The sequence below is a fragment of the Ictalurus furcatus genome, chromosome 17 (assembly GCF_023375685.1).
Source record: "Ictalurus furcatus strain D&B chromosome 17, Billie_1.0, whole genome shotgun sequence".
Lineage (NCBI taxonomy): Eukaryota > Metazoa > Chordata > Actinopteri > Siluriformes > Ictaluridae > Ictalurus > Ictalurus furcatus.
The window spans coordinates 10,540,482-10,828,839 of record NC_071271.1 but is presented as its reverse complement, the minus strand read 5'-3'; the positions used below and the strand labels follow the sequence as shown (position 1 = coordinate 10,828,839).

At 39.9% G+C, this 288,358-nt stretch overlaps 9 protein-coding genes across 20 annotated transcripts in view; 3 read left to right on the top strand and 6 right to left on the bottom strand.

Moving 5' to 3' along the window:
• The window catches only part of timm50 (translocase of inner mitochondrial membrane 50 homolog (S. cerevisiae)), a 36,883-nt gene extending 5,690 nt beyond the window's left edge, over nt 1–31,193 (bottom strand). Inside the window, exons 1-8 of the mRNA XM_053647064.1 lie at nt 30,758–31,193; nt 24,854–25,016; nt 23,872–23,903; nt 9,574–9,595; nt 4,383–4,441; nt 4,158–4,277; nt 3,386–3,490; nt 2,070–2,168 (exon numbers count right to left, since the gene is read on the bottom strand). Of these exons, the coding sequence (XP_053503039.1) occupies nt 2,070–2,168; nt 3,386–3,490; nt 4,158–4,277; nt 4,383–4,441; nt 9,574–9,595; nt 23,872–23,903; nt 24,854–25,016; nt 30,758–30,958 (801 nt within the window). The 5' untranslated portion in view covers nt 30,959–31,193. The remainder of the gene's footprint in view (nt 1–2,069; nt 2,169–3,385; nt 3,491–4,157; nt 4,278–4,382; nt 4,442–9,573; nt 9,596–23,871; nt 23,904–24,853; nt 25,017–30,757) is intronic.
• Nucleotides 31,194–35,389: 4,196 nt separating this feature from the next.
• On the top strand, nt 35,390–46,249 carry tnfaip1 (tumor necrosis factor, alpha-induced protein 1 (endothelial)). Its single transcript, XM_053647919.1, has 7 exons — nt 35,390–35,593; nt 38,958–39,309; nt 40,910–41,079; nt 43,143–43,226; nt 43,348–43,400; nt 43,516–43,711; nt 44,547–46,249. Exons 2-7 carry the CDS (start codon nt 39,069–39,071, stop codon nt 44,763–44,765), a joined length of 963 nt encoding a protein of 320 aa, XP_053503894.1. The 5' UTR covers nt 35,390–35,593; nt 38,958–39,068; the 3' UTR covers nt 44,766–46,249.
• A 1,240-nt stretch (nt 46,250–47,489) lies between these two features.
• Nucleotides 47,490–95,955, top strand: sgsm2 (small G protein signaling modulator 2). Of its 3 annotated transcripts, XM_053647915.1 has the most exons (24): nt 47,490–47,741; nt 55,342–55,417; nt 74,808–74,976; nt 78,329–78,496; nt 78,603–78,670; nt 78,836–78,984; nt 79,605–79,739; nt 80,646–80,770; nt 80,902–80,969; nt 81,788–81,951; nt 82,344–82,473; nt 83,705–83,842; nt 88,722–88,881; nt 88,986–89,050; nt 90,626–90,771; nt 90,879–91,007; nt 91,091–91,273; nt 92,105–92,482; nt 92,871–92,995; nt 93,113–93,195; nt 93,642–93,751; nt 93,848–93,944; nt 94,032–94,199; nt 95,266–95,955. In XM_053647915.1, the coding sequence occupies exons 1-24, from the start codon at nt 47,682–47,684 to the stop codon at nt 95,352–95,354; spliced, it is 3,183 nt and encodes a 1,060-aa protein (XP_053503890.1). In that variant the 5' UTR covers nt 47,490–47,681; the 3' UTR covers nt 95,355–95,955. The 3 variants fall into 3 exon arrangements, with proteins under 3 accessions (XP_053503890.1, XP_053503889.1, XP_053503888.1); XM_053647914.1 differs by lacking the exon at nt 83,705–83,842; XM_053647913.1 differs by lacking the exon at nt 83,705–83,842 and having other exon boundaries at nt 93,642–93,944.
• Nucleotides 95,956–100,746: 4,791 nt separating this feature from the next.
• tpst1 (tyrosylprotein sulfotransferase 1) lies at nt 100,747–147,131 on the bottom strand. Of its 2 annotated transcripts, XM_053647917.1 has the most exons (6): nt 146,964–147,131; nt 133,325–134,334; nt 122,141–122,339; nt 104,454–104,504; nt 103,646–103,719; nt 100,747–102,429 (listed from the first exon to the last, which is right to left on the bottom strand). In XM_053647917.1, the coding sequence occupies exons 2-5, from the start codon at nt 134,152–134,154 to the stop codon at nt 103,684–103,686; spliced, it is 1,116 nt and encodes a 371-aa protein (XP_053503892.1). In that variant the 5' UTR covers nt 134,155–134,334; nt 146,964–147,131; the 3' UTR covers nt 100,747–102,429; nt 103,646–103,683. The 2 variants fall into 2 exon arrangements, with proteins under 2 accessions (XP_053503892.1, XP_053503893.1); XM_053647918.1 differs by lacking the exon at nt 104,454–104,504.
• Nucleotides 147,132–169,058: 21,927 nt separating this feature from the next.
• On the bottom strand, nt 169,059–184,324 carry aldh3a1 (aldehyde dehydrogenase 3 family, member A1). The gene is made up of 10 exons (XM_053647044.1): nt 183,758–184,324; nt 180,858–181,089; nt 180,511–180,596; nt 178,211–178,419; nt 176,985–177,102; nt 176,729–176,870; nt 176,408–176,574; nt 176,174–176,273; nt 174,456–174,718; nt 169,059–173,116 (listed from the first exon to the last, which is right to left on the bottom strand). The coding sequence occupies exons 1-10, from the start codon at nt 183,911–183,913 to the stop codon at nt 173,102–173,104; spliced, it is 1,488 nt and encodes a 495-aa protein (XP_053503019.1). The 5' UTR covers nt 183,914–184,324; the 3' UTR covers nt 169,059–173,101.
• Nucleotides 184,325–184,490: 166 nt separating this feature from the next.
• aldh3a2a (aldehyde dehydrogenase 3 family, member A2a) lies at nt 184,491–196,235 on the bottom strand. 4 transcript variants are annotated; one of them, XM_053647049.1, is made up of 11 exons: nt 196,131–196,235; nt 193,491–193,678; nt 193,181–193,412; nt 192,893–192,975; nt 191,994–192,202; nt 191,249–191,366; nt 189,021–189,162; nt 188,759–188,925; nt 188,569–188,668; nt 188,218–188,456; nt 184,491–185,701 (listed from the first exon to the last, which is right to left on the bottom strand). In XM_053647049.1, the coding sequence occupies exons 2-11, from the start codon at nt 193,650–193,652 to the stop codon at nt 185,687–185,689; spliced, it is 1,467 nt and encodes a 488-aa protein (XP_053503024.1). In that variant the 5' UTR covers nt 193,653–193,678; nt 196,131–196,235; the 3' UTR covers nt 184,491–185,686. The 4 variants fall into 4 exon arrangements, with proteins under 4 accessions (XP_053503024.1, XP_053503023.1, XP_053503022.1 ...); XM_053647048.1 differs by having other exon boundaries at nt 184,495–185,701; nt 193,491–193,662; XM_053647046.1 differs by having other exon boundaries at nt 184,497–185,701; nt 193,491–193,652.
• Nucleotides 196,236–200,397: 4,162 nt separating this feature from the next.
• On the top strand, nt 200,398–236,932 carry ulk2 (unc-51 like autophagy activating kinase 2). The gene is made up of 27 exons (XM_053646726.1): nt 200,398–201,436; nt 207,029–207,121; nt 207,243–207,284; nt 216,258–216,290; nt 217,755–217,791; nt 219,105–219,278; nt 219,462–219,535; nt 219,637–219,738; nt 219,983–220,041; nt 220,170–220,252; nt 220,951–221,001; nt 221,092–221,180; nt 221,357–221,528; nt 221,620–221,680; nt 224,991–225,140; nt 226,216–226,361; nt 226,582–226,665; nt 227,696–227,967; nt 228,057–228,253; nt 229,169–229,278; nt 230,199–230,333; nt 230,758–230,951; nt 231,889–232,067; nt 232,415–232,533; nt 233,509–233,666; nt 233,755–233,890; nt 234,763–236,932. The coding sequence occupies exons 1-27, from the start codon at nt 201,347–201,349 to the stop codon at nt 234,825–234,827; spliced, it is 3,105 nt and encodes a 1,034-aa protein (XP_053502701.1). The 5' UTR covers nt 200,398–201,346; the 3' UTR covers nt 234,828–236,932.
• A 3,961-nt stretch (nt 236,933–240,893) lies between these two features.
• Nucleotides 240,894–273,629, bottom strand: usp2a (ubiquitin specific peptidase 2a). 5 transcript variants are annotated; one of them, XM_053646884.1, is made up of 15 exons: nt 273,499–273,625; nt 273,347–273,426; nt 266,840–266,931; nt 263,137–263,843; nt 249,616–249,666; nt 248,797–248,911; nt 248,596–248,707; nt 248,350–248,460; nt 246,566–246,630; nt 246,266–246,369; nt 245,957–246,037; nt 245,769–245,847; nt 243,550–243,657; nt 242,758–242,878; nt 240,894–241,993 (listed from the first exon to the last, which is right to left on the bottom strand). In XM_053646884.1, the coding sequence occupies exons 4-15, from the start codon at nt 263,797–263,799 to the stop codon at nt 241,918–241,920; spliced, it is 1,686 nt and encodes a 561-aa protein (XP_053502859.1). In that variant the 5' UTR covers nt 263,800–263,843; nt 266,840–266,931; nt 273,347–273,426; nt 273,499–273,625; the 3' UTR covers nt 240,894–241,917. The 5 variants fall into 5 exon arrangements, with proteins under 5 accessions (XP_053502859.1, XP_053502861.1, XP_053502860.1 ...); XM_053646886.1 differs by having other exon boundaries at nt 245,957–246,034; nt 273,347–273,629; XM_053646885.1 differs by lacking the exons at nt 273,347–273,426; nt 273,499–273,625 and adding an exon at nt 267,414–269,005.
• A 4,649-nt stretch (nt 273,630–278,278) lies between these two features.
• On the bottom strand, nt 278,279–287,638 carry tbcela (tubulin folding cofactor E-like a). 2 transcript variants are annotated; one of them, XM_053646395.1, is made up of 9 exons: nt 287,559–287,638; nt 285,132–285,275; nt 284,372–284,538; nt 284,097–284,236; nt 283,783–283,964; nt 282,116–282,372; nt 281,116–281,242; nt 280,914–281,030; nt 278,279–279,932 (listed from the first exon to the last, which is right to left on the bottom strand). In XM_053646395.1, the coding sequence occupies exons 3-9, from the start codon at nt 284,508–284,510 to the stop codon at nt 279,608–279,610; spliced, it is 1,287 nt and encodes a 428-aa protein (XP_053502370.1). In that variant the 5' UTR covers nt 284,511–284,538; nt 285,132–285,275; nt 287,559–287,638; the 3' UTR covers nt 278,279–279,607. The 2 variants fall into 2 exon arrangements, with proteins under 2 accessions (XP_053502370.1, XP_053502371.1); XM_053646396.1 differs by lacking the exon at nt 287,559–287,638 and adding an exon at nt 285,623–285,809.
• Nucleotides 287,639–288,358: the final 720 nt, after the last annotated feature.

Here is a 288,358-nt window from a genome sequence, read left to right as displayed (position 1 = left end):
AGTATTAGGTTGGTGCACCAGACGAGCTCTAATCCCCCTAGGTGAAGTGTAAGAGGACGCGTGCCTCAAAACAACACACACACACACACACACACTCCGCTAAACACCTGCCAATCCAGACTGTCCATGTCCCCGGTGCAGCTCTGTGACTGGGAGCATGCCAGAGGTCAGAGTGGTGTTCACCATCACTATCCACTGGTGTCATGTCCACACACAGGCTTTGCTTCGTAAAGAAAGCGCAACCTTTTCTGTACACCTGTAGCTACATCATGCCGTGCCTACACATAACCCTAAGCATAAACGGCTCACTAATGGATTGGGTTTCTTTTTAAATTCTCAGTACAGACAAATGTATGGAAATTCCTGTCTGTGGAAAACCAGATGGATTCCTTAGTATATAGAGATTAGGTTGAAAAATCGCAGTATTTCGTTTCTCTTATTACACAAAAGAAAATGCTTTAGGTTTCCAAATAAAAGCACTTTGGTTTATGGTGACTGACTATCCAAATGTCAGCAGGAGGTCAAGACTGTTATGCGTGTATGCACTTTTCGGTCATCAAACCCACATAAACACACACACACTAAGTCTGATGCCTCCCGCCTTTTGCCTCTCAGTATGCCAGATGGGAGGTGAGGGAGGGGGACGTGGGGGAGGAGACGAGGGAAAAGGAGGGAGTCACTACAGGAGGTGAATGAGGGAGCGACTGGACGAATACGGGCCAAGATTGCGAGGCCACTCAGACACTGGTGAAATGTGACTGAGAAGTGCGTGCACACACACACACACACACACACACACACACACACACACACACACACACACACACGATTCTATCATTCACACACGCAGTGATTACAGGTTTCAACAAGCAGAAGCAAGAACGTGGTTCAGAACTCTGTGACAAATTTTGATGTATGTTTACAGAACCTGCATAGCTGCATGCAATCAAACACCCACATTTCATTCCACAAAATCACTTCGCAGTTTAGGGCTACGTTGGAAATATGCAGGACAGTGCACACTTTACACTCGTCCGTTTACCTTGCTGATATATTCCTAGTATGTGTGAAATGATCTTTTTCTTAAGTATTCTTTCATTTTTTTTGCATTAATCACGGTTTCCACTTTGCGCAGTAACACTATCTGGTCTTAAACTGGCACATGGAGAACGTGGCTTCAGTAACATCGACCTAACGAAGTAGCCGAGAGAGACAGAAGGTTAATGAGGCACAAAAAGAGGGTAAGGAGAGGACGGTAAGAAACTGCTATTGTCCTGGGCTACTGAGAGAGAAAAAAAAGAAGGCAAAGGGGGAAAGAAAGAAAGAAAGAAAGAAAGAAAGATCAAATCAATGGAGGAGCAGAAGGGCAGTACAGGAAAAAAAACACAGGGGCATTGCAGCATTATGCCACCTGGGTCACTGAGGAGAAGAGGCCCATCAGGAAGGGAGGGCTGCTAACGTGATAAATATGTTAGTACAGTTACACACACAGAGAGAGAGAGACACAGACAGACAGAAAGTGAGAGAGAGAGACGTATAGAGAGAGACAGACAGGCAGGCAGGCAGACAGACAGAGAGAGACCAAACAAACAGACAGAGAGAGAGAGAGAGAGAGAGAGAGAGAGAGAGAGAGACAGACAGACAGAGCAAGACAGACAGAGAGAGAGAGAGAGAGAGAGAGAGAGAGACACAGACAGACAGAGACATAGAGAGACAGACAGGAAGACAGACAGACTGACAGAGAGTAAGAGACAGACAGAGACACACATCAGAGAGAGAAAGAAAGAGAGAGAGAGAGAAAGAGAGAGAGACTAAAAGGAAACAGCTGTAGTGTTTGTAAGCTAAATCTTTGTTTAGATAAAAAGAGACACATACAGACAGAGCGAGGGCTGGAACACAGTAATCGTTTATAAATAGTTGGTGAAATATTTTAACATTGGGAATAGGCTGTCATATTGTCAGCTGCATTACTGGAAAAGGACAGAAACCCCCTACCTCTGACACACACACACACACACACACACACACAGTCAACAATTCAAGGAAGCAAATTAACTTATCAACTTTACCTTGACATGATGGCCCTCCATGTAGCGAGTGGCATCCCGGAAGAGACGGTACATGACAAAGCCCTGTGGGTCTATGCTGTCAACCAGCGGGAACGCCGTCTGACGAGAAAGAATTCATAGTCAACACTCTGGTGATACTTGGGTGTCCATAAATTACGAACTCATGGCTTTAAGCCACCATTCCCAACTCTTACTAGTATACACATGCCTTGTACATTTGAGAGTTTTCCCAGCTATTACACACACCACACACACACACACACACACACACACACACACACACAATAGCCAAATTGTTAAATTGGATCTGACTCTAAGATTTCTTTAACAACTCTTGAGAATAAAACATGACAAAAGTTTGAGGAATATGGTTTTATGGTAAGTAGGATATGCCGAGCTGAACTCCACTTCCCACAGTAGCACGCCAGCTGTACAGCCTTTCCAGATAAACTACATAAAAAGGTGGTTTTTAACTTGGTCAGTTTGAATCATCTAGTCTCTATACTGTCTCTGCCTTTTAGCAACTAATGAAAAACTGACGAGCTTGTGAGCACTATATTCAGCATAGGCTGATCTGCATAATCCAGCTCCTTCATGAGGAAAAGAGTGAACATGTTTTTTTGTTTTTTTTATTGCGGGGGGGGAGAGACACACAAGCATACTGACAGTTCATGGACCAGATCCAGGAAAGCTCCACAGATGTAAAGCATCAAACATTGCGAATGTGAGAAATATTTTGTTTTTAGCTGTACTGAAAAGGCCACGTCTGACCTGACGTGCCCGAACAAACACGGACAGAACGATCACGGTCAGAGAGACACTAGAAACAACAGAAGCCTAATTACACTAAGAGTTTATGACTTATTAGCATACCAATGTTGACATAATAAAGGTGTGTGCCCAGTATAAAAGGCTACACAGAATCCACAACAAGTCCAGTTGTATGGTGGGTAACCGGGTAAACACCCAAGACTGATAACACAGCTAACAACAACAAACGCAAAGACAAAGCAGTATGTATCATCCATGTGTGATGGGTTTACTATGGAATAACGCAAGTATAAAGCAATGTTCTTTTGGAAAGCTTAGGTTTTTCACACAGGTAGGTGAGGGAGAAATGTAAAACATTATGAACTCGGCTGTAATCACGTCAAACCATCATGAAAAGGGCTGGACGGTCACGCTTAAACCGAATCACAGTATTCCATGGTTACTGCATCGCCCTTCCTGGTGCAGACCCTTCGTTCTGATAACGAATCTGATCTTTTTTATCCACTGACAGAGAACATCATGCTCCTCCTCTCCACGCTACTCACCATGCCAGTTTCGGATGTGAAGATGACAATCTCGTAAAGTGGCGCTAGTTGCTGGAACAGGTAGTCGATGCCTGGTCGCTTCTTAAAACGCCAGCCTGTGGCCAACTACACACACACACCACAAACATTGAGAAATTCATGTTAGTACTACAGCAGAGATCCAGAAAATGTGTTACCAGCTTTTCACTTCAAAAAGCGTGGTCTGGCAAGGGGTGCCAGAACTTTTGCATACAACGGTATACGGTATCTGTGGTATAATCGAATGTCCTTGAATTTACTGCATGTTTTAACAGAAGCAGTACTGCAGCAGGTACAGGCTACTCAACCAGAGGTCTACTTTTATAGCACTACATGGTTTTGTCTAGTGATTGAACAGGGATTAAAAAAAACAAAAAAACACAATAACAAGAATATGAATTAGAACCGCTTGCCATGACCATGCAAAAACCACAACAACAACAACAATAAATAGTAAGAGTGTCTACAAAATTATACCTCAATTGAAGCCATCTATAAGGAATAAAGACAAAATGGGGGACAAATACAGCCCAGGTTGCTTTGGTCATCTCACTGTAGATCAGTGGTCACCAACCCTCTTCCATGAGATCTACCTTCCTGCAAGTTTCATCTCCAACCGAAATCGAACACACCTTTTTAGATAGGTCAGGTGGGGACGATTAATGCTGGAGCTGAAGTCTTCAGAAAGGTAGATCTCCAGGAACAGAGTTGGTGACCACAGCTGTAGATATTTATTAAACAGGAAAGGACGTACCGACCATTCGGGATGAAGCAGAACGTCGGTGAGCTCTAGCACCAGGGTGTATGGAGGCTGGTAATAGGGCTCCTTCAGTGGGTCGGGTAGAAGCTTTGGACTTGTGGGTTCAATGATCATCTGCAGTGAACAGAATTGTTCTCTTGTTGTTCACAACAATTCAAATAAATTGCAGAAAAAAAGTATTTTGTTTGCATATAAAGGAGTCAGGAAGATTTGCCTCGCCTGTCTGTAATCTTTGAAATATTTGAAAGTTCTCTTGAGCTGCTGGAGAACGGGTCCGTCTAGACGAGGAGAAAATGCAGATGTAAATGCAAAGACAACACAGATGACTTAAATACAATCCTTTCAGAAGAATGAATCGCAAAGAGCGGCATTAGCAGTTACATAAGTGTTACAGAACATGGGATCATAACTAGTGATGCACTGATGTCGGTATCAGATTATCGGTAAAGGCAATTTTCCCCGCTATGGGCCATCAACTGATAGTTTTAAAACATCCAATGATCAGGGCCGATTATAACCTGTCAATCAAAAGAGTGGGGGAAAACATATCGAATTCGTGCTGTGTGTAAAGATGAGGTCTCTTGTGTGGAATGACGACAAAACTGCAGTTTGTAATCTCTGCACTGCAAAAAATTTTTACACCGGTCTCTGCAGCAGTGAAGCGGGAATTTCGGCATCGAGTAAAAAATTTTTTTTCTGAAAGCTTTGAAAAATTTTAAAGATTGAAAGATCGTTGACAGACTTAAATGAAGATGAGTTGACTATATATATATATATATATATATATATATATATATATATATATATATATATATATATATATATATATATATATATATATATATACACACACACACACACACACACACAGTATCTCACAAAAGTGAATACACCTCACATTTTTGTAAATATTTGATTATATCTTTTCATGTGACAACACTGAAGAAATGATACTTTGCTACAATGTAAAGTAGTGAGTGTACAGTTTGTGTAACAGTGTAAATTTGCTGTCCCCTCAAAATAACTCAACACACAGACATTAATGTCTAAACCACTGGCAACAAAAGTGAGTACACCCCTAAGTGAAAATGTCCAAATTGGGCCCAATTAGCCATTTTCCCTCCCTGGTGTCATGTGACTTGTTAGTGTTACAAGGTCTCAGGTGTGAATGGGGAGCAGGTGTGTTAAATTTGGTGTCATCGCTCTCACACTCCCTCATACTGGTCACTGGAAGTTCAACATGGCACCTCATGGCAAAGAACTCTCTGAGGATCTGAAAAAAAGAATTGTTGCTCTACATAAAAATGGCCTAGGCTATAAGAAGATTGCCAAGACCCTGACATTGAGCTGCAGCACGGTGGCCAAGACCATACAGCGGTTTACCAGGACAGGTTCCACTCAGAACAGGCTCAACCAAAGAAGTTGAGTGTATGTGCTCAGCGTCATATCCAGAGGTTGTGTTTGGGAAATACACATGAGTGCTGCCAGCATTGCTGCAGAGGTTGATGGGGTGGGGGGTCAGCCTGTCAGTGCTCAGACCATACGCCGCACACTGTATCAAATTGGTCTGCAGAGCTGTCGTCCCAGAAAGAAGCCTCTTCTAAAGATGATGCACAAGAAAGCTCGCAAACAGTTTGCTGAAGACAAGCAGACTAAGGACATGGATTACTGGAACCATGTCCTGTGGTCTGATGAGACCAAGATAAACTTATTTGGTTCAGATGGTGTCAAGCGTGTGTGGCGGCAACCAGGTGAGGAGTACAAAGACAAGTGTGTCTTGCCTACAGTCAAGCATGGTGGTGGGAGTGTCATGGTCTGGGGCTGCATGAGTGCTGCCGGCACTGGGGAGCTACAGTTCATTGAGGGAACCATGAATGCCAACATGTACTGTGACATACTGAAGCAGAGCATGATCCCCTCCCTTTGGAGACTGGGCCGCAAGGCAGTATTCCAGCATGATAATGACCCCAAACACACTAAAGAAGCTGAGGGTGAAGGCGATGGACTAAACCCTATTGAGCATCTGTGGGGCATCCTCAAACGGAAGGTGGAGGAGCACGAGGTCTCTAACATCCACCAGCTCCGGGATCTCATCATGGAGGAGTGTAAGAGGACTCCAGTGGAAACCTGTGAAGCTCTGGTGGGCCAGAGCTCTGGAAAGCTCTGGCCCAAGAGGGTTAAGGCAGTGCTGGAAAATAATGGTGGCCACACAAAATATTGACACTTTGGGCCCAATTTGGACATTTTCACTTAGGGGTGTACTCACTTTTGTTGCCAGTGGTTTAGACATTAATGTCTGTGTTGAGTTATTTTGAGGAGACAGCAAATTTACACTGTTACACAAGCTGTACACTCACTACTTTACATTGTAGCAAAGTATCATTTCTTCAGTGTTGTCATATGAAAAGATATAATCAAATATTTACAAAAATGAATTAATAACATTCAATAAGTTAAGAAATCTTACTTTAATCTTCCGAATTTAGTTCATGTGTTAATGTTAATTTGAGTAATGTGTTTTCTGTTTATGAGACCAGCTACTGTGAAACAACTTGTTGAAATGGGAGAGAATAAAGTTTTTATTTGCATTTCTTTCAGAATTGTGGAATTAATTATTATTCATTTAAAGAAGGCATAAAAGGCAGAACTACCAGTATAGGTCGATATCACTCTGAATAATCGGTCATCAGTATCAGCTGACAAATTTAGTATCGGCGCATCTCAAGTAAAAACATGATGTAGTTAAGTCTACTGATGTCATGTTTAAACAAATCGGCTCCAGTCATTCGCGTTTCAGTCAGTCCAATGATGGCAAATATAAACAAAATGAGCCATTTAAAAACTGCTAAGACAGGTAAACTTTATCTAGCTTTGTAAAACAAACAAATAAAAAGGTGGATGTGATACACAAAATGTTTTAAACTAGTTATTTATATGATTATCTAATCATTTAACTAGCATCACCTCAGTGTTCTCTATGCTCGGATGATTTTGGTGATCTCAGTGTGTACTTGGCAAAGGTTAGTTTTCCTTTTTGCCATGTTTCTGACCAGTGAATCAAATACTGAGTTTTAGTTCTCAGCCAACTTTTCTTTTTTTTTTTCCTCGGACTCGGTAAACAGGCTAATAGGTGTGAAAGTATCCTTAAAGATTCTTTTAAACAGGCTTGGGATAAACATAACGGTAGTATGAAGAACAGAGCGTACAAAGCTGCATTGAAAAGTAAGCAGAAAAAGGAAAGAATGGTTGAGCTTTGATCACAGTAACCCAGAAAAACCCACTAACCATAACAAAACATCACATTCCTAATTGTACGTTTTAAGACTTCTGTCTGCCACAAGAGGTCAAGATCAGCCCAAAAGAATGGACGGCTTTAACGGCAAGGACCGTTAAAGCTGATCCGAGGAGACACCGGCGAAGGGAAAAAAAGTTCAGTGCAACAATTGGGTGTACTTTGAAGAGCCCCTTGTCCTAACCTTGTTTGTCAGTGTAATGGAGAGGCCTATTGTTGAGCGAGAGAGGCTCGCTGGCTCTCTGGAGGGACATCCATTGAAATGCCGGATGGAGGGAGTGAGAGAAGGATCGATGGCTGGGCCTCTAGCCTCAACAAAAGCCTCCTTTAATCTGGCACTAGTATAGCATATGCTCTGCTATTTTGCCAAAGGCCATTATTGCTCAATTGCCTTTCTTCTCCTTTACATTTCTAAAGAACGGACTTGGGTTTTTTTGTTTTATTTGTTTGTTTCCTATTTTATCTTCAGGTGTGTTTTTAAAGGGGGGGGGGGGGGGTTGGACAAGGACACCACTAGACACCAACACTGCTATCACACTTCTTTGAACTTGGAGCACTAGGGCACATGGCGATCTGCCCAGTCAAGCATTCAAGGCACTGTTTATTTGTTTTTGCTTCTGGAGGTGGCTTAGTGGCTTTGTGTGGCTGAGCACCTACAAAGTTTTTAGTCAATACGCAGGACACTGTTGATGTAAACAAAACAAATATAAAGCAAGTGTTGTGGTAGCAAGGTGTGCTCAGGGTCGTGACAAAAAGTTCCCCCCCCCCAAAACAAAACAAAAACAAAAACCAACACACACACACCAGAAAACAAAACTTGGCAAATGATGTACTACCTTTCTACATCCAGCATACCAGTGGTTAGTAGGAAAAGATTTTCATTACATTGGAACAAAACATCCCAATACCTGCAAACTTGTTAGAACAGGACATTGCTCAATGTAGTGAAGCAGCTTGCGATTAAGCAGATTGGCTTGTACATATAGCCTACACACACACGTTCAAAAGAATAGTACCACTTGGCAAGGAGCCAAGGTTCTCAGAGGGACGCTTGGTTAGCTCCCCAAGGATTTCCCTGCTAAAGGGCTCAGCCCGCATCCCTCCGCCAACCTTCTGCTGATGAAGGGAAGGGTTAGCGTGAGGCCAGAAGGCAGCTAGGCCACATCCACACTCCCTTCAGGGACCTGGTGTTACACCACAGTCTCTAAAGTAATTATTGGCCTTCGTTATGACATTAAACGCTTTCGTGTTAGACACTAGTGTCCTAAGCTTTGAAGGTTATAAATCAAAGTGACGTGTGTGTGAAGACTTCGGGTCATGCGTGCTGTTAATTAAGCGGTTATCATAGCACTAGGTGAGCGCGGTGCGGCTGGCCATCTTATTTGAAATCGGTCTGAACAGAACACCACAGCTGGCGCTCCGTTACCACAGATGTGTGGCCTCGCTTTTTCTGTTTGCAGTTATTTCCTGGTCTGTTCCGACGGAGCGTATCGCTCTCTGCGGTCTTAATTAAAACCACTCGGAATAGGACCATCCATCTGAAGCTGGCAGGAAGAGACAGCTCCAGTGGAAATGCTATAAAGTGGCCAAAGTAATAGTGAGGATCTGAGCTAGAAGGTGATTAGTTCAAGTTTACATACAAGCAGTAACTGTGACTAAAAGAATCCAAATTTTGAAAACAAACAAACAAAAACATGCACATACAAAAACAGTGAATGGAAAAGATCAGACTCTTATTTTTCTTTTCTGACGCACTTCTAAAGAAATCATGCACAATTTCCTGCTGGTTGTTATCTGGTGTTCTTTGTAACAAACACACAACCACATATGCTTAAACACCCTTAAGGCCTTACTGTAACTTTTGTACCAGACCTGCCTCAATAACTGGAAGGCTGCAAGTTCTTGCACTAAGTAAATACATATGTGAGAGACTCAGCCAGGATAACGGGACCACATGTGTGATGCTTGCTTGTTTGTGATGTTCCACATAGGCAAAATTCAGTCTATTAGGTGGGAAAGAGCCCAGCAATCCCACACACAATAATTGGGGCCATTTGTTTTTCTCTATCATCTATCTGCATGTTGCAGGAACTGATATGGAGGAAGAATTTGACTTACCATTATCAAACTCATCTGCTATCTGAAAGGGAAAAACAATGAGGGACAAGGTCAGGCAGTAACAAAAACAAAAAACGTGTCAGATGTGTGCAAGTTAAATTGAGTCATTTAAATTATGATAACCCTAAATTTCCTTTATGCACATTAAAACCAGGAAGACAATACTGCAGAGCAACACGAGCTTAACAAGGCTATATTGTCATGTACACAATTCACTATTATGTACATAAACGTTTATTTCACATTGTAGCAATAAAAATAAAACTAATTGAAACAACCAACTAGGCATGAATATCAAAATCAAAATCAAACCCTTCATGATAGCTCATAGTTAAAACCCCTGCACCAAAGTGAAAGATTCCCAAAACAAACTGTAAACCTGTTGAACAAGCTAATCCATCACACAGTAGGAACAAACTACGGACAAAGTAAATGGTGCAAAAACTCAAATCTGCACCTGATGCTTTATCTTTAAGTTGCCCATACAGAAAGCTTGAGATTTATTAAATAAATAAATAAATAAATAAATAAATAAAGCTTCATTAACATTATACGCTCTTCCTCCACTTGTACCTTTCAATTAACTGTGCAGTACAGACATACACAACCAAGCTGATTAATATTCAGCTGCATCTGCCAGGACGGCCGTGGTGCACGCCCACTCCACCCCTGTGGGGCAGGACAGCCACGTGCTGACTCTACAGCCTGCCTCTGGAGTGGAAGTGGAAACTGGAAACAGCAGTGCCCCATCTGGTCACAAGTTTGGATCTCAAGTGACATGTTTGCAAATATGTTTGAAGCATTCTGAACAATCCGAGTAAAAAGATTGGAAAATTTAGCACTACAGCTGTATCCATTTCCACATACTAGGAATTTGTCTTAGCGTTTGGTCAAAAACTCAACACATTCAACACAACCACATTCTATAACATAGCAGCTAGAGTAGTTGAAGTGTGCATCCAACAGTCATAATTCATACTTGTGTGTATGCTTGCATAATATACGGCTAAATGAATGCAAGGTATAATACATATAAGAGAGATGGCTACACAGGTGAGTAGCCGGCTGGGCATTGTTGCTTGTTGCCCCTCTGATGGTGCCAGAGAGCCACTTTAATCTCAGAAGAGGTGGTGGGGCAGTGGCAGAAACATCTCCCTGCCACCCCTGCAACCGGCCCTCCCAGCCAGAAGCTGCCCTTCTCTGCCCCCTCTTCCAACTCCTTCAATGTCTTCCTCAATGCCTGCTTCGACATCTTAAATTCCATGGAGGAACCTTTGGGCATATGTCCCTACAAACCCTCGACATCCACCTACACAGGGTAAATTGCCTTCCACTATGTTTTTCAGCCACGGGTACTTCATCTTCCTATCAAAGGCTGTCTCCAGTCCCTCCTTCTAAGGAACAGTGAGCTTGGCCATTATGATGATTTTGGACAGTGGCCAGAGAAAGGTTAAGGTGGTTTCAGAGCTGAACTGGAGTTAGTGATTGAGGTCCACTCTCAGTTTCCAGTCGTACCCAGGTGGCAGGATAGACTGTGTCTTCATTCTGGTGTTTTGTACTGACCCACCTGCTTTTACAAGGTGGATCAGCTGCTGTTTCTGTTGTGGAGGACCTTCATTTACTTCCCTACTCTTCATTCCAGGGATTTATCTGGGACGTCTGCATTTGCCTAGGACTTCCCAGAATGGTTTTACAACCAGTTAAAATGTGGTGCAGGCTTGCATTTGGGGCATCACAGATGTGACGGCTTGTTTCTGAGCCGTACCATCGGCACAGGTTGCTGGGACTCGGAAGGGGGTCTGGTGGAGACGATGAGGAAGTGGCACCTGGCCTGTGGAATTTTCCTCCAGTCAAACCAGCTTACAATTTTTCCTTCCCATGTTGTCTAGCTCCCTTGTTGATGTCTTAACTTTGTAATGCTTCCTTCATGCCTTAAATTTGTACTGCTCTGCATCCACTTTGATTACTTCTGATACCACCAGCTCCATCACCTCCTTCCTGCTGGTTGAGGATCACATATTTGTTGTTTCCCCATCCATGTGCTCCTGGACAGGGACTTGCCACCACTTTTCTGATGTTTCAGTTGGCTACTGGCCTGGTTGATTGATTCTGTTGCCTTCCACCTGTGACTTATTCAGACTTTGGCACTTCTTATGACCTGGTCTGTCAACTCCCTCAGCTCCAGAAACAGCCCAGTCTTCTGCTGCTTGTAATCCAGCCAGATGAAAGTGAGTGGCAACAGCTAGGTGCTCTTTCTAAACAAGCTGGCATTTGAAAGGCATTGTGGTAGGTTCAAGCACTTCTGAAAGACCCTGTTTCCCATGGAGTCCATACTTGACTTAGTAGATGTGGTGATCTTTCATATTTTCAGGAGTCACAGCAGTCACTGGTAGAGGACAGATTGATTGATTTTGAATTCCCCAGGGAGGTGGCTTTTCTCTATTCTCTCCAGGCCTATCCCAGGATGACTAAGGGCACGTTTACATGACAATGATGTACTAAAAACGGAAAAGGCTTTTCCTTCACCGTTTTGAAAAGTTTCGTGTACAGACGACAACGTTGTCAAAATGATTCCCGTACACATGGAGCCACAAAAAAATGGCTAAAAATGCTGTATTACACATGCCAGGCCAGTAGGTGGCGATGTCACTTTGTAAAGAAAACACTAGGCACCTGTACACAAGCGTTTATGTCAACGTGTCAGTCATACTGATCCGGGCAGGACTGCCTTATAAACAAATACAAGCAAACATGGGAGCTGTGGTTTTTCCGGATAAAAAGCACAATCACCTTTATGTTTCTCAAGCGATTTCAATGATTTATGATCTACATGGAGTACAAAAAAAGTTCCGTCTCCAGTTACCTGGAATCTCGATAGTTAAGACTGGGAAAATGATTCATCGTCATAAGGAATTGTGAAAACCCACACTTGTCAAGCTCAAATTCGGCATATTTTTCTTGGTTAATAAATGCTGAGACGTACATTACATTATATTACATTAGGGACATTTCTTCAACCCAATCTTTTAGCTTTTTTGTGCTCTAGGTCATAAGACTGTTAACAAAGCTCGTTCATTTTTAAATACTGAAAAATCTAAATAGTACAAATAGTGAGACTCTGGCAGTCAGTCTGCTTTCTATATTTTATTAGCAATAAAATAATTTTTTAAAAGAAGATTTACTCCAAAACAGATAGTTACAAAGATAATTATAAAGTGTTGAATGCCCTTCGTTGGCGTAGCTGTTGGTTAATAATTTGGCGTATGTAACAAACGTGTCTCCGCTGGTTGTAGTAGTGATGCAGTAAATCTACACTTTACTGGAGAAGCACAAACACAGTCCTGTAGTTTAAAACTGCTTGCAGGTTGTTTTGAAGTACTCATGCGCATGCCTATAGACTGAACACGTAATATGCGTGCGCATGACGTCATCGTTTTCACAGATTCTCGTTTTTGTGCGTTTACACTGTGACAATAACGGCATCGTTTCCAAAAACTTCCACTTTGAAACCCATTTTCAGACCCCAAAACGCCGTTGTTGTGTTAACAAACAGGCAAACCGCATAAAAAGTTTTCCGTTTTTAGTTGGAAACGTTGTCGTGTAAACGGCCCCTAAACCTGAGGCAGGAATACACCCTGGATGGGACACCAGTCTATCGCAGAGCACCAAGTGCGCACACACACACACACAAATGGACAACTTATCTTAGCCAGTCAACCTACAGGCAACCTTCGGTTTTGGGAGATGGGAGGAAACTGGAGAACCCAGATAAAACCCACATGGACATGTAAGACATGTGAGAACTTTGGAGAGACTTTGGAGCTGCGAATTGTCAAGCTGTGAGCTCTGGAGCAGGAGTCAAGCGCTCTCAGAAATAAAGATACCAAACTGTACCTTTCCTGATTGCTAAAGGCTCTCTAGTGTGGATATTTCTGTAAAGGTGAATATCCTATAACTGCAATTGGTGCAAGTGGTCTATATCAACCATTAAGAGGCAAACTAAATACATTTTCTTAGATAAAAGACACATTAAAAAGACTGAGAGTGCAACCCCAAGGACAAGGAAAGGTACAGTTTTCTTTTTTATTACTTTTTTCCTCTGAGAGTAAGATAAAATCGATTCACTGTACCAATGCAGTTTTAAACAGTTCGATCTGCAAGAAAGATTGATAAGGCAATGAAATGTACAGTCTTTGCCCAAATCAACTTTGGCTGTGTAAAGTCCAACATGGATGCATTTCTGCTGTATTCACACTAGACAGTATGACAATGGCTGGATAAACTGCACACGAAACCTTTCTTCCTCTCCCGACACCTACTGGAGATTTATATATCACATCACTCACAACTACCTTGTGTAAACCTCCATGTAAGGTGGACGCACTTCCAGTAAACAGAAAACTTGAAGAAGAATTACAAAAGAACATTAACATTATAGTTTGGGTTAGGGTTGATGAAATAGGAATCACAATTCTTGGGCTTAAAACTGAGATTATAATTAATTAATTTGACAAATTTTCACTCATCTTCATTTCGAGTAACTGATTAAATGGTGCATTTGTAATGCAACAGCCAAAATCCTGCGCAAAATAACTGCTATTTAGTAAAAAGCTGTGATCGTATTAGGGAGCCGAGAATGCAGTGTGTCCTCCGAAAGTTAAAAGAAAACCAGGAATATTAACGGCCGCTTAAACAATTAGTCATTGCAAGGTTCCTGTTCTTTTGGAGAGTGACTAATAAGTAACTAATAAAACGCTGCTTGCGCAAGACTGCACGTGCAGCCATTGCTCTCTTGTCCCTTTAATTCATTTCACAGATTTACAGGTCATTTGTTTACTGAGTGGGAGTTTAATATTAACATATTAAATGATTGTTTAGCACAGATTTGTTCCATCTTACTCCCGTGGCCATTTTCAATTAAATTCAACTCAATTTTATTTGTATAGCACTTTTTACAACGGACGTTGTCTCAGAGCAGCTTTACAGAAACATATAAAACACAGGATACAGATTTTAAATGTGTGAATTTATCCCTATTGAGCAAGCCGGTGGCGACGGTGGCAAGGAAAAACTCTCTAAGATGATATGAGGAAGAAACCTTGAGAGGAACCAGACTCAGAAGGGAACCCGTCCTCATCTGGGTAACAACGGATAGTGTGAATGTAAAAGAAAGCTCATTATGGTCTTTATATGAAGTCGGCTTGTTGAACTAGTCCACTGTTCACCAAAGGAGACCTGAGTGCAAGGCCATAGCAGCAACCGTAGTCCCAGCAACCACAGCGAGAATGTCTATGTGGAATTGAGGTCCAGAATATTTTTGGGTTGACATCTAAGGTCACAGATTATGTACATGCTTTTAATATGATTTTTCTGTGCAGCCCTTGTTTGGAGGGAATAAGCAGTTGACTCTCACTGCTACAGACTGTTAGAAGCACAAATATGCCACCTGCAGGTGAACTGCTGAACTTTGTTTAACTTCAAAAGCACATACTGAAAACAAACACCAAAATAGAAAAACCACTGAAGAAAGCAACTGAGAGTTTACATAAATGTAACAAATCACTGCAATTAACAGAGTGTACAGCATAAGATTACTAGAATAATGATGTGATTACAACCCACCAAGCAATTATTAGAGATGCACTGTTGTATCGGCTGATAAAGGCTACGGGCCATCAGTTGATAGTTTAAAAACATCCAATGATCAGGGTTGATTATATCCTGTCAATCAAAAGACAGCAGGAAAACACATCGATTTCGTGCTGTGTGTAAAGACGTCTCTTATGTGGAATGATGATAAAACTGCAGTTTGTAATCTCTGCACTGCAAAAATTTTACACCGGACGCTGCAGCAGTGAAGTGGGAGTTTCAGCGTGGAGTCGATTTTTATTTCTTTTGCCACGCTGCATTAAAGGGCCAGTACACTGTTGAAAGATTTAAATGAGGATACAAAAAAGTATATATTTATTTATTTTTGAACAGAAAAATATATTTGTAGTGTATTTCATATCCAGTTAATATATATATATATAAAAAAAAATTGATATTATATATTACCAGTTTGTTGTTAATGATGAAGTAGAAATGCTTTTGTTTGTGGTGAGTGAATGTGAAGCCTAACAGGAGGTTTTTTAGATTATAGTCAATGTTAATATGAATTAATAACATTTAATAAGTTAAGAAATCTTATTTTAATCTTCAGAATTTAGTTCATGTGTTGATGTTAATTCGAGTAATTTAGTATCTGTAATTTAGTATCAGCTGAGAAATTTAGTATTGGTGCAACTCTAGTTATTATACATACTCATTATTGGGTTTTTATATGCTTTCTACAAGAAATAGTATTTTATGCAACAATTTGAACAAATCTTTCACCAAGTACGTAACTACACAACCAGCACAATGCACGACTGGAAGCTCTATTTCCTGATTACAACACCAGACTCCTGTGACCAGGACTTGGTTCCTGCTCCCACGCCATCACCTTGAGTCCTCCAATTAAAGCCTAGAGGTGTTAGGAGCAGCACTTTCCACACTGGCACACTTCGCATCCAGCTCCCTCCGGCTCTCAGCTATATGTTAGCTTTGCTCTTTCAACTCTGGCCCAAAAGGCAGACGACAGGAAAGAGTGTCTTTAAAGCAGGGTCCATTCCAATTATACAGGCCACACAAGGATAGCAGCTGGCTGAGAAGTGTGCCCTTCACACCTCCACACCACCACGTGACACTGAACAGTCAATTAGCCTTCGGTATTAGAAGAAACATGCTGGGAATGGGTGAAGGACCCAAGTGTCCTGAGAATCAAAACAAAGATAGTTCACATAGTCCTTTTGTTCGATCCCAGTAAAGAGTTTAATGCTGGAAAAATGTGTGAACATGAACAAAAGTGCATGAACGTATAAAAAAGAAACATGGTGGGTATCCTACATGAACCCTACATGAACCAAAATCTGTTATTATGACTATGCAAAAATTGCCACATTTTGGGGGAAAAAAGGTTCTGCTGTTTACTTGGTGTGACGCCAGTTATCTGTGTGAATCAGGTACATTTGGTAACACCCACAGGTCTAGCACACTCTTTACACGTCTGTTATGAAGTGTTGACGGTTCCCTGCCTGAGAAGTGTGCCCTAACAAGCACGCCTCAGAAACAAAAGGACCTGTGACACAAACAAAGAAGAGTTGAATATATCTCCCCGTAAACACACCCACAGAAAGCAACTAGCATAGAAAAGCACAACACTACCACAAGACCTGATGTTTCATCTCCAATGACCTACAATAAAGCTACACAAGCAGTACATCATATTTTGGGATTTTGGGAACCAAAACCATTATCAGTATTAAACTGGAGAAAACACTAGATGTTGCGTGCCTCTAAATATACCACTAGACGAAGCAAATCAAGACACAAATAAAATCATGGCAGCGGAAAGCCAGTATACACCATTACACTGATATTGGTGATTGAAAGGGGGTGCAATTTTCTGTATACCAGAACAGATTTTTATTTTATGGCCAGTCAGTATACACTGAAAATTGTATTTCTCTGTATAAACATGAGACCTGATCCCCAGACAAGCCATCAGTTTAAACATAAAACAAAATAAATAAATGAAATAATAATTTATCTATTGGACAGAGTGATGGGGAACGTCTCATGTTTTCTCATGATTTTCACGATGCTTGCGGCTCACCCACTCATCACACCCGTCAGCTCTTCTATTAAAAGGATTCTAAAGTGACTTCCTGGATGAATTTCATTAAAAAAAAAGAATACCTGAAAATCTACAACAACAACAACAACAACAACAGTAACAAACGAAACAGCAGTAGGAGCAGCAACAACAACAGCACCAACATCATCAGTAACAAAAGTAAGAGCAGCAGCAACAACAACAGCATCATCAACAACATCAGTAACAACAACCACATCAGTAACAACAGCAGCAGCAACAACCACAACATCAGTAACAAAAGTAACAGCAGCAGCAACATCAGTAACAAAAGTAACTGCAGTAACAACACCACCACCAGCAACAACAACCACAACATCATCAGTAACAAAAGTAACAGCAATAACAACAGCTGCAGCAACAACCACAACATCAGTAAGAACAACAACAACAACAGTAACAAAAGTAACAGCAGTAACAACTCATTCCAAATTGTTCACTATATGAAAACACAAAAAATCTAAGAATACTTAAGTTAAAACTTTAGGAATAAATATTAAATGAAACAGCATGCTCATCCTGTGAAACTGGATTCAGTTCCATTTTTCCCGCACATTCAATGACCCCCTTAATTAGTGATGCCAAAAGGTCCGGCACACTTCGAATCAGTCTCATAAACAGTCCAGCCTGAATGACAATTGTGTCGTGAAAACACCTCAGAGGAAACCTAAAAAAACCTTCCCGAACACACACCTAGCTCCTGGCACATGCCATAGCAACACGGCAAAGTGTGCACTTTCATTGTAATATCATTACTCAAAGCAGGCTCTCGCCTCCAGAAGTGTGAACTTTCACCCTAAAAGAGCACAGAATCATTGCATTTTAAAGTGCAGAATAATATAAAGCTGTGCATCCTGCATTTTAAGAATTTCATATTAGGGTCTACTTAAAGTTAAATACTGATGTTTCCTGGGGGACATCATGAAGAATCATTAGCACAGCTCCAGTCCAACAGCTCACCACTAAGAAATGTTATTAAACTGCTTAATATGACTTATATTGTGATACTATTTGATTTCCAAGTTCTTGTTGATTCGTTTTGTATAAACACGATTCTAAAGCAGTGCTCGCTGCAAGGTAAATCACAGCTATCTATTAAAGATAGTCCACATTTCCAAATATGTGTGTTTCAGTATAGTGTAGTTTAGTTATTTTTTAAAGAGTTTTCATAGTAATTCACAGACACTTATGTGGCAGGAGCTCCAGTTCATGAAAATCAGCCTAATGATGAGAAAGTTTATCTAAAAGACTCCAGTGTTCTAAGCGTTAATTGTAAATCTGTTCCTTTCATTTTTCCTGTGCAGGTAGAAACATCAAGAGACACAGTGAGAGAGAGGGAGGGAGAGAGACAGAATATGAGAGAATGAGAGTCAGCAAGAGAGAAAATGTCATAGAAAGAGAGAATGTGAAAGAGAGAATATGAGAGTGCAAGAGTGTCAGAGAATGTGAGAGAGTGAGAGTGTGTGTGAGAGAGAGAGTAAGCGAGAGAGAGAGCAAGCAAGAAAGAGAAGAGTGCAAGAGAGTGAGAGAGAGAGAGTGTGAGAGTGAGTGTGTGTGTGTGTGTGAGAGAGAATGTGAGAGTGTGTGAGCGTGAGTGTGTGAGAGACCAAATGTGAGAGAAAAGTAAAGCTGCTTTGAGACAATGTCTATTGTAAAAAGCGCTATACAAATAAAATTGAATTGAATTGAGAGTGTGTGTGAGTGAGAGAGAGACAATGTGTGAGAGAGTAAGTGTGTGAGAGAGAGAATGTGAGTGAGTGAGAGCGTGAGTGAGCATGAGTGTGAGAGAGAAAAAATGTGAGTGTGTGTGAGAGAGAGAGAGAGAGCGTGAGCATGAGTGAGAGGGTGAGTGTGTGTGAGAGAGCATGAGTGTGTGACAGAGAGAAAATGTGAGTGTGTGTGAGAATGTGAGTGCGAGAGAGAGAATGAGAGAGTGTGTGTCAGAGAGAGAGAGAGCGAGCATGTGTGTGAGACAGAGACAGTGTTTTTTGCTTAAACATATTACCTAAAATATCAGTAACAGCAGGTTCAGACACTGTAATTATGATTATTGGAATACTTTCTGAAAGTAATAATACATTTAACAGCAGTTCCTTCTGTATCATTGAGTCTTTAAAAAAAATCTCTCTGAATATCTCTGTTCCAGTCAGACAGTAATAGAAAACAACGGCCCGCAATGCTATTAATGTAGAAAATCCACAGACAGGATGTAGGTTGCGTAGGCCTGGTCACACTCTCCTACTGCTGAGAGCTCAGATCTAGTGAACGAGGTATGAACGAGCACCACAGGACCAATTCAACTCTGAACTCCAGGGACGTCACACTTACTTGAGAAGTGTGCCCTTTCAAGGTGAGCCCTAAACAGAAGATCCAGTTGAACAGGATCTCCCACAGCTCCGGGACTGGCTTGGCTCTTCGCCAGACTTTCCCAGACCAACACCTTCATACGCGAAATAAGTCACACACTCGTGAGGAATGCCCTTTGAAGTGGACTCAAAGTGAATTGGATTTGATCTAACTACTATTATACATTTAAACTTCTTAATATATTATTATATATTTAAACATCTCACACTATATATCTATTTATATCTATATATCCATCTACATCTCTATATAGGCAGTAGGGTTTTTTTTTTTTTTAAATAATAATTTTTATATTGTTCATTAACACTAAAAAACATAAAGGCTTAAAGTTTTATATCAGTGAAATTCCTATACCTAGCCAATATGTTTAAAGCATTGACAGGCATCGGCATTAGATACTGTCTTTTTTTTTTTTTTTTAACTTAACATTGCATGATCTATGAATTCTGATTCTGTCTAAATATCAAATATTAAAAAATAAATGGATTGTCCAAGAGGCTTAAAAATTATAATAATGTCCAAATGCTTCAACAATCAGGTCTAAAATATGAAACGCTAATTTAATATCTGAACATACAAAATTTATACAGTTTAGGACTGTGCATGATGCAAAGAGGTAAAAAAAAAAAACAACAACACTAGTTTAAAACAAAACAAAAAAAAACCTAGCTTTTATAAATCTTTCTTTTTTTTGTTGCTAAAAAAAGTTACTAGTTACTAAAGATTGAGAACGACAGTCAGTCCCTACAGGATTTCACTGGAAATGAACGCAAAATCAAGCAAACTCCGCAACATTCTGAGGAGCTTGGAATTCTTCTAAATGACCACAGATTTGGCCCATGACGTGTCATGTGCCGTCATCACAACGCGCATTCAGCCGAAACCCTCTCCGATTCACACGCACCGAACACGAGTACAGCTAAAAAGTCTCATTTACCAACAAACATCACTGCAAGAGACCGTGCGAAACTATTCTGTGCAATTGCAATTTTACCAATTCAAGTAGATTTCCGCAAAAAAAAAATTTAAATTTAAAAAATAATAAATAACTCTCCAATTTGCATCCCAAATTTTGAAAAATAGCTGCAGCAAAATCAAGCATTTTTGGCCACAACTATCACAAAAAAAAACCTCCTGACCGGACTGCATAGTCCAGAGAGCTACAGAGGTTTGTTTACCTTTATTTACAGTAATGCTCTCAAGGGATTTGGAGGTGATTTTACAAATTATATTTTCCTAAAAATATATATATATATATATATATATATATATATATATATATATATATATATATATATATATATATATATATATATATATATAAAATAAATATAAAAGAGCCTTAAAAAAGGACTGTCCATGATTAGATACTATGCACGAGGGTAAAAGTAGTACCAATGCTGATTAAAAATAAGGGCGATCTATAAATACCAAAGAAATCAGAAGGAAAATCCCAGAGGGGAGAGAAAAAAAAACCCCAAAATGTACTCATTACATGATTTAAACCAATTAACAGGTATGTTTATGGAAAGAACCCAAAGGAATCCCACAAGAGCAACGAGAGAACACGCAAAACCGATTAGCTAACCGACAAGATCAGTGAAAGCTGCGCAGTGCTTGTACAGACCTGTGTACGGTGTTGTGGTTGCTCAGAGGTGTCATTAACTCGGTTAATAAGCAGCAACTAACGTAATTTCACTCAAAAGTATGAACTAATTATGTGCATTAATGCAGATTATGAAAAACAAGTGAGCTGAAACTTGCCTCTCTGGGAGAGGGATTTATTTCGTCTTCTCTCTGGTGATGATGCAAATTTGCAACAGAGCCAAGAACAAGGAAAAGTCGAAAATTTCAGCTACGCACCATGTTGTTCTCTCGGTGTATTCACTGTGACTTTATGAAGTGTTTAAATGCAAGGAGATTGCGCATGTTATAGAACAGCATTTATGCTGCACTTTACTGTATTTTGCTCAGTTCCGTCAAGGTTTCTACATATTGATTCTGGAAATATTGTCTAGCATAACTTCCATCTAGACACGAATCACGTCACGTGCGTAGTGCAGCAGGTGATGGGTCTCGAAGAAAAAGAGAAAAAGGAAAAGAAAAAAAAGCTCCAGCACATCATAGTGCTTTGTCCCATCGAGAAACATATGAACTTACTGGGAGCATGTTATTTTCAGATAAACATTTCAAATGGAGAGCTTTCATTTCTGGCGAGTATCAGACGAGTGAAATAAAACAACGCTGGTGACCGTTATCATCATCATCAACAATCTAGGTTGGACTATTGTAATTGGCTCTATCTGGGCTTGCCCAGAACAACTGTTGATCGTGTGCAGTTGGTATAAAACGCATCAGCCAGATTACTGACTGGTACTAAAAAAAGTAAGCATGTTACACCTGTGCTCACTTCTCTTCACTGGTTACCGGTCAAGTTCAGTGTTGATTTCAAAATGTCGCTTTTTGTCTTTATAGCTTTGCATGGACTTGCTCCGCAGTATATTTGTGATGATCTCACCCTGTACACTGCTTCAAGACACCTTCGATCATCCAGTCGTTTACTGCTCAGTTCCTCATGCACGTTTTAAGGCTAAAGGTGACCGGGCTTTCTCCACATCAGATCTTCCCTTTTCCGTTTCTGTGTTTAAATCCTCTTTGAAGACATATTTGTATTCTTTATGTTTTAATTGAGGGGGTCAATTTTTCATTGGTCTTATCTTTGGTTTTTGTTTACTCTTAATTTGTTTTAATTCTGTTTTATATTTCTTGTACAGAACTTTGGCGTGAACATCTGTTGTTTTAAATGCGCTTTATAAAATCAATTAACTAAACTAAACTAAACAACCTGCTTGGCAAATGTGAATATACTATAAAACTATGCAATACAATTTTTAAATAAAAAGTTGTGTGTACAGGGGAAAAAGCTCTCGAATTTTTATTTTTTTTTAAAAGCCTGATAAGTCTATCCCATATGAGATATGCTAGTATTCAAAACAATTTTGTTTAAATCCGACCATCACAGTCATATGTGCTTGTTGAACATGAAATTCCAGATTTAGTCCCCCTTTCCTGTCATAATAACTGCCACTCCTCATTAGTGAGGTCAGGTACTGGTGTCGGGTGAGGAGACCTGGGGTCCAGTTTGTCCCAAAGGTGTTCAGTAGACTTGAGGTCAGGGCTCTGTGCTGAACACTAGAGTTCTTCCAGACCAATCTTGGCAAACCATGTCTTCACGGACCTCGCTTTGTGCACAGGGACACTGTCATGCTGGAACATGTTTGGGCCGCTTAGTTCCAATGACGGGAAATTGTAATGCCACAGCTACTGCTACAGTATACAAAGACATCCTATACAATCGTGTGTTTCCAGCTTTGTGGTAACACTTTGGGGAAGAACCACATATGGGTGTGATGGTCAGGTGTCCACATACTTTTGTATGTAAGATCAAAAAACGCTGAATTTTCCCTTCATAACATATTTGCATTGCTATGGGGTGCTCAAACTTACAGTTAAACAATAGCATGATTTCAACACCTGAGCATACAATTCCAACATAAGTGTTACTTTAAGCTTAAATACACACAATGAGCAAAATGATTTCACTCTAACACCAACATTCACCAAGTTCTTTTCCCCCACACAAATGCAGCCACTTCGAATCCTGTGCAAGTCCCTTTTGTGATGGCCATGACATCTTACGTTAACATAACACAGGTCTGCTGCTCAGGAGGAAGGACAGGTACGAGATCAGACACCAGCAGTCCTGGCACACTCCTTCACACTCGTCCCTTTCACTTCCCTGTGAAGTGTGCCAAATGAATCTCACCTTCAGAAGTGAAGTGTGCTCTTTGTGAAGGCTACCTACACTCATTCGCACTTCCCTGTGAAGTGTGCCCCATCACCTTGGAGTCGACCACCCGCAACTTATAACAAAGTACAGACTTACAGCTGAGCTGCAAAACACAGACCCCCTGCGAGAAAGAGTAGGTGAGGAAGTGTGCCACTATCACACACTTCCTGCAGACTTCTAATTAACTCCAACTCCTGTCATAAAAAAAATACTACACATCCAGCTCTGGGTGATTTGTACTTTAAACATTGATATGTTGCAAACCATGTAGGGAAAAAAGTTTGCCATTAGCAGCCAATGATACACATTTTCACCCCCCCTTTCTCCATACTGGATTTGTACCCACCTTATTTCCATGATCATCTACCGAGTTGCTACCTACAAAACCAAAGACAATTTATTAGTCACAGACTATAATGGGAGTTTTTAATAATAGAAAGCTCTTGATACAAAGGAATTTAGTAGTGATACAAAGAAAACACCTTCTCAGAGTAAAGTAATATTTTGTACATTTCAAATATACAACAGATCAAAATGCTTTCCCTCCTTCATAAATTTGCTTGCACATATAGCCGTACTGTTGCTGCCACCTTTTTTTTAAAATATCCCTTATATGATTTTTTCATTTATATTTCCGTTTCTGCCTACATACAAGTTAATTCTACTTCCTGTAAATTCTATTTTAGGTCACGGACAGTCGAGAAAAAAAAACATTTCACTGCACGTCGTACTGTGTCCGGTTGTGTGTGACCAGTAACATTGTTTACTTGATTTGAAATTGATTCAATAATTACAATGGAGGCAAATTCATTTAATGCATAATCATTATTATACACACACATCAGTGGTTTAAAACCAATATGCATACTAATATATACTAATATATACTAATATTATATATATATATATATATATATATATATATATATATATATATATATATATATATATATATATATATATATATATATTATACACACACACACACCATAAGCAGCCAGATAAGCCTTCATCCAATATTACATCAACATTTTTGAATTTTTAAATGTCACATATCAAATGAATATAATACACACTTGCAACCCTTAAATAAAACTAAAATAAAAAATAAAAGTAACATTACTTTTTTTGAGTTTCGTCGTCATTTCAGGTCCCCCTGATGTAAATTAATCCATGGTATAGCCTATTCCATACGTCAAATATTCCAAATGATCCGATAAAGCAAATTGACACAAAAATAATTTGTGTAACTACTACACAAAAGTAGTTCAGATTCATCCAAGAAAGAAAAACTAAAAAAATAAGGCCATCCCAGAGGATCAACTCACCGAAGATGTAGACCACGCCGACTGCGCCCCCGAGTCCCATAAGCCCCGCCAAGCGAAGCACCACCTTCTTTGCATACGCCATGTTCTCTTTCTGCTTCTTGTCCTCTCTTTGATCATCCTGCTGCTCGGAGTTCTCTCCCTCCCCTATAGGAGGAGGTTGACTCTACGAGCACAAGAATACACACACACACACACACACACACACACACACATCTCTTTAAAGGCTACTCATTAATTAAATGGAATATTCAAGACTTGGTGACAGTTTACAGGTAAAATTAAGATTACTGTACAGGTAATTATCCCATCTTGTTTTATTCCACACTTTCTAAATTTGGCAGTAATAAAAATCTTTCTGAACGTTATCTGGAAGCACAAACCTCACAAAATGAATTCATCTGTCTTGTCTAGTAGAAGATCTGATGGTGGGCTTGAGGTTTGAAATTTTGTACATGTTATCAATACTTTTAGAATTAAATGCAAATGAAAAAAAGAAGGTTTAGCTAGCCATGAATCAATCAAAATGTATTTTATCCCTAATGCTGTTTTGGATAAAAATTGAAAGTTTGGAGCTCTTGCTAAAATGTAATTATATGCCTTCTAAATTACCTGTAAAATTACACACACTACGGTCAAAAGTTTAGAGACACTTGTTTCAATGTTTCTCATGATCTTAAAAACCTTTTGATCTGAAGGTGGATGATTAAATGTGTGAAATCGGTGTTGTAGGCAAAAATATAATCGTGCCAACATATTCATTTCTTTCATTAGAAAACTAATATTTTATTTACAAAAAAATTTTTTTAAACGGATGACTCAGAGTGAAATATTCTGAAAAGCAGCCAATAAGAGTCCAGTGTAGGTGTGAACTCCTTTAATACTGTTTAAAAAGCATCTCAGGGAAATTCCTCAAGAAATCAGTTGAGAAAATGCCAAGAATACATTTCTGGAAATTCTAGGCAAAAAGGGGGTGTACTTTGAAGATGCTAAAATATTAAATTATTTTGGATTTATCACAACATAATTCCCATAGTTCCATTTGTGTTACTCCAGAGTTTTGATGACTGTATTATTCTAAAATGTGGGGAAATAAATAAAAGTAAAGAATGAGTTTGTCTAAACTTTTGACTGGTAGTGTGTGCTGGTAGTGTGTGCTTTACCTCATTTCACCATGGTTATCATACCTACACTACTGACCCTCAGACTATGATGATATATATATATATATATATATATATATAAAATGTCATCATAGTCTGAGGGTCAGTAGTGTAGGTATGATAACCATGGTGAAATGAGGTAAAGTCAGCTGCAGGTTTGTGTGTTAAGCGTCATAATATGTGCTCAGCCTCTCAACCAACATTTTACGCAGAACACACATGCCTTTAAACAAACATAACATTACGAGTATAACAGTATAACAACACGAGTATGGATATCAGTGAACAAAAAAAAAAAAAAAGATTTTCCTCGTATGCATTATTCAAGCAAATTACTCCACAGAGCAGTCATGTATAACTGACAGTATTTTCCCGACGTCGCAATTTTGTTCTGCTCATCTGTGGCAGTTTGTGTCCTTTCAAGCGTCGAACACGAAGAGCGTTGCATTTTGTGAGCAATTGGTCAACAAGTAAATCACAGAAACTACTCCTTGCTTGCTGTTTTAGCATCTTGTTCTGCCCCATTGCTTCAACAAAGTCAGCTGCTTATTTATTTATTTATTTATTTTTGGCACATCCCCTGTGACTGATAACATGAGCACACTGTATTTACTAGTTGGCCATCATGGAAATGAGCCAGCTTGTTCATTGTTAAAATAATTTGACTTATGCTTTATTTAGCTTCATTATTATTATAAAAACACACACAAAAAAACTGCAGTGGTGCCTGATCCACGTACATTATATGAGCAAAAGTTTGTGGACGTCTGAGAATCACACTTATGTGCTTGTTGAACATCCCATTCCAGATTTAGCCCCACTTTTACTGTTTGGGAAAGCTTTCCACTAGATTTAGGAGTTCATAACTTGAACTCCAAAATGAACAGGTCAGGGCCCTGTCCAGGTCACTTGAGTTCTTCCACTCCAACCTCAGCAAACCATGTCTTCATGGACCTCGAGATGCACAGGGGCATTATCACACTGGAACAGTGAAGGGAGAATGCTACAGTATACAAAGACATCCTGTACAATTGGGTGCTTTCAACATTGTGGCAACAGTTTGAGGAAGAAACACACATGGGTGTAATGGTGAGGTGTCCACATACTTTTGGCCATATAGCATAGGCAGTGGTGGCTTAGGGGTGAAAGGCACTGGGTTACTGATGAGAAGGTCAAGGGGCTTCAAGCTGGGATATATATATATATATATATATATATATATATATATATATATATATATAGGCAATCCAGACACTTAAAATCTGAGAGGATCCTGTTCTGGCATGATCCATTCAGACCTACAGGTTTTCGGTAGAAGTTGTTTTTGGTTTGTTTTTGTGTGATTGTTGTAGCCAGAAATGCGTGCTTTTCTTTTGGCTATTTAAAAAATTTGTAATTCAACTTGTGCATATTTTTCCTGTGCTTTTTCATGCAGAAAACTATTTGAATTGGCAAAATTACAATTGCATGGAATAGTTCAGTCTTTATAGTCTTTCACAGTGATGTTTGTTGGTAAATGAGACTTTTTAGCTGTACTCGTATTTGATGCACATGAATCAAAGAGGGCTTTGGCTGAATGCACGTTGTGATGTCACATGACACATCTTGGTCCAAATGTGCGGTAATTTTGAAAAACTGCAAGCTCCTCCGAATGTTGCGGAGTTTTCTTGATTTTGCGTTAATTTCTGCAATTGCACAATCCTGGAAGGACTGCTAATGAGCAATACCATAAATATATGTCTCTTTGAGCATCATGGCATTCAGGTATAATTAGATTGTCATGTACTGTACATTATCATGTTGAAGCATGGAGGGTTGTCACTATTTGCAAGGAGCTCAACTATGTGTATCCCATAATACTCTATCTAATACTAATTAGAGTGATTCGTTTTCAGTAAGTGAGTGATTCGTTTTTATCCTGGTCAGGGTCGCAATGGATCAGGAGCACCGAGTACGAAGCAGGAATACACCCTAGATGAAACATCTATTGCAGGGACACACTCAAATTTACACACTCTTTCATACCTAAAGGCAATTCAGAGTTCACTTACTGGCGTGATTTATTGGGAGACGGGAGGAGACCGGAGAACCTGGAGGAAGCCCACATAGACACAGGGAGAAAATGCAAAAGGAAGTCCATACAGGCGGTATCCTGAGTTCTGGGGACCCTGGAGCTGTGAGGTAGCAACGCTACCCACTAGGGGAGCAAAATTAACCTAATATCTATCTTGATTATGATTTTGACTGTCCACAATACATGAACATGATCGACTGCGATATTGATGTTTAAAATCCGCTCATAGAAAATTCCGCCGCATATCAAATCAAGCGCTTCCTAAACTTACAGCCAGTCACCATAGAGCGGCGTGGGGATGACGTCATTTTGTAATGCCAAAACCCGGAAACAAGTTAGCATTTTAGCCCTTCGGTTTCATCCCAAATCAATGGGATTTTTTAAACGGGATTTTGGTTGAAAGCCTGAAATAAGGTCTGTGGTGAACACAAGCTCAAAATATTTTCATGTTTTATTCTACTACATAAAATACGCCAGTAAAACGCCATTCATGGTTTTTTTTTGTTTGTTTGTTTTTTAAAGCTTTTACGTGCATTGAAAAAGGCGGTTGCTAACGGTCACGTAATGAGGGTTTAGGATGGATGCAAGTGCAGACAAGAGCTTTATTAAAGAGAGGCATACAAATCCAAAACGTGAGACAATAGCGTGGTCAAAAACAAGAAAAAGGTCAGGCAATCGGCAAATGGGCATAAACTAGGCTAAACAAGAATTAAACAACAAGGTCGAGAATAAGATCAATACGATGAACAAAAGCTTGGTACACAGGAAGCTCACGCAATATTTTGTGTCGAACAAAGAGACACCAGGGGTTTAAGTGACAAACGTAATTAAGGGTGAACACAAAACAGCTGAGACTAATGCTGACACATAAGGGAACAACCAATGATGATAAAGGGGTGGAGACAGGACAGAAATCATAACAAATGCACAGGTAGAAAGTAAACAAAGTCAATGTCACTAAAAGAGTGCGCTGCGAGCTCCAGCGCTTTGCGCGAGGGTAAATCATGACACTAACATGTTACTAAATGGGACTACAGTTGTTTTCGAGGACATTAAACGTCATCATGCCGAACAGGAAAAAACTTTGCAGATAAACTGGTTTAGGCATGCTGTGCACAATTCCCCAAAAACAACATGGATGAAGATTCATCCACAGAATAAATCCGTATTATGGAAAATAATAAGTTTTAAATCAAGTTTGAGAAAGTTGTCGGAAGCTTGGTGATGGTGACGAAGTCGAGCGACCGTGGTGTAGTTTGTATAAAGCATACGGTAAACTGTTTATTTCTAGCGATTGTATTTAGGCTTCAAACTTCATAAAAGTTGTGTTCATTTGTGAAAATTACCTTGATGGACAAAACATGTTAGTATTGTAAACTTTTGTTGATCTCAGAGCTTATTTTTTGCAATAATCCAAAAGCCTATGGGAAAATCCTATTGGGTTTTTGTCGAGGAAACCGGTGTGATGCTAACTTCCGGGTTTCGGTAGAAAATGACGTCATCCATCCGCCACAATATTGGGTGATGTGGCTGCTTCTCTCCTCCTGTTATTGCCTTTTCTGCATACGCCGGAGTTGTTTTCATTTGGTTGCATATTGTTTTTTTTTGATTGCATATTTTCATTTGGTTGATGGTATTTTTATTTTTTACTTATCCTATATTTTGGGTACAATTTTATTTATATTTTGCTTCTACGAGATGAAGCACTTTAAGGACCAGTCTAATTTGATGCAAAGATTTGTACATCAGCAGGAATGTAGCACAGCATGGAGGTGAAAGCAGCGGTCTGTTTATTTAAATGTGAAAGTGCAATAAAAATATCAATGAATAATCAATGAATAATGAAAATATCAATGAATAATCAATGAATAATCATGATAAATAATCATTATCTCAATATTGATCAAAATAATCGTGATTATCATTTTGCCATAATCATGCAGTCCTAGCCTCTGGTCTTCATTTTTTTCCCCAGACAGAGCTAGTACTGGTTATGGTAGTGGGCATTTCCTTTTCCAGCACATGGTGACAGCAGTAGACCAATCACAACTACTGGGACATCTGACCAATCAGAGCAGAGTATGCTCTCTGAAAGGAGGAGTTTATAATGAATCCTTTAGAACGGATCATTTAGCAAGTCGTTTGTGACACAGGGGGGAAAGGTAATGCCACAGTTTAAATTATGAGCACATTAAAGTGTTTTTTATTCTTGGATGTATATAAATCTATTGTATGAGATCTCGAAAACAAAATTAGGCACGTTTCAAAATCATAATAGGTGCACTTTAAAGACCCTCTAACGTCCCGTGACACTTAGTTAATCCCAAAAGGCTCCCTATACATTTACACGTGCATTACCTAGGGTGTAAAGTAGTGGCTCATGCGCTCTATATAGTGCACTAAATATCCTACACGGAGAGATTTGGAGCTCAGCTAGTTGCTCGGTCACGTCAATGCCAAACCTCCTCCTTAAAAGCTTGAGTCCATTCAAACTGATAACCGGTACAACGTTAACGATAAAACAGAACACTTTACAATATATTATCAAAACATTTTTTCCTTTCTACAGTACTATACCTGAAGTGTTTTGTTCATAGCAGTATATCCGAGGATAAATGGTAGTACATGGTACAGCAACACTGATACTACAGTACTGAACAGCTAGCTTACCTGAGTCCCCTGCTGCTGAAGTCGCTCCTGTAGTATAGCCTGAGCTAGCCCCTCTATGGCGCCGCTTTCGTTACCTTTTACCGGTCCAACAAAGAGTTTTCTGATTAAACCCGCCGCTGTGGAAGCCGACGTTTCACTTCTCAGCCTGAGGAGGCCCCGGCTCAGCCGAACACACATGGGATACACACACACTGCCGACATCTTGAATTGAACTTAACCCCTCGTTCTAGCACGAATGGGAAAGAACAAACGAACGCGATTGGTTAAATATCATGATTGACAGGCAACTTGACTAACCGGAGTTCTCAGGACGGCCACGAAGGCGGGACTTCTGTTTACACCGGTGACCTTCTGGAGCAGATAAAAGTCGCTGTGATGACACCAGCATGTGTAATAAGAGTTCACTTTTACACAAACACACAACATAATGCTGATGTTCCTGCACAAAAAAGTCATTTATTTTCGCCTAATGAAACACTTTCCCTTTGCACTGCATTTTAAATATACAGTATATCAAAGTCCCCTAAATAAAATAAAAGGTATCATTTTATTTACTTAGGCTGTCACAGCATTGCAGGAGATAATGAGTCTTTATTGGTCACATACACATTACACACAGTGAAATTCTTTTCTTCACATATCCCAGCATGTCAGGAAGTTGGGGTCAGAGTGCAGGTTTGGCAATGATACAGCACCCCTGGAGCAGAGAGGGTTAAGGGAATAGCTCAAGGGCCCAACAGTGGGAGCATATATATATATAAGAAAACAACAACTGTAGGGCAATTATAAAACCTCAAACAAAATTATTCCCAGTAAACGATACCAACTAAAGCAGGGTAACAGGGCTGTCCAGACTTTTTTTTTCAAAGTGGGCAAGATTAGACTGCATCAACATACCCAAGGGCATGTCACTAAAATATTATTTATGACTATTAAAATTGTATATTATTTATATCAGGTGTACGCAGAGCTTGGTTGGCTGTGTCGTCCGTCTCAGGCATTAGGAGAACTCGGTTAGCCATGACGTCTGCTTCAGGCATAAGTAGAACTTGGTTGTCTGTGTCAGCAGACTCGGACGTGAGCAGAACTTGGTTGGTCGTGATGTCGGTTTCAGGCGTGAGCAGAACCTGGTTGGTCGTGACGTTGGTTTCAGGCATAAGTTGAACCTGGTTGGTCGTGATGTTGGTTTCAGGCATAAGGAGAACCTGGTTGGTCGTATCAACAGACTCTGGTGTGAACATAACTTGGTTGGTCGTGACATCGGTCTCAGACTGGAACGTGGCATGGAAGGTCACAATTCGATCTCAGACTGGAACGTGGCATGGAAGGTCACATCATCGATCTCATACTGGAACATGGCATGGGAGGTCACCTTGTCGACCTCGGACATCAACGTGGTTCGGGAGGCCGTCTCTTCGACCTGGGACAAGAACTTGGCTTGGGAAGCCGTCTCTTCGACCTTGTACAGGAACGTGGCTTGGGAGGCCGTCTCGTCGACCTCTGACAGGAACTTGGCTTGAGAGGTTGCCTCTTCAACCTCGGACATGAACTTGGCTTGACAGGTTGGCTGACAGGTACTTGGCTTGAAAAGCCACCTCTTCGATCTCGCACGTGAACATGGCTTGGGAGGTCACCTCGTTGACCTCTGGCTGGAGCTCGGTAGATGAGACCGCCATGTTGACCTCAGGCTGGAGCTCTGGGGATGAGACCGCCTCGTGGGTGTCATGCTGGAGCACTGGGGATGAGGTCGCTACGTTGACCTCCGGCTGGAGCTCGGTAGGTGAGACCTCCTCGTGAGTCTCAGGTGGAGCTCTCGAGCCGAGGGTCGCCACGTTGACCTCTGGATGTAGCTCAGCAGGTGAGACCACCTCATGGGTCTCAGGTTCGAGCTTTGGAGATGAGGTCAGCATGTTGACCTCCGGCTGGAGCTCAGCAGGTGAGACCACCTCGTAGGTCTCAAGCTGGAGCTCTGGAGCCGAGGTCACCACGTTGACCTCTGGCTGGAGCTCTGCAGAAACAACCAATGACAAGACGGGGCGGAGACAGGACAAAAACCATAACAAAATCGCATGTCCAAAGTAAACGAAGTCAATGTCACTGAAGACCTAAAAGCATGTGCTTGCTAAGTGCTCGTGCATCAGCTCTTGCTTCGAGCTCGCGCATTGAACTCGCGCTTCGGGTCTCCAAGCACGCTGCAATACTGCAGTGCTGGCTCGAGGGGAAATGGTGACATCGAGTCTCCGTCTTCAAGTCCAAGTCAAGTCTCAAGTCAGTTGTTCACGAGTCCAAGTCAAATCGCAAGTCATTTTCTTTTGCGACTTAAGTGTGACTTGAGTCCAAGTCACAGACTCGAGTTTCTATCTCTGGTTAAGATGTCTATGTGTGCTGCAAATTGCTTGCATGTACATGGTTGTGCTTATCGTTAACAAGTGACAGAGACAGTTCCGTATTCCACCAGTAGGTGTAAAAAGAGCAGTTGTGAAAGATGCCCACTGTTCCCTCTACTGAATGACACTGGTTTCATGTCTCTGTCTCCCTTATGAACAAAGCTATTTCAAAAAGAAAGTTAATGTTGGACATTCAATACCATTTTTCGCCAGTAGAGGTGAAAAGAGAGGTTGTGAAATATGTCCACTGTCTTCCTCTACTGGATGACACTGGTTTCATGCCTATAAGCCCTTTAACAAAAAGGCTATTACAAAAACACCACCCACGAAGTTATAGCAAAAATGAAGAAAGCACTTTCCCCACGGCACCTTATTTACAGCTCCGCCAACAGCGAGCCTTCCCGGCTTAACTCACATAAGTGAAGAGAAGTTCGGATCATTTTACTGACTCAGATCTTTGAATCTCATTCATCAAAATGAACAAATCTTTTTCCGAGTCATTTCAGCAGAATATAATTAAAGTGTTACATGTTAAATTCCCCAACACATCTAGTACTTACGCAAACGTTGATCACATTTGGAATAAAAAATAAACTAAAAGCTAATGCAGCCAAGGCAGAATTATGAGAAACAGAAATGATTCCTTTATAGCTTAGCTGGGTTTTTAGGCTATGCGGTCTGTCAGTTCACCTCACCTCCCGATCCGAGTCGTTCTTTTTTAAAATAAGAGGAGCAACTTTAAACTAAATAAAAGCTGCCAAAAAATAAGAACAACAAAAACAACAACAAAACGAGAGCACACTCTTTCTGGGATAAGTTGCAAGCTACCTCACAAGGCACTATGGGATTGAGGCTGAGAAATAGCAAATGCCACAATACACATGGCCGCCTTTAGCCACAGGCCTAGCAAGGAACATTTTTAAGGCAAAGAAGTGGAATGTTCTTAAATGGCCAAAATCATGTGGCTTGAATCCAACTGAGCATGTATTAAAAATGATTGTCACACAGTTCATTAACAATCTAACACCAGAGGGCAATTTTAGGACTTCTTCTACTGTCATTCTCATTTCCAATTTTGCCTCTGCACACCACCGCAATGGATTTGAAATGAATCAATATATGATTTTTTTTGGAGTCCCTCCATTTTCACAAGCTCAAAAGAATTGGACAACTGACTGACAAGCAGCTTCATGGGCAGGTGTGGCATGTTTCCTCATTATTTCATGACACATTAAGTAGATAAAAGGTCTGGAGTTGATTCCAAATGTTCACTATGCAATTGGTAGCTTTTCATGGGAATTCTCAACATGTAGTCATCCATCCATCCATCCATCTTCTATACTGCTTATCCTTCTTCAGGGTCACAGGGGAACCTGGAGCCTATCCCAGGAAGCATTGGGCACAAGGCGGGGTACACCCTGGACAGGGTGCCAATCCATCACAGGGCACAATCAATATGTAGTCATTAGGTTGAAAATACAAACAAACATACAAAAAACCCTATCAGAGAGATAGCAGAAACTTTAGGGGTGGCCAAATCAACAATTTGGTAAATAAAATAAAAAAAGAAGGAATGCACTGGCGAGCTCAGCAACACCAAAAGGCCTGGAAGACCATGGAAGACACCTAAAGTGGATGATCACAGAAATCTTTACTTCTTCAAAAATCCCTTCACAACATCTAGCCAAGTCAAGAACATTGTGGAGGATGTAGGTGTATCTTTGTCAAAGTCTACAATCAAGAGATGCCTTCATGAATGTAAATACAGACGATTTACCTCATGATACAAACCACTTTATGCAAAATGTAAAAAACACTAAATATTTACAACAAGAATATATCTATTTTCAGGTAAAAAATTTTTTTTTTTATATGAGCTGAACATGCAGACTTACAGCTTTAATATGAGGGTATTTACATCCAAATCTGGTGAATCACTTTTTATATGCCCCCACTTAAAAAAGGATAAAAAGTAATTGGACAAACTAAAATAATCCTATATTAAATGGTCACTATTGAGAATCGATTGCAAATACATTTAAGGACTTTTTTAAGTACACATGAAAGGTTTTCCACTCCACTTGCCCCCAGGGCTGGAGTTTGGACCCCCTGAGCTAAAGTCTACCAGTTTGACCAGTTCGGCCTGTGTTTCAGCAGCTTGTACTGTACATGGTCAGAGCTGTATATTTTCAGTTTATTTCCAGCAGTGATCAACAGAGGGCAGCAGGAACTCATTCATCTTTCTGTGGCTTGTGTAAACATTACACAGAAGAAGAGGAAAAACACGTCGAAGGCGTTTTGGGCTAAAGGCTACAGCATTGCTGTTAAATAACTAGTTGTTTGTGGCTGAGATTAATTCACTGTTTTTGTTAAATGTAATGTTTACAGCTGTCGGTCTCCTCGACTGGACCTATGAGCAGAAAAGAGCGACTTACTGATCAGTCCTGAGGTCAGTCAATGTTCATGTCTGTGTTAGTGAACCCTCCTCTGAAGTTTGCTGTGTTAGTGTGTGCTTCTCGGCGCTTTTATAGGCCTGGGGAGTTTTTCTTACCTGCCTGTTCAGGTGTTGTGTTAGCGCTTACTGCTAAAAGACTTTATCACTTCTCACATAATATGAAAACGTGCGCTTGCTCTCAAACACTGGAGTGCTAACCACATAGCAGAATGAGGTGTGTATGTATGTATGTATGTATGTATGTATGTATGTGTGTAAGTGTAAAAGTAAAAGTACCGTGTTAAACTTTACATTAGATTTGCAGTATATTAAGATGTTCATAGTCTGATAAAACTTACTAACTTCAAATGAACTAACTTGCAGTAAACTAGTAGCAAACTAACCAGTAGTAATTTAACTTGCAGTATACTAGTAGTAAACTAACCAGCACTAAAGTAACTTGTAGTAAACTAACCAGCACTAAATTAACTTGTAGTAAACTAACCAGCACTAAATTAACTTGTAAACTAGCCAGCATTAAATTAACTTGTAGTAAACTAACCAGCACTAAATTAACTTGAAGTAAACTAACCAGTAATAAATTAACTTGTAGGAAACTAAATAGTAGTAAATTAACTTGTAGTAAATTAGTAGGAAACGAAATAGTAGTACATTAACTTGTAGTATAATAGTAGTAACCTAGACAGTAGTAAATTAACTTACAGTATACTAGTAATAAACTAAATAGTAGTAAATTAACTTGTAGTAAAGTACTAGTAAACTAACTAATAGTATATTAACTTGCAGTAAACGAGTAGTAAACTGAATAGTAGTAAATTAACTTGCAGTATAGTAGTTGTAAACAAAATAGTAGTAAATTAACTTGTAGTATACTACTAGTAAACTAACTAATATTAAATTACCTTGCATTAAACCATATTATTAAAAACTATATTTACTATAGTAAATTAACTTGCAGTATACTGATAGTAAACTTCAATAGTAGTAAATTAGCTTGTAGCATACTACTAGTAAACTAACTAGTAGTAAATTAACTTGCAGTATACTGATAGTAAACTCCAATAGTAGTAAATTAGCTTGTAGTATACTACTAGTAAACTAACTAATATTAAATTACCTTGCAGCAAACGAGTAGTAAACTAACTAGTAGTAAATTAACTTGCAGTATACTAATAGTAAACTCAATAGTAGTAAATTAACTTGTAGTAAATTAACTAATATAAAATGACATTTCTGCCAGACTATGGCACAAATAGCAGCATCCAGTTTATCCATAATATTAATGCTCCTAATTACAAACTAAAAATGGGAATTGCTGCTTTGAGCCCTCCAGGGGACTCCTGTAGTCAATTGTTTACACGTCTCCTCAGTGATAAAACAGTATATGGTGTAGACGAGTTGGGGCACTGGTAAGGACTCTGGCTTACTACACATTGGGACACTGATGACTCAATTTCTGGCGACATGACTACGTAATTGTGTTGTAAAATGTCACCACTTGGCATTTATCAACAAAAGGCAGGACTGATTTTTTCTGACATTATACGTCATATAAATTTGTTGGCTTCATCACAAGCATTTCTGTCATCATTAAATACTTAAGTCATTAGACTCAAATAAACTGTATATAGAACGTCAAATAAAGATAAAAATTGCTAACGGAAGTAATCATTTGAGAGCTACAACAATGATAACAAACTATTTACATTTGTTTGTACATTACGAAGTTGGCTGAGAATTTGTCCATCTTTTTTTTTTCTCGAGCTGAGAGGCTTCAGAAAATATGACGTTACTTACAGTAAGGGCACTGAGTCTGTCCATAGAGGATTTTGTCGTGTTTTTCAGCCAAAAACACTTGATTTTTTAAAAATCTACTTGAATCTGTGAAATAGAATTGATTTTTTACCGAGCGAATGGAGGGATTTTGCGATTGAGACAGCCCTTAAAATGGCCGACTCCCTGATCAGTGCCCTGATTACTGAACTAGGGAGCTGATTGAGACGCACCATAAAAATTGATGATATTGTGCATATGTAAATATGTAGTAATCCTTTATACTGTAGTTTCCATTATAAAGGCTCTTTTAATCATCCTGCAGGATCTCGCTTTTCTTAAGGATTTTATTTTCTTTCGCCTCCTGGAAATGCATTTCTCGGGTAGGGTGAGCACTCGAGGTTTCACCACCCAGGCCAAGTATGTGGTCAAATGCCTCTTCTAAATTTTTTGTTTTGAGACCAAACACGGAATGTAGCAGCAGTCAAACGTCCCCCCTGCCACGTGAGCACTATCAGTATAGACTAACAGATACGTACGCAGACTAAAATTTTCAGATGACCATTGAGTTTGGCCAAAAAAAAAAAAAACTGTATGTAATTCGTCCTGTAATTTTCTCAGAGAAAAACACAGACATGGCCAATTCAGATGGAAATAAAATAATAGAGTAAATAGGAAATTACCCCAGGACCCCATTTCAATTGAATCCTGTCCCTACAGGGCTTTGGTTGATTTGTATTTGTTCCACAGACTACATCCAAAACCCTGCTCCTGCTTGTTGTAATTCTTCACTGTGGTTATTTCACATGTGCTTGAGACTGTGGATGAGAATTAAGGACCAGAACACACCCTGCACATGTATGTGAACGGAAACGACACTTGTTTCAATGTTTCTCATGATCTTAAAAACCTTTTGATCTGAAGGTGGAAGATTAAATGTTTGAAATCGGTGTTGTAGGCAAAAATATAATCGTGCCAACATGTTCATTTCTTTCATTAGAAAAGTAATATTTTATTTACAAAAAATTTTTTTTAAACGGATGACTCGGAGTGAAAAATTCTGAAAAGCAGCCAATAAGAGTCCAGTGTAGGTGTGAACTCCTTTAATACTGTTTAAAAAGCATCTCAGGGAAATTCCTCAAGGAATCGGTCGAGAAAATGCCAAGAATACATTTCTGGAAATTCTAGGCAAAAAGGGCGTTTACTTTGAAGATGCTAAAATATTAATTTATTTTGGATTTAGTTTGTTTTTTTTGTTTTTTTATCACAGCACAATTCCTATAGTTCCATTTGTGTTACTCCAGAGTTTTGACTTTATTATTATTATTCTAAAATGTGGAAAATACAAATAAAGAATGAGTGTGTCTAAACTTTTGACTGGTAGTGTGTGTATTCACCTTGTAGCGTGGGGTATGCTTCGGCCCAGTACTTTTCTACAGTACTGTAATTTGGCTTGGCGTACAGTTTATTATGGTATTTGGATTCAGTTCAGGTTTTTTGACGGTTTGTAAAAGCCACATAACGTTATTTCTAGTTATAAAAGTGTTTGGAAAGCGTGCTAATCCACCTCACCCTGTGTTTGTAGCTATGTGAGGAAGTGCAGAAGCTCACTCTGGCAGCTTCCCCGGCGGCGTTCACCACGGCGGTAAACATCAAACCCACCGTGTGCAGGGTGGTCATCTACCTCCAGAGGGACATGTCAGGAGACAGCTGCCTGCACCCGCTACGGCCTCAGGCCGAACCTGTCCTCTCCGTCACTTCAACCGAATGTCCCAAGATCAAGAGTTGCAGCCAGCGTGGCGTGGCAGGAAGCAAATATGTCCGCCTCAACGTGGGAGGAGCGCTCTACTATTCCACTGTGCAAGTGCTTACGCGACAGGACACATTGCTCAAGTCCATGTTTAGTGGCAAGATGGAGGTCTTCACCGACAAGGAAGGTGAATGTTGTAGAGCAATGCATTGACTGATCAGAAATTAATTTTTTATGCTTTTTAAAAAAATATATACCATGGTCTGTCCGAATACTCGATTCTGATTGGCTGGAAGGTGTGCGTTAAAACCAAAGGCAGTTCCAGTCAGTTTAATGGTTGTTCTAAATTAATGTGCCTATAAACAACTGTAACCATAGTAACGTACAGTTAAACTTACAGCTGGCACAGACACACACACATATTCTCTCTCTCTCTCTCGCTATCTCTCTTTCTCTAATAAATATTTGTTATAATTCATTCAAATAAATGTGCTCTTATCGCACTACTTTATCTCTGTGTATGATTAAGAGCAGGCAGAATTCTAGATCTAACGATCCATATATAAAATAACTAATAAAAATTAAAGTTGTTTTTATCTTTTCAGTCAGATTTTGCGCTGCAAACATCAGTGACAGCTTTAACTTGTCAGTGCAGGCAGGTGACCACGGTATAAGCGGGATAATCCACAGCTAGGTGTGCGCTACACGATTTTAACGCAGCTTCGCATCAGGTGGTCCTTTGCCTCTACGTCGTGCATTAAAACCATGTAACGCACATCCTAGCCGTGGATTATCCCTTAAAGATGCGTTCACACACACAGCGACCGGAGACCGTTCATTTTCAATGCAAACTGGTGACTTCCGGCGACATGAGCGACCGCTTGCGACTAAATGTGAGTGTGTCCAGTGACGCGACAAAGTTGAGAAAAGTTGAACTTTATGCAAATTTGGAGCGACTTGGTGTGGCGACCACTAATGGGAGTGAAGACAGTATAGCGCACGTGATCCGTAGCCACCCGTGCTCACTAGCAGAAGCAGCGCCATTGTGGCAGTAACCAATTAGCTTAGCTTAGCTCAGCTTAGGATCTTAGTGGTTTCAAAGCAAAAAAATTATAAAAATACTAAAAGGAATAATAATGAAACACACTCACTTTTTGTTGCAGTCGAGTAAAATCCCAGTGTAGCTCCTATCTTGGGTGAAGTGTCCAGGAACAAGCAGCACCGCGCCGGACACTTCACCCAGGAAACGCAGAGGCCACAGCCGAAAAGTTGCGGTCTGGCTCCCAGTCACCATCGAACATATAGTGAACGACACCCTGATGGTGACGCTCACATACTGAGAGAGTAGCTACACTGGGATTTTGCTCAATTGTAACAGAAAATGAGTGTTTCATTATTACTATTTTGCTTTAAACGCGCTAAAGCCATAAATTAAGCTAAGCTCATTGGCGCGTGTGCTTTTGCCGGAGATAGACGGCCGCAACGGCAAAGATCACACACTGCTTCTCTTTCATCTTGTAGGATATGATGCATATATACACACACTGCTGAATTTTATATACAGACGCTCTCCATCCAGAATGTTTCATTTTAGCAGCAAAAAAACTGGTTTGTTGTCAAAAGTGGAATAGCGCCACTCATATTACTATGGCAACCAGTAGTAGGAAACCTACCGGCACCTTCATAGTGCAGCGACTGGCGATTTGCAGCGATAAAATCTCTGTATGTGTGAACGCACCTTTACATGCAGTACATGTAGTTATGTTTCGGTGTTCTGTTCCTATCAGGTTGGATTTTGATAGACCGCTGTGGGAAACACTTCGGCTCGATTCTCAGCTACTTGCGGGATGGAACCGTAACTTTGCCCAAGAGCACGCAGGGTGTCATGGAGATTTTCACTGAGGCGAAGTATTATCAGATCCAGGGGCTGGTGGAGTTGTGTCAACATGCACTTCAGGTGAGGACGTCATGTTAGTCCAGATTAGTCTAAGGGCTGATTAATACTTGTGTGCGCACGAATTTATGAACGTTCCAATTTCACGTGTGGACGTTCACGTCACCGTCTGCCAACACATGCATTGGGGGCAGTGGCACATACGCCAAAGCAGAACGTACAGACAACGAACAACGAAGACAAAAGTCTCAGGTTCCACCGCAGCAGAGGGAATGGAGAAAAGGAACAAATGACTGTGTGCAATAAATGACAATTTAGTTTTTACACTCCACTCGAGGTTCATTTGTGGCAATATTACACTGAAATTTCCAGCTCCAAATCTTCACCCAAAGCTTTCCCTATTTCTCATTGTCACTTCTGCTAGTCTTGTGATGTTTTAAAGCAGGGGCGTATGAGTAAGTGCTTATAACGTTGCCCCACTTCGAACAGCTCCATTTTGCTCGAGCGCTAGTTCTGGTTCGGGTATCATCCTAACCCGAGTGTGCCCAGATTCACGGCCCTGTTTAACTAGTCAGCATTTACAGGAAATGTAGTTGTAGACATTTGGAAAACGTGCACTTGTGCTCGTCTGGAGGCTACACTCAGCTTGTCTCGAGGCACAACGTACATCTGTATAAATCAGGCTTCAAGTCAAAATATAACCAAATATCCTTAGTTTCTAATAGGCTTAGGCTTCAAGATAGAACTGTCAGATCGCAGAACTGCTGAACCACCACTGTTTTTGTTGATCGTATATAGTTAAAGGTGGGGTTAATGATTTATAAGTCAGTTCTCCTCATATTCCATGTGTATTGAGGCAACTTTAAAGAGAGAGGGTTTTATTTATTCACACACTAATCACTTCATCTTCAGCCTCAAATCAACAAAATGTGGCTCAATCACTGACAATTAGTACATTTACATGGACAACGATAATCCGATATTAACCCAATTAAGACAATTCTCTGATTAAGAAACTAGCATGTAAACAGCGACTTCTGATGACCTTAATCTGATTAAGGTCATACTCGAAGTAAACACAAATTGAATTAAGACGTGGAGTACTCCTGTTTTAGTCGCATTATCGAAGTGCATTATTGACTACGTTTACATGGACAGCAGTAATCTAATTATTGAGCTTATTCTGAATAAGACAATATTGTGATTAAGGTGTTTACATGAGTCGCCTTTAGGATACTCCTTTCATGTTCCTGTTTTACATGTTATAGAACATAGATCAATTAACAGCACACGTCATTACGTCCCCACGCCACGCCGGCCGACGTTCCCTCCAGAATTTCACGTATCGACATACAGTTGGTCTTCGTTATGATCCCGTATACAGTTTTGAGTGTTTTTATTTAAAATTTTTACAAAAGCTTCAAGTGCAGTTAATTATTTGTCATGCTGTACGTGCAAATAGACGACTGCTTGAAGCCGTGGGCTGCGTCCCAAACCACGTACTTACCTACTGTATAGCAGGTAATTACGTGGCTTCAGACGCAGACAGTTATTACATTACTGCTGTCCATGTAAATGTGGTCAATATCTCAAATAAAAAGAGTAATGAAAAATCATAACAAGATCAGTCAGACATTAGTCCATCCATCCATTTCTGTACTGCTTATCCTACACAGGGGATCCTGGAGACTATCTCAAGGAACTTGGGTTAAGAGGAGGGGGACAGCTTGGACGGGGTGCCAACCCATCGCAGGGCACAATTGCACACACACTCAGTCACACAATACGGACAATATGAAATGCTAATCAGCCTACATTGCATGTCTTTGAACTTGGGGAGGAAACTGGAGTACATAGAGGAAACCCCTCTGCCCCGAAGCACGGGGAGAACATGCAAGCTCCACTCACACAGGGCAGAGGTGGGATTCAAACCCCCAACCCCCAGTGGTGTGAGGCAGACATGCTAAGCACTAAGCCACTGTGTCCCTTAGAAATTAGTCATATTACAGAAATTGCCCAAGTTGCCAATAGAGAATATGAATATCAGGTGAACTTGCTGAATCGTAATCTTACCCTCAAAAGCAGTTCTGCTGACTTCCTTAAGAGCAAAGTTTTCTTCTTCGCAGGACAACATGCAGAAAGCCCTGTGCGTTATCCCCGTCATCACGTCTCAAAAGGAAGAGGAGAGATTGATACAGGGTTGTACGAAGGTGAGGCTCCGCTCATGACCCTTTTTAAAATGGCCGAATAAATGCATCGACACTGTAAATGTTTGGGACACCAGAAAAGATACATTTGCAACATCCTGTTACTGTTCATTTCCTGTTCCAGCCTGCAGTAAAGCTACTCTACAATCGAGGAAACAACAAATATTCCTACACCAGGTAAAGAGCATTCATCAGAAGTATTTAAGCGTTTCGATTACATCTGGCCGTTGCTGGATTCCATGTGTGCGCATTCCTGTGTTAACTCATTCGCTTGCGTTGTGTTTTCCGAAAGCAACTCTGATGACAACTTGCTCAAGAACATCGAACTGTTCGAGAAGTTGTCGCTGAGCTACAACGGACGCGTGCTGTTCATTAAGGATGTAATCGGCGATGAGATCTGCTGCTGGTCCTTCTACGGGCAGGGCCGCAAATTAGCCGAAGTCTGCTGCACATCCATTGTCTATGCTACTGAGAAAAAGCAGACCAAGGTACAGTAGAATCATGATGCGACTATGTGATGTGAGAAGTCTGCATGTCCTATTGTTATCTAGATATAGAGATGAATTCATTTATCTATTTATCTATCTGTGAGATCATTTTATTGATATTAGAGATGCACCGATACTAAATTTCTCAGCCGATACCGATAACCGATTATTCAGAGTGATATCGGCCAATAACCGATACCGATAGTTCTGCCTTTTATACCTCCTTTTAAATGAACAATAATGAATTCCACAGTTCTGAAAGAAATGCAAATAAAAACTTTATTCTCTCCATTTCAACAAGTTGTTTCACAGTAACTGGTCTCATAAACAGAAAACACATTACTCAAATTAACATTAACACATGAACTAAATTCTGAAGATTAAAGTAAGATTTCTTAACTTAAAGAATTTTATTAATTCATATTAACATTGAATTCTAAAAAACCTCCCGTTAGGCTTCACATTCACTCACCACAAACAAAAGCATTTCTACTTCATTACATAGTATTTCTACTTACCCATAGCGTGAATAATAGCCTTTACCGGCCGATACCGATTATTGGCATGACATGACATGGTGGAGAGTCCAGTCAAGCACATGGTAGAAAGTTTTAAGGAGAAACTTGGGTATGGACTGCACCATGTGTGAAAATGAGTCATTCCTGGTGCTAGCTGGTGCAGGAAACATTGTTACATTTCTGTCTTAAAAGTTGTTTACTGGCATCTTTAAGGTTTAAGGATTTGTAGATTAGGAATTTCTCTTATTGCTGAATGCGTCTAAACGGAAGCCAGAACATGATGTGTGATCGTCCTGTGATTTGCTGCTTTGTCTCAGGTGGAGTTTCCTGAGGCTCGTATCTACGAAGAGACACTAAATGCTCTGCTTTACGAGACACTCCCAATTCCTGACAACTCTCTCCTGGAGGCCACGCGCAGGCGGGCTCACTGCTGCTCACACAGCGAGGAGGACGAGAGTGTGGAGCTGAGAGAGCGAGTACGACGCATACACATTAAGAGATACAGCACCTACGACGACAGACCACTGGGACATTAGCTGAGAACCGAGAGTCTTCTCCACTAAAGGGCGAAAGCTTGCACAGTCTGCTGAGAGCTCACGTACACACGTTCGGGACACATTGTCGAGTGTGAGCAAAATGATAACACTATACTCAGACCAGTGTGTGAGCCACGAATGATCACATCGGGGTGTCATGCAAGTCCATTGAATTCAGATAGATCATTTAGACCGGTACTTATTTTTTGGGGGGAAACGCACACGTGCCAGTTTTCTGGTGACGTATACTTAAGTGTACTGAACAGCATGAAAGTGTGAGCTTTCGCCCACAGGCGAAAATTCCGTGAGAAATATCACACTACAGGCAACTCTCTTCTTGACAATTTTTTAACCACTGATTTAACGCTGCCATATCACAACGACGAATCCTGACAATCTCATCAAAAAAAATAACGATCAGATTCTTTCTGTTTAGTTGTGTAGTGAAAAAGGACCAGCACCTTTGTAGAATGATAGTGATTTTAACCTCCTTTAAAAATGTTTTTATTTTATTGTATTTTTTATTTTTTAGCTCTGTATAGACACTAGAATCGAAATGACTGATATACCACTTCTTGAATAACCAGCATTGGTTTAAAAAAAAACAACAACCTAATCCTATAATGTGAACACACATAGCAAGGCTTGCTGGTGTTTTTAAAATCGTATTTATTTATCTATCTCCGAATTGTAATACTAGCAACTTTTATTTTTGATCAAAACATAATGCAAACTAATTGAGAAAATAGCAAGGAACGAGCATAAATTTGCTGCACCTTTGTGACTTTTTCTCTCCGTTGATTATTTTAGGATGCCTTCGAGCCACTCGTGCCTTCCTGTGTTTTAAGCAAACAGAAGTGAGCCCGAGGTCAAAATAAGATCCGAATTGAGATCTAATGACGTAATGGAGGAATCGGTGAAAATTGAATACAGAATGTGCTTTTGGAGTTCACTAATTATATATTTGTGATTCTTGATAAATGATATATTTTTGTTAAATCTGTAGGTTTATTTTATCAAGCCTTTCATACTCTTTATAAAAGATTTTATTTATACGGACTACGTGTGGATCTTTAACTTGTCCTCATATGTTGAAAAAAAAGAAATAGGTGTATTGCTGAAATTTCACAATTCTAGTGGACGATCTTGCTCTTCGTTTTCAGGAACCTACTTTTAGAGGTCTTTTAGAGCCGGGACAAAAACATCAAAAACGTGCCTGTTTATAGAATAGTAATAGAGTCTTTGGCACTGTTGTATGCAATTGTTCGATACACCCATTTCCCAATTTAATAAGAGCACCTGTACTCAGTCGTGCAATTATCCAATCAGCCATCCAATCATGTAGCAGTAGCTCAGTGCATAAAATCTTGTAGATACAGATGGAGGTTCAGTTAATGTTCACATCAAACATCAGAGTGGGGGAAAACATCTGTGATGAGACCTCAGTGTCCTTGACTATGGTACGGTTGGTGCCAGATGGGCTGGTTTGAGTACTTCAGAAAAGGTTGATCTCAGATTCTTGGTCTATAGAGTTTACATACATTATAAGCAGCAGTTCTGCAGGCAGAAATGTTTTAATGAGAGAGATCAGATGAGAATGGCTAGAATGCTATGGTAACTCAAATAATCACTCTTGATAGCCGTGGTGAACTGAAAAGCATTACAGAACACACAACACGATGCACATTTACAGCATTTGGCAAACACCAATTTCTCTCCTTTATACAAATGAGCAGGTGAGGGTTAAGGGCCTTGCTCGAGGGCCTCTGCAGTGCTGAGATTTGAGCTCACGGCTTTCTGATCAGACGGCTAACGGCTTAACCGAGCCCGATATTTACCATCAAGGCAAACGAACATTGAGGTGTACGGGTTACGGAGTAGAGAACACAACTGTTTCCACATCTGTCAGCCAAGAACAGGAATCTGAGGCTATAGTAGGCACAGTTTGGAAAAAAAGGAAAAAGGCAAGGCGAGGTTTTTCCATGAATGAGCAGGCTTACATGTGTTCCTATTAAAGTGGCTGCTGAGTGCACATACAGGATATACTGTGTGCAAAGGTTATAGCAAGTGAGGACAATTTCTGAAGTCTTATTATTAAACTCCCCCAGACCTGCATACAAGAGGGCAGAGAGAGACACACACAGAGACAAAGACATACAGAGAGCGAGAGAGAGACAGAGACAGAGAGAGACAGACAGATGGATACAGAGAGAGAGACAGACAGACAGATGGATACAGAGAGAGAGAGAGACAGACAGATGGATACAGAGAGAGAGACAGACAGAGAGAGAGAGAGAGAGACAGACAGAGAGAGACACACACCAAGAGAGACAGAGACATACAGAGGGAGAGAGAGACAGACGGATACAGAGAGAGAGAGAGCCACACACACAGACAGAGAGAGAGACAGACAGAGAGACACACACACCAAGAGAGACAGACAGACAGGTACAGAGAGAAACAGAGAGTGAGACACAGAGACATAGACACACACACACACAGGCATCACCCATCATCATCATCTCTCTGTCGCTTTAACGTCATATAGCTGAGAGGCTATAAAAAGTGCGCTCAATCGCTCCTGTCCACTTTAGTATTCAAACAAGACAAGGATCCAAAAATACATGGAGGAGCAGCAGAGCCGTGAACTGATTAATGCTATTGGTCAGCGATGCCCGAGGGGGGCGTGGTCGTCGGGTGACGTCACATCAGCGGTACGGAAGATGGCTCCGCGGTGCGTTAACGCGACTCCTGGATGCGTCAGCGCTCCACAGCCACAATACGCGCTCGTGTGAAAAAAAGGAAAGAGGGATAAAAACAATAATAAAAATAATTAAAAAACCCCAGGAGGAGAGGAAAAGGCGAAGGCTGTAAATCTGTGCTGTGTGAAATCAGTGTGTTAAGCAGTGCGGGGCGATGGGTTCAGCCACGGAGGAAGAATTTAAAGAGAAATTGCTCTGGAACGTGAAACGCGAGGTGAGTGCGCTTTATCCGAATGAGCTCCTGTACTCCATACTGATAAATATGCACGATCGGTGCATCCCTGAGTGCTCACGATCAGCCCTCATTCAGTGTGTCCACTGTGTCCGCTGTGTTTACTGTGTCCACTGTGTCCACTGTGTTTACTGTGTCCACTGTGTCCACTGTGTTTACTGTGTCTACTGTGTTCACTGCACACAGCACCGAGGTTGTGTGCATTCATACTGGGGGAAGTTTGGGGTTATCTGATGGAAATGTTACTGTAACCTGCTGAATGATCTCGCTTCCAGTTTCCCGTTCACGCCCCTCCAGTTTAAAGACGGATGATCACTCGCCCTTAGAGGGAAAAATAAACACAAAAACTACCCAAGAACATATACATTTTGAATTTCTGTAAGATGTGCTTTCATTCTGGAGTTGTTGGATTCCCAGCACAACTGTTATTCTTACACTTAATGGCTGATCATGCTGAACCTGTTGAATAGTGTACACGGAAATGATTTGCATCCTGCACAACTGTAATGTAATATACAACCTACGTTTTTTTTCTTTTTTTAGATTATCTACTGTACACATATGAAAGCATGAACATTAAGACTGTCATAACTGTAATAACTCAAAGCAAGTTCCTTGCTTTAAATGAATTTAATTGATCAGATGGAACACCATCTGGCCATGCAGCTTCATTTCCACTATCTTGTGAGTCATCGCTCAATTTGTAAATGTATGTGCATGTATATATACACACACACACACACACATAAATATAAATGATGTACAGAAGCAACAATGGAGTGCACGACACTTCAGACTTAATACATAGGACCTACTGCACGTAATGAATAAGAGGTCCTTAATTCTGAGTATTGTCATCACCCTTTCTGTTGGTCTGTCCACGCTTTAGAGGTTGTCAATCACCTCACCTGATCCAACAGGTGTCAAATCATAGTGCGTTCCATCTTTAGGAAAGGCGGTGTTCATTATTCATTTATAAGGTAGTAGATTAAAGACCCTTCACTGGTAGGTACCAATGTTCCTCCTTGTCATTCAAAGAGTAAAAGCTCTCTGATTAATTGGAGCAGGTGCATGTGGGGTGGTAAAGTGGATCCGCGGTTTGATCCTGAGCTGGGGTTGTTGTTTGTGTGGATTTCATTCGGGTTCTTCGGGTTTCCTCCTACAGCCCAAAAACAGGCCAGTAGGTGGACTTGCACTTAGGTGTGAATGAGTGTGTGAATGAGTATGAATGATGTCCTGAAATGGTTAGGCAGCACATCCAGGGTGTATTCTGACCTCATCCTCTGTAGGTGTTCCTGGGATAGGGTCTGGGTCCACCTCAACCCTGACCAGAGTAACGCGACTACAGAAAGTGAGTGAGATGCATGGAGATCATGATTGGAACATAAATTTCTAGAAATGTAAAATATGGTCTGTAACCACTGTTGTACACTGTATGGCCAAAGGTATGTGGACACCTGCCCATCACACCCATATGTGGTTCTTCCCCAAACTGTTATCACAAGGTTGGAAGCACACAATTGTATAGGATGTCTTTGTATACTGTAGCAGTACCGTTTCCCTTCACTGGGGCTAAGAGGACCAAACATGTACACAAAGCAAGGTCCATAAAAACATAGTTTGCACAGATCCCTGATCTCAACCCCACTGAACGTTGTACACTGTATGGCCAAAAGTATGTGGAGACTTGACCAATTTATGTGGATACCTGACCAAGTGTGTTCCCAACTTTGGAACAAAGTTGGACGCACACAATTGTATTGAATGTATTTGTATGCTGTGGCGTTACAACTTCCCATCATTGGAACTAAGCGGTCCGTAAAGACATGGTTGTCCGAGATTGGTCTGGAAGAACTCTAGTGTTCAGCACAGAGCCCTGACCTCAACTCTACTGAACACCTTTGGGACGAACTGGACCCCAGGCCTCCTCACCCGACACCAGTACCTGACCTCACTAATGCTCTTGTGTCTGAATGAGCACAAATCCCCACAGCCACGCTCCAAAATCTAGTGGAAAGCCTTCTCAGAAGACTGGAGTTCATTATCACAGCAAAGGGGGACTCAATCTGGAATGACATTTTCAAAAAGCACATATGGGTGTGATAGTCATGTGTCCACAAACTTTTGGCCGTATCGTGTAGAAGATATTGATAAGACAAATGTAAAACAGTCTAAAGAAGTGCAAAATAACTTCATAGAGCATTCAGCAGGTCTTTTAGCATGCGACTTCATTTTCTCTGAATTTTGTAGGATTGCACTCACGTGCGCTAATATTGTGCAACAGTGTGTAAGCCTTCGTTTAAATCACTTCTGTTACCTTTACGCACACGTATAATTGAATCTACAGTACAGTGGGTTTGTGTCTGGCTGGCAGTACCTAAAATGAAATCTTGTCTTCACTGGGTTATAAATCTGCACTATACTGCTATAACAGCAGTTGAACTCAAACCCTGTTAATAAATCTATCGGAGTAAGCAAAAAGGAGCAAATAGGGTTTTTGATGATGTAATAAATCAAAATGACAACTGTAAACTTCAATCATCAGTCTCATCAGCTTGGATGAACCCTGCAAATCTGCTCTTTTGAATGAAACTTCTAGATAAACCTAAGAGACTACACTTTTTGTTCTTTTCAAAGAGACACAGACTTATGTTCTCTATTCAGTCTGTACTCTCGAGAGTGGTGCAGTGGCCAGAGTTAATGAGGAAATGAATTTTTAACGTCATCTCGTTAATGAAGTTTTAAAGAGATTTTATACATCCGTCTTGCGCGGCTTTCGGCTCTTACAGCGAGTCAAGCTATAGTCGTAGCAGAGATCTATTCTTTATAATACTCATGAGGATAATTGGACATTTTCAAATGACTCTCATCTTGTCCTTACGCTTTCACAAGCGAATATCGATTTCTTTGTCAGAGGAGTAACTGAGTCAGTATCTCTGAATGGAATCGAATCATTTATCCACTATTTGTGTGTGTGTTGCGTCAGTGAAACACGAGACCAGTAGATCAACAAAGAAAGCATACTTTTCAATCTGGAAATGTTTGGTGAATTAGGTGGATCTGGAAATGCTGGTAGTCAATCCTCTTTTCCCAGCACTCTTTGTGTTACACCTCAGACCTCTGTCACTATCAGCTGCACTTAGCGGCCTCCTTGTTGCCTAGGAACTGAAAGCATCAGCAACGACCTCAGAAGTTTAACTGCATCAATTCACCATTTATACAGCTGCAGCATGCAGCGATTGTGCGAGGAGGCTTTCTCCACACCACACCACAACAGTTGCCATTACTCTATATTCATTACTCTTCCTCGTCTGCACTTTGTGGTCATGCTGCATTATGGTACTGAACATCATTCTATTTCAATAAAGTTTTGCTTCCATAAACATATACTTTGTACATACAGTCTTTTTTTTTATTTTATTTGAAAGTGATTTTGTCCCAGGCATGGTGGGTTAGTGCTTAGAATGTTTGCCTTGCATCTCCAGGTTTGGGGGTTCGAATCGCACCTCCTGTGTGCTCGGAGTTTGCATGTTCTCCCCGTGCATCTGGGATTTCCTCCAGGTACTTTAGTCTCCTCTCCCAGTCCAAGGATATGCGTTGTAGTGTGATTGCTTTCCAAATTGTCCATAATGTGTGTGTGACCGTGCCCTGCGATGGGTTGGCACCCCCATCCAGGGTGTCTCATTATTGTGTGCAGAGCTCTATGGGATAAGCTACAGGGAAACACCCTGGATGGGCACCATGCATGCACACACACATTGAGCTGTGAGTTGGCAAATATACCCACTGTGCCACCGTGCCAACCTATTTTGTTTTCAGCCAATCTTAATATGAAAGTTTTTCATTAAGAACATACACAGTGTTGTCATTTGGAAAGCAGAAAGTAAAAAATGAGATAATCTGTATTACTCAAATGTTAATTTCTTTTATTGGTTTACATCTGGATTTTATGCACAATGCATGTGAAGTACTATGCGTTCTGTGTAAAACTGAATTCTAGGGTAATATTCAGACTATTAACTAAGGTTTAATGCTGTAGTGTTTACTACACAATACACCACTAATGTAAAATGAATGCAAAATACTTTTTATAGCACAAATATATATATTTTAAAATGGAGACTAAATCACTTCCAAATATGAGATGGAAGAAATTGGCATTCCCATTATATTGGGTACTTCTCTTTTTTGTGACTGCTCTTCTTTTTTAATCCCCCAAATCCCAGGTTTTTTTATGTGACAGTCATTTTCTGCTTGTCATAAGTCTATTATAGCCTTTTAAACTCAGTCAGGGACCAAGGTTTTACGCTTTACCATGGCTTCAGTCCCCCAGCAGACAAGTGAAACATCTGGAATGCTACGATATGTCCATAAAACATGTACGTATCCACTGACAGGCCCCTTTTATCCTCCAGCTGTAATAATCCATGAAAAATGACTTCATTAAAGCCATTGTTCCTGCTGTCAGCCAAGCTGGAGAATGGGATTTAATGCCATATTGTTCAGCCCGGTTCAATTCTGCTTTCTGTGGTCCCATCTAAATCTGCTGAACCATGGAGCCAGAAATGCATAATATACAGTGCATCCGGAAAGTATTCACAGCGCTTCACTTTTCCCACATGTTGTTATGTTACAGCCTTATTCCAAAATGGATTAAATTCATTATTTTCCTCAAAATTCTACAAACAATACCCCATAATGACAACATGAAAGAAGTTTGTTTGAAATCTTTGTAAATTTATTAAAAATAAAAAACAAAAAAAGCACATTTACATAAGTATTGTTAATAAAATACATAAAATACATGTTTAAAATATTTGAATAAATGAACTAGCATGCAGTCTTGACATGATGACTGCACAATGCAGTGGTGCAAACACCATGCACAACTTCCTGTGATAAGAGTTTCCCTACAATCAGTGGAGTAAAAGGAATTGGTGGCATTCTCCAGTATTACTTTTACTAGCTGTGGTCCTATTTCAACTTTGCTAGCCACCAGGGGTGGTGAGAATGATCTGGATACCTTCTTGTGCCCCTGTGTACGCATATCTAGACCTTAGTCACAAAATGACATGTGATGCGTGTGATGCAGTATTTGCACTAAATACAGCTGACATACAGCTAGATTCCCCTTTCCTCTTCTTGCCTTGTTCACATATCTGATCATGTACAACTTATGGAACTCTATGCTTAACAGCTTGTAACCACAATCAGAGCTTTGTCCTCGAAAGCTGGCGATATACTCCTATAATGTCTTCTGCCTAGGGTTGGCTTTTCCTTGATAGGCTTTTTAGCTGTCACTCACTGCATTGTTCACTGGTTAGCTCTATGCTAACCAGTTGCTCTCTCCCTCCTAGGTTAGGGTTCTCCTTCAGCACCACCTTCTTCGATTGTTTACATCTACTGCCTGTGATTTCCCAACCACTAGCATGGTTGAGTATGTTTCCCTTGCCGTAATGTGCGCTGGTCACTATATTAGGTGGATGGCTAACACACAACGCTTAACTTCATTACTGGCATGAAGCTAGACTCATTAAGAATGCTAGCCATCCAGTCATCCCAATGTGTGGCAGACATTATTGTGTTTGCCTATTATATTCAGCCAGGTCATGTATGCTATGTGCTGTACTGGGTCTTGTTGAGGGTGCTAGGATTGTTGACAGCAGCTGCAGCAGTAGTTCCCTTGGACTTGCTTATGAGACTTTCAGAAGTGGTTTATCAGCCTATGGCTGGACTCCAAACATCATATACAAAGATGTGTCCTCATTTTAGCAAGAGGAGTGCAGGATCTAGCTTGCTGGAGATGCAAGCCTTTTCTAACAAAAGGGGTCTGCTTAGCACTGGTGCCCCATCGGTGAGAGTGTTTATATAACCACAAACACATCCCTTACTATCTGGGAAGCAGTGTGGTGTCAGAAATGATGTCCCACATCTGAGAAAGGTTTGGTGAGGGACAGGTGGACCTTTTCACCAATACCAAGTCAACTCATTGCTGATTGCATTTCGCCCTGCTGAAGGTAGACCGAACACTGGGATTTGGATGCATTAGCTCAGAAATGGCCTCACCCTCTTTTACTAGCTCTTGCATCATTCATTGTACACCTTTCTGCCTCTACTGCTGATTCTGCCCACATTACACAGAATTCATCAACTTGGCCAGAGATTCCTACTCATAGCCTCAAGATGGCCACGGAGGCCTTCGTTTCCACTGCTATTTTCGCTAGTGCTTAGAATACCTTGGCAGCTTCCTCTCTGTGCAGATCTGCTATGCCAAAAGAATGGAGAGATTTGGCATCTCCAGCCAGGTCACATGTGACTGCTGGTTTGGACCTTCAGAATGAAGTGCAGACTGAGGACTATACCCTAGCAATCCAGGGAACACTCCAGAATGCAAGAGCCCTTATACACAAAGGTTATAGTTGGTAGCTGTTCTGGGAATGATGTACACCTTGTTGATGGGATCTGGTACACTGCCCAATTCACAAAATGTTAGACAGGTGCAAATCCTCATCCCCATCACAGCACCATGGATGGCATCTCTCAGGGAGCTCATAAACTTAAAGGAAAGAGGCGAGGTACCTCAAAAGCCTGGTGTGACCCTCTTGTTTGAGTCCCTTAAGGCTCCTCTTTATGAGCCTATACAAGAATCCAAAATGAAATCTCTAAAAACTTTGGCAGTAAGCTTGCCTTGCATGCATTGGTGGCAAGATGACCCTGGGGTGACCAAACCTGTATTTTCTGCCCAAGGCCATATCTCCCAAACATGTAAACCAGTCGATTGACCCTGCAGTATTCCAAAGGGGGCAGACCTGTAGACCGGTCCTTGTTGTACCCATCTAACTACTGCAAAGTTGATTCTATAACTTCAGGGAGTGGCAAAAGACCACAATCAGGTGATTGTGAATGTCGATTGTAAAGACTGTATAAAACTGTGAAAAAGAAAACAATTCTACAGAGTTGTATGCGCTCCAAGTCTGAAAGTCTATATTTAAAAAAAAAAGAAAAAAAGAAAGTACAGTAAAGATCATGCAATTTATTTTTTTTAAATACATTTTTCTAACATTGCCTGGACTCAGTTTCACCACAAACTATTCCAAAATTAGTTGTTTTTTTTTTTAAATCTGATGTAACTGCTGAACCAGTTACAGCTAGAATCGAGACTAAGTTATACTGTATTTCCTGCTTGTCGCCCCCAGACACAGCTCCCACTCCAGTCACGCTCACTTGCACAGTCCAGGCAGACACCCACATCCCACCCTATCACAATGCTGTAATTACTCTTGCTTTTGGTTCTCTTCTAAAAGCTTAAAACTTCCAGGAAGAAACTGTGATTAATCAGGGTGCCTGGCAGTCTACTGACAGTAGAAAAAGACCAGAAAGATCCATCTACATTTATCACAGCTTCCTACATTCCCAGGGGGACTTATCAATTAAACACTGTCTAATTATAATCACATGCTCTAACACTATCTGACCTAATTAGCAGCTGTTATTGTCTTTTGGCACAGATGTGAGGTGGACATTGAGCTGGACATCACCTCCACATTTGCCATAATGATGTGTCTTTTCATGTTATTTGCAGGTGAAGCAGACTATGGAGGAGGCAGTCACCAAGAAATTTGTCCATGAAGACAGCAGCCATGTCATCGCTTTGTGTAGTGAGTATACAGCGAGATCTTCCATATCTCCTTCATGTACTTCTCAGATAGATATTAACATACTTGTAAAGATCCATGGAAGCTGATACTGACGTGAATCGCCATGAAAGATGTCTTTTGATGTCATCCGGATTAGCTGTGCACGGGTTTATGAACAAGGGTTTAAAAGGTGTCATTAGGGGACTGCAATCTCCTGAGAGAAGTCAGCTGACTCTAAGTGACTTAGTGGTTCTGGAGCTTTGGAAAAGAGCCACAAACATCCGCTGTTGATAACTGGGAACAAAAATGTATGACTCACCTCTCTCCTTCAATGACGTAGAGGCAGGTGGATGCAAGCAGTACTATGATATATCAGTCGTCACTAAATATGGCACTGATCCCCTGTTAAGCAAGTCTGAACAGAATGTGCCAAGATATGTTTAGAAGTAGCATGACTGCTACAATGTGAATAGACTATACTACTCCTTCAGTAGAAGATGAGAATCTTCGGCTGTCTCTAGTTATTATTGTTATTATTTTTAGTAGTAGTAGTAGTAATAATAGTAGTAGTAGGTGTTGTTGTTAATAGTATCAGCATCATTATCATCATCAGCACTTGTGTACAGTAATGGGATAGAAATTCTTCCTTGCTGTACTTTTTTTTTTATTTAAACTTAAGCATATTTCTGTACTATAGTGTACCTTCATTGTTTACTGACATATTAAGCCTTTCATGCCACCTAATCTATTTTTCGAAAAACAAATTCACTGTTATTTCTGTCCAGTCACCAATATGGTTAATTTCAAATAGCCAACTTTGAGATCTGACTGAAAACTGAAAAATATTTGCAAAAATATTTATACTTTTCTTGCTTTTATATCATCAAACTGTCTCCTAGTATTAGCGCAAATACCAAGAATGTTGAGCCTCTAACGCATAATCTTTAGCTAGCCTGCTAATGAGACAATTGGCCAGACAAAGTCTGATAAAGTATGCTAGCCCCTAAGCTAACTAGTAAACTAAAACATAGCAAAGGCATATAGTGCTGAACACAATTAGAACTGACTTGAAATTGAATCGTTTTTCATGGTTTTTTTTGTACTCTGGTTGTTGGCACATTTCATGCTCTTTTATGCTAAATCTTGATGTTAGCATGTGCCAGCTATCTTTTTAGTGTTAGCTAAGACTGCAGTGTAATAATCAAGCCTGATACAATCTTCAGTCTGGCCTGAACAGTAGAAATCAACAAACTCTTTAATCACTTTCTTTAAGATTGTTCTAAATGAACTGTCAGGACTGTGTGGTACTTTGATGCAGTTTTTTCTCCAATACTTGCACACCACCTGCTTCACTACGCCTTCAATGCACTTCTTGTTTTTTTTTTTTTTGTTGTTGTTTTTTTTGTTGTTCAGAAGGCTTACACTTTTTTTCCACTGGTGCTAGACTTCTCTCTTTATTAACTCTGGATTACAGAGAGTCTGAGGTTGACATGCAAATGAAGCACTAGCTATTTAGTGTATCCCTTCTTTTAACCAGCTACACAATTCCTACATTTTAGCACTTATATTTACTTATATTTTCTGTCTCTACCGTTGATGATTAGTGTGAAGAATTTCCTTTCATTCAACTTTTATTTACAGAAATATCATTTCATTGAGCAATTACAACATATTTGTAATTGAATAGAACTGGAATTGTAAATGAATTGAAATTCATTGAGTTACATTTGGAAGAATCAGATATCTCTTCTTTCTTACTTGTTTTAAGCTCACTCTATAATAATAATAATAATAATAATAATAATTCTCCTCAACCACTACCAGTGTGTAGCATCAACAGGGATGGTGTGACGGCAGTCATAGTGTGCCAGAACGCCCACAACACACCAGCTATTAGTGGAGAAGAGAGGAGAGTGATGTAGCCAATTCAGAGATGGGGATTATTAGGGGGACATGATAGAGAAGGGCCAAACAGGGAATTTTGTAAGGACACCAGGGTTATACCCCGACTCTTTTATGATAAGTGTCCTGGGATTTTTAATGACCACAGAGTGAGGACCTTGGTTTAAGGTCTCAGCCGAAAGACTGTGGTGTTTTTACAGTATAGCGTCCCAGTCACTATACTGGGGCATTAGGACCCACACAGACCAGAGGGTGAGCACCCCCTCACTAATACCACTTCCAGCAGCAACCTTAGTTTTCCCCAAGAGGTCTCCCATCCAGGTACTGACCAGCCTCAACCCTGCTTAGATTCAGCGGGAAACCAGGCGAGAGCTGCAGGGTGATATGGCTCTGGCATATAAATCTATCTATCATCTTTTCTACTTACACATTAATGTAGTAGGAATAAAATAGGCATGCCAGACAAAATTTATATTAAAAACAATGTAAGGTAAGACTTTTGCACAGTATTGTACATCATGTCCATCTAGGGCAGAAGATGGAGCCATATGCGCAGTTGAAAGCTGTGTGTGCTTCATGTCCCTTGTTTTTTTGGATGCGTGAGAGAGTCGTGACAGCGAGGGTGTGCTGGGTGAGGAGCTTGCTCTCAGGCAGTGGTGGGGGGGAGAACTCTGGGAGTGCTGCCAGCTACAGTCAGCACGACTGAAACAGACAGCAGCTCTCTTTTAGTATACATCAGAGCCAAACAACAAGGATTCCCCCGCACAGCCTACCTCCTCCACAAAGGAATCACGCTGATGACCCAACCCACACAGCCACACTTCCCCAACAGAGTATATTTGGAAATGCTGTGATCTTTTGGAGGAAATCTGATGAAAGGCAAACTTGAAGTAACAGCACAGAATATTGCCAGTCAGTATGGAAGAGGAAGTTGTGTAAAAGTTTAATCTGAACTTGACTGAGAAGTATGCCTGGTGGATAGGTAGAAATGTGCAGATTTGTTTTTCTGTTTGAGTTTGGCAGCTCAAGACTCGCACAATGTCCAGATGGCTTCTGTGTGAAGAGGCAGAAAGCATGTCACCTGTTTCCCACCGTCATTCGAGTGCTGTGTGTGGTTAGAGGAGGTGCTATGGCTTCATGTCCCTCGAACATGCTCCCCTCTAGAGAGTACACACTGTACTGTTACGTCTATGACACTGACCCATTAGCAACTTAACAGGTACCTGGTAATAGCCTCAGGTGCCTGATACCCTCACAGTGTCTGCTTGTTTGAGGACCTCACGTTTAGTATCGAGACCATGCTTGTTTTGCATGTGAAAAGTAGAATCATTAAAAAAGAAAAATGTTTTTTAAATGAATCTCATAATTTCTTTGTATACGGTATATCTTTTATTTTAATGACAGCATGTACTCAGACTGGCATGGACTCTGTAAGTTTGTGAAAAACCTGTCAATCCAAGTTAGATCAACTCCATCTGAGTTTTGTCGGGACATATGCTTTAATGAAAGAAATAAAACTCAAGAAAAATCTTACAAATATTACTTAAATATTACAAATTTGCTTAAATGTCAATAGTACTCTAAAAAGCAGTGCAGTAATAGTTCAGTATTCAAGACATTGAACATTTTCTCCTTTCTTCATTTAAATTGTTTTCTGAATTCGAAAGCATTCTACTTTCATTTTAATTTTCATTATCATCGCATTTGATTTTCATTATCATCGCAGGGGGACATGGTGGCTTAGTGGTTTGTACTGTTGCCTCACGCCTCTGGGGTTGGGGGTTCAAAGCCTGCCTCCGCCCTGTGTGTGGAGCTTGCACGTTCTCCCCATGCTCCGGGGGTTTTCTCCCCAGTCCAAACACATGCGTTGTAGGCTGATTTCCAAATTGTCTGTAGTGTGTGAATGGGTGTATGAATATGTGTGTGATTGTACCCTGCAGTGGGTCGGCACCCCATCCAGGGTGTCCTCCGCTTTGTGCCTTGAGTTCTCTGGGATAGGCTCCAGGCTCCCCTGCAATCCTGTGTAGGATAAGAGGTACAGAAAATGGATGTATGGATGGAAGATCAGTGTGCTTTCAGACTTGTGAATCCCATTGTACAGTATGTGCACCTTATATGTAAATGTGAAAATGTAATGCCTTGATTTTCCAGCATTACAGTCTCCTGATTATCTAAAACTGTGGGCTTCAGGCAAAGAACCGAAGAAGCCTTATCATGCCTGTTTTTTTCTTGTTTATTAATTTTCAACGCTTTAACGTTTCCACAGTTTTCACTGTTATAAAAGCACCTCCTTATGCTTGCTAAACCCCCCCCCCCCCCCCCATGAAATCTTTTGCATTTGCATGGCCACTTCATTGCCCACAAGCAGATTATTATGAGAATGTATGCAGTTTCTCAGAAATCAACAAATAACTCTTTCTAGCTGCAGTGTGTGAGCAAGTTCAAAGGTCAACACAAATGGGTGGGAGTGGAAGGAACAATTTAAATATTTACCACAGCTTTAAAACGTGCCTGAGCTGCACAGGGACTCCAGTGTTGTGTGCCCTTTAATTTGGAGAGTATTAATGAGTAATGTGGAAATAATTAGCTAAATCCCAGGTGACATTACTTATTTGGTTGTGGAAAACAATACATGAATTAACATTTCCTAGGCAAAATCTTCTAATGGTTGTCAGCATAACTTTTTGGATTTTTTGCATTTTGAATGTTTGATTTTGAATACTTTTATGGCTACCGACTTTTTGGTGCATACCGGTGGTTCGAGAACGTCTTGATATAATATAACGTGCAAATTTAGCGTTGGAGCTATAAGAGCTACAGCATTAGAGCTATTGTATAAAATATTGAAACGATCAGTAAACAACATTGGGCCATATCATGTGACATCCTGCAGATAGGCAAGAAAAGAAATTCTGGGTTATATCAAATAGCTGCCCTTCTAGAGACGATTTCTTACAGTGCTATAGACAAGTAACTAATGGTGCTTTTATGCTCTTGTGTGCTACATTTGCAGTAAGAATCACTCATGGTTTGAAAAGAGCTTTCCAGATTGCACATTGAACATCTGCAACACTGTGGTAATTAGGTAGTAATGACTGAATGAATAGAGATATGAGTCACTTGTGTTTATCTAGTATTGTCACTGCAGATTCACACAAGGCAACAAAGATTGAACATGCAATTGAAAGTGCAGATACTTCTTACGGAGAAAATAAAATATCATTGCATAACCCAGCACACATGGTTTGTAGACGACAAAACTGCTCCTGCTTCATTCACCAATCAGCAAGTAGATGCCATGAAGTTTACTGACCTCCACACAACGTCCACAATGTTGCAGGGTACTATAAAGAAGATGACTTGCACTTTTTAGGATGAATTGAGGTGAAAAGCTGCATATCCGAATATCCCTACTACCCTACTATGCAGTAGACGAAAAGCGGTACGCCAAAGGAGTAGTAGGTCTGAATTCTCAGTATTCATAAAACAGTAGGTGAGAAATACTCGGATGACCTACTGCTTCCACTGAGATTCTGCAGTATGGAACCAACGGACACAGTGCTATGGGTAGAGCTGTCGGAATTTTAAAAAATGTTGGAAGACTCTTTTTAAGCGTAAGTGCTGTAGGTACTAAACGTTGTTCCTTGTGGTTAAACCGTACTTGTTTAACAACACCTGAGTAAATTGGTTGAAAGGTTTAAACAAGAAAATACAGTTACGTTTTTGCTGTTATTATGATGTTGTAGGTCACATGACAATGCCAACCTGGCGGATACAGTATGTCCGGATTATATCCATACTACACACCTACACTGATCAGTACATACTGTACCAACAGTCAAGCATTAACTGAATGGAATGCAGAAGTACATGGATTCCGGACGCACGGAAAGTCGTGCTCCCTATCTGATTCAGTCTCACCTTGAAGAAGAATGCAAACCAAGCACTCTTGCAGAAGATACTGAGGAACATTGGAAAAGAAAAGAAAAAACACTATTCATTTAAAAGGAAAGTTCCTTTAGTGAAGTGTAATAGCTATCTGTAATACAAGTGTGAGATGAAAAAATGTGCAATTAGTGGAACTTGAAGCACAGCAGCACTTCATTTTCATCTGGAAGGTCCCAAAACACAACCCAAACGAAGCCCATGTCAGAAATGGGATCATTTCATAATGGCATCATTGCAAAGCCAAATTTCTATTGGACATTTCTATTCAAAGCCAAATGCTATTGGAGATGATCCATTCATATTTATACAATACCCATGCCGATAACGAACCCTCACCTTTTAATAGCAAGTCTAATTCCCTGAATTAATTGGATAACAAAGAAAAGCAAATCTAATTTGAGCGCCTCTCCCATCTGTTGAAAGGTAGCCTTGCGGCTCGGTGAGACAAGCTGTGGGTTGATGAAATGTCTAATTATTTGCACCAAACCTCACTTTGGCAGGCATCATTACATTTGAAATTGAATCTAGTTGTGGCACTAATTTAGAATGACAAGCTCAGGAAGTCACTATAGAGGCTCAGGTATTCCACCGTTTCCTGAATCTCCATGACAACACAGTGTGTCTCTCAGCACACATTTGACTATGTCAAAAGCTATTATGTTCCAATACATTCTCACACACACACACATACGGACACATACGGTGGTCTTGATTAGGGTTATTTCAGGATTTCCCGAGGCTTTCTGGCCGGCATGTTGTGAGTTTTGTGATGACTTATCCTGAACTGTCCATCGTGGTGGTTGGTGTTTCAGAGCATCCCTTTGTGAGTTTTGGCATGTCTGACAGGCTGACTGTGAACTCTCCCAGATTTGGACAGAGCGGATTTGAGAGGAGCTCTTTGAGACATCACACTGTGGCATGCCGGCTCTCCTGCAGCGCGACTCGACCACACACAGTCCATAAAGCTGAGTCAGATACGGTTGTGGGGATCATGAGGAACACCCGCAGGCTCCCTGTTCCCTCTGATTTTATCTACAGGGGTTACACTCCGGGGGTCTCTGTAACATAGCGGCAGCAGTATGAACTCAGCTGAGCAAGACAAAAGCTCTCTCGTTATTCAAGAGCCTAAGAGGTATCATTTACTTTTATGCGGGAATTTATCAGCGATTAATTGGAAAGTGGTTAAATGTGAACAAGAGCTGAATGCACAGGAAGATTGACGTCGTAATTGATCAAGACCTTGTACGTTAATTCCCGGGAGAGAACGACCTCTCATGGACTTCACAGCTGATTTTAAATATCAGTGCATTGAAGTGACAACAGGTGAGTGAATGAAGAAGAAGAAAAGGAGTGTGTGTCTGGAATTTGGCGCGATTCAGAAACAAAAAAAAGCCGTTGGCCATTCGTGCTGAGGCTGATTTCTTCCTAAAACGAATGGAGCAGCTAGGACGCATCAATTATAAGATTGTGGCTTAAGCAGAAAGATGATGCAGATGATAAACATATCTCAAGTAGCTGAAATGTAAATTGCACCCAAGTCCCAGGTTCTACAGGGCACCATGCTAGTTCAATACCACTGAGCTAAGAAAACCTGTTAGAATTACAAGAAAGCTCCTGAGTGGTGCAACAGAAATGCGTTCACCCTTTCGTCCAGAGATCACAAGCTCAAATTCAATTCAATTCAGTTCTATTTGTATAGTGCTTTTAACAATGGGCATTGTCTCAAAGCAGCTTCACAGAAACACAGGATACAGATTTTAAGTGTGTGAATTTATCCCTATTGAGCAAGACGGTGGTGAGGAAAAACTCCCTAAGCTGATATGAGGTTGAAACCTTGAGAGGAACCAGACTTGAAAGGAATCAAATCCTTACAATACCTCAGCCATCTGTGGCCAGAAGTCAAGAGAGCACGATTGACCATGCTCTCTGGATGGGAGGGATGGCATATTCTATTTCCCTGCTCAATCAGATCACCACTAGACAATTACAGATGTCTATGAGCTCATCCATGCAACAGAGGGCAGATAGTACTTTCCTCCGAGTGTGTTAACCTGTACCCTGTCCTGATGGGGGAGAGTTAGCTAGTGAGTGGGTGAGAATTGGTGAGATCGAATTGGGGCTATTTTTAAAAATAAATTAAGGAGGTGCTAATTCAGTTAGTGTTAAGTAAATGGTCTGCACTTATATAGTGCTTTACACTGTGTCTCATTCACCCATTCACATACCAATGGTAGCAGAGCTGCCATGCAAGGAGCTACTTGGGGTTCAGTGTCTTGCCCAAGGACACTTCGGCATGTGGAGTCACGTGAGCCGGGAATCGAACCGCCAATCCTACGACTAGTGGACAACCCGCTCTACCACCTCAGCCACAGGTCTTTATTCTTTGTTGGAAGACAGTCAGCGACTCAGTGGAAGTTTATAGAGGAAGTTTGTTCAGTCACAGAGTCGTGATTATTGCAGCTGTTGGAGTAGTTTGTGTTGTGTTGGCTGGAGGATGAGCAGGTAGCTCATGTGGTAGTGGTAGCTCAGTGGACAAGACATTGGGCTTCTGATTGGAAGGTTGAGAGTCCAAATCCCAGTTCTGCCAAGCTGCCACTTGGTGGGCCTTTGAGCAAGGCCCTTAACCCTCAACTGCTCAGTTGTATACAAAATGAGATAAATGTAAGTCACTCTGCCAAATGTACGTAAATGTACCTATAAAAAGCTCAACAAGCCTCTAATGAAAATGTTGGAAATTTTTGGTAACTGTTATTTTGTGCACACAAAACACAGGAACCCTATTCACTCAGATGCTCCTAGCAGGAGACGACTCCAGGTGCCCATCAGAAGTTGTGTATTCTCTGTAATCCCTTTTCCACGGACGCTATTTCACAGACTTGTGCTTAATTCGAGACGATGCACTGGCTGAATGGAGAATTGAGCACAGGGTGGAATGGAATGTTCATCGTTTTTTTATTGTGAAGATGAATGGGCTGTACCTTTGCTCTGCACCTGTTAAATGTTAGCTTGTGCGGGTAAGAGAGCAATAAGAATACAGAGATTTATCTGTTTAATATTTTAATATTCCCTTTCTCCCTTATTATATTTATTTCAAGAACAACGTTTAGTCGTGTTTATGTGACCCTTTAGTCAAATAGAAAAGATGGTGTTACAGTGTTATGTTTTGTTTTGCGGGTTTTTAACCCAGTGGTGTGTTTGTTTTATTACACTGTGTATATAATTGTGGTTCTATTGACACTTGCAAATGTTTTCCAGGCCCAAAGCCATTTGCACTGATGAGCTTGAGCTTGCTTTGTACCCACTGGGGTGTTCCATAATGATGATATATAAGGATGGTTTCTCACCTATTAGTCGGTTTTTTGGAGTCCGAACAGAGCAAAATCGGTTTCGATCAATATCATATTCGACATAATTAAATGAATGAAAAAAGAGTCACCAACAACAACAAAAATCATTGGCCATTTTGAATGTAAGGTTGAAAACACGCTTGTAAAACACTTTCATTCATTGGTCAGAAATATGGAGATTGAAAATGGTAAATAAAGCTTTGTCAAGTGTGCATAGAAATCACAAAAATCACCTGAACACAGATAATATAGAGCTGGTGCTAAATAAATCAATAGATAATTGTATAAATAACTCGTTTAAAACTTTAAAAAATTTTGTGCAAATATATCCAGAACATTTCCACAGTACTACAGCTCTGTCATTTGGCTCAGTTTGCACCTCGCAGCTCAGTTTAGCAGCTCACATCTACAGGATGTTGTGCCTGCAGCTGGAAATCCTCAGCATGTTTGATTTACTTCCTGCAGTTAGGTTGATTCTTAGTTGGATTACTCTTTCACTGCAATCGAACCGCACTAGTGTTCACTCAAAACCGGACTGAGACTGCCTCGCTCAGATGCTCTCGGATCGCTTGTTTTGGACTTGCTGTGTCCTCGGCTGGCCAAATGACCACACAGAGGTGGGAAATGTGTCAGGATTGGATTCAAACAATACTGCATGTGTGGAATCTAGTTCTGAGTCTGGGAGCAGCCCAGAGCACCTCTTTAAAAAACAACAACATAGGTCTGGGGCTTGCTTTAACAAACTCTAGTGCTGTCTACATTGTGTGTGTAAGCTATTCGCTCTCCAAGTAATGTGATTGGTTCAACTAGTCCTGTTTAAAGTTGCGTGATGGCTGGGAAAGGGGTATTATAGTCAGCAGCGGAGACGGAACGCCTCGTTGATATACGGAGCAACGCATTCAAACTCATAAAATTTCTGAATTGTTTTTATATATGTGAGGAGTTTAAAGGCTACACTCGAACAGTTGATCAGTGTTCATGATCAGTCAAAATAAAAAATAAACTTCCGGCAGCAGTATTTGAAAGTATATGAGTTATCATTGAGAAAGTCAGGAAGAAATTATGTATCACTATTATTGATCGGTATAGGACGAACAATAAAACCACACATTCATGGTACTAGCTAATGTCATGGGACTGATTTGTATTGTATTATTTTGTATGGGTTTTTTTTGTGTGTGTTTGTATTCATATATTGTGTTTTCCTTTGGATTGTGTGTTATGTTATCTTTGGTAATTTGATGTGCATTTAGATCAGGGGTGTCCGATCTTCTCTGGAAAGGGCCGGTGTGGATGCAGGTTTTCATTCCAACCAAGCAGAAACCGAACCTGAGTCTATTGAAAGCCAAGATCATCTGATTAAACAGGTGGAATCAGGTGTGGCTCCTGCTTGTTTGGGAATGAAAACCTGCATCCACACCGGCCCTTTGCGGATAAGATTGGACACCCCTAATTTACTGTAAGGTTACTGTAATTAGCTCACCTTTGTGGTGCGAGTGATTGCACTTACAACATTGTGAAAAATGGATGTCTTCTCGTACAAGATAGACTCAACAATAGACCTGCATGCACAAAGTGACATAATCGAGCCATGGTTTGTAAAAAATTCTTCTATGTGAAAGAAACCTGAGCTTATGGATCCCTCCTCCAAACATTCCCAGAATCTGTCCTGTGTGCACACTCAAGTATTTGGTATTAAGTAAGTGTAAAAACACCGTAAAAGAAAGTTGATTTGGGAAACTTTCTCTCGGCATTTGGCCTGGTTAGATAAAAAGTCTAACTTATAGTCTTCAGTACTCTTCTCTCTTTTGCACAAGAAATTATAGCTCAGACGGACAGTCAGAAAAAAATCAATATTTAATCACCTTGTGAGATTGCCTGGCCAATGAGGACTAGGAAAATGAGCAGAGAGCGAAAAAAACAAAACAAAAAAAAAAACCAAACAAAAAAAAAAGGCAGCGAGCTGTGTTGGCCCCTTGATCTCTGCTATCTGGACTGACATTTGTCTTTTATGGCAGCTTGTCACCTTTGGTGCCTCTTTATTCATCTGCATGATTGGAAATCAGGATGCTGATAGCAAGTTGATTCATTTTCATAAACAAGTGCGTGTGTGTGCGTGTGTGTGTGTTCATTTATCCATCCATCCATTTTCTGTACCGTTTATTCTACACAGGGTCGTGGGGGAGCCAGGAGCTTATCCCAGGGGACTCGGGGATCCCCAATAATCCATACATAATGTAAGCTTTAAGTAACCCACCATTTCATTTCATTTTTAGTGAGCTTGATGAGAGGAGTGGCATGCTTTGACACACTCAGCCTCCTATCTTCTCTCCCAGTGACGACATGATGCTTCTATTATTAAAGGTGTTGCTCTGTTGGATAAATTTCACATAGCAGAAATAGCAGGGGTGCAGTATAACTCTTGCTTGACAAATTTCCACAACCCTTCATTTTAGCTGTCAGATATTATTTGGAGTGTTGGGAAAAGTGCTTGTGGACTGGAGTTTATTTGACATTAAAGCACTTACTCCTTCCACAGCAAAGGGATCATGATTCTATCGAGTCTCTCTTTATGCCCTGTCACACTGCAACTCTTCTTAAATAAAAGCTCTCCGGTGAGTCTCGACTTTATTATCTTCATGGTAAGCATGGTGATCTGGCCAAAACATGTTTGCAAAAAGGAGGACAAATGAAATCTTTACACGAACCAGTCCTAAACGTACTTTCTGCTCCCAAACCACTGCAGGGTGGGGTATGAGATGGAGGAGTCATTAAGCTACTCTACCACTCTCCTCTCCTTTGCCCCCGGTCTCCTTTCCTATGTCTTTCCAGACTTGTGACCAGCAACTTTACATTGTTTCCCTCCTGAAGCAGGGGAAGCCGACACCGTACACATACTGACTCAGTGCCGTTTACCTGAGCAGTGCCTACAGGGGGTCTGTACAACAACACAGAAATCCCTCAACACAGTCAACCTGTGAATGTTTGTTTATGACCTCTCAGTGTTCAGATCTAATTACATTGAAATTCATGAGTGTCTGACTCATCCACGCTGTCCTGCTAATTAAACCACAGCAGCCCCAGTGGCTGTAGTCACTCTGCCGTGTACCAGTGCTCACAGTGTGCTTAATTGTAGATCGTCCACTCACACTCATTACTCAGCAATATTCTCATGGGCTTTGTACAAACATCATTATGATTTTTTTTTTTTACAATCCTATTTGTAGTGTCCAGATTGCAAATGACATGTAATCAAGTCTGATTTGTTTGTTCAGACTTTGTGGATTTGTGGTTAGACGTTTTAAGGAGAAATACATTCTGAACAACTTACATATCAATATTTCTAACTACTTTGTGGTCTTCCACAGTGCAAGATTTCTTTTATTGACGTTCTGGCGCCAGTGGGAGATAGCCCTTGTTTCGAGATTGATGCAGCAGCGCTTTAGTCCTTTAGCACTCTCACTTCCTGCACTCTGCTAATGCATCTGTCAACTTGTTATCTTGTAGACCTCTGCTGTAACTCTGTGCAACCGCATCGTATAACTGCATTGCATATACTTGCTTTGAGTCCAACGTTTGCAACCGCTACTCCTTTTAAACGAGATTATTCATTAATATGATGTTGAATGTCGCCGGAAAACGGTGAGTAAGAGAAGAAGCTGTTACTATTTTTGTTTTTAGGAGCGAATGGTTAAATCAGACGGTTATCATTTATCAGTTAAAAAAGTATTCTCCTATTAATCGCTATTTTCTAACTGAGCTAACAGTGTCTCTGTGTGACATCAGTCAGTGCGTTTACATGGACAACAATATTTCGATATTAACCCGATTAAGACGATACACTGATTAAGAAACTACCATGTAAACAACGATAATTGATGACCTTAATCCGACTAAAGTCATACTCTAAGTAAATATAAATCGAATTAAGACATGTGGAGTATTCCTGTTTTCGTCTCATTATCGATGTGTATTACAGACATGTACACACCTTAATCACACTATTAACATCATGTGGGAATACTAAATTAGGAATACTCCACATGTCTTATTTCAATTTGTGTTGACTTCGAGTATGACTTTAATCGGATTAAGGTAATCAATAATCGCTGTTTACATGCTAGTTTCTTAATCAGAGTATTGTCTTAATCTGGTTAATATCTGAATATTGTTGTCCATGTAAACGCACTGAGTGTGGCAGACAAGCGCTAATGTCTCACAGAACTAACGAATATACAGCAGCAACCAACAAATTGACACTAGAATCATTACGCAAGTCACAAATATTTCAATATGAACATATTTAAAGTGTTTCCGAGTGCACTTTTCCTTTTAAGTACTAACATGGGTGGGCCTTGGTTCTGAATGTATCCAAAGTATGCAAAACTGAAAAGTTTTTAAATGAAAAACAAGATCCAAAAGACTTTCTAGACACACAAACTCTCCTAACTTGCCTTCGTGCTTGTTTTTGTCCATGTTCTCCGTTCTTGCTTTTGACGTCAAGAAGTGCTGCACGCGGAATAACAAAAAAACTCCCACCTGAAATCTGATTAGGCTGGGCAGACTGAGCCACATGTTCAGAAATCCAATGTTAATTAGATTTGACCCTTGCATACAAATGTGGCTAGAATCAGATTGCAAATGTTTGGGTTTCATGTGTTATTTTTTTCTTGTTTCAGACTGACAAGCGAGACAAGCGAGTTTAAATTGGATGTGGAGTTTTCAGTCTAACTAACAAACAAAAAAACTAACTAACTAATTAACTAATGTTCCGTAGGTATAGTTTTCAAAATCCAGGTTTTGACCCCTTTCAAAGACATGAGTAACAATTCATACATTAGAAACAGAATTATGACATGTATTGACTGAAAAATCCTTAAAGAACAGACCACATGACTGATGAATTTGTGGGCTATGTCTGTTTCCACAGATTTACTGTCGGGCCCTTGAGCAAGGCCCTTAACCCTCTCTGCTCCAGGGGTGCTGTATCATGGCTGACCCTGCGCTCTGACCCCAACATCCTAAGATGCTGGGATATGCAAAGAAAAAAGAAAAAATTTCACTGTGCTGTAATGTATATGTGACCAATAAAGACTCATTATCATTATCATTACTAAGTCAGCATTTTGCGCCAAAGAACAAGCTCTGAGAAGACGCACATGGCTTATTGCAACTGTAGTGAAGATGTAGAAGCAAAGAAATCTTTCAAATATATTCAGAACTATAAAGAAGACTATAAAGAAATAAGGGAGATGTAAACTATTTGATGGGAGTGTAATCCATTCTGTTAACCCTGTAGTTACAAGCAAATAAATAGTGAAATGGAATGATTTGATCAGCTAACGTTAGCTGGCTTTTACATCACCACTGGCTTCTGAATGCAATCAACATTGCATAAAATCTGTGGGTGTTGTCTAAGCTTATATCACCGACCATCCTTTAGTACAATTGGCTTCTTTTATTACAGTTGGAGCTGAGCATCAGTCAGGCACCTGCCACAATTCACGGGCCCTCACTCTCTGCTTGATTGTTCTTAACATTTCTCCACCTCTTTTACCCCAACCTTCCACCTCGTGCGCTCTCTCTTTTCTACTCTCCCGTTTCTCCTCTCTTTCCCTCCCACACAGCATACAGCTGCCTGGTGCTTCTATTATGCAGTTCATTACTGTCAATTACAGTGACTCACATCTCCAGCTTGGCAGCGCATTCACAGGTGGCTCCTCCCAACAAAGGCACACAGATGCCACACAGAAACACACTCGCTCGACTCCCGTCTCTGTCACGCATGATTACAAGTACTGATTATAGCCATGGATCACTAGATCATCTATTTCTTTCAGTAAATGGTTATTTCAGTTCAGTCTATAAATCATAACTTTATTCATTTAAATTAAATGTGTATCTAAAGTATAAACCATATTAAAATAAATTAAACACCAGAATGAAATGGACTACTTGTAGATTGTGGGCATCTACAAGCCAAAGATGGTCTTATACACTCAGTAATACTGGGTAGGACCCAGCCTTTGCTCACTTAACAGCCTCAATTCTTCATGGCATGGATTCCACAAGGTGTTGGAAATTGGAATTTTTTTTTTTTTTTTACATTCTGCTCCATATTGACAGGATTGCATCAGATTTGTGAGCTGCACATCCATGCCGCGACTCTCCCGTTCAGACCAGGTGACTGGAGAAGCCACTGAACTGAAGTACATTGAACTCATTGTCATGTTTGTGGAACCAGTTTGAGACTTGTGCTTTGTGATGTGGTCAACAACGATACTCAGATAGTCTGTGGAGTTCAAACGATGCTCGATTGGTATTAAGGGGTTCAATGTGAACCAAGAAAACATTCCCCACCATTACCTCCACCAGCATGTACTGTAGACACAAGGCAGTTTGGGTCCATGGATTCATGCTATTGTGGTCAGTCTATGCAAACTCTTACTTATATATAAGAGACTTATATATGAGATCAAGCAGTTTCTGAAATATTTAAACCAACCCATCTGGCACCAACATCTATACCACACTTAAAGTCATTGAGATCAAATTTTTTTCCTGCATTCATATGTTTGATGTGAACATCAGCTAAATGAACTATCAGCCAGTTATGTGTTTTAGTTGATGTTCACGTCAAACATATGAATGTGGAGAAAAAAGTGATCTCAATGACTTTAAGTGTGGTATGGGTGTTGGTGAATGTGGGTGTTGAATAATTGCGTGAATATGCAGGCATACATATGTTCCTAATAACGTACACTATATAACACCTGACCTTCACGCTCATATGTTGGCCTTCCCACAGTTATATAAAATGACTTTGTAGGCTGTTGTATTAAGATTTCCATTCAGTGGAACTAAGGGGGCCAAACATCTTCCAGGATGACAGTGCCCCTCTCATTTAAAAAAAATTACATAGAGACTATTAGCCAGGCAACTTCAGATGTAGGACCGGATGATTTCCAGGGTGTGTTTTGTTTATGAGCTTAAAGAGATGAAAAGTGTGCAGCGTTCAGTTTTTCAATTTGGTTTCAAAGTGAAACGCTTAAGATGGCTATATGAGGACAGAGCTACAAGTTAATATCTATCCATCCATCCATCCATCTTCTGTATCATTTATCCTACACAAATTCATGGGGGAGCCTGGAACCTATCCCAGGGAACTCTGGCCACAAGGTGGGAGACACCCTGGATGGGGTGCCAACCCATTACAGGGCACAATCGCACACACATTTACACACCCATTCACACACTACAGACATTTTAGAGAGGCTAATCAGCCTATGCCGCATGTCTTTGGGGAAAAAAAATCAGTGTACCCGGAGGAAACCCGAAAGCTCTGGGAGATTTGTGCTAGCAAACGTGCTAACCACTAAGGCACCGTGCCCCCACAAGTTAACATCTAATGCCTTTTCAATGTTGCTGCAGAAACTGTTCCAAAAAAAGTTCATATTCAAAATATATGAATTCAGTTAGCTGGGGACATTACAAAGGAGAGCAAGACTCCTCACAGTCAGGATCGAACCAGGAACCCTGGAGCTGTAATTTGGCAGCACTTTTTGTACTGATTCAACTTGTTTAAATTGAGCAAAACTTCTCTATAGCAAAATAAATATGTAACATATGTATATCCATCTAAGCCATGCTTGAAAAGCACAGTGACTGTGTATAATCTGTCTCAGTTCACTCCTTCCTGTCAGCCATTGCTATCTGTGCGTCTGCCTTAATTAGATCTACTAATGATTTCAGAGGAGATTGAACTACGGGGACGTCAGGTCCAGACAACTTCTTTCCTCCTCCCTTGTTCAGCCTGGCTGTTCTCTCCATTTGAAGAGAATCAGAGAGCTTTCAGCTATTAGTGTGCCATTAGGACCCGCTCTGTCATTTCCTAAGCGGAGCTGCAAAACTTCAGCTCTGTGATTTGTCAGGCCTAATTTGGTCGATCAGCCTCAGCTCATTAAAACCCATGCGAAGTGCGAGATGCATTTAGCAATACTAATTCCCTTGGATTGAGTGGGGAGGGTATTCAGTTGAATCTCCATAAAACCACTATTGCAAGGGGAAATTGGTCTTCTGGCACATTTTAAAACGTTTTTGTTTTTTTCTTCAATTATTTCATTTCATCCTCTACAATATACTAATATCTTGGACCGATATCAAGAGAGCATGTTTTTGCACATTGTGCATGTCTGTTTAAACATGGGTGTACAAATGCAAACCACCAAGCACATAAACACAGAAATGAAAGTGTTTCAATTTACACCTTGCCCATCTCACCCTATGACCTGTTAGATATGCGTCCTCCCTGACTCACTGTTATCTACAGTGCTTGTTGTTTTTAACATGATTTTTAACAAAGCACTTAGCAGTTAGATGATTCATCTGATGCGCACACACAATGGTTAGGTCTGACAGCTTGTTTATTAAAGAAGCGGTGGGGAGATAGTGGTTTCTGCCGAGGGACAAGCCTACTGAACTGTATATTCTGATGGAGAGGAGAAATACAATATTTTCTGGATGGCTCAAATGTCATGAGAAACAAGAGTGTTGCAGAGAGCATTTGGCTGCACATAGGCCTATGTCTTGTGTAAAGCCGCTCTACTGGCCTCCAAATGCAGACAAGAATTCAGCAGGCACATGACCATCCAAGATCTCATGGACCTCTAAAGACCTATAAGATCCAACAACTGCACATTCGGTGACTCGTCATCGCTTTGCACCAGGAGTCAAGCAGTGGAGGCTGAAATCGGCAAATATAGCTCTGGTTAATATTTACTAGGGATGCATCTGTACTGGTCTGATACCTACTGTGGAGGGTTTTTTTTTTTATTTTTTAAAAAGCCACAATACCAACATATGATACTGTCATGCAAGCCTAGTGTACATTGTCTTACTATTGTACATATAGCAGGAAATGACAGTGATCTGGATGTATTTCATGATTAATCATGGAAATCAGAGCAAAGCCGACTGTTCTACATGGGGGAAAAAAAAAGGAGCTACTACAGAATCTTCGTACAATACAAGGAACCGGTTTAAACATCTAATGGCATTTAAATGGTATCTTAAATAGAGAGCGTGGTCAGTATCAGTGAGCGTGGCCATTAAAATGAGCACATGGAGTTAATTGCTAGCAGCACATGATAGCAACCAACATAAACTGAGACAAATAAAATGTTCCATGATGCCCCTGATTGCTTAATACTAAGTAGGTTTGAGGGGAAAAAAATTATATTTACTTGGAAGTCAAACTTGAAATTCAACCCAACAATGAAAGTTGATTTTGAATGCATGTGAATTGAAAGTTGAAAGTTGAAATGCATGTGATTTTTTTTTTCTCCAGTTTTTTCCTTTTCCCAGTGTGATGTAGCAGAGTTACCAGATAAATCTTGTTTCGCCAGATCGAATCATTACTTTTTCAGTATGCTTTTTGTTTCCTGTTTATGTTTGGGCACATTTCTATGCACACATCCATGAAAATATGGGACAGAGTGACTCAAAGAAGCAGCTTTAGTGTTGCATGGCCAGCAATAGAAGAGCCGTTAGCATCATAAAACTGATTATGCAGTCGGCCAGCGCCTTGGTTGCTCCAAGATATCAACAGCATCCATCATGTTCGGAGACAGCGGCCTGACTTTATCCCACCGTCACAACAGATGCAAATTTCATGTGTGGCCTTTGAGACGCATTAAACATCATTTATTCTACCGTCAGTGCTATTTATTGGGAATCTAACAAGATTACCTGTTGTCCTATTAAGAAGTGTGGCTACTCTGGATTGACACAATGGTATTAAAATCTTTCTTTTGGTTAGAGGGGACTGTTTGAGGCTGACCTGGGTTTGTGGACCCTGCAGGACCAAGCAGAAGCTGTAGTGCTAACATGTTGTTTGTCCTGTTTCTGCTACTAAAATATTTACCACAGCTTCAGCATCAGCCTGTAAATCGTGTTGCCAGTGGTAATTGTGTTTTGCACCCTGCACCATTTTTATCTGTCTGGGGCAGCTGTCTGAAAAAGCCACCTTCTCGAAGGAAACAAAGCTTTCGCAAAAAATACATTTCTAGTCATGTTCATCGAAAGCAAAGGCCCATTGGGATTACCTGGGGTGAATTGTACAGTAGATTGTCACAAGTGTGGTCACCGCTCTGTTTAATATGTACTCCTCTTCCCTACCTCTGTCCCATCCATCCTTTCTTCTCTTCCACTCTCAGGTGCAATTGAGGCTTGCCTGGGCCACATGCTGAAGCGCAGAGCTGCAGGCTTCCTCCGCAGTGATAAGATTGCTGCCCTCTTCACCAAGATCGGAAAGGTGTACACCGCCGCTGAAGAGGTGTGCCGCAAGGTCCAGGAGCAGCTGCAGCAGCAGGCTGACATCACCAGGTCTGAGCTTTCACATTTGAATCCCTCTTCAGGGTACTTTAAATCTGCACTCGACTTGCCATGGACGTGGGAAGTTGGAACTCTAAATGATGTCGTTTTCGACCTTCTTTGTGTTGAAGCTACAAAGTCGGGAAAGTCAAACATGGACACCTCCATGTTCGTCTTTTGTTAGTAACAGGCTAGCAAAAGATAACTGTGATGAGTGATATACTGTATAAAGTCATTGTTATAGATGTCATGTATGATTGAGCTAAAGCAAATGCTAGTATATAGTGCATAACTCATTTAAAGCTAAGATGTGCTCCTTTGTTTACTGTTCATGTTGTGAACAGTCAGTTGATTTGATGTCACTTGCTGATGTCATGGTTGAGGAAACTGTCCCAAGTTCCCGAGTAGGAATTCCAAGTTAAGTTGAGTGGGTGTTTACTTTGTTGTTTTTTTTCCTAGAAGGTCGGAAATTACAAGTTATGACCTTTTGTCGAGTGCATGACAAGAATATCTATCAGGCTTGGCACACTACAGTCATTCCACTTAGCCGAACTTGTTACGCCCAGCTGTTGAGACATATTAATCAATGTTTATGGCTGAAAATCTATGCATGAAATTGGAAAGACCACAGAGCTGTTTGGTGGGTCCCTGAACAGCCTTTGCAGCTTTCTGCTGTAAGTGAGAGATGGTTTGTCTGGATGAAACCGACTTCACTCTGCTTCTTATTTGTCCATTAATTCTCCATTAGCAGACCCACATGGCATGTGTAGCACAAATGGCTTCTGCATAAAGGGGAGAAATCTCTAGGTGACTGTAAAGGAGTGGCACACACAGCCTTTGTCTCCTGTGTGTATCTATAACCGTGCAAAACACAGAGTTTCATCTTGCACTCAGCGATGCGTCGACACTCTGCCTTAATGTAGTGCATCTCTTATTCGTTTCCACTCCACTGAGGCCCCATTTGCTCACTTACTCCAATTGCCATGGCAACATTACAGCATCATGATCGCTAGAACAAAGGACAAACTTGCTCATTTTAGGATATCTGTGAGATAATGATTAAGGCTTTGGTTGATAGCAGAATGAAAGGTTATTACGAAGTACACCATGGACTCAAATGGATTTGTGATGGCGAGATGGTTGTTGCACTCGTGGCATGCTCAGGCGTCATTGTTTTCTGAATTCGCTTGTCATCTTTCTTTTACAGTGGCACTTGGAGCTCTGAAATCTAATTAGGCGGCATCAGCCGATAGGAGCCGCTCAGTGGAGCCCCATCCCGCTGCGCAGACCAGATCTAATTTGGTTGATCCATTCTGGGTTTAAATTATGTTAGCTGGATGTTGCTGGGAGATAAAAGAGAGGTGGACCTTTGGCTCATCAGCAACAGTGGGAATATGTCCCACCCTCTCCTAGAAAGGGCTTCTCTAATCACAAAGATGACAAGTTAAGGGTGATATAAGGTGCTTGTCGATTCGTGTCGATGTGCCGTCATAAAAATTTGGACTTGTATGTAATTCAGTTGCTGGTTGTAAATGTATTTTATCTGTACATTTCAAATAATGGTATATGTAGTGTGTTGGCTCTTCAGTACCCTCCCATTCTGTAGGAGAATCTGACTTGAACTGTACTAATCAGTTTAGACTAAATAGGTGCTGTCTTGTGGTCCTCATACTGTATCTTATGATATGGGTTAGGATCAATCACAGCAGATGGGCTTGTTGAAAACAGAGAGCAACATGCACAAGCACTCCTAAAGAGAACAATATTTAGACGTGCCCTATAGTGTCCTTTTTTCATTCATTTAATCTGTCATTGAGCAGCACTAAGGTGGCAACTTGTTTGGAATAAAAACCCGATTAAGCTTAATACAATTTCCTTTCATTCCATGTGCTTTTTTTGTTTTTTATTTTTAATAAATTTGCAAAGATTTCAAACAAACTTCTTTCATGTTGTCATTATGGGGTATTGTTTGTAGAATTTAGAGGAAAATAATGAATTTAATCCATTTTGGAATAAGGCTGTACCATAACAAAATGTGGAAAAAGTGAAGCGCTGTGAATACTTTCCAGATGCACTGTATACATCTGCACTTTGTTGGGGTCATCAACATCTCGACATAGAGGCGGACCGCATTTGAGATCAATCTTTATTCAGTTCATTAATCGTGGTGGCCTGTTGCTGCCAAGGTTTTCATACCATCGATATTAATCGTTCTCTGTAATGACGTCAGTTCTTCTAGGCAGGTAAGGCATTATTGCTCTCAGTGCAGAATCTGACTGTAAATCACAATAGTATATGCATATCTTGAGCAGCCATCTCCTGGCTCTGGGATTTATTTGCTTAAAATGGCCTGCTTGCTCGCACCCAGCTTGACTGGCAGGGCACAATGGGATCGATTCTAATGATGGTTTGTGGGGGATGAGGGAGAGGCAGTGGTGCAAGAAGTAGGATCGTTCTTCTTTGGGCTTGCCTTAGCCAGACAGATCAATGGGTTATTGGCTCAGGTTACTGTTGAGCTTAATCATGTTGCTACCAAAAATGCCCACTGGATGTCTGTCCTCATAATTTCCTACTTGGTGTAGTTGCTAGAAACCCCCTGTCGACTTCTACCATGATTACACTAACAGTGCCATCAAGACATTCTTGGTTGTCAGTGTATCAGTAAAGGTCATGCTGTCTCTATGTCCTGATGTCTTCATTCCGAAAGTTCTTGTAGACTTATAAATCAGGCTCAGCACTGTGGTGTCCTTTCTGAAGCATTATTTCTATAATTTTGGTTTGCTTAAAAATTGGAAGTTAAGCGTTATAGGTACCGGCAGATTTACAGTAAATGGTTTTGAAGCATGTTATCTAGCTGTCCAAGTCCTGATCTGATATTACTCACTCTCAGTGAGTGTATCCAAGAAAGCAGTGCTCTGAGATGAGCCTCACAAGATGACACATTCCATTGATATGTATTTTATCACCACTGGGTAAATGGCTTTGCAGGTATAAGTGGCTGTGAATAAGTGTGTCGTGACTGCTGCTAGCCCATCTTGTCGGCAGTAGACAAGCTGAACACTGTTGCTCCCCTGTGGATAGACTGTGTGAAAAAGTACAAAAGATTGCGTCTAAAGATAAGTAACCCACCTTCAGGCTCTGTGATACTGGAGATAATGTCATTCTGGGTCCTGTGTGGCTTTACTTCTGTAAGTCTGGGCATGTACACACATGCAGAAAATCGGATTCGTTAAGGTGTATCTCTATATCTTTATATATTATATACTTATGACTGGCTGAAGTGTATGCTATGTGACCAAAGTCTTTAAACAATGCCATATTGATTGACTAGGAGTTCTGTTTTCTGGCCATCTCTAACTCTCAGAAGGACCCAGAGCACAAGTGGACAGGAGCCTCTCCGCAGACAGGGTTCCTCTGCAGGCCGACTTCCTCAGCCTCTCTCAGCTCAGGCCATCAAGCACATCTGGGTCCGCACTGCCCTTTTTGATAAGGTCCTGGACAAAATAGTACAGTATATCGTGGATAACTCAAGGTAGGTTGGAGCTTGTTTGTGCATGCTCCTTTAATGCTCATTTGAATAAACTCATTCTGAATAAAGTCATGGAAGGAGTCAGCTTGTCCTTTCTGTGTGTTTGCAGTAAGTATTATGAAAAAGAAGCCCTGATGCATGACTCTGTATTCGGCCCTATCTTGGCAGCGCTTTTGGGTGAGCCTGTTTAAGTTCTCAATGCCACACTGTGTGCCCATAAAGTACTGAATTCATTTTATCGTTGTGTAGTAGATTGGTGTATATAAGTAACTTTTTTGGTTTTGTGTTTGTTCAAACTTGACTCATATTTCTCCACCTTGATTTATCTGGACTTTATCATAGTCGGGCCTTGCGCTCTGGAGTACACAAAGCTGAAGACATCAGACCACTTCTGGACGGATCCTTCAGCCAACGAGCTGGTCCAGAGGCACAAGATCCATGGAGCACATCGAGTCCAGGAGGCATCGCCCAGCCGCAGGCCTGCTCTCGGGGTGAGAGCGAGCAGCATGAGGGGTGTGCATGGATGGAAGGGTAGAGAGCAAATAGTCATAACATAGCATAAATAATATCTATTTGATGCGAGCTACAGTATTTATTGTACAGTATGCTACAAACAAGATGCCAAAATAGATACTAGGTAATAGTACCATCAGTACGGTCACTAACATTCAGTGAAGTTCTCTTGTCAATGCAATATCTCGACAGTGAACTCAGGTTTATGTGGCTGCTCCATGCTTTGAAACCTGGGGGGGGACAATATTTAACTAATTATGATAAAAAGGCATCTCTTCTCGCTTGTCAGTTACATGGATTGTCAATTCTTGCATTAGCATTCAGGCATTTACGGGGCTGTCGCTTTGGAGGGGACACTGAACATATTAACAACTTATTAGCTCTCCTGCCGTGACATCCTGTTTATGAGTACATATTGACTGAGAACTGAGTGAAAGGAGACATGATATATTGAATCAGTCATTTGTCTTGATGCATCGAACGGACAATGCATCGAATGAATCCCTCTCAGGCTGGAATGCTTTTGAAATGCAATTTATGTACGAGTATTTTTGTGATCCATTGCCAATTTTAATCCCTCCTCTTTGCCTGGTCTCAGATCCGTAAGAGACAGTCCAGCGGGAGCATGTCTGAGGATAAGTTTGCAGCCTCTGCGAGGGAATATGTGGAGTCGCTTCATCAGAACTCGCGTGTACATCTGCTTTATGGAAAGAACAACGTGCTCGTTCAGCCGGTGAGGAACTCCACACGCTGACATATTTGTGTTTGTGTAACAAAAAGGAACGATTCATCGTGTCATTCTGTACTTTAGACAAGTTAATCCAGGTGCAGAAACACTGCAGGATGGCCATTTTGCAGGAGGGCGGTGCTTATCACTCGGGTTCAGCCTACACATTCAGACGGCAAAATTGCACACGGTGTTGAGTCAGTCAATGACTGGGGTTTCCCTCCAGGATGAACTGAAAAGCGTTGAATTGTTGTAAGCCTGCAGGTACGCTGCAGTATACGTGAAACGAAGTGAAACAAAGGAGCTGTATCAACACTTATGCGAAGTGCCCATGAGAGACATAACGTTCTTGAGAAAGCAGCTTTTCCATTTTAAAGCTGGTAGATCAGGATTTACGCTAATCCGTATAAAGGCCTTAGGACTAAACAATGTAAACAATAAGCCAAGAATCAATATTATTGCAGTAAAAGGCAAAGGTGTATGTGAGACAGGTTTTTAAATCCCACTCCTGCCTAATTCTAAATTCTGACCAAACCTTTCTGCTCCCACAGTACGTTTTTTAGTTCCCAAAATATAAATAAATTTGCAACCCTGAGCAGACCGCTTTTTGTATTCCATGGTGGAGATATGCAGTAAAAGAATTGATCACAGATCAATAAGACCCATGATCTATCGTGCTGCATAGAACTCTTCCCAGAGTCTGGGTAATGGGGGCTTAGAGGTCCTCAGTATGTTACAGTGTGAGTAGGTTGCAATCTCTACATGTTCTTTCTCTATTTGTATAACTCTAATTTGTTCTAAACAGAGTATTTCCCCATTCATGCAGGATAAAGAGTTTTACTTCAGCTGGTCCAAATGGACCACCTGATATATAACAACCCAAAGTAACGCAAGTCGTTTTTTTGAGTTTAGAAGAAGGACATGGAGGTGTTGAGGGGCTACCTGTCTTTACATCAGACTGCTGACACGCTCACACTGAAATGGACACCCAACCAGTTAATCAACGGCACTCTGGGAAATTGCGACCTGGAGAAGAGGTAGCTCAGCACACACACACACACACACACACACACACACACACCAGCTTCCACACTCACATTGATTCCGCAGTATAACATTGTAGCCACATAAATCGACTCTGACACACATACTGATCCTCTGCTCACAGTATTTATTGGGACTACGCATTGACCGTACCCTTAAGACAGATTGTCTGCATCCACTGTCACCAACGGCGTAAGTCTTTCTCTTTTCATTCTTTAATGCTGGCATCACTCAGTCAAGCTTAACTTTGGCTTAACTTTGCTCATTAATGCTCTTGTGGCTGAATGGACACAAATCCCCATAGCCACATCTTCCCTGAAGAATGGAGGTTATTATAACAGTAAAGGGGACTAAATTTATAATGGGATACACATATGGAGCTGATTGGTCAGATGTCCACAAACTTTTGGCCATATCATATACATGGTTTTGACAGTTCTGGCAGCCCATGGACATATGCATTAAATAAATAGTGTCATTTAACAGCTTTCGGACTGGTCATTTAGATGCCGGAGGAAAACGCCCACATTCCATATATGGAACTGCTAGTTAAATATGTAACTGTTGTACCATGAGCCCCGAGTAACTGTCAGGGGCAATAAATAGCATGTAGTTCACCAACAATGTCCCAGAGTGATGTATGACACAATGTTTGCAATAAATTTTGTCATCCATCTTTTCTTGCTGTGTCAATGCTGGTTGTGAATGACAAGGAGGCCTGAGAGGCAAAAGAATTAAAATGTCATGAGAAAACTGACCCACCTTAGTACTCACTGGAAAGGTTCTTGGAGAAAACAACAAAGAAATGTGTCATTTAGTTGTCATTTTCCTAAGAGAGTATCGAAATCCCTGATAATCCATTTTTGCATTTCTTGTACTTTCTCGTTACTTATATAACTTATTTTGTGTATACTAGCCTTTATGTATGCACTGTGCTTTAACTGCTGTGAATTTCCCTTAAATCAGTAAACGTTCTATGCATTTATATGACACGTGGTGTCTTCTCTCAGCGGATTGCGGTGGGACTTTGGTATTGGTGAGTCAGGATGGGATCCAGCGGCCGCCTCTTCACTTTCCCCCTGGAGGTCACCTGCTAGCCTTCTTGTCTTGCCTGGAGACAGGCCTATTACCCCGGGGGCAACTGGAGCCCCCACTCTGGTCTCAGAAAGGCAAGGTGAGTGTCTTCATTACTGTACATTCTGCCTCATTATTTGCAATGGGATGCAGTAAGTGCAGGTTGAGAGACAGTCCTACAGATAAAAAAAAAAGCAGTAGCTTTCCTAGTGGTGCACACGACAGCGTTCAGATTTTGCACCTAAAATCAATACAGCAAAAAGAAAAAAAAGTCATGTTTAGGGCCTCTCTATGCAGCTTGGCACATCAAGCCCTATTTGAGTAGATAAAGTTCTTACTTGCGTTAGCCGCCCACCATGCGTTGAAGTCCACCATGAAAGTGCGTGTTCTATTCTGCATAGCATCTTAAATGAATGACGTATTTTAAGAATTGCAAGAAGAACTGCACGCTTCTTCAATTTTGACGTGTGTGCTTGGCTGTGTATCTGGTAGGGTAAAGTCTTCCCCAAGCTGCGTAAAAGAAACAGCACAGCTCGGTTGGTAGATCAGGACAGTGATGACGAGCCAGTCGCTGCAGACTACGTGTTCCGCATCGTTTACCCCGGACACCGTCATGACTCCAGTGAGTTAGCTCTGATATTGCTTTCTTTCTCCTCTCAGCCATTTATCTGTTCATCCACCCATCCATCCATCCATGCCTGGGAAGCCATTGCCACAGATTTTGGGGCGCTATTGTTGATTTTTTACGTTCTTGCTGTATTTCCTAGATATGCCAGCTGCTGTGGTGGCTGCTGAAATAGATCTGAATTCAGATATTCCCATCAGGTGTCAGAAATAATCATGCTAGGGTGGACAGTATGTGTGTGTTTAGTAATGTAGTATGAAAGTTATTAAGAATTTAATGTTATTAAATATTACATAAGACTTCACTTGGATCTGATTTATAAGACTGCGGGTCTGATGTACTCAGCTTTTAGTCCATTTAGTTCACACAATTCACTCGCTATGACAAGAGTGTCTTTGTTGAATAAGAACTTCATTTATTGATAAATTTCTCACTGGACGTTCATTTCCTTGTTATTCCTGAGCTTTTTGACGTCTCTCTCTCTCTCTCTGATTACCCATTTCCACAATTTCACAGTGGCGTTTATACATTAATATGTACCTGAAATGAAGAGCATTTAGTAGACTATCTCAGGTGCAGTTACTTAGAATGATGAGCTGCAGAATTAGGACATGAAATGTTAAGTGTTGAGTGCATATTTTGGTCACAATCACGTTGTGTGCTCTTGCGTGCATCAGGCCCTCAGACTTTGATTCGACATGAAGGTTCGTATTCGATTTTGCATGCATTGATATATAAAATAGGGTATGTAATTTGTCTAAATTAATTAAGCCTATACAGTACAAACCAAACTACTGACTCATTTATAACAAATGAATGCTGACTAATCCCCCTGATTAGCTACATCATTGAATCATCAGCAATGTTAACAGCACCCTTCTTTAGAACCAGACCTAGACTTGACATGAGTACTCATGTCCAAAATTATAGTGCACAATATCCAGTGTAATCCTGCAAGGAAGTGCAGTTGGTTATCCAAATGATCCAAATGAGTTATCCAGGTACTGAACACCCATAATGCACTTTGATGTTTATAGGGAATAGTGAGGGCACCATTTTAGAGACAAGGTTAGATTTGAATAGTAGAGCTGATGGTTTGATACGCAACTTGGACTTGAAGGTAAGTGATGAGTAAAACTGGGGTGTGTGTGTGTGGTTTCTGTGTGTGCACACATGTGGTGTGGTTTCGGTGTGGAGGGTGCTAAACTGTGTTTTCTTATTGCCCGAGCAGTCACTATAAACTACCACCACACCACGGGCAGTCGTGCGCCCTCTCTGGACGACGATGAGGAGGAGGAAGATAGACTTCACGCAATGATCTCAATGATCTGCTCGCGGAACCTCACAGACCCTAATGTCATGAAAGGTTTTTATCACGAGTGCCACCCCTCTACCCCACCCCACTCACTCTCTCCTACTCTCTCCATCACTCGCTTTTGGCATGCCTTCTTACCTTGCTTCTGGATTCTTGCCTGATCACTCCCCCTCTTCCCTCCCCCTCCCCCCACCAATGTCCTAGTCCAACAGTGCAGGTATTAACATGTCAGTTGGATTTGCGCTAGTCTCTCCGGCTTCATCACGTGGACATGTGTATGATTGACCAAGCCTGTGTGCATGGTAACCATGGTGACATCAACACGGTAATAAAAGCTAGGTGGAATGACACGGCCTGGGTTTCTCCGACGCTGTCCACAATAGAGCAGAGAGAGGCGACGTTGCAAATACGGTTGCTTTATGCTCACAGCTTAATGTAGTCATCATCCCTTTTTTTTGAATGATTCACACTTTGTCGTATATTAGCCCCATTTGCCATGTTGTCATGTGGTAAAACTAACAGAATTAATGTTCTTGGTCTTGGTGGCGAGCATGAGCAGTGCGTGCGTGTGTGTGCGTGCGTGCGTGTGTGTGTGTGAGTGAGTGAGTGTATGAGTGTATGAGCGTGTGGGAGGGAGAGAGAAATCAGTGCCACGTTTTCCCCCCTCCGATACCCCCACCCCCTCGCTGTCGTCACTTTTTCCCTTGCACTCCGCTGTTGCTGGGGGTTACCTGCACTAAACTGTCTCACTGGCATTAGAATTGTCTTCACATGGCCACAGGGACACATGCTACACTTTAGAGCTGCACAATGTAGACAAAATGAGCATATTGATGATTATCTTGTTATATTATAGTATCTATTATATTGATCATTATATGCTTTACAGTATAGTTCAACTAAACTGGTGAATGAAACCTGTGATGTACAGGATAAAAGACCATTTGTTTGACATTTGAAATAGTGTTTAAAAAACACTATGGAACTTTAAAGAAATATTGTAATTCTGTAAAGCTGCTCATTTACATAATGCAGGCTGCCAGGCCAATATTGTAATACCAAGTAACAAATGGTACATTGTGCAGCCCTACTACACTCCATCTCTGCTTTTTGCATCACACCCACACACAACGGGTATATGGAAGCGCTATGCTGCCTTGCAAGAAATAAAATCCCCATCAGAATATCATTATTAAAAGAAAAGCATCTCAATACTACAAGAAAACATCATGTTATATCAAGAAAAGCGTCTTGTTATTATGAGATAAATGTTACGAAAACAATATAATTGATCTCATTTTTGCAATATAGACTTACCAATCAATACTTCCTGCTTGGTTTAAATTACAAGATTTGAATATCACTGAGCAGCGTAGAAGGTGTGTTCAGCAGTATACGCACATTACAAAGGATTCAGAAATTCTAGTATTTATTGTTCGATGAACAATTTGGTCCGACCTCTTCTTGTTGTTTATGATTGCTGGTGCCGTATACAGTTAGATCCATATATATTTGGACATTGACAAAGTTATTGCTTTTTTAACTGTCTACCACAGTAGATTGGAGTTGAAATTAAATAATGAACATGAGCTCAAAGTGCATTCAATTTGAGAGTGGGCTCAGGAACACCAAAAGGCCCAGATGACCACTGAAAACAACTGTGTTGGATGAATGAATGAGTCTTTATTGATCACATATACACAGCACGGTGAAATTATTTTCTTCGCATGTTATGAAGTTGGGGTCAGAGCACAGGGTCAGCCATGATACAGCACCCCTGGAGCAGAGAGGGTTAAGGGCCTGGCTCAAGGGCCCAACAGTGGCAGCTTGGCAGTACTGGGGCTGGAACCACCGACCTTCTGATCAGTAACCCAGAGCCTTAACCGCTAAACCACCATTAAACAGGAGAATTCTTTCCCCGGTGAAGAAAAACACCTTCACGAGATTGGCCAGTTGGCCAGGTCAAGAACACCCTCCAGGAGGTACTGCAGGTATAACTGTGTCAAAGTCAACAGTCAAGAGAAGATTTCACCAGAATAAATACAAAGGGTTTACCATGAAATGTAAACCACTGGTAAGCATTGGTTCCCTTGGATTTACTGACGATGTGACTGCTGACAAAAGCAGGAGAATGAATTCTAAAGTGCATAGGGCTATATTATCTGCTTATATTCAGCTAATTGCTTCAAACCCCATTGGACGTCGCTTCACAGTGCAGATGGACAACGACCCGAAGTATGCTTCAAAAACAACCCAAAAGCTTTTAAGGCGAAGAAGGGGCATTATCTGCAAAAGACAATCACCTGACCTGAATCCTATTGAGCGTGCATTTCACTTGCTGAAGGCAAAACACTCCAAGAACTGAAGCAGGAACTGTAGACCACCTGTTCACCTGATTTGGCTGTAAATATCTGCATCCAATTAAAGTTGAGCTCATGTTCATTTTATTTATTTCAACTCCAATATACTGGGGTAGACAGCTAAAATAACAACTTTGTCAGTGTCCAAATATTTTTGGACCTGACTATAACAATGTACAGCCTGTGTTGGAAGCAATTCTTGCATCTCAGCTCAATTCCACAAGGATCCAGTGTTTTTAATAAAAGCCTGTCTGTGTTTTGCGTAACAACATACCCAGCTTAAAGACTTCGAATATGTTGTAATTTGTAACCATGAAGCTTTCCATGTTGTTAAAGTTGATCAGATACAAAGGTCTGAACAAATTTTGCATCTGTATAAACTCTGGGATTGGGGGCACGTTTTCCTCACACCTCCGGGATTGGGGGTTCATATCCTACATCTGCCAGTTTGCATGTTCTCCCAGTGCTTTGAGGGTTTCCTCCAACCGTCCAAAGACATGTGTTGTAGGCTGATTGGCATTTCCAAATTTTTCATAGTGTGTGAATGAATGTGTGTGCGTCCAGGTTTTCCCGCGACCCTGTGTAGGATAAGTGGTAGGGAAGATGGATGGATAAACACTGGGGTTTCTGAATTCTTTGTAAAGTGCATATATTAATAACACTCTCCGTGTGGGTTAAGCCAAGCATGATGAAAATTTAACTAATTCTCTCAACTGCACCATCCATTCAACCTGCACCTCCAATTTGTAACCATGTAGGTTATATTGTAAAAACAAGTTCAGTTATGCTGTTTTTATATACTATATTTATCTCATAATAACAAGATGCTTTTCTCATAATAGTGACATATGTTCTTGTAATAATTAAATGTTTCCTTGTAGTAACAAGATAATGAGATGCTGATGGGGATTTTTTTCGTACATGGAAGCGATGCGTTTCCAGACAAATACAACCGCGTGTAAATGGTCTCCGGGTGGTTGCAGTGTATTTATTTGGGGATGGATGTGAGTTCAGTAGGAAGAGCAGAAGTCTGCCTCTTTCATTCCCTTTTCTCTGCACTGTTGGGCAGGCAGCAATGCCTCCAATGATTTGCTCTGATTTCCTTTGGCACTCCTTTTGGTTGACTTGACGTGATGAATCACCTGATTTTTGGGTTCTACTTTTCCATTTAATTTCACTGCAACATGTTTGATGCCTCTGCATGGGAAAAAAAACTGCACCTACTGTACCAGTATCTTTTATTTAATTATTATTTAACCAGAATGTGCACCTCTGCTTCTTTGTCCAGTCTATGGTCCCCGTCCCCCCCACCTGTCCCCTCCCACCAATGACTTTTCTGTTCTGTTCAGTTTGATATCATTGAGTTAATGTTTATTTCCTTCCCTCCTGTTTTCAGCCAGTTTTCTGCAATGCTGTTCACTATAATTCTTCACTAACTGCGGTCACCTTTCATTACAACAGTCTGGTCCTGTGGGGTTCTGGCGTGGTAGATACGTGAATCGTTCCGTGAATACATCACCTATTTGATCATAACGTTGGCACATTTTCAAATCTAATAGCCCACACAAGAGACCCACCAGCAGTGAAATTCAGACCTTCTGTCCTTCTGTTGTTGTTTTTTTTTGTTTGTTTTGTTTTGTTTTGTTTGTTTGTTTTGGTCACGGCCCAACAGGAAGCTTATAGTGTTATCAGGTCACCAGCTCGGGCCTGAAGAATTAAGGTGAAGAGCATTTGCTCAGTGTGTACTGTTGAACTCTTTTTTTTTTGTTTCAGTTGGCTCAAGTACATTTACATTTAATGACATGAATTTTTTCTCTCTTTAGTTGTCCTTTTTGGTTTGTTCTTGTCCTCCTCTCTACTCTGTTATTGGTTTGATGCATCCAGCATGGTGGGAGCAGTGGCTGTATGTCCCCTCTCTTCCTCTCGTAGCTATCTGAATGCCTGGCTCTGTCCGTGCAGTGGCACGCTGTGATTGGCAGGTCTTCTGGCATGGCCACCCCCCTTGCATTGTTCATGCCTTTTATCTTTTGGTTTCTGTTCCTTCACAGATGCATGCTACCTCAGGAATCCTTTTACCTCCCTGTGTCTGTATTTAAGGATCTCAGGGATCTGAAACCAAATCTGATCGTATATAGATGAAACTCTTTTACCTTATATGATATGATATGATATGATGGTTGAGCTATGTTATATTTTATATAAAATATTCTTATTTATAACAGAACATGAAGATCAGTAAAATTGATATAAGATATAATTGTAAGAGCAGGTGTGAACCTGTTTTTGTAGTGCAACGTTGTTGCCACCATAATTCTTTTTTTTTCTTTCTTTCTAAATTAATCCTGTCAAAGTTTAAGCAATGCCATCAGCAATTCTTTAAAAAAAAAAAAAAGAAGAAAAAAAAGAAAAGAAAAGCAGACAGGCTTAATCCGATGACGCATTAAGAAACACAAAGGAATTGTGGAGGAGCAATCTTATAATGAAGGTTACTAGGGCAGGAATCACATAGCTCATTCATCTTTCTCTCTCTTTTCTCTCTCTCTCTGTCTCCCCTCCATCTCTCTTCTTAGACCATGGGGACATGATGGAGATGCAGGGCTTCGGAGGCAGCCCGTTGTCATGGCAGCAAGCCGAGAATGCCAGTCATGCGTCGTCATGCTTGTCCTGCTCTGTTGGGGGCGGTAGCTTGTCTATAGAGCTTCCTGGAGCGTGCACCTGCATGCATGACCGGTGAGAAAGCATCAGTTTATTTTTAATATACAGCTTTTTTTGTGGCTAACTCCCCCATTTCCACCGGATGCTGATCTCTGCTGATGTTTCTGTTCTGCGTCTAGAATTCCCCTCAAGATGCTGTGTCATAACATGAAGAGGCAGATTGTCTCTAGGGCTTTCTATGGCTGTAAGTTCACAGCATTATACATTATACCCCGATTCCGAAAAAGTTGGGACCGTCTAGGAAATGCAAAAAAACAAACAAAAAATGTCATTTGAAAATTAAATTCACCCTGTACTATATTGCAAACACATTATTAACACATTATTTGATGTTTTAATTTGTGAATTTAATTTATTTTTGAAAATATACACTCATTTCAAATCTGATGACTGCAACACACTCCAAAAAAGTTGGGACAGTGGACTGTTTGTCACTCTGTAACATCACCTTTTCTTTTAATAACTTTTATTAAGCGTTGGGTAAGTTTAGCAAGTGGAATTTTCCCCCATTCCTCCATTTCTTCAGCTGCGCAACTGTACTGGGCCTTCGTTGCCTTATTTTGCATTTCATAACGTGCCACACATTCTCAATCGGAGACAGGTCAGGACTGCAGGCAGGCCATGCTAGCACCAGCACTCTCTGCTTATGCAACCATGCGCATGTAATCCGAGCAGAATGTGGTTTGGTGTTGTCCTGCTCTGGATGCATATGTTGCTCCAAAATGTGTACATATCTTCCTGCAGTAATGCTGCCCTCACAGATGTGCAAGTCACCCCTGCCATGGGCACGAACACACCTCCATACCATGACAGACGCTGGCTTTTGGACCTGACACTGATAACAGCTTGGTCCTTTTCCTCTTTGGCCTGGAGAACATGATGGCTGTTTTGTCCAAAATCTATTTGAAATGTTGACTCTTCAGACCACCAAGCACGATTCCACTGTGCTACTATCCATTCCAGATGAGACAGAGCCCTGAGAAGTCAGCGGCGCTTCTGGACAGTGTTGATGTATGGCTTCTGCTTTGCATAGTAAAGCCTTAGCTTGCATCTGTGGATGCAGCGGCGAATGGTGTTGTGTGACAAAGGTTTACTAAAGTATTCCTGAGCCCATGTCAGGATATCCATTATAGACTCATGACGGTTTTTAAGACAGTGACATCTGAGAGATCGGAGATCACGTGCATGCAGAAGTGGTTTTCGGCCTTGCACAGAGATTTGACCGGATTCCTTGAATCTTTTAATTATATTGTGTACTGTAGAAGGTGAAATGCCCAAAATCCTACCGATTTGTCTTTGGGGAATGTTGTTCTCAAAGTGGTGGATTATTTGCTGACGCATCTGTAGGCAGATCGGTGAGCCTCGACCCATCCTTGGCCTTTTTTGGAGGCTCCTTATATACTATGATTAGACGATTGCCTCACCTGTTTCACATCACCTTCTTATTTCAACTTATCACATCGCTATTAGTCCTAAATTGCCCCTGTCCTAACTTATTTGCAACGTATTGCATGCATCAATTTCAAAATAAATGTTTATCTTCAAAAAACTATGCAGTTGATTAGGTAAAACATCAAATACCTTGTCTTTATATGTTTTTTGTTTAAATACACGTCAAAGTACATTTACAAATCACTCCTCTTAGTTTTTATTAGCATTTTCCATACCGTCCCAACTTTTTCGGAATTGGGGCTGTATATAAACGCATGAGGTTCCAATTCAGCCATTCAGCATGCTAAAAAAAATATGATCACTTTAGGGCTAGCCTACTGTCGGCATCTGTCCACGGTGAGAACACATCTGTCGGCACTGGTCAACCACAACATCGTCCCACCAGACAAACCTTGTGAAGCATCTGGAGGTCTCAGCAAAGACATCTGGAGCAAATACCAAAAAGACTGCAAGGTTGGTGTGGTGCTAAGTATGGCCCATTAATGAGCAGCATGGTTTCTGACTGGTATTAAGTTGTCATCTCTCCACCTCTTACAATCATAGTTACATTTTTTCCCCAGAACTACAAGGAGCTGGAGCTGCTGCGGTTGGTTTATTATGGTGGTGTGCAGCATGAGATCAGGAAAGAGGTGTGGCCATTTTTGTTGGGCCATTATAAGTTCGGCATGGGGAAAAAAGACATGACGCAGGTAAAAACCAATCCCTCAAGAATCTAGTGAGCTGTTTCTCTAAGATACTTTAGGAGCAGGTCTGACTGTGTTGCTTTCTGCAGATTGATGAGAAGATCACAGCACGCTACAAACAGGTGATGAGAGAGTGGAAGGCCTGTGAGGTGATCGTGAAGCAGCGGGAGAAGGAGATGCAGTCGGCCATTTTTGCCAAACTCTCATCAGGCAGCAGCATTGACAGCCACGTCATGAAACTCATCCACAGAGACTCAACTCTCAGCAACGAGGTAAGCTTCTCCCTTCTGTAAAGTATTACTTCAACTGAGGAGCTATCAAACTGTTCAGATTTGATCACTGTAGTGTGTTTTTAAAGTCAGTTACAGTGAAAAAGGTCGATCTAAAGAGACATTAACAGATTTGGAAAAAGACGAATACATTATAAAGAATGAAAGGTTCACATGGCATCTGATTGAGATTAGAAGTGTTCATTGGGACTGAGATACCATAGCACGCAGTAAAAAAAAAAAGTAGCATAAGTAGGTGTTTAGTAGGCGAACAGTCACATATGAAGCATGGAGGACAAACAGAGACCATGTTCATTAACATGAACCTGCAGCACTGCCTGATGCATTTACAACATCCTTAGTAACTGCCTGGGCAGGATTGCAGTGGTTTAATTAGGATATTAGTTTGTTCATACACTACAAATCTGACATCTTAGTAAGTGAAAATATCTTGAATATAGTCAGATTTGTCTCCTATTATAAGATTTATACATGCCAGGTGTATTTCCTATTATAAGATTACAATTAACCAAATATAAGTTTATTCAACCTGTTTCTAGATTTTCAAGCTTTGCATTTTCTTGTTCTATTGGCAGATAATTTTGCTGCATTTTAGAAATAAATGCTTAAAATGAGCAAAATTATCTGCCAAAAGAACAAGACTATTTCAAGCTTGAAATTAGTCAAAAAAAATGTGCATCACTAAGTTTTAGTTAATCTTGTATTAGAATCAAATAAATAGAAATAGAACCAAATTAATTTGGATGTACTGTACCCCTTAGTATATATTAATATCTGCTTGATAATTTCTCCCTGTCTCCCTCCTTCTTTCAGGTGTTTATGTCAGTGGACGAACCCGATGGGGTTGGTCAGGTCACTCCATGTGAGAGTGATAACACCCCCACCATGACCACCGTGGTTAATCCGGTCTCTCTGGCTCCTGATGAGAGGTCACTAGTTGAGTTTGACTCTCCAGACTCAGGCCTTCCTTCTTCTAGGAACTACTCAGTAGCATCAGCACACTCCCAGATTCTGTCTAGCATCGATGATGGGCCGAGTATGGAAGATGAGCCAGGAGATGAGACCACGCCTAGGGCTGGACTGGGAGAGCCGAGTGGGCAAGACTCACTGAGCGAGGACAGGCTGTGCAGTCAGCTGGATAAACTGGTCACTAACAGTGAAGATGTTGCAGCATCGTTCTCATCGTATACGGTAAACTCAGCTCCCCTTATTAGGCCCAGACTATGACCCATAAAATATACATTCAGTCTTTTCATCCAGACACTGTTTATGGTTTTAGCATTTTGTTGTTTTTGTTTTTTTGTCATTATTTTTCTTTTCTTTTTTTTTTTAAATTAGTTGTAATTATTTGTAGCAAATTTACTGAATATATTATATAAATAAATATTTATATTTATATTTATATTTATTTGTTATAATAAGTATGTAATTAATTTATGATGAGTTTTTGTCTTCCGAGCTTTATTATTATTATTATTATTGTTGTTGTTGTTGTTATTATTATTATTATTATTAACATTACTACTACATGGGAAACAATAGAGTCTGGTAAAGTGGGGGTTTTTATCATTTCTTGCAGATTGAGCTGTTGGACACGGTGGCTCTGAACCTGCACAGGATAGACAAAGATGTTGCACGCTGCGACCGTAACTACTACTACTTCACCACGAGCAACCTGGAGAAGCTGCGAAACATTATGTGCAGGTGAGCCAGACTTGGATCTGTCCTTTTCCCCTACCACTGTTCTTAATATGCAGCCTATTAGAAGAATATGTCTATTCTACTCAGTCTGACTCCTTTTCCCCTCTCCTTTCCTCTCAGTTATGTGTGGGAGCATCTAGAGGTGGGTTATGTGCAGGGCATGTGTGACCTCCTGGCCCCTCTGATGGTCATTTTGGATGATGGTGAGAATCGGAGATTATTCCTTAAACTTTGTCTTTGCTAACTGTTGGTTTAATAGACGGAAAAGCTTGTACATATTTCTTGATTTCCCTTTTCTGTATTTTTCCCGCATATTACACACATAACCAAAGGCAGTTAACCAAATGGCATTAGGACAATTATTTTAAAACGCTTCAAAGATAATAAATATCAAATATAGGAGTTCTTGGATAAATTCTTATCTGTCCAAATCCAAATCAAACCCATGTTTCATCTCATGTTAGAGCCATAGGGTTAAATGTATGATCATAGCACAAAGAGTCGTATCATTATATGAAGGAGGCTAAATTTAGGTCTTTTTAACAGCTGTGTCCATGAGTTGTACCCTCTCATTCTTTAATGATTTCTTTCTCTCTCTCTCTTTCTCTCTCTCTCTCTCTCTCTCTCTCTCTCTCTCTCTTTCTCTCAGAGTGCCTTGCCTACAGCTGTTTCACACAGTTAATGAAGAGGATGAGTCAGAATTTCCCCAATGGAGGAGCCATGGACACTCATTTTGCCAATATGAGGTCCTTGATACAGGTGATGTTTCCTTTCCCCTCAGAGTCCATCTGGATAGAGATTCACACAGTGAGAGACATGGTTATTAATGAGCTGTCACCTGTGCTGCTTTTACAGATCCTTGACTCCGAGTTGTTTGAGCTGATGCACCAGAATGGAGATTACACTCACTTCTACTTTTGCTACCGCTGGTTCCTGTTGGACTTCAAGAGAGGTATGACGGCTTGTCAAATGTTTATGATTATTCTGAAATAGTGTAAGCCTCTGCTCATTTTTGCTTGTTTGTATACGTGTGTGTTAGAGCTACTCTATGAGGATGTATTTGCCGTGTGGGAGGTGATCTGGGTGGCACCCCGTATCTCCTCCCAGCATTTTGTACTGTTCATTGCGCTGGCTCTGGTGGAGGTGTACCGGGAAATCATTCGCGACAACAACATGGACTTTACAGACATTATCAAGTTCTTCAATGGTGAGGGAATTTGCTTATGTATGCTTATACTTAACTAAAGCACTGATTAAGCCACTGCTATGTGCAGCTTCATATTTTAGGTTGTGGAAATGTGGCTGTCTCGTGTGTGTTCTTATACTTGTTTTTTTTTTCTTTTCTTTTTTTTTATATTTATAACCTGGAGTGACAGACTGTACTTAGTGGGCACCACAATGACCGTAATACCACAGACAATGGTACACCTTCATCACCATAGTCATGTATACTGTATACAACGTACAACTAACACCATTACTGTTCTCTTGACAAAACAAAACGTGACAATTTTCTGAGCATCAAAAACTCATGTTAATCATTTAGAAGTACATAAATGTTATAAATAACTAACTCATGTGATCATGTTACAGTGCATGTCTATAACCTGATCATACAGCTGCCTTTAAAATTCAAAAAGAGGTTGCCTTACATTTTAGATTAAGGTAAAACTTACAGTAGACAAGCATCCTTTACCTGTCTGTACAAGAAAGCTCAAGAGCAGACTCGGAAGGTTCAGATGCTTCTCTTCTTGGCATCATTTTAAATGCCTGCATTTATTTCCTGAGATTTAAAAAATGAGCTGAAATAAAACAATAAAATGTGCAATGGAGTGGGCCATCAGAATTGAGAATGGATAGGCCTGTGAAAAAGTAGCGGTTTGCACTAACGTGTGTATATATATATATATATATATATATATATATATATGTATGTGTGTATGTATGTATGTATATGTTAGTACATGTCGTGATAACATGCCAACAAAAGGAAAGCATTCAGCAAGCAAAAGTCATCCAAAAAAAAAGAGGGGTTTAAAAAAATAGATGAAGCAGTTATGGAGTGGTGTCCAATGTTGCTGAAAATAAAGATGTTCTCATTATGGTATCCTCAATAATGGTATAAAAGTACACAAAATGAAATGTACACCAAACATGAATGAATGAATGAATTAGGAAACTGTTGATGGAATTAGTGTACGCTCATTTCACCATACACAACTTTAATGAGTAAGGTCTATAGTAACTATATGCCTTTTTCTTCCGTCTAATAGAAATGGCCGAGCGACATGATGTCCAGAACATCCTGAGGATAGCCCGCGAGCTGGTACACAAGGTGCAAACACTCATAGAGAACAAGTGAAGCTCACTTCCAGCTTCCTCACTCTGCTTCTCATTACTCCTTCCCCCTATGGTCCAGTCAGCAATCCCTCTACCGAGAGATGGAGGGGGAAGGAGAGCACACCAGCTCTCAGTGATCTCAGTGACTCCCCTGGGGTAAAGCGATGAGACTGCTTGGGACCTGCAATTAGACTAAATGGCCTGAAATCATCCTTTTTCTGTATCCTTTGCCTGTAACGGAACGCCATTGTGTTGGCTGTTGGAGTTGTCTGCATGCATGTGGGATTTGAGCACACTGTGACAGATTTTTTTCGTTCTTTTTTTTTTTTTTTGCCCGTACACTATTCCAGTATACGCTGCATCCACTGGATCCTTTCAGCTTCCTTTCAGAAAGCGTCCACTTTGTAAAAAAAAATAAATAAAAATGACTTCAGCCTCAAGTTGCCACAATGTAGTTCTGTTTCACCAACGACTGTTTTTCCTCTCTGCCAAATGTACAGAAAGTATTCCGCACTTCTCAATGACTCTCAGGAGGATCCCTTCTTCTCTTTGTCTGCCTTTATTAGATATGGCACTGAACAGTACAGTTGAGCACATTTTTTTTTTCTCAATCCACAGAGCCTAGCATTACAGTACTGAAGAAAAAGCAGAAGCTGCCTAATGTCAAGCCCACTAAAGAACTAAGCCACGAAGAAGTCATTAAAGCATCGATTTGTGACCAAAAGGACTGTGCCAATTATATGACCTTGTCATAGTATTTGTCTACCTTGTATTTGTCTTTGACTTTGCTGGCCTTTCTCTACTAGATCTTTTGGAACTCTTCTGAAGGTTGATTTTAAAAAATAAATAAGATAAAGTGGCTACTTTTGCACTAATGCACATCCCTCCCTTCCTCAATCCAAAAGAGGGAAAGGGCTGGAGATGTAATTCCCAGGATCCTCTCTGCTCTGGTTGAGAGTCTGCTCTGCACATGATGGCTGCAAAGCCATGTAAAAAAAAAAAAAAAAGAAATGGGCAGTGTGATGTGTCTCAGAGTGTACCACATCGAGAATGGTGCATGGCTTCTTTACACACTAGCTAGTATGTAATTGCTCACTCATTGCAGCTTTACTGAGTGATATCTTAAGTATGGACTTGGCCTGCTGATCAGTATAGACCTGAAGTTCGTACACGAGACCTGCAGAAGACGGTCACTCTTATGTTTCAGCCAAAGCTCCTTCTCAGTACACACAGCACTCTTGGTGCTCAGAAACTAAACATGTCAAACATTACCCCTTAATGTCTTCCCCTATCTTGAGCTACTGCTGCTTAATTCCTCCAAACACCTCCAAATCAAATCTGTACTCCTACAAAGCTTATGTATCAGTTATCAGGTAGCAGTTCCTTAGTGGCCCACTATAGTTTCTGTGCCTCAGACCCTGCTGATCAGTTGTCTTCATTTTGTGAGTGTGTGTGTGTGTGTGAGGGACATGATGCATCCTATGAAAGATTACTTCCAAGAGGAGCTTGTGTACCAAAGCCTCCAGAATATCGTCCGTAGCGTCCTACAGTTGTGCAACATTCATGCATAACTCAAAGACTGTTGAATGAAAGTAAATCATCTTAATTTTTACTGTGAAACACTTATTTACACTTATTTATTAATCACCCCCCCACCACCACCCCATCTTAAGGCAACTGTATTTTAAACACTATTTTATTTTTATTTTATTTTTTACTTTTGGTTGTAGAGATGTGCTTCTTTGAACCCTGTATAACTGGAGAACTGTACAGTTTGAATGTGGGAAGCCTTTGTTACATGTTGACTGTTACAGTCCTTATTCATGTTGTGCCCTGAATTCTATGGATTTGAAAATGATATATTTTGTTTTGGATGCCAAACTCTGAATGCTGAAGTATGTATTTTAATGGATGTATAATTTTACCTTGAATGTATTACTAAAAAAAAAAAAAAAAAAAAAAAAAAAGTTGTTCCTAAAATATTTTGACACAATCACGTTTCATTTGTCAAAATATATTTCCTTTTTTTTTTTCCAATAGCGAAAAAGAAAATCCAGAAACATTGGGTGTGTGTTTGTATATTAACAGCAGAAGACAGAACAAACCAAATGCTGTGTCCTAAAATCACCACTAGTGGGCGCTCCAGTCAAATAAATAGCAGCATAATCAGCGACGCATCAGTGGAGAGTCTGAAAAATGTAGACGTTTCCTTACAGAGATTAAATGAAATGTAAGTAACACATTCAGTTACTTACAACAAAAATACCCAAAGTATATCATTTTCAATGGATCTAATCCATGTATGTACATGATCACTTCAGTAAAAAAAAAAACACTTTCACCACCAAAAGTGGAATCTTAGGACCTCATGGCTGTAATGGCCTTTCTTGAATGATCATTTTCAGCTCCATTCCCTTTGGATGCGAAGGCTGTTCTTACTAACATCATTCATGCTTTCTGGTCATATTTCAGAAAGTGGGACGATGTACATGATCCGCTGCATAGAGCATTCGCATAAACTTTTTCATACAATAATTTAGCCACCGAATTCTCTTTCATCTTAGTTTGAAAATGTCTACAGTTGCAATCAAAATGATTCAACCCCCATTGCAAATCAGGTTTATTGTCAAAATGTACAGAATTTCAGCTGTTTGAAATGAACAAACCAAACAAAAGCAATTGAAATAGTTCAACAATTTCCCCAAATTCCACTGAAAATGCAACTTATAATGATTTCTCGTCTCAAAATTATTCAACCCCCTGAATAGAATCCCTCACAACAGCACAAATATGCAAAACAGGTGTTGTCTCAAGCACACCTGATGCAGCTAATCAAGGGCTTCACTAGTTGCACCAGGTGTGCTTGAGCTGGAATACTTGAACTGGCTAGGGGTTGGTTGAGTGTACACTACCTGGACGGAGCAGAAAAAGGAAGCGATCAACGGCTGCAACCGGATTTCTGAGAAGGCAGGTTGTGAAAACCCTCGAGTGACTGCAAAAGACCTTTAGCAAGACTTGCACTGAACAGCAACAGGCACTGAGGTTTCAGTGAGCACAGTAAGGCGCGTACTAAACGTAGAAGGTTTCCATGCCAGAACTTTGAGGACTTTGGACCACTGAGCATCGGTCCAGTTCTTTTTCTCCTTAGCCCAGGTAAGACGCTTCTGACGCTGTCTCGCGTTCAGGAGTGGCTTAACACTAGGAAAGCAACACGGCAACATTTCTGTATTATAAATTCTTTATTCTAACATTTTGAGATAGTGAATTTTTGATTTCCATGTGCCGTAAGCCGTAATCATCAAGATTAAAACAAAAAAAAGGCTTGAAATATTTCATTTTATGTGTAATGAATCTAGAATATATGAAAGTTACACTTATTTAATTAAATTACGTAAAGAAATGAACTTTTCTACGATATTCAAATTTTTTGAGATGCACCTGTACATGTCACCCATAGCATGTGAAAAGGGAGAGTCTTTTGTAACTGGTTCAACTCTCTGAGATCTAGAATTTGCCAGAAACCACTGTCCTATTTATGAACAATGAAATAAGTCAAATAGAACCCTTCTGTCCAAGAGGGAATGAATTTCCTGGGACAGGCATACTGTTGGGGTCTGAGACAAAAAAAAAGGCCTTGTGTGTCAAAAGTCTGGGAGCCAGAAGTGGAACTGTAATCTGTATCGCTGCAACACTGTCATTAGGACCCAGGGTCTCATTATCAGTCCCTTTCCCAGCTTTCCTACAGGGACTTGGGGAAGATGTATCTTAAAGGAATCTTAGATCCCTGTCCAGGGCCTGTCCTATGGAGTAAAGTACTGAGGGGTACTCGGACACCGTCTGAAAAAGTGCGTCTCCCCACGCTTTGGGCCCCTTGTAGGTGTTGGAATACAGAACCAGGGTGTGGCATCCTAATGGAACGTCCTATGTAAGGCTGGTCCAAGAGTGACACTGGCACACAAGGCAGATTCCACAGAGTTGATTTGGACACAAGTACATACACTCAGCATTTGGGCAGTGTACATCTGAGTATAATGCATTTGTCTGATGAGACTGCCATTAATGCAATGCAAGCATCAACAGCAGGCAAATGGCCAAAACTGACCCGATCATGATTCATCAGATTAGTCAGAACACATGCCATAGGGCTCGGGTGCGGGTGAACTGAGGCCTGTGTGAATCTCATGAAAGCTGTCAAAAAGTCCTTGTACACTGGTACAGGAAATTGTGCCATGTGAACGAGTGCATTAAATGTGGGTTGTAGTACCATCCAAACGTACTCAGGCCATAACTGTTTTCAGAGTGGCTGTCACAACTAGCATAGAGTCTGGTGTAGGTACCTGTGAGCCAGCAGAGGCAGAGTAAACCGCTCTTTACATGAGTGGCATTGAAAGTGGTGGCTTGACTTGTAGGTCATTATCAGCCTAGAAGAAACCTCCAGACATGGATGTAGACATAGCATCCTCCTCTTCCTTCAATAAGGGGCAAGAAGAATGACTGAGCTGTAAGGAGGGTTCTGTTGAGAAGTCAAAACCTCTTATATGGTCCCAGCTCTTTGATTATTGCCATGTCTGCCGCCAAGTTGTTGATTTGTCTAGTGTAAGTCAGTCTGTTTTCTGGGCTTTTTGTTGTTCTTGTCAGTCATTGCTGGGCCTTGGTGTTTGTGACTAGCAAGCTGTTCAGACTGAAGGGCTTGGGCCAGACTCGACTCTAAGCCAGAACTGAAATCTGCCAGCAATGCCAATATCCAAGTCAGACACAACATATTCACAGCCACTACATCAGTGCAAGTCTTTTAGCAGGGTTGTTTGTGGCTACTATGGAGGCAACATCATCCAGATTGAGTGGAGGGAATGCCCAGTCCAAAACGAGTAGCTGTGAATTGGTGTGAATCCAGATACAATTAGCAGGCTTTGCAATAGACAAATGTATAATATGTAGAGGGAGAACCACTCAACAATACTAGTAAATATCTAGTGAGCTACACGTTGGGGAATGTGGAATACTCTAAAGATAGAAACTTCTCAGCACATGCATGTGTATGCCCATAATATGAAGAGCGAGTGATGAGGGCAGTAATACTAATGAGGGAAAACCAGGCTAACAGATGCTCATAATATACAAATAATGGTTGTAATATTCAAGAAACTCACCAAGCCAGAAAGGAATAAGCAGATGCTATCCCCAACCTTGGAGAACAAATGACCTATAACACCCACAAGCTCCATATTGTCTGAGCAGGTAAGAAAGAGAAAGGGGGTTATTGCTGTATCAACTTGTTGGAAAATCTTGTATGAGTGCGCACACACAAGGTGGTATCCATGTGTTTCATACTGCCTCTGGCAGATGGGTAAAATAGAACCACAGATCACCACAGTGTACTATAGTGTAGCCTAATAGCACCATGGGAATATTATGGTTACCTCAAAATACAGCAGTAAAACCATGGTTAATGATAGTATACCATAGCCAAGGCATAGTGATTTTTCATAAGGGATTAGCAATGTACCAAAAAGGGTCTGACGATACTGTTTTACACTTTAGTACAGTGGTTCTTAACCTCTTTGTGTGTGTGTGTGTGTGTGTGTGTGTGTGTGTGTGTGTGTGTGTATCTTTCCATGCAGTGTATTGATACCTGTTTCCTACAGTCTTTGCATGTGCTTGTACATGTATATATGTGGATATATTTTAAGTGTTACCACTACTGTTTTATCTCATTTTTGTCCTTTCTCTCTGATCTCTGTCCAGCTGAGCAACGCCCTCCTTTAGCTGGATCTTCTCTCTCTCAGCTGCTCAATCTCACAGGCCTGGGTGAATATATATACGTCATCAGCTGGCACATTTGGCAGTGGATGTTACAGCTCTGCCGGAAAGTCTCTGTTCTTCACCTGTACCCCCAGGGTTTCCTCATCCTCCCGCTTATCGTATCATTTCATCAGTGACCCATGCTCATGCTTCTACTCAAACTCAGGCTCAACTGTTTCCCATAACCCATTCCCAATAAACCACATACTGTGCTACCCTTGTGTATTCCTGTGTCTTAAATTTATTACCACATGACCCACTTTTAAGAATGACAATGTTTTGTTCCCCCCACCATGTTTTGGATTACTCATTCAGTGGGATGGTTGGGCTTTGATGGTCATGGCTCAGTAGGGCTGAGGAAGAGATGCAATCTATCTTCGAACAGTAGTCTGGCTCTGTACTTGTTCTTGAGGTAAACCAGCGCTAAAAAAAAAACAGCCTCACGGAGATTGGTCGATGTGAATGGGAGAGTATTTTTCAATGCCATGTCACTCAGTTCTCGGGCTTCGGCGTGTACGGATATCCAAAAATCCGCCAGTGGCTTCTCTGTGAACCTCTGTGTACAGTCGTTTTAAAATAAAAGTTTTCCCGCAACTCCCCTGCTACCGTTTTGAGACCCCCAAGGTTAGGAACCGCTGCTTTAATACAAGACGAGCACAATGTCTCTTACCCCATCCACTTTTTTCATGAATGGAAAAATTGCAAGTACATTCTCATGCCTTCAACACTGACAATTCATTTATTACATTTCTCTGTGTACAAAAGATCATACTTGTGAATGATGGTACAAAATGCAATTCTGTATTCACCACCGCCAATGCCTCCAAACTGTGATCTTGTACACGTGTACCCGAGGAACTGTACAATACAGAGGCATGGAAATAAAACAGAACATCAAAATAGATATTGCATCTTTAAAAGCTAAGTTTCTTCCATAAATACTTCCTTTGCTAGCCACTGTATTTTCTTATAACAGAATCACAGATTTATGTAGCCAGGAAAAAAAAAAGTCAGATGATTATCATGTGACCAAAAAATAAAATCCCCCAAAAAATAATGGAAAGAAATTCAACATAGCAATGACATTCGTAGGCCACAATTGTTACAGTACAACATCAAAGGCCAAAAGTTCTCCATATAGTGGTCCAGACCCAAGAGCCAGAGAGGGTGTATGAGGTGTGTCTTTGTATGCAGACGATACAGTCTGAGGGTAGGTGTGGGTGAGAGAGTACAAAGGTCCCAGTAGGGGTTACGTGGGCACACCATGTTCCTGCCGCATCTGTTCCTGCTTTGTCCTGTAACACAGTAGGAGATAACCAGCTGAGTAAACATACGAGGAAACAGTAACTGTGCCAAAACACTAGTAATAAACAAGGCTCCAACTCAAACAAACTACTCCAACTAAAATGTTGGGAATACAGTCAAGAAAACCTTTCAACTATGTACAGTGTACTGGTCTCAGAATGAATAGCGATAAAAGATATTATCGTCATTTGAAGACCATTTTATGTCACTGATAATATAATAGCATAATAATGCAAGTACACCCTTTCAAAGAGCAATGAATTTTGAATTCTTCAGACTATTCAGACATTGGAATTGGAATGTCAAAAAATATATATTATGAAACAACTAAAATAAAATCACAACCAAAACAATAAATACAATTTATTGTAATAAATTTGGTGAATTCTTTACGCTTTAGTTATTCGTTGTCCGTGATTTAGTGCGTTGTTAAGCAAAGAGCATATTCACAGCGTGATTTACCCATTCTACCTAGTGCCTTATCTATTTAAGTTCACTTGTGTATCCGTGTCATTTTGTGCATTAGTTGTAATATTAGGTTTATGTTGTGTAAACGTCTGATTAATCTCACGTGTGTATAGGATGTGTTCGAGTGAGTTTATTAACCCTTTAGTAAAGCGCTTCAGTTTACCGCTGTTCATTCAGTGTTCAGCTTCAGCTCATGCAGCTTAAGCGGCTCAATCCCCGACATTACTGACTCTGACTGGATTATTTCAAACACTAGAACTATTCTTTCTAGATTTTTCTTCTTCAAAAAACAAACACTGTTAGTGCATTGTTAATATCACGCGTAAAATATTTTTAACAGTATGCTTTAATTCAAATTGGCGCTAGTGCTCGCTACACATCTTAAATTCGAATGCACACAGTTTTTACATTCACAATGTGCATCTTTATCAAAAATTTCACAAATAGTTGATGTTCGAATTCATATTTGACAGCCCTAGAGTAGACGAGAGGACAGAATGGCTAAAATGTTGGTGATTCATTATTATGTAAACAAACACACAATGGGCAATATCGCGGTCAGCAAAAATGATCGCGGTCACGTAAATATATCGAACAATAAGCTGATGACGTAATGAAGGTGACAGGTCTAGTCCAGACTGAAGCTTTCAATACAGAAAAAGCTCCCTGTTGTAACCCAAGTCATTCAGAGTTTTCCATGTGAATCAGTTGGCTTTGATAATGAAATGGGCCACTCACTTCTACGGATGTGATGAGTCCTTCTATTCCCTCTTCTCCTAACTGGAGTTTGGCTTCTCTGAAGACTTCTGTAGCTGTAAAAGAGGTGAGAAATATTTCACTCCTTATGAAATTCAATATCTAGGTATACTACATCTCTGACACCATGAGGAACCCAATTTGAAAAATTGAAGTGAAGACCAAGTGGATCTACTGTCTATAAAGGTGCAACATTCAGATGAGTAAGCTTTACTGTTTAATATCAATAACACATCCTAATTAAAACATCACACCTGCCCTTTCAGTGTTAACAACATGCAGTGACAAGCATGGCTCATCACCAGTCAAATGTAATCTTATTCTAATCATGTTGCTAAAATGACAGAACTCCACAGGATCTTGTCTTGGCTCTTCACATTGCTGAACTTTTATAGATCGAAAGGGGGCAGTATTTATCCATCAGACACACCAGAGGGCATCTGGCTTCCACTCCCTCTCTATAGAAATCTATCAGAAATCAGAAACGAGGAATCGAAGGCACCAACGTCAGAAGACGCATTTCCAAAAAGGAAAAGAAAGGAGATCGATGGATCACAGACTGTAGGCGGTTATAAGAAAAGTTATTAATTAGTAGAAAGAGTACCGACAGTTTTAGAAGATGATAAGGCCACACGACAGAGGAGATGGAAATGAAAATCAGGACTGTTGCAGCAACTACTGTGTTTTAAAGAAGATTAGCAAGGAAAGTCCAAAAAAAAAGAAGAATAAAAAGGGAAGGAGTCAAAAAAAAAACCCATATAGACTAGAGTGGTGAAAAAAGCCACCATACCTGTGATTGTTCTTTAAGAAAGTCAGGTAGCCGAAATTCACCTTTAAATACCTAGAAAAAAACCAAAGAACTGTTTTAGAGGCTGACATGCTGCAGTCACTACAACAGAGCTTTGTTCCTACATCTAAAGCAAACAAAACAGCAACACAGAAGCCATCCTCTGACCTGGATCTTTATATTCTCTCACTGTGACAGAGTTAAGACCACAGATCTTCTGTCTGTTAACATCTGTAGTCTGTCAATTCTAAGATCTACTTAGTGGTTTACCCGTATAATGGCGGTGAAGACTGAAATCAGATGTAGCACAATAAACCAATTAAAATGGCCGCATTTTGAAATGATCTCAGAGGAAATGGCTAAACACAGAATTTTTGTAAAATAGCCACCGTTTAACTAAGACTACTCAGAAGAGAGACATTCTCTTTCAGCCAAGGTGTTGGACTCAGCTGAACCCAACGCTCATGTCTCACCGTGTCTGCCAAGTCATAGGATGAAAGGGAGGCAGAGAGAGGAAGGGAGAGGGTGGGGGGTTACAGGGATGGGTCACTTGTGAATTCTGTGCACTGTTGATATCAGAGGCGGCCTCGTTACTGAGTGTTTAAGGAAAGCCCGGGGCTGCCGAAAGGAACAATCGCCAGTTAAGACAAGTCCAGTTTATGCTTCTCTGTGAGCGTCAGGAGAGGAACTTGTTAGGTGAAAAAGAGTGGCTCTGAAGCAATGGTAAGCAAGAAGATATATATAAAAAAAACAACAAAAACAAACAACAGAAAACCAAGACCAAAAGGAAACAAGTGTCAGACAGAACAGGAAGTAAAGGTGCAAGGGGAAAAACTGAAAAGGTCAGGCACAGTATACTGTGCTAAAACTATAACTTCACAGTACTTTCATTCTGCAAAATGTAGGACAAGCAGCTATCCGGAAACCTCACGGCCTCGCACTTGTTTTACTTCCCACCAGTTATGCAGCCACCGCTGGGGCCTGTCAGCCATTAGAGTCCCACAGAGTCTAATTCTTTCAAATCAATCAGACCTCTCTTCCCTAGAGAGTGAGTTTGAAAGGAAACGACTCTCATTAAACATTTTAATGTAAAAAACAATATCAAGTTATTCCCCTGGTGCAACACTACATTTTAAAGTTATAAATAACAAAAACAGTGTGAAAATTTGAGATGCATCAGTATCAATATCATTATCAATCCCAATTCAATGATTGGTCCCAAAATCAATGAGAGGTGTAACAGAACCTTTTATTGAACTCTTTTTATGCTTTCCTGGTTTAAATACCGGTAGTGGCCATGAAAAGCCAACGTGTTTAAGTATTTAGGCTAGTAGACTTGTTCTTTATAATGTTACTAATGGATTTTAAATAAAGTGAATTAGCTAGCTAATTAATAATAGTTAGAGTAGGGCTGCAGTGAAGAGCAGGTTTTGTTTCACTTCAGAAAAGTGCTTCTGTACAGTTTTAAATAAAGTACGTTTTGTTTTCACTGCATCAAAATCCACTCACCGTGGCTGAGCGTCAATAAGAAGATACTGTGTAAGTACTGTTATTTTCATTCATCGCCTTTTTGGAGACATTTTTTTCTTGCCTAGTTTGCATATAAGATGATGCATCAGGTTGTGTGGACTGTAAGAAGATGCTGTAGTACCTTCTCTGGATATTTTCAAAGTACAGTTTGCAAGTCGTCTTTGCTTTGATTACCATTGTTAATTGTGAAATACATCCAGAGCGCCGTAATTTTGAGTCGCTTGTTCATTATAGCGCTGACGCAGCGTAGTATCACATGGTATGAAAGGTATGAGTTAAGGAGGATGAGTAAATCTGTGAAAACGAAATTCTATTCTATATTTAATTTGTCACCAGTAATTTTGAAGTAAATTTCATTATACAGTCCCCTTCAAAAAGGATTGGAACAGCAAGGCCAATTCTATTGTTTTCGCTATGGGTTTGACATCAAAGTATGAACATGAGACGACGGATCTGAATTTCAGCTTTCATGTCCTCATATTTACATCTAGATATGTTAAACAACTTAAAACATAACGCCCTTTGTTTGAAGCCACCCATCATTATTTTTTTCAAGTGATCAAAAATATCAGAACATGAAAGTGACTGAGAGGTGTTTCTTGCTGCCCAGGTGCGCCCTGATAAATTGACTGTTTAAAGAATGAATAGCTCTGAATGTCTACTCTTGGTTTGAGCCAAATGTGAAGACTGCATTTGTTGTTAAAAAGGAAAAACCAACATGAAGACCAGAGAGCTGTCTATGGGAGAAAAGCTTTTATTTACTTTAAGACTGTATCTGTTCCTATACTTTTGCTCACTTAAAAACTGTGTGGTCTCCCACCAAATGTGCCATGTTTGAAGTTGTTTAACACATATAGATGTAAATAGCAGGAAATTAAAGTCTCATATTCATCTTTTGATCTCAAATATCTTGTGTATATTGAAAACGACAGAATCGGCCTTGCTGTTCCAATACTTTCAGAGGGGACTGTATAGTGCAACTTGCTTTTCTGTTCATACGCAATACAGAAGCAGAGCTGAAAAAAAAGTCTAAACCATTGGTAGCAGTGCTACTTGTAACTTAATGTCTGCATGAGACAAGAGAGAATATGACTGACACTAACACGCTCAGGGAGCTGGCCCTAAACATTTATTTGACTTGATGCTGAGCAAATTAGGCTTGCTTGGCCTAGGACAAGTAACTTGACTACAGGAGACAAACATTACTCAAGGTTTTAGCCCTAATTAAAGAGAGGAACGTCTGGAGGTGGTAGCACTGGGGGGAGAGAGCCTCCTGGGTCAAATTGCCTCCTCCTGCTGAGAGCTGCAAGCCAGAGTGGAATTTGTTTATAACAGTTCCAACACTGATGGCAATTGTGCTTCTCATTTTCCAGGGTGCCATTTCATGACGCCCCAAAACTAGAAACCGAAATAGTATATCTACTCCTCCTATTTTCATTTTGGAAAGGAAACTATGACTTAAAGCTACATCAATCACAGTGATGCTTGTCCATGCAGGAAGAACAACACGTCCTAATCTCTGAAAAACTCCAGAGCCTCACGCCTGCTCGCATGTAGCTCATCAACGTCTGAGAGGATTGCAGGGCTGAGGCAGATACTGTTGTGGACAATCCATAACCAGGTTCATTTGTGCCTCTTGAGGTTCTGTTGCTGCTGATTAGAGGCCAAAGGCTGTGGAAGAAGATATTCTGACAGCAGGGGCTCAGAATTGTATGTGCTCATCTTCTCTTGTGACACCCCCTCCCTTTCCCCACATATCACTATCACTTCATGTCCCCATAAAACCAGAAATGATCATCAGGATAGACGGGTCACATGGGTTCATTATCCTTCAGAAGGACACCAATCAGCTAAAACGAGGCAGTCAGAACCTCACACGAAGCGGCTTGTTTGTTATAAGGCTGATTAGTAAAAAAAAAAAGAAAGGACAGTAAAGGACAACTCTAGATAAAGCCGGTGTTAAGATTTTAGTTAAGAGTTTAATCTGACAATTATAGCTTGCGAATCTTAAAAATTCAATAAAAATGATTTCTATTCGAGCAGTCCTGCAGATTTTGGATCAAATGGAACATGATCAGAGAAACGTATGTGTGTGAAGTGTAAAAAATAATGCCTGAACTTATCTGCCCATGTTTTTAACAGAAGCTCCTAGGGTACTTAAAGCATCAGGGGTTTATTTGAGGCGAGGATGTAAGTCATCTCACCCCTGAAGCATATATGGGAAAGTGCAGACAGTCAGAAGAATGTAGCAGATGCTGTTTCAGCTGTACTTTCGTTCTCGACAGTAATGTTTAAATTCTTTCTGTCATCTGAAACAAAGGCCAAATATATAAAAATGATAATAATAATAATAAAATCCATATGTCAAAGCACTCTTCACTTACATGAATATTTTTGGGCCTAAAAAATGAAATGACTTCTGTTAGAGGATAGTGTGGACTCAAATGAAGAACCACGAAAAATTCTTAATACTAACTCGAATTATTTTCACAGTTATTCTGTTTTTTAATCAGTTTTACTTTTACAGATAGATGTTAAGATCTCTGGGGGCACTCTTATTTCTGCAAAAAGACAACATTAAGACTTTGTTTAATTACTTCCATCCATCCTTTTCCCATACCACTTATCCTACAGAGGGTTGCGGGGGAGCCTGGAGCCTAGCCCAGCGCACAAAGTGGGGGACAGTCTGGATGCAGGGCACAATCGCATACACATTCACACACTATGGACATGGAAATGCCAAACAGCCCACATCACATGTCTTTGGACTGGAGGAAAGCGGAGTACCCGGAGGAAACCCCCAAAGAACTGGGAGAACAAGCAAACTCCACGGACACAGGGCGGAGGTGGGATTCAATAACCCCACCCCATGCAAATCACTGAGTCACCGTGAATGTCACATGTTCAAAACTTTGCTTTTGAGTTCCTCCTGTGTCCTCCTATTTTTGGTGCGCCTACACCGGTTGTCACTGTTCTCTTTTCATTACTGATCCGACATGATTGAGGTCGTTTATTCAAGCCTCATAAATCCAAGCAGCGGGTTGACAAGCTTCAACAGCCGGATCGTTCCAGTCCATATTTACAGCCCTACAGGGTTCACTCTTCACACAGGACTGAAATTAAATTACACCTCAAATCAGACCTTTCATCCACTTGTCCCCTTTACACTCAATCAAAACAGACGGGATTCAAACCAATGTCCAGGTTTGGATGCATACGTCTGACTGTATTTCTGCATCATCTCATCCTGGTAATTGAGACCAGAGTTAGAGCTTGCCCATCCAAGTCCAACCTAAACTCATCATAATCGTCCTCGACCAGGAACATATTGATCTTGATATAAAATTTCTTGACATAGATCAGAGAAGCTGTAAAGCCACTTAATAGGTATTGATTGTGGCTTTGGAAAGGATTCAAGACGTGTTAATTCACAGCACATGCTGTACAGACAAATAAAGGGGCGAATGTAAGAATTATTCTCTACAACCACAAAATGATAATTATTGTAACAGTGCCACTTACAACCACTGTGAGCTGAGATTGTGAGCAAGATAGAAAGTAGAAGCTGCACGGCACAGCTTAATTCATTCCTTTTACTTTGAAAACACATCACACTGCCATATAGTTTTAATCACGCTGACGCCAACGTGCCAAATAATTCAGACCGAATTACTGCAAAAACGAGATCAAACGGTTCATTCAAGGCAGCTCAAGGAAAAGAAGTCATAAATGACCGCTTTGGAGAACTTTTGAACTCCTCTGGTCCCTGGATGATTGAACATTTGCCCTTCGTTTTTATTGAAATGATTTTCAGTATGTAAAGTGTTGCAGAAAGTGAACACAGGGGCATTGATGCATAAGCTGGAACGCAGCAGTTTGCTTAGTAACCTGATGAGCTAGCGCTATGCAAAACAGTGAAGCTATTCGTCCACCGTTGTTTATTTTGGAATTTAATATGGATCTGCTATACTTGGAGCAAAAAGAAATAAATACCAAGGTGTGTCAGTATATCACAGAATGAGACATGGGCTGCCTTTCCTGTAGTGTGCGCAGTTCCAGGGACCAACAGCTTAAATTCCTGGCTTTATCAATATCTCACACATCTCACCTGAACTTTTCTATAACTTTATAACTAAATTGTAATACCTGCATTATCATTATTATTATTATTATTATTAATAATAATATAGATGCCATGATACCACTTTTTTTATTGTTTACTATGCTTTTTTTCACAGTTAAAACCTTTAACACAAAAATCACGTACATTGTAAATATATAAGTATATTTAAAAAAAAAAACAACAACTAGTCAAGCAATAAAAAAAGTACATTTCTTTTCCAAATCCAGTTCTAATCTTTGCCATCTGTTAAAGGATATGCTATCCGATATCAGATATCTTTACTCGGGTTTGGATTGGAACCATTGCTAATTATTATTAATCACGTTTCAGTGGGTAATGTCATCATTACAGGTCCAATACTGTAAATAAACCTGGAGCTTTCAGATGCCTGGTCTAGTCGAAAACTGGCATTAGATGTGCACTGGTTAATAAAACATGCAGCCAAATTATGAAACATTTATACAGCTGTCAGATTTAATAAGCTAGTGAAAAAATATAAAATACATCTAAAAAATTGTATATATTCTAACAGAATGATCCTCAAGACACTAATCACAGTACATTTCTGCATAAAATACTATGTTATAATTGAATCAATCAGATTATTTAGGATGCCATTAAATAATCTAGAATTTCAAAAACAGTATATAATCTTGAAAATGGAAAACATCCTCTTCCATCCAAAAAAAAAAAACAGAAATAGCAATAAAACAATAATAAGAAATTAGAATTAGAAATGGTACCATGACCCTGCACAGGATAAAGCGGTTATTGATTAGATGGATGGATGGACGGATGGGTACGTGGATGGATGGTTGGGTGGATAGACAGACGGACGGGTGGGTGGACGGGTGGGTGGATGGATGGATGGACGGATGGACATATGAGAAAGAGTGCACCGGTCACCAACATGCAAATTCTACTCTGCACATAACACCTTCTTAAATCGTTTTGAGTGCTGTAATATTTACTTAGAATTTCTAAATCAGCTGTTGTCTGATAAGTGTGCTGCAATCGCAATTAGTCATTAGTTGGCCTACAATTTGGTTACTTCTGCCTGTGGCGATGTATAACTCCTGTATAACACTTGTTATCTGTACAACACTGTGTATCGGTGAAAACAGAGGATTTCACAATCCTCTTCATGACCTCAGCAGGGAAGAATGACAACTTAAAGACCTTGGGAAGTTTGGACTTGTCATTATCCATCAGTTCAGCCAGGATGGGTCAGGGAGCTCGGGTCAGAGCCAACTGAAAGTCTAAAGTCCATCAACAAAATTCCGAAATATACTTCCACTTTCTGTTCAGCCTGCTGACAGGCTCTAATTTACACAGCTCACTGATGTGTGTGTGTGTGTGTGTGTGCACGTGTGTGTTAGATTACGAGAAATATCATCTCGACACACAATACGACAGTTTAGTACTTTTGTGATTACTCACTCCTTGTTCATTATTGCATACCTGGATCCAAACACTCTATTATCTCTACTACATACTAATCACGATATATAAAGATACAACACAAGCAGTTCATGACAGAGTGGGTAAACTTTTCTCCTAAATACACTAGATAACACTGTTCTGTCAAACTCGCTCTCTGCTTGCGTCTTTGTGCTTGAGCAGAGGGAAAGAAAAAAGGAGTAAATAGTTGCGGTCATAGTCAGAAATTTCAAGCTAAACAGTGCATAGCCACATCTGGTTCTAACTTATTGTAAATGTGAAGCTCACTTGTAAGGAGGAACCGATTTAGTGTTAGCCCCAGTGACATTGCACAGAATTAGCTACATGGAAGAACACAGTGACGTATCACATACATGAGGTACATTTTTGCACATATGGTGTATATAAACCATTAGGGGTTTTTATGGTTCAATTCAAATTTGTTTCAGAACTAAGATTTTTGTGATATTTTGTAAGCAAAGCCCATCATCTATATTTGGATTATTGAAACAAATGCCGTAATGTAATGTGTTAACTCGGGAAATATCACTGATGACTTCATAGAGGAGAGGGCTGTTTGGATAATATGCATCTATTTATTCTGTCAAGCAAATAAAATTTTAGTAGAAGTAAATAAATAAATAAATAAATAAATGATGTCCAAGATGTTAACCAAAATTCATGCTACTAAAATAAACTGACACCACGCTCACCACTATGACAGATTTTAAATCATCAGGGTACTTGTTTTAAACGGAATCTTCAGTTAGCTATGCTGATTTGAGCTGACACAATTCATCAAGCAGTTCACAGACAACTGTATTTCCATATTATATAACCTCTGATGAGTCAGCGAAAAAGGACTGAAAAAATCAACCCAAATGCTAATCAAATCTATGGGTTGTTTCACACCATCACGAATAGGCTGCATTAGGGCTGGGCGATATATCGATATAATATTGATATTGTGATAAATGATTACGTGATACACTTTTATCAGATATTGTTGGTATGGTGATGTGGTTTTTTAAACGTTTTCAATAATTACAAATTAAATGGCACTAAATGGATTCCGTTGATTTGATGTAATTTTTTTCTTCATTTTTTTCTTCAAAGAAGTTGAAGTCTTCAACTACATCTTCTTTGTCTTTGTAGGAATTAAAGAAAAGTATCATCAAACTCAGTTTAACGTGTTTTTTTTTTTGTTTGTTTATTTTACTACTAGATTGTGGACAGTGTGGTAGCTATATTATATATATCGTGATACGCATCGTGTATCGTAGAAATGTCCTCAAGTATCGTGATATGATATTTTTGTCATATCGCCCAGCCCTAGGCTGCATGTATCTATAGTCTGAGCTAGAAAGAAATCAAGCCCAGCCTTGCTTCTTCGTACCATTCTGTGTATTTTTCTTATGACCACTGGTGGTGCTGGTGCGCTTGGTTACTAACAGCAAATAATCTGATCTGAATGGCCAAATTGAAACCTTATGTATATTGATATCTTGTTAAAGGCAGGAAGGACTTAGCTCTGCTAGCCCATTTACACCAGCTGTGCCTGACTGATATATCTTATTTGGGAGAACAAGAATTATACTAATGGGTTTAGTATATTTGTTACCAGTCAGCATTAACAACCACAGTACCGTTTCAGTCCACAGTACCTGAGGAACTGGTTAAGCTAAAATAAATAAATAAATAAATAAAAATAAAAAACTGGCAAAAAAAAAAGGACTGGAAAAAAGATCTTAATCAACATTTTAACAGGGAATCTAAGAGAATTATTGAGAGTAGCAGTGTAGAAGTTCAGCAAAACAGACTTCATGTAAAACTGCAATGAATTTTCCTGGTTACACAACTGCACTATTTGAACATGTAGTGTTAGCACATTTAAATAAGGGACTTATTTATAATTATACTATTCGTGGTCACCCAGATGAGGATTTTTGAGTCTGGTTCCTCTCAAGGTTTCTTTCTCATATGGTCTCAGGGAGTTTTTCCTTGCCACTGTCGCCTCCGGCTTGCAAATTCTTACGCAAATTCATGAATGTAAAATTTATATTCTGAATTCATATATTTCTGTAAAGCTGCTTTGGGACAATGTCCATTGTTTAAAGCGCTGTACAAATAAAATTTAATTGAATTGAGTTTAAGTGCTTAGTCCCATTGATTATGAAGGAAGCATGATGTTAATTTCGATACTGAGGTGAATAAATTGACATACATGGCAAGTGGAGAAGTGAAAATCTTGAGAGGAAAAGCCAAGTAAGCACTTAATGAGCACATTTACTTGGTGATTTGTCATTGGACAATCTGTCAATCTGAAGTGAGCTCAACCCCAACTGCAGGCTGGTGTGTGTAGCAAGCAAGGGCTGGAATGGTATAACAAATATATTAAAAATATGTATGAAACTGCACAGCACAATTTCATGGTTTTGACCACAGCCACAGGTGCTTCCAGCCAAACAAACAAACAAGCAAACAAAGTCACCTTCTTGCTTGTCCTAGTAAATAACTGATAGACCTTTTTTAGCGGTTGGACTAGTTACTCAGTCATTCAAGCATGTCATCATTTCTCAGCACTAGGTACTTCTTCGTGTGTGTGTGTGTGTGTGTGTGTGTGTGTGTGTGCATGGGAAATTTTCTAACACTACCACTAAGCTTGTTAGCTTTGTTTAGGGATATTCTCTAGGTAAAGTTAGGTACTAATGCTAGCTATCTACAGTTGCAATCAAAACCCAAGAATATTACTGAACCGGAGGCCACTGCTCATGAGGAGTAGGATAAGATTCCTCAGGAACGCTGCCAGAAGCTGGTGTCTGGCTATGCATCTCGTTTGCAGCAGGTCATAACAGCAAAAGGGTGCTCTACTAAGTACTAAAGATGCTTGCCATGAAGGGGTTGAATCATTTTGAATCTGGAGAAATCATTATAAGTTGCATTTTCAGTTGAATTTGGGGAAACCACTTGACATATCCGTTGTGTTGAACCATTTCAATTGCTTTTGTTTGATTTTTTTTCATTGCAAACAGCTGAAAGTCTGTACATTTTGCCAATAAACCTGATTTGCAATGGGGGTGAATCATTTTGATTGCAACTGTAGATTTGTTTGGGGCAAACATCTATACTATATGGCCAAATGTGTGTGGACACCTGACCATCACATCTATATGTGCTTGTTGAACATCCCATTCCAGATTGAGTCCCTTCTTTGGGCTATATCCAACTCCACTCTTCTGGGAAGGCTTTCTACTAGATTTCGGACTTCTAACAGTAGTCATGGCTGTGGGGATTTGTTCTCATTTCATTCAGCCTCAAGAGTATCAGGCACTGATGGCGGGTTAGGAGGCCTGGGGTGCAGTCTGTAATCCAGTTCATCCCAAAGGTATTCAGTGGGGTTGAGGTCAGGGCTCTGTGCAGGCACTCGAGTTCTTCCACACCAACCTCGACAAACCATGTCTTTATGGACCTCGCTTTGTACACAGGGAAGGGAAATCTTAATGCTACACCATATAAAGAAATCTTATACTATTGCTACAAGATACAATACATCCTATACATACTCTGTGGCAACAGTTTGTGGAAGGTCCACATATGGGTGTCCACAAATATTTGGCCATATAGTGCAGCTAGTCAGTACTCTTGTGGGATAGTTGTGATCTTCTTAATGCAAGGTTTTGATTAAAAAAAATTCTGATACTGAACTTCAGCAAAACTCAGCACTGATTTCTTTTATTATTCCTCTTATAAAAGTAGTTATGAAATATTAGAAATTGGTTACATGCTAGCATGAGAATGTAGCTTGTAAACAAGTGTGTAAACAAGACTGTTAAGAGCTCAAGATATAAAAGACAGGACAAATCTTGTCCAATGTCAACAATTTCTCCTACATTTTCACAACAGATTTTCAAGTTAACATTTACACTTTATGTTAGATAGCTACAGTAGTTAGTGGCCAGCAGGTCTATGGCTTAACTAGCTTAGTGGTCCTGCTAATTAAGTGATTTTTAACCTCTAAATGTGCTAGGCTACTGTTAGGAAACCTGAAAACAAGAAATCATGAAACATTTGTCACACAAATGTGACAGATATTGACGGAAATTGTTAAATGTCTTCCATACTAAAACTGAGAAAAATTCCATACACAAATTAACAATACAAAACGATATCAATTAAACTTCAGGTTAAACATTTGCATTTTCAAAGCAGCAATATGACTGTGCAGAAATCTGGGAAATCACCTAGAAATAACATCTATACCAGCACAGCACAGCGTATACCACAATTTCTGAGTTCCTTATGAGGCTATACTGTCATATTGCTATATTGTTATACACCTAGTCTGCTGTTGAGTGTAGCTGCAGAGATCGCCAACAGAGGTGTTTTTATCATTTCCATTCTCTCAATGTGGAAAAGAAAGGGTACTATACTGTACTTTTCCTTGTCATTGTGGTGGTGCCTTCTATGGTACAACTTCTGGACCTTTAGTATATATCTTTACACAGAAATGAGCATATAGTGTACCTTTAAAAACAAATTACGGTACACTATATCTATGTTTCCAGGTGAAAGATACATTACATTATATTTGTATATTACATGTACAAAAGATGTTACCTACAGGATACTACCCCATGGACAAAAAAAGCTTTTCTTAGTTTGGCTCCTAAAGAAAATCTTTGCCTTGTTGGTCCGCAAAACACATTCCATTCCAATGCAGTTTGGGAGGGAATTATTAACCAAAAATACTGTGCAATATTTCACCTCACCATCCCATTAGCAACAGCTATCACCGGATATGCATAATGACGAATTCAGAAGAAATCAGCATTGAAAATTTGTGTTTCTCTCATCTGGTAGAAACATCCAAGCAAAAACACCTTCAATTTCCAACACGCCGTGGTCTTCCAGTTAGGCCCTGTTACCATGGAAACCTTGGTCTTGCAGGGCCATTTGCAAGATACAGTAGAGAAAGCCCAGTGGGATGTGTATTCATTGAACAAGAAAAAAAAAAAAACCACTGGAATACAGCATGCATGTACACACAAGCACGTAACAAAGGCTGAATCAATTAAGCCTCTGCATTGTGTGTGTGTGTGTGTAAGGATTTTTGTGTTTTACGTAAATCACACAATGCCTCCATGCATCACCAGATATCATACTATTATACTAAAAGGGAACAGCAATGGTTTAAAAGCACATGAATTGGCAGAAATGCTTCTTATTTAGATCCGGGTTATCCACTAATCGCAGGGTTGGTGGGTCGATTCCCGGCCCACGTGTCTCCACATGCCACAGAGTCTTTGGGCAAGACACTGAACACCCAAAGTTGGTCTCGTTGGCAGACTACGGCCTTGTACGGCAGCTCTGCTGTCATTGGTGTGTGCGTGTGTGCGTGTGTGAATGGGTAAATAAGACACAGTGTAAAGTGCTTTGTAGAACCACTAAGGTTAAAAGGTGCTATATAAGTGAAGACCATTTAAAAAAAAAAGAAACATACATAAATGACGGAAGATTACAACTTAACGTTAACTAATAGTCATGTAACCTTCTGAGAAGAAGAAAAGAGAAGATGCAACAACTATTACTTTTCGTCACTTAGCCCTTCACACAACATGCCTTGCAATTATCATCATCATGCCTCATAGAACTGTTGAGAACATTTGCATAACCTGTCAACTGCATAAAGACTACCACTCATAATTCAGATCTGAAATGAAATAGGCGGTTAAACGGTTTTGAGTTGGATGCTGCATTGGCTCATTTGTGTGGAAACCAAATTTTAGGTCGTTAGGGTTTTAGTTTTTAGGCATTTATTAGTTTCAAGTTCAACATTGTGAAATGTATCATGCCCTTTCATATTGTGTGATTAAAAAAAGATATGACAGTGCATTGGGGTAGCTGTGGCTCAGGTGGTAGAGCGGGTTGTCCACCAATCGAAGGGTTGGTGGTTCGATTCCCGGCCCACGTGACTCCATGTGCCGAAGTGTCTGTGGGCAAGACACTGAACCCAAGTTCCCGATGGCAAGCAAGCACCTTGTATGGCAGCTGTGCTATCATTGGTGTGTGAGTGTGTGTGTGAATGGGTGAATGAGAACCAGTGTAAAGAACTTCTAAGGTTAAAAAAGTGCTATAAAAGTGCAGACCATTTACCATGTAGCAGGGTTCTGTTGTTGTATTAATGAAATACATGTTAATATTGGCTTATGTGTTAGAAATAGTTCTTGTAACCCATCTAAATATTATCTAAAAGTTCAAACAAGATTTAAATGAGCATAACTCTTTTAATATTCAAGTACAAAGCTAATATTTGCAAGCCGAAACTTTCCTCTTTACAGTTATAATATAATATAAAACTGTGGTTCTGAGTCATAATAAATACATAATAATACATGTCGGAATGGGTCAGGTAGGGTGAAATAAAGTAGTAGTCTTCTTTCATTGATCAGACTAACCTGTGTTCTTCTTAGAGAAATATTCCATAATATTCTGTATGCTACACTGCAAAAAAAAAAAAGCAGTCCCTCCAGGATTTTGCGATCGCAGAAATGAACGAAAACCAAGCAAACTCTGCAATATTCAGTGGAGCTTGCAATTTTTCAAAAATTACCGCAGATTTTAGGCAGATTTGGGCCGAGACACACCACGTGACATCATCACAATGCGGATTCAGCCAAAGCAGTCTTCGATTCACGTGCGTCGAACACGAGTCCAGCTAAAAAGGTCTCATATACCAACAAACATCACCGTGCGAAAAACCGTGCAAAATACTTTTGTGCAATTGCAATTTCACCAATTACAGTAGTTTTCCACAAAAAAAAGCACAAAAAACTCACAAATTTTGAAATAATAATAATAATAATTTTTTAAAAAACTCAGCAAAATCAAGCATTTTTGGTTGCAACAATCACAAAAAAAGCCAGAAAATCCTGGACGGCCTGAAAAAAGTGAACGCACTGCGTATAGTTTAAATAAAAACAGTTCGTTTCTCATCAAAACGTAATTTCATTGTTTATACTAAATTGAATTTAAACAAGTTTCTAATTACTAGTTTGAATCATGTAGAGTGAGCATGATCAATTCACCTAACATTACCGTGATCCAATTACATTAGAAAATGTCACGAGGACGTCTGTACTGACGGGAATAAATAACCGTAGTATCAAATGACCCTGATTAACCCATGTCCATACATGATAGTGACGTGGGTAACCTTGCTGCCTCACAACATCAGCGACCTGGGTTTGATCCTGAGCCCGGGTGAGGTTTGATTTTATTCGTGCTTTGAAAATACACGATCAAATCCTGTTGGATCTACAAAAACATATCGTGTTAATGTAACTCAATTCATTCACATGGAACCAATGTATGCGTTTCAATTAAGTAAATTCAATGAGCTTTTTTTCCCTCCAGTGTATTATGAGCACCAGAGCCTGTCTCGACACACCACACACCTTAGGAGCAGATCCTACAGCCTGTGCCTCACTACTCTGTGTTCATGTGTCTGTGTGTGCATGTTGTACTGCATGTAGAGGAGGAGAAGAGTCATGCAGCTGTGCTTGATCCGGGGGGGGCACATACTAATACTCTGCAGATGTGTAGGCGGGTCTTGAGACGCACTCAGAAGAAGAAAGGCAGGATCTACTGTAGATATTGTAACACGAGAGAATTAACGCTATCAGAAAGTACGCTGAACCTGGAGGAAATGGTGTCACGCAGACACAAAGGCAAGCATCTGTACAGTATTACATGCAACGTAAATATATTCTCGTGAAGAAAGCACACGCACACACACACACACACACACGGACATAATTATTGACTTCTGGAATTAATCACTTAGACTCTTAGCTTTTCATACCACTGGAAAATATGTAGGATATGCAGTTTTAGCTAACGCTAAAGATTCCTTTCACCCACAGGACACATGTAAGAGTTTTATCATAACAACAACACATATTTCACCTAATCAAATAAGACATGGAGCGGGAAAATCTGCCAAACTGGCAGCAGTCGAATGGCTAAGAACGCAGTCTTCCCAACCTCACTAACCTCATCGAGAGTGCAGGGTGGGGGTGGGGGTGTTGGTGGGTGGGGCTTTGCATTCTACAGTCTGTACTTTTTGAGTAGGACACCCATGCTTAGTGTGTAAAAAGTCAAGTCTGTGTTATTTTTCCATTTCTTAACTCCTGGAAAAACTTGACAGTGAGTGAATGACAGATCGCTTCAAGGTGCCAAAACAGTTAGCTCTGTTTTAAGCGGAATGAGGCAGGAAATTGAAATACAGCATTTGCCAGACATTTTCCATACACGACTCCCTGCCCTTTAAATCTAGGTACTAGTTTGCTGCCCTGGAGCCATTTTGGTATAACTTCTGCATTTTTATGATGCATTAAATGACTTTTATTTTTCCACAGTTCTCCACAGCACACCATTTAGTCATTAACCGCAGCACATCGAAACCCGCTGCAAGTGACCCTTGTTTAAAGTATCTGAAGCAGTAAAGACCACAGAGAGACGCTTACTGTGTGAGAGTGACCAAGCAGAGACACACTGAGGACATCACTCAATCCACACCCTGCACACACACATCGCCGATAGCCATTAGACATACAGCCCTGCCACCAAATGTTAACTTTCCTCCTGCCTCCAAAGAGAATTAGTCCAAATGGCAGGAGCAGATTCTGACCTTTAACCTGGGAAGAACGACTGATGATGAGATGCGCTGAAGTGTGGTGTCCTCTTACACACTACATACAGTACTGAACTCCATATCCATATCTGCAAGCAAGCCATCAGCGGACCTGTCCGTAATGGAGTTTGGCGAATGAGGAATAATGTTAACACTGAAATTGCCTACCAGTCTCTTCTCATTTCATAACAGAGTGTACTATTAGGTCTTGAAAGCACCAGTGGGCTTATGTCCAACAAGACATCAAGAATTATTAGGAATCAATAACAAGGGAAACGATAAAAATACAGCAGCTGCGCCTTCAAAACCTTTTTTGCAGGCTGTCAAACCACTACTCTTCAAGCCAACTTTTGAACAAGAATTTGAGGGACTGAGAATTTTAATCATTATGAACTTCCTTGTCTTTTAAACTCAACTGTATTCTAAAGTAAATAACTGTTCTGCATAGGGTTGTCAAAAGTACCGGTACTTTGGTACCAAGTGGGTACTCAAAAGAAAAAAAGTTGAAGGTACCAGATTTTCATAAGTACAGGTAGTACCGGTTCAACCCGGTACTGACGCGCTGCCTGACAGGTGGTCAGTCGGGAAGTTTTCATGGGTGCACCGTGCAACAAGAAGACACTGGAGTAAAGCAGCAGGAGCGCCGCCGGTCACAATGCCTGCGTCCGAAACAGCATACTTACCTACTATATAGTAGGCGAAATACATGTATTTCTCTCAGACTCTCGTTTTCCGCTTTCTATTCTATTACCGCTAAGTGTGTAAAAGCCGAGCCCCTAAAATTTATGTGCCGCTAGATTAACCGTGCTTTCAGGAGGAGTGGCTGCTTACCCGCAGTATTTATTCAAGCAGGTGAGTTTAAAATGATGCTAGCGGTTGCATTATGAATGCTGTAGCATAGTTTATTTCCAGTGTATTATTGCCAAAAAAAAACAACATCCTCGTTTTTGCTTAGTTAATGGCTAGCATACGTGCGTTTAACACTAATACGGTCAGGAGTCCTTATTAACCATTTAATGCTGTAACTTTTATTGGGGTAAAATAAATGGGAGGACATGATGGGGTTCACTAATTTTACACACCAGAGGCTTTTTGATGAGCTATGAGCATGAGATTCTGTTAAGAGTTGAGCTCGGGAGACCTACTAGTAAAGATCAGGCTTTCAAGTATTCACTAGGTTTAGCACATAATTCGAATTCTCCGACATGGCCTGTTGTCATCACTTTAATAGCACTACATCACATCATTAATGATCGTGGATATACAAGAAGTGGCATTTTTTCCTCAGTGATGACTCAACAGGACTCATCAGTAGGTTGTGAGCTCAAATCCTCCACTAATGGGCAAGGACCATTAAGACCATATAAGTCACTTTTGGATAAGTGTAAGTAAATGTACAGCCTCGGGAACATGCGTGAATGGTTGACTGGCATCCCATTTCAATTTCACTGCCAGTTACCCGAGAGCTAGTGTTCACTGATTTTCACAATTTTACACAATACTGTGTCTATATTTACAAGAATAGCAAACCATCAATGTTATTATATGTATATAGTATATGTATAAGGGGCAGTGGTGGCTTGGCGGTTAAGGCTCTGGGTTACTGATCAGAAGGGTCGGGGTTCAAGCCACAGTACATCCAAGCTGCCACTGTTGGGCCCTTGAGCATGGCCCTTAACCTTCTCTACTCCAGGGGTGCTGTATCATGACTGACCCTGCACTCTGACCCCAGCTTCCTGACATGCTGGGGTATGCAAAGAATTTTTTTTTTTACTGTGCTGTAATGTATATGTGATCTATAAAGACTCATTATTATATGTATTATATTTATGAGAGTATAACTGAAAGTCAGTGTGCAGTGTTGTTGTTGTTATTGTTTTTTTAATTTTATGGCTAAGCACTCACCCTTCTAGTATTGTCAAGGACACGTGGATCAGGGCGACCATAGTTGGGTGGGTTAGCATGGGGGTCGTAGCCTAGTCTGGCGAGCATCGGCGCGATGACAGGCATGTCCCTCAGTACGTCCGCCGGGATTTTCCCCACCCACTTGGACAATGCCTCCACGTTGACTGGCTTGATCACTTGGTCCGTGGAGCGCTCCACCCTGTGAGGACACAACAAGCTCTGGGATTAGCACCGACACGTTATCGTTCCTCATAATACAACCAGCTGCCTAATTAGCTCTAAATGCATCATAAGATACAATGAAATAATGCTCCAGGGCTTCCTCCATTTACAGTGGCACGTAAAATGGTTCAAATGAACATTTCACTTGCTGAGATCATCTCCTCCGTTGCCACGCATCATGTTTCATTGGCCACATAATGTTTGGATTTCATCAAGATAATGACAATGGCAGTAATGGTTCTATTAAAGACAGAGTCTCAATAAATCTCCTTAACCAGCCAGTTATAGTCCACTAATCACATGCTAACGGAGACTGCAGTGAAGCAGCATAAATAATGAAATAATAACCTGCAGGTTAATTGGTATGGTTGCAACTGATATAATTCACATCAAAACCCACATCGTGTGTAGGTATGCAATTTTTTAATGTTATGTTAAAGCTTCCACATAGCTCGAACAAAACAACATTGTTACTATGGTTACAGTGGGGCTCACTTTTACTTGAAATCTTTTAGAAACAAATTCACGAGCAGATTCAAAATGAATCATGCATTATGTCACACCCATGCTAAATTATTGATCTCTTAAATTATTGATTACAATATCAGGCGTTCAGTTAATTTCAATACTCTTAGCACTTAGAGGACATTAAACAGTTATCCAGGCTTAAGAGAGGTGATCAAATGATCACACGACATACAGTACGCAAGGTTTTTTGGTTTTTCCTCCAGAGAATATTGAAAGCCTGCAGTCTTCCTCAAACTGAGTGCTTTCTCTATTTTTTTTAAACTATTTTTGTGCTTGTACACAGCAAACACTTTTCCTTTTTGTAACGGTATTGCAACAACTTTGCATGCCCTTAAGACAAAAATGAAGACAAAGACCGTTATATTTTATAGCAAAGTCATTGAGTGTGTTTGTCTTTGCAGATGTTCCTTCATTACATTAATATCAAAAATGGTCTTCTAGTGTATAGAGAACAAAAAATGGAAATTCCGTCTGTTTTGGAGGTGCCTGTGTTCAGCGTTAAATTTATTTCTGATGTCACACTCCACAGTGGTTAATGGCTCATATGAACGTAGACACTCAGGTGTTTAAAATTTTCCAGTTTTTAGAAGTATTTATCTTTTTTTAAATTATTTTTTTAACCTAGCCTACCAGCTATAATGTTCTACTTTTATTATGGGAGTTGTATACAGTGTTTTACTATGAAAAAAGCTTTAGCCTTGGGTTAGCTTAGTTAGTTCATGACTGTTGCTACGGTTACGCTTGTCGTCTACACTACTCACTACCTTCGAAAACGGAGACTTTTGGAAACACCGAAGACCCCATTTTAGTTTGAAAACTCCAGGCTCGCGTTTCAGTGTAAACAGACCAAAACGAAGACTTCTGAAAGCGTGAAAGGCGTGGCTCCGCCCACATTTGCCCCTTGAGTGGGTCTTCTGGATCATTGTGTATCCTTCCCTGATTCGTCAAGCCCCTCCCATATGACCATTACTATACCTTGATCGTATACACAACAACACGGAGACTGAACCGCAAGCTTTGCTGGCTTTGTCATCATTTTTAGTAGCCATTGTGCAGTTAAATTCTGTATTTTATAATACTGAAGCTGCCTACATGTGCAACAGGCGAGCTACGATTACAGCAATCGGCAACAAATCTCATTTCAAGCAGCGTAAACCCTACATGGTTTTTGTGCCTGCTGGTGACTAGCAAACAACTTCTTGTTTACACTTGTATGTGCATGTCCAGTGTGCATGAATGCTCATGTGACATGCGTATTTGGTCGTGTTGTGTGGACGGAGATCATTTCTGAAACACAGCGGGAATGCCAGCGTGGACGAGGATTGTTTTCATTTTAAAACGCCATTTTACAACAAAAACGCACGAGTGTAAACAGGGCCTGAGACACGATACTCTACATACAGAAACCCAACAGCGTCCTGACTAATGTTATAACAGGCTTGTGGCAATAAAATAATGAATTTGTTAATACTGAAAGAAAATGTCCGATAAGTCGATTTCCATTCAGCTGGTGGAATGGGACGCCAGTGTACTGCGAGAAAGGTTTAAGATATTAATAGTGAAAACATTCTTTTTTTTAAATAGTGAAAACGATGCATGTGTTCCTGAATGCATTATAAAAATGATCTCATAAGTTGCCAAAAATTTGCATTTATAACTGCCTCCAGTCTCTTTCCTATTTTCTGAACAGCATATGGATCCTCTGGGTTGTAATATTCTGCCCTCAAGTAACTCACCAATTTAGGGTATTGTTTTCCATGGGAGATGCAAACTTTTACACAACTCATCAAGTCATCGTGGTACAATTGATTCAAATGTTCTTATACACCAAAGACAATATGTGTATTAAAAGTAAATATTTGAATAAAAATCAAATGTAATAATTTGTCAGATTTACATCCAACTAGTTCTCAATTTCAAAGGTAAAATACAATGGCATCATACTGTAGGGTGATTTTATATATATATATATATTATATAGTTTTTTAGTAGATTTTTTTTTATAGTTTTATCTAATCTCAGACTTTGTGTAAACTTAAACCAGGGGAAACTAACCACATCCAAATGGTCTTCAATATTAGTTAACTATTTTAGATCTATACTTGTAAAAAAAACATAAAAACAAAACAAACAAAAACAACCAGCCAATTCTCAGAATCATCAAGAACAGTGTGTCCACAGTACAAATACTGTATGTTTGTCTCTTTCACTTTCACTGGAAATTTTCCAGTGAATTCTTAACTTTCCATTGGCTTTGAACCACTGGGAATGGGGAAAGTGCTTAAGAAGAATGCTATGCATTAATGCCGTCTCCCTCCCCTCTCACTTTCACTGTTTTTGGAGCAAACACTAGTCGAGGCCACCTTTGTTACTCCCCCTGTAGAGGCGACTAGAAGCAGATGGGAAACAGATTACAACAGTCAACCCCCGTCTGTTGGGAATCTCCAGCAAGCCCTGACTTTCAACATCAGAGAGCTGCATGGATGAAGTGCCAAGTGTCCACCAGGACAGTAGCTCTAATATGACATGGCCAGAAGGATTTTTTTCTCCTTCAGTTCTTTTAGTTCCACTGAGCCTGCTGTGAGAAGGGTAAGACCTCTAGTGTGACTCACACTGCCATGTGTGTATGAGTGTAGAAGCGTATGAGTGTACAGTATGGCCCAGGAGCAAGCGTGACTGCCTGAGTCGTCACGTCTCCTTAGGCATCTTTTACACTCTCAGAGCTGCCCAGTTGAAATTGAAGAATCAGAGTGAGAGCACATCTCTTCCCATAGACAGTCTGTTCCTCCCCCACAAACAGAGTAGATTATGGCTCAGACTATCAAAAACACTGGTGTTGCTTCCTTACATGACTTCATCATTACTTGGCCAGTTTCAGGCTCTCCCTTGCACGGGAAGGAGCTAGTGTTTAGCTTTACTGAGTAGATCCACACTGTACACTACTTAGAGTTAGAGACCCAGCCTTCTCCCCAGACACTGGGCAGTCCATTTACACTAGAAACAAGTGGTGCTTTACGTGTTGGACTCTTTGGCCAATACAACGCTTTACTTCAATAATCCATCTACGTTTGAATTGCACATCGGCACTTATTACATGATTAATAGGCCTAGTTCTGTCTAAAGACAGATGGAATTGCTTTCCCCCCCACTTTTTTTTTTTAAGAAGACTGTAGCTCAAGATATTTTCCACTAATGGAGGCTGGCACTAAGTTTCACTCTAAAGTGATGCACTCTCAAGAAATGAAAAGAAAAAAAAAAATGCCAGAGATGCGCAAGTGTGACGAAGAGGTAAAGCCGAACCAGTCAGCCTCTTGCTGATGAGTCATGCTATTCTCTAGAAAAATAACATCTTCTGTCATCTGCTGTTGCCATGGCCAACTAATGGAGAGCCGACATGGCTTCAATACACTTATGCAAATTGGCATGAATATATAAAGCTACAAAGACACCCTTTGAGGTGGCATCTGAAAACATTTGCAATTCAAAAGCTGTCACATTGGCATTATAAAAGGATGGCTACTGACAGATCTGCAGATTAGAGGTTCCAGATGTTCTACTCTGCACTAATGTCTAAATACAACAGTTTTTATTAGGGATGGATTAATACCATTTTTCAGTCCGTTTTTTCGTACTAGTTGATACCAATCCCGATACCGATACTGAACTTATTCCTAGTATACTAATACTAGTATAGTATCCTGGTATATTAAGCAATCAGGTGCATTAAGAAACATTTCATTTTGTTCTTTTTATGTTGATCGCTGTCATGTGCCGCTTGCAATGAACTCCTCATGCTGAGTTTTATGTTTAAGATGTTTAAATGCCATAACACGCGATATCAGTATTTGTATCAATACTTCCCTGGTTCTTATGGTTCAGCAGAATTGATAAAAGTTATCTTAAAAGTTAAAAGTTAAGTCAGAACTGATAAGTTTTGTAGATTCACATTCTCATGGGCTGGCCAAATCGGCAAGATCAATCTTCATCCCCTCCACTCATAGCCCACGTGTGCAGAAGTGCTTTTAGAAAACACAAATCCCCAACGTGTCTGAGAACAGTGCTGGTAAAGAAAGAGGAATAATTTAACACAGCTAAAGATGTCCATTTCTCCAGCAAGAGCCATAAGGCCTCTTAATATGGAGATCAATACAGAGATATGGAGAATAAAATAAAAAAAACAACACTAAAATCTCTCGGGTGTGTTAGAGCAAGCACAAGACTAAACTGTGCGGTCCATTTCAAAGCAGATTTGTTAGCCATGCCAACACGAAACTACAGCACTCAGTGCTCTCTTTTTCTAGAATAAAAAATAATAAACTCAAAAACAAACACTTGCAAAACTCATATAAGTTTAAAAAAACCAAAAAAAAAAAATATGAAGTTCTTCCTCACTGAGCTCTGCTTAATGGCCTTTGCCTGTTTGTCAATTATTCATGATGAACTCTAGTGCTTTTCTGCAGGGTGGTGTTTTCCTAAAGTCAGATAACAGAAATCCTCAGCTGCATCGCACTAAGTAATGGCCAGAACTCTGCCAAAAGTCGCCTTAAAAACATGAACATGTAATGGATTTTAATAGTCATGTTCTGGCTTTAGTGACTCTGGGCTTGGATTATGTGGTGCACCATAGATAGAGACCTGGGCACTATTCTGGCAGGTGCTGTGGGCCAAATTTAATGGATGGCTTTCCGCAAGTGCCCTCTGGGAGTCTGGGTGGGGTTCCGTGTTCATCATGAGCCATTAGAGCCCTGTAGGCCCCCCTCCCCCACATAAAATCCTATCAATGCCTCTTCTGAAAATGAGCTATGGTGCCTCAGTTCTGCTGGAGGACTGTAGCATGATTGAGGCTTGAGTGGGCATGTTATACTGACTGCCTCGTAAAAATTGGAGGGTCACCTTAGGCACAGTGTACACTGGAGCTCTGCTGAAGAACTTTGTGTGGTACAAATTATATACCAGTGGGAAACCCAGCACACGCCACGCTTTCGCCTGCCAGAATATTCCAGACCTGTCAAACCCAAAGAGGAATAATGCGTATTCCCACAGAAAGTTGTGGGATCATCCATGATTCCATAGGGCCGACATTTTCCCTGCTGTGTCACTCTCGACGTTTTTTCTCCAAAGAATTCAACTTCATGACCATTTTTGGATGAAAATGCTCAGTGGCTGAATTTCAGTGCAATCCTAATGAATAATACAATAGTAGTATACATTTTATGTCGCATTTGTGAAATCAAAACATTCTCCAGTTACCTTGACAGATAGCAAGGGCACTGTGTTAGTGCATCTTTCATGAGGAAAAATCAAGTCGAAGATGAATAATGTGAGATTGGAAGGAAGGGATTGGGGGCGGGTGCGTATTGTGTATTTTTGAGTGATAATTCATAACAGTGTTAAAATGCAAGGCTCCTATGCAAAATGCATAAAGTGCTGCTATTCAATGTCTCCTATCACTGGTAGCCTTGTATTCAGTAAAACACCACACCTCATGTTCTTTTCCAAAAGCACTATTGACATCAGTTTGGTCATGTCATGTGTCCAGGGCTAGTTTGTGGCTTGGGACACTACATTAGGTCCCTTTTTATTAATATTTGATTGGAATCAATATGTTGAAGAACAACATGCATATATGGTCAAAGGGTGAGGCACCATCTGGTATCCAGACGATTCAGAAAGCCCGCTCCATCCACCATCCCTTTTTCTCAATATCCCTAAATGAACAAACCTACAGGACAGGTTTAGAGTGCGGACCTGAGGGACTGTCTGGAAACGAACAAGTACAGCAGTGTTTGGCGTGCCTACAATGGCTTTTAGTAGACCACTAAAGCTTCGATTCAAACTGAAAGACGGCCCTTGCTAATTTTACCAAGTCTAAAGCGCTTTAAGTGTTTTTTGAAGCACTCAAGCACAAAAACTCTGCCTCAGGACACGGGGGAAATTACAGAACATACGCACCTGGTTACAGTCATACTCAACATAAGTGTTTTTGCATTCACGTGAATGAATATCACAGTACAGTCCAAATCATGATAAACATTTAACAAGAGTAAGTCAACTGAAAAATCTACAGATAAAGAGAGAAGCGAGAGCTTTCAATTTACAACTGTAGACTTACAGGATATTAATCAAAAAAGGGGGAAAAAATTGTTTTCCCAAGTTAATTCCTAGCTTACATAAGTTTTTTTTATGTCATACATTGATCAACAATCCCAACATTCTACACATTAAAATATATAAATATATATAAAATAAGATTTTCACCTAAACTGAGGAGTGTATATACTATACATCTTCATTCAAATGCAAGTTATACATACATAATTTGATCCAAAGTGATGTGTAGATGAGGACTGATGTTGTAGTGTCAACGTTACAATACCAACCAACTTGGAGTGTGTGTCTGTGTCTCAGTGACTATACTGAGAGTATTCAGTATAGTCATGCTGCTTGTGTTTTTAGTGAGTTTTAAATTATTTCCAAAACATCATTCAAAAGGTCATTATTGAATGGACAGCGAGTTTGTGGCCGCAGTAAAGTTGCTCAGCATTTGATATTCGCCAGACATTCAGCAGCACAGACTCTTGTTAAGAATAACAGAACATGCACACATCAGTTAAGCTACTATATTGCCTTTACTCATCTTCTGTCTTCTAATTTCTCCACAGAAATTAAGATCTGCAAACCGTCCGGTTTAGGACATTAAAAGGAACTAAACTAAAAAAAAGAAAAGAAAAAGAAAAAAGGTTTTTATTAAAGTTTCTCCCTTTTTTACTGTGCATGTTTTCATTTTTATAGACTGATTCTGAACAAATCAGTTTACTCTGTTCTGACTTGAGGCAGATACATCAACGTCTTTCATTCCGACTGAGTTGTGTTATTAATGTATAATATGGTTGCGTGAAAACATAGCTAGAATTTCTACTGTTATTAGATAAAACGAATACAAATATATAGTAATTAAAATAATGGAGAAAGCCCTTGCCAACTGATGAAGATGAAGTGTCGCCCAGATGAGGATGGGTTCCCATTTGAGTCTGGCTCCTCTCAAGGTTTCTTCCTCATATTGTCTCAGGCAGTTTTTCCTTGCCACCGTCGACCCTGGCTTGCTCATTAGGGATGAACTCATAAATATAAAATTTACAGCTTGAATTTATATCTTTCTATAACACTGCTTTGTGACAAGAACCACTGTTAAAAGTGTTATACAAATAAAATTGAACTGAATTGAAGAGTAGTGTGAAAGTCTGGCATCCGGTGTCCGTTGCAATTTCCTCCAGAGGATGTTACAACACGGCATACAAACCACTGTTTAACTGTCCAGAAACTTAAAAATCAAGTAGTAAAGTTCTCATTAAAGCATACAACCCTGATCTGTACAACTAGCACAAGCTACAACGGTCAGGAATGCAGTTGCGAGGCCAATCTACGCCAGGCAAATAATATGTGAAAAAAGTAACAAAGCGTGTATACTGCTCCTTGTTACAATTCCCAGCTGCTCCAGTCTACTTCTTTGGCTTGGTTATATTGTGAAAAACAAGCACACAGGTTCAAAGGTTACTTGGCAACTTTCCCTTGAAATTCTGTCCATTTACATAAAATTGCTGCAAAATTTCATTGCCAAGGAAATTCATTCATGCACCAGGTTTGGTGTGTGACAGACTTTTAAGGTAATCTATTCCTCCATTAAGTGAAATAATTTTTTTTCATCAAATACAGTAAATCACTTCCAGGAACTCAATCCTTCTTGGAATAAGCTACTGGCCTTGATACAAAAGACAAACATTATGAAAAAGATACACAACTATTCTCTTAGTCTTTATGTTATTTCCTGCCCCCCCACCCCCCACCCCCCAGAATCTCTGAGAAAGAACAACTACACAGATAACTACAACATGGGTCATCAGCATGCAGTTATGGGACGTTTAAAGCCCTCTGCTGGAATTATGCCTGCTCCAGTGTCCATTTCAGAAGAAGTTTCCACCCAAAGTAAAACGAGAAAGGACATTTACAGTATATGAGATAAACACAAGCACGATCAATTTTATAATGTGTTTCGCAGAGCAATTATTTTATCCACACTGATAAATTTACTGACTCTGACAGCGAGCGAGATGAAAGGCAGGCCTGAGTGCCTCAGGGAAAAAAAGAAGGTGAAACTGAATTCTTGAGCAGTGGCCTGAGCGAGAACAGAGAACCGCACAGCCTTTTCAGCCTGCATGATTTTTATTAACAACATTTTGTATTCCTTTCTAAAGATGACATCCAGCCAGAAGCCAAGTTTTTGCAGAGGACTGGGAAGGGACTGAGGAGGAGGGACTGAAGTGTTGCTATGTAGCATGACCCTTTATAGTTTTGATTCTCTAATGAAATTTGATTCTTTAATTAACCCAGAATTAGCCTACACACTTTCACAAATTTGTCACCAACACTTTATGGGTAGACCTTACACCAGTGGTGGCCTTTAGGAAAAATCTGCTCTGGGCTGCCTTTATTATCTGCACTGCCAGGAAACAGTAAACTTTCCCTTGTTTGACATTTGGGACTGGTCATGCTTGCTTGGCCCTGAAGCAAGTTAAGCAATTTAAGTGCAACCTTCACAGACTGAAAATTATCAGGAGTTAGAGGCTGGATAGATGGTATTACTACACTTATACAACACTTATACACTTAAAAACCCTCCATGTACAAAAACCTTCTTATACACAGGTCTTAAATTAATCCCCCATAATTGATTTAGGAAAGCTTTAATTCCATTTACAAGCTAAATAATCAGCTCTGGTGTTTCTAGGAGATCCACAGTTAAATGCTAAGCTACTGAAAACATCACACTGCAACAAGATGGAGAACTTGGCCTAATCACTATTCTTCTGCTTCCTCCTATTTGCCAATGACACAAGTCCAAAGTCCCAACCCTTATCCCCTGGTATGCTTACAGCTAAATCTATCTCAAATCCCCAGATTAAAAAAAAAAATGTTCCAGACTGACCATTTCAGATTTGCTTCATAATTTCCTGAAATAATGCCACTATTCCCAATAAATATTGTGCAAAATTTCAGGCTTGTATCTGCATTAATTTCTGAGATCTAGAGTCTTTAATAAGAGGCCACAGTCCTAATTTTACTGTAAAAACGAGTGCTACAGAAAAAGTAGCAAATTCTCATAATCCATTACTTACACTATGACTCATGCTAAACGTATGAAATTGTCTGGGATTTTTGTCTAGTGTCAGGGCGTCTTTAACTTCTAAAATAGACATGTAATGAATGTCCTACAAAATCAATATATAACAATAACTGGTGAAAATGCTACACACATCCATTACATGTCCAATATGAATAAGCATATGCATTTAAAGCCTCTATATCTCAGAAATGACTGCAGATACAAGCCTGAAATTCTGCACACTATTTATTGTGAATGGTGAGATTATTTCCAGAAAAATATGAAGCAAATCTGAGAAAGTATGAAGTAAATCTCAGTTGGGAGGCCTCCATTGATTTCACATGGATTATACTTTTGTTTCCAAAGTAGTAGATATTTTAAGTTACATTAACAAACACACTTAAGGTTAGTGTTAAATTACAAAATGTCGCTGAGACATTTTCACTGTTGTTTTTAATGATGAATTTTGAAGATGAACTGGCTATTGTAATAGTCCCCAAATGTAAATACAAATTTCGTTTTTAAATCCAATAAAATGGTAAGCTGTTTGCTGAGACCTTAATGAAGCTACAAAACCATAATGTAGGGCACAAGAAAAAACTGTCAACATCCTGCCCTACAAGACACCAAGTGTGATAAAATCTCTGAACAAATATTAAACAAATAAGCTTGTCAGGCCTTTCTACTATGGTTTTTATACGAGCATAATACATCCGCTTAATCCTGTGCAAAGGAGTTCCGCTGAGAGCCTGTACCAACATGTTTTAACAGTATCAGGAATTCCCTTAAGTCTCACTGCTAACAATCAGATAATGTAGATCTTCTAAACAGAACTGCACTTTTCATTTTTACTTCTCAATTTAGCAACTAAAGAACAGACAGGCATGCAGTCCAACATTTAGGACATGCCACAAAAAAAAACGTAAAGGCACCAGGCACATGTATCAGAGCTATTTAAAGAGACTAAGTGTTTAAATGAAAAGAACAGCAGCCAGAAATCTTAACTGAGTGAGTTAAGATGAACCAGACAAGACAAAAGACAAGTCACTGTCTCAGAGGCCAGGAGAATTAAATGGGTATTAGGTTCGGTTTTAGTATTCTTCTCTAGACTGTAATTACAGCAAAACAATTAGGCCTAGTTACCCAATTAAAAAAAGTGTCTAATAACAACCTTTATATGACTTCTTCAGAAGAGAAAGCCCTTTATATGAACCTTTTCATGACTTCTGCAGAAAATAAAGCCCCACCTCCCCCACCTACTTGCAGCCACTTACTTGGAGAGCGATACACCTCCTGCTTTCCCAATGAGCTCCTCGTGACGCAGAACAGCTTCATTCCAAGGAATGTTTAGGAATTTCAGCAGCGTCCGCATCCATTTCTCCGGATGCAAGACGAGCTGCTCGTAGTGCATGGGCAGGCACTTGTCGGCCGCGTCCAAACACTGAGTGTACATGGTCTCTATGGCCCGGTTCCACTTTGTGAGGCAGTCCCGGTAGCTGCTTAAGTCAAAGCCAGCGATGGTCACTTTGCGGGAGATCATGGAGTGGACGGAGGCTCTGCCGTCACGAATCATAAGGATAAATTTGGCGCGTGGGAAGATCTTCGCCAAGTACGAAAGGGATTTAAGGGCAAACGGGTCCTTGTTGCACAGGTAAGTGGCGGGCTCACCATGCTTCACAATGATCTCCAGCAGGAAGGCCTGCATGGCTGAGTCTAGCACCTCATCTGTGACACCAGCTTCGTCCAGGCGCATTTTCTCACGTCCTGAGCGACTCCACATCTGCTTCATGGCCAGGATGCGGGGGATGACGCGTGTCTCTTCACCGCAGCGGACATCGGGGTGTGCATCCAGCATGGCCCTCATGAGTGTGGTGCCACTGCGAGGAACACCTCCGATGAAGATGAGTGGCATGTCCTTGTTGTAGACAAAGGGGGCGCTAATGTTCTGTCCAGTGCGCAGCGTAGCATGCAGGCTGCCCAGCAGTGGCTGGCTTCGCTCCTCTCGCTGGTGGCACTCCATTGCGTGCCGACCCAGGTAAAATACTGTTACAGAGCTGATGACCAAGCAGGCCACCAGCAAGTTTTGCTTCAATTTGCCGATCATTTTGGGGTCAGAAAAGGAGCCAGGGATGGGCCTGTGCCAGACAGGGTGGGGTTGTAGATGGTGAAAAGGGAAGGGAATGGTTGAAGATGGCACCCGCTTTTCAGGACTCCCTGCTGAAGGACGGGCGTAAATCAGGATCTTCTCCGTGCGGCTCTCGTCGAGTTCCCAGCTCCATCAGGCCTGCAACAACAATCCAGAACAGAACCCAGTTTGATACGGAATAATGACATTTGTTCAGGTTTATTCATTTAATATGCTGCAAATAGAACGAATGACTGAAAAAGAAAAGGAGAGAAGGAGCATACAGAACTTCAACAAACTGAACAAGCAGAACTGAAGAGAAGTGCAAGATCGTAGGATTGAAGGATAGTAGTTTGATATGACACACTCATCTCATCCAGTTTTTGATGTTTGCCTCTCATTCGAGGCACGGTTTTTGCATGTTCTCCGGCACCAATTCAGAGGATGCTTGAGCTTAAAGTATTTTGACTGCTGACTGCTACATAGATTTAAAGGCTGAGTGGTAAACTGCACACAATAGGCAGCACATGTAAAAGTTTACCACACACTGCTGGCTCGCACTCAATGGTTATGTTGTGAGGTTTTCTCCTGTGCTTTTCTTTGACCAAAGGGCCACACACTGCCCTGAGCAAACTCCATGCAAAAACACACTTGTGGAAGTCAGGAATAGGAGGGTATAGTAGTAGATCTAGTAGAACAGCTGGAAGTCTCGATTTCCTATAAATCTAAAGTAGATAAACATATACGCCAAATAGTACTGCCCATTTCTCATGCACAGTTTGTCTTTTTTAAATCCCTTGATTATCATGACAAAGGATAATGTGTGGAATTAAGTTTTTTACACTTAAAAAAAAATAATAACAAACATCATGCACTGAGAATGTTTTCTACTTGAAAAAAAACCCCTACAATTAAAGGATTTTAACTTAAACTCCTTCTTTGTGGACATCTAAAGAAGCGAGTATAGGGTAACAAATGTTAATGTTCTAAAGTGGTAAATAATAATTAAAGAGGTCCTTTACAATACAGTGGTCTTTTCTATGAGGAAAAAAAACATTATCTATAACTGCTGGGGCAAAATATGGGTTTCTGTGAATTGATGTTAACTGGAGGATAAGATTTTTTTCTTTACCTTCCCACTTCTTCATCACAATCCTTAGCTCTGAAATGCATTATATGATATCAGCACTCTTCTGCTGTTGTTTTCTTTTCTTTTTTTAAATGGGAGTCTGTCCAGAAAGACTGTATTAAGCAGAATTAATCATTTAATACATGCAGTTGCAATCAAAATGATTCAACCCCCATTGCAAATCAGGTTTATTGTCAAAATGTACAGACTTTCAGCTGTTTGCAATGAACAAATCAAACAAAAGCAATTGAAATAGTTCAACACAACGGATGCTTCAAGTGGTTTCCCCAAATTCAACTGAAAATGCAACTTATAAATTATATATAAATTATAAGAAGTCATTATAATGACTTCTCCAGTTACAGTTTTAAAATTATTCAACAACACAAATTTGCAAAACAGCCGTTGTCTCAAGCAAACATTATATTATATAGTCTATTCAAAATCTTGATAATTTTATAAATCTAAGTTCACATGCAAATTGATACAGTCTGACACTAAGAAGTACCAAGCCTTCTTCAGGTAGCTGTAATGCAGCTAGCAATATATTGGGAATTTTATGGTTCTAGAAGAATCTACAAAACCAGCTTCATCAAAAAAATTCCTGCTACTCAACCCAGCAAGGAAAGCAGTCTTTATTTCTAGATTCCCTTGAATAACAATATAAAATATGAAGCTTCCACCACAAGACACCCTTGTCTTGCCTTCCTTCTCAAGGGGAAATAAGCTGAGCAAGAATTAAGTTCATGAGCTAACATATGTAACGACAGATGCAAATGGATTATCATTAGGCACATTAATCAGATCAATATAACGCTTACCTAAGCCAAGAATATGAAGAGTATGGAACAGAAAATCCCCCATGACCTGACTGAGCGCTTTACCGTGCCACACAATGAGGAGGATGGTGAGGAAAGCAAAGAAGAACCCAAAGATTAAAGCTTCAGAAAAGCATGTTTTGAACGTTAAATCTAGATGAAATTTAGATGACACCTTCATAACAAGGTCTGTGGAAGTATCACAAGCCCTTCCTGAAAAGAAACCACAAAGCACAGTGACTGAACTGGATAAGTGAAGGAATTCAAATCATGTGTGTCGGTCAGACAGGATCAGACAGACATACACACCATCGGCAGGTTTGCATACAAGGAAAAAGCACTCGGTATAAAATATGACAGTAGATGTTACTGGCTGTTACAGGAAAAGGCTCAGTGCTGCAATTCTGTACAGGGGAGACTTCACCATATTTTAACTATAGATGTGCTGGTCATATCGAAACCGGTGTTTTGTAGAAAAACTGCACTGCTTAAAAACTTCTGTTGTAATAAAGTGTTATAATAATGCGTTAAAGTAAACCCCCTGCAGTGCCTTCATATGTTTAAGCCCGAGAACGTGACTCATGATATGTGCTGCTTCATTTTCATGAAAGATGCAAAGCATTCTGGAGTTGACTGTGTGATACCCGGAAAGACTCCAGCCTCAGCGCTAAAATGTGATCTGAAGCGAATACATCTTGAGGTTTATATTTGATATGGATAGTGGATTTTGAAGTGTGATAATAGCTGTAGTGATTTCAATGTTAACCTTTGTGTTCTGTTCAGGTCAAAATGACCCGTTTGAATTTTTTTTTTTGCAAGGCAATCTGCAAACTGACTTCAGCCAAGAGCATGTGAGATTGGTGGACGGAAACGGGGGCTTCCAGGCGTGATTAGTTAATATCGAAGTGTCCCAGGTCAAATCATTCGAGATTGGTTAATCAACTCCTCTCCCATTTCATTGGACAGGAAAAAGACTGACCGTCTGCTCTTTTTGATAACTCATACTAATGTATTCCACTGTTAAATTGCATGGTCTCGGCCCCATATATATTTCAGATCTCCACTGCTTTCGCTCTTCTGCACATTCGCTCAGATCCTCCTCTTGGTTGTTACTTACCATTCTGAAGTCACGATTAAAAACCAATGGTGATAGGGCCTTTTCTGTGATGGCACTGAGGCTTTGGACTAGCTTGCCCCTCTCGATCAGATCCTCCCCTACAACAAACTCATTTAAATCATCCCTTAAAACTTCTCTCAGGCTTATTTATAATCTGCCCTGTCTAGCTGCTTATTCTCTGGTCTTAGTTAGATCTGGTTTGTTCTCTTAGAGTAATTATTTGTTTACTGTATATATTTATTTTAATGATCGTTTTATGCCCTATTTTAATGCATTTCGTATTATGCATGATGTGCAGCACTTTGGCGAACAGTCATGTTGTTTTAAATGTGCTATAGCAGGGCTGCAACTAATGATTATTTCCATAATCGATTAGTTGGCCGGTTAATTTTTTGATTAATCGGAGGAGGGTACTTTCAGTACCGTTCTTTCGTTTATTTAAAATAAAATCTACAAACTAAGTGATACAAATATAAACTTCAGACTAAAAGTTTACACAACTGTTTGTCCAATTATATAAGACTGAAAAGAACCCAATACACACACACACACACACACCAGAAAAAAAAAAAAGAAAAAAAAATATATATATATTATTCATTCAGGACTGTAGTTTAATTCAGTGATTTTGTGCATCCTTAAAAAATAATGCATAAATACTAATATATAAGTTTATATTATATAATAGTATTTATGCATTACTTTTTATAAAAGGTAACGCTGACATAAACAGTAAACTGAAGAAAGTTATTGTCGGTGACTCTGGGTATCTGCTAAAGCTAGCGGCGCGACATTACGTGCGTGTGATGTCACGCGCCGTCAACTAGGAAGCCGCTTATACTTCCGGTTAGTAAAAAACCCGTTAGTATTATATTTGAGATGATATTACCTTTCTAAAATTCAGACACTAAACGGTAGAGTATATAGTGCATAGTGTAAGTGTATAATACTTCATTTGGGACACAACTTTAGTATTCATTTTCCATGTTTTTGGAACAGAAGTAACATCGTGAGTAAATGTACCCCGTGCCATGCAGACCAACTAATCGATAATGAGATCTGTTGGCAACAATTTTCATAATCGATTATTATCAATTTTATCGATTAGCTGTTACAGCTCTAGGGCTATATAAATAAATTTGATTTTGACTTAAATTGCGGTCAGTACGTACAGACTGACACTGACGTCTGAGAAATAAAAGAGACCGCAGGCTCGGCTGGCATCGGTAAAAGCCAGGGAAATGGTGGAGTTCAGATATAAGGACATCAAGGACATGTACACTGAACATAATGAATATGCAGGAACAAATTAATTAGCTTTTGTGTGCCATTTTACAAACATTAAGATTTAGTGCAATCTATCAGGAACAGCCACTCTTACTTCACACTGCTACGGACAGCTTAACGATTGTCACTGGCCAGTAATGAAAAAATGAAAAAGCTGAGAACAACCCAGCTGCTGCTGTCTATCCAGCTGTCTAGCAAGAGATGGGTTTGGCTCAGTGTCAGAGCTGACTATTTTTCTTCTAAAATATCATCACCAGAGCACATCAAACACATAAAGCCATTCACGGACCTTGTAGATATGAGAAAATCCTGGGTTTGATGGAGAGAGACCCTGAAGTTGAGAGATTCCTTAGCCAATGGATATTCATACTGGAAGGAAGGCAAAAAAAAAGAAAACAGACTCCACATTCCAAAATAATGCTTGATTAGAAACAGCAGGTTCTTGGCTGAAGTGTTGATGCATTAACTGAAAAGGCCATTCTCAAAACAACACACTGGTCCAAATTAACCCTAAATCCAAGCAAAGGTAATAAGATGCAGAACAAATGATATACAAAATCTAGAGCGTAACCATGAAGCAAAAATAAAGTTCCACTGCAGGGACATTCAAATGTAAACATCGACCCCAGTCAAACATGCCATACCTATACTCAGACAAAAGTCCATATCCTTATGTAGATTCAATTCTATCTGAGAGGAACCAACCCAGGAGGCCTTGTAACTGATTTACTACTGTGGTCAAGCAGTGTTTGCTCTCACATTTCATCCTGGTGAAACTGAAATCAAGAAAGTGTTGGTATTAAATTAACAGCGCTTCTTCACTTCTGTTACGGATATCCTCATTGGATTTGCCATTGATCTGTTTGGTAATTCTCCATGGGCCTGTGCGGCAACCGGACCACATCAACACTTAATAATGAGTGCTTCAGCCAGACATCATAGGCAACACGTGAAGGGTCACTCCTGGTCTGTTTTATACAAATGAGGAGAGGAGAAAGAAAAAATAAGATTCTACTGACTCAACTCTAAAGTGGAGAGATCAAGAGCATGACTACAGTATTTCCTATGAATCATTTCTGGATTTTGAGGCCAACCAGAATGCCTTCTTGACTAATTTATAGGAAATGCAGATTTCTTTTTCTCATTTCTTTTCATTCTTGCAGTTTCTCAAGAAGATCTCTAAACCCAATATCTTCTCCTGTAACACAATGACCACTTCTTTGAAGGCCTCGTTGTAAGCAAAAAAAAAAAAAACCCATCATGGCTCTCGAATATGATTGGTCAGAAGCTGTTGATGAATTTTCAAAAACCAATTCTGACAGTAATTCCGGCTATAATATATATTCTTATAATGTTCTAATACATTGTTGATTCTATAGTAACAGCTAATTCACAGGGACAGCAGACATGCCACATAACCTAAATCTAATAACAAACAGGTTATTTATTATTATGGCAGTGGTGGTTTAACGGTTAAGGCTTTGGGTTACTAATCTGAAGGTCGGCCGTTCAAGCCCCAGCACTGCCAAGCTGCCACTGTTGGGCCCTTGAGCAAGGCCCTTAACCCTCTCTGCTCCAGGGGCGCTGTATCATGGCTGACCCTGCACTCTGACCCCAACTTCCTGGCATGCTGGGGTATGCAAAGAAAAGAATTTCACTGTGCTGTGACCAAGAAAGACTCATTATCATTATCAAAGAAAAAAAATGACAATGTTTCACTGTAACAGGACAAACTACAATTTTCAATTTTCTTATTAACTTTATGAGAGAGACAAAAACAGACGCTGGTGAGAGAATAGCTGTTTAAAGCTGTTATTATGGGATAACAGGAACTAAGTTGGAATGAACTAACTTGTTAAGATTCCACAACATTAAACGCAACTAATATAAACATTTTCAAAAAAACATGACGTTATTCATTATTAAAAATGTAAAAATTGGTTGGCAAATCTCTGTGGCATAAGAGCAATAAACACTTAAGGACATGCTGTACATGAATATAACCAGGGTGCGATTTGTGAAAAAATCAGGGGGCGGGGGTTTTTTGGAAACGTTTTTATTCATGAACATAAATCTCGAACCACAATGGACCTATTCATTTTTTTTCCCCCGACTTTGCTTTTATGCCATTCATGAATGCAGAGTCGATATGGAGCCTCCCTTGAGTACATGGACCTTAATCTCTAATGTCAGAGCACGCTGTACTCTGAACTGACCCATCTGTGTTGACAGCAAGCCACTCTCGACCTTCTCTCCACTTAGCAAAGCGTCCTGGCTCAATGCAACCACCAACCATAACCTCAGAAGGCAATATGTTAGCTTGTAAGCCTGAGGTGTTCATCGTATCGTTTGCGTCGGCATGGGAGTTCCCCTCAGCCTGGGAGTTCCCCTACAGTAACTCTTGAAAGTCTCATTCTCAGTTGTAATATTTCTAGGAATTTTTTGTAAAATACGACGATATGTTGAAACAGACTATTGGTGCTTGGTGATATTCTGAAAAGCCGTGCATGGATTAAGGTCACTGGAACCAGGATCATCATGTAATCTAGACACGGTGTCTTCTCTATTGACACAAGAGCAGGAACACTGACAGTGAAAGTCCATGTCTGATTTTAGTGTTGTTTGCACGCTGCATCATTTTACTTAGCTATATTTAAAAACCTCTCTATTTTAGGTATTTTATGTGGTCTATCGGCAAAGTGGCATTAATCACTGTGGGGGGAGGGGGAGAAGATCCCCCACTCACCTCGGCAAATCGCGCCCAGAATATAAGCCACTTTACCATAAGACCATTTTAATTTTATCAACAAAAGCAAACCATTACAATCTGTGGGTTTAGCCACATTTTATCCTTAACCTTCAGCCCAGGCATTAATTATAAATACATCAGAACGGTTACATATTGCTTCTTATCGCTACGTATTATGCACCTTTTTATACAGTCCACTCTGAAAGTATCTGAATGGCAAGGACAATTCTATTGTTTTTGCTAAAAATTGGAGACATTTGAGTTTGAGATCAAGATGAATAAGAGACGACAGGTTGCATATCCCTGTATTATCCAATACATTTACATCTAGCGGTGTTAAACAACTTACAACATGGCACCTTTTGTTTGAACCCACCCATTTTTCAAGTAATCAAAAATATTGGACATGTGACTGACCGGTGTTTCCTGTTACATTGATTGTTTAAACAATTAATAGTTCTGAACATATTCTTGTTTTCAGCCCTGGGTTTCACTTGTGAAGACTGCATTTGTTGTTAAAAAGGATAAACCAACAGGACGACCAGAGAGCTGTCCATGGGAGAAAAACAAGGCATTTTGAAGCTGATAAAAGAGGGAAAAGTCGATCAGAGCCATCGCACAAGCATTGGGCATATCCAATACAACAATTTGTATTGTCCTGAAAAAGAAAGAAAAACACTGGTGTACTGACAACCAGATATCAGACAGCAGGTCAGCCCACAAGGGATATGCAACCAAATATTAAGTGTTATTTACTTTAATTTATTTTAAGACTCTAAGTTCCTATACTTTTGCTCAGCTAAAAAATTTGGTGGTCTGTCATGCTCAAAGTTGTTTAACACATCTCTAGATGTAAAAATCAGGAAATGAAAACTGAAATTCTGATCTATCATCTCATATCCATCTTTCACTCTCTAACCCAAATGTCTTCAGTGTATTGCAAAAATATTAGAATTGGCCTTGTCACTCCAATACTTTTAGAGGGGACTGCATTCTATGTTTGGTCCTGAGAAACAGAACTGTACCAGGAGGTCCCTCTAAAAAATAATAATAATAATAATAATAATACAGACAACTCAGTGACATTCTGCTGTTCTGTTCAATACTAAATCTGAAATATTGACCAGCTTCATAAAAATGTATTCCAGATGTTGGCCAAACTCATCTGTTGTTGCTTAAGGAAAGGCTAGCAGCTTTTAATTACAGTCAAGGCATTCCATAATGCTACGATGTCAAAGACCATAAACAACTCAGCATGGTGCCATATGACTAAGCTTCGGTCAGATGCATAATGTCAGCGATGTTATTTCTCCAGTCATGATACATTTATTGACATAAATTATAATAGAATATCATGTCAATAAAATCCCTACTATATTCATTATATTTAGCACATCCTCAAAGATCAGTGATCCAAATAGTGTGTAATCAGTAACGAATAAATCATGAAATTGAAAGTAACGTATGACGAATAGTGTGATACAGCACGTACAGTATTTTATTCCTTTTATACCACAGCAATTGCCAGCAATAATATTATTATTCTTTAAAGAATGACACATTTTATCTGTTTAAAGTTAAATTTAATGTCCACAAAACAAGTTACTTCCTGTTATCACTTATGTTATAGCAGCTATAAACAGTCTTTTCCTCAACGCCTCTCATGGAAGTTAATAAGACCCCCCAAAATAAATAAATAACTAAAAAAATTTATGATTTTTTTGATGTTACAGACATTATGGAAAAGCGCAAAGTCCTCTGTCCTGAAGACGTTCCTGTTGCAGAAAACTTACTGTTACAAAGCGCTGACACCTGAGACCCCATCATTTTAAATAAATCTTTGTTAAATAATGGCAAGGGTTTTTTTTAGTTCATTTATTTATGCATGCCTCACACAAGCCCTATAAATTAGCTACTACTATAGAAACAAAAACATAATAGAATAAACACATTAATATAAACCTACGATTTGGATTACAACCGGAACGACCGTCAGAGCTGCTGTTATAGAATAATTCATTAACATCTACTGATCAATCAGATTTCAGCATTCAGAAGCACTGTGGGGTATAATTAAAACACATCATATCTTTAATTGAACAACCGATCTGTAGTGTCACAGACGTTCCACATACGCATGTGCTCTTTATCAACACTGTCAACATGAACTAATGCATCCCGAAGGGGCTAGAAACCCATGAAACAAAACATATCAATCACTGTTGCCTTCCAGCCGCCTCGTGACCTGGTCAGCACAGCCATATTTAATGGGAACATACTGATTGGCTGGCCAGACCAGGCCAGGACAAAATGTCCTAATCAGAATAAATCACCTATATACAGTATAATGATCAACAAATTGCCTAAATAGGAATTCAACCTTTAAATAGGAATGAAGAATTCTTTTAAAAGTTAGAAAATGCTGACACTTTTAACCAGAAGGCAGTTAACATGAACACACAGCATGTTCAGCATTAATTTTTGGTACATGTTTGTACTTATAGACTGATGCTGTAATCTGAGAAAGAGAACGCAAACTCGACTGGCAGGGAAGTGGTGGAGTTTGGAAATGAGGGCACCAAGGACAACATGATGATATACAGGAACAAACTAGATTGCTTCTGTATTGCGAGTTCAATGCCATCTATCAGGAACAGCCACACTTCCTTCACACTGCTACTGACATCTTAGCGACAGTCACTGGCCAGTAATGACAAAAGGAAAAAGCGAAGAACACAGCTGCTACTGTCTATAACAAAGTGAAGACGAGGATCACAAACAGATCGCAACAATGTCAGAATCTCACTCTTTATTCTTTTATAATATGTTTATTGTGGTTAGCTCAATGTCAAATCCGCCATATACATACATATATATAAAATGTATGTTTTATATATATATATATATATATATATATATATATGTATATATGTATATATATATATATATATATATATATATATATATATATATATATATATGTGTGTGTGTGTGTGTGTGTGTGTGTGTGTGTATATATATATTATATATAATTATATTTTATATATAAGTAATATCACCAGAACACATCAAACACTTCGGACAGGTAAGACATAAAGCCATTCACGGACCTTGCAGATGTGAGAACTGAAAACCGAGCTAATTAAAAGAAATCATCAGGATTCAAACGCAAGCTGATGGAGCTGAATATGCTACTCTATGCCGGTAGGTCCAATTAGGAACAAATAGATGACAAAACACATTAAGTCACATAACTTTTAACACCCGTGTGTGGAGTAGAGACGTCGTGACATTGGCATGCGTTTCCTCACAGGTTTAAAGTCCAGATTTCTGAGCTCTATACAAACAAACGTAGCCAAGTAAACACAACAAAGCACTGATTTTTGGTCAAATTACCATCAAGTACTTGCTAAACTGTCATCTGGAAGAACTTCCTGATTCAACAAGTTAGTCAATAAATTCAACCAGAAGACTGAAGCCTGTAATAATCCTGAATAATAAACCACCAATCATTTAATTCAGGATTTCCTGACTGAGGGTTCTAAAAATTGTAAAAATATATATTTTAAAATATATATTTTTTGACAAGTTAAATTTCTAATAATAAACAGATCACAAACCATGTTCAGCCATTTATTACAAAAGTTTCATTTCAAGTTAGCCTATTTAAAGTCTCAATGGGTCATTGAAGGGGTTCAGCTGACAAAAAAAAGAGAAATTAGAGATTCTCCAATCCCACTTTTTCATTATCGATACAGTACAGAGATTAAAGCTTTAAGTATTACCTTCAAGTACATGCTTAACTGTCATCTGAAAGAACTTCCTGATTCAACATGTCAGTCAATAAATTCAACCTGTAGACTGAAGACTGTTATAATCCTGAATAATAAACCACCAATTGCATAATTCAGGCTTTCCCAACTGGGGGTCCTAAAAGTTTTAGAATAATATTATAATATTATATATATATATATATATATATATATATATATATATATGTAAAATAAAAGTATTATTCTAATATATAAAATTCTAATAATAATTCTAATAATAAAAGGATCACAAACCAAATTCAGGCAAGTTTAAATTTCATGTTAGCCTACTTAAAGTCTCAATGGGTACTTAAGACAAATAACTTATGTTGAAAGGGTTCAGATGACAGATGTTGGGAAATGAGCGATTCTCCAATCCCACTTTTTCATTATTGATACATTACAGATAATAGAGCTCTAAATATTATCCAATACCAGTTCAATACTGACATTTTTTTTTATTATTATCCTCTTATAATTATGTCAATTCTGCCCGATAACGATCAGTGTTATACGACGGCATTAAACTGAAACATGTCTAGAGGCAATCTGTTCTTCCAACAAAGACAATCCTGACATTCAAACCTTTCACTGAATGACACAGTTTGAGCATCAGAATGAGACACAATGATGAGTGAATATGGAGGCGGCATGGCGGGCGACATAGTGTTACCACTTCACAGCTTCCAGGGTCTCCAGTTGAATCACGAGTTCGGGTTACCGTCTGCGTGGAGTTTCCGAGTGGGTTTCTTCCAGGTTCTGCTTTCCTCCCACCTCCCTCCCGTAAAGCATGTCTTGGCTAAAATAACTTGCACCTAGCTGTGAATGCGTGCCCTGGTTTATTCCCGCATTGCACACAGTGTTCCTGAGACAGGCTCTGGATCCACCATGACCCTGACCAGGATAAAGCACTTACAGAAGATGAATACATGAATGAATGATTGAATACATCAGACTATAGACAGGTCCAAAACTGCACAACTGGACACACACACACAACAAAAACGCACAAACGCAATGAACGTACCCATGTTTATTTGTTTTTACTGTACACTGAGAACTAATCTAAAATACTCTGTCTGTTCTGCATCATCGGACTTACCGACTGGTTAAGTATGTTATGAATGGATTAAAGCTGTATAATAACAGCAGGTCCGTACTGCAGCCAGGATATAAACATGGCAGAGTTGAAGTGAGTTGAGAGCAGCTACAGGAACACAGGATGTTCATATGGAAGCTGTAAATATCAGTGTAAATCACCTTTTCACCTAGATATAACGGAAAGGACATCTTTAAGCAAGATTTTTTTTTTGTAGACTAGATAGCATGATTCAACTCACACACACACACACACACACACACACACACATAAAAAAAAACAACAACCCTGCACAGCTCTGTTGCCTGCCTCAAGGAAACTGATGCAGACTGCAGTTCAAGCATTAACCAAACTTAGAGAAATGGAAAACATCACCAGCTCCATGCATCTATTGATCAACTCGTTTTCTTATTCCCTGTGGTTTGTGCAAGCCCTGCATTGTTTACGCAACCACCAGAGATCACAACAAAGGTGATGAAGTGGTGATTTATTTATTTTTCCCCCCTTGCAGTTTTTCCACTACAACTCGACATTGTCCACACTGACAGCCTGCTGTAAGCTCCTGCGCGCGCTTGGAGCTTCAAGCCTAGTGCACATGCACGCGCCATCATCTGATGGAAACAAGGAACTACTGTAATAAAATTATAATAATAAATAATAATAATAATAATAAATAACATCAACAGGAGGAAATCCTGGAGGATTTGGAGCACCAGCAAAGAAGCTTTCATGTCGCGTAATTCTGGTCTAGTAACAAGGAATGAAACTGTAACCCACCTAAAGCAGAAGATCCGCCTGTGGAGACGCGGCCAGATATTCAGGCATCAGATCTGAGGCAGAAAACCCCGACAGTCGCGCTTTTTCCCATCCGTTTACCTTTCCTCTAAGCGCAGGAAAAACGCGACATTGAAATCCTCTCGCCTCTCACCATAACCGTATCACACAGAACGCGCGTCATATTGGCTGGGTTGCCAAATCTTCCATACTATACATCTTGAAAGAATATTACACATTTTAAAACTATTTTAACAAACAACCGCGTTACACTGAAGACTCAATAAGAACTCTTAACAACTGACAACACTTGAGTGATCAGTTGCATACACATGTTAAAACCTCACCTGGATTTGCTGTCAAATTATAAAGTTGATCAAATCAGGGCTAACGCACAACACGGCAACTCGGCTCCTGCTGGGTGAGTCTAGCGGGACACAAAGATCTGATTGGATCACAGATCTCTGACCGTGTTTGTCTCCAAGTATGTGATTGGTGCAGATATTGAGGACAGCGCTAGGCCCCGCCCTTTGTGGTTGAATTTCACAATGTAGGCTCACGGTGCGTCTTGTGTTAAAGAGACAGCAGTTTCGACACACCGACGGTAGTTTTCACAAGAGGAACAGTCTGGAAGATGTAGAGCTGTAGTAGCTGTTTCACCAAAACTGGTCAGTTGGACTTTCAGTCAGTCTGTGTTGCCTGGAGGTCAGATTCCTGTTCTTGTCTGACAGGAGTGGATCCTGAGGAGTGGTTCCTGCTGGTGTAGCCCATCCACCTCAAAGTTCAGCGTGTGGTGCTTGCTGAGTTGCTTTTCTGCTCACCGTGGTTGTAAAGAGTGGTTATATGAGTTACTGTGGACCTTCCTGCAGTTTGAACCACTCTGGCCATTCTCCTCTGACCTTTCTCATTAATAAGATATTTCTGCCAACAGAACTACCGCTTCCACACCAGTGTAAACTCTAGCGCAATGGTCACCAATCCTCTTCATGGAGATCTACCTTCATCTACCTTCATGGAGATCTACCTTCCTGTAGGTTTCATCTCCAACCAAAGTGTAATACACCTGAATTAGCTGATCTAAGCTTCTTAAGGCAATGATTAAGTGGTCAGGTGGGCATGATTATGGTTGGAGCTAAAGTCTTCAGGAAGGTAGAGCTCTAAGAACAGGGTTGGTGACCACAGCTCTGGAGTGAGGACCACACTGTCTGGAGACTATCTTCAACTGCTTACTCCTTTTCAGGGTTGCGGGGGAACCTGGAGCCTATCCCAGGAAGCATCGGGCACAAGGCGGGGTACACCCTGTACAGGGTGCCAGTCCATCGCAGGGCACAATCACACACATTCATACACTACAGACACGCCAATCAGCCTACCATGCATATCTTTGGAATGGGGGAGGAAACCCCCGCAGCACGGGGAGAACATGCAAACTCCGCACACACACATGGCCCTGGCGGGAATCGAACCCCGGAACTTTGGTGTGAGGCAAACGTGCTAACCACTAAGCCACCGTGCACCTGCTCTGGAAACTACTGTGTATGAAAATGAGCAGTTTCTGATATACTCTGGCCCCACAAGCATGACATGGTCAATGTCATTGAGCTCAGTTTATTTTATTTTTTCAGATGTTTGATGTGAACATTTTGAAGCTCTAAACGTATATCTGCAGGAATTTATTCCATGTGCCGCTGCTCAATATGGATGCCAGCAGTGTCTATTACATAGAGAGAAAAAATTGCAGTATTGCAGATATTCATCCTGCCTTAATTCCTGCATAAAGTCCTTCATAAAATGAAATCGCACATATTCTCATAACTTTTCTCCAGTTTAAAGCAATTATTTGTTCTCTTGCCTTGAAATATCAATGAAATGTCACGTATCCGTATGTTACACAGTGCTACACATTTTCACGAAAATTTTTGTGCCGCTTAATTCAACTCAAAGGGAAACTGGAATGTTGCCCTGCCAATAGGGCAGTGGCGTGGATGTGTCAATCTCAGCCCGAAGCAGAATCTAGGTTTCTTATCTCTTTGACATTACAGCCTTCTGATTCTAAAAAATATACTGATTTTCTTCTTATAGGCCTGGGCACTTTCAAGCTAAAGTAACTTCTTGGCAAAATAGCCAGAGTAAGCAAATAAATCCTCAACAAGACATCTCAAAAGGGCAGATCGGACAGCCTTAACAAGACTAATGGTGCTTAATATGAAAGCCAAAAGCAAGAGTAATACTAAGCTAAGACCTGGAGAAGCCATCTAACCTCACTACAGAGCATATTCTTACATTGTTTTTGGCATTCTGCAAACAAAACTAACATTTCTCACTTGGAATACTAATTACTAGTATCACCCATCTGTTTAGAAATTATACTCATATAATAATCAGAGTGGGATTTAGTTCTAAAAAAAAAAAAAAAAGCAGTATGAGGTGGAGTAACTATTCTGTGAGAATTGTCTCTATTAATCCTGCGTAATTTGTTAATGCAGTAAACATGTCTAGTGACAGCTCTATTGTTAACACTCACTGGACCAATTTAAAATAATTTAACTAACAATGACCAATTAACCAAAATCTGTTGCAGTAAACCCACACCTATTCACCCTTAATTAAATTCCTCAAATCTGGGGTCTACTCTTGTCTGTTTTTTCATTTGTTTCTTGCCTCTAGTTAAAATCTTTATAAAAGTGTTTACTATTACTTCAGCAATTGGGTTTTTTTTTCACCTTCAACAACCTGCACAGACAGTCAGCAGAGGCATCACAGCATATTAGCACTGGAGAGGATACTTTCAAAAAATGGACTTTTCAATGAGACAAATACAGACAGAAAGATAAATGACACTTTTTATAGTGTAATTGTTAAATAGGAAAGTGGTCACATCTGTCATCTCCGCCTCAGTTCAAGGGAGCTGTTAACAAATCTGTGGCTTGCTGAGAACCTTGGGACTCGGCAACTGAACTCATCACTTTCATCACACTTCTCAGATGGCAAAGTTGGCGTTTTGATCCTAAACAGTTAATATACTGTACTTAATCATGCTAAGCTGTGCATTGTTATATACCAAGAATCCATTTAAGATTTCTCAGGCAGAAAATATCTCACACTCATACAGTATGTTACCTCAGTCTCCCTAGGGTATGGTTTTCTATGCATTTCCTTGTCTGGGATGTCAGCTATTCATATGCTGAATTCTCACCAAACAAAATGTGAAGCATTAGGGTCAAGCATGGCATCTTTAACAATATGTCTCTGGAGGCTGGAGGAGAATATACCCAGACTGTACTGTAAATTGTGGGAACAGATGGGAGTCCTGGGAGAATGGGAGGAAGTCAAAGCGTCCCACACCGTGTGGCCATATGGGCCAGCAGGGATGGAGTGAGATCAGGGGAAGAGAGAAAAACAAAGGAGACCTCCTGAGAGTTCTAAAGTCCTCTCTCTGTTGTAAAGACTGCTGGTTGGTGGCTGTATATGGGTGACAAATTAAAGGAAACTTTACTAGTGGCTCTTCTCACCTAAGAGGAAAGGGTCACTGCAAATCAATACGAGATTATTCCTACTAATCACCTTTATTCTGTGATGGAACTTTTTCTATCCTGATGGGAGTGATCTGGGTGGCTAGTGATTACTTTTGCCACCTCACAGCTCCAGGGTGCCTAGTTTGATCCTGAGTTTGGCTTACTGTCCTTATGGGGTTCCTCCTCCTGGTAGGTGGACTGGCTACTGTAAATCACCTTTTCATGTGAATGAGTGTGTGAATGCGTGTGTGCATGGGGCCTGCAATGGATTGGCACCCCATCCAAAGTGGATTGGGTAGGGTGGGAACACCTAGTGTTCCCAGGATAGGCTCTGGAGCCACTGCAACTCTGACCAGGATAAAGCAATTATTGAAGATGAGGCATGAGATTTCACTGTATGGTTTGATGAGCATGATGTAAATCATATGCTATGACCGTCAAGCCACTAGATTTCAACCTAACAAACACCTATGATAGATTTTGGAGGGACATGTTGCACATTTAAACACCAATATCTTTAAGAAGAATGGTTTTCTTCCCTAGTACAATTCCCGAAATTTCTAGAATCGATGCCAAAGCACATTGAAGCTGTTTTGGTGGCTCGTGTTGGCCCTACTCCTTATTATGGGTGGCTGTGGCACACATGGTAGAATGGGTTGTCCATTAATCACAGGGTTGGCAGTTGGATCCCCGGCCTACATGACTCCACATGCCGAAGTGTCCTTGGGCAAGACACTGAACACCAAGTTGTTCCCTCTGGCCTTGCTTGGCATGAGTGTGTGTGTGAATGGGTGAATGAGAAACAGTGTAAAGTGCTCTGTAGAAGTGCAAACCATTTACTAAGACACTTTATGTTGGTTGTTCCTTTGTCACCTATATGTATATGCCCTCCTCTATCTGCTCCCTCCACCAAAGGAAAGGGGCCACTGTAGGGCCACCACTGCTCAGATAAGATTTGAGTGATGGGATTTAATAAGATGTTGGGCCAACATGAGCTACCAGAACATCTTTAATGTGTTTTGGCATAAATTCTACAAGTTTCTGGAACTGTACTGATGAGATGAATCAAGCAACCAAAAGTGTCTGGCCAATGGCAGTGCAGTGATCATAAACTGACCATGATGGGCTAGGTGACAGTGACTGAATGGTCATATGAATATAATGTATGTGTATATCTGGCAGCTTTGCATGTAGGAAGGATTAACATGGGTTACTAGGTTGTTTTTTTTTAGCAACATATGAATAAGTGAAGTCTTGATTTAATTAAATGTGTTCTCATGCCTGGGCAGAATCTTGATTGAATAAATCTGTTTACAAAAAGATGTGAAGTGAAGTCAGTGTATATTCCTGCTGCCTAGATGGCATCCTGCTGTTCTCATCTGTGGTGGCTGATTACACATTCATAAACCCGCTTGGAAATTTTTCCCCCCCCCAAAAAAAATGTTTTTCATATGTTGTCAGACCTATGAAAAAGGAAAAGGAAGAGTTTGGAGAGTCTTGCTCTGCTTTTCAGTCAATGAGCTCACAGCACAGGATGAGTGCTCCAGCTGCATTCTGACCCCTTCCTGTAAAGTAATCATTTACTGTATAAAGCCTGTCTCACTGATTGCCAGATTTGTCTGCAATGAACTGTTTCTTTCCAACTATCCTCTTTTCCTCTCTGTATGTGAGAAAATACTTTCTGAACTAGCGAGAATAAATAAGCGAGAAAAGCAAGTTAAAATGCTGTTCACTTTATTATTCTGTATTCTGTCACAGCTTGTTGTGTTGGCGTGTTATAAACCACAGTCCCTGCAGAGCCTGAGTCATAATGCTTAACAAGCAATTTGGAAATCAACAGTGTGGCGACTTCTGTGAGAAACAATGCAAATTCTTTTCTAATTAAAACTACTCAGTGTTTCACTGAAGACAAAACTGGAGCCCTGAGTGCAACTTGGTCATAATGAGGAAGTTGTTGGCTGGATTCTTTTCACAGCCATTGATAACAGGAGACAAGCAGGGGACTGCAGACATAGCCTGGGGAGAAAAAAGATTTCAGTTTATAGCTGAAATAATATAACAAAGTCCAGACGGTAACTTTCAATTGGACAAATGTGGTCGATATAAAACATGTAAACTCTCATCATGGAGATTTAAGGCTTTCAAATGAATTGTAACCCCCAGGGAACAATCAACATTTCAGAAGAGAGCACATTCAGAGACTAGCAAACTCCGCACTTTTCTTCCTCTACACTTTGGGACAAGATCCGTTTGCTAATTATTGCTGAGCTTGATTTGCTATGAAGAAAAAAGGTCACATCAGATAAAACATTTTCCAATCAGTATCCAGTAGTTTCAAGAGTCCACTCATTCTTGATTCAGTTAAAGATCCATGACATATTCAGTGTGTATGAATGAATTGTAACAGCACTGTTGGTTGGCCAGAAGGTGTCAGTTAATTAATAATAAAAAGTAATAATAGGCAAATTGCTGTGGTATAAGAGGAATAAAACACGCCTGGACATGCTGTTATTGGAAAATAATCAGAACCACCCAATCATTGGCATCACATGACCCAACATTCAGAACTGCTTTATTTTTCCCTTGTCAAATGTATCCCATTAAAAGAGCATGAAACACTTGTAGGATCACTCATATCCCACTTGTTAGGCCAGTAGAACTTTGTGATATCAGTTATTTACTTGGATAAAAGTAAACAAATATTTACTTTGTGATATCAAACCATATAAAAAAAACCCCACAAAAATATCTCAATAATGACAAAACCAACATCAACCAACTGAAATCTGTAATGACTTCCTTTTCATGTTCCTTTTTTGACATCCAAACTCACATTTTAAAGATCTTTTACTCTTCTTTTTTTTTTCTTATGCACGTCAAGTTTCAAGTTTATTTCTCATGTGCACAAAATGTCAGAGACAATTGCACATTGAAATGCTTGGCTCAGGTACTCTACAGCTGTGCAATACAAAATAATACACATACATCAAGATAGAAGATAAAAGGGGGGAGGAGAGAGGAAAGAGGTGGAAAGAGCTTCTTTACAAATATAATATATATACACAACATATGCAGAATATATTAGTATGTATGGTATGCGTGCCTAGATAGCATGTATGTACAGTACAGTTTGTACACAGATCCGAACTGTAAACACTAGAACATGTGCAGTCACAGTATGTGAACAAGAGTGCAAAGGCTAGTAAAATAAATAGTCATTAAATTTGATGTGTAGCATGTAATAAATATGTCAATATATATCAATATATTGAATAATGTATTGCACAGAGACAGGACTTAGTCCTTAGCATCAGTAAAGTGGTAATAGTGCTCTTAGAAACATTGCAACATGCCCTAAAGTGACATGTGGAGAGATTGTCCATGAGTCTCCTTGAGTTGTCAGTGAGATGACCTGTGTGTGGGAGGTAATGGAGGCATGAGTGACAGAGTGGAAGAAAGAGTAATGACAGGATTACAGCTCGCTCGGAACTCTCACCAGTGCAATCATCTTGCGTTGCACTGGACCCGGAAGAAGTTAAACAGTTAATGGAACCAGTTAAAAACAGTTCATTCCTCTAAAATCTTATAGTGGAGCGTGCACAGGCCTATAAGGAGAATCTGAGGAGAATGAATCTGTATTTAAGAAACTGTAGCAAAGTATCAGGTAGGCAGTCTAAACTCTGTAGAAGGTGACCGAATGGTTGAGAGTTTAAATCCCAGGACAGTCCTTAACTGCTCAGTTGTATGCACTGTATTCCTTGAATAAAAGCAAAAACAAAAGTGTCTGCCATATGAGTAAATGTGAATTATTGTTGTACATAGCCGAAAGCCCATGTGACCCAGAAGGCTTTGAAATGTATAGAGACCAGCTTTAATTATTCCCAATGCATTTGAGCTAATTAGGCCAAAGCCTTGAACCTCTACCATGCACAGTAGCTCTCTGTGTGCTCAAGGAGACCCAGAGTTAAAAGACAACACACTGTATGTACCAGCAATTTAATTCATTAAACACCTACTCGCTTTGAGAGAAAGAGCCACCCACATCTTCTGAAAATAGTACATTACATTAGTGTGTGTCTGTGTGTTTCAATTATGCTCCCAAATACGTGTATATGAGACATAATATACGAGTTATTCACAATAAAGTAGTCCACAGAATAGTTCATGCATCGAGACAATGCACTGTGGGCACACAAAATAGTTTGTTTATCAATCTTCTGTCAAAAACGTTTTTTAAAAATCTGCATAGAAGTCTATGAAAAAACAAACAGACATGGTCTTGAGATGGCCTCGGCACTGCAGATCAGTTTACGCACTTCTTTGTGGCAAACACGCACTCTAACCCTTACTACCACAGAATTAGCACACGGTCTCTCCAGTTTAATTGTGGTGAACTGGGCTCAGGAAGGTGACACATCTGATCTTCAGTTGCCCACTGAGTGAGTATGCTTCTGAAACAATCTGGGGGCATTTAGTGAAATAAACCAGGAGCAGCATATTTTACAGGAATAAAAGTGGGACTGAATGATAAGCTACACATGGATGTAGGGCTGGCCGATATATCAATATAATATGGATATCGTGATAAATGATTACGCAATACACTTTTCTGAGATGTCACTGGTATGGTATTTTTTTGTTTTTAATAATTACAAATTAAATGGTACTGGAAAAAAACCATAATCTTTCTCATTGTAGGCATTAAAGCAAAGTATCGTCAAAGTCAGTTTAACAGATTTTTATTTATTTTAATGCTGTTTTTCGGACAGTTTGTTGGCTAAATTATTTATTGTGATACACATCGTGTATCGTAGAAATGTCCTCAAGTAACGTGATACGATATTTTTGTCACATCGCTCAGCCCTACATGGATGACTAAGGTATTAACAGAAGATGCTCAAACTATAAAAGCCATAAACTTGAGCAAAGGCGTCGGCTGGACAACTTGACATCATTTCCAATGCTAAAACATATAGCTTGGTTCTTGACCATTGAGTTTTAATGTTTTAGAATGGGAAATAAAAAAACCCTCATGAAACCCATTGAGTAAACATGTCTGCCAAATAAGGAGTAAATGTAAATGATTTGTGCTCCAGATATATTAAAAAAGAATACCATGAAGCATAGGAGTTAATTACAGTAAGTAAAAGCACAAAGTCAGAGTCACAGATTAGCAAGCTAAATAAACCAGAAACTCAAACACTCATATTTAGCAAGGCAAGGCAGGAGTGCTTTAGAGTACAAATAATGAAAAAGAAACAAATTAATTACAGATACGATCAAGATAAGTAAAGAATAAAATGCACCGAGCCGTGTTCTTTCAGGAAAACAATGATGGGATGGTGTGATGTGGCCCAGCACAAAACAGATTTTGATATTTTCCTAAATCTGCATGCCCTGATGTGTTTTATTCCTTTTATACCACAGCGATTTGCCATTGAATCCATTTTTAAAAACTGTATTAAAAAATCATACATTTTTACCATTTATAGTGACATATAATGTTGTAGAAGTGAATACCTGTTATCACGTATGTTATAGCAGCTGCAAACATAAGTTGTTCCTTCACTTTTGCCTGAAGTTAATAAGACAAAAAAAAACAACAGCAGCTTGTTACCAAGAACCTGCAAAATACAACTTCCTCTGTAGACTCTGCCATGGTGGAAAACCTACTGACTGTTACGAAGAACACTGGAGACTCCTTCCATAAATGTTAAATAAATGCTTCCTTATAGAAAACTTCATTGTATGAAAAGTTTTGTATTTTTGTATTGTATTTTGTTTAATAACAACACATTTGTTTTAGGTTACATTGAGAATCGGCCAAACCATCTGTTTTGTTGTTGTTGTTTTTTATTTCACAGTCCATGTGATTGATTACAGGGAAAGCATTAATTGCAGAGTCTCAGTGGTTCGAAGTGTTATCTTTAAATAAGGACAGAATTAGAAGGTGCTCTGCAAGTGCTGAAGGTAACTGTCAGCGTGCAAGGAAATGGCGGTATCTGACACATGTGAAGGATGAGAAATGAGCTTTCGATTTGTGTACTATTCAGCCAGCCTTCACGGTTGAACAAATGGCCCCTGGCAGAGTGACAGAGTGCCAGAGACCCTCATACACCCGTGTTTATGGTTTGTGTGAGAGAGAACTAATGGAGCAGAAATATGTTAACAGTCAATAAAGTGTGACCGGATATACAAACACGGAAGGCAGTTGTTTAAACAATGCTCAGAAAGATCCTCAATCTAAAGTCATTCTGAATTCAAATAACACTTAAGCTCTCATCTAGTGCAGCATTAGCACACAGTTTATCGTACTCTGGAGATCAAATACTGCATTGTTCCATTTGTCCATTGGGTCATCTCATGCTATAAAGTGAAATGTGGCCTAACACTATGTTTTTATTGTCTGCCTCATAAAGGTTTGTTCACTTTGTTCCCTCCCACAGAGTATCATCTGTGCTATACTCTCAGAGAAGTTTACAAAACAGCACCATTTCCTGCCACTGGGGTGGTACCCATATCTTTTATACTTTTAATATGTGTCTGGAAATATTTAAGGTTCATAATGAGCAACAGAATGTACAGCACTCCTTGCTCTGTGGTCTAGCATTAGCTGAAATAACATTTAGCATGTATTAAACTCTTTATAGGACAATGTGGTGATTGAGCAGGTAGCACTGTGATTCACAGCTCTCGGGTTCAATCATTATTATTTGTATATTTGTTTCAAGTTCTTTTTCAGGTTCTCCCAAAAACATGGTGGTAGGAGAATTAGCTGTTCCACATTGATCTTTGGTGTGAAAGTGTGTATGTATTAGACTCTCACCCACGGTTCCAGAGTGTATTCTGTACTGTTCTGTACCATGACCTGGATTAAGCAAGACGAAAACACACATAAAAACAGGTTCATGTTGGCATTAAGGATAAGAAAATTAGCTTATATCAATAGTCTTTGTATTTAGGGCATGGTTCATTTGTTTTCATGTGGAGTGGTGTTTGTTTAGTGGTGATTGTCTGTCCATCAGGTTTTATGTCTATCTGTCTGTCTGTCCGTCTATCCATGCATTCGCTCAAGATTCTCATTAGCGCAATATGTCAAGAACGATTGGTTTGTATGTTTGTAGGATTGATATGGAATTATCATTGTAACCAACAGATGAACTGATTAGATTTTGGCATTTATACAAACAGGGTCAAGATCACAGCAAGGTCAAATGTCTGAAATTGTTTTTGTTCATTAGCTTCTTTTCTGTTTATTTCAGGTATACAAATTAGTAAAAAGAAGTACTAGACTCAGTGGTGATGTAGGCATCCCTGCTGGTGCTATCAGCGTTGAGCTTTACTTTTTTTTATATTAGTTATTTGAAACACTGGTCATCATCACCTTATTATTATCATCACCTTCTAGCAGGTGCCTACATAGGTGTAAAATGTGATTAGTCTTAGACTAAATTTGAAATGAGTCTACATCAACACATTGTGTTAATTCATTCAGGTTCACACAGGGGTAAGATCTGATTAGGCTGGATGATATGCTACATGGTATGTTCAGTGGTACTTGAAAATTTGTGACCCCTTTAGAATTATCTATATTTCTGCATATATATGACCTTAAACCTCATCCAATTTTCATACAGGTCCTAAAAGTACATAAAGAGAATCCAATTAAACAAATTAAACAAACATGTTATACCTGGTCAATTTTTTGTTAAGGAAAATTATCCAATATTACATTTCTGTGAGTGGCAAAAGTATGTGAAACTCTAGGATTAGCAGTTCATTTGGAGGTGAAATTAGAGTCTGGTATTCAATTAATGGGACTGTCACTCACAGATGTCATATTGGATCATGCTCCTCAATACATAAATGACCAAGTATAATATTTTGTCTCATTTGTTTAATTTGGTTCGTTTTGTCTGCTTTCAATCTGATGACGTTTTAGGTCATATCTATGCAGATATATAGACATTTTTTAGAAGGTTCACAAACTTTCAAGCACCACAGTTTATGTTGGACAGATTCTTATTATTCAGCACTGGAAGTTGATCTGAAGTCATCAAACCATTCTGTTATCACATATAGAGGAGTAAAAGTTGATGGAAAAAAGGCATGAAACTTCATATCTAGATTGCAAAAAGAAAGCGTGAGTGAGTGTCAGTGTGGCTGTGAAGTCAGAACTGAATACTGTAGCAGACTGGTAAAGAAAATGCTGCAAAAATGAATCGTGAGCCATTGTAAAATCGAGGTGGTGTTTTAACCGCGTTCTTGGTGCTTTCTGCTTGGACACGAGCCTTGTGCATGCCATCAGAGTGACATGCATGGAACCTCTGACTCTATTAGATGGTGCTGCAGGGTAGCTCTTTAGGAAATCAGCCTGGCTGAGGTTTACAAAGAACAGGACTCAAATGCCACAGACACGCAGGCTGTTCTCAGTGTTGTACTGCGTCCAATGCTGAGACATCACAAAAACACACAGCTCTCCAAGAGACACTGTGGGAGAGCCATCTGAGCCTTTAGCCAGCTCGGCTGAGTTGGCCAATCCAATAAGTGTGTTATATATGTGTGTGTGTACGGTATGCGTTCCAGAATTTCTGTTAAGCTTTTCTTGGCATTGACATTTATTCTCAGGGGTCTAAAGAGAAAAAAAATGGAGAACCAGAGCCTTCACGTTATATAATCACCACTCTTAACATTATAGCCACTGTTAAGCAAATGTCTTTTTGTCTCTAACATACACTGCCTGCATTTGTTTCTGTAGTATGCACTGCTCTCAAACAGCTTCAGTAAGGTTTTGCATCATTACCTTGACTGACCCAGCAGATTTGGAGGCCTCTAAACACCACTAATGGGGAAAAAGAAAATACCTGCCTTTTTAAGAGGAGCTTATAATTTCATTAACTATATCATACACCATTATAAATATTGACAGCGCAGCCATGCGAACGTTCACATATTTCACTGTTTGCTTGTCAGATCAGCAGCCACAGCATAATAAATCCTGGCTGCTCATAAACTGAACAAACGCCAGCTCTCATTCATTGAAGGACCAAAGAGTGGCAGTAATTTCAAGCTAATACAGCAGCTGGCACCAAAAACGCTGTCTGAGCTTTAAAAGAGATTTCTCACTCCCCGCTCTTTTCTCTTCCTCTCCCTGCTAAGCACACAAACAGGCCATTCTCTCTGCAGCCAATTCTTCATGCTGCACATTCATAATCCAACATCTGATCGAAAAGGAATGGTGTGACCCTGAGTTGATTGGAGATACCATCATGGAGACTATTGTGGTGTTGCTGTGTTTGCTAAGTCAGGAGGTGTCCACTGACTGTAGTTAATCCAGTTTCTGAATGCTGATGGGTCATGGTGATGTCAGTGTTTACTGATGTAATCCATCACTCACCCAGACTTGCAGCTAACAATTTGCGGCTAGCAGATGGTTTTCTAAACATCATGGTTCTTGTGTCAAGTTTTCTGTTTTGAGAGCGAGAAGGTTTATAACCGTTCCTATAAAATCTGAATTTATAGGGACAATAGCATAAGCATTTTCCTACTGCTAATTAACATTGTGAAATAAATCATTATTAAAGTAGATAGCTTTCATAACATTGCAGGAACGATTCTTTTGTAATGCGACAGTCTAACACATAGGTAGGGCTACTCCAAAGGTTTTTGTAGTCAATAAATTCCAGTGACCTCCTCAGTACAGATGTACTTTACAAATATAATCCAACTATTCAAATATTAAGCTCATTGTTTAAATATGTACAATAATATTTTGGAGCCATAGAGCTCTTCTGATCTTTCCACCCACAGGACATATAAGCCCCAAATTTATATTATTTATAGTCCTTCTTGTTTTTGAGTAAGTTTGGATTAAATACATTTAATTCAAGTGACCAGTAAAATAGGCTAATAACTAATAGAACTTAATAATAAATATAACACCATTGACTATGCTTCACGGTCTCCCCAGACCCCAATTTGAGGACCAAAGCTCTTGCTATAGACAAAGTAGTTACCAAGTTATTACTTAAATCTACAACCTGGCATTTATAACAAGCACATGATATACATATTTAAATGGGATTTTGAGTGGTAATCCCCTAGAGAGTCACCAGATAATAGTGGTCAGTGAAAATGCACACAGAAATGAGAGCTATTCCCAGACACAGAAGAATAAATGGAAGTAGTAAATAGCACCGATTCTTCACTGGTAACTGAACCTCTAAATATCTGAACTTCCCAAAAACCCTTGCTTCAGTGGGTAATCTCACCTGGATACTGTAGAATTGTACCTAAAGGACTGCTGCTGCAATCTTAAAATCTGCCCTGTGGCCAACCTTGGATATTTATTCACAAAGTGTTTGTACAAAATATCCATCCATTAATTTTCCATACACTTATCCTACACAGGGTCACGGGGAAGCAGGGGCGTCGAAGTGTGCTTGAGATTGACTACCCAAGGCCCAATGAGGGGATGGCCCTCGAAAATCTTGGAATGAACATTTGCTTTTGTTTGCAATTTTTTATTTCTAAGTAATTAGAGTGATAACAAAATTTTAATTGGCTGAATAAATCGGTTGAGTGAACTTTGTATCCCAGAAAAATAGTGGAGGCTCTCTGAGGCCAATCTCACCCCTTACAAAAGGCACAAATTGGTTTCATCAACCCCTGCACTAGGATTCGTCTCTAAATGCAGCTAATCGAGCTGAGTGACTGCTGCTACTACTGTATGATAGTCATGTCTTTCCCCAAGAAAAGGAAATCGGGGTACCAAAAAAGAAAAGAAAGAAAGCAAACCGAAGGAAAGCACTAATTAATTTCTATGAAAAGAGAGCTGAGCACAACAGCACAACTGACACAGTTTAAGAACGGTTTAAGCTAATATCAGCAGTTTTTTAGACTGAAGGCACTCAGCCAGGGAACTAGCTTGGTGTACATTTGCATTGTATAACATGAATGAATCAGTATCATAAATTAATCAGCATCATAGGTACAATATGTCATATGCAGGGCTGGAAATGGTTTATATTCTGGGCGAGTCGAATTTTAGAGCCACTCATCCAGCAACATTTCAGCTCTGATTTAGTTTCAATATGGTAGAAAAGGCAGGTGCCAGACCTGCTTTCTGTGTGTATGAACATTGAATTGCCAAGAATATGGCTGATTAGACAGGATTAATGCACGGTTGATCAGGCAAACTGCAATCTTCCTCATGGGGCCCAAAATTCTTAGTGGCGCCCCCGCGAGGAAGGCTGGAGCCTATCCCAGGAAACTCGAAGCACACCCTGGACAGGGTGCCAATCCATTGCAGGACACAATTGCACACTCATTCACACATTACAGTCAATTTGGAAATGCCAATCAGCCTACAACGCATATCTTTAGGCTGGGGGAGTACCTGCAGGAAACCCCCGAAGTGCAGGTGTTTCACCCTGGAGTTGTGAAGTAAATGTGCTAACCACTAAGCCACCATGACCCCTATCTTTTGTCACCTAGAAGAGGGTGAATTTCTTTCTGAGTCTGGTTTCTCTCAAGGTTTCTTCCTCATGTTTTGTCAAGTTATTTCTCCTTGCCACTGCCATCTCTGGCTTTCACATTATATCCAGATTTCTATGAAGCTCCTTTGTGATGATTTCTATTGCTAAAAGTGCTCACACTGAGCTGAATTGTACCGAACAGTCCTTTTCTGCACACAATACACCGAACCCGAGAGGCAGCTTAATCGGATTGTTAGAGCTAATGATACAAGGCTCCTCCACAACCCCACCCTATGAGGCTAATCAGACATAACAGATTCGCTCTGGTATACCATTCGACACTTTGCTGTCTTCCAGCCCCACTCTTCTAAAGCCCAGAGGATTAATGGCCTTAGCCACTGCCTGTGTGGCGAAATTTGAGCCCAATCAAGATTTCTGGAGACTGCATAAATGTGCAAGGTCAGAGATTCTGCACGATGAAGAGGACAATAGTGCTGTCTTCTCCAATAGCACTGCAGTCTTTTAGTGCTTACTCTCTTCCTCCAAAGTCTGGTTCCGGGAGAAGTCGCCAAGGTGAGGGGGATTCATCATGGTATGAAGAAGCCTGTCAGTGAGCTACTCCATCAGGCTCGGTTTACACTCCTCTCTGTCCGTATGCTCCAAGGCGAGACCCAGTAGTGTTTCTGTCCTACTAAACACACTTACCAACAGGCAAGAGGTGATCCTAATGGAAGAAAATGGCCAGAGGGGTGTAAGACTTGTTTATTGCTTTTTCATTTGAGCCAAGTGCCATACTGCATTAATTCTGGATAGGTTTCATGGATAACTAGTTAGAGTTCACTTAATAGAAGTAAAGTACTGGGTCTCTGCTTATGAAAAGGTTTTCATCAGATTTTTATTGAACCGTTAACAGTTCTTGTGGTCTCGCACAAAGACAACCTCATGATACTAGTCAGGATTGAGATGGATCCGGAGCCTGTCCTGTGAACACTGGGTTGAGGTGGAACTATACTATGGACGGGACTTTAAAAAAAGCTTATTTTTTTATAATGATTGTGCTCCATAATGTTTTCATAGTCCTAAGAAATGACTGCATATTCATTTTAATTGATCTATGTATTCATTTTTCATTACTTCTTAATTTAATTAGGAATACAGTGAATGGTTACTTTATTTAGGCAAAAATTTCAAAACTTCAAAAATATTTAAGTAACTGAATATTAAAAAAAAAATAAAATCACAGGAAAGATGGAAATGAACAGAAATACACAGTCCAGCAAAGTCGTGGCTCGTCTACGGGTCTGCAGTTTCCAGAGATAGTCAGGTTGACCTCAATGAACTATATGACAGCATGTGAAAACTTATTTTTAAATGAATCATGATTAATGCAGCCATGAATCATGCTCTGAGTGTACTGCAACAACAGACAACAAACAGCTTGATATAAAAATATGCTGGTCATACGGTGCAGCTTGCTGAGCTCATCTTCATGCTGGCTTAGATCTCAATGACCACCCAGTCAAAAACCTCTCCTAGCTGCATTTATTTTCTAGTAAGTCAGGTCCTATCCAAACAATGACAAGATCGCTGTCCAAATTTGTCATAGAGTATATAGAGAAGCAAGCCTAATCGTGCTGTTGTTCAGGGTTAACCTTTACAGTAATGGCATATACTATTGAATGTTTCAATTTGAGTGCAAACCTGTATTACAGTGTATTACTGCAAATACCACCACTGCAGCAGCTTTATTGCCAATTATCCATCCATTCATCCACTTTCCATACCACTTATCTTACACAGGGTCCTGGGGGATCCTATGTTTGAGAACAAACATAGGTTGGGGGTTCAAGCCCCAGCACTGCCTGACTCTAGGTTACTGATTGGAAGGTCGGGGGTTCAAGCCCCAGCACTGCCAAGCTGCCACTGTTGGGCCCTTGAACCAGGCCCTTAACCCTCTCTGCTCCAGGGGCGCTGTATCATGGCTGACCCTGTGCTCTGACCCCAACTTCCTGATATGCTGAGGTATGCGAAGAAAAGAATTTCATTGTGCTGTGACCAATAAAGACTCATTATCTATTTAAAATATCAGGCTGGCTAGTGAATGTTCATTATGTACCTAGGCTAAAACGATCTTTAACTCCAGTTTATAGTTAGTGCGCTTACCCTGCTACACTCAAATATATGAAAATAATGGACAAAGTGAGACATTTTTATGCTTCTGGTGTATGGTTTTGCAGTATGGGTAATGATACTTTATGTTTACTGTCTTATTACAATATGGATATGACATATATAAGACATATTGTAATAACACAGCAATATATACAGTGCAGTGTTACAGTAGCTGTACAGTAAGGTGCTTAGATGATTTGCCTACTATAAATATTTCCCCAGAATACCAGATTGGTTAACGTATCGGAATATAACACATTTACAATATACTGGTTTGAATGTAGAAATTACAGAAATTATTTTCATTGAAATCAGTCACTGAGTGATATTGTAGAAGATAAAGACTCAAGGCAACATTTTCATTTCCATTCCAAAATCACCAGTTCAACTGAATGCTAGTTGGTTTTGATGGATAAAGTAAATAACATTCAGTTATGGGTTTTAAACACTAGGTCTTCAAGCTATTGCTATGAAAATTCCCCAGTTTAGGAGCATTGTGTTCATAATAAGCATGTGTAACTGTTGCATAGCTCAGAGACCCCTGACTCCATTTGAACAGGCTGACATTCCAATGTCATAGAAACTTCAACAAAAAAAACAAACAAACAAAAAAAACACACACACATTGAAAGCTACAGTAATACTCTCCAGTATACAGTATTTTTCCATATATAAAGTTGCAAGTAGGACATTAAGATTAACGAGTGTATACGTGCTCACAAACGTTCGACAAGATTGTTCAACCAGAGATAGGATGTAAATAAGTCCAGTTTAAATCAACACTTTCTCTGTTTGCAGCCACCCACAAAGCTAATCTGTTAACCAAACAAAATGCACACACGGCAGTCGCCCACACTGCCCATGTATCAGTTGATATGGTTGAAATGGACGGCCTCAGATAGAAACCAGAGATCTATGATGTCTGGAAATGTCAACATGTGGGTTCAGGTCATAATTGCTCTGGCAAAAGGCTTTTAGTTATCTGCAAGTCCATGTCTCAATCTTATCTTTCATGCGGAGCCATCATAAAAAAATATAAATGGCCATTACATACCCATGGAAATGGAGAATAAATGTGGAGCAAGGTCTGTGTCTGTAGTGATCAATTGATTTTTCTCAAAGAGGGACAAAATGTCAGCAAGAGCCAGGAGTACATGTGTGTAGCCTGTGATCAAATACAGTCTGGTAATGTTTTCTCTCCTGATGAAAAGAGGGACGAGAGGTCCATCAAAAGCGTTCAGGTGGTCAGAGCAGTGAGAAAGAACAGACTTTGAGTCGTAGAAGACCAAAAGTAGAGCGCAGAAGAAAGTAGGCCACATTTGTCTTGCTAGATTTGGAAGCTGGAGATGGAGCTGAGACACAGCGTCCCCAAAAGACTTCACTCTGCTTTGGTGTCCTGCTGTTTACTGCAGATGCTTCAGAGCATGTAACCGTGAAAGACAGAAGTAGAATAATGAGATCACACACACCAAAAAAAAAAAAAAAAAAACACACCCAGTGGCTCCTGCAGCTTTGTTATAAGGGCACAGAATACTTTAAACCAAACCCATTGCAGTTTAATTGAAGCCATTTATCCTGATGTTTGAGAAGGGTGGTTACGCACCAACGGAAATTTACATCTCAAACTGGAACATCTAATGGCATTAATGGCAGGATAGACTAGTCATTTACTGTAATAAGCTTTTTATGTTTATTCATGTAACATGAACTGGGGGATAGTGCATGTTTTGTTAAGTAGAAGGAGCAAAAATAAAAGCCGGAAATGTAATGTTTTGGGTTATTACATATTAAAACTGGGTTATCCACGCAGCTATTCACACAAACATGTGAACAAGCTTTAGCTCGATGATGATTCAGGCCAAATGGACTTGTATTAATATCACTTTCAGGCTATGATCAGACAGGCATCTTTAACCAGATTTGAAGCATTTGTAATCAGCATTCTCTTCAGCTTGGGTCACTGTTGTCTATATTCAGGACCGTTACTGGACGTTGCCATTTTGTAAAAAATAATCCACAGAGAAATTGCCATGTTGGCAGCGAACATATTCCTGCACTGCTGTAATCAGCATACAGTATATTCTACTATGTTGTACTACAGCAAGAAATGTGATTACAATGGAGTTGAATTGTTATTATTTTGTTTAAAAATCTTATTTTCTTCATTTTGTATTGCCCTTCAAAATCTACTTAACAATATTTACATGTTTCCCAGAAGAAAAAATTATAACAATTTACACCGAACATCCTGTTCAAAAATTTGCACACCCCCGGCTCTTAATGTATCGTGTTGCCTTCTTGAGCATCAGTGAATGTTTGTACCTTTTGTTGTAATGGTTGTCCCTCAGTTCTCCTCAGTGTGAAAAGATGGATCTCAAAATCATATAGGCACTGTTGGTAAGGGGTCAAATATGCAGAAGATGCTGGAAAAGCAAAGAATGTTGCAGGACCTGGAGGATTTTTCTGAAGAGCAGTTTAACTGCTCAGGACGAAACATAAAAACAGTCGTTAATCATCTAGGTAACAACACACAGTATTAAGAATCAAGCGTATGTGAAGCTTTGAACTGGTCTGTCAATAGCTACATTTCCATCCAATAATTTTTTTGCAAAGAAAAAGGTTTAGCGGATTGAAATTTACCGATATAGCTGATGGAAAAGCAAATTATCAATAAAGTTTCATGTCGGAATAATCTTTTTTCGGTTAACTTTAGCGCATAAATTCTATGTTGATACTACAAACATGTGTGACATGACAGAAATTCCTTTCAGGGGAAGGATAGGAATGTGTGTGCCATCCAGCGCGCCGTAAACCTCTGGCACAAGATGCACAAAGGAATTACAGTATGCAATTTCATTGGCCTCCCCTACATACGGCAGCCTGATATAATGCAACATTACTAATTTTCCTTTATTAGCTGTACACAGAGCATATACAACATCAGTGGATGGTCATTTTACTAACCCCGAAAGTTCCCCGACTATGTACTTGGCGAAGGTTGCCAGCTTGAACAGGGTGATGTGAATCCGCTTTCGGGTCGGAACCGGTGGACGGTGGCAATCTGAAATGGGAGCAAAATAAGCACCAATTACTTTCTGTCGAGTGTCTCTCCACCACGACCTCCCGGACCCATGGGCTTCTTCACATAAGGGCAGTTACTTGGAACCCTATCAGATGAGCAAGTGCTATATTCTGATGTCCATCCATTTTCTGTAGTACTCTTCCTACACAGGGTCATGGGGAGTCTGGAGCCTATCCCAGGGAACTCAGGGCACAAGACTGTGGATGCACCGTGGATGCGATGCCTACACATCGTAGAACACAATCACACACATTCACATACTACGAACAATTTGTAAATGCCAATCAGCCTAAAATATGTCTTTTGACTGGGGATGCTTGGAGGAAACCCTCAAAGCATGGGTAAGAACATGTAAACTCAAACAAACGGAGGCTGGAATTGAACCCCCAACCCTGGAGGTGCGAGGCAAATGCCCGAAAGAGAGAAAGCGGGCCAATTTCAATTCATTGTCTCAATACTGTATCAATTTTACAAAGATTTGAGGACATTTAAGGTACACAATTTCTGAAATACTCAAAATTGCGTATGCAAACGGCTCAAGTGGAGATTTCTTTTGCGATACACCGAAACTTACGTGAAAATTTGCTTTTTTTTTAAGGATGACACACATCACACACACCATTTCATCGGTAAAAGGCCAACTGGATGAAAACAAGTAAAAGACAGAAAATTTCACCAAAAAAAAAAAAAAATCCTTTTTTTCCCCAATTTTTCAATAACAGAACCATGCAAAAAGTGGATGGAAACTTTGCAAATGACAGCAATCTTTTCCCAATTGACGCATATTTAAAAAGAATTTTCTCTCGCTGGGGAAAAAACCATGAAACAAAAAGTCTGTCAGGAGAAGTGTGTTCAACTTGCTAAGACATTCTTGACCTCAGTACAGAGAGACAGACAGTTGAGGTCTCAGTGGTTAAAAACAAAGCGGTTAGAATACGAGTAGAGTGGAACAGCAACAGAGCGCTCAGTGAGCACTAGACCACGTGACAAACGGCTCTCTGACATCTTCATCCTCAGTTGCATCCTCTCACTAGAGTATTTGTGATGAAACTTTCCAACCTCTGTGCCATGAAGTGGAGCCTTTTCCACAGAAGAGTGGGCTAAGTGAAGCATTCATATGTGCATGAGAGGTACAGCTCTACTTTTCCGGAACGGTGGCTGCACTAAAATCTTTTACCAGCTGTTAAGTTTCAATGGAATGCAACAAGAGCATTGGTGTAGAGCATCATCACCAAGAAATGAGATGGGATTCAAGGAAAACACTGAATTGTCCACTCTTTCTGTTATGAGAGTGGTGCAGACCAAGCCGAGAAGAGAAGGCCCCACATTCATAACTCCTTCAGACAGGTTTAGCTCATACTTAGGAAACACAGATCATCAGACAGTCTCCGAAAACTTTTGTAGAAAAAGAACAACGCTCTTTTGTTAAAGAAAATGCAGCCTTATTGTAAAACACACTACCGGTTTCCTAACTCCAGTGGTTGACTATAGCCTATTGTAACTCTTGAGGTCTGGGGACTTCATTAGTTGCTGCAGCAGATCTCCTGGTCCTGCTGTGTCATATATTATTGATGTCTCAAGACTGAATCAGAGGAAGCGGAAGCAAAGCAGAAGGAAGGGGAGGTGAAGTGGAAGTAAGTCGAACGTGCCGGCTGCAGCACTCTAGATCTTGCTTTTGTAGTTGGTGCCAAATTTCAACACAATTTGGGGATTTAGAACAAACCCGAGCTCTTCTAAGAATAACTAACTAAATAAGAATGACAAATTTGTGCAATTACTAATATTTACATTTATATGCATTTGGCAGACGCCTGTAACCAGAGCGACTTACAGAAGTGCTTTCTATCAATAAATACATCCTGGTACTGGTTCATTAGGTCATGGACTAAGAATACCATCAGTTGAAAAACTCTGTTGTGGAGGTAATATAGTAAGAAAAGCACACAAACAACACAACAAATTTATTATTAAAGTGCTAATTTAATTACAATCAGGAAGAGACAGGTTTTTAGACGTCGTTTGAGGACTGCCAGTGACTCAGTGCTCTGATTTCTTATTGAAACATAAGATAAGATACATAATGTTTCTTAGAGACATGCATAACTACATGATTACTTTTTTCTACGTTAAAGTATGGTTCCAATAAACAGCCTAAACAAAGAGTATGCCTTTGTGTCTGATTCATTTTGAAAGATTTCACTTAATGTTAACATAAATGATTATTTTGATCTTGGTCTAATGTTTTATTATATTTACTGCACATAGAAATCTAGTTATGTTTGTCTTATTTTTGTGACGTATGAGATACATGTTTTTTCTACTAGTAAGGAAGTAAGGAATAAAATCAAATAATCGATGATGGTGTGGCGTTGATTCTTTTTCAATAACCACAGGTCTTGAAGTATTTTATTCCTCTTTTACAACAGCAATTTGCTAATGCTTACAACGTTTTAATTCATTAAAGACATACCATACTTTTTATTTGTCTATCCATCCATATATTTTCCATAATGCTTATTCTACACAGGGTCACGGGGAGCCTGGAGCCTATCCTAGGAAACTTAGGGCACAAGGCGGGAGACACCCTGGACGGTGTGCCAACCCATGGCAGGGCACAATCACACACACATTCACTCACTAAAGACAATTTAGAGATGCCAATCAGTCTATGATGCATGTCTTTGGACAGGGGGAGAACCCGGAGGAAACCCCCTAAGGCCAGGGAGAACATGCAAACTCCATGCACATAGGGCAGAGGTGGGATTCAAACCCCCAACCTTGGAGGTGCGAGGCAGGTGTGTTAACCACTTGCAGCATTTCCCTTTTTTTTTTCTTGCTCTTGAAGTTAATCATACAAAAAATTACAAAGAAACAGCAAAGCATTCTGTCCTGAAGAATTTCCCATGTCGTAAAACCTATAGTTAAAACTTCACCTGTTACAAAGTGCTAAGCTGACACTGGAGACTCCTTCCAAATGTGATAAGTAAACATCTCCTCACAGAAAACGTCACCGTATGAACGTTTATCCACATTTTAAACATTTACATTTTGTGTGAATCATCCAGCAAAAAAGTCCCTGTGTAAATTGTTACTACAAGCGAATGAGATTATTACTATAAACTATTGTCAGAGCTGCTGTTATAGAAAATGAATCAACAGCTTCTGACCAATCAGAATCAAGCATTCAACAGAACTGTGATATAAAACAAGTTTATTTTACCCAGAAAAATAATTTAATCGAATAAAACCATTCCAAAACCAATCCGGTACATAATCTGATTAGATTGCATTTACGTAAACAAAAAGATCACATTACTGATTACATCCTTAGTAGTGTAATTCATAATCAGTACAGAATTACACTTCCTCAGTAATTTACCCAGCTCTGTTTATAGGCAGTAGGAGGAGAGAATTCGGAAGACAGAGCAGAACCACATGGGAAGCTGAGAGGAAGGTGTGTGTAGCGGAGAGGGAGAGAGAGAGAGACGCGGGGGCCTAGAGTGGGAGGTACAGTCACTTAGCGAGCACACACATTCATAAATGCTGTGCGTGCCAAGGTTAGCAGGGTTAATATGTAGTCATGGAAACTGCAACACTGGAGCTGTAAGACAGCTTTTTTTTTGTTGCAAAAAGAACAAGATGAGAGGATAGATAACGGCCATCCAGAGAAAACCAACTGGCCGCAAAAGAAGCTTCTCTGTAGGATCGTAATAACTTCAACAGAGTCTGAGATTAGGTGTTATGCTTTATATACAAGAAGAAAAAAATAATAAGATTGAAGACTGCGGTGTTTTTGCAAGACAGTGTGAGAAGAGTTTCTTTAGTTTTAACTCTAGGTAGTCCAGTGTTATGGTTCTCAAAGCAGGATCTGAGAAGCACAGCCAAGGGATCTGCCATTTTTAAATTTTGTCACAGTGCTAGAAATCACAACCCACCATTAACAAAGTTTCATTTGTTATTGTGAAAATAATTAGGGGGGGGGGGGGGGGGTACAGTGACTTTATGATTAGCACGTTTGCCTTGCACCTCTGGGTTTAGGGGTTTGAATCCGGCCTCTGCCCTGTGTGTGTGCACAGAGTTCGCATGTTCTCCCCATGCTTCTGGGCTTTCTTCTGGGTACTCCGGTTTCCTCCCCATTCCAAAAATATGTGTTGTAGGATGACTGCCATTTCCAAATTGTCTGAATTGTTTGAATGCGTGTGTGATTGTGCCCTGTGATGTATTGGCACCCCGTCCAGGATGTCCCCTGCCTTGTGTCCCCAGTCCCCTGGGATAGACTCCAGGCTCGCACATGACCCTGTGTAGGAAAAGTGGTATGGAAAATGGATGGATGGATGCCTTTTGTGTGCGTGTGTGTGTGTGTGTCCTGTTCATATTTATGCTATACTGACACCCAGGGAAGTTACCAGTTCTATTTTCTCTTTTTTTCTTCTTCTGTCACATCTGTCAGCCCTGTTATGACTGTGCACGTTGTACGTGTAAAACCTCTGAGAACTCTGTATCTATATCTCGGACACAGCGGTTTCTCGTTTTATTTTTTTTTGTTTCAAGTGCACAGAATTAAAAGCTCAACTCTGTGTCAACCTATATCTGCATCCTGCCTCACAAAGCTGAGCTAAATTACAATGCTCTGAATCATTAGATACAAACAAAAACAAAAAGAACAATGACGACATACAGTAAGTTCAATAAAACTAAAAAGGCAAAAAAATTAAGAATAATAATAATAAATTCTGAAAGCGTCAGTGGAGTTGTAGCACTTTAAGATTGTAAGGCACACTTGGAGTGTAATCCAAAGTAAACAGACACTCCTGTACAGCTCTGAGCTTGTGCTGGAATGCATGAACTCACTGAAGTACACGAGAGTAAAGCTGTACCACGGTCGGGTCACTGCCTTGGGGTCCGCTAGACGCTACGAGTCATGGCAGAATTGTGACCTGATGAAATACAGAACATGATGAATCCAGACATCCATATAGACATCCAGAAGTAAAATATGTCTGTTCCCAGTATGTGGTATAGAGAATGTGGAATGTAAACCCAGATGATACTTGAGAAGAACAATGTGTATTGGATTTGAAATATTTGGACTCGAGCGTGGCGATGAAAACCCCCCAGTCAGTCAAAGGTCTTTCTTGAATTAAACCAGAAATGTAAAGGAGATTTTCAATAGTTCTTAAGACATTCACAGCACCTCCAAAACACCAGTAGCCAAAAAAAAAAAAAAAAAAAAAAAAAAAAAAAAAAAAAAAAAAAAAAAAGCTCTAATTCAAGAGTCAGTATGGGTGCAGGGTTATTACATCGTGAATAATATTCGAAATAACATTTTTTAAAATGAACTTTCGGATGAATATCATAACTACGGATGATATCGACGAGGTTACTTCCAACTGGAATTGAGATTAGTACTAAAAATAGATGAGCTCATGTTATACTGTAGTGACATTACGCCACCCGGTGGCAGATTTGTGCCAGTGTTCAACAATGCCAAATCCTTCAGATTCTCAGTGTCTGGCTTGAGCATCAAAGCATAAAGCATAAAGAACAAGCTCTTTGTTGCTTGCTTCACTGAACAGGGAAAACGGCTTATCCAAAAACACTGGCGATTCCCAATTCCCTGTCCTGTGCTCGGGAAATTCGGGTAACGCTATAGACAAGTCTGTGTTTGTCCTGCTGGCATTTCAGCTGCTGAAAGAGTCTGCAATCATGCACACTCTATAAACCACACAGGGTTTAAAAACAAACACAACACAATGTAAAACACAGCCGAGACGTGTACATAAAAAAAGTTACAACAGGCTATAGTTTAAATACTATTTGTCAGGCTTTGCATCAATTCATAACTGCAGCATCTTGTCTTGAGGTGTAAATCTTTAGGCATGATGATCAGAGTCTTCAAATCACAATACCCTGTGTGTAAAAACAAAATGAAAAACACGCATTATAAAAATTATTACCATCTTCAAAAAGTATTTGCCCCCTTTCAACTTTTCCCCCATATTTCACCCCTCAGAACACAAAAGATTCAACACATTTAAAAATAATAATAAAACAAAACAAGCTTTCCAATTCCTCCTGCCATCAAAGGACATCATGCTGCCTACACGATGGTGTTACGTGTGTATTTCATGCTTTGCCTTCAGGCCAAATATATCATTTTGACTTATAAATGTTGTTTCAGGTTTTGTCAGATGTCTGCTAGCAAACTCCAGGTGCGATTTAATCTTGGCGCTTCTCAGAAGTGGCTGAAGTTACTGTGAAATGTCAAAGAGGATGTTGATGTCTAGAAAGCTCTGTATAGAGCTCTGTAACTACTGATGCACTGAAATGAAAATTTTTGGCCGAAACCGAAAATTCTGGATACACTTGTCTGAAAACCGAAAGCGAAATGTACATTTAAAACGAAACAAACAAAAACAAAATTATATGTGCTGTAATTTTTTTTTTTTTTAATTTTTAAACTTTCATTACAATTGCGCTTACAATGCTGGAGATTTCAATCCAATATTTTTCTAACATTCTCCAAACGTCATAAAAAAAAAAAAGGCCAGCTACGCGTCTTCACAACAGCAGCACTGGCTGAATCAAGTTTTATTTATTGTGAAATCAAGCACTTAATAATGTTTTACCTTAATAATGCATTTATATGCGATTCAATTCCTCTCTCTCTCTCTCTCTCACACACACACACACACACACACACACACACACACACACACAGAGTGTGCAGTCTGTTCAATTAAAGGAGGTGAATATCAATAAAAAAATTTTTTTTTTATCATTTGTAGTTTCTGTAGACATCAAAACACTTTAGCATTATGTCTGACTTTTTTTAAGCAACAGAATGAGAACTAATAATTGGGAGTGAATACTTGGGTGAGAACTGTACGCTAGATCCTTGATTTAGGAATAATATGTAAGGTGAAAGCTTATTTAAAAGATTATTATAGCTGTTAAAATAGCTTGTTGTGACTGCATTTATTGTGTATCAAATCATATGAAAGTATTCTAAAGTTTGGAATGAATAGGTGAACAGTACATAGGTGCAACATCATCTGATAAGACCGAGTAATAAAAAATTAAATAAAAGTGGAGATTAACAAGAGATTATTTTCTTGATTACTGATTACATGAGGCCATGTAATGGGGGTTAAATTTGACCTTTATTTAATAATACAACTGATTCAAAACCTTTATTATTATTTTAAAAATAAGTGTTTGATGCTGATGGAGAGAAAGGATGGCTAACCTTGAGCAGGACGACCAGTAAGGCGATGAGCAGACCCAAGGCCAGCATGGTGGAGATGATGGCCCAGACACAGGTGAGATGAGTACAGCTGCATAAGCGGCTCCGCATGAAGAACCGGGCTCTGCGCAGACGGGACGACGTTTGTGGAGGGTAGCGTGCTTTGTTCAGACTTTCCATTCCCAAGGACTTGATGAGGCAAGCACGTTTATGACTAAGCTGGTCAAATGTGTGCTTGCCATGGTATCTGCCCATCCCACTGTTTCCTGGGGGAGAGAAAGAAAGAGAGAGAGAGAGAGAGAGAGAGAGAGAGAGAGAGAGAGAGAGAGAGAGAGATGGTCTTCACTTCTTTTATGCACATTTTGAATTTGTGAAACTGAACAGAAACTATAGAAATGAAAGGAAAATGGCTACAAGCTTTGGCTGACCTAAAAGCTACGAGATTAATACGCAAGGACGTAATGAATAAATTATTCAAAGAAATGACGAATACGTGTTTTTCCGGTCTCTACAGGACTGCACATTTGGTTTGATCCTCAGCAATGGAAACAGCAATTTTGCATTTTCTTTTGCTGGCTTTTTGAAAATTGTACACAAATGTATTTGAAGCATGAAGACAAAGACATACTAGTAGACTTTTCTCAGCATAAAACCTCATGACCTTAAAGTATGCATTAGATAGATAACCAGGCCTGTTTGTTGTTCTGCTGCACTCATGAGATAAGGGATGGGCATTAAGCCAGCTAAAATTATATACAGGGGATTCAGAAAGTATTGAGACCCCTATACTACTTTAGTTTTCTTTTTTCCCCCTATAACATTTCTGGGTGTTTGTCACTATGATATATATATATGTTGCAATTTCACAATAAAGGTGAAAAGGGTTCTGACACGATTCAACTTAAACTAAGTTGTTTTTTTGACATCACAAAAAAACTGCCATTTTAACAGGGGTGTGTAGACTTCTTATATACACTGTACATGTTATATTTTTATATCCACTGTATATGTTTATATCCACTGTATATATGTTATAAGTTTATATCTACTGTATATATGTTTATATCCACTGTATATATGTTATGTTTATGTCCACTGTATATACTGATATGTTTATGTCCACTGTATGTATGTTATAGGTTTATATCTACTGTATATGTTATAGGTTTATATCCACTGTATATATTGATATGTTATATGTTTATATCCACTGTATACATGTTATGTTTATGTCCACTGTATATATGTTATAGGTTTATATCTACTGTATATATGTTATAGGTTTATATCTACTGCATATGTTATAGGTGTATATCTACTGTATGTGTTATATGTTTATATCTACTGTATATATTGATATGTTATATGTTTATATCCACTGTATAACCTACTTTGTTATTATACTAGGCCTTCATACAGCCTATGTAAAAGGAAATGAATGGACCGTTTCTTCATTTTTTAAAACTAGTTTAGAATAGACCACAAAAAGTCAAATTCTGGTTCTGCTCAGAGCAAACAGATGATTTGTTTACTCTTTTTCTGAGCCCTGATCATGATGCCTAATACAGAATGATAAAATTAAACACATTTGTAGAGACAATTTTATACTGCTTTGTATTTTTGTTGATTGTTTCATATACTCATATACGTTACACATGCCTGAGCGTGTTGATATGTTTATGCACAATTAACAAGCTTGGATTTCTAACAGGCTGACGTACCTACTCCCCCGAAGGGTAAGGAGCTGATTGTGTAGTGGATCATTACATCATTAACGACCACTCCTCCACTAGATGTCTCACTCAGCATTCGCTTGATCACCTAAACGGAAAGGAAAAAAGAAATAGGGATAATAGGGCGAACCCCCTGAAATTAAAAGTATAAAAAAAATTGTTTCTACCAGACATACTTCACATTATACAGTTCAATATTATCAGCAGCTCAAAATAAAATACCTTCTTATCTGAAGAAAAGATATAAAGAGCCAAAGGTTTTTCTCTATCATTAATGAAGCGAATGGCCTCATTGAGATCACCGACAGTGATGACTGGCAGCACGGGTCCAAAGATCTCTTCCTGCATTATCCTGGCGTGAGGCAAAACATCCTTCAGAACGGTAGGAGCTGGCAGAGACCAGGAAACACACACACACACACACACACACACACACACACACACACACACACACTAATACTGTATACAAATCCATCAAGGAACAATCTACTAATCTACCGACTGAACCAACACATTATATTTCATCACAAGTCATTCTCATACCAATATAACACTGTGATTTATCGCTCTCTCCCCCCACAGCCACACTGCACCCCTCCATCAGGGCCAGCACGCGCTCAAAGTGATTCTGGTTGATGATGCGGCCGTAATCTGGAGAGCTTTTAGGGTTCTCACCGTAGAACTCCTGGATTTAGCACAGACACTGGATCATTTACAATCTTTATATTCAAGCGCACTATTCCCATGTAAATAACAATATGATTTCCGATATGAAAAAAATATATATCAGAGAACAAACCTGTAATGTCTGGCGAATCCCTTCAATCAGTCTGTTCTGGATGCTGGAGTTACAGAGAATGTAGTCTGGTGCGATGCATGTCTGGCCACAGTTAGCAAACTTCCCCCAGGTGATTCGACTGGAGACAAAAAGAGCTCATTTTAAGTGAATATGGAAAGTAGATGGAGCCACAATACTACACATACATCATTTTACTGTCAGTCAAATGTTTTGGAACACCCTGTATTATAGCATGTTTGTTTAAATGACTTAGTTTTAAATCGAAAAAAAATATTACAGTTGAAAATCTAACCAAGGAATAGGTATATGTGAATCAATAAATGTTTATAAACGTTAGAATTGATTTCATTTTATTGGAATAATCAAATTGTAAAAGACCAAAATATTCATCACTCTAATTAGACTTGCAGGACACCACATATTTATGGTTTACAGTTAACACTAGAGGTTGACGGATTGATTGGTTTTTGCAAAAATCCACTGTCCACAAAAAAAATGCTGGAGTGGGTGAAAAGTGTCCGCTGTCACTATACAGAACGAGAGCGGCCTCTACAGGCGAAATAAAAACGATCGCTGACAATTTTGTAGTGTTATTTGAGATGGGTTCTTTAAAATTAATTTTGGATGTCTCTATTTTTGCTACTTTTTGGTTCAGTTTGGATCTATATCTTTTAATTATTTTAATATTTACTAATAGTTTATATATATATATATATATATATATATATATATATATATATATATATATATATATATATATATATACACACACACACACATACATACATACATATACATACATACATACACACACACACACACACACATATATATCCTTTTAAAAAGTACTGTACATTTTCATCGTACAGTCAATACTGTTTATTGTGTTAATAACACTCAAAATAAAATATTGCTGAACTTTCTGTTTTCGTTCAGTTTCAATTTTGAATAATCAGTTATCGGCAGGTACTTCCCAACTTAGTTTTCTGTAAAATCCTCTATCGGTCAACCTCTAGTTAACACTAGTGCTGTCTATAAGTATAATGGGTTTCACCTTCAAGGGTGCCTGCCTTTAATAAAGCACCTTTAACACACTGTGTACGTCAACAGATGGACTACAGTCAGTGATTGTAAACCTACAAAATGAACGTATATGGCATACTGTAACATAACTTAAGGTAATAATGATTGCAAGTCTGTGTAAGAGCTTGTAAACAATGCGTTACCGGCAAGCAACTGCAAGGTCACAGTTCTGATCAATATAGCAGGGGCTTTTCCCCCCCAGCTCCAGGGTGACTGGTGTGAGGTGGTATGCAGCTGCTTCCATCACCAGTTTCCCCACTGTGCTGTTTCCTGTGTAGAAGACGTGATCGAAACGCTGCTTCAGCAACTCCTGGGTTTCAGGAACACCTCCAGTCACCACGTGGTACATCTCCTTAAAGATTCAAACAATCATTATATTACACCACAGTCATGCTTATGTAGGTTCATAACTAAGAACTGAGCACAAACACAAAGATGGACCAGTAAAATGATGGTTTGGGAGTCTCTCCTATCTCATAGTAAGGTGAGCATGGACAAATCCCAAGCCTAAGGCAGTCAGGTCAAGATGATTTCATGTTCTGGCTATTAGTCTGTATTCATAGTTGCCAAGAGGACAAGTAGGTGTAGTTGGCTAGCGGTCACCGTTTTTTTTCTTTTACCATTTACATGGCAATATTCAGTTACAGTCATAGCACCACTGGCTGGCAACAGGAAATTACATGTTTTACATTGTGATAACAACACAGAAGTGCTAAAAAATGGAATGGCATGGTTCCTCTGGCAGAGCAACCCCAACATGCACCAGGGTGCGAAGGCCTGTTCATGGCTGCTTGCAGCTTTCATTACTATTGACTTTCTATTTCTATTGATTTCTGTTTGACAAAATACTTGTTTGGTAATGCTTATTTAAACAAAATTGGCTTGACAGTGGTGTGATGCTCCTCAATGCTGTAACTATAGTGTGCTACTCATTCTGAATCAGAATCAGATTAATCAATAATGCATGGACAACATGCAGGTACGACAAAACCAACCAATATAAAGTCTATTATACAATAGTCAGTTCCGGTCCACTAATTGGATCAGACGAGTGGGGTTCCAAGAGTGCTTATATTTAGTATAACCGAACTGGGATGTTTCACTGTGCGTATATAGCTCTGCTTGTCTGTGTTCACCACAGAAAATTACTTCAGTAGAGTTAGTGACATCACGAGCAGACATTGCAAACGATATATTTTTCATGAAAGAAGGGAAGCCAGTTTCAGCGGATGCACCTTCAACACGAATGTACAAATCATTGTGAGCTAGCTAGCCAGCATATAAAGTGACGGGATGTAAAGTGAGAGTGGCTTCTTTGGGATCTATTTTTGTTTGCAGAGAAAAAATAAACAACTAATTTGGGCATATTGTTTCCGAAATCTCAATATTAACTGGCTTCTTTATAAAACTTTTGTATAAAAGCAATATCACACTCGCAGTCGTGCTCTTAGACTGAATATCAGCAGGGCTCTGGCGTCGTGCCTACACTGAATCACAGCACTGCCGATATTCAGTATAACTGCACTCTTACTCATGCAGTATTACTTGTGTGTAAAGTCATCATATAAGTCACCTGCTAGGACAACTACTCTGAGGTTATACATTCAGGAAAAAAGAAATATGCTAGCCCAACTTGATTAATATAATATCTTTTACGTGCAATGTGAACACCACGGATCATAGCGAGTCATTGGCCAACAACTTGGGCCATGCACATTATCCTTAGACAAAGGATAATGAGTTATATTCTACACTGAAAACATTAACACACTTGACTAGCGAACTACCTCACCACACTTTATTACATTATATTATGGTGCGTCTAAATCAGTGAGTCCCTAGTTCAGTAGTCAGGGAAATGATCAAGGAGTCGACCATTTTAAGGGCTGCCTGAATCCATTAGTAATTTTGAACTTTATTTGAAGTTCTATATACGGCTTGTTTGAGTCTGACAACTATTAAGTGTCTAATGATTTTAAAAAATCCACTAGCTTGCCTACGATCCTGCTTGAAGTCCCGTGACAGAAACGTGTGATTAAGCTAGCAAACTGATATGATGTATAATGTCAGACAGATATCGGCCCTGCCTGTTGTTGATAAATGCCAGAGGTGACGTTTTTTACAGCCCGAGTACGTAGTCATGTCGCCAGAAATTCAGTCATTCAGAGTCATCAGTGTCCCAATGTGCAGTGAGCCAGGGTCTTTCCCAGTGCCCAAACTCGTGGACACAATATACTGATTCATGACCTAGGGAGCTAGGGAGCTGACTGAGACGCACCCTATATTAGCTACAATGTTAAAACTTGTCAGAAAGGTTTCTGGTCAAACCAAACTGTGATACTGGACAAGCACATTAGAGTACTTTCACTTGCCTGGTGCGCTAGTTAATGGATTTATGATTTATCCACCCCATCAAAATGAAAACTCACTGGAACTCACAGACCTGATCCAAATACTGAGGAAGCAGTTCTTTCAGTAGGCTGGCTGAATTCTTACTCAGTTCTGAAGGTTTCACCACAGCAGCATCGCCTTCCAAAGAGAAGTTTCAGAGTGAATGGGCGTTTAATGAGAGTGAATTTTACAGTACTATGCAAAAAATGATGACAGTTCATTTACAGTTTTCAATTAACCCCTAAAGTCCCAGTTTATCATCATCTTAAGGCATATAATTCAGTGGCTACAATGAATTGTTCAGTAACTACAGTGAAACTAAGACAAAGATATGTAGTTAGTTGCAACATTGAGGAACAGAAGTATGACAGCTCCTAATCCCTAGCTGTTGTATTGTACCTGCTGCGATTGCACCAATGAGCGGCCCCAGGGTAAGACCCCATGGATAGTTCCAGGCTCCAATGATCAGCACCACACCCAAAGGTTCAGCTTTAATAAAGACATCATCTGTCAGGGTGAGGAGGTTTTTTTGAACAGGCTGAGGTCTTGTCCAGTCACTCAGTTCACGTTCAGCCAGCTTGATTTCATTCTCAAGCCCAATGAGCTCCAAAAGCGGTGTGTTGAACTCACTCTGCAGCCAAAAGGACAGAACATAGTTCATTTTCTCCATTTAATACATTTCCTGACATACGATTAAGTATTTGCATAAATATTTCCATTCATATAAGATGCATTAAACCATGCATGTACATACAAGTATTTCACCTATTATATACTGTAGTAGGTAAGTACGCGGTTTCGGATGCAGCCGTGCTCTCTTGTTTGCCGTCAAACGGTTGAGCAATGCCGTGTGCGTACGCGTCCTGTCGCAAAATGCGGTGAAAACTCCCACACGACATTAATAGTGTGATTAAAGTGTATACGTGTCTATAATACACTTCGATAATGTGACTAAAACAGGAATACTCCACATGTCTTAATTCGATTTGTGTTTAATTCGAGTATGACTTTAGTCAGAGAAAGGTCATCAGAAATCACTGTTTACATGCTAGTGTCTTAATCAGAATATTGTCTTAATCAGGATAATATCGGATTATTGTTGTCCATGTAAACCTACAGTATTGATAGTCGGTTAAATCAAGTCCAAGTGCCACCTACAGGCCTATTAGGTGAAGTGCAGGCTATAAGATCAAGAACATGCAAAATGTGAAATGACCTTTATTACATTACCACTTTTTATAATTATGCAATAATAGTAAAGATAATAATTATAATAAGAAGACATATACAAAACATCAAAAAATATGTTAACTTTCCTCTGGCTCTTTAAAGAAAAAGATCATAACTCTTTTTGGCTTTTATGGCTATGCCAGCTGAAAAGGTTTTCAACCTCCGTTTTATAATGTTGTTAATAGCCACACCCATGGAGGCAGAGGCGTAGCTACAGAGCAGGCAATTGCCTATGGCCCTGCATTCTGAGAGGGCTCCAGAGGTCTGATCATTTAAATAATCAGAAATTTTCATCTTAAAATAATGCAGCATTCACTTTAGTTAAGGCTCATAAGCAGCGTTTATAAGGTGGCAATGTACTGTAAATAGTTGAAGGTTATTTGTTGTGGTTTGATTTCCTATTTGCAAAACACACCATGAAGCTGTAAAAAGTAAACACGTTACGTTCTGGTAGATGTGTATTGTCTACGTTTAAATGTGCATTGTATTATTATATCCCTGTGTAACATAAAGACATAACAACGAAAATCTGTCAGAAGGGCCCCATGCATTTATTTTGCCTGGGGTTCCCACATAATCTAGGTTTGACTCTGACTGGAGGTCCCTGGACCCCACTTTGAGAACCATATCTGACAAACTTTGTTGGTGCTATTTGCCAAAATATAAACAAATTAGTGATATAGACCAGTGACCCTGACCAGGTACAGAAGATGACTGAATAAAAGCAGCAAATATGTTATGGAGTGGTGGGTGAGCACCATATACACTCTTGTCCTGTGAGATACAAATCTGACCGCTCTCTCCTGCTTGCATCAGAGGGTAATCGACTGCTCTGGTGACTTTTTTTTTGTTGGGATCCAAGTCCCAATGCACACCTCTACAGTACCTTGTACTCTACATTGAGATCCACTGTTGTATGAGATTAAATAATTTTGCTTAAAAAAGCATTCTAATTCTTGCAACAACAAAAAAAAGGTACAAAACTGTACAGTACCATTAATTGTTGCTGGGATGTTATCCTCAAATGCACATCTTTTTTGTACCTTTAGTATGTACCCTTTACCTAAAAAGTTGTATATACCCCAATCAGCCATAACATTAAAACCACTCACTGACCGGTGACATGAATAACATTGATTATCTCATAACAATGGAACATGTCAAGGTGTGGGATATATTAGGCAGCAAGTGAACAGTCAGTTCTCAAAGTTGATGTGTTGATGCAGGAAAAATGAACAAGTGTAAGAATCTGAGTGACTTTGACAAGAGCCAAATTGTGATGGCTAGACGACTGGGTCAGAGCATCTCCAAAACAGCAGGTCTTGTGGGGTGTTCCCGGTATGCAGTGGTTAGTACCTACAAAAAGTGGTCCAATGAAGGAAAGTCAGTGAACTGGCAACAGTGCCATGGCTGTCCAAGGCTCACTGAAGCACCTGCGGAGCGAAGGCTAACCCGTTTGTTTGGATCCCACAGAAGAGCTACTTTAGCACAAATTGCTGAAAAAGTTAATGCTGGCTATGATAGAAAGGAGTCAGAACACACAGAGCATCACAGCTTGCTGCGTATGTGGCTGCGTAGCCGCAGACTGACCCCTGTCCACCACTGAAAGCGCCTACAATGGACACATGAGCATCAGAACTGGACCATGGAGCGACGGAGAAGGTGGCCTTCAGAAGCTTTGTGGAGTCCATGCCTCGAGGGGTCAGAGCTGTTTTGGCGGCACAAGGAATACCCACACAATATTAGGCAGATGGTTTTAATGTTAAGGCTGATCGTGGTACACCGTACCTTAAGAATCTTTACCTTAAAAGGTAATTATGGTCCAATAACGCTTAAATCTTTTTAATGGTAAACTATAACCACATTTCCAAGTGAAAGGAAATACATATTAAAAGTACAAAAGATAACACTACCAACCCCACGACAAGGAACTCTGTAGATTAGTAGCCCCTTTTCCCCCCCTAGGAGTGCAAAGTATTTAATGTTAAACTCATGATCCTTTTTCCCTTTCCAGCCTAGGGCAGTACTGTGGTATTTATAAGAAGCTCAATCCACTGTACAGCTCTTACCCTGTGCAGGTCATGTGTGAGAGCAACACTGATGTCCTCCTGTTTCTCTCTAATGAGCCGCAGTAAAGCTCGGAGCTGCTCCACTCTGTACTGCAGGACTCTGGACCTACCCGTGTTAAAGGCTCCCCTGGCTATATCCACCACCTGTTTCTCCATTTCTGCTTCTCCTAATCATATTAGTTAAAAAAAAAGAAGCATGTCAAATAAATAAATGAAAATACTGGTTAAAATCTGACCTATAGACCAACACCTAGCTCATTTTTAGGCATATGAAAACGACGAATAATAATGTACCAAATCTTAAATGTTTTATTTTTTTAATTTAAGAAATTGCTTAGGAGTTTGCATCCTAATCAAAAAACAACATTAGATAAAAGTTACAGTACATATTCGTCTAGCTTGTGTGAGTGTCTATTTTCTGTCTCCAGTCAGCTAAACACAGTGCATTTAGTCATCTAAAACCTGCTTGGTTTTTTATGTCTGTTTACGTAACAAATTTTAAAAAAAAAAAAAAACCCAGAAAGAAACAAGCTTTACTTACCGTTTTCATATGACTATCTGTAAGGGTAAGTGTTACAGAGAGAACAAAAGGCACCTCCAGGGTGGGTTAGAAAACCCTAACAGAGCAGTACACAGCAGTATTTATTGAGTGCTGCACAGAGGGAGGTGCATCTCACAAAGCCCTTACTGTAACTGATACTGAATCAATCAACACATCAATTACACTGTCCAAACTTACAAACTGCACACAACAAGCCTAATAATTACACACCAGATGAGTTTTATTTTGCTAGAAAGAAAGCTCAAGACTTTGTATTACTTGACCTACATTTTACACACAAGATACTAAATGAACACAGAGTGAATTGCCCTTTACACCTCAAAGTCCAAAGTAACATGTAGGGCGAATTAGATGATTTATTGAACAGCCGATTATATAATTCTTCTTATAAAATGAATAATAATATACCGTCCATACCTTCCTTAAGAAAAGTGTCAAATTACCCTGGATATAACATGAATTACATTCAGTACAGAGTTTAACAAGGAAACTGAGGCCAAGCCTGGAGTTTCTAAATACTGTACAGTTTAGCTTATTTTCCAAAGAATTCTGACTGTTGATGAAAGGATATTTTACATCGAATACACACATTATAAGGAACACATCCTGAACATTTGTAACAATTACTATATCCCCAGTGCCTACCAAAAATATTTATTATAAAATACACATTGTAACAGCTTTTTAAATCTATTATAAGGGTTTTTTTTCCCCCAAAAGGGATATCAAAAATGCAATCCAGATACAAGATATTTATACAGGGTGTCCTAAAAGTCTCCATACATTGGGGAAATTAATATTTTTTTAGCAGAATGTCTTATATATATTATATTCCCCCAAATAGCCTGTAAGAATGCCTTTGACAAAAGAACGTATTGAAAACATTCTCATGGCTGGATTGGGAAGCTGCTGTAAGCTTGTTAATGTCACTAAACTTATTAACAAATTTAAAAAGACTGGAAGTGTTGGCCATCCACGAACATCCACAAACATCCACTGACGAAGGCACAACTGATGTGGTGCTGGCAGACATAGTCCCCTATATATGGAGACTTTTGGGACACCCTGTATAAGATACTTATATTATAGTGTATAATTGCATAATAGAAGTAGTTAATGCTTGTTTGATTTACATTCAGATAAAGTCCGTAATACGAAATGTATGGTAGGTATGTTTCTACCTTGCTTTAACACATGGTTACTATTTTCCCACTGTTCTTTTTTTGTTTCCAAATCACAGTTTACAAAGTAAAGTTCTACTACACGTTTGCTCTTTATTATTAATTCTACAGTAAAGAGTTTCCAGAGTTTCCAAAAAGTTTCCAGACAAGCCTGGATGGGACTGTTGGTGTTCCTTTTCAGCCACCTTATCGCAAGAACCTCTGCAAAACACACAACATTAAAATCAGTTCACGCAGCACGTGACCCGCATTGACAGGAAACGAAATAAAACAATGTACCACCAGTAGAAGCATTTCATAAGTTTTACAGAAAGCCTGGTTTGACCATTTTTCCCGTGCTTCCCCCACCGATGTAATTACAGCATAAGACTTCTGGCCACAAAAGAGAAAATTAGTCATGCCTAGACAGTAATTTTCCCATTGTTCATTCTCTTTGGTCTGTTTAGCTGAGGAAAGGGGGTGGGGGGTGTTTGACCAGCTCAGTGAATCCCTTTCAAATGGACAGAGACTCAGTGTGGAGAATTTTCCCACGTAGCCACTCACTCTGTAAGAGTTTTCACTGAAGATTTCTGTTTCGTGAAAACAGGATGCAACGCATCAGGGAATGTCTTTTTAAAACAAACAAACAAAAAACAGTCCTTACAGGATTTTGTGGAGTTTTTTTTGTGATTGTTTAGACCAAAAATGCTTGATTCTGCTGCGGGGGTTTGGTGGAAAACTACTCGATTGGTGAAATCGCAATTGCACAAAATTGTTTCGCGCGGTCTTTCACAGTGAGGTTTGCTGGTAAAAGACTTTTAGCTGTACTCATGTTCGAGGCATGTGAATCGAATAGTGCTTTGGCTGAATGCGCATTGTGATGACATCACGTGGCCCAAATCTGTGGCAAATCTGCGGTAATTTTGAAAAACTGAGAGCTCCTCCGAATATTGCGGAGTTTGCTTGATTGTGCGTTCATTTCTGCGACCGCAAAATAATGAAATCCTGGAGGGACTGTTTAAAATCCTGAAGCAATAATATTCATACCCCAGGTGTGTGGGCAGAGGAATGATGCTTGAAATAAGCCTTGTTACCGATAAATCTGATGTTACATTACACTACAAGCAATTTATGAAGCAGACTTCATGATTCATCCCTATCTCATGTTGATTTAAATCACCATTGTATTTTGACTAAATCCCTCAAGTATTAGGAACCAAAGAGGAACTATTAAGCCACTACAATAATGTTGTTACATAGACATGGCATTTTTATAAAGGTGGGGGAAAAAATCATTTATTCCACAAATGTAACCTAGTCACCCATAAATAATTCCATCATTTTGTCCCTCTTTAACAGAAAGATCAGCACATTAATACTACTACTAAGGAAGATTAATCGTCATTATACATATACACATGTATACAACAGAGCATGATTTCTTTGTGTAGCCCAACTTTGGAAGTGAGCTGCAAACAGAAAGCAGAAGCAACAAGGAACAAACTGTAGCTTTCTTATGGTCCTCACAGCAATCTGATCTCTAGCACATAATCTTAACCACGTCGGTTGTTACTTACCGTTCTGAAGTCACGATTAAAAACCAATGGTGATAGGGTCTTTTCTGTGATGGCACTGAGGCTTTGGCCTAGCTTGCCCCTCTCCATCAGATCCTCCCCTCCAACAAACTCATTTAAATCGTCACTTAAAACTTATTTCTTCTCTCAGGCTTATCTATAATCTGCCCTGTCTAGCTGCTTATTCACATGTAGTTTGTTTTAAAAGAACCAAACCCAGTTCACTTAAAGTGGACCAGAATGGGAAAAGTGACCTCAGTCCTTTTGGTGTTCACGATATAGTGGACTCAAAAGAGAACCCGGTTCATTTTATTGGTCCTCTTCAGCAATAAAGTGATCTCAGACCCTTTCTTGTTCACACCACAACTTCATAAGAACTCAGACCCCAGCTTGCATCCAAAATCTCATCCAAGTTGTCAAAGAAGGGACAGGAATCCGTAATTCAGCGGACTCGCCACTTTGACGCATTTTGTCATGGATGCTCATGTACTTCTGTCGTAGTTTTTTTTTCTACTTTTACACATTACATTGTAGTGTGGTTCTGTTACAGCCTCTTTCCTTCATTTTTTGAGAAAACAAAATAAACACTTATTTTCATACGTGTTAAGGATAGTCACTGTTTAATGCAATCCTCTTTCCAAATTTCAAGAAGTGTCCAGCTGTCCTCCTGAGACCACACAACCACTGTGACCTGACATGGTGAAAAGTTTTGCATTGTTTTCAGCAGTGACGGAACATGGCTGCAGGTACGGCAAGCCTCCAGGTACACATGTCGAAACGAAACGCAAAGCGGATCGGGACCGCGTTGCTTTCACATATCAAGAAGAAATCGAACCACAAACGGACCCACAAACGAACCTCTGGAGGTGGTCTCAGTACGGTTCGCTTTTGGGTCCTTTTAGGGGGGTCCGAGATCACTTGGATTGTTCACATATACAAGCTGAACCGCTCCGAGAGCATTTGGACGGCTCAAACGAATTAAGTGTGAAAACACCTTTAATGCATTTCCTATTATGACTCAGGTGCAGCACTTTGGTCAACACTTATGTTGTTTTAAATGTGAGATAAATCAGTTTGACTTGACAACACATGCAGGTATTTTTATTTTCTTTAGGGACGGACAGGGGAAGGAATCAGGGAGTAGGGAAGGAAGGTGAAGCATACCTGCACCACAAAAGCTGCCAACGCAGTGAGCATAGCAACCTGCGCCAACTGTCGCCAGCGTTTCATGTTCACCTGCTTGGTGAGGAGCATTCGGGCCCAACGTAGTTTCTCGGCCGTGTGAGGTGGGTAGCGGATCAGGTTGAGCCATTCCATGTTCAGATCTTTAATGAGGCAGCTGCGCAGGTGACTCAACTGATCGAACGTGTACTTGCCATGGTAGCGACCAGTCCCACTGTTACCTGTTGGGTTTTTTCGAAAAAGGCAAAACCGATGGGGTTTGGTTTTCTATTCAAAAAGAGAGAAAGAAAAACAACTCAAAATATCAAATGGCGCATAAGCATGAATACTTACCAACACCACCAAAAGGCAAGTCACTGATGGTATACTGAACAAGGCAGTCGTTGGCTAATAGCGCTCCGCTGGACGTTTCCAGCATCATCTTCTTTATTACCTTAGTAATGAAATGTCAGCGTTAAGCCTGAAGGATACAGTAGAAGTATAACTGCCGTGCTACTTATTTAGTACCGCTGAGTTCATTTACCTTCTTACTGGAAGAGAAGATGTATATCGCCAAAGGCTTCTCTCTTTCATTAATGAACTGGATGGCTTCGTTCAGTCCATTCACAGGGACGATGGGCAGTACAGGCCCAAAGATCTCATCCTGCATCACCTTTGATTCTGGCGTTACATCTTTTAGGACAGTGGGAGCTGAGGTGCAAACTTAAAATTAGTGCTGTGAACATAGCAACGTTTTGCCAAAACAGTCTAGTTTCTCCACAATGATTTATTTGTAGATTTTTCACCAATGTAGCACTGGGATTCATCATGTCCTCCCCCGATAGCCACTGTGCTGCCCTCCATGAGAGCCATTATCCTCTTGAAATGCCGCTGGTTGATGATGCGTCCATAGTCTGTGAAGGTCTTAGGATCGTTTGTATAAAATTCCTGCCACAAAAAAAAAAAAAAACTTTATCAGCAAGCCCACCATGTACACTATCAGTCAAACGTTTAGTCACACTCATTCTTTATTTGTATTTTTCCACATTTTAGAATGATAATAATGTCAAAACTCTGGAGTAACACAAATGGCACTATGGGAATTATGTTGTGATAAAAATCCAAAATAAATCAAAATAATTTAATATTTTAGCATCTTCAAAGTATTCCTAGAATTTCCAGAAATGTATTCTTGGCATTTTCTCGATCGATTTCTTGAGGAATTTCCCTGAGATGCTTTTTAAACAGTATTAAAGGAGTTCACACCTACGCTGGACTCTTATTGGCTGCTTTTCAGAATATTTCGCTGTAAGTCATCCATTTAAAAAAAAAATTATTTGCAAATAAAATGTTAGTTTTCTAATTAAAGAAATTAATATGTTGGCACGATTATATTTTTGTCTACAACACCGATTTCACACATTTAATCATACACCTTCAGATCAAAAGGTCTTTAAGATCATGAGAAACATTTCAGTCTCTAAACTTTTGACCGGTAGTGTAAGTAAAAGCTCCAGTGTGCATTTTTTGGTTGCCTGGATTGACTCAGTTAAAAAGTGGTACAGATTAATTAATAGATTTGTATATGTGCATTATCCTTTTCTAACAAAGTTTTTAATGATCATAGTGTTTTTATGCTCAGCAAAAAGTCAACAAGTGCTTGGCCAACATTGTGGGTGTAAGCTGTGGTGTTCAGTCCTCGCATCGCACGTAAAATACATAATTTATTTCTGGCTATCATCTTTATTTTCTCTCAATATGTTTAACTGTGACTACTTGACTACTAAGCTTAACACTTTGACACTGCACTTCATTTTGCTCAGATTCATCTTTTTATATTATTCATGTTCTAGATTCTGAAAAGTTTGTTTGTCGCCCATGTACGCTATTTAATCCACCTAGTAAACCCCGCTCTACCTCCAGCCAGATTGCGTCTCGGTCGATGTGTGTAATGCAACAGGGTTCAGAACATGTAGCATGCTCAGTAGTTACAGCAAGTTCATTAAACGCATTACGTTTTAACCTATATAATGAAGCAAAAGTCAATAAGGTGTAGGTTTTTTTCCTCTTTTACTGGTTATTAAACCGAACCTGAGCCTGCATTGACTCCACTGCAATATTTGCACATTTCTGCATGGACTCTATTGCATTTTTGCTGCGAATGTATTTATAAAAAAGATCATAAAAAATATATCAATTTCTTGTTACTATTATACACTGGAACTCTCTTCCTCTTGAACTTAGGGAAGCTCAGACCTTTTTAAAGCTCAACTTAAGACTTACTTTTTTAAACTTGCATTTGACTTGCTGATGTCTACTTTTATTATATTTCTTATTATTCTTGCTGTTATTCTTATTAACTTTTATAATAATTTTTTTTCTGTGTACTGCTTATTTTGTGTACAGCGCTTTGAGAAGCTGCTTTTAAAGGTGCTCTATAAAATAAAGGTTATTATTATTATTATTATTATTATACACTTTACTTGGCTGCTACCGTAATAACTGCTATGTCTATATCAAGTCATATGTTTATATTTATATAATTTTTTAATTATATTGTTACTCTTTGGCACGCATCTTCTGCACTACCTGTTATATCGGACACTTCCACACTAAAACTGTGTACTGGTCGGCGCTACACTGTCACTGACTGTGCCTGTTGTGCTGTTTTAGTAGTATTGCACTGTTCTGTGTTAGCAGCACACGTTTGCATGTGCACTTTATGTAAAAATGTGTATATCTTATTAGTTCTGTGTCGTCTCATGTGGTTAGTGTGTTGTTTTATGTAGCACCATGGTCCTGGAGGAACGTTGTTTTGTTTCAGTGTACTGTAGCAGCTGTATATGGTTGAAATGACAATAAAGTGAACTTGAAACCGACTTGATCATTGGGCAACTACAACCAAATAACCCAAACACGAAATCTGCTTGTCCCGGGCTCTCATTCGCCCACTCCCGAACACGGTGTGTTAAATAAGAGTTACGTCCAAACATAAACCAACAGGTATCTGTAAAATTATACTGTATGTACTAACCTGAATGCATTTTCTAATCTCGTCCACCACTTTGTCTTGGATGCAAGGTTCACAAAGGATGTAATCAGGGGCTATGCAGGTCTGACCACAGTTAACATACTTCCCCCATGTGATGCGGCTGAGAACATGGAAACATAAGCATGTAAGAAAAGCACGGAAAACCCAGCGCTGTTAAGACAATCACTCTTCCTTTGTGAGTTTGCTTTTTATATATTTCGATTATCTATTATCTAGGTGACAAGTTTAAATTGTAAGCAACAGTTATAAGAACAAGCTACAAACACTCCACCATCCTCAGCACCCGCACACGCGATATAGTAGCTGGCTCGTCTTCATTCTGTTTACGGACGTGACGTAACCACGTGAAGGCGAACGACGTCAAACTGACGTTTCCCCCAAAATCCGACCCAACGGCTCAAATAATAAATCATTATCATCATATAAGCTTAGCGCGGAGTATTGGGGTAAGGTCAGGAGACAGGTTTGAACACTGAATTTTTATGTACTTGCTCAATACTTGATGTTTGTTCATTTTTAACAAAAAAAAGTTCCATACTGCAGCTTTAATGCTGATTGAAAAATGTCCAATAAGTAGATTTCAGTGTACTGTGAGAAAGAGTTAAGTGCGGAACAATAAAGGCTTGTGTGTATTTACTTATCTCACTTATCACAGACCATGACCTGAAATCTTAATGACACACATTTTTCCATGACTCCTCGATAACTTATGATGTGTAAAGCTCACCGGCAGGCTATTCGGAGGTCACAGCCTTTATCAATATAGCAGGGACTTTTCCCCCCCAGCTCCAGGGTGACTGGTGTGAGGTGGTGTGCGGCTGCTTCCATCACCAGTTTCCCCACTGTGCTGTTTCCTGTGTAGAAGACGTGATCGAAACGCTGCTTCAGCAACTCCTGGGTTTCAGGAACTCCTCCAGTCACCACGTGGTACATCTCCTTAAAGTATTAATGCACGTTTTAGTTGAAATCAAGGACATTTATGGCCAATCTATTTTACTTTATGCAGTTCTGTATATGTATGCAGCATGATATGGGGAAGCATGATATTATGAATATTAGGAAGTCTGAGACCACTTTGAGGGTTTTTTTCTGTGATTTTATTTATTTATTTATTTTTTAAGGTTATAGAACTCAGAAATTTTTAAAACAAGGAAAGAAAATGTTCAATATCTTGAATATTTGATATTGAAAACTCTTGACAATTTCTAGATCCCTATTTAAGTATAAGCAAGTGTGTGATACTGACCATGTTAACTGCTTTGTACAAAAGGTCAGACTTTCACTTGTGCCTAATCTCTTCTACTGAAACGTGTTCAGAGGTCACTCCGATGGATTTGATCTAAAATGGATCATAAGGGTTTGCACAAACTTGTGGAGTCCATGCCAGCTCGAGAGCTAAGAAACTCAAGAGATTCATTTAAATATTTCAAAAGCTTCGACTTTTCAATCGAGTTGTTGTCGTCAATGATATCATTTGAAATGAAAACTGTTGTATTCAATTAGAAAAGGATGCAAAATAGAAGCATTTTCACTAGTGCTCTCAGACTTTTGGACCCCCTGTAGGACAGATGTAGTAATATTATTGACATGCAGGTACTGTAGTAATAGCACTGTAAAAGGTTTTACCGGGTCCAAGTACATGTGCAGGAGTTCCATGACCTTGGCAGTGTGAGAGCTGACCTCTGATGGCTTCACTACTGCTGCATTACCTATAGAAAAGAATATATGGAAGACATCATGAGAGGAGAAATACACTACTGTGTATTTAAACCGTACTTTTGTCAGTCCACTTGATTTGTCCAGCAACAGCATCTCTCCAGTTGGTGAACATGAAGAATTACATTATCTCTTCTACAAACAGTAGAATTCTACCTCATTAGCACAACTGTTAAACTGCCAGCTCAGATACTTTACCAGCAGCGATGGCTCCTACAAGCGGCTGTAGCGTCACAGCTATCGGATAATTCCAAGCGCCGATAATAAGCACCACCCCGAGAGGTTCTGGCTGGATGTAAACTTCATCCAAAGTGGTGATGAGATTTTTAGCCACAGGACGAGGAGCTGCCCACTCTGCCAGTTTGCTCAGGGCCAGCTTGATCTCTCCCTCAAGGCCAAAGATCTCATACAGCAGTGTTCCATTCTCGCTCTACACAAAGCAAAAGAACACTTATAACAAACGGAAATATCCAGCAGCTTAAAAGTTTTATTGTCTATTCCAAGTCACCTTGCGCAGGTCCTTCTTGAGAGCATGAGTGATGTCGTTTTGTCTTTCAGAAATGAAACGCTGTAGGTTTTTCAGCTGCTGTATTCTGAAAGCCAGCGGTTTAGATCTCCCTGCTTGAAAAGCCTTCCTGGCCTGCTGAACCACCAGCTGCTCTCGAGACATCTTTAACAGACTGGACTCATATCAAACTGTGCATTTACTAAACATACTGAGACCGATATAATCTTGATTGTACATATTGTTACATTTTTCATTGTGATTAAAACAGAATTAAAAATGAAACAAATGAATCATGGCTCTTGTAATGTTTGTAATTCCTCTAAATGATTTGTCAGGTTTGCTAGGTCTGAGGTTTACCTGTTTGAAATGGACTCAGAAAGTGAATACCCTATTTGATATGTTTTGGATTTGAAAAGTTTTTAACCATTTGATCAAAAAAATTTTTTTTTGACCATTGGGCTAATTCCAGACTAGTTTTGAACATTCTTGCCAATTTAGTGACTTTGGCACTAGGTTTGATTTGGTTTGTTGGCTTTTTAGACTTTAGTGAATTGATTTAAAAAGGATCATATCGACAAATCTAAGGACTTTTTGATTGTTAGTGCGGTCCTGCACTGCCTTTGTTCCCAATAACCAATCACCGATCCCCATTGTTCCCAATAACCAATCACAGATCCCCACTGTTCCCAATAAACAATCCCCATTGTTCCCAATAACCAATCACCGATCCCTATTGTTCCTAATAACCAATCAGTGATCCCCATTGTTCCCAATCGCCGCTCCGCATTGTTCCCAACAACCAATCACCGCTCCGCATTGTTCCCAACAACCAATCACCGCTCCGCATTGTTCCCAACAACCAATCACCGCTCCGCATTGTTCCCAACAACCAATCACCGCTCCGCATTGTTCCCAACAACCAATCACCGCTCCGCATTGTTCCCAACAACCAATCACCGCTCCGCATTGTTCCCAACAACCAATCACCGCTCCGCATTGTTCCCAACAACCAATCACCGCTCCGCATTGTTCCCAACAACCAATCACCGCTCCGCATTGTTCCCAACAACCAATCACAGCTCCGCATTGTTCCCAACAACCAATCACAGCTCCGCATTGTTCCCAACAACCAATCACAGCTCCGCATTGTTCCCAACAACCAATCACAGCTCCGCATTGTTCCCAACAACCAATCACAGCTCCGCATTGTTCCCAACAACCAATCACAGCCCTGCATTGTTCCCAACAACCAATCACAGCTCCGCATTGTTCCCAACAACCAATCACAGCCCTGCATTGTTCCCAACAACCAATCACAGCTCCGCATTGTTCCCAACAACCAATCACAGCTCCGCATTGTTCCCAACAACCAATCACAGCTCCGCATTGTTCCCAACAACCAATCACCGATCCCCGTTGTTCCCAACAACCAATCACCGATCCCCGTTGTTCCCAATAACCAACCCCCATTGTTCTCAATAACCAATCACCCCATTGTTCCCGTTAACGAATCACTAATCAACATTGTTCAGAATAACCAATCACCGATCCCCATTGTTCCCAATAACCAATCACCACATTGTTCCCATTAACAAATCACTAATCACCATTATTCCCAATAATTGCCGCAGACATCACTGGGCTCTGTCTCATCTGAGATGGACAGTAGCACAGTCGAATCGTCTTTTGTGGTCCGACGAGTCAACATTTCAAATAGATTTTGGACAAAACAGCCGTTGTGTTCTCCAGGCCAAAGAGGAAAAGGACCATCCAAGCTGTTATCAGTGTCAGGTCCAAAAGCCAGCGTCTGTCATGGTATGGGGGTGTGTCAGTGCCCATGGCATGGGTAATTGCACATCTGTGAAGGCATCATTAATGCAGAAAGACATGTACACATTTTGGAGCAGCATATGCTGCCATCCAGAGCAGGACAACGCCAAACCACATTCTGTCCAGATTATAAGTGCATGGTTGCGTAAGCAAAGTGTGTGGGTGCCAACATGGCCTCCCTGCAGTCCTGACCTGTCTCCGATTGAGATTGTGTGGCGCATTATGAAGCGCAAAATAAGGCAATGAAGACCCGAACAGTTGCGCAGATGAAGAAATGCATAATGGTCAAATGGGGGAAATTTCCACTTTCTAAACTTAACCAACTGGTGTCTTCAGTGTCTTCAGTATATCATTTAATTTATCATTCCCTTGATTCCTTTTTTTCACATTTCATTTACACCTCTCTAAAAATGTGTCCTTGTATTTGGGCAAAGTTAGCTGAAAAAGTGTCCACGGATTCGAAAATCTACCGGAAGTAGTAGACCATCCGGGTAACTTTGGGATACTCATTTAGATATACTACCATTTGGGACACAGAAACTCTAATCTCGGATACTATTTAGTACGGACAGTAGGCGAATTGGGACGCGTAAAGGTGTTGAATTTCTCCCACAGACCAGGCAGAATGAGAACCACTTAAATACCTTTCAACTGAAACAACAGAGGGTTAACAATTCTTTGTTGTTGTTGTTCTACTGCATATAATTAGCTCGTTCAAAAACACATAACACCGTGACATTGTGGCCAGATAATTAACTTAATATCCTTTGAAATGTAATATCCTGGACTGTACAAGTTAGCTACATTTACCTCAATGAGCAGTAACAGGGATTATCTTGATGACAGTTTCTCCGTTTATCTCGCTAACTGTTGCACTCATCACTGAGTGAGCTTATTTCCCATTAACGTTGAAGCGACTTCTTCACTTTTTAACACTGGTTAAACAATGTGGTCATATTTTCCACAGCGCCATCTGCTGGTTAGTCATATTACAGCAGCAATAGTTCTACAAAGCCTTGCTGAAAAACTATAATCGACAAAACACGTATTTATTCATCCGTTTTCTATACCGCTTATCCTACTGGGTCGAGGGGAACCTGGAGCCTATCCCTGGGAGCATGGGACACAAGGCAGTGTACACCCTGAACGGGGTGTCAATCCATCACATGGCACAATCACATACACATTCACACACCCATTCATACACTACGGACACTTTGGACATGCCAGTCAGCCTACCATGCATGTCTTTGGACTAGAGGAGGAAACCGGAGTAGCCTGAGGAAACTCCTGCAGCACAGGGAGAACATGCAAACTCACACACACACAGGACAGCGGCGGGAATCAAACCCCCAACCCTGGAGGTGTAAGGTGAATGTATTAACCACCAAGCCCCTGTGCACCCACACTTATTTATTTATTTTCTGTTTGTTTGTTTGTTTGTTTGTTTGAACTATTTTTCAACATTCAAGGCCATAATTTAAAAATCATGTGCTTTGAATTACACCATTTCATTACACATTATACTTTATTCAGTATTATACAAATATGCTTTTGATTGATATGTTGATATCTTTTTTCTTATTCATAATACAATATAGTTTTAGGCTTCCAGATAACTTGTGTATTTCCAATTAAAATGATTTAGTACTACAGGGCGTACAGTGGCTTAGTCGTTTTCATGTTCGCTTCACACCGCCAGGGTTGGGGTTTTGATTCCTGCCACTGCCCTTTGGTGTGTGTGGAGTTTGCATGTTCTCCCCGTGCTGCGGGGGATTCCTCCGGGTACTCCTGTTTCGTTCCCCAGACCAAAGACATGCATGGTAGGCTGACTGGCATGTCCAAAGTGTCCGTAGTGTATGAATGGGTGTGTGATTGTGCCTTGTGATGGATTGGCACCCCGTCCAGGGTCCTCGATGATCCCTGGGATAGGCTCCAGGTTCCCCGTGACCCTGTAGGATAAGCAGTATAGAAAATGGATGGATGGATTGAATGCTTTTTTAAATGTACCCCCTCTCTCTATAGCTGTAATATTTATGTTCATAGACTGATGTTAGCTGCTGGAGCTTGCAAATATCACTATAATGTTACTTCTTACTTATTTATTTGTTCTATATGTTGTATTTTTCCCCACTAGGCTAACACTCTGTTTCACTGTGGAAATTCTGTCCAGAGCTCAAATTGAACACCCTTTAAATGGAATGTAAAATAGGCCCACAAATCTACAAAGTAACACAAATTACAATTATGATTAAGTCATTTTTTCAGGGAAAATATGGGTTGTTGGTATTTATCTGTGCAGCAGAATCTTTTGCTTTTGTAGTAGGTGTGTTTGTGTATACTAATTTTTATAGTCATTTGGCCTTGTTGTTGGCTTTGTGTTATTGTGCTCAAAAATTATTTCTGTGGTGCTGTTCTGTCATTGAAGGTTTTTTTAAATCCCAGCATGCTTTGCACACATTATACTTAAGTTCAAGTGTATTGTCATGTGCACAAGCAAAGTGTACAATACGCAATGAAATACTTACTTAGACACACATTATCTGCACGAGTACTGAGCACCACAGTATTAAGATAAATTGTACAGTTAGAAGGTTTTTTTTTTTGGTGTTTGGATGATAACAGTCATGTACTGCTTCAAAAGACCTCAGTCAAAAAAAGCTACATGATTCTGCAAAAATATTACAATATACAGCGATAGTGATATACAGCATACACTTATATACAGTCCCCTCAAAAACTATTGGAACGGCAAGGCCAATTTATTTATTTAATTATTTATTTTCAGCTGTAGACTGATGAAATTTGAGTTGAGATCAAAAGATGAATATAAGAAGAGAGTTTAGAATTTCAGCTTTTATTCCCTGGTATTTATATGTAAATGTTTTAAACAATATAGAACATAGCACATTTTGTATCAGACCACCCAATTTTTAGGTGAGCAAAAATATTGGAACATGTGACTGCTGTTTCTTGTTACCCAGGTGTGTCCTGTTAGATTGTTTGTTTAAATGATAAATAGCTCTGAACATCTACTCTTGGTTTTAGCCTTCAGTTTCATCTGTGAAGATGGCATTCGTTATTAAAAAGGATAAGACAACTTGAAGATCAGAGAGCTATCTATGGGAGAAAAGCAAGCAAGAAATTTTGAAGCTGAGAAAAGAGGGGCAAATCAATCAGAGGCATTGGACAAACATCGGGCATAGCCAGTAGAACAATTTGGAATGTCCTGAAAAAGCAAGAATCCACTGGTGTACTGAGCAACAGACACCAAATGGGTCAGCCAAGGAAAACAACAGCTGATGACAAACATTGTGAGAGCTGTGAAGAAAACCCCCCAAAACAACAGTCAGTGACACCATCAACAACCTCCACAGGGAAGTTGAAGGTATCACAGGGAAGGTGAAGGTATCACAATCCACCGTTCGAAGAGCAGAAATATAGAGGCCATATCACAAGATGCAATAGTTTAACAATAGAGTAGATACATTACTGTGTATGCTATATATTCTTATATATTATAGTTTAAAATATAGTATATGTATACTAAGTGTAGGGTTGTTTTTTCTTTTCTTTTCCATTTTTGGTGAAATGTGTAACACTATCGTTTGTAGTGCTGACCTCATGTGCTTACACACCCTCAGTGTTGTCAGGTAGCCTACCCTTAAATAGTGGTCAAATATATATTTAGTCTACTGAGAATGTCACATGAAAAAATGTCCTTCGGAAAAAATCCAGCCCAGTTTGATTAGCTATCATCTGCCAAACCACAAGATGAGCTGGTCAATCTGGTAGACTATCTTTGCAAAATGGTAGAAAGGATACAGATTCTGAATTACAGATAGTATAGTTATACTTAGTAAAGCAAATAAGATCTCACAAGTTCTCAAGTAATATCGAAGCTGGAGAACAACTCTCCAGCTGACAAAGATGGTCTACCGGCTTGATCTACTCGGCCTGTGTTTTGGCAGCTGACAGCTGGTCAGATCAAGCTGGACTTCATGGATTTGACAGTAATTGTGTGTATAATAATAAGGATTATATTATTATAAATTCAAGGCGCGTGAATTCATCGTACTATTTTCACCATCTACTGCAGTATAAATATCCACCAGCAGGTGGAGCACACGACGCATTCACCTGGTTTACTGCATCGGCGAATTGTACCTCGATCTAAAGCAGTCAATGGAGCGTTTTCAGATTCATTCACCCACCCAATTCATTCATTCATTCATTCATTCACTCACACACTCACTGATCTACACATTATATAAGCGCTCTATAAATACGAAACACTTACTGGCTTAATATTTAAGATTTTACAATCAAGCTGTGCACCACTGAAATCCTGACGTATGCTAATATTAGGTTATTTCAACCATATTAAACCCAGATATAAATATCTACATACAAGTCGCTCCATGTATCTCTCTTAATAAAAGGGAATTTTCACATCAGGTGTGTATATCAAATATATTTGCAGTCTTGGTAACAATAAGACTACATAATAATAGTCTTAATAAGATAAGATAAGATAAGAAAATTTAATTGATCCCACATTGGGGAAATTCCCTCATTAGAGCACAAGAAAGAAAGAAAGAAAAAAATGTGTGTGTGTATATATATATATATATATATATATATATATATATATATATATATATATATATATATATTAGGAATAGAAAAATAAGGATAATAGTAGTAAATAATAATAATAATAATGGTCATATGTACACTATATGTGTACCTCAATGTATGTACGAATATGAATATATACAGATGAGTAACACAGTAACACCTCGTTTACATACAGATAAGTGACAAATTGAATATTGCACAGTTCACAGTAGAGGGTGAGCAACAAAAAGTAATAATACTAACACTAACAACAACAACAATATTATTATTACTACTATTATTCATAACTCGAGCACTATTGTTGGTGGCGGAAGGCGACGCGTAGGCGCAAAGCGGCTCGCGGATGAACACTTTATTATGATGTAGGGCAGCTCTGCAGTTACGTCAAGTCTCGCGCACAGGAAGAGTCTGTCAGTGTGGTGATGCTGGGACGCCGAGAAACATCAACAGGCTGATAATAATGCCTTCTTTAGTTTCTTTATTATCTGTTCAAGGAAAAGCGCTTGGTTAAAAATAGATAAGAATAATCTTGTCTCGAGAGGACTGACGAAACTGAACCCCCCCCCCCGAGCTGAATAAACACCTAGCCAGTTGTGTGTGTGTGTGTGTGTGTGTGTGTGTGTGTGTGTTGAAGAGCATCAGCGTTTGTTTGTTTGTTTGTTTTTTCCTGGAACTCTGCAGATTTCGGATTATAATCGATGAAATTTGCGTCGCATCTTGTTGTTCTGACGGCAGACCGTGAATTTATCCGCTGGGCGTGCTTGGTCTGTCGAGCATTATTATTATTATTACATTTCATCTTCAATATCGCGTATGCGTTTGTCTTGTCCGTTGTATTATTTTGACCTTTGGACGGTGGATGAATCCTTCACCATGGGCTTCACACTGAGCCTGAGCTCCAGCACTGACTCACAGCTCTTCACACTGATTTTGTCCGGTGATAAACTCCTCTGACACCATGTAGCTCGCCGTATTTGACGACTGCCTCCAACGGAAAACACAAAGCGGTGGTTAGCTGAGTGCTAACTGGGTCAGAAAATGACAGCTTAGGCCAACCAGGGGGAAGCAGCTAGCGCCTTCAGCTCTCCATCTATTATTACTGCAGTCTGAGCTTCTAGATAACGCCTGCTCACAAAGGACTGGGTTGTTGTCAAGGACCATTTATATATAAATATATCTATTTCACACAAGACTAGCCAGCTAGCTGCTTGTATAGCGATATCGCTAGATACTTGAACGTTATCTGTACTAGTATGCGAGCTCGGTAGGTTCTGGGTAACAGGAATGACACCGTGTTCAGCTTCCTGTGCTTTTGCTTAGCCAGTGCTTAAAACTCTGCTTCAGCCCTCCTCGTCCATTGCTCTGTATTAACACACTGGACAGACATGGAGACGGTTGGAGACTTCGAGTACAGCCGGAAAGACCTGATAGGACACGGAGCTTTCGCGGTCGTCTTCAAGGGGAGACATAAAAAGGTAAGTGAATGAAGCTCATGTCTGTTTTCTCTTCCTCCTCTTCCTCAGGGTCTGCAGTCAGCAGCATCTCTCTCCATTAACGCTATTATGGCTGGATGGAGAATAAACAGTGGCTTTAAGTACAATACGCGTTTGTTATAACCAGTGTATAAACAGATTATGGCTGAATTCAGCAGAAGAAATGTGTGGGTTTGTTTATGTATGTATGTATGTATGTATGTATTTATTTATATTTTTCTTCCTCTCACTTGTGTGTCCAGTTAGTGTAGAGACACCTGCATCATTCATTCATAAAAACAGCTCCACTGAGATTGGGGGCTGAGGCTAAAAAAAGAACCACACATTTAATACATTTATATAATATTAATAATGTTCTTGACATGTGACTAGATGGTTACTCAGATGTTAGATCAGTAACAACGTTTTAGTCAACTAATGCCTCTGTGTGAGTGTGTGTGTGTGTGTGAGGAGTCAATCATTGCTTTAAAGCTTATCTGTCAGCGTGTGCTTGTGATCAGTTGGGCAAATCTGAGCGTTTTGTTCCTTGTATTGTGATGTACATTACTCTGTAAATTGGATTAGGGATGGTCCGATTTGATCATGAGGATCAGTATCAGTATCGAGGCCAGTGCTGGACAAATATTGGATCTTTCTGTTGCCACTAAGTTATGAGCACACGATCGTTTAGAATAGGGCTGCGACTAGAAAAAGTGACCTAGTTACTTTTTCTGATAACTCAGTAATGTATGGCGTTACATTTTAAACGTATGTAATGTGATTACAGTTACTGATGTCAATAAAATTACGTTACTTGTGTTACAAATTTATTGTTAAGAAAACTATACTAAGTAAAATGCATTTTTACAATAAATCAGATTTTGCTCCAAAGATTTTTTTCTTTAGCTTAGAATAATTCTTCACTCGGAGCGGTTCGTCACTACGTAACTGAATGTCAGTAAAAGAAGACGACGGTGTTGGAATTTTGTATCTTCAGTGAACCGAGGCGAGACCAATCAGACAGCGTTTACAGGAAAATACATGGACATACTCGTGTCTTATTGGCTGATGGGTCTCAATTCTGCCAAATGCTCGCTCACAGTCAGTGTGAGGAAAAAATGGATATACACTGGTTTTTATTTTTTAACCAGTAAAGGGGTTGAAACTGAAACACTAACATCCTCTCATGCTGAGCAGGAAAACAAGGTGTGTAAATGTCTATATGAGTTCCCGTTTACGTGGACATATGAGCAGCGCATAAGGACAGATAATGTACTCTGCATGACACTGTGGCAGCTAAACCCATACAATGTTAGCTTAACTGTGCCTCCACTTGGTTAGTGACACCAAACTAGCCTAGTTAGAAACTAGAAAAGTTTTATATTTTATCGGTCTGGTAGTCCTACAAACAGTGACAACACCTGAGGGAAGTTTTATGATAAATCCGACTTTTTCTGATCATGTCATACATTGACACATGCTAAAATACTTCCACTGCGCGGAAGAACTTGAGTGTCCTACACAGAGCCCTGACCTCGACCCCACTGAACACCTTCAGGATGACCTGGAACACCGACTGCGCTCAACGTCAGTGCCCGGTCTCACTAATGCTCTTCTGGGTGAATGAGCGCAAATTCCAACAGCCATGCTCCAAAATCTAGTGGAAAGCCTTTCCAGAAGAGTGGAGCTTAATATAACAGGAACGGGATGATTAACAAACGCATATGATTGTCGTGGTCAGGTTTCCGAAAAACATTTTGGTCATATAGTGTTCATGAACGTCTGTGAACACGTGTTCACTATTACACAGCACAGATCTTGCACTTGGACACAGGACACTCTTTGTCCTCATGCATGTCACCATTGCACCTGTAATGTTTTGCACAAGTTGAGGCTCAGTGTCTGTGTCTGTTTTGACACTGTAATGTGAGCAATAGTGGTGTGTATTTCATCAGGCGGTCATGAATAGGACCGGAATAAATGAACAAACGTGCATGACTCGTATCGTAACGATTAAGAAGGGTGTGATAAAGCTTTGACTTTTTTTGTGAGATTATTGCAGTTATGCTTCTGTGATTAGTCGTTATTTTAGTCCCAATAGTTTCCACTGCAATTCCACAGCAGCCACAACCATTTTGCTGGAAGAAGAACTGTCAGAGCTGTTCACAGTATTTGTTGAATTGTGTAGATGAGGGGACTGAATCCCCAATCGAAGGCCTTGTTTACACTAGTGTGTTTTTGTTTTAAAACGCATAACTGTTGCTATGGTTACGCCTGTCATCTACACTACTCCGGTGTTTTCGACCCTCAAAAACGGAGACTTTTGGAAACGCCGAAGACCCCGTTTTAGTTTGAAAACTCCGTTTTAGTTTGAAAACAGACCAAAACAGTTAGTTTTGAAAAATAAGGTGTGGCTCCGCCCACATTCTCCCCCTGATTGGGTCTTCTGGATCATTGTGTATCCTTCCCTGATTCGTCAAGCCCCTACCCTATGACCATTACGCTACCTTGATCGTATACACAACAACTCGGAGACTGAACCGCAAGCTGTACTGGTTTTGTCATCATTCTTAGCAGCCATTGTGCAGTTAAATTCTGTATTTTATAATACTGCAGCTGCCTACATGCGCAAGAGGCGAGCTATGATTAGAGCAATCGGCAACAAATCTCATTTCAAGCAGCGTAAACCCTACGTGGAACGCCGGTTTGTTGTGCCTGCCGGTGACTAGCAACCAACTTCCTGTTTACACTTGTATGCACATTCCCAGTGTGCATAAATGGTCATGTGACATGCGTATTCGGTCGTGTAGTGTGGACGGAGATCGTTTTTGAAACACAGCGGGAATGCCAGTGTGGACGAGGATCGTTTTCATTTTAAAACGCCGTTTTACAATGAAAACGCACAAGTGTAAACAGGGCCTGAGAGATTTACTGCACTTTGGTGCTGCTTTAAGTTCTTGATGAACTGGATTTGTAACTGAACTATGCAAGATTAGGCCATGATTAAACCAAGTTAACAGGGACGAAGAAGAAACCTGACACTTGTTTGGCTCATGGCCAGTTGTACCCTTAAAAAAAAAAAATCGCACTAGCTGAAAAAGAAAAGACGTACTAGCTGAGCCGCTTATTTTGTCAGAATTGTGTTTCAGACGGCGTACAATTTCCCCTAGTTTATGCCTGTAACATGACCGAAGCACACTACTAATGAGGAGGATTGTGCACAGAAATTGGATTATTATTATTATACATTTGCACTGTAATGAAAAACCCATGTCAGGGTCTATCCTGAACCAGGCCAGGAGTGTGACTGATTCACCATCATCAGCTGATCATTGCACCTTTTGGAAAGCATGATTGATGTTCTTTCTCTTGGACTTTCTCTTGATTTCCTCTGTAGTTCGCTCGCTCATATAGTTTTACACGATGAGAGAGAAAATGGCCGATAGATTCCCTTGTACATTTAACTGAGTAATTATTTAGATAGCCTGTACTGTCGCACCAATGATCTAATTTACACACTTGTCTATGATTTGTTGTTGGTGTTGTACTGGATGTTAGGGTTGCGTTTAAGCTGAAGCTTGGGCGAGGTTAAATGAGCCCTTTGCTAGATTAAATGAACTGTAAATGATTTGACCCCAAAAAAAAGCTCTTTCTGCTGAGAAGGCTGAGTGTGGTGTGTATAGAAATGGCCTGTCTATGCCTTTTTTTGCTTCCATGCTTTGCTGAGCAGCCTTTCATTGAAATGATCTGACTGATGTCATTCTTGCGTGTAGGCAATGACCCAGGAACATCACACAGGAACATCTCACATTAATTTCTTCTATTCATAGATTTCCACTCAGCTGTTGCTCTGCTTTGGTCACGCAATTCTTGCCTCAGTTTCCTTCCTGGGCTAAATGTATCTCCAAAAACGGACTAAAATCAGTTTATAACCCAGCGCTGTTGCATTCCCACATCCCAAATCTGCCAGAACATACGGTGTGAATGAATTTTTTTATGAGTACAGCTTGGACAGTAGTGCTGGATGTAATTCAGATCATATTAATGCACTTATTTTAATACATTAGTGTTTTTATAATAACGGCTAATTCACAGGAGCACTGTATTGCATTGTAGACGCAGCAAATAATAAGTCAGTCATTGCTGTTCTTTAACAAAACAAAATGTAAATGTATAATAGTTGATTTGGTGATGTTTTCTGTAAGGAAATGTTTGTTTGCCATTTATGGAAGGAGTCTCCAGTGTCAGAGCTTTTGTAACAGTAAATTTTCCACAAACATTTGCCAGGTGTAAATGTAACTGTAAATGGTTAAAAAGTATAATGTGTCATTGATTTAATAAATTAAAAATTGTAATCCTCAGGAAATTGCCGGGGCATTAGTAGAATAAAACCCTTCAGGACATGGTTTGGGTTTTGGCTTGCAGCACTACGGCGCGTTCTTGTGACCTCCCATGTCTTGTCAGTGGTCCCCAACACCCCCCCCCCCGCCCCACCCCCTCCCCCCGTGTCTTCATTACTCTCACCTGTTTTCAGTTTGCGCTTTGATTAGTTTGTGTATTTAATTAAACCTTCGTGTTTCTTTGTTCAGCAAAGAGTATCATTGAGCGTTTGCCTGCCTGACTTTACTGAGCCAGTCTAGTTCTGTCTCCTAGTTCCTTAACCCTGATATTGTTGTTCGTTGATCACCTGACCTCAGCTTGTTTACTGCTTACGATATCGACTCGATATCATTTTGGAATTATTTCACCAGATTTTCTAATAAAATGCTTAACTGCAGTTTAGTCCTTCTCTATCTTCTCACACCAGACACATTATTGATTGTTGATTATTTTCCTATAACAACGTGCCCCCCTTAATGGAGTATAATCTGCATGGGTTAAAGTGCCATTCAGAATAACATTAGTGCCGGGCAAAAGTTTAGAAACACTCATTCTTTATTTTAATTTTTTCCCCCACATTTTAGAAGAATAATAAAGTCATCAAAACTCTGGAGTAACACATATGAAAATAATTTAATATTTTAGCATCTTCAAAGTAGATCCCCTTTTTACCTAGAATTTCCAGAAATGTATTCTTGGCATTTTCTCGATCGATTTCTTGAGGAATTTCCCTGAGATGCTTTTTAAACAGTATTAAAGGAGTTCACACCTACACTGGACTCTTATTGGCTGCTTTTCTGAATATTTCACTCCGAGTCGTCCGTTTAAAAAAAAAAGTCTTCTTTTTTTTTGTAAATAAAATGTTAGTTTTCTAATGAAAGAAATGAATATGTCCGCACGATTATATTTCTGTGTTATATTTCTAACACCGATTTCAAACATTTAATCATACACCTTCAGATCAAAAGGTTTTTAAGATCATGAGAAACATTCCAGTCAAGTGTCTTTAAACTTTTGTTTAGAGACATCTAAAAATGTATAACAGGCCTCACTGAAGGACTTGTGAGTGTAGTTTGCCTGTGTGAATGAAAAAAAAGCTTAAATGAAATAATCTGCTCCATGTGATCGTTTCACTTGGTGTTTGTTTTCATTTCCTGTTAAGCACAGAAGTGTAATCAACGGCTTTCTCTCTTTTTCATATAAATCCGTTGTCAGAAGACAGATTGGGAGGTGGCCATCAAGAGCATTAACAAGAAGAACCTCTCCAAGTCTCAGATTCTGCTTGGGAAGGAGATAAAAATTTTGAAGGTGAGCTGCAGTTCAAGGTTACGTTACAGTCTCATCGTGTTCAGACTGTCCTGATCAGCATTTTTTGAAAAGCTCAACTGCTCGGGTTTCTTACCTACAATCTCTGATTTCTTCCCTCTAGGAACTGCAGCATGAGAACATCGTGGCTCTCTATGATGTCCAGGTAGGCAAACATCACATTTCAAGTTGTTTTGCTGTTCATTTACATTTCTGCATTTCTGCATATCTGTATAAAGGTGGCTACTAAGTTTCGCAACGCCTCTCTTGTGTGCTAAATGCTGTCTCTCCTCTCTGAATCACTCTGTATACATGGACAGCAGTAATCTAATTATTGACCTTATTCTGAATAAGACAATCAGTACGTTTACATGTTCAACAATAATCCAATATTAACCCGATTAAGACAATACTCTGATTAAGAAACTACCATGTAAACAGCGACTTCTGATTACCTTAATCCAACAATATTGTCTTATTCAGAATAAGGTCAATGATTAGATTATTGCTGTCCATGTAAATGTAGTCAGTGTTGTGATTAAGGTGTTTACATGAGTCACTTTTAGAATATTCCTTTCATGTTCCCGTTTTACATGTTATAGAACATAGATCGATTAACGGCACACGTCATTACGTCCCCACGCCACGCCGTTCGATGTCCCTCCAGAATTTCACGTATCAACATACAGTTCGTCTTTGTTATGGAACCATCTAAGTTTTAGATGTTTCATTTTTAATTTTACGGAAGCTTCAAGTGCAGTTAATTATTTGTCATGCTATACGTGCAAATAGACGACTGCTTGAAGCTGTGGACTGCGTCCCAAACTGCGTACTTACCTACTATATAGGAGCTGAGATACATATATTTCTCCTACTATATAGCAGGTAAGTACCTGGTTTCGGACACAGCCGTGCTCTCTTGTTTGCCGTCAAACGGTTGAGCACTGCCGTGTGTGATCGTGTCCTGTCGCAAAATGTGGTGAAAACTCCCACGCGATGTTAATAGTGTGATTAAGGTGTGTACATGTCTGTAATACACTTCGATAATGCGACTAAAACAGGAATACTCCACATGTCTTAATTCGATTTGTGTTTATTTCGAGTATGACTTTAGTCGGATTAATGTCATCAGAAATCGATGTTTACATGCTAGTTTCTTAATCAGAGTACTGTTTTAATCGGGTTAATATCAGATCATTGTTGTCCATGTAAACGTACTGACTTTGAATAACCAGAATGATACCACAGCACTGCTGAATCCTCGAATCTGAAGGTGTGGATTTATAAAACACTCTGACAGTAGTTCCAGCTGTAATATAAATGATGGGTTTGTACTGTATTAAAGTGCCGATTCGAATACGCTATTGTTACCATAGTAACTGCTCATTCACAGGGACTTGTATGGCGGATGCTGCATGTAATCTAAGTCTAATAATAACCAGATAAAATGGGGTTATTTCCAAATAACCTGTTTGCGTGTATATTTGGAAGGAGTCTCCAGTGGTACAGACAAAACGTTTTCCAACACAGGAGATTGTTTTTAATTTGCAGTCCATCATTATCATGACTACCAACTTGTGTTTTTATTGTCTTATTAACTTCGAGAGAGAGAGAGAAGACAGGGAACAACTGTTTATAGCTGCCGTAACATGACTTCTAACAGGAACTCACTTGTCTCGAGGACGTTCCAAAGCGCAATTTGTTGTTTGTTAATAAATAAAAAGTGCAATCATTGGCAGATTGATGTGGTGTAAGAGGAATAAAACACTGCAGTTAAAGAAAAAGGATCAACTTCGGCGTGGTAGCAGTAACTCCTCACATCCCACCCCGGCGTGGATTATTTTCCTATAACAGCATGCCATGTTGTGTTTTACTGCTTACATAGTGACCAACAAGCTTAGGATCATCTTACATGATACACCCTGGCTTCTCCTGACCTACATTTAAAGTTGTTTGGATGATAATGAATGCATTAATGACTGTTATGAAAGGACAATTCTACATACAGCAAATAGGGAAGACATTTTTATCCCTGGGGGCCTGTTTTTTTTTTTTTTTAAATCCCTTAAACAAAAGTCATTACTCTAAGGCTGAAAATAAGATTATACAATATACACCAGTTTATTATATTATTAGCAAGTGCCGAAGGTCAACCAATTCCATTAACTAGTTAACTAGCAAAATTTCCCCATCAGTGCCCTCACTCCCCTTCAGTTGCTCTACAATGGATTATTCTAGAAATGTTTAGGTTTTTTTGTGGTATGGTGTAGGATGGATGTGGATATGTGTCGCTCAACTGGCTCTAAGCCTCAGCTGAAAGATTCATGTGTGCACCGACGTCTAAGACTAGATGAATACGAGTGGATGCTGAGCAGCAGCCCGGGGTATAAAAGCCAGCACTGTGGGTTTAATTGGGCTCATCTGGATTCAGTAGCATGATGTCTTCTGGCTTTGAGGAGAAAGTAGACCCAGATTTCCACACACACACACACACACACACACACACACACACACACACACTCAGGAGAGGAAAGTTGTTCCCTGCTCATCCAACATAACGTCCTTTATGTAACACTCCCACTCCCGAACAGCAGTGCTGACAAACAGTGGCCCTTAAGCTATGCTTTTCATCCTTTAATGTAAGCATCAATCTTGTATTCCTCCATTAGGAAGACTTCCAAAACCCCTTTTGAAAGTTGCTGGAAGGCAGATTTTGTTTTGGCGTGAGAAATAGCGTGGCTGTGACGTGTTCTTGCCGTGCCAGCTGACTGGTTTTAACGCTTTCCCTCCACATTGGAAATGGAGAAGTGGGGCTCCTGCAACGACTCGCAGCAGTTCATTAGTTGTTTGTCAGGATGCCACGTGCTGTGATATTCGGCCGGGAGCTATAAATACACATGCTCTGTCAACTGACAGACGCTGTTAAAAGAGCAGTGTCGGTTAGTACGAGTAAATAACGAGCACTGATCGTTTTATTGAAAGTAATCGTTTCATGGGAAATACTAACCAGCGGTGTAATACATACTGCAAATTCTTTTTGCAGTCTTGGTTTATTTAAACCTGCATTCGAATGCATTATATTAAGTTTTAGTATTTGATGCACAAAGACAAAGGTGTAATACTGGGGACCAGGGAAGCACCAGGAAGTCTCACTGTGCTTTGAAAGAGCTCTGTTATGTCCGTTCTTTGCTACTGATTTGTTCAGAGCTCATTTATGCTATGATTTATTGTATGACCCCTGTCATTGAGAGATCAGGATTAACCATCTTCTCCTCCCAGAGATGCTTTATTAAAGGTCTCCATCTTATTGCACATTAATTCCCCTTTAGATTCGACTAATATAAACCACTTGTCCGTTTATATTCGAGTGTGAACACTAAACCTGCTCCAGAGTTCCTGAAATCAACGTATTTCTGTTATTAGGCAATGTGAATGAGCAGCTATAATAATGGTTAAGTCTAAGTGAATATGCAACAAAAAAACCCAAACACATTTCTATATCTATGATACAGGTTAGCTCAGAGTTGATATTTAAGAGCTAATGGTACCGTTCCCTGCTCAGGTTTTTTTTTTTTTTTTCTGAATGGGGCTGTCTGTGCAGCGGACTTAATTATAGCCCTGTAGTAAGAGCTGTATAGCTCCTATCAAAGCTCTGCACGGTGTGGAGGGGGCTTGATGCTCTGTAATAACAGGAACAGGGCACTGACTTCCTATATTAAGCCTACATATTCCTCCTAATAGCTATATTTTTGTGTCTGAACCCCATAATGTGTGGATGGACTGTTCACCTCACAGGAATACTGTGTGATTGATTAAAGCAGTGATCGAGATGAAATAACGACACACGGGACTGATAAAGCGGGAGGGATCTAAGGATAAGGAAAGAAAGCGAGAGGATCAGATTTAGTTTATTGTGAATTCGAACAGTCGCTGTCGTCCTATCGACTCATCAAACCGGAACCTGAAGTTCCTGTTGTGGAACACAGTGTCTCGTGTGTATGGGTCTGCCTTGTTATTTTCTCTCCAGTTCTTGGAAAGCAGTGGGAGGGGTTTGTATGAACAAACACGCTGTGGGGTGGGGGGAAAAAAATAAGGAGCAGGAGGGGCTTGTGCTTTTCAGGAATGTTACAAAGCCACATAGTTTAACACGATCTGATGTCAGTCATGTCATGCCTTTATCTCTTTGTTGTGATTCCTTCCCTGAAACTGCTTGCTGAAAATCACAGTGTAGGCTGTGTGTGTGTGTGTGTGTGTGTGTGTGTGTGTGTGTGTGTGTGTGCATACATACACACACACATATATATACATATATATATATATATATATATATATATGTATGTATATATATATGTATGTGTGTGCGTGTGTGTGTATGTATGTGTGTGTGTGTGTGTGTGTGTGTGTGTATATGTGTTTATTGGCTCCATGTGGGAAGGTGAGATGAAGGCACAGGGTTTGAGATGTATATGTGTGTGTGTATAAGCATGAAAGATCTAGTCCTAGCTCAGTTCAGCTGTACCTGCTGCTTGTGTTGTGGTCAACAGCTCATCTTGTGAATTCATCCAAACTTTAAGCTCAAAGGTTCTTCCCTTTATGATGATCTAAAAAGTTTTATAACTAGAAGTTATGTTTATGTATATTACAGCACTTAAATCCGATCGATCCAAAGGTGTTGAGTAATGTTCTACAACAACATGGGAACAGCAGTACTGTTGGCTGTAATTCAAATCACAGGTTTATATTCCATCCGAACACGTTATTGTTTCTGTAGGAACAACTCGTTCACAGGGACTTGGATGCACCACAGTAACGTGCACACACTTTAAACAAACCTGCAAAGCACCCAATGGTGACATTTTTCTGAAAGGAGAATTCCACCACAGCAGAGTCTTCAGGACAGATGGTTTCTCAGCAACTTGACAAGCTGCATTTTTCTTTTGTCTTCTTAAATTATTGGCTAAATATAGAGAATCTTCTCTTCTTCTGTGGATGTTAATACAAACATTAAAAAGCACATTGGCAGATTACTGCTGTATAAAGGTACGTTCACACACAACGATTTAATCGCTGCAAGTTGCCAGTTACTGCACTACGAAGTAGCCAGTAGGCGTTCCTACTACTGGTTGCCATAGTAACATGTATCAGTGGGTGGTGCAATTGGCATTCCACTTTTGACAACAAACCAGTTTTCTTGCAGCTAAAATGAAACATTCTGGATGGAGAGCGTTTGTATATCAAATTCGCCAGTGCAGGTCTCCAGATGGCGACTAAAACGGTCGCCAATGCGACTAACTTTTTAATTTTGCGACCATGTTTTTTCTGCCAGTGGCCACCGTTACCCACAGACAAAATTGAAAAACAAATTAAATAGAAATGACCATATATGTTGTTGTGTTTGGCTACTGAACTGTCATCTCCTCTTGCGCCTGCGTCTACCTGCCGTATCGCGTGAACTCCTGTATGGTTTCCAATAAATAAACTCTGCACTCTTGTTCTGCAGTGGTTGAAGCGTCCGCTGTATAGATGAACAGAAACAGGTGTAACGTCACGTTTATCGGGTTAAAAAGTTGGAAGTATTAACTTTATTAAAGGTGTTTAATTTAGTTTGATGTGGTTTAGTTTGTTGAATTTATCCATTATATGTAGGCTAGCTAACTGCGTAGTTAACTAACGTTAGCGAGCTGACAAGAAAACGAAATGCGCAAATGAAAAATATCAGACTTTTCCTCATTCCCTGCCCATCCAAACCCTGCCTCCTCTACATCAGATGCCGATGATGTTGAGACCAACTCGACCAGTGAAAGCTCTCAAGTGAGATTTGAGCCATGCCAGCCCGTTTCAATCGGTGTGCAATCTTTTACAGGTGATGACAGCCAAGGAAAATGTACTGCACCTTTTGTGCTTAAGCAGGACAACATATTGCTGGTAAAACAGAGTTCATTACGGGTTCGAGTCATTTTAAAAAAAGAACCTGTGAAGAAGCATGGTGACAGTAAAAAACATAAGAACGCCAGGGATTGTGTCATTGCTAGCTCTGCCCCGCGTGCCACCCCAATCGTGAAAGCAGTGCAACGTGCTAGTGATAAAGTTGCAGAAAAAGAGATGAGGGAATTGAAAATAAAGTTCAACGCAGCCTACATGACTCTGAGCCTGAATAAGCAGGAAACAACTAATTGTACATAGTTGAATAAAAAGTGAAAAAAGAAACAAATAACTGGACATTTATGTATTTACGGTAATATGATTCAATATGATATACTGAACATTGCACAATTTATTTATGTAAAGAATACATTGTGTAAACTATGGGAGGCAGAGTAAGCAAAAGCAGACAGTACAGAGGGGAAAGAAAAGGCAGTGTGAGATAGCTGTTTAACAATGATATCATCATATGTCATATGACCTCAATATTTTTTGGCTCCTGAAAATTTGATTTGGCGCCTAAATATTTTGGGTTTAGGAGTCAATGTCTCCTAGATTTTTTTTTTTTTTTTGCCTGGAGCCCTGCAGTGTTTATATGCATCATATCCTACGAGATGAAGGAGAAGAAGTGTGTGATTTTTGATATCGCGGCCATCTATCTTCCCGGAAGCGTAAGCGACAGACTGGCTGGGGTCCATGAAATAGTTCGGACTCGCAGGCAGCATGGCGAATCACGGATCACGTGCGCTCTTCTGTCTTCACTTCCCATTGGCAGTTGCCGCACCAAGTCGCTCCAAATTTGCATAAAGTGATTTGTCGTACCACTGGACATGCCCACATCTAGTTGCCAGCAGTCGCTGACGCTCATGTCACCGGAAGTCGCCAGTTCTCCATGAAAATGAACGGTCTCCGGTCGCTTTGTCGCTGCGAGTGGATGTATGTGTGAATGCACCTTAATAGGAATAAAACGCTTTGGGACTGTTCTTGGAAAATACTATTTGGGGGTGGAAATAGTGACTCTACTTTACTTCAGGCTGCATCTAAATACTCAACAAAACGTTTTTATTCCTTACATCCGCCCTCACTCTTAGTAACACACTATATGGCCAAAAGTAGGTGGACACCTGACTATCACATCCGTATGTGGGCCTTCCACAAAGTTGGAAGCACACAGTTGTCTAGTTGTCTTTGGATGCTGTAGCAATACAGTTTCCCTTCTCTGGAACTAAGAGGCACAAGCATGTTCCAGCACAACAATGCCCCTGTACACAAAGCGAGGTCCATGAAGACATGGTGTCCTGCACAGCACCCTGAACTCAACCCCACGGAACAGCTTTGGGATGAACTGGAGTGCTGACTGCACCTCAGACCTTCTCACCCAACACCAGTGCCTGACCTCTCTAATGTTCTTGTGGATGAAAGTGGGCAAATCCCCACAGCCATGCTCTGAAATCTAGTGGAAAGCCTTCCCAGAACTCTGGAGGTTATTAAAACAGCAAAGGCTCAACCAACACTAGATTAATGCCAATGGTTTTGCAATGGGATATTCAACAGGCACATATGAGTGGACATTGATCAAAAAAAGATTATGTCTTGAAAAGCTTCCAAGATTGTGGTTTTTACACAAACTTGTACTACAAATGTGTGAGAAAATACAATGCATTTGGCTTGGTTTGTTGATCCTCACCTTACAATTATCTAAGAGATTATAAGGGTACAGGAAATGAACTGATCTGTTCTGTATATCAGATGGAGGTTCCTGCAGTCTTGTTTGTTTATATAATAATACTGTAGCTCCTACCACTTTGAGTCCTAGTCACACATCATTTATAAGGCAGGGTACCAAGAGCAGTCTCTTGCCAATTTAAATTGAAGAAATGCCTGGGAGATCACGGCTGTGTGTGTGTGTGTGTGTGTGGTTTTGGACGTACTGCTGTTTGTTTTTAATATTTTTTCCAACCCACACTTGATCACAAGGTGCTATCAGGCATATCACACCAAACCTTATGCGTGTCTGCTGTCTGAAAGCACTTGGCAGGCATGCTGAGGAGTCCAGAATGAAAAGTTAGGCAGTTCCACATTATACTCATATCAGGCAATCTGTCTCTGTCCAGCTCTGTCCAGATGTGAACTGATTAGGCATACAGTATTTACCCAGCTCTTCTCTGTTTCCCATTGCCACTAGTTGCTCCTAAAAACTCCGTATGCAATCGCTGACGGCTGTAATGTACAGTCAGTTATTGATTGTCCCATGTTTCCCTGGTCAAGTGTTAATCCCAGCCCATGTTGCATTACTGGAACCACAGTGGGATTGGAGCAGGAAGGACACTCAGTCTCGTCATCAGTGTGAGGAAGAATGGGGGAGGACGGACCAAACCATTTAGACTCCCATAATGAGAATAATGGCCTTTTTTTCCTCTCTGTCTCTCTCTGCTGATGAGATGAATAGTGGGCTGTACTGTATAGGTACTGTTGCCCTCTTTGACTGAGCCAAATGAATAGTCTCGAGTTCAGCTTCGGCATGCAAATGTGTGTGAGAAAATCAGCCTGTGTGAGAGAGTTAATAAGATTTCTGGGGAGGAGCTAAAGCCAAGATGGCAGCAAGAGCACTGATTGCTGGTCCTGTAAAAAAAAACCCCAACTCTTTACTATATATTTGTTCCACACACACAACCCCATCACATTTCCCTGTATAATGGACGACCAGATCGGAGTATAAATGGAAACAATACAGTTTCTAAATCAAACTGAGTAATCACTGTAGGAAAGGTAGAAATCGGTGATCATATAGTATGATATTCACATTCATATACATTTACATATACATATCCCAGCATCAACCACAGTCCTTTGGCTTTGAATTGTGTCATGCATTCAACCGTTTAAGCTTAATAAATTCAGTCAGGTTTCTCAGTGGAACATTTAAAAGTAGGCCATAGTGACGATGTGTTTGAGATGTTGATACCTAAACCTCTATGTTCTTGTGATAGCTACTGTATCATAATATGGATTTTGACCCTTGGCCAAACTTCAGGCCTGCGATCATCAACACAATAGGGTCAGAAACAGTGTGTTTATGGTAACACTATCCCTGGTTTTAATTTATTTCCTGTTCCTGCTCTCCCTTTGTATGCACCACTAAATGTGTCTGGGCAAAGGTAAATAATGTCTGATTAACAAATAGAGGTATAAAATGTTGTCTTCTGTTTTCTTCCAGGAAATGCCGAATTTTGTTTTTCTTGTAATGGAGGTGAGTTATTTTTATTCACCTATTTTTTATTTATTTATTTTTTAAAATTTATTTATTTTTAATTTTGTCTGTCTTCTTTTGCTCATGTCCTTGATGTTTATATCAAACCTAGTCACATGGCCCAGTGACTGGTGTTGCTCAACACGGGAACGGGGTTGAAGGAAAAACAAACTAAAAATACTATTCCAGAGAAGCCTATTCTGAAAAACAAATTCATCGGCTTTGATATCAGCTCTGTCCTGCTGATAAAATAAACGAGTGGCCACCTGATTCATGTTTATTGGAACAGTCGGTATGAGTAATGAGTTGAGGGTTTGGTTAAAGTGGTGGTTGCAGGTAGATGTTTATGTTCTAATCTCCAGATGAATGAATGTTTATCAGACTTTATATCACAGTGCTGTTTAATTCTTGAATTCCGACTGTTCAGAAAAGTGTTGATATTTTTTAATTTTCTAGCACAGCTCTGACAGTAATGCCGTATTATTATAGTAACACGTTATTGTCTTGATGTTAAAAATACAAGGACATGTATGGTGGAAGCTTCACATAAACTAAGCTTAATAATAAACAGATAAAAAACAGCAACATGTTTATATAACATTAATGCAAGGAGTCATGAGTGTCAGCATCTTGTATCTGCCAGTAAGTTTTCCGCCATAGGAAAGTCTTCAGGATACAGGTTGTTGTGTTTAACATAACAAGCTGCATTTTTTGGGTGTTTTGGAGAAAAAAAAAAAAAAACAAGACGTAAGTTATAATCAGAACTAGTTTGTTACATTAACATTAAGATTAAACAACATTAAACTATAAATGGTTACAACGACAACAATAAAAAAAATCATAATCAGTTTTTATTGTTTTTTCATAGTTTGTAGTGGTATAAGAGGAACAACACACTTCAGGATGTGCTGCTGTTGGAAAACAGTGAATTTTGGGATGGGCTCCACACTGTGTCGGGTTGCATCTCACCACCCCGACGCTGACTGTTCTCTTATAACAGCACGCCGCCAAGTGTTTTATCCCTATTTAGCCTAGCTAATTCTGTATTGCTGACAAGTCAATCTTATTAAACAAAGACCATTAAGAGCAGTCTGATCAGCATGTAATTTGAGTAGCTACTATGAGTAGCCTTTTATGGGGGGAAAAAAAACTAGAGTACACTTCATAAAAACCTTTTTGCAGTGTACAGTGCTGTTGTGTATGGAGAACTCGGTATGCATATCCTTTCTTCTCCTTACACTCTTCCTGTCATAAGGAGTTTAACTGCCCCTGCATGAAGGAAGCTGTAACATTGCATCACTTCAGATCAGATTAATTGACTATCATTATGTCTGCCTTGTTCTCTCCCGACCCCGCCTCCATATTTCTAAATCCTTGTCTCGCCGCACTAATGTCTGTGATTTTGTGTTCTTTATATACTGATACACACTGAGAATCCGAATGTTTTTCTTGTGTCTGTTACAGTTTTGTAATGGAGGAGATCTGGCAGACTATTTGCAAGGTAAGCGCTTCAAATGAATATTGCTTGTAGCCTCAGAGGTTTCACCTTTTGGTAGCATTGATAAAGGTTATATGCTGTTCTGAGTGTACTATATATTATATACAGTCTGTCCAAAAAATCTCCATGCCAGCTTCTCAGTTGGTCCGTGACCCTTCCTGTCTTTTTGAATTTGTTAAAGTTTGACAGCAGTGTTGTGTGTGTGTGTATGTGTGTGTGTGACGTGTTTGCCATTTTTCCTGTTAAAGTCCATTGCAACTTTTTGTCCAGTCTTCTTTTGTCAGAGGCGTTCTTAAAGGCTATAAAAAATTTTGGAAGGCATTTTTGCAACAAAAAAAGTGTGAATTTCCCCCTATATATGGAGACTTTTGGGACTGTGTGCCGTGCTAATGCATGTGCAGAACAGGCATGACCCCCAGCAGTCAGTCCTAAAGGTCATCTAACGGTGACGTGCGTCTCGCTCAGAGATACCAGCTGCCAACATTAAGATGTCTATTTATAGCTCATCATGCTTTACTCGCACTCTAAATATTAATTGGGTTATTTGATTTGTTTTCTGTTTCTCAGTAATCAGTGTGATGTTTATTGTCCAAAGTTGCCTTAGTACCGTTTTTTGAACAGGGCATCTTTCAATAAGTCATGTTGTCTGTGACATGAGTCGAGCTGACGCCTTGTTTTGATGAGTCAGGTGACCTCCACCGAGCTCCTAAAGAGTTTGTTTGTGTGACCGTGCTCAAGATAAGGATCAGCTGAACTCTAGCCTCAGTGCTGCATGTGATTAGAGTTCATTATCACTACGTAACAGTTTTGTCCAGGTAAATGCTATGACGTCAGATGGCATGGCGCAGCATATCGCAGCCTTGCACGCTCCCTCCTGCGAATTATGCAACCGTTCCCCAGTTACCGCAATCCTCGACTGTGGGATTTGTTTGTGATCAAACACTCGTAGCAGGATACGCCGTGATTATTGTTGCATTTGTATAGCGAGTAGACCAGAGGGAATCGAATCCTCTTAACAGCTCAGTGTTTTAGCAATGTTTTGCTCTAAGAAGGGACCAACAACCAAATCAGTGCTGTGCGATACTGCATCTCGCACAGCAGTCGCACTAATGTCAGCAAAATATACGATCATCACGCTAGATATTAACGGACATTAAACGCTACTGGTTATATTTGTGGGTATGTTGTGTATAGCTGTAGCAGGCGTACATGTTTCATCAGCTGTCAGAGCAAGGGGATGTGGATGTTGTGATGTATGTGCGTGTGTGTGTGTGGAAAATGGCTTTCTCAGCACCAGTGCCTCTCTGTTGTTCCAGCTAAGGGCACTTTGCGGGAGGACACCCTGAGGGTCTTTCTCCAGCAGATAGCAGCAGCAATGCGCATACTCAACAGCAAGGGTATCATCCACCGTGACCTCAAACCCCAGAACATCCTCCTGTCCTACACCGGCCGCAAGAAATCCAGCGTCAGCGGCATCCGCATTAAAATCGGTAATTGGATACGCCTCGCATATACTACACTACTACACTGTGCATATATATAGTAGCTAGGCTGTAATAATAGCTAGACGTATTAAATAGGGCATCATTTCTTTCTGTAAAACTCATAATGTGAAGACAGTGGTGTTATTAATCGACACAGATATATTAACGGGCAGTTTTTGTGCTCTCCAGCTGATTTTGGCTTCGCACGATATCTGCAAAGTAACATGATGGCAGCCACTCTGTGCGGTTCGCCTATGTACATGGTGAGCACCCTCAGGTGTCTTAAGAACACCTCACTGCCGCTTGACACGTTGACATATTGTTTGTGTTGGTCCATTGATTATGTCCATGTTCTCCCTTCCAGGCTCCAGAAGTAATAATGTCCCAGAACTATGATGCCAAAGCAGACCTGTGGAGCATCGGGACTGTTATTTATCAGTGTCTGGTGGGGAAGCCACCCTTTCAGGTCAGTCTAATGAGAGATATGTGTCAGTCAGTTGTATTTCCTGAAACAAGGGTCTGTTGTCTTTCTTAGTAGCACTCTTAAAAACCACATTCTCATTTCAAGTCATCGTGGTACTGATGATTTGCTGTCATTCCGCCAAACGCCTGGCAGCTGCAAGTCTTTTCCACTATTGTTGCGGTAATACTGTAGTGTTACGCCATTTATGTACTGTACTAGTATCCGCTTTCTGCTCCGTTTCCCACAGGCAAACAGTCCACAGGACCTGAGGATGTTCTATGAGAAAAACAAGACGCTGGTGCCAAAGTAAGAAGCAGCATTACTCACGGGGCTGTTACTGGACTAGATGCAACTCGTAACACTCAAAGCTAGAATAGCTGTAATACGGCTTCTATTTACATCATAACTAAAGAGCTCTTCCTTTCTGCTTTCAGCATCCCAAGGGAAACATCTCCTCCCCTTGCTGATCTGCTGCTGGGTTTACTACAAAGGAACCAGAAGGACCGGATGGATTTCGGTCAGTTGGGCTGTGATGAATGTGTCGATTATTATTGTTAACTTTATTGTGCGTTATTTCAATATCTAGGTTCATTTCCATCTTTTTTTTGTGGAATCCAGGAACTTTTTCAGGAACTCAGTAGCTTTAGCCATCTTTAGACCCGATCTTGGTTCACAGGCCGCATTTCCTAAAAGCATTTAATTTCCTTCAAGCTTCATAGAATGACCGAGACTCTTCCGAAAACATTTGAAAAACTTTAACTGTTTAGCTAACGAGGAATTACCAAAGCTTGTTTTATGCCAGACGCAGAACTGTATGACTGGTAAATTGGAGCGTTTCAGTGCACCTTTTTGCTTTTACACAAATTCAAAATGTTGTGAATTTTGTGCATGCTTTTAATGACATCATGGAAAAAACAAAAGACTTGAAGTGTGAGGAAATTGCTGTCTGTAGATAAGATACTGTTAAGATCACATTTAAAACAACGGAGAACAATGCAACATCAGTCTTGACCTCCTTTATGTCCACTGTGTTGTGTGTCGTGCCACGTAATATATATGTATATATCTTTATATCTCTCGTGATCCTGGTCCCCACAGTGTAGTGGAAACTCAAAATCAGGAGGAACTGATCCAGGAAATGTGTCATTCTTGTTTAGAAGGTTTGGAAACGCATGGTGTTTACTCACTGCACTCTGCTCTCTTTACTCCTTGTAGACACATTCTTCAGCCATCCCTTCCTGGATCAAACGTCGAACATCAAAAAATGTGAGAACAATGATCTCGTAGTTATGTGTTTTAGAGCCAGAGAGCTGTCGATCTGATAACTAAGCGAGAGCTTGCGCTCTTTTCTCTCAGCTTGCCCTGTGCCAGTGCCTGCATGCCCTATCTCAGTGTCGGAGAGCACTTGCGGCAGCTCGCCCTCCTGCCGTTACGTCTCACCTCCGGTAAGTTAATCGCTTTCATCCCATCGAAACTATCATGCCACTGCAGCTGTTCTGCACTGTTACTGTACGTGAATACCTTCATATTATGATGCACGAGAGGATTAACAGTGTCATCGCTGACTCGACTCCAGGTAATCCGTTATTATTTCCCTCCCCTGTCTCGTTCTTTGCTGCAGTCGTTGCCGGACATGCAGACCCTGCCTGAAGACGTGCTCTCGTCTCCACCTCTCGGCCCTCCCAACTACCTGCAGCTGTCTAAAGAGTCTGGCGGCAGCACCAGCAGCAAGAACTCATCCTGCGATACAGACGACTTTGTGCTGGTGCCGCACCTCTCTGGAGAACAGTCCTGTGAGTTAGACCTACATCAGTACACACACTTGGTACATACGGCCAGCTGTTTGTGTGTATGAGTTACTCAGTTCTCTCGCACTCTCCTTAGATGACCCGCCGACGGGAGTCGCTGGCCGTAGACCGTCCAGTGAGTTTCTGCTGTGTGGAGGGTGAGTGTGACCTCACTACCATTTATCAAATTATACACACACTCTTGAACCAAGTTCTACAAACAATCTGAACTGCCACGCACTGTCACTTTCACTGGGTCTCCTCCAAGAGGAGGAATCTTTCTCCACGCTTTGGCCTTTCCATCACCTTGGTAGAGGTTAATCTTGGTTCCACTTTTGTGGCTCATCTCTCTATTTCTTTGTGAATTCCAATCTGGCTTTCCGATTCTTAATGGTTTACATCTAATGGTATGGCCTCTATATTTCTGCTCAAAAATTTTTTTGAATGGTGGATTGTGATACCTTCACCCCTGCCCTGTGGAGGTTGTTGGTGATGTCACTGGCTTTCTGGTTTTCTGTCATCTGTGTTTTTCTTTCTTTTTCAGGACATTCCAAATTGTTGTACTGGCTATGCCCAATGTTTGTCCAATGCCTCTGATTGATTTTTCAGGTGAAACTGAAGGCTAAGACCAAGAGTAGAAGTTCAGAGCTATTTATTATTTAAATAGTCAATCTAACAGGACACACCTGGGTAACAAGAAACACCTGTTCCGATACTTTTGCTCACCTACAAACCGGGTGGTCTCGTACAAAATGTGCTACGTTCTATGTCGTTGAACACACCTACATATAAATACCAGGAAGTAAAATCCGAAATTCGGACCTCTCTTCTCTTTCATCTTTTGATCTCAAACCCACTCGATCTTCAGTCTACAGCGAAAACAAATGAGCCTTGCTGGTCCAGTAGTTTCAGAGGGGGTCGTATAGAGCAGGAGTATTCAGCTCAAATTTGCGCAAGTCCTTGCTTACTCCAGTTTAACGTTCAGTCGTTAATGATTCATTTATCGTTATAAAGCTGACTCGTCAGTTTTAAAGCGGTTATAAGATGATGTGGATTTGCACGTTCTTCTGCATGTCCTCTCAGTGCAGATATATTCAGTCCTCTTCTCCTCCTAAGTTACTTGGTCATGAAGGTGAAAGAGACAGCAGATTCCATTATGGGAACATGACCTAGCATGATGCATCTGCTATTTCTGCACTGAAACTAGCTGACGTAGCTCGGCCAGCGTGTGAATCACAAGACTGTAAAAGAGAACGTTTGTGGTGACGACCTGCCGTTTGTGAATGTTAACAGAATGAGAACCATTTAGTCATAAATGACAGCTATTTTTTTACTGTTCTAAATATGAAAAAAAAAAAAAAGTCCAATAAAAATCACTGAGCTGAATTGACTGGCTGTGAGGACAGAGTGATACAAATAAAAGACACTACTGTTTTGTAGTGATTGGTTTGACTTAGACTTACTTTATTAATCCCCAAGGGGAAATGAAGGTTTTACAGCAGCAAAAACAGAAAAACAAAACCACAAGACAAAAATAGACAATACAGTCAATCAATAAACACAATAATCTGAATATTATCAATTACAAAATACCGTGCAATTACCTAATTAGCACAATAACTCATACCATCAAACAATGTCACTCAATCCCTTAATCCAAGCAAAACATTCCGATGTATTATTTAAGACATTATAGTAAATAACTAAAAATAATAAACATATAAAAAATAAACAGCATTTGTTCATGTCTCTACAGAAGTACCAATACACACACACTCACACACACACACACACACACACACACACATATATATATATATATATATATATATATATATATATATATATATATATATATATATATATATATATATATATATATATATATATAGGACATTTAAAAGTATAGTATAGTCAACAATTTTGGTGGAAGTTAGCCGAAGCTTCCTGTTTTTGCGAATTTAAATCACTTGCATGCTCTCTAGATGAGAAAGCCTGAATGCTAGAATGCAAGCGGGACAGCTTTCTGATTTGACAGACAGTAATACACAAGTCAAATCTGGATACCCCCAAAAGTGAAAAGTCAGAAAAATCACATTTCATTTCAAGTCCAGTGAAAGACTTCTAATTATGGAAGAGCTTTACATCAGTGCAAAAAAACTCCTGAAAGCTACTTCTTCCTGTGCCTCAAGTTAAACTCCTTTTAGCCATGTTGCTGTTCTTGACACACACACATATACTGTTTTGCTTGTCCCTCTCATCTGTCCTCCGAGTGCAGCATGAGCTCACCCTTTGTGTATGTGTGGGTGAGCTGGCTGAGCAGCCCTGTTTCTCAACACACTTGTGTGAAGCCTCATGCAATACTTTGGAAGAGTGCCAGCTCCTCCAGGAGAGCTGCTGACTTTTCCTGGAGTTGTGAGCCACAGCCACAACACAGTGTTCCCATGAAGCACACTCAACTAGCACCTCACGTTCATTGTTTGTGTGTCGATTCTCGAGAGTGTGGCTCTCCGGGGCAAGCAGCCCAGTGCTGCCTCCAAGCAGGTATACAAAACTAGGTGTTAGTTCACACCAGTCTGTAAAAACATGCAAAGTAGACAAGCAGACTTTTATTAAAAACCTGATGATATAAAACTCTGATCTGTGTGGTGCTGGTTTGTTTATGCCTTCTAGTATTTTTAAAGGGAATTTTCATTAAAATGTCATTTTTTTAAATTTCCAGTATGCTTTATGAAATAACTGTTGTGTGTCTGTGTGGTGGCATTTTTATTTATTTATTTATTTATTAAACCAGTTTGACCTACTTTTTCTCCTCAGATTATATATATTTTTGCACTTTGTGCCGTGCCATGCTGAACCGACTTTGGATCAAACAAAGAGACTGTCTTTTTGTAGCTGCCTGGCCTTGTGCGACTTCACGTGTACAGATGGCTTTGCTCCTCCCTTTCTTTAGCTGTTTCTTCCCTCACAATAAGCTGTCCGTAACACATCAACACCTCTTTTGACCCACACATGACTTCTGTCCAAAGACATTTTGTCCCCTATAGAAAACAAAAGAATGCAAATGAGCTTTTTCTATCCCTCTCAGTGTGACTGGTGGAAGTGGGCATGGGCCATTGGCTTGAAAGCTCTGCCCTCATTTGCACATGACTAAACCCTAAGCCCCTCCTTTCTCCCTGATAGGCTGGAGACGCATGTGTTTACATGGTTTCTCTTCCCTCTGCTGCTTGGCCATGCCCTTTAAACAGGAAAAGGTTTTTCATACTTTATGAAAACAAGCTCTCTGCACTCTGCGAAACAACAAAGAGCTCTTACTTCTTTCGGTTTTGGTTTTATTTTGTATTATAAATATATAAATACATACATTTTGTTGCAAGGGTTTTTTTTAAACAACTGAACATCCACCATGGTTGAATCCATGCTGAAACATGCTGAATAGATCGCTGGATTTTCTTCTACTTTATCCAGGCAGCCGCAGCCCTCTTCAGGCCAGAACCCTGTGGTGTCCCCTCGAACGGAGACCACCCCGATCCCTGTGCCCACTCAGGTGCGCAACTACCAGCGGATCAAGCAGAACCTCTCCAGCAGCCCCAGCACCACCCTCTACGGCTCACCCAGGTGAGACACTAACTTCCGGTCACTACGGACTTGTGAATGGTTTGATGCTTATAAAGGCTTAATGTCCAGAGTTCATCAGCTTTATGTCTTTGCAGCGGTAAATATGTGCATAGAATATGCAACCATCCGGAAAGTACAAAAAACTGGATGGTGGTGGTGGGGCGGAGAGGGTGAGCTATAATAGTCAATAGCGGTTAAAAAGAGGAAGACAAAGAAAGATGCAGCTTTTGTTTGCAGGTCGATTGTCTCAGCATGTAGTTTAGGCAGGTGGCCAGTTGGAGCTTATAGATTAATCCCTCTCCACCCACATCGCCTCCCCAACAGCCCCAACTCAGCGCCTGTTGCCAGGCTACAGCCGCTGCCCCACTTCCAGTCTTAGGATTAAACACACAATCCTAGACTCCTGCGTGAATGGCTTCACACTCCTCGTTAGACCACACCGCTAGTGGCTGCAGTAAAGAGAAATGCATACCAGTGTGCATGAGACGAGTTCCACCAGGATTTCATGAGTCATGTTTATTTTCCAGTGTTACTGGGATATTTGTTACCAAATTTCCAATGAGTTTTAGCAGGACAGATTATAAGAGCATTGCTCTGCTTTCGGGATGGAGCTGGCACTCGGTGCCAGTGTAAGGATTTTGATATTAGTTGTGGTAAGTCCAAGAAAAGGCAAAGGAAGGACTGATGAGGAATGTGAACTTGAACCACTGAGCTTTCGAGATGCTTGTCTGCTTTGGTTTTAGTGCCTGGTATTTTTGCCTGCCAATTACAGTGTGATTAATGTATGGTAAGGAAGGCAAATATAACCACTTCATGAGTTTTGGATGGTAATGGGGATACATTATGGAAATGTGCTCTTAAAAATGACTGAAGATGATGTCAATTTTCGTAACTAATTTTGGATCACTGTTATCGTTCATGTTTTGGTAAGTTCTCGACATATAAACCAGCATTTAAAGTTAGAAAATTGAAACCGTATGGTGAAAATCTCTACCAGTTGTGTTCCAACTAATCTAGAGTATGATGTTTGTATTGTATTGTAACAGCATAATCATGCTGTGCTGTGTGGTTGCAGGTCTGGTACAGTGCGGCGCTCTAACACCAGCCCTATGGGATTTCCAAAAGCTGCCTCCGGCTCCCCCTGCCCTGCTGATGCTGCCCAGACCGTGGGACGAAGACTCTCCACTGGCAGCTCACGTCCCTACTCGCCTTCTCCACTGGGTAATAAGCGTGCCGTCTCACTCTCCGTTTATCTCCTTTTCTTTTTTTCCTGTCCTCTTTCTGTCAATTCTCTCTCTCTCTCTCTCTCTTGCTCTCTTTAAGCTCTCTCAATGTTTGTAGAGGTTACCAGGGAGCTGTCCACTTTTTGGGAGGAGGAGGAGGTTATTTGCCTTAGCACGCATCATGTCCTGACATGTCTGTCTGTGTGTTTTTTGTTCAGTGGCTACTATTCCTGAACAGCTGGGCCACTGCTGTTGTGGACATCCCCACAGCCGCGAGGGACACAGCCGCAGCTCTTCTGGTGGTAAGTGGACCACATGCTGGGCAACAGAGAGGGACTCCTCATATGTGCTTGTTGAACATCCCATTCCAGATTTAGTCCCCCTTTCCTGTTGTTATAATAACCTCCACTCTTCTGGGAAAGATTTCCACTAGATTTTGGAGCGCGGCTGTGGGGATTTGTGCTCATTCAGCCACAGGAGTGTTAGTGAGGTCAGGTACCGACGTTGGGCGAGGAGGCCTGGAGCGCAGACAGTCTTCCAGTTCATCCTAAAGGTGTTGATTGGGGTTATGGCTCTGTGCAGGACTCTCAAGTTCTTTCACTCCAACCTCGGCAAATCGTGACCTAATAGACCTCAGTTTGTGAACAGGGGAATCGTCATGCTAGAAAATGTTTGTTCCCTTCACTTAGTTCTAGTGAAGGGAAATAGTAATACTGCAATATAGTACAAAGACATCCTATATCATTATGTGCTTCCAACTGTGTGGCAACAGTTTAGGAGAAGAACCACATGTGGGTGTGATTCAGGTGTCCACTAACTTTTGGCTATGTAGTGTATCTTGATGTTAACATTATATTCACGACAAAACACGAAGCAAAATCGATACGTCAGTCATCCGCTCCATTGCACAGTCGACTTGACTCTTACAGTTGTATATAATGATCATGGTCTTTGCAGTGCAGTGGAAATGCCACCCAGAAACTCTTCCAGGAACTGTGTTTCTGGTTGAGCACAGTTCTTCATTCCACCTGTTCTCTAAACCATCAGTGTATGTCAAGAAGTTTGTGTTTATAGTAGTGGTCATGAATTCTACATGCTGGAATACAGTTCATAGTTTGAAGTCGTGTTAAAATGAACTCAGTAGCCTCTTCTGCTGCAGTGTCATTGGTAGTCCGCTGAAGCGTAGAGAGCTCGTATGGGTGGTGGTGCCATCTACTGGGCTTAACGTGCAACGTGCTGGAAAATGGAAAAATCATTTCAATATTAACAGATGTTTATATGACTGAGATTTATCTTAATGTTAAATAGATGCCTGTTTGTTTTTTAATACAGGTTCCCCTGTGCCCTCATCACAATTGCTGGGCACCCGTCTCCAGAGCGCACCCACCCTGACCGACGTCTACCAAAACAAGCAGAAACTGTACAAGCAGCTCTCTGATCCCGTGCAGCCTACTGCCTTACCCTATCCTCCTACTCACTCACCGCAGCTGGGACGCCCTGGCAACCTTGGGACCTCTCCCACCAAGCACCTTGGCTCCTCCCCCCGCACCTCTGATTGGCTACAGAAGTCCCCCCTGCCCACCATCATTGGCTCACCGACCAAGGTAGTCTTGATGAAAACTTAATGCATCGAGTAGATTTGTGTCCGTTATTAGACTGACCATGTTTTTGACCTACCCTTGTTTTTTTACAGACCACTGCTCCCTTCAAAATCCCTAAAACTCAAGCCTCGTGCAACCTCATGGCCTTGGCTTCTCAACAGGGCATAGCGGACAGCCCCAATTCGAGTAAGATGTCTACCGATGCCCGGGAGATCTGCCCCCACTACTGGTCACCGTACCCCAGCGGGCGACACTCGGCCTCCGAGAGCACAAAAACTACCTTTGGAAGGTACGAAGAACACGAATCACTTTTATTCCTCTCTCTGATACATTAACTGATATGTAATGGATGCTTTCATGGATCCTTCACGTGAAATACTCTGCACTTACTAGAGTGTGCATGGGATTTCTAATGGGTTAACCATTTGTGGCACCAGGATATGATTACTGCATTTGCTATATAAGCTTTGATTATACACCATGTCTATAAAAGTTAGAGGCTGAAATAGAAAAGCAGTATCTGGCAAAATGTTGATTCAGAGAGCAGCACTGATGTGGTGATCAAGTTAGTGGGGCTGAAAATACAATTCTAGTCATCTTCAGTTTCAATCAGGTACCTGGATTGAAATCAGGTACCACGGGTTTGCAGTCGAAGCCTGAATTTTACATCAGAATCACTGCTGCACTGCAAAAAATGACATCTTAACAAGTGGAAATACCCTGTGTACGCAGTCGAATCTATTTAGTAGTTCCTATTATAAGATTACAATAAACCAAATATAAGATTATTAAACCCATTTCAAGTCATTTGTACTCATTTCAAGTTTGAAATAGTCTTGCTCTATTGGCAGATAATGTTTCTCATTTTAAGCGTTTATTTCTAGAAAGAAGCAAAATGATCTGCCAATAGAATAAGAAAACTACACGATTGAATATAGTAATAATGTCCAGAAATTGGTTTAACAATCTTTTATTTGTGTTATTGTAATCATATAATTAGAAATACTAGATGCTTTTGACTATATTCAAGATATTGTCACTTGCTAAGATGCCTTTTTTTTTTGCAGTGTGCATACTGTAGCGTGTCACAAGCTCTCGGTGTGACGCCTTTCCTATCACACCAGGCACCGCTCTCACGTAGTGCATTTAATCCTGTGCTCTACAGAATATGCGCTCATGACACAAGTCTGCTTTTTCTCCTCAGGTCGGTGAGTACAGGGCGTTTGTCAGAGCAGCCTGTGAGAATCACTCTGGGAGGACAGACGTACCAGGGCAGTACGGACAGCCTCAACACAGAGAGACCTATGGACACGGGTAACTCTTCAGTGCCATTACATAATAGCATGGATTTATTGCGATTGCATAGCAAGTAAGCATTGCGGTTATATAATGAGAAGGTCTGGAGACATTATGATAAGCAGTTACCACAAAACATAGTAGATCATAGTGGTTTGCGAATCAGGAAAGCTTTTAGGTAGAAACTGACAGCAAAACCTTCATTAAGCATTAGAAGAAGAAAAAAAACCCACTGAATTACTGCAACAAATGAATGATGGCCTAATAAAGGCAAAATGATACCACATCCTTCTTAAGATTTTCTAACTAGCTAGCATCCTTCATCTGTAGTATATAGTTCATAGTTTATGTTGTTACGGCTAAAGACTGTTTTGAATGCACATAGCTTATTAAGTCAGACTCGCTCATATTACAACCTAAACAGCAGATGAAAATTCATCCTTAAGCAGAGGGGTCAAGGGTTACAATGCCTGTTTTCAGCTGATGGGTAAGATACCTTTTGGAAAACCCACCTTCTACTTCATCAGGATATGACATTTCGTTTTTACGAGTGCCCCAGGTGTGTCGACCATATCAGGAACTTTCAATTCAAATTACATGCACAGGAAATACACTGGTGCGCCTGCTCAAGTGGGGAATGTTAGTCTGAGGTAATAGAGAAAGAAGAGAAAATAATTAGAGAAAACAAGAAAGCATGGCACGGAATCCCTGCTGTTGTATGTTTGTTATTTTTCATGTAGGTTTGCATTGTTGTTTTGTTTCTGAATCTCATTCAGTATGTTTCCACATCTAAAAGCTTCTGCATGGGCCTCTTTGGTTGGCTTTTGGTGTGTGTGTAATGTTCCCTGGGTCTTGGCTTGAGTGTGTGAGTGACCCCTGTGTTTTGTGTGTGTGTATGTGTGTTTGTGTGTGTGTGTTTGTGTGTGTGCCACCCTCAGCCCCTGCAGGGTCATGTGGTTTGGCAGTGGGTAGTGCGAGTCCCCGTACTGTAGTGTTCACAGTTGGCTCGCCCCCCAACAGCAGCACCCCTCCCACTTGCAGCCACCTGAGCACACGCCCTCGCACCACATCAGGTGAGAGCTTCACCGTGCTACTGCCAAACATATCACCACCAGCATCACCATCTGCATCAGCACCAGCATCAGCAACAGCATAGGTTTCATAAATAGCAATAGTGCTTGGGTTTGGTACTGGCCATCAACAGCTGTGTGCTGTCTGTCTGCTGCACAGATTCTAAATATGGTTACAAACAATAAGCTATGACATCGTCTTTAACTAATCCAAAAGCTTATTTAGGCCATACTTGTGTGGCATCGATGCAAGTTTTCAAGTCCTCAAGGGATCACTTGCTATTAAATTAGTACTAGTGAGTTAAGGCAGCTGGGTTTGTGGTATAACCTTGGTGAAGCCTCAAATAACACCAGCCCATTCACTTACACTTTATTGTTCATGTAGGTATAATCGTTGATATATTTGTGTGTGTGTGTCTTTCCGCAGTGGGGTCCAACAGTTCAGCAGGCTCGCTGTACTCCAACAGTGGAAAGGTATGCATGGGTTCTCCTCCTGCTATGGCCATGGGTAGTTCTCCCCCCAGCAGCCTCCGCTACGTCCCCTACGGCACCTCTCCACCCAGCCTTGATGGGTTTATCACTTTCGAGGCCCCTGAGCTCCCAGAGGAGACGCTGATGGAGGTGAGAGGCTAACTTTTGTGTGTAAAATGCAAGGCAAGCCAAATTCATTGTAATGCAGTAGTTCTCAAGTACAGTTGAGTCCACTGCACATTTTTTTTAATGTTTTTTAATTATCACCACACACGATTCAGTTCATGACGGACCTGATAATTAGCTGATCAGGTAGGGAAAGTTTTAGGCTCTGTAGGGAAGTGGGACTGGCATCGAGAAGCCCTGGTTTAAAAGAGTTAAGTGTTACATAGTTTACTCTGTTATACACTAACGGTCAAATGTTTAGACACACTCATTCTTTATTTACCCCCCCATTTTAGAGTAATAATAAAGTCATCAAAACTCTGGAGTAACACAAATGGAACTATGGGAATTATGTTGTGATAATCCAAAATAAATCAAAATAATTTAATATTTTATCATCTTCAAAGTACACCCCCTTTTTGCCTAGAATTTCCAGAAATGTATTCTTGGCATTTTCTCAACTGATTTCTTGAGGAATTTCCCTGAGATGCTTTTTAAACAGTATTAAAGGAGTTCACACCTACGCTGGACTCTTATTGGCTGCTTTTCAGAATATTTCGCTCCAAGTCGTCCCTTTAGAAAATTATTTTGTTTTGTAAATAAAATGTTAGTTTTCTAATGAAAGAAATGAATATGTTGGCACAATTATATTTCTGTCTACAACACCGATTTCAAACATTTAATCACACACCTTCAGATCAAAAGGTTTTTAAGATCATGAGAAACATTTTCAGTCAAGTGTGTCTAAACTTTTAACCGGTAGTGTATAGTTGACCCATTAAAACTGAGGAAGGTATAGTGAATAGCGAATACAGAGCGACCCTAGAACTCTGCACGTACCCTGACGTGTGTGTGTGTGTGTGTGTGTGTGTGTGTGTGTGTGTGTGTGTGTGTGTGTGTGTGTATGTGTGTATGTTTGCAGAGGGAGCACACAGAAACACTAATGCACCTACGGATGATGCTGTCCTTTACGGACTGTGTGTTGGAGATGGCCGCTGTGAGAGCGGGAGGTGCAGATCTTGGAATTTCTGCAGCCTCGCTTTACCCTCCTCAGGAGAGTGTGGTGGTGGACCAGATCAGCCAGCTCAGCAAGGAGTGGGGGTGAGATATACACACACACACTAACACTTAGCACTCTGATCCGTTATGTCACCAGTTATCAGAAATGAATTCCGAATTTGACTTAATTGAATCTGTTTTTCAACTAAACTGAGCCACGTGAGTTTATATTTGAATTTATACTTGAATATTTGTCTTCATTAAAAAAACAGGAACAAAAAAACCACTTGCCCCACGTATTGTATTCACATTGTACTCAAATTAACCCTGTATGTTAATAGAAGAAATTTGTTACCGTGTTAACAGAAGGTGTATACCTTCTGCACAAAACTGCACACCACACGTATTCAAGCACTGTTTTATACTCCTCATCATATCACCCACTGTAGGCAAGTGGAGCAGCTGGTGCTGTACATGAAGGCTGCTCAGCTGCTTGCGTCCTCTCTGCACCTGGCCAAAGCTCAGATCAAGTCGGCCAAGCTGAACCCCTCCACTGCTGTCAAACAAGGTGAGCAGGTGTGTGTGTGTGTGTGTGTGTGTGTGTGTGTGTGTTTGCATGCTATTCCCAACATTACTGATCAGTGTTGGCGTTGAACTGGGCAAGATGATCCAGAAATGGTTGCCATATACTGTAAAATTGATCAAGGTTACCCATGACTCCATACTGGACTCTTTCCATGTGCAACATTCCCGTTAGACAAGTCAACCAGGTCTTAAACTGAGGGACAGGTTCTGATTTCCAGAGTCTTAGAATGATGCTCTTGGCAATAATCATTCCTCATTCTTCTTTTTTCTTTTTTTTTTGAACCACCATCAAGTGGTTGTGAATTGGAATGATAAAACAGCCATTCATGGGAGCAAATTTGGCTGTGCTGTCTCGGTTACAGGAATGGAAGAGATACTCGTTTTCCCCGTCAGTCACAGTGACACTAGCCAATCATGAGTTCCTACTGTAGGAGCCCGTGTATGTAGAAGATTGCATCCTCCAACAATGTGTTACACTGCATGAACCCAGCCAACCACGTGAAAAAGACATAGGTGGTTGGCTTGACGTGTCCAAGGAAGCACGTGTTAGCCTTCACCGTCCCTGCTTGGTAGCTGTCTTATGGAAATTGGCAAGGGACTGAATTTTGGAGAAAAACGTTTGAGTTACCGAGGCTAAATGGAACTCCAGTCATCCAGAGTATATTTGGAGACACGTTGGTGTGTGTTAGCTGTTCAGAAAGCTCCTTTCCTAGTCTCTGATGCGTTTGTCAGTCTTTGCCGCAGTTTGGGAAACGTAACGCCATCACTGGTGCACTGTTTCAACCTGATTCTGATCTGTGGCTTGCTGTTTGGGAACCTCTGCCCTATTCCAAAGTAGTGTAGTGACAATAAGCGCTGACATTTGACCGAAATAATTACAAATGTCATTTGCCAGGAAAAGACCGATCATCGAAACAGCAGAATGTCCTCAATCTCCACTCCTTTCTTTCTCCCGCAGTGGTTAAAAGCCTGAACGAGCGCTACAAGAGCTGCATCTCTCTGTGCCGTCAACTCACGGACAAACTCAACCACTTCTTCTCAGATAAGCAGCGCTTTGTGGACGAGATCAACAGCGTGACTGCTGAGAAGCTCATATACAACCATGCCGTGGAGATGGTGAGCAAGACCAACAATAGCATGCACTCGTACACGCGTCTCTGCGTCTCTGTAGAAAGGATTGACACGGGCCTTGTGTTTGGGACAGGTCCAGTCGGCAGCGCTGGACGAAATGTTCCAGCAGACCGAGGACATCGCGTACCGCTATAACAAAGCCGCCATGCTGTTGGAGGGCCTCGCTAAGATCCTGCAGGATCCGGCAGACATAGAGAACGTTGCCAAGTGTGAGTATAACACTATGCCTTTAATTAGATCTTCGAGACCTACTAGAGTAGAGTGGTTCTCTGTGGTAGGGTCAGGGGTTGGGGGAACTGGCGGTACAGGGGAACATCTCACTTCTAGGTTTACAGTTGGAGTTGGAGGTTTGGTTTAGTTCATTAATTGCTTCACTGTTGATTTTGTACATAATATTTTACTAGAAAAATTCAGTATTTAGATAATTGGTTAAAACATTGATCTTAGATGTTACATGAAGAATGTTACTAAATGAATATATTGATATTTAAAATCTATATATTTAAATAGTTTTATTGTTATTTTGTTAGATATTTTTGACTTTTGATAAAAAGTGCTGTTAATTTCACGGCCTTGTACTTTTTCAGTCGATATTCATTCAAACACATGAAAATGATTCGAATAATGTTTCTATTATTTCGGATAATTGCGTAATATTTATACAATTATACAAAAAGGCAGTTCTTTTAAAGTAACCTTTTCATTATTTTTTTTGGTTTTTGTCTAAAGATTTTCATTTCGGTGCATCACTACTCACACCCCAGTGTTATCAAAGTTATATTTATTATTATTGCTATTAGCCTGAATTTTGAATGGATTTATTCCAAAATGAAACCACAAACTTAAAATAAAGCTTAAAGTAAATAATGTTTTGCCTTGATGTGTTCCGCTGGTGGAAAGTTGAAGAATAAGAAGTTTTATGTTCATGTCCTGAGGCTGTCTATGAAATGTATTTTACAGTTAAACATGTCTCTGGCTCGAAAATGTTCTATAGGAGGAACTCGGGCACTGTATCTGCTCTTTCTTTCAGTCCTCTCCATGCTTATAATGTGTCTTTTCCTGTTTGTGTGTGTGTAAACAGATAAGGCGAGTGTGGACCGGAGGATCTCTGCATTGTGTTACTGCACTGTCACACTGTACGAATAGAACACACACACACACACACACACACACACACACCACTGGCGACAGGAACCGTCCTCCTTGCAACTCGCTCAGACTAGAGGATGCCCTCCCTCCCGCTTCTCCGACTTCGTAGCAGCCCGAGCCACTTTTCCTTTTTAAATTCGTATTATTTTTCACGAAATCACCTGACCCACCAGAGCAAGTATTCCTTTTTTTCATAAAGGACCTCTGCCACCAAGTCACTACCAAAGATAAAATGCAACAACAATACAGATTTCTGTTCTGAAGAAAGAGGCACTGGACTCAGCGAGCGGTCTCCTCAGCAGTTCTCCTCAGAACGCGTCTTTTCCTCGTTTTACACTGAGGACTGGTCTTTTTTTTTTAATGACTTTTAAAAACAATACTGTATTCTGTGATGGTGTTGCAATTATTTATTGGTTTTAGGAGGGTATTAATGTTGTCACATGATGTTTGGATGCTTTCGTCGAGTCAGACTCGCGTTGGACTGCAGTTAGAACACACACGTACTCGGCTGTCTTTAGCATGGTAGCCTGAGATTTGTAACGTAATTATTTTTAAAAAATTGAATGCACTTTATTGACACGGACGTGGAAAAGACTCGTGCTAGGACCCACACTGAGCTGTTCTCCATGGCTTGATTTGCCGCCTGGTTCAACAGGCTGTAAAGAGACATTAAAACGTTGTTCACGCCCCGGGACGAGAGTGTTCCCGGCTTTCTCGGCGAGCAGGATCAGCCGTGACGTTCATCAACAATACCGGTCAAGATACTTGAGTAGTTATGTTTTCATTCGTTACTATAGAAACAAGCATTATGTTTATATTAATACTGGATTTTTTTAAAAAAAAAAATGTATGTATAAACTGAAATTTGCATTGTGTAAATATTTGAACGTGCATGTGCGATGTGTAGTCTGTTGTTCATTTGGGAATGAAGGAGCAGTCATGGGATTCCCTGTCACTCAATCCAAGAGCACAAGTATTCTTCCTTTTTTTTTTTTTTTTTTTTTTTTTTTAAGCAGTTTGATACTTGCCCACTACTGCCATTCAGACTTTTATGCAGCCCTCAAGGAAGAGACCTCATGTTTGTCTTTGGATGGCAGCTCAGAATTCAGAAAACCTGTGCTCTATGAAGTACATTCCTTTTGGAGTGCAGGCGGATAAGGATACGAGGCAGAAATGCTAATGTGAAAACTCTCAGGCAGTAAACAGCTGAGCTGGCTCTGCCTTCCTTTCCCTGGCTCGCTGTGTGTGGGTGTGAGTGTATGTATATATGAGATACTGTATGTGTGTGTGTGTGTGTGTGTGTGTGTGTGTGTGTATATGTATATATATATATATATATATATATATATATATATATGATGTATATGAGTGTGTGTTGGCAATGCTGAAGTGCACAAAAGGCCAGTTTAAGAAAACTGAACTGAAAGCCCTGCAAAAGTAGCCTGCTTTCACCTGTACATGTGTTAATAAGAACCTCCTGGTGTTCTGCACTGGCACTGATGATGTATCCATTTTGTGGTTTATATATATTTTATTCTCAGACTTTACCTTCACAAATCTTTATTGTACAGGAGGGGGGAGGGGGGGATGCAAGACAGATATTCTCCTGGCTCGTTTTATAATATCCTATCGAATCCGTGCACAGTCCTGTACCCTGTAGATGTCTGTCCATTTTCAGGCTCTGAGCGCCGTGTACACAGGATGTTCTTTAGAATTGCCTGGTGTAGAGAGTAAGTGGAACCTGTGGAAAGTACCTGTAGAATGTATATTCCCTGTTTCTTGAAGTCAATAACCCTTGTCTTGTATAATACAGGCAGTGCAATGGAAACCTCAAAGCTCCTGTTTTATTGTTTTGTTTATTTGGTTTTTTTTTTCCTGACACAATGTTGTAATTGTTTCACTGAGACAACTCGGTCAAAAAAATCCACTCGGGTTCATCAGAGCCGCCTGCAGCACTGCTCTGTTTCTGCATTGTACCATGTTCATTGTACATTTTGCATGGACATGAAATGTAGGTTTTATAACGTGGGACTTGTTACAGAACAACCAATAAGAACAGTAGTTCAGTCCAGTATACAAATAAAATCATTTATATATAATTATATCATGTAAACTGTAACTGCCTCTTCTCATGGCTGGTGTCACTAAGTGGTCTGTCATGTCGTGGTTTACATCCTGTTGTTACCCATGAGGTGTTTGTCAATGAATCAGCAGATCCAGTGGTCTTCCAGACTCATTAGTAGCTTAATTAATTATAGTGGTTAGCACGTTTGCCGCACACCTTCAGGGTTGTGGGCTTGAATCCCACCTCCGCCCTGTGTGGGCGGAGTTTGCATGTTCTCCCCGTGTTTTAGGGGTTTCCTCCAGGTTCTCAGATTTCCTCCCCCAATCTAAAGACATGTGTGGTAGGCTGATTGTCTGTAATGAGTGACTGAGTGTGTGTGCAATTGTGCCCTGGAATGGATTGGCTCCCTGTCCAGTGTGTCCCCCGCTTGTGCTCTGAGTCCCCTGCGTTAGGCTCCAGGTCCCCCCGCAACCCTGTGTAGGATACGCGGTATGGAAAATGGATGGATGGATGGATGGATGGATGGGGTTTATTAAAGGAATACTCCAGCATTTGTACTCTCAAACTAATATCTATCCACCACGTCTGTAGTTTCCCTGAACTCAGTGACGTAGCCAGGAATTAATGTTGGGAGATGAAGAAATATGTTCAAACAAAAATCACTGCGAGATGTGTCAAATTAAATTGCTAAGTGTGATGCACTCTGGCATTTCTGGTGTTTGCCACGCGGTAGATATGTTGGTGTTATTCAGATTTTGTGGTTTAATTATTTTATGCATAATCTACCGTCCGTCAATCGTGCCATATTAATAATGTTAACAGCCGTAGGACAGAAGATACCTCCATTTCCACTGGAAATGATTTAAATAACATGCGGGTAGTAGTGGAACACTGACATGAAAAGTGCATGATTCTGATCGGTTAATCATGTTTCTCACCATAGCAGCTGGTAGCCAATAAAATGTGATTAAACAAACCGAAGGAGGCATTTGTTTGATGTTGACCTACTGCGCAAAAGGATGTTATATGACGCTTATACTCTTAGTGAATTCTTGAATCTAATTGATTAATTTTCTATAACAGCACAGCTCTGAGAGTAGTGACGGCTGAAAATCAAATCGCAGGTTTATATTAATATGCCCATAATACGCAGCTATTGTTTCTATAGTAACAGTAGAAACTGCTCTTTCTATAGTAACAGTTTGATGCCACACATAACGTACCAAAAAATGGAATCCCTGACATGCTGAAGCTTTGTTTAAAGAACCAGACTGAGGAACCAGACTCAAAATCTAACCCATATTCTTCTGAGGGACAGCAGATAGTGGGATTATAGATAAGTACTAATAATATAATATGTAATGATAGAACCAGGTGAAAAAAACATAAGCATTGTACAGTATTAACATAACCCAGGATTTAAAAAAAAGAAAAGAAAAAAAAAAGATAGTATTTTACTTTAAATAATGAATAAATCAGTTCTGTTCACTGCCCTTGGTTTCCTTCACAATCTCTAGAAGCTGCATCACTTCACGTTCGTCTCTCATTTCATTGTTCAGTACATGATACCTGTATCTACGCTTCTCGAGAATCCTCGAATAATTTACATAAATGTGTGTGATTGGAAAAACCACAACAGAGGATCTGCCTACTTTGAACAGCTTTGCTACAGGATTTATGGTTCTGTGGTGGTTTGGTTTGTTTTTTTATTCCCAGTTCCCAGGTCTGCTAAAATACTTTGCTTCACCAGTTGGCGACACTGTTATAGTTAATCAGATGCCTTTAACTAACACACACACACACACACACACACACACACACACACACACACACACACACACACACACACACACACACACACACACACACACACACACACACGCGGAGTATTTATATTGCAAACTGATTTTTAAGTATGTATATTTAAATTTTGGCATGCATACTCGAATTTTTTTTTAAAGTATGCACATTCACTTTGTGTCCATACTTAATGTGTACAACTTTTTTTTTTATTTTTTACTGATTTGTACTTTCACTTTTTTTTTTTTTTTTTTTGCTTAAAGACTTCTATGTATCACTAAATTAGGTAAACGTTGTTTAGTTAACTAATCCATAAGTCAGTGTTGTTCATGCGGAATTCAATGTTACCTCCATGAATTTTACAGTGAAAACCCCAGTCATTTAAAAACAGTTTAGCTGAGACTCAAACCCAGGTCATGGTATTCCTGCATGTTACCGCAGCGCTAATTTAGCACACATACAGTAACCACCTTACGCATCACGCTCACTTTATATTTTACATAATCTTGTAATTAGAAACTTGTTTAAACAATTAGGTTTATCATAAGTTTTGATGAGAAACGTAATATTTCCATGTGAACCATTGGACCACATTTTCCATTTTTATTGTACTGTGTTCTGCTACAGTGTGTTGCTCCATGCGCCACCTGGTGGTTATTGTGTGAAGCACAACAAATGAATTGAAATTCAGTATATTGATATTCAGAAATATCAGTAAATTAGGTTAAGTTGCTTAGTTAACTAATCCTTATGGTAAGCTAGTTAAACTTTAGCTTGTTCCAGCTGCAGTGGTGAGTTGGTGTAATGGGTAGTGTTATGAGTTAATGTTCCAAGCGTTGTAGGTTCAAAGCTGAAGTGTGGTCACTTTTGCAGAGTTTCACAGTTCCTCCTGGACCTGTTTCCTACAGGTTCTCCAGTTTTCTCCCACCTCTTGAAAACATGCCACTTAATGGTTTATCTAAAAGTCTGACTTGTGAGATTACTGTGACTCAGACCAGGACAAATATGTAGATGACTGAATGAATTGTTTCAGCATGACTCTGATGCTCCAACTGACATATAAGGAATAGTAAACATCTAATGTTTGACCAATGAACCTAACTGATATCTAGTTTTTGGGTGAAACCTTTGGAACAGAAATACTACATTACAGCATGTGGCAGACACCCTTATCCACAACAACTTACAATTATCTCATTTATACAAATGAGCATTTCAGGGTCTTGTTCAAGGGCCCAACAGTGGCAGCTTGGCAGGGCTGGGATTTGAACTCCGATCAGTAGTCCAACATCTTAACTGCTCAGCTACCAAGTAATATGTGCAATGAAATAGTTTAATCACATTTCCATGATATCAGTGTGAAGAAATGCATTTATTAAAACATGCAGTTAACGGTTTTGTGACCCCACGTTCTTGGCAGCCATGAAAGAAGTGGAGCTTCCCCATGTCCTAAATATTACTTTTAACCCTGAGACTTACAGACATAGATCAAATGTTGTGGAATAAAAACACACTGGATTTTGTGAGTATAGTTATTTTGCAAACTTGTTTTTAAGTATGTATTTTTAAATTTTGACATACATACTTAAAAAATAAGAATGCATGCTTGAATTTTAAGTATGCATATAAACTTTATTTCCAGAATTTGAAGTATGCATAATTAAAATAGAAGTATGCAAACTAATTTTTAAGTATGCTCTCCCTGCTCATCGGGGTACTCTGGTTTCCTCCCTCAGTCCAAAGACATGTGTCGTAGGCTGATTGGCATCTCTAAATTGTCTGTAAAGTATGAGTGGGTGTGTGAGTGTGTATGCTATTGTGCCCTGCCATGGGTTGGCACCCCGTCCAGGGTGTCCCCCACGTTGTGCCCAGAGTCCCCTGGGATAGGCTTCAAGTACCCTGCAATCTGTGTAGCATAAGAAGTACAGAAAATGGATGGATGGATGTCTACGTACAGATAGTTTTCTGCCTGAGGGGGGCAGTAGAGCACATTACTTGTACCATCTGGGTAACAAATGAAGTCGCTGTCTACCCTGTTACTGATCTAAAATTCATCACCCATTACATAATCAGAATTCAAGGTCTGAATAAATATAGACAAAAGTTAGGTCTTTCTCTAAAATTTATTTCATACATTTTATATATATATATATATATATATATATATATATATATATATATATATATATATATGTAGTTTGCCACTGTTAAAATGTGACGTGAGCATAAATAGTATCCATTCTCTTTCTCCTGTTAAATTAAACTGAAAACAGTAACAGGTCATTTTCAGCACCACAGTATAGTACATTCTCTATATTGCATCATATATAAAAATATACAGATAGTGTTTTTTTTTTTCTTCTTCTCCCAAAACCTTCTTTCCATGTTGTGCAATGGCATGAAATCAAGGATAAACCAATCTGTATGATCAGGACTACCGAGTGATCTATAATCAGCTCGACTTGCCTGTCCTCTCGTTCACAGCATTTGAGTATCAGATCAGTAGCAGCCACCACGCACTTTCCACCGACCTTCTTATTTTTTGGCTTTTTCAGCCCTCAGGAGACTAAAAGGAAGGAGAGAATGGAGTGGATAGCGACTGGGAGAAAATGACAAGTGAAACAAATCCAAAACCAAGTCGCTGAATAAAAAGCAGAGATGTGCAACAAACCGATGGGCTCAAATTAGTGTATGAGCTGCAGCTTTGAGGTTGTAAATCTTGTCTCCCTCAGCAGAGGGAGCCTCATACCAGTTCATTTCCCTCCAAGTGTTGGGAATACCAATGAAAATGATACAGTCGACACTGTAAAACACTTCTACGTTAAACCAGTCTGTGCGCTGAGGCACGTGATCTTGAACAAGGCGCAGTCGGGACCAGAGTTCTGTTGCAGTGCATAGCGAGAGACTTGTGAAACGGTGTCACGAAGGTATTATTACCCTACAGTGTCTCCCAAGGAGCTGCCCTCAGACACACACACACAGACACACACACGCAGCCATAAACACACAGTCACACACACATACATGGAGGCATCAGGACACGCCGGACCTCCCCGATGAAAATGAACTGGACACAGCGGCAGAGCGCCAGTAAGGACGTTACGATTATTTCCGACAGGTGTCCAACAGAGGTCGCCGGTGTCTTCTTTCTGTGAGGAGTGCTGCGTGATGGTGATGACCCCCGGGGGGCGTGACCTCACTCCTTCCGTCTCCTGTGAGCCCTCACAAGCCAGACCGCTCGTAGAACAGAACGTATGCGTCGCTGCTGCGCACCTGACTGGAGGACATTGGCGTTACTCTGAAAGAGAACAGAGAAGAGTGAGAACCCGTACACTTCCAAAAGTCTTACAGAGCATGTCTGTCTTGCGTACATGGCTTGACATGATGCTTGTAGCTCACCAGCCACTGGGGCTAGTTGTTTCAAGTCAAACTAAAGCACTGACATCCCAAAATGATTATTAGTTTATTTTATTCCTTTAGAATAAACATACAAACACTAAATTATATAATGCTAAATGCTAAATTCATAAAACAACAGCATGCAACCACAAATATTGTAGTAAAATCCACTGGTCAAATTGTCACTCTGTTAAAACCCTAGTCACGAGCAATACTAATACTACTAATAATAATTTCAAACCATGATTATGCAACATGATAACAAACACTGTATTTGTTTTTTCTTTATGGTGTGTGTTTGTTTTCCCGTTTACAAAAAGCAAAACTGTTGCACTAAATCCCACAAACGCTGGACATGAATAAGGCTCCAACATGGGTACAAATGCCAAAGATGTTGGAGGCGAACCAGCACTGAGAAGAGTCACAGAATCAAACGGGAGTAAGCTCTGTCAGATCTAAAGATGTGTTCATGAGAATGAATGAGAAATGAAAACGGGAGCCGCTTTTCACCAAGAAAAAAAATGTCATCAGGGGGTGAAAGAGAGAGAAAAAAGGAAAACAATCATAGCTGGTAGAAAAGGAAGCTGGAAGATGAAAAATGTCATACAGGTCAGATCTGGAAAATCCAGAACTCTAGCTTGTCTTATACATGCGTATGAGTACCTGGAGTCATTAAATGTGTACCATTCTCCTGAGTCAGGATTGCAGCAGTATGCCGTGTAATGCCCGCCCATGGTGGTGCCGGAGTGATTGGACACTGCATACAAGTTATACACGGCACTACCTGGAGACACAGTGAAGCATGCGAGAATATTGATGTGTAAACACTGAGAACAGCAATGCAGAGTACGAACCAGCACAAGCACAATACGACAGAACATGACGATCCTTTGCACTCATATTCCTACATTTTACCCATTGTACCTCAGATTATTTTATTGTATAATTCTCACTTTAAAAAAAAGTTGTATTTATTTTACAATCACAATCTACCACTAACAACGTTTTATTTATTATCAATTAATTAATTAAAACCTAAAAAAACAAGTGGGATTATCAATAATGCCATTTTTATCCTTATTATAAGGAATAAAGGAATAATTAGGAAAAGGAATTTATTAATCCCTTCTGGGACTAATAAAGAGCAAACATATTACTATATTTGAATAGTTCATGAAATAAATCTGTATGGAAGAAGTCTGTGGAATTTTTACATGCTTTATTGGTCTGTCGCTGCAAAAAGGTGGTCTAATTAATGTAGAATCTTGTAAAAACCCTGCGTCTCAGAATGATCGTGTTTATACTTCACTTGTATCAACTTGTGTAGAACCTTTTTTTTTTATTTTTAAATGCATACAATGAGATTTTTTATGCAGTTCTGTATCATATACAAACACGGTGGGCTAAATGAGACATGGTTGTTATATGAATCTTTTAACATGTAACAATACTAACTGCTTCTGTCAGAGGCAAACTCCCTGAGGTCCAGGTCCTTCATGGGGAAGTTGACAAAAGTGGACAGTTTGCTGGATCTGACTCGAGCTTCTGAGAAACGCTTCAAATCTGAACGTGTGAATCAAGGAAAGAGTTTGCCCATCCAGTCTGTCAGTCAAGAAACATTTTGGTGAAACTGGTGATATGTACAGTATGCATGGCCCTCCACTAATATTGGCACCCTTGGTAAGTATGAGTAAAGAAGGCTGTGAATAACTGACTTTATTGTTTAACCTTTTGATCTTTTGTTAAAAAAAATTCACAAAAATACTCTGCTCTCATGGATATCAAACAATTGCAAACAGAACACAGGTTTATCCAAAAAATATATCTTTGTTAAATATATGTGTGCAACAATTATTAGCACACCATGAGAAAATAATTTTTCTCATTCATATGAGAAAAACAAATTAGAAGTATATTCCAATTGATATTTTAAACATTTTTAGTACACCTGTGTGACTAGGAACAGGAAATTGTTCAACCGTGTCTTCCTGTTTCACAGGGGTATAAATATGAGGTAACACACAGGCCAAATTCCCTTAGTCATTCATAACAATGGGTAAGATGAAGGAATATAGCTGTGATGTGTGGCAAAAGGTTCTTGAGCTTCACAAAATTTGAAGTGGCTATAAGAAAATAGCACAAGCATTGAAAATGCCCATTTCCACCATCAGGGCAATAATTAAGATGTTCCAGTCAACTGCAAATGTTATGAATCAACCTGGAATTGGACGTGTGTCTATATCGTCTCAATGCACTGTGAAGAGGATGGTTCGAGTGGCCAAAAAATCTCCAAGGATCACAGCTGGAGAATTGCAGAAGTTAGTTGCATCTTGGGGTCAGAAAGTCTCCAAACTACAATCCGAAGTCACCTACATCACCACAAGTTGTTTGGAAGGGTTTCAAGAAAAAAGCCTCTACTCTCATCCAAAAACAAACTCGAGCGTCTTCAGTTTGCCAGACACTACTGGAACTTCAATTGGGATCGGGTTCTATGGTCAGATGAAACCAAAATAGAGCTTTTTGGTAATAAACACCAGATGTTGTTTTGGTGCACACAGAGAGGTGGCCATATGGAAAAGTACCTCATGCTCATGGTTAAATGTGGTGGTGGATCTTTAATGTTTTGGGGCTGTTTTTCTGTCAGAGGACCTGGACATTTTGTTAGCATACATGGCATCATGGAATCAAATGTCAACAGATATTAAATGAAAACCTGACTGCCTCTGCCAGAAAGCTTCACAAGGGCCATGGTTGGATCTTCCAGCAGGACAATGATCCAAAACATACATCAAAATCAACACAAAAATGGTTTACTGACCACAAAATCAAGGTCTTGCCATGGCCATCCCAGTCCCCTGACTTGAAACCCATAGAAAACCTGTGGGATGAACTGGAGAGGAGAGTCCACCAGCGTGGACTTCAAAATTTGCAGGATCTGGAGAGATTTTGTATGGAGGAACGGTCTCAGATCCCTTGCCATGCATTCTTCAACCTCATCAGGCATTAAGTATTGACTAAAAGGGTGCCAATAATTGTTGCACCTATATTTAACAAAGTTTTTTTTTTTTCTACTAAACCTGTGTTCTGTTTGTAATTGTTTGATATCCATGTGAATTTTTTTAACAAGAGATCAAAAGGTTAAATAATAAAGACAATTTTTCACAGCCTTCTTTGCTCATATTTACCAAGGGTGCCAATATTAGTGGAGGGCACTGTATATACACCACGTATCTGTTACAGCATAGAGGATCTATAAGTAATGATACTTAAAGACCGCCTGAAATCAAAACTGCCTTGTTAATGTCCTTGCTCATATTGTGAATAATTCATATGTATTAATCATTTAAAAGACGTCCTTTTTTTAAAAAACATAATCTTCGTTCAATTCATGTAATGACTTTTGATTACCACTAAACGTCGTCTGATTTTTAACTACGCCACCATGCAAGCACAGACAGGAGGAAAATAACATTTACCAATAATATCATATCATGTTTCTTCTCTCCCTCTCCCAGCTCTCAGAGTGTAACTGCTTTCACTCAGACATTTCGGGGCACTTATTTCCACTGCTTAAACACTTTAAACAATAAATCCTCCTGAATTTCTTCTATTAAAAAATAAATAAATAAATAAATGAAAAGAGTGCATTATAAAATAGTCGTGCAGAAGGATACGTAGCACTAAGATTTTAGGGAACTTCTGAATTGTGAACTTCTTTGTACATTTTCTTCTGGCTTTACATCTGTAACATGTCTGTGGAGACAGAGGCAAATATGATCTTTAGGGACAGTGACTACTTTATTCTGAAAAAAATAGTCAAATATCAACAGAAGCAGGCAGGATATAATCAGAGCAGCCTTACCGGTTTCTCATCTCCATCAAGCACATCTTCTTTAGTGAAGAGTCGCATGCAGTCCATCAGACTGACCTCTCCGTAGCCCTTCTGGGTGCAATACACACTGTCATACATCACGTTCTTCCTCTCACTGTACTGCATTTACATGACAGAGCACAGCAATAGAGAGAGAGAGTGTGTGTGTGTGTGTGTGTGTGTGTGTGTGTGTGTGTGTGTGTGTGTGTGTGTGTGTGTGTGTGTGTGTGTGTGTGTGTGTGAGTGAGAGAGAGAGAGAGAGAGAGAGAGAGAGAGAGTGAGTTGCCGAGCTGAACTGACCTTGGAGATTGGTAAGGAAAGATCCCAGAAGGGATCAAACACAGTGGAACAGTAGCCACACTCGGTGCAGGTCAAAGAGCTCTTCAGCTGCCCTACGAACAAGTCTGAACACATACAAATGCATTTGAAACACACCAGATATGACATACATTAACTGCTGTACTATATTTATATCAGATTTGTTCATGCAGGTCAACCAGGAAGGCATACGTACGATCCTACAGAGCTGTGATACAGCAGAGCTTGGTGATTTCTCTGCTGTACCACACTTAATAAACCTGTGAGTGGACTCAAACATACCTACAATTTTACTGTCCTCTCTCTCCAGGTACTTGCTCCACATCTTTTTCCCTTTCTCATCATCACTGCACGAGGAAACCCAGAGTTAGTCACTGACTCTGTACAACACACTCACAGAATAATAATAATAATAATAACAACAACAACAACAAAACAACAACAACAATAATAATAACAACAACAATAACATTAATAATATCAATAATAACAACAATAATAACAATAATAACATCAACAATAATAACAATAATAATAATATCAATAATAATAACAACAACAACAACAACAATACTAATAATAATCTTTATTTACCATTTTCTAGTCAATATATCATAGTGGTTCACATATAGAGAACTAATCAAAATGTTAAATCATGACTAAAATCAAAATTGAATAATACACATAGACCTAAGCCAGGTAAAGCAAGCAGGTTTTCAATCTAGAGTTAAATAGAATTAAAATTATTATAGATTTTGTTTTCCTCATATTCTCGGGAACATAAGGGATCAGAGCCGATATCCGAAAAAACTGGCTGAGCTTAAAATAATCCACAAAATTAATAGCAGGCTTCAGCTTGCGATGAGCTATCCTGCTTCAGGACATTAGCAAGAAATGTTAGATCTAATACGCTCTGACCTTCTTTTTGGTGCTCAGAGTTATACACGTTCTCTGCTACAAAGTTCTGATTTTGACCCCAGACCCATTTGCTGCTCACTCAAGCTTCAGTGAACTCTATGGAATTAAATTTGTGTTGAATGTAAAAAAAAGTATTGAAACCATCCATTCATCTATCCCTCCATCCATCCATTCTCTACCGCTTACTCCTTTTCAGGGTCACGGGGAACCTGGAGCCTATCCCAGGGAGCATCGGGCACAAGGCAGGGAACACCCTGGACAGGGTGCCAATCCATCGCAGGATTCACAATCACATACACACTCACACACCCATTCAGCCTACCATGCATGTCTTTGGACTGGGGGAGGAAACCGGATTACACGGAGGAAACCCCCACAGCACGGGGAGAACATGCAAACTCCGCACACACATGGCCCCGGTGGGACTCGAACCCGAATGTGCTAACCACTAAGCCACCATGCGCCCCAAAAATATTGAATGTAACTTGGAAATATACACAGAGAGAGGAAAAACACTGAATCTGAAAACAGTTTCCTCTCATTGACTAGTGAGATTTGGGTCCAGCTGAGGAGGAGGAGGATGACGATGCTCCGTGCTGCTCCTGAGAGCTCATCTCCAATAAACAGTCGTATGACACTACCCAAACCTCAAACATTAATTATGATCTCATATACTGATTAAGTAAGTAATTTTCACTGCAAAGTACAAACACAATAACTATACAGAAAACCGTTCTCTCCAAAATTCACGCCACTGATGTCTCTACTTCCTGGTCAGAAAGCTGTCGATCTAAATCTCCCTAGCCAATGAAAGTAAGTCGCTGTTAAGCCCCGCCCACACGACATATTTGCACCAGAATGGCGAACTTTAAATGAAAACTCTGGCAGCGCATTCATAAACCATTCATAAAACAAAGCTGAGAAAACTGTAAACAAAGAACGCTGTTTATTTCAAGATCATGTACAAGTGCTGCCACGGAGTTCACTGTTTTCAGTTTCACAGTGTTTTCCTCCTCTCACTGTATAATTCTGTTCGTTTCTTGAGAAGTGACGTTCGATACCTTTGGCCCAAATTTAATTCCATAGAACTCCAGCCACTATGATAAAGAAGCCTGAGTCAAAGTCACAATGCACGCATTTACACTTACGATAAATGGTCGAAGTCCTCTGTGGTGGCACGCGGCCGTACTGTAACCCTGTTCACCTCATTGTGCAGGCCATCGAGCAGGAAGCGCAGAAACTCCTGAGCGTCTTGTTGGCTAGAGAACACAGAGTATTTCTGTCAGTATTAGCCGTGTAACAGAACCAACAAAAAGACTAAGAAACTGTACACCAGTTGTTTCCTTCCTAGCGTTCAGGTTTCAATGAGAGCGTAAGGTTCTGGTCAAACTTACTTGTAGCCGACAAATCTGGGCGCGTATCTCTGGATCTGCGTCTTGAACTCGGAAGGGCTGACAGCGTCGCTGCTTGACGACGTCCACATCGTCTGAATGAGCTTGGCAAATTCTGTGATGGAAGAGATGGAGGATTGCTGTGAGCATGGTCATGCCCAGGGCTTGTGCTTTTAACTTGAGAAATCCTGTAAGTGCTCTTACCCTCCATCAGTGCAGTGTTTGTGCGGTTGAGGTCGCGGCGGTGGGAGTTGTGCAGACAGTAGTCTCGCAAACTGTGAGTGTTGCTAAGACACTGAAGGATGGAGTTCATAAAGCACTGCCAAAAAAACCACATATAAGACAGGACTTTAAACGCTACCAAATTATGGAGTTCATAAAGCACTGCCAAAAAACCACATATAAGACAGGACTTTAAACGCTACCAAATTATGGAGTTCATAAAGCACTGCCAAAAAACCACATATAAGACAGGACTTTAAACGCTACCAAATTATGGAGTTCATAAAGCACTGCCAAAAAACCACATATAAGACAGGACTTTAAACGCTACCAAATTATAGGTCATAGAAAGCTTTAAAAAAAAAAAAGGTTGGGTATAAACTGGAAGAGCACTGAGACTACTGGCTCAGTCTAGTTTAGTGTGAAAGGCCTAATGATTTATTTTTGGACTGCCTGATTACTGTTGCCTGGCAAAAGCAACCTAACTGAATTTCCAAGGCAATGAGATAGCATGAAAAATAAGCTCGAGTGGAGCGACCAAAAAGGAATGTGAAAGTGATATCGAAACACTTTGACCTGCTGGATTTGTCTGGAACACAAGATAAAAGCTATGACAGATTAAACAGATTAAACACTACGTGCAAAGATGTTCTTGTTCCCTGCTACTAATTCAGATGATCCCTTTTTAAGAATTGAGATCAGATAAACAGCCATGCGGTCTCTAAAAAAAACCATCACTGAAATTTTCTAAAAAAAAAAATGTAATTCTAAATAAATAAATAAAAAGCTTGTGGTACTCACTGTATTGCCCAGATTCTTTAATCCCACCAGACCTTGGGCAGCCTTGGAACTCTATGAAATGCATAAAAAGACATTGGTTCATTTATTAATTCATGACTTGTGTTTATTCATGTATTTATTTTTGTATGCAGGTTAAAATCCACTATCTATGTTATCTAATCTATGTTTCCTTTAATATATAATGTAAGGTGCCCGAAAAGTCAGGAGCCGACAAGATTCAAACTGCACGTATTTTACAACACGTGCTGCACACGTTCACATTTACGCTCGAAGCGTTTTCTCAGCCGCTGTATGTTTTTTCCCCTCAAAGTTTACCCGTTAGTTCCTGAATTTTCGGACCCCCGTAGACCGAGTGAGGGACTGGTAATAATAATGACGTATTAACTGCTGTACTTTGTTTATATTGGATTCATTAAAACCTCTGGACACCACCACAACGGATTACAAATGAAGCAATCAAAGATGTGATCGATTTTCCGCGTGGAAATCGCACGTTAACGGAGCAGACCGAATTGAAACTTGAAGCGGTGCTGTTTTGTTTCTAGAGCATTCGAGCAGAGGAGAGGAAACACGATCCACTCTGAGCTACAACTTAATTGTGCAGCGAGGTGACCGTGATGCTGCTGGACACACCACTAACACATGGCGATCCTGACGCCCCACAGCGATGTGACTGGATCTCGCGGCGTTCCTCATAATGCTAGGGAATGTGAGGGAACAGACACTTCATTGTTGCTCTGAAAGCACCTACCAGCGAACCGTTTCTCGCGACTTGTTTATTTACCTCGGGATTATCCGAATACAAATCGTCATTTCCCTGCAATTGTAACGAACATGTTAAGATCCTCTGCACTTGGATGGACACCAAAGCTCTTGCAGTTCCTTTAAACAGCAGTGTGAAGACGCACAACAGCACCGATAATGGAAACCTGCTTGTTGTGTCATTTGCACTTGGATTTGTTGTACTCTTGTTGCACTCTGCTCGGTTATATCGTTAATGCCAAATATAGAATTCTGTTTCCTTTGCACATTTGCTTGATCTGTTGTACTCCGCAACACTGATGCCATAACAGCAGCTGGTTGGTGACAGATTTCTCAGCTGGGAAGCTATTTTTACAGCCACTCAGGGTACATTTACGCACACACTACACTATGTTACACAGAAGCCTCCTCTGAGTCTGTACACACCGTAAGTGTAAACCCTGTTATAATACTGTAAACCATCCATTGCATTAACTATAATCTGATATACGGACCTGTTTTAGTGGTATTTTAGTTCCAGCTTTAGAGAACAATTTAGGGATTCGATTTCCAAATGAGGTCATGTAGCTGAAATCAAGTGGAGGCACATACAAGAGCTTATTCGGTTTATTCATACTCAAAAAAAATCCATCTGAATGTAAGTCTAGCATTCATGCTACTTTGAGTGTTTTTTTTCAAGACAGCAACATGGTACTTTTTGTAATGCAGCTTCAAATGATAATGATAATGATAATGATAATGAGTCTTTATTGGTCACATATACATTACAGTACAGTGAAATAATTTTTTCTTCGCATACCCCAGCATGTTAGGAAGTTGGGGTCAGAGCACAGGGTCAGCAAAGATACAGCACCCCTGGAGCAGAGAGGGTTAAGGGCCTTGCTCAAGGGCCCAACAGTGGCAGCTTGGCAGTGCCAAGGCTTGAATGGCCGACCTTCCGATCAGCAACCCAGAGCCTTAACCGCTAAACCACCACATTACAAACGTAATGTAATGTAATAAGACCAAATTTAATGTAACGTAAGGTACTCTAATGCAACATTTCAAGGTACTTCAAAAAGGACGAACAAAAAAACGTTCACTCTAAAAGCCACTAGAATGGAAGACGTTATGGCTTATGGTTATTGCTACTGCAACTACATTTACACCTTGTCCTAACTGCAAGTGCTGTGAGCGAGCAGCAACAACAGGTACTGCACCACTCTTTGAGGATTCCCCATTTCTGTTTTGTGCTGTACTGTTGCACCTTAAAACTGCAGAAAAGAAACTCATCCATGAAGCAGAGAAAAGAAATGACTTAAACAATCCTTCCTCTAAATGTTAAAAAGACATCAATAATAAGGACGTAAGTGATCCCACTTATACATTAAACTCGTACACTTATATAAATGGTAAATGGCCACTATCCAAAGCGCTTTACACTGTGTCTCATTCACCCATTCACACACACTCACACTCACACACCAATGGTAGCAGAGCTGCCATGCAAGGCACTAACTTGCCATCAGGAGCAATGTGGGGTTCAGTTTCTTGCCCAAGGACACTTTGGTATGTGGAGTCATGTGGGCTGGGAATCGAACCGCCAACTCTATGATTAGTGGACAACCCGCTCCACCACCTGAGCCACAGCCGACCCGCTTATATACTCATATGGACTGTCATATGCAACATGACTAGGAGCGTTGAGCATATGTAAGAAACATATGAGCTCATGATTATACAGTCAGGCCAGAAGTATTTGGACAGCGACACAATCTTCGCAACTTTGCCTCTGTACACCACCACAACGGATTACAAATGAAGCCATCAAAGATGTGATCGAAGAGGAGACTTTCAGCTTTAATTCAAGGGATTTTAAAAAAATATCGCATTAACTGTTTATGCATTAACCCTCCATTTTCACAGGCTGAAAAGTAATTGCACACACTAACAATCATAAATATTACGACTGTTTTAAATACTCAGATGCAAATCCCTTAAAAAAAATTTTTTTAAACCACCTTATTCTGACAGTTACACCTCTACTCTGCACACTTTGCTTCTTCTAGAACTCAATTAACAGATCTTGTATAGTAGCACTACTTGTATTGTTCTATGCTTGATGTATCGCTTTGCTTGTATTTCCTTATTTGTAAGTCGCTTTGGATATAAGCTTCTGCTAAATGAATAAATGTCAATGTAAACCCATGATTTACAAGATTCCTACAGTGACTTGCTGGGGAAAAGGTAGGTATAGTGTATGAACTACAAATGAGATTCCACCTTGCTCCCAAAACTCCACACTGAGCTGGCAGAACATCTTAGAGAGCTGGAGAACACTGTGTCCTGTCCTTCCTGTTTCAGCCAGCTGCTCGTAAACAAGCCACACTTGCTCGCTACCTGTCACTCTGCCAGCACCCCAAGGGGTCGGAACAGAGGCCCACAGGAGGTTGACACAGAAAGGAGAAAGGACACATTCACCATCACAAAGCATGGGAACTACCTCACAATGTCTCGAGTCTGCTGTTAATCCTAAAGATTAATACAACACATTACAGATCCATACAAATGAATGTAGTAGATTAGGATTCGGATGCTGAATTGGAACGTAAATACACGGGAAGCTATGTGACGTGACTAAAGTATGCAGCCGATGATAATTCTGTATACACACACTGTAGCAGCTTGCGTTGCCCTCTAATGTGTTACCTGAGAAAAAAAAGGACACAGGAGCACATGACAGAGTATCAATAATGTCATGAGGTCACGCCTTCCAATCAATCCCTGGTGAAGACTGCAATATTCCCTGTCGCACCGAATGCACTGATCCTGATAAGCTGTGAATATCTTTATATTTCATTCTTTTGTTCTCTAAAAACTTGCACACTCACAGATATTAAGAGGATTAATGAATCCTTCAGCAGCACTGCTGCACCCTCAGTGTAAGAAGGAGTGCTACCGCAGGTCCTTCATCCCTACAGCAGTCAGACTCTGTAATGCAAAAAACAACATAACGTAGCACTGCTAGTTGTTTTTGCATCATCAGCCAACATGTAAACAATAATTCTGCATTATGAACATTTATTCACTTATTACTATTTGTTGCTCAACCTCTACTGTTAACTGTGCAATAATCCATTCATCACTTTTCTGTATATAAACGAGGGGTTACTCTTCTGTATATATTCATATTCTTATTTATCTGTACATACATTGAAGTGTTCATAGTGTACATATTACCATTATTATTACTACTATTATTCTTATTCTTCTATTCCTTTCATATATATATATATATATATTTATTTTTCAATTGTATTCCTATTTAATGTGTATTCTTTCTTATCTGCTTTTTTGTGTAATTGAGCTGCTGTAATGAGGGAATTTCCCCAGTGTGGGATCAATAAAGTTTCACCTTATCTTATTTTATATACACCTTCTACCTGTTTCATTCTGATTAATCTACTGACCTTCCTATTTCTGTTAAAGACTGTATGTACAGAGCAGTTTTACATATATAATTTATTCCTACAGGAATAAATACATGATTTGGCCAAAAGTATGTGGATACATGACCATCACGCCCATATGTTAAATGTATTAAAATTTCCCTTCACTGAAACTGAGGGACCCAAACATGTACTGGTATGACGATGCACCTGTGCACAAAGCGAGCTCCATGAAGGATGGAGCGGAAGAAACCGAGTGGCCTGCACAGAGCTCTGAACTCAACCCCACTATGATGCACCCCAGGCCTCCTCGCCCAACGTCAGTGCCCGATCTCCCGAACACTGAATAGGCACATGCTCAAAAACCTATTGGAAAGCCTTTGGAGAAGGCTGGAGGTTAGTATAATGTCAACGGGGGGACTACATCTGGAATGAGATGTTCAAGAAGTACATGAGTGTTATGGTCACGAGTCCACAGACCTATGGCCATATAGTGTGTATATTATTATTTTTTATATAAAAAATTATATATTATTCCTTGAATTTCCCCTTGGGGATCAATAAAGTATCTATCTATCTATAAGCATCAAATACAAGGACATCGTACGGTGACAATACAGCTAATCTGTTCTATCATAGCACTGCATGCGAATGATATTACTGAGTCAAAGGAGACTTGATCATTTAACAAGTCCACATGTCTTTTAACAATGTTAAATGTTTTAAAGCATTCAAAGTCAATTTTCCATGCGGTCAGGCAAGTGAGATGAGTAATACAACACGCGTCTGACGAAACACTTCCACTGCCTTGTGCATGACGTGTTGCTATGTTTGCTGTTGGAAAAGGAAACTTCCCAGAATTGAATAACGTGGACAGAGCTCATAGTCAGAAGTACTGTTACGGAGAGCAGCCAGAAACATGCCCAACAGCAAAGATGATGTAATGGTCAAGAGATACCAGGCTAGCAGACCTAGAGCTTACAGCGTACCGATATAAGAATGCATTGCAACACCAACTGACATCTGAAGCTACGAGCCGTACAAAGTGTCCACCTGCTCATCCATGGCCTGTGGGGATTTTAACAGTGCAGAGCTCCTATAACACTTTATGTGAATGCCAAGAGGAGGTGAGCTCTGCTACTATAATTTGATGGGCATTTGAATCATAGCATGGCATAATGTTCTTTTAATATTTTAACCCTGCTTAAAACATTAGAAAATGTCTTCTATAGCAGTGATTCTCAAACTTTTTGTTACCAGGGACTAAAGATTGACCGATATTGATTTTTTTTTATAACCGATACCGATTATTTGCATGTTTATGTTCCCGATAACCGATATGCAGAACCGATATTCGTTTATTGTTTTACTTCTGTTTTTGACACAATGATAACGACACCACTGAACCGAACAAACCGTTTTATTTAGAACAATTTTGTCAAATTCACTTCCTGCTTGCATACAAAACAAAACAAAAAAACCCTCTTAATTATACACCAATAAATAGAGGGATCTGAAAGAGTGCACAAAATAAAAAAATAAAGCACAGTGTTACTAACGTGTCTATAAAAAAAAAAGCTATGATGAGGTAAACAAACAGGTAAAACAAATAAAATAAACATAAAAATAATTCTAACAAATTAAAAAAAACAAAACAATCTAAACCATCGATAGCAGAACTTTACTCAAACTGCGACCGCTCACTGGGACAATAAATAATTAATATCCACAGAGCTGCAATTATTTAGATGTTTATTAGCGAAATAAAGGTTATATGGTAAATGTTAATATCATTTAGGGAGTTTTAAGCGAGTGGATCTTGTTAAAAGCTACAAACGGTGGATCATCCCTGAGCATCAACCCGGGTGAGTGAACGGGACTAACGATGAACGGGACATTTTACAAGACTAATAATGAGAATACACAACAGAAAGAGAATTGGATTAAGTGTTTTTATTTCCAACATGCGCTCATTCAAGGCTGTTTTCTTTCATTCATGTAAAGTTATGTCTTTGGGCCTTGACAGATTAGGTGACCGCATTTGTCTCTATTTCTTAGCACCAAGCTGCTTAAACTACACGTCAAGCATTTATGTAACACACGTCATTTGTGCATTAATGGCGGTTATGTTAAATAAAGTTTATTAATTAAAGTGAAGAAAGTATACATTACCTGTGCACACCATTTCCCCTGCGCGCAATTCTCAAAACATCCACAAGATGGCTCCATTTATCGGTGGATCCGATATTACAAAACTGATACCCGATTATGGAAAAATGCTTAAATATCGTACGATCTCTACTACGGACCTCTTTAAATGTAAAATAAATTCTATGCCCCCACACTCCGTATGGATTTATTTCATGGACATTATTTAGATTTTTCAAATAAAAGCTTTTGGAGCCATACAGTTTTCTATTCCTAAACTTTCCACTGATCATACACATTAGGTCTGAGTTGATTTTGTTGCTTGGACCCCAAAATATAACTTTGATGAAGTAGTGTGTGTTTTTCCATCATTGTATCAAAATTTTAAAAAGTTACAGACCGCCTGGCTATGCTTCATGGACCCCTGGGCTACTGTAATGCCAGAACAGAATTAGATTTCATTCATTTTGAAGCCAAAATTAAAATCAAGGAATACTAAAAGTCTGGCAATTCAACTATAATTAAATTAAGCTCTAAGGTCAGAAACAAATAAATAAAAGCATTTTTAATTACAGTTGCATGATATCCAATGATGAAAAGTCCTTATAATAGCACATGAATCAACTGTTCCACAATCTCCTAAATCCCAGTGTAACCCCTGGTTAATACTCCTAATCAGAGCTGCAGCACAGATTTTCCCCAGCATACACTCATACCTTGACTTGATTAATCAGGAGCCCCACGAAGGTAGACACGAGAAGAGAGCCAGACATAGCTGAACTCTTCCGCCGCAGCTCGTGAACTTTCATAGATGGCAATAAAGACACGGGGTGATCAGCTGTCCCGTTCTCCGTGTACGACTGGTGCATTCTGTCCTTCAAATAAAATGAGTTGTAACCACCAAGAGCTTTCTTTTACTCCTTCTTGAATGACTTCAAGCAGAACTCAAGAGAAATGTAGTTCAGTAAATGGCAGACATGATGGCTAGGTGGTGAACAGGATAATCACAGCAAAAAAAAGAAAACCTGCCCGAATAATACAAACAAACAGGGGAAGAAAAAAATCTGTCAGAGCTCGGAGAGGAACAACTTGAGTGTGTACAACAGGACGCTTCACACATCCCCGGCTGCTATATTTGCAGTTGAGGGTTTTTCCGCTAACGCGTGCTCACACACGTGCACACACACACACACACACACACACACACACATACATACACACACACACACATACACACACACACACATATACACACACACACACACACACATGTACACACACACACACACATACACACACACTCACATACATACACACACATACACACACACCCATACACAAACACACACACGCACACGCACCCATACACACCCACGCTCACACACCAGTACTTTATGTGCATAGCCTTCAAGCACACCTTTTTAGAACTTACAATCTAAAACATTAAGCACCCAGACCTGTCTCTAAGCAAATTTTAATAAAAATGCCATTCAAAACATCACTAACATTCCCAAACAGATCTAATGACTTTAATATAGAAGGGGAAAAGATCATGTTTCTGACATAAATATGGCACAAAAAGGCGGTTGCCTAGACACTCCAGGGAACCGTCTAACCTTATAATTAGCTACGAACAACACTGCAATTGTGAAGGCGATGAAAGTAGGACAATATGTCCTTTGCTTAGGTTTGGGACTGTGTAAAAAACGTAGTTTACATGCTACACACTTTTAGAGGAGGGCAGGCGCAACTACATGGGTGCCACCTCAAATGTGACCTCGGTTCATCTCCGAGAGGTGTACAGTATTGTTCCAATTCCACTAGTCAGAGACAGCTGCTCACGATATTAGCTGTGAGGCTGAAATCTGATGTTAATTAATACCTCCACAACAAAACCTATTTGGATTGAGCAATGCATTATTTCAGAAAGTCTCATAAATAGCATCATAAGAAAGAATTGGGGCAAACTATTACACACACAAACACACACGCACACACAAAGACAGTCCATAATGTTCTACTGGGTTCATGCCCTGTTTCCTGCAAATACCAATCATGTTAAACGGGTAAGTTGTATCCCTTCCATTTAAACCAAAAATATACTAAATTGTCGAGTCTCTCTTCTGCCCTTCTGTGAAATTTGTACTTTGATTGGACAATGTGTGCTTCTGTTTCTCCAGCAAATTCATTCTGGTAGAATAAAAAGGACGACAGAGTAAATAACCCATTGTTCGCGACTGTATTTCACATGCACTTTCTCAAGTCACTGCTGATGCGGAACAAACAGAGAATGGAGATCAAATCTAGGCGACATATCACGATGTGTAATCACCTGACATGACTGGCACTGACGGGCTGCATGAATGTACAGTACAGTCTGGGCTAGAATGAAATCAACCCTTACTTCACTTCTTCATACCATTCTGTGTATTTTGCTTGCGGTTGTGCTCGGTTCCAAAATAATCCGTATTTGTTAACGCCAAATAATCTGAAACCTTATATTGATCTCTTATTATCTTTGAAAGACAGGGTGCTTAGTGTTGCTAGCCCATTTATACCAGTCACCCCTGCCACTGGTGAAGCTATAGATCAACTAGGAAGCCAATACAGTAATCAAGTAGTCATTATACGGCTATTAATTTTACACCAAGGAATTATCAGATATTCTACGAGCGCAGCGATGTCCAAAAACATAATTAGGTGCTGCCACCACTTAGAACTCGTGCCACCCCACGTCTAAACAGAGTACTGGAGGATGGTGCTCACGACATACAGAAACACAGTACTACAGTCTCACATACAAGGATGATGGTCTAAACCCGCTCACAATTCATCCAAGAAGCAGAGCACTAAGCTGTTATATTATTTTACTGAATGCTCGAATCTGACAGGTCAGAAAGTGTGCACTATTTCTGTATAACGGCACAGGTAGTTCTGGCTTTAACATGAACGACAGGTTAATGTTCTGATATGTTATTGTTTCTATAGTAACAGATCATACACAAGGACTTGTACAGTGGACGCTTCAAGACTAGTAATAAACAGATTTTAAAAAGCGTCGTTGTTTTTCTTATATAAGTCGTTCTTATAATCATTGATGTGGTGAAGTTTTTGTTAGGAGATGTTTATTTAACATCTATGGATGTTATGTTGCTGCTAAGTTTTCTCCAGGAGACGACTCTCTGTGGTCATTCAAATTCCCCCATTTGCACCTCATCTATCATGGCCCCCTAATAAGCTCAATCACTCTTCTCTCCATCCATCCATTCTCTATACTGCAGGAGTATTCTCTATAACCTGGAGCCTATCTCAGGGAGCATCAGAAACATGGCGGGGTACACCCAGGATGTGGTGCCAATCACACACTACGGACACTTTGGACATGTCTTTGGACTGGGGGAGGAAACCCCTGGAGACACAGGGCAATGGCAGGAATCGAAGCCCCAACCATGGAGGTGTGAGGCGGACACGCTAACCAATAAGCCACCGTGCGCCACACTCTTCTCTTCTCTGAAGAGACATTCTGGTGCACTATGGCTGCCTACGCATCATCCAGGTGGATGCTACACACGGGTGGTGGTTGAGGAGATTTCCCCCATACACTGTAAAGCACTTTGAGTGCCTAGAAAAGCGCTATATAAATCTAAGGAATAATAATAATAATAATAATAATAATAATAATAATAATTGTTATTATTATTATTATTATTAGTAGTAGTATTAGCATTATGCATTCCGTACTTCTCAGAAAAAAGATAGGCTGCGCTTTGTGTGTGTTTGAGAGAGAGCGTTAGAGAGAGAGAGAAAGAGAGAAACTGGTGAGGAATCGACTTGACTGTTTATTGCAGCTATAATACTGTACACACTCCAGACCACGTCGTTACACAAAATGAATGCACTTCCAGGTGTTAGTGGCACTCCGCTTGCACGTCACACTGTACAGCACGGTCTGTTGTGTGTTATTTCTTACATATTGGCAAAACAACTGTGTCTTGGACGGGGTGCCAGCCCATCACACACACATTCACACACACATTCACACACTACGGACAATTTGGAAATACCAATCAGCCTACAACACATGTCTTTGGACTAGTGAAGGAAACCGGTGTACCCTGAGGAATTCCCCGAAGCACGGGGAGAACATGCAAACTTTGTGCACTCAGGGTGGGGGGCAGGATTCGAACCCCCAACCCCAGAGGTGTGAGGGAAACTAAGCCACCATGTCTCCCATGTAGCATTAGCTTCTAGGTATTTTCTGTAAATGTGTTTGATAAAGGTAGTAAAAGGTAATCATTTGCAGGAAACAAAATAAAGAAATGAAATAAATTGTCATTATGTCTATATATTGTTATGTATATATACGTTTTATGTACTGCAGCCTTATAAATCTCATTCATTCGCTCATCTGTGTAACTGGACCTCATAATCAACAAATCTAGATTTTCTTCTAAGATGTGTGAATTAGCACTGTGTTGCTGACAAACACATGACACAGCACTGGAGGCACGTCCTGTTGCTCTGCTGAAGAAAGATTTATCCTGAACTCCCCTTTCTCTGTCTCCAGCATGTCCCAACAGATGAGAATAAAATGTTCTGATCTGTTCTCAGCTTCACTGATATCACGAATAATCCACGTGGAGATTTCTTCTGATACTTCAACGAAACAATCTGCACTGGAGACTTTGGCAATAAACCTATGCTAGAACTGGGAAAATAGATTTGAAACATATTCTCATTTACGTGAAACTTGCAAAGCGCAGACTGGCAAGAATCTGACAGGAAAGCTCTGTTAATGCTCCAGTACTAACTCAGACACTCAGTCTACTGCAATACCACAAAGTATGTTGATACTGGAAAAGTGGTATTTGCTTCTTACATCTACAGCGATGTAGTCTGAACTAAGAGGCCCTCGCTTCAGATTTTATGTGTCTGGACCACTGCAGAAATGCATCACTGGTAAGACAAGAAAAGATGTGAAACATGAACTACTTAAAACATGACTTACTTTGGTCAAATGATTCAATTATGCTTATCAAGAAACAATAATATCCTTTCCCGGTGTAAACAATTCAGCTCATTCACTGTCTGATTACTCTTCTCTTCTACCATTTAGATGAACAGCCTAATGTCGTGTACTGGCCTGGTTCAGTGCCTTATACGTAGCCTGAATGGAATTGGTCCTAGATATTCAGAGCATTAACAGGAGAATTAAAGTGTGTTGCACTCAGATGTGCACTTCTGAATATTCCCAGACGTGCAGACTAATCTGCGAAATCCAGACAACTGACTTTGAAATAAGACAGACATTGCTCTAAATTTAGCCTGCTTTCGTTGAAAAGAATTAACAACCAGGGAGTTCATTCTGTGCTGAAAAATATTCAACACAATTAACGAGATCGGCAAGCCAACTATCGAAAGAAACGTCTAAATCTAACCTTTGCAAATACGAAGATTTTAAATATCGTTAAAATCCCTTTTAATCACTTTCTTGCATGTGAGGTCATACAACTGAGGTCATATATTTACATACGCCTTGCAGATTCTGCAAAATGTTAATAAAAAAATAAAAAATAAAAAAGCGGGAACATTAAAATTGAATTTAGTTTTTTAAATTTAGTTCTGCCCTGAATAAACTATTTCACATAACAGATGTTTACATGTAGTCCACAAGACACAATAATAATTGAATTTACACAAATGAACCAGTCCAAAAGTTTACATACGCTCGATTCTTAATATGGTGTGTGTTGCCTGGATGATCCACGACTGTGTTTATGTTTTGTTATAATTGTTCATGAGTCCTTTGTTTGTCCTGAGCAGTTAAACCACACACTGTTCTTCAGAAAAATCCTCCAGGTCATGCAACATTCTTTGCTTTTCCAGCATCTTTTGCATATTTGACCCCTTTCCAACAGCGGCTATATGATGTCGAGATCCATCTTTTCACACTGAGGACAACTGAGGGACTCGTACACAACTGTTACAAAAGGTGCAAACATTCACTGATGCTCAAGAAGGCAACATGATACATTAAGAGACAGGGGGGTGTAAACTTTTGAACAGGATGATCAGTGTAATATTTTGTTTAAAGATCTTATTATTTTCATGTAGTACTGCCCTTCAGAAGCTACATAAGATATTTCCAGAAGACAAAATCGTAAATTTACACCGAAATTTAAAGATTGTAATCTGCTGCTTCCGTTCAGAGTTTGAACTTCTGTAGAAATCTTAACAATATCCACGATGTCTCAGAAAAGTGTGCTGTGACATAATTAATCATGATATCGAAGTTCTAACAAGTAGCCATAATAATAAAATCCCAAATGAATTAAAATAGTACTTGGTCCCTTTAATACTGTTTCCTTTCTTTTGTGTGTGTGTGTGTGTGTGTGTGTGTGTGTGTTTTTGAATTTTTTCCCCTCGTTTTTTCTTTTTCTTCCAATTTTTCCACTGGCTCCGAGACACTTTTTCCACGATTTCAGGGTTTTGAAAAAAAAGGGTGTACTTGAAAATGTCAAGTGGCAATATATGTAGCTGAACACTTTGTCCAGAACATTCCACCATATGGTGTCACCCAAACTCAAGCTGAGTACAAATTATCAATCTGTGAAAAATATGGCAACACTTGGATAAAAAATAAATAAAAAAAATCTTTTGCTTGCCAGTCCTGTAATTTTGCTTCATATTTCTGTCACTTAATCACAGCAAACCGCAAAGTACGTTCTGTTATAGTCCTTTTTCTAATTCAGCAACAGTTACTTGAACACCATTAATGCGTACGCTGCAACACTTCAGTGCCATACGTCTGAGCAGTGACTCAACATTCTTTCCACCTGGAACAGTTCCCCTGGATACATTTGTACTCAGTCTTTTAGAAATATTCTTGGTTTGATTTAGCACATAAAGCACTGTGTGGAGATACTATTGTTGTATTGAACTGCTGTATATTTACAACAGCCCTAATATGCTCAAGAATAACAGTATCCTTTAAATACCCAAGTTTAAAAATGACCTCTGTTTTGATAATCTTACATTCCCTTTCCCAAAATAATGTCAGCGGGCAATGAATCTGCACTTACGTATCGTCGCAACAGTGCCCCTTAATGGAGCTCAAGTGCAAAAAAAAACAAAAACCCCACAGACAACACTGATGTTTAACTGAGAGTGCAGGAAAGCTTACCGGTTTCAATGTCTCCTCCCTGAGCGGCGAACTGGAGCGTCCGATGGAGGTGGAGAAACGGCTGCTGCTGCTGCTCAGGGCGTCCTGTGTGGAGCTGCGTGACATCCCGAAACCTGAGCGTAAGCTGCTGCTGCTGTAGGACTCAGTGGCATCATTTGTCCGGCTCCTGTATGCCTGCTTCAGACTGCTGCTGCTGCTGGACGTGTCACTGAGGGCGAGAGAGGACAACTCCCGTGTCAGGTCGCTCTGACTAACTGACTTTCTTCTGTTTAGGGAGACGCTGGACGACATGGGAGAGGTGGAGAGGTAGCTGGTCTGTGCCGGCGAGTAGCCGTAGGCCGAGTAGGCTGAGCCACCATTCAGTCCTGAACTGTAGCCCTTTAAGGGCGTGCGACTCAGGCTCTCGCTGCGCCGGCCGCTCAGCAGGTCAGTGCGAGGGATAGGACGGCCACGCTCAGGCTCTGAGGAGCTGTAATTCCGTGTGCGACTGCCGCTTGAGCTTAAGTAGCTAGAGGTGGAGTACGCTGTTGAGGGGGCTTTGTATGAGAGCTTGTCCCGATCGTAAGTCCCGAGCGAGGGCGTCAGGGAGGAGCTGTATGAGCTATAGTGGCTGGTATAAGAGGAGCCAGCATAGCGCTTGGCCGTGGAGGAGACGCGAGACATTCTGAGAGCTCGGACAGAGGAGAGACAGTGACAGGCCGCATCGACTGCAAAACAAGAATAATAATCGCCTTTATTTTCATTTTATTTTGCCTACTCAGGGTTATTTTACAATATTCAATAATAATAACAACTGTAACAACAATAACAACAACAACAATAATCATCATCATCATCAATATTACTAATCATTAATGACAAAGGTGATTATTATGAATGAATGAATGAATAACACAATATTACCGTTAATAATTAATTAACCGATCAATTTATAAATACAAAAAAAAACAACGGAATTTTGTTTCTACAATATTCATGAATATTTTGCAATAGAAACAGCACTAAAACATTCTATTTATTAACGTCAAGTCGAACAGTCACTCTCTCACTCACCAAACTGTAACAAACTTCCAATCGGAAACTATACGATCACCGGCTAAACATACTGGACACCCTGGTGTATTGAGAGTCCTGTGCTCTTAAAACCATTCAATTATTGATAAACATCACATGATTATTTTGAACATGGCACGTATGATATGCGTGTGTAAGCAGGGCTAGATTTTCTAAGGTGTGGCATTGTGAAGCTTTGCTCCGCCCACATTCTTCCAGGGAGGTCTGATGTGACTCGGGCCTGTGCACTGCAGACTCTTCTGCTTTTGTGTGTGTGTGTGTGTGTGTGTGTGTGTGTGTGTGTAACATGAGAGTCTCCTGAGCAGAGCTGTATGTTAAGGTGGCATAGCGTGTTCTCATGGAGAGTCAGGCTCTTGTTCGGGAGCCACAGTGGTGTCTGAATAAATAAAAGTATCTGGTGTTGTCGATCCGTGTCGGGTTCAGTAAAAAGGCTCCTATTTCTTTAACTGCTCTCGTTCGGGGTCTCTTTGCTCTCACTCTCTCGCTCCCTCGATGGCATGCATGCACATTTGCTGTCTTTCCTCTCTCTGCCTCTCTCTCTCTCCACAGATGCATCAATAATTCAGCACTTAGTTCTGGGGTAGGTGGCACTAGAGGCAGACCAAAACACATGGCATTCTAAGACTAGAGTTGAAAAAAATCCTCACCACAGAGGATACAAAAACCCGTAAGTCAATGTACTACGCTAATACCACCTTAGTTCCCTTAGTGTCCAAAGTAAACAAAAACTAACCGATAGCATGCAGCATTGTAGTCAGTATCTAAGGTACGTTTCCAAGCAAAACTATACTAAAAACATACATACAGACTTATTTGCCTAGTTTATTATATGCTCTGACCTTTGATATAAATTCAGGATATCTCTCCTGTTCTACACTGTACAAATATATTGATCAAAAATCTATTAATTTATGGCCTAAGGGCTTGTTGCTGTTGTTTACTATATAAATTCATTCATTCATCTCCAATAACTGCTTTATCCTGGTCAGGGTCATGGTGGATCCGGAGCTTATCCCGGGAGTGGGCATGAAGCAGGAATACACCCTGGATGTCCATCGCAGGGCACAATGCATACACACACACACACACTCAATCACACATAGGGGGAATTAAGAGTAGTCAGTTTGGCTGGGAGGAAACCAGAGAGAACCCGGAGGAAACCCCACACAGACAGTAACCCGAGCTCAGGTCTGAATCGGGAACCCTGGGTTCTCTTTTAATATAAGTCGTTTTACCATTTGCCAAATGATTTGCTATTTTTTTTTAGATGTTCTAAATGTTGTTTTAGATGTTCACTTCTTTTCGGACATTTTTGACCAATTCGATGTGTTGACGCGATTTCCGCCATAAACAGGAAGTCAGGGCGGGAAATATCAAGTGGCTCCTCCCCCTTATGAAATAGCCAATAGTGTTTACCTTACCTCACAGCCTGGTCTATAAGCCATACTTCACAGTCAGTGCCGAGGATTTTAATAATGTCGGTGGCGGGACACTTCAGATTCTAGAGAGCATTTGATTGGACAGAAAATCTGATGAGAAGCTGAAGTGCAGAATGATGCCACCAAAACTGCTGATCCATATTGGTCGTAGAGGGAGAGAGAGACTGTGAATTTTGAATGCATACAGTACATCTTCTAAATGCGAAATGTGTCTTTGTTATGGAGCACACTAGCTTATAGGTAACCTTAAGGCTAACATATTCATCCTAAAAGCCACAAAACCTCCATTACCAGTTTGTAACAAAACAACACAGATAACACTGCAGCTGGAGATTATAAAGAATGTTACACAAAAGCAGGCTAAACGATAATCGAAACCAGAGGTGTCCAGTCAAAAAACAACAAAAACTTGTCAAGTATTCAGTAGATAAACATCAAGCCAACTTCTAAGCATACCAGAGCAAGCTACTACTGTACACACTGAAGTAATGAAGTTTCAAAAATACTAAACCAACACAAGACACTCTGGAGGAATTTAATCCTTTCTTCACAGACCTGGAGGTGTTTTTTTCAGAACATAAACAATGCTTGTGGGCAGCATGTTCAGTACTTAAACCAAAAGTTTTAAGTAATGAAGTTCTCAGGCATGTCTATATTTACTCAGGAATATGAGCAGATAAGAGCTTGTGGTGTTCTTCATGGCCAAACTAAAGCCTTAGGTCAAGCTGTGAGTCTCTTCTCAGCTAAACCCAGCCTGCTGAGGCCAAATACACCCTGCATCTAACATCACAAACTTTAAATGTGTACAACGTTGCATGTTTGTTCTCTTTCTAGCTCTATTTGTAGCACAAAACAGTAAATACCACATGAAACACTGGTATTAAATTATATTTACATTAGTCATGCACTTAAAATGATTATGAGTCACTCAGAAACCTTTGCAATAGACACGTTTTTGATATAATACAAAAACATACGTTCGTCTTTTTTCATAAATTTTACTGACTTATATATTCATTTGTATATTCATTTGATTTAATAACCTAGATAAGCTCATTTGGTTGATCTGATCTAAGAAACAATGTGTTCAGAAATAATCTGTGACCCTCATCATTCGTCGAGTATGTGATCAGTGCCACTCGCTTCTCCGCATCACGTATGTTGGAGACAGGTGTTAGGTTAAGGGGTACCTGCTGTACGTTGAGCTGTTCTCAGTTCCAGTCAGTGGAAAAACAGAGGGTGCAGCTTGTCATATGTCCCATCAAACCTTCAATGCTCAATCCTGGAGAATTATAAAAACAACAACAACAACAACACACAAACAGTCAACATATATCAGGCCTTGGGAGCTTTGTTCAAACAAAGAAAAAAGATAAAAGGAGACAAGAAGACTATAATGTAGTCCAAGATAAGATATGAAGTCAAACTAATACATTGATATGCAATAAATTTGGATCAGCAGTCAGTTTGTCTCCTAAATTCAAGTAGCATGAGAAAATAAAATGTTGGTTGTTTCTATGTGAACCATCTGTGTGATATCGAAATATTATCAAAAACGGCACACTTCATGTTCAGAGCACAGCTGGAATACTTCAGAAATCCCTTGGTAAACAAACATTTTTAAATAAAACTTGACATAAAAGTAACGCCACTTGTTTCCATTTAAAAATAAATAATCCTACATGGTTCTCAAAGAGCAAATACTGGATTTTAAGAAAAAGTACAAAGTAATAAAGTACTTTACAGAATGGCTTTGAGGCTCACCAGTGGCGCATTTTGCAGTTAGACGGTGTGTCGTTTTGGAGGCTGTTGCCCAAGAGTGAGAAGACCAGGAGGATTGCATGAGCACAGTGATCCAGAATGCCAGAGATCGTGTTACCCTGATGGTAAATATAGCTGTTGCCTACGACCTCGCGCGGTCACTCAACACTTAGTGGCATTCCAGTCTGCTCTTAAAGGACTAGCATTGATGCTTTTTATGGGCAGGTGGGTGGTGCACCCCCCCCCCCCCACCACCACATTCTTGCTACAGGGAAAATAAGATCTGTTCATTTGTCATTATTGGTGCCCAGATAAGCACCATCCATCCATCCATCCATCCATGCATCCATCCATCATTTCAGCCCTTAGCCAAGATTCTTAACTAGCAGATGAATTCAGCACCAAGAGCAGATCTACAGAGTGGCAGGTGGTGGCAGAGATGAGATTAAGGTTTTGCAGCCTAGCACTGACTGGTCTTCCATCCAATGTGTGTCCAAATGAAGACATCCCATGTGTATTTACACACACACACACATACGCTTTCTGTTACCATCCAACCATGGACTTGGATGTAAGATTGACATGTGAAGCAAGTATATGAGGATGTGGGTATGTTTTTAATACAAAAGATTTTGGATGAGATTTCTGGTATTTGGCAGCTGAAAGTAAATGACTGCATGCTGGGGTAAGTGTGCACTGGACTGAATTCCAAAATGATAGCATATACACCGATCAAAACCGCTGAAAGATGACGTGAATGATATTGATTATCTCTTTACAGTGGCAGCTGTCAAGGGCAGCAAGTGAACAGTCAGTTTTCAAAGTTGATGTGTTGGAAGCAGGAAAAATGGGCAAGTGTAAGGAGCTGAGCTACTTTGACAAGTGCTATATTGCAATGGCTAGATGACTGGGTCAGAGCATCTCCAAAACAGCAGGTCTTGTGGGGTGTTCCCGGTATGCAGTGTTTAGTACCTACAAAAAGTGGTCCAAGAAAGGACAACCAGTGAACTGACGACAGCGTCATGGGCACCCAAGGCTCACTGATGCATGTGGGTAGTGAAGGCTAGCCCGTCTGGTCCGATCCTACAGAAGTGCCCATGCTGACCCCTGTCCACCACCGAAAATACATCCCTTCATGGCAACGGTATTCCCTAATAGTAGTGGCCTCTTTCAGCATGATAATGTGCCTTGCTGCACTAAAAAAATTGTTCAGGAATGGTTTGAGGAATGTGACAAAGAGTTCAGGCCGTTGACTTGGCCTCCAAATTCCCCAGATAACAATCAGATCAACAATCTGTGGGATGTGCTAGACAAACAAGTCTGATCCATGGAGGCCCCACTTCGCAATTTACAGGACTTAAAGGATCTGCTGCTAAAGTCTTGGTGCAGATACCACAGCACACCTTCAGAGATCTTGTGGAGTCCATGCCTCGACGGGTCAGAGCTGTTTTAGTGGCACTGGGTGGGACCTACACAATATTAGGTAGGTGGGTTTAATGTTATGACTGATTGATGTACATGCAGATCAGAAGTAGTTAAGTGACAAACGCAATGACAATAAATTGTCAAATGACAAGTGTGTCTCATTCAGCTATCTACAGATGGGCAACAAATTAAAGAAAAAGAGTGGTCTACAGGATAACAACGTCCCCACCCACAGCGCATGAGGGCTGAATGAATGGCCGATGAGGATAAAAATGACGCAAATCACACGCTCTGGCCTTCACAGTCACCAGATCTCAACACAATTGGATGATTTTGGACTGACGCACTCTCCACCACCATCATAAATCACAGAGTGAAGAAAAATCTTCTGGAAGAATGCTGTTCATCCTTCCAGTACAGTTCCAGAGACTTGTACAATACTATATGCCAATTTATTCTCTATTTTTTCTTTTAATTCGTCACCTGTATGTATCCTGTATGTATTTGCTCTTTGATTCCAAGACATGGCAAGGCATTTTACATTAGGGATGCAGGGATTTTAAGTTGCATACGTATGACGTGCACTATCTATATACTATTAATATTATTTTAGCAGTTAAAGGAATCAGTTAAAAGTCAGAGGTGCTGCAGCACCCTCAGCAAACATGCTTGAGTGTTCCTTGTTTTCATTACCGCTATTTTTTTCTATACTGTATGTACAATATTTACATTCAGCTTAAGGCAGAATTGGAAATGTTGATTTGAGTTGCAAACTGTGAATTAAAACCTGGCTTCGGTCATAAATTCAGTGTGATCAAATCAAGTTAAACAAAGACATCCAAATTCAGTTACACCAAATACTCTATAGAGTATTAAAGTGTACCTATTATGGTTTTGAAACGTGCCTAATTTTGTTTTAAAGGTCTCATACACTAGATTTACATGCATCCAAGATCAAAAAACACTTTAACATGCTCATAATTTTAATTGCAGAATTACTTTTTTCCCCCAGTGTCAAAAAAGACTCGTTTAATGATCCGTTCTAAAGGATTCATTCTAAACTCCTCCTTTCAGAGCGCATACTCTGCTATGATTGGTCAGATGACCCAGTCTGTTGTGATTGGTCTACTGCTGTCAGCGTGTTTCAAAAAGGAAACGCCCACTACCATAATGAGTTTCAGTTCCGTCTGTGTGTGAGCAGCTGATGAAGACCAGAGGCTGAGCTTTTTGTTACAAACCTACGTAGATGAGTATAGGAAGTAAGTCTGGAATTAATAACGACTCGTTTCAGCTGTTCAGAATCGGTTCCTTCTTTTGGGCGTCAATAACTCTGTTGGTCGTGTGCTTTGATTTTTGAAACTTTGCAGACTTTTTACATTCAGAAACAGCTCTATAAAGCACTACATGAATGGTAATATCTGAAAAACCATAATAGGTGCACTTTAATGCTCAAAAGCATTGCATGAGCTTGTTTAGTGAGCCATGTTAGATGCTGTTGTTTTTATTGAATGCTCAGTCTTTAGAGGATTATATTGAGAGTGCTCATGAACAGACAAACAGATGTGGTCCTTTACGAGGAAATTTTGATTAGATGCAATTAAAACAATCATGACAAAAGGATGACTACAATATGTGGAGTGGTCTGAGAAAACCCATCACATTGGATGATGTTGAGATTGAAGATGATTTATTTATTTTACATGCGTATAACATACTTTGAGGTGTCTACTTTAAAAAAAATAAATAAAAAAAAAGTAGATGTGGGAATGATGTGGATCCACATGATGTGGAAATGGTGTCAAAATGTTTTAATTACTTCTTAATCTTTGCAAATGGATGATCATGTTAGATAAAGAGCCAGGACAAGTTATGTGGTGGTACATAAAAAAAAGTCCAGTCTGTCCAAATATGATTTAAACCATGCTAGCTAAGAGTGATTTCCTAGCATAGTGAATTTGATGTTTAAATTTTTGGATAGCTCAAAGCAGAAGCGTAATTAGTTCAAAATGCAACAACTTTACATCTTATAGAGACGCATGCAAAAGAGAAACATATTTCAGTTCAAAAAGTCTGTAGAGTGTGAATAATGAAGGGTTTCCCCAGGCCACCACATATATAACCAACATGGCAAATCATTAATTAAACCAGCACAGATCTACCAGTGAACTTCATACTCACTTGACTTGAGTATTTAAAGAGGCTAGCCTGCTTGTGAGAGAAACACAATGACGATCAAATTTCTTGTCTGTGATTAGTTTTGTGGCAAGATTTGGGCGTATGAAATACCAGGGATGCTAAGTTTCGGTTTTGGGGTTGAAACCAGCCTGAGATCGGTATTGGATATGTTAGTTTATGTTCCAATTCACTCGAGTAGTTTATGCTATGAAAACTTATTTAGATTTTAGAGGACACAGCAATGATCATGCACGTGAACCCCTTACTTGTTTGTTTTATATCGGTAGGACAGTCTGATATGGTATTTTACACTGTGAAATCATCCTACCATTGCCTAATAAGAATCTTTGGCAAAGTTACACTGGATTATTTTACACAGTAACAGACTCGAAGCAGAAACCCGCAGTAGGAGTTTTCGATGTGGTAGTCTAGCCATCTCTATTTGGCTCTTGTCAAAGTCGTTTGGATCCTTCAACTTGCTCATTTTTTCTGCTTCCAACACATCAACTTTGAGAACTGACTGTTCACTTGCTGCCTAATATATCCCACACCTTGACATGTGCCATCGTTATGAGATAATCAATGTTATTCACGTCACCTGTCAGTGGTTTTAATGTTATGGCTGATACATCCCTACTCATCCCCTTAAGACCCAAGCTCCTGGAGGTATTAGATGAGGGTGTTATGTAGATGTGCAGGTAAATAAATGCACTGCAACCTGACAAACTTGGAGCAGCTTAAAAGCTTTGCAGCAGCAGCAGCAGCAGATCTCACTGGGGGAAAACCTTGATAGAAATCCAGGCAAACAGTAAACTGCACTGCAGTGAAAGACCCATTAAAGCACACCTATTATGGATGTTCAAATATTACCTTTCATGTAGTGTGTTATATATCTGTTCGTGAATGTAAAAAGTTTGCAGTGTTTCAAAAATCATTGAGATATTGACTACGTTTACATGGACAGCAGTAATCTAATCATTGACCTTATTCTGAATAAGACAATATTGTATTATTGTAGAATAAGGTGTTTACATGAGTTGCTTTTAGAATATCAATTTCATGTTCCCGTTTTACATGTTATAGAACATAGATCGATTAACGTCACACGTCATTACGTCCCCACGCCACGCCGTCGGACGTCCCTCCAGAATTTCACGTATCAACATAAAGTACGTCTTCATTTTGGGTGTTCCATTTTCTATTTTACGAAAGCTTCAAGTGCAGTTAATTATTTGTCGTGCTATACGTGCAAATAGACGACTGCTTGAAGCCACGGGTTGCATCCAAAACCACATACTTACCTACATATATTTCTCCTACTATATAGCAGGTAAGTACGTGGTTTCGGACGCAGCCGTTCTACCTTGTTTAGTGTCAAACGGTTGAGCACTGCCGTGTGTGATCGTGTCCTGTCGCAAAATGTGGTGAAAACTCCCACACGATGTTAATAGTGTGATTAAGGTGTGTACATGTCTGTAATACACTTTGATAATGCGACTAACACAGGAGTACTCCACACGTCCTAATTCGATTTGTGTTTACTTCGAATATGACTTTAGCCAGATTAAGGTCATCAATAATCGCTGTTTACATGGTAGTTTCTTAATCAGAGTATTATTTTAATCGGAATATTGTTGTCCATTGAAATGTACTGACTGACTCTCAAAATCAGGAACCGATTCTGAACAGCTGAAAGAGTCATCAGTAATTCCAGATTTGCTTCCTGTACTAACTTACATAGGTTTGTACCAAAAAGCGTTACACAACAGACTGGGACATCTGACCAATCAGAGCAGAGTATACTCTCTGAAAGGAGGAGTTTAGAATGAATCCTTTAGAACGGATCATTTAACGAGTCGTTTGTGACACTGAGGGGAAAAGGTAATGCTGCAGTTTAAATTATGAGCACATTAAAGTGTTTTTTTGACCTTGGATGCATGTAAATCTATTGTATGATAAGTTTAAAACAAAATTAGGCACGTTTCAAAATCATAATAGGTGCGCTTTAATGCTGTGATTAATTAACTCCTATAAACTATCTGTGCAGTTAACAATGTTAGGAGATTAATATTATAATCTGATATAAAACAGTAAAACCGCAAAGAATTATTGCTTCTTAGGCATGAAGCTTAAACAGCCCTTATCCTATAGCTATAAAGCTTTCTCTAGGACATTAGTTGTGGAGAAAAAGGAAGGCTAATCCAGTTCAATCACACACACACACACACACACACACGCGCGCGCGCGCGCACACACACACACACACACACACACACACACATCTTAGCAGGCTAACTGCAAACCGTGGGAAGTATGTGCGGCACAGCATTACTCACCACAAAGTGCACTGTATCATCTTCCTGTTCTCCTCCAACACACACAGCTCCCTCACACTCTACTCCGCCATTTTAACCTCCTACAAACACATCACGCAGAAATGATACACAAAGCCACATCGCTAATACACCAAAAAAGGAATTTAACGCACCTTGGCCTGTGTAAAATTCCAGGCTGTTGTGTCCTGATAACGGTTCTCTCACTTTAACTCTGACGTCAGAGGCCCGTCCGATAAGTTGATTGGTTTAAATCTTTCACTCAAACGTCAGTCTGTGGCCACGCCCACAAGATCACCCTGGTGACTGAAATAAACACTGCATTGTTCTCAAGTGGTGGATCTGAAATATCTTTTTCTTCTTCTTCTTTTTTTTTTTTTTGAGAAATAGTATTATGACTATGTATTAATGATAATATAGAGTAGACTTCCACAGACATACAGTATAGGTTTGTGGACATCTGACTGTAATACTCGTGTGCTTTTTGAACATCCCATTCCTGATTTAATCCCCCTTTGCTGTTATAATAATCCTGGGGTGCAGTCGGTCATCCCAGTTCATCTCAGTGGTGTTCAGGGGTTGAGGGCAGGGCTCTGTGCAGGAAACTCGAGGTCTTCCACTCCAACTTCAGCAAACCATGTTGTCATTGTCATACCGGAACAGGTTTGGGCCCCTCAGGCCCATTATCTAAAATGCAAAGACATTTTAGACAATTGTGTGCTTCCAACTTTTGGGAAAGGCTATAGTCTATAGTCATGTGTCCACACAATTTATACATTCTCATATATATATATATATATCGTAAAACCAGTAGTAATAATATAGTAGTAATGGTGTGTATATATACACACTCATCAAAAAAAACAAACATCCTCTCACATTCAACTACTTTTATTTCCCGCAAATTTCTTAATGTGTGCAAATATTTGTATTAACATAAAAACATTCAACTACTGAGACATAAACTGAACAAGTTTCACAGACATTTGACGAGCAGAATAATGAGTAATGAGTAATTACTATAATTGAATAATGAGTCCCTGAACAAAGGCGGGGTCACTATCAAAAGTAACAGTCAGTATGTGGTGCTCACCAGCTGCTTTAAATACTACAGTGCATCTCATCCTCATGGACTGCACCAGATTGGTCAGTTCTTGCTGTGAGATGTTACCCCACTCTTCCACCAAGGCAAGTTCTCGATCATGTCTGCGAGGACACATGGTTACATATAATTTTCCACTGCAAGGACGATAAGCTGTCCTTCCTCTCTCCCTGCAGTAGGATTATGGCATATTCACGTAGGTGAGCAAGAACCCTAGGCATCTTTGATCTGGTGAAAGGTCTCTTTAGTGTCCTGAGTTATTGTAAATGTTACCTTAATTGCCCACCACCTGTAAACTGTTCGGGTCTTAAGGACTGTTCCACAGGTGCATGTGCAATAATTGTTCATGATTCATTGAACAAGCATGAAAAACATAGTTTAAACCCTTTCCAATAAAGATCTGTAACGCTTATTTGGAATTTTACAAAATTACCTTTAAAATACATCTCCTGAAAAAGGGACGTTTCTTTTTTTTCTTTTTTCTTTTTTTGAGTTTATATATATATACATTACCAGTGAAAAGTTTGGAGACACTTGACTGAAATGTATCTCATGATCTTAAAGACCTTTTGACCTGAAGGTGTATGAGTAAATGTTTGAAATCGGTGTTGTAGACAAAAAAATATTTGACACATTAATTTCTTTCATTAGAAAACTAACGTTATTTACAAACATTTTAAATTTTTTTAAATGGACGATTTGGAGCAAAATATTCAGAAAAGCAGCCAATAAGTGTCCAGCATAGGTGGGAAAAAAGAATGAGTGTTTCTAAACTTTTGACGGTAGAGTGTGTGTGTGTATATATATATATATACATATATATATATGTATATATATATATATATATATATATATATATATATATATATAGATCAATAGATAGATAGATAGATATAGGCAGATACCCTGTGAACCTTTCTGGCAAGCTTTCAAAAGATATATATATTTTTTGAAAGCTTGCCAGAAAGGTTCACAGGGAATCTGCCTGATACTAGAAGTGTGCATTGTATTTTTACTTTCACGTGAGTGAAAGTGAGTGGAAGCTTATGGGACAATGTAAATTTTCATTTACATTCATTCAATCATCCTCAGTAACTGCTTGGTCACGGTCATGGTCCTTTAAATTAGGTTTTATATTTCAGCTAATAGAACCAACCAATTCAATAGAAAATATTGCAGGCAGGTACACACAAAAATGATAATCACCCAAGTGGGATTAGAAAAACCTCCTGCATACTAATTATGAATTCAAGTAGATAAAGGACAGGGTGCAGGGCGCAACTCTGTGTTAACGCCCATGGTTCTGTAATGGCCACATATGGATATGATGGTCAGGCGTGCACAAACTTTTGGCCATATATTGTATATTTGGAACACTAAACAGATGCAGGTACATATAGCGACATCTCAAAAGCATAGTTTCTACTCTCAGAGTTATGGACAACTTTTGGTCATTGTGGGAAACACTGCTGTCTCATTTTTTTTTTCTTTAATGGAGACTTTGGGTGTGTGTGTGTTTGGGGGATTGTGAGAGTAAACAAAACATGCCAATGCTTTGAAGGATGTGAACTAGAACGGAGTAACGTTAGTCAATTGCGAATCTGTTTTTAGAGGATTTAAACCTAATATGGTGAACAAATTATATTATAGAACTCAGGCAATTTTACTGGGGCTATCTTATACAGTGTGGCAAGTAATAATCTGAAAAGACCTTTGTAATATCACAGTCTAAAACTGGATTTAAAGAGAAGCAAATCAGTAAATGAATCACATGTAAATGAATCAATAAATTAAAATGGAGAAAAAAAAAAAGCATAGTTTCGTCTGTTCATGATTTGCTTTTATATGAACATATCTTGGTTAACTATGGTAAACATGGTGTACTAAAGCCATGATTAATTTTCCAAGGGTTATTGATGCCAAATGTGGAAAAAATGAAATCTCAAAATTATAAACATCCCTCAGAAATCTAGTTTATTTCCCATCAACCTTCATGGAATTTCTTTCATCATCCAGAAAATCACTTATAACTCAATGCAAACAGATTGAATAAACCTTCTTTAAGCAACAGCATATTAGTTAACATGCATGTGAATTGGTGAGTGGTGGAAGCAAAAACAAACCAGTCACATTCGAATTGAAAGTCACACTGCTGTTTATGCAGGGATAATCCATTCAGTCAGGGTTTCAGTGCTCAGGTTGATAGAGAATAAATGCATTCAATAGGCAGAGTAAAATAGGTTGTCTTGTGTGTTACAATATACTGTATTGTTTGAGACCCTTCACAAAATACGTTCATCATAAAGTTAAATAGATATGGAAAATTCTCCTTTAATGTTTAAAGCAAGGTTTAAGAATAGTATCAAAATAAGGGGAAAACTAAATGTAGCTCTGATGTAAACTTGACAAAAATTAAATGAAAAATTAAATAAATTAATTTATTAAATGAAAAATTAAATAAATTAATTTAAGAATAACTCCGTCAACAAATTGTTGGAAAATATATAAATGAACACATTTTTACAAATGCATCCTGCTAATGTAAATGAAAAACACATAACACCAGAATACCATTACAGTGCAATGAGCAAAATCAACACAGCATCCTTTTCATTATCCATTACCACTTAAAAAAGGGATCATATTAACGTCTGTCGTTAAACACCTTCAGTGTGAATTTGATTCACTTCCTTTCTGGCTTCAACATCGATGTACTGGGTACAAGCATGGCAACTGTGTATAAAATTTTATGTGTAACTTAAAAATCTACAGTGTTTACTTATAGCTGAACTAGGTTAACATCTGAAGCCAAAGAATCTGCTCCAACTACTTTTTTTTTAAATTTTATTTTATTTAAAGGGAAACTTGTTTTATATGGACAAGTCCCTGAATTGAATATATCCTACAAAGCAATTAGTTTTTATCTTCTCTTCAAATATGATTATGTGGTTATACAGATTAATTCAAATTTCGATTATTTCTCTAACCAACTACTCGCTGCAATACTATTATATGCAATCTATAAGGTATAGAAGATGACGACACATTACTTTGTTATGAAATATGATTAGGAGAATTTACTCCTAACCATTTAGAGAAAAACAAAACAAAACAAGTGTACAAATCACCACAGTTAACACCACGCTTCGTGTTCATTGGGATTCCTAGCTAAAATTTCAAGATTAGTTCCTCACACAGACTTCCATGTATCCTCTAAGCTTGGAATTACCAACACTGAACTTCAGTTGCCCATTTAATGACTACATAGATACAAGAACAGTGTCTGTCATCAATAATATAAACATAATATATGATCGTTATATCATAAACTTAATTACCTCTAGTATAATAATTTTTATAACTACAAAAAACAAGAAATAATCTTCTAGTTCTCACCAAAGAGAACGCTATGCAGTAATCAATAACCACAATAAAACAATAAGGGAATGTAAAGGAGTTGCATTGAAACCCTATAAAAATTATTCAGGTTGTAGAATTGAGATTAATCTAAGAACTGCAAATCCTTGTCTATGGATAATAATACTAATGCTAAAGCACACATCTACTGAAATTTAATGGTAATTATTATAGAAATCTGCTACCCAAATTCTGACATGGTATTAATGTAAATTGTCAAGTTCTAATATTGACCTCCCACTCCATAAAGCATTCGCTGCAATCAATTTACTATTTAAAAAAAAAAACAAAAAAACATGACAAACACTGTTATACCCTGAAAAATTCCTAACCTTTTCTATTCAACATGAGGTTAAATATACGAGTTTTTTTAATGAAAAATATTTTTGTAAGAAAAAAAACTGTAAAGTCACGCATGGAGCATATCACATATTGTATTTTCCTTATATACGTATGTATATATTCTACAGCATTGTCTTTAATTCCAATCGAGTCAACCAAACTATAAAGAAATTAAGCAAATTGTCTGAGTTTGATTTAAAAAGAAAAAGGAAACAAATTAAGAAAAATGCAGCTGAAATCCACTGCACCATTGACTGCACTTCAGGAGGTAGGAATTGCATGACAATATATATGATATAATTCAGGTTATTACTTATGTTCCAACCTTACACTATACTTTATAGACACTATAGACGTACCTCTATTACTTTATAATGCCTGCGTAGGCACATATTTCTTTGATTTAAAATGAGCAAATATCCATTCATCCATCCATTTTTCTACAAAGGGTGACAGGGAGCCTGGAGCCTATCCCAGGGATCTCGGGGCACAAGGTAAGAACACCATAGACAAGGAACACCATAGACGGGGGGCCAACCCATTGCAGGGCACACACACACACACACACACACACACACACACACACACACACACACACACACACACACACACACACACACACACAACTACGGACAATCTGGAAATGCCAATCAGCCTACAACATGTGTGTTTGGACTTGCGGAGGAAACCGGAAAGCACTGGGAGACCATGCAAACTTCGTGCACACAGGATTCAAGTGGTACAAGTATAATCTATTCAGATAACCACCAGGGTAGACATTAACTTGCAGTGTATTCATGCACAAACCAAAAATTACAAAATAAATAAACTCATTTATCTTTAGCATGTCCCTCCTTATTATACTGTCAGATTACTAATTACTGTCGAACGTTGTGGCCTGAGAGTTATGCTATACATATACCATCTACAAATCCACCATTTTCTCCTTAGGACAATCACGGGGTGTCACTCCTTTTCTCCCTCCTGCGGCAAACTACAATATAACTGGTGGCAGATGATTGTCAAGTTTCACAGGATGCACTTTTTGAACTAGCAAAGCTCTTTTGTGCTTTCCTTTTAAAGAAACAGGCATTTACTAAACAGTTAACCGCAAACCCCATTCATGGTCAAAGGCAACATAAATGACGAAAGCCAAATGTACGGCATGTCAACAAACGCAGCGGCACACACACTGAACAGCAATGTGAGCTGCAAGATGCCCTTTAATACACAATGTAATGTCTCTAAAATTCAAGGCGGTCTGAAAAGCCTATATATATATATGTATATATATATTTATTTTTTTTGGAATCATGTCTCACACACATTGTGGAGTCTATGGCGTGTTAGTATAGACACAAATTATTCCAGCGCAGTTTCATCTTATTCCTTATACCAGTCACTCATTTGGTCTTGGGCACCACCAGGAGCTCGTCCCCATCCCGAATGCTGTAGGAATGCAAGGCCCTTGTGCTATACTTCATCTCTTCAGGCCCAAAGGCTGAGTGCATGTCCTTGTCAATGTAGTAGAGACGCATGTTAGTGACTGAGAGTCGCACCACTGCTTTCAGCTGCTTTTTCAGCTCAGCCACGGTCTGGTCCAGCCGGATATTCATCTGCTCTACCCGGTCCTCACAGCGCACTTCCACCTTAGCGTGGCAGCGCGGCCGCAGGTCGATCTCGGCCAGTGGCGCCAGCTTCCCGTACTTCGTCACCAAACAGTGATATCTATCATAAAAATGCACAGGAGTGTGTCAGATACATTTATTTAACATCTATACACATAATTACATGTTGTAATCACAAATGCAATCGTGTTTTTACAATGCCTTTCAAAATTAGAGACACCATTTATGAAAATAATAAAGACAATATAGAAATGATAACATTCGGTGGTTAATATGGGGATGCTATACAGAATTATTTAAACACACTGGAACGAACGCATTTATCAAGCTGCATACAAACACATTTATTCTTAACCTACAAGAACTTGGGGATTCCTGAAAATCCAGTTAGGTCAGAAAAACATTCGTATATCTTACGAGAGCTTTTGAGTTTGTGTGAATTCAAATTCAAATCATATAACTGCCATGAGTTACTGCAGTTTCACATATATAGATTATGCTGTCAAGCTTAAATGGCTGAGTAGGGAAGTGTAGGGAAGAGTATGGCTGAGTAGGGAAGTGTAGGGAAGAGAGTGTAGGGAAGAGTATGGCTGAGTAGGGAAGTGTAGGGAAGAGTATGGCTGAGTAGGGAAGAGTATGGCTGAATAGGGAAGAGTATGGCTGAGAAGGGAGTAATAACAGACTTTTTCAGTAATAGCGAACAAGGGTGGAGACCTCACTGCTCCTTTATATTTGTTTGTGCAGGTGTACTGTTCTCTTCAACGCATACTACAGCTACAAAGCCACGTGCATTTGCAAAATATCTGGTTTGCTGCAACACAAAACAACATTCTGTTCTTTGTCAAAACTATACACTCGCTGGCCACTGTAATCACATTTCCCCCCATTCTGATGTTTAATGTGAACGTTAACTGAAGCTCTTGATCTGTATTTGCATGATTTTAACAAATTGTTCTGCAGCCATGTGACTGGCAGAGAACTGCATGAATAAGAAGGGGTGCAGGTGTCCTATTAAAGTGGCCGGTTAGTGTACGTTATAACTGAGCTCCAGCACATTGGTTCTGAGCCCCTCTCACTGGACCTGTGAGGAAGCTCCTCTTCAGAGTGATCCCGATAATAACGGATGAAGAACCTCTCAGCATCCTCACGTTCTAACTCTGTAACAATGCTCCCGTTGAGGCAAGTCACTTGAGGCAACCTGAGACAGGAACACAAAGGTACTGAGAGTTCTACAGGTAATGGCTGAACTTCTACAAGTAGCAGAGTGCTAATGAGAAACTTACTGAGCTATCATGAGACTGCGCCCCTCTGTGTTAGTGTAGGTCTCCAGCAGAGGAATGCCCCGCAATCTCACTTCCTCCAGCTTGGGTAGAAAATTTAACTTCTCTATGTCTTCCCATCGACTGAGACCTAAACAAGCATGTAAGCAATATTAGAGATAGTTGAGTAAAGCTGTATTTGGGTTAAATTTATGGAACAAATTTGATACAATATAATACTTTTCTTAACGTGTATAAAAATGCTGGCAATACTTAATGAAACTGGAAAATGATGAAACATTTGTATGATATGTGATACGTATCATGATATAGAAGTTTCCTAACAAACTTTGCCAGAAGAACAGCTGTGTTGCATTTAAATAGGAAAAAAACAAAAGAAAGACAGTTCAGTGATAAATAGTGTTATCTCTATTGTTGTGAGATTGTGTGACAGAATCCAGGTAATGCCACAGCCATGCTCTCTGATTGGGAGGGATGCCATTATTCTCTCCTGTCAATCAAAGTGACAATAATCTTGGGTGATATCCTCTGACTTTGTTTAGCTGCCCTATGACGTAGCATGAGCAGCAGCATCAAAAGTTGCACAAGTTGACTTCATGCGTCTCAGAGGAACTATACGTGAGCCCTCATCCTCGCTGGTTACTAGTGCTGCATCGCAATTTGCCACTATACGATACACTAAAAGTATGTACTCTTTTTGTGAAGAAAAAGTACATACTTTTGAGTGTGTAGCAAAGGTGATTAGTTCTGGGACATACCAACACTTCAGGTAACGAAAGACAACGTTGTTGCCTAGTTACACACACTGTCAGTGTGAACAAACTCCTCCTTGTATTTCGGCTTTTCTTCATTCATAATTCCTTAAATAATTTCATTTACCATTCCCTTGATGTATTTTTCCACGTTTCATTTACACCTCTCTAAAATGCACACGTGAATTCGGCAAAGCAAAACCCCGCCCCTTACAGAAATATTTCATGATAGGTTTTATGAGAAACCATACCCGAGTTGTGCAGATTGATGCTACGCAGATTAGGAAAGAGTCGGCGAAGATTGTCCTCAGAGTCAAGAATGGAGTTCAGGTTGTTGTTAGCCAAGACGAGCGTGTCGAGGGAGGGGAATATGGTGCCGAACTTGCGCACCTCGCTCCAGTCCTGCAGATTGTTGTCTGTAATGTGCAGCAGCCGCAGAGAAGGACATGGAGTGGCAGACACCATCACAGTGCTGTACTCGTTAAGGCACAGGAAAAGCTCCTCCAATCTAGAGGACACACATGCATGCATGTGAGGACTTTACATTTTTACTGTCAGCTATAAAAAAAAAAAAAAAAACCCAGTGACTAACTGACTGCATGAACAATATAGTCATCATAAAAGGATTGAGAATGAGTTCATGTGTGTTGTTAAAGGGCCTTGACCTTCAGCAGCAAATCAACCATTTCCAACAGTATTCAAAGCAGGATGGAAGATACAGTCATAAAAATCTGGTACAAAAACCTGATCAGTTTCTTGTAGGACACTGGTACGATGTCAGTATCAGACAGATATTTTCTGTACATTCTTTAAATCTATAAGACAATAAACAGAATTAAACGTTTTTTTTTTTTTTTTTTATAATTGAAAAATTTTAATTTGCTGGTTTGGCTGACACTTTTATCCGAAGCAATTAAGACACCAAAACGGAGTACTTGAAGGTTAAAGATCTTGCCCAAAGAAACCAACATGGCAGTTTGTTAGCACTGGGTTTTAAACTCTGTCTGATCAGTAGCCCAAAGTCTTAGCCAATGAGCCACAACTTACCAAAACACTGCTCACTGAGTAATGATCTGATGGATCTCACGGTCATGACAAGGCCAATACGTTTTTAACCAGCCTTTTTACCTTGCAGTACTGCATGTGGGTGAACCTGACGAGCATTCCTTCTTATGCTCAGTATACACTGTTCAGATCAGCAGCTCAAGTGTTTATCTTGTGGGGCGGCTGTGCCTCAGGTGGTAGTGCAGGTTGGCGGTTCGATCCCCGGGCCACACGTTTCCACATGCCGAAGTGTCCTTAGCAAGACAAGTTGAACCCCAAGTTGGTCCTGATGGCAGGCTAGAACCTTGCATGGTAGCTCTGCTGCCATTGGTGTATGAGTGTGTGAATGAGGCACAGTGTAAAGCGCTTTGTAGAACCGCTAAGGTTAAAAAGCTCTATATAAGTGCAGACCATTTACTATTTATCGGTCATGGACAGTCCAGGGACCCCTGTTTAAACAGAGCCCCTACCGTGACATGTGTCTCTTAGGATATTCTTTTAGGGTGATGAATATCACCATCATCTTGTCTATGTGCACACTTGCTGAGATCTTACAACAGTCATAACACGGCCAAATAACATAGTATGAAAGTGAAATAGCGATATAAACATGACTTATAAACTTATAAAACCATAAAGTCTATAAAGCCGCTCCCAGGATGCGGTTTTAACTGAGACTTAGTTTATAAGTAAACTTTTATGTTCTACATTGTTGCAAATAAGGAAACAGTAAACAACATATCAAAGCATAACATAGCATAACATAAGCATAATAAGATCTATGCAATTGATATTCAGTACGCCCAAGATGTTTATATATTGATGTTTTTAGTCAAAGAAATGCAACATATTGGGAGTTCTGTAGTGATCTTACTCAGGCATCGCTCGTGTGAAGGCGTGGACGACGTCCCAAGAAATCTGAGTGTTGTTGAGGACGAGGCGGTGAACTCTAATTAATGCCTCAGCACAGAACGACTCCAGCGCTGCGTCACTCAGTGGGTTTGAGCTAAGGTTCAGGCATTGCAGGTTTGGAATGTTCATAACAATCTTACTGATCTGAACAGAGGCAAGTGACAGAGTTAATAATCGACAGTGTAACAGAAATTGTACTGGTTATGTGTGGCAATGAGTTGCCATGTTTCATACTGCCATACATTCGTGGCCAGCGCAAATAAATGAGACAGCTACCTCATTCCAGTCCTGGAATTTGTTATGAGATAAATCCAGTTCAACCACATGAGCACAAAAAGCTGCGATCTCTCCTTCATCCCCTGCTAGGCTAATTCCACAGCCATTCAGGACCAGCACACTGGGCAGGTTCAGTCTGTCTGGTAGGGTAATAAAATATACAGCCCTTTCATTCACTTATCTCTAGACTTTATACTAAGAACCACAGACTGAGCTCATATAGCAACAATGCTGACTGACTCACAAATGGTTGTCAGTGTCTAACTTGGTCATACCTTTCATAGGAGAGCCCTGATGGCCAGTCGGTACAACCACCCCCATGCCAGGGCCCCGGCGGTAGGGGAAGTTCTCAGGGCTGTATTTCTCACTCATCACTTGCATAAACGTGCGGCCTTCCCCCTCAGGTGCCTCCATGGCCCCGTCCCACACACCCCACCAACTACTGCTCATTAAAAAAAAAAAAAAAGAAAAAAAAAAAAGTTAAAGAAAATTTTAAATACTCTTAAAAACAGTTCCTCTTAATATTTACTCAATGCTTCAAACAGAATCAAATTAATGATACAAATCTCAGTTAATCTGTTTCTTAGACATTGGTTCAAGTCATCAAATCAGCCTGACTGTCCTTGCAGAACTACTACTTCTGTTGTCTCACTGATTTCCCGTCACAACCATGCTCACCTGTTTGGGATTTCTTGATTAGTTGTTCTATTTAAGCTCCTTGTTTTCTCGCCTTGTTTGCTGGATGTGGTTGTTCTCTTATATTTGTTATTGCTTTTGTTCATGCACTGTGTTTTGATAAGTTAGTCCTTTTTTTTCTTTGGGTTTATTTTCTACTTTACCAAGTTTCCGACAGTCCTGGTACCTAGTGTGTTTATTCCTCGTGTTTGTTTCCTTGAGCCTGTTCCCTGTGTCTGTCCGTAATAAAGGAAGTTCTGCATGGACTCTCCTCTGTGACAGTCAGGAAATATGGGCTGTTTCTCATCTGTATTTATATATATGTCTACAGTTCTGACAGTACTTACAAAGCAATCTTACCTGTCGTAATGTGCAGTTCCACAAATCTGTAACAGCTTGAAGTGGCTGGCCACTGGCGAAGGAGTGAGCGTGTCCTGAAAAGCCACTCCGCTCGCTATTTTTTAAAGGTGTGATTAGATATAAGAGGAGGGCCTGTAGAAACTCCTGGAAAAACAATCATGGGATCAGTCTTCCTGAAACAAGTGCTAACTTTAATTGAGATTAAGATATGTGCAAATAAGAAACGAATTTCAGTTCAGGAAAGCTGCTAAGTTTCAGAACTACAGTCATGGGGAAAAAGAAAGTAAACCCTCCTTCAATTGTATGTTTTTATTCATCAGGACCTAAAACAATATTGTAAAGATGAATGGGACAAAATACACTATTTTTTTTTTTTTTTAATTTGAGGACATTTCCAGTGGTACCAACCCACATCTTTCCATTTTGGACTGAATTTTGGCGACGTTTACATTTATCTTATTTGGCTGACACTTTTATCCAAAGTGACTTACAAGTCAGATAACTGAGCAGTTGTGTGGTCTTGCTCAACCCAATGCCTTAATCACTGTGCCACCAGTCAGTTGCTAAGTAATGCGAAACAACAAAAGTAATTACAATATGCTTCAACACGCGCTGTATCTATGCTCAATGGGGGGGAAAAAAGCATTGACAGTTAACAATATGTAATCCCAGCATAAAGTGCTGTGGATCGGACTTGAAAATATATATTTTTAGGTCACTACTACTGTACCCCCACTGATACTCAGTGTCAGATCTGTACATCTATTCTGTCTCAATTTATTTAATTAACCTCTTCTGATCAGTAAATATACTCCAAGGAAAAAAAAAGTCTTATATTATTCTATTTTAATGGTCTTAACTCAAAATTAGCAAGTCAGAAAATTAGCAAGAATGAAGCAAACGTCTCAGGACCTCCTGTGCCACCATTTGCTCGTTTACTTTTGCTGCAGTGAACCATTTAGTTCGTGTATGCAAAGATAAAATCATGATAATGATTAACATGTTAGGTGTAAAACTCAAACTAACATGTCTGGGTGTACAAAATTTAAATAAAGTGAAAATAAAAGAAATGGATGAAGGAATAAAATCAAAAGTTTACCCACAGTGCTTAAACAAGGGAAAAGCCATCACCTATTCAGTTACTTTATCTATTTGTTTAATTCTTGCTAATTTCCTGAACAACGGTTTTACTGCTAATACCAAAAACAGCTTATTATATTGCCATTTTGGGCTTGGCCCATTTTAATTTATTTTTTTGTCCAGGAGTGTACGTGAAGGTCAAATTAAAACATTGTGAATGACTAGATTATATTACACAGAATACTGTAAAAAATAAATAAATAAATAAATAATAAAGCAAAATTAGTTAAATCTCTTTACATTAGATGGGAAAAGGTTAACAAAAATGGATTCAATAAGCATGAGATGGAATGGAAAAAAAAGACATGTCTGACAGTCGGCACGGACAGGGCAGCCTCACAGCTCCAGGGTTCCCAGAGTTCTCCCCGTGTCCATGTGGGTTCCTCTGGGTTCTCTGGTTTCCTCCTATCACTCAAAAACATGCTAGTAGGTGTGAATGAGTATGCCCCCAATGTTCCCAGGATAAACTCTGGAAACCCCACAACTCTGTGTGTATACACACACACACACACACATATACATACATATACATATACATATATATATATACACATATACATATACATATATATATACACATATACATATATATATATATATATATATATATATATATATATATATATACATACACACACACACACACACACATACATACTATAATATATATTACATATTATATCTAAATATATCATTATATATATATACACACACGCACATATACATATTGATTAAAATAGAAATGTAATAGTGTTGTGATATATTCGTCATGTATATTTGTCCCTACAAGGATATCCAGTGCCTTCGTTTGAAGAGCGTTGGACTAGACCTGAAACAATAAACATCCTCCTTTGGTTCCGTCTGTAATTTTTTTTTTTTTTTTAACTGTCATTTATTCGCCAGACATTTTAAAATAATTTTTAAAAATGTAAACACGTGTAAAACAGTAGCATTATCTAGCATAGTGTTTTAGGAAAGCTAACAAGCTAGTAACTGGACAGCTAAAAGGAGTTAGCTTGGCCTACTAACAAGACTGAAGTCCGTTATACATCTGGTTATAAATGCATGGCCAGATGTGCGAGCGGGTGCGTGTACATAATCCTTCAACTACCTGCGCATTTCAAACAGAAACATTTCCGAGCCACCGCAGCTCAGCTTTTATATAAATAACCCGCACGTCACATCAACAACAGCGATTTCATCCAACAGACAAAAAAACCCACATACAACAACAATCAAAACACATCTTAATGAAGTGGGTCTAATGGTAACTAAATATATATTTACTGTAATCGCTAAGAGGTTCCGCTTTGCTCTTGTTGTGGATGTTGCAGCCGTTACACTGAGACACCTGTACAGGAAGTGACGTCACGCCTAGTGATTTGACACCGTTCTACAAAGCTAAAGTTGGGTGCAATATAATGTAAAGTCCAACAAATCTGACCTTTACTGTTAATCTTTGTGTGCTTATGGGGAAATAACATATACATAAACAGAAATGGGCTAAAGGAAAACCCAACTTTTTGTTATTTCAGATAAATATAAAAAATTATATTGAGTTACTACTTGGGTTGAAAAATAAACGTACCATGTCTCTATGTGAAGCTTTTACGCTATTTGTATGATGATGTCAAACCTGTTTCTTTTTTCTTTTTCTTTTCACTTGTATTATTATTTTATATGTTATACTGTATATTCTCTTTTTTCTATTTGCTGTAGTCTATATTTGTTCAGTTTTGTTTATACTATATGACTATATGTTGTAAATGACAAAACAAAATAATAATGTAAAGTGAAATGTATTTTACATGTAGTTATCCTTCATACAAAATACCACTCAAAGTCAAAACGTGGAAAATGTAAACCTTTCTTGCAATTTTATTTATTTATTTATTTTCCTGCAAATTTACATCACCAGTGAGTCACGTTTCTAAAATGGGCTACCTTTGCATGCAACCTTTCCGTTAATACATTCTCAAGAATAATAAAAAAAGAGTACTAAACTGTTTCCTTCCTTGTGACTGAGGTGATACCTTCAAGTACCTTTAGTACACTTTTTACTTGGAGAGGTGTACAGTATATAGGGG

Excerpts from the sequence above, each read along its gene's own strand:
- sgsm2 (XM_053647915.1), top strand. The coding sequence starts at position 47,682 with ATGGGTTCAGCCACGGAGGAAGAATTTAAAGAGAAATTGCTCTGGAAC. Across the intron at positions 78,985-79,604 it reads GCCGCAGGCCTGCTCTCGGG|ATCCGTAAGAGACAGTCCAG; the intron begins GTGAGAGCGAGC and ends GCCTGGTCTCAG. Across the intron at positions 79,740-80,645 it reads ACAACGTGCTCGTTCAGCCG|AAGAAGGACATGGAGGTGTT; the intron begins GTGAGGAACTCC and ends TTTTGAGTTTAG.
- aldh3a1 (XM_053647044.1), bottom strand. The coding sequence starts at position 183,913 with ATGGAGAAACAGGTGGTGGATATAGCCAGGGGAGCCTTTAACACGGGT. Across the intron at positions 180,597-180,857 it reads CATTGGTGCAATCGCAGCAG|GCGATGCTGCTGTGGTGAAA; the intron begins GTACAATACAAC and ends TCTCTTTGGAAG. Across the intron at positions 174,719-176,173 it reads CTTACCCTTCGGGGGAGTAG|GAAACAGTGGGATGGGCAGA; the intron begins GTACGTCAGCCT and ends TCTCTCCCCCAG.
- tbcela (XM_053646395.1), bottom strand. The coding sequence starts at position 284,510 with ATGGAGGCACCTGAGGGGGAAGGCCGCACGTTTATGCAAGTGATGAGT. Across the intron at positions 282,373-283,782 it reads TTCACACGAGCGATGCCTGA|ATTGGAGGAGCTTTTCCTGT; the intron begins GTAAGATCACTA and ends TGTGTCCTCTAG. Across the intron at positions 281,243-282,115 it reads CATCAATCTGCACAACTCGG|GTCTCAGTCGATGGGAAGAC; the intron begins GTATGGTTTCTC and ends ATGCTTGTTTAG.
- tpst1 (XM_053647917.1), bottom strand. The coding sequence starts at position 134,154 with ATGATCGGCAAATTGAAGCAAAACTTGCTGGTGGCCTGCTTGGTCATC. Across the intron at positions 122,340-133,324 it reads GGAGGTGTATCGCTCTCCAA|GGTGGAGCGCTCCACGGACC; the intron begins GTAAGTGGCTGC and ends GTGTCCTCACAG. Across the intron at positions 103,720-104,453 it reads TTCTTAAAGAACAATCACAG|CTACAGAAGTCTTCAGAGAA; the intron begins GTATGGTGGCTT and ends CCTCTTTTACAG.
- aldh3a2a (XM_053647049.1), bottom strand. The coding sequence starts at position 193,652 with ATGTCTCGAGAGCAGCTGGTGGTTCAGCAGGCCAGGAAGGCTTTTCAA. Across the intron at positions 192,976-193,180 it reads TGTAGGAGCCATCGCTGCTG|GTAATGCAGCAGTAGTGAAG; the intron begins GTAAAGTATCTG and ends TCTTTTCTATAG. Across the intron at positions 188,669-188,758 it reads TCTTCTCTTCCAGTAAGAAG|GTAATAAAGAAGATGATGCT; the intron begins GTAAATGAACTC and ends TTCATTACTAAG.
- tnfaip1 (XM_053647919.1), top strand. The coding sequence starts at position 39,069 with ATGTCAGGAGACAGCTGCCTGCACCCGCTACGGCCTCAGGCCGAACCT. Across the intron at positions 39,310-40,909 it reads GGTCTTCACCGACAAGGAAG|GTTGGATTTTGATAGACCGC; the intron begins GTGAATGTTGTA and ends TGTTCCTATCAG. Across the intron at positions 43,401-43,515 it reads AACAAATATTCCTACACCAG|CAACTCTGATGACAACTTGC; the intron begins GTAAAGAGCATT and ends GTTTTCCGAAAG.
- usp2a (XM_053646884.1), bottom strand. The coding sequence starts at position 263,799 with ATGTCTCGCGTCTCCTCCACGGCCAAGCGCTATGCTGGCTCCTCTTAT. Across the intron at positions 245,848-245,956 it reads TTGATGGAGATGAGAAACCG|ACATGTTACAGATGTAAAGC; the intron begins GTAAGGCTGCTC and ends CTGTCTCCACAG. Across the intron at positions 242,879-243,549 it reads GTTTGCCTCTGACAGAAGCA|GTAGTGCCGTGTATAACTTG; the intron begins GTTAGTATTGTT and ends CTGTGTCTCCAG.
- ulk2 (XM_053646726.1), top strand. The coding sequence starts at position 201,347 with ATGGAGACGGTTGGAGACTTCGAGTACAGCCGGAAAGACCTGATAGGA. Across the intron at positions 228,254-229,168 it reads ACAAAAACTACCTTTGGAAG|GTCGGTGAGTACAGGGCGTT; the intron begins GTACGAAGAACA and ends TTTTCTCCTCAG. Across the intron at positions 230,334-230,757 it reads ACGCCCTCGCACCACATCAG|TGGGGTCCAACAGTTCAGCA; the intron begins GTGAGAGCTTCA and ends GTCTTTCCGCAG.